The 288,358-nt window shown below is 48.8% G+C and overlaps 3 protein-coding genes and 1 long non-coding RNA gene across 5 annotated transcripts in view; 2 read left to right on the forward strand and 2 right to left on the reverse strand.

Annotated features, from left to right (window-relative positions):
• Nucleotides 1–8,672: 8,672 nt before the first annotated feature.
• Nucleotides 8,673–50,132, reverse strand: LOC138680500 (uncharacterized). Its single transcript, XR_011321620.1, has 3 exons — nucleotides 49,619–50,132; nucleotides 13,665–13,818; nucleotides 8,673–8,988 (listed from the first exon to the last, which is right to left on the reverse strand). It is a non-coding gene; the product is annotated as an uncharacterized lncRNA (long non-coding RNA).
• A 502-nt stretch (nucleotides 50,133–50,634) lies between these two features.
• On the forward strand, nucleotides 50,635–63,855 carry LOC138680797 (procollagen C-endopeptidase enhancer 2-like). Its single transcript, XM_069768047.1, has 4 exons — nucleotides 50,635–50,688; nucleotides 55,504–55,642; nucleotides 62,857–63,018; nucleotides 63,572–63,855. The coding sequence occupies exons 1-4, from the start codon at nucleotides 50,635–50,637 to the stop codon at nucleotides 63,700–63,702; spliced, it is 486 nt and encodes a 161-aa protein (XP_069624148.1). The 3' UTR covers nucleotides 63,703–63,855.
• An 18,307-nt stretch (nucleotides 63,856–82,162) lies between these two features.
• On the forward strand, nucleotides 82,163–241,574 carry CUL9 (cullin 9). 2 transcript variants are annotated; one of them, XM_069768218.1, is made up of 41 exons: nucleotides 82,163–82,275; nucleotides 85,294–85,884; nucleotides 86,074–86,228; nucleotides 87,776–88,276; nucleotides 89,122–89,257; nucleotides 94,080–94,261; nucleotides 94,896–95,256; nucleotides 96,627–96,804; nucleotides 96,939–97,146; nucleotides 97,222–97,412; nucleotides 97,487–97,707; nucleotides 98,078–98,315; nucleotides 99,272–99,377; nucleotides 117,037–117,264; nucleotides 119,977–120,067; nucleotides 147,114–147,285; nucleotides 147,367–147,472; nucleotides 147,658–147,753; nucleotides 149,667–149,842; nucleotides 149,915–150,048; nucleotides 150,120–150,305; nucleotides 150,391–150,497; nucleotides 150,573–150,755; nucleotides 150,840–150,997; nucleotides 151,179–151,413; nucleotides 154,475–154,655; nucleotides 154,731–154,876; nucleotides 172,083–172,194; nucleotides 191,800–191,996; nucleotides 192,879–193,123; nucleotides 193,213–193,567; nucleotides 195,561–195,701; nucleotides 214,673–214,837; nucleotides 214,901–215,064; nucleotides 215,137–215,230; nucleotides 226,667–226,741; nucleotides 231,477–231,587; nucleotides 232,084–232,201; nucleotides 232,320–232,453; nucleotides 236,385–236,476; nucleotides 240,988–241,574. In XM_069768218.1, exons 2-41 carry the CDS (start codon nucleotides 85,302–85,304, stop codon nucleotides 241,205–241,207), a joined length of 7,482 nt encoding a protein of 2,493 aa, XP_069624319.1. In that variant the 5' UTR covers nucleotides 82,163–82,275; nucleotides 85,294–85,301; the 3' UTR covers nucleotides 241,208–241,574. The 2 variants fall into 2 exon arrangements, with proteins under 2 accessions (XP_069624319.1, XP_069624318.1); XM_069768217.1 differs by having other exon boundaries at nucleotides 82,164–82,256.
• Nucleotides 241,575–283,008: 41,434 nt separating this feature from the next.
• Nucleotides 283,009–288,358, reverse strand: part of DNPH1 (2'-deoxynucleoside 5'-phosphate N-hydrolase 1) — a 37,792-nt gene continuing 32,442 nt past the window's right edge. The window contains exons 2-3 of the mRNA XM_069768219.1: nucleotides 283,325–283,507; nucleotides 283,009–283,166 (exon numbers count right to left, since the gene is read on the reverse strand). Of these exons, the coding sequence (XP_069624320.1) occupies nucleotides 283,045–283,166; nucleotides 283,325–283,507 (305 nt within the window). The 3' untranslated portion in view covers nucleotides 283,009–283,044. The remainder of the gene's footprint in view (nucleotides 283,167–283,324; nucleotides 283,508–288,358) is intronic.

The following is a 288,358-nucleotide window of genomic DNA, read 5'->3' on the forward strand; positions in this document are numbered from 1 at the left end:
ACAGCGTGCAGTAATCAGCGCACATACAGAGATCTGGCAATAACCAAAAACAATAGGACGAGCTCTGAGACGTGGAATCTCTGTAGACCGCAGTACCTGATCTATCCTCACACAACTATAAGCAGCAGTGGATTGCGCCTATCACTACCTATGCAACTCGGCACTGCCTGAGGAGCTGACTAGCCTGAAGATAGAAATACAAGCCTGACTTACCTCAGAGAAATACCCCAAAGGAATAGGCAGCCCCCCACATATAATGACTGTTAGCAAGATGAAAAGACAAACGTAGGAATGAAATAGATTCAGCAAAGTGAGGCCCGATATTCTAGACAGAGTGAGGATAGCAAAGAGAACTATGCAGTCTACAAAAACCCTAAAACGAAAACCACGCAAAGGGGCAAAAAGACCCACCGTGCCGAACTAACAGCACGGCGGTGCACCCCTTTGCTTCTCAGAGCTTCCAGCAAAAGTTAATAGCAAGCTGGACAGAAAAAACAGAAAACAAACTAGAAGCACTTATCTAGCAGAGCAGCAGGCCCAAGGAAAGATGCAGTAGCTCAGATCCAACACTGGAACATTGACAAGGAGCAAGGAAGACAGACTCAGGTGGAGCTAAATAGCAAGGCAGCCAACGAGCTCACCAAAACACCTGAGGGAGGAAGCCCAGAGACTGCAATACCACTTGTGACCACAGAAGTGAACTCAGCCACAGAATTCACAACAGGTTCTAAGGCAGGAGTCTGAACAATATAATCTGAAATACCCTGTACCCTAGCAGCAAGCTGATCCACCCGAGAAACTAACTCCTGAACATTCATGTTATTACTAGATTCTGTAGCCACCCAGAGATTAAGAGGGAAGAGAACACAGAATAGACTGGAGAAAAAAAAATGGCTCAAGAGCTTCCTTCCCATCTTCTGAGATGCATTTAACTCATTATTGGCCAGTTGTACTGTTATGATCTGGTGGCCTAGGAGCAGCATGAGACGGACTCTGGAGAAGGTGGTCCCTGTACTGACCGCAAACCCTGAACCTAGCAGCGTAACTAGAAGTAGCCGTGGGGGGTACCCAACCCTCCCTAGACCCCTCGGCACAGCCTCAGAACTAACTTCCCCTAAAGACAGAAACAGGAAACCTATCTTGCCTCAGAGAAAATCCCCAAAGGATAGCCCCCCCACAAATACTGACGGTGAGAGGAGAGGGAAATAACATACTCAGATATGAAGATATAGAAAAACTGACTGAACAGCAATCTAATCTGAACTGGTGCATAACCAAAAAAAAGTAATATAGCAAATAGATTAATGGCTGCACTCAAAATTAATCTGTGCTAGAGGAAGGAAATGTGCAATACATGAAATGGGAATAGCATAATGGCTTGTGAAATATATGAAAAAACACATGAGATTCTTAGCACAAGATTTGGCCAAAAGTTGTGAGCCCATCCACCAATCGTCAAGGTAATCTCAGATCGGATGGGTACCTGAGCTGACTGCCTAGTGTGAACACTTACCTATGGCTAATAACGTGGTAAAGCCTGCTTATATAGGAAGCTCAGAACCAACTGTGTTAGGATGTCATTAAAATCACAGCAAGGTGAAGGGCGGGGCGTTCAAGTCAGAAAAAATAGTACATAGTAGTTATAGAAAAACTGACTGAACAGCAATCTAATCTGAACTGGTGCATAACCAAAAAAAAGTCATATAGCAAATAGATTAATGGCTGCACTCAAAATTAATCTGTGCTAGAGCAAGGAAATGTGCAATACATGAAATGGGAATAGCATAATGGCTTGTGAAATATATGAAAAATATATGAAAAAACACATGAGATTCTTAGCACAAGATTTGGCCAAAAGTTGTGAGCCCATCCACCAATCGTCAAGGTAATCTCAGAACGGATGGGTACCTGAGCTGACTGCCTAGTGTGAACACTTACCTATGGCTAATAACGTGGTAAAGCCTGCTTATATAGGAACACTAGGCAGTCAGCTCAGGTACCCATCCGTTCTGAGATTACCTTGACGATTGGTGGATGGGCTCACAACTTTTGGCCAAATCTTGTGCTAAGAATCTCATGTGTTTTTTCATATATTTCACAAGCCATTATGCTATTCCCATTTCATGTATTGCACATTTCCTTGCTCTAGCACAGATTAATTTTGAGTGCAGCCATTAATCTATTTGCTATACTCAGATATGAAATCAGATTTTAGCATAGGAGGCAACACTAGCTAAAAAGAAAGAAAAGAACAGAGTACTATGCGGTCAGTATAAAAACACTAGAAAATATCCACCAAAGAAAATACTAAACACCACATCTGACTAAAGACATGGGGGGTATATCTGCATCTCCAGAGACACAGCTTGGCTGCAAAAAATCCTTCACAGACAAAGCTGGACAAAACAAAAACATGAAAATGCACAGAGCTGTCCACAGCAGGTTGACAGCAAAAACAAAGCCAGGACTTATCTTTGTAGAAAAGCACAGCAAACTGGAGAGACCAGCAGGGAAGGGAATCCTCCAAAAACAATGGACAACTGGCAGGGACTAAAGAGTCCTGCAAAGCTATATACCCCAGTCAGTTTTGCAATTAGTAGATACACCTGTCCAATCCTGCAGTCCAGGAACAACTGCATTACCCTCTACAACCACCGGAGGGAGCCCAAAAGCTGAATTCACAACAACTGTCCGTCTCCTCTAGAGCAAAGCAAGTACGACCTCCAGAGGAAGATGATGAGGAGGAGGAATTAGACGTATCCGAATCCACATCTTCTCCCGAATCGCTGGACTCTCCCCTCTAAGGGATTTAAAAATATCTTCTACCTGGTCTCTGATCAGGTTTTTAAGGTCTGCTGCGAACCCAGAAAGCCCTTCAGGCACTGTCTGTTGTATGCATACACTGCAAAGTCTTTTCTCCCACGTGGATGGAAGATCCTCTCTACACAGAGCACATGTCTTATGCTTAGTTTTGCCTGTGCTTTTCTTCCCTTATAGCAAGAAAAGACAAACATAGGCCTTTACTATCACTAACTTTCACGGAGATCACTTACCACCTTATGGACCCATAAATACCGGTTGGGGATGATCTGTGTCTCATCAGTTTATCCCTTGTGCCGGACGCTGTATTGGACTCCTTGCTATGCAGCGATCCAGAGCGTCCTTTACCGGTAGCATCCTGGTGTCCTTTCTGGGGTCGTCTCTTCTGCTGCTGTGGCTGTGGAGATGACCTGGATAGGGGAGATGCCTGCTCTAGGTCGCTCATGGCCGGCGCATGCTGGTCAATCTCCATCAGAAGCTTTTGCGCCCAGGGGTGCTCCTGTTAAATAGCGGTGGATTGTGCCATTTTGCATGCCTGGGAGTGCGCAGTGAGTCGCCCTTCGCAAAATCATGTTCTTAATCTCGCGCATGCACAGTGAACGACAATCGCGTTCTTTTATCCCGCGCATGCGCAGTGAATCGATTTGGCCGCGCGAAATCTCATCCAATCTCGCCCATGTGCAGACGGAAAATGCCATCCAAGATGGCGGTGCCACGTTTGCTGGATCCCGGAACCCCCGGGAGCTTCAGCCCGCAGACTGACGCTGGGGGAGGCAGTGTGCTAGCCCCCATCCATAGAGGGACTCCCCTTGGATACTGCTGCTGCTCTTACCTAGAGAAATGGCCGTGATTCCTTGCCACCTCTCTTCGCGAACCCTAGAGGCCCACTAGCCCCAGCGGTGGCGCTTCGTGTCACCACACCAGCCGAGGCAGGGGGACCCCCACTGCCTGAATCGATCTGATTGGCCCCGCAATCCCACGACGACGTCGTCTTCTGAGGTACCGCCTTTTTATCTGTAGGTTTCCTGTCCTTGGTGGGCGGATCCCCTTTCTCCGTGGTGCCACCATGGGCGTCAGAGAAAAGATATTTTTTATTACCTCGTCTGGGGGTGGAAGTGGAACCCTCATTCTTCCAAATGTCCTCCGAACCCGAGGTACGGATCTCGCCAGAGTCAGAATCCACAGGAGCCATTTTCCTCTTCTTAGGAGGAGGGGGCTGTGGTGTCGGGGTCTGGGAAAGGGCCACCATAGAGGACTGAACCTCCTGTCTGATGAGGGTTCTGATGCTGTCCAGAAGAGAGGGCTGTTCATTACGCAGCACTTCATCCGTGCATGGTTGGCACAGCTTTTTCTTATAAGAGGGAAGCTTGGACACACATGCACCACACTTGCAGCTGGGCATCTTATCCTTTTTAGGGGCAAGGACCTGGTCTCCCTAAGGCTGTGTGCACACGTTGCTGATTTTTCGCAGTTTTTCGCTATAAAAATGCTTTAAAACTGTAAAAAAACAGCATACATTATGCAACCCATCATTTAGAATGAATTCTGCAATTTTTGTGCACATGATGCGCTTTTTTCTGTGAAAAAAATGCATCGCGGTAAAAAAGGCAGCATGTTCATTAATTTTGCGGATTTCCCACTATATAATGTATTGGGAAATGTCCGGAAAAATCTGCCAAAAAAAAAAAACACCAAAAATGCGGTAAAAACGCGCAAAAAAACGCATGCAGATTTCTTGCAGAAAATTTCAGGTTTTTCTCAGGAAATTTCTGCAAGAAATCCTGAACGTGTGCACATAGCCTAAAAAGAGAGAGAAAGGTGAACTAAGTCACTTTATAATTATCTGGACAGCAAGGGACCTCATCCACTACTTACAGTAGGAGGGTGAACGCTAGGCTCTGCAGAAGCAGAGTGCAGGGGTTTGTCGCTGTCCATACGGTCAGTCAGTCACCAGTCACAGAGGGACCTAGACAAGCCTCTTACCTGGAGGCTTTTCCCCGACCAGGAATATATAGTATCGAGGTCGCCAGCGAGATTTAGTGCTCCTCCTTCTCCCTAGGGTCCGTAGAAACGCCGGTCATGGCTGCTGCTGGGGCCAGACGCCGGCCGGCGCGTGCGCTCCAGGGTGGAATGCACAGGGACGACACCGGATGTTCGGAAGCGTCACTTCCGGTTCACGCGTGTGGCCTCCGGCAGCAGGGAGGAGAAAGCCGGGGAGCTTACAGGAGGACCCCGGTGCACTTCACCGCCCTGCTTTACCCCACGAAGAGGCACAGGAAGGGCGGGATAGATGGTCCCAAGTCACGCTGTGGACGCGGAGATGGGAGCAGTCACCGGAGGAGAGCGGAGCCCCCAACCTCGACTGCCCGGCACATGAAGGTAACAGCGCTCCCGATCGCCGGCCACAGCAGCACTATCAGAAACCTCTTCATGCCCCATAAAAACACTGGTGGTTGCAGGAAGGGGAGGGGTATTTAACCTCTTTGTTTCCTGTCCCATATTAGGGCAGGGAGACATCCTCCTATACTTCTGTCGTGGAAGGTGACTGGAGAAATAAAGAATAATTTTATTAGTGAAGTGAGGTGATCGATCTGTTCGAAAGAGATGTTTTTAAAGCTGAAAAATATGGGAGCTAGATACTAATCAAATCTGGGGTAGTACATTCAAGAAAACTGGCACAGCATGAGAAAAGTCTTGGAGACAGAGGTGGAACGGATTATGATTGAAGAGAACAGGTAGGATAATAGAGATGAGTTGTACAGCGGTGTAGCACTGCGGAGAGAACAGGTAGGTAGTAGACAGAGATGAGATGTGGGGTGGTGCAGCACCGCGGAGAGGATGGGTAGGTGGCAGACAGATGAGATGTAGGATGGTACAGCACTGTGGAGAAACAGGTAAGGTGGTAGACAGATGTGCAGATAATGTAAGGTGGTGTAGCACTGTGGAGAGGATCGGTAGGTGGTAGACAGATAAGATGTAGGGCGGTGCAGCACTGGAGAGGATCGGTAGATGGTAGACAGATGAGATGTAGGGTGGTGCAGCACTGTGGATAGGATGTGTAGGTGGCAGACAGATGAGATGTAGGACTATGCAGCACTGTGGAGCCCTTTGTGGGTGAGTGTGATACGTTTATATTGTACTATGTTGCAGATCAGCAACTAGTGTAATGACTGGCACAGTGTGGAGGCATCAGTGTAGCAGTTGGACAGAAATAGGAACCTACCTGTAGCATTCAGTATGGATTTGAGTGGAGAAAGTGTGGCTAGAAACCTATCATTACAGAGTTGCAGTAGTCAAGATGAGAGTGGATAATAGCAACACTAAGAGTTTATGCAGATTCAACGGTGAGAAAAGTTCTGATTCAGAGGTTTTTAAGATGTAAGTAAAATGAGCTCTCAGCCTAAGGCCGGGGTCACACTCAGCGTAGGGAAATACGATCCATTTTTTACAGGCGTAATATGCAGAAATGATCCCTAAACAGTGATTCGTATGTAATCTCTAGGCAGGATGTGGCTGCGTATTTTACGCATGTCATCCTCCGTATGTAATCCGTATGGCATCCGTAATGCGTTTTTTTCACGCAACCTTACAAAATGGACATATAACGGTTTTGAGGCCTGAAATTAATTTAAGTCATCAGCATAAACCCTATTAAACCCCTTTCTGACATTGGACGTACTATTCCGTCCATCGCGGCCGGGTGTCAGCTGATTATCGCAGCTGACATCCGGCACTATGTGCCAGGAGCAGTCACGGACCGCTCCCGGCACATTAACCCCCGGCACACCGCGATCAACCATGATCGCAGTGTACCGACGGTATAGGGAAGCATCGCGCAGGGAGGGGGCTCCCTGCGGGCTTCCCTGAGATGCTCGGTACAAGGCGATGTGCTCACCTTGTACCGAGCGCCTCCTCCCTGCAGGTCCCGGATCCAAAATGGCTGGGGGGCTACTTCCGGGTCCTGCAGGGAGTACTTCCGGGTCCACAGCAGGCTCTGGTAACTAAGTGCTCCGCAAAGTGTCAGATCAGTGATCTGTCACTATACAGTGATGTCCCCCTGGGACAAAGTAAAAAAAAATTTTTTTAGGTGTGTAAAAAAAAAAAAATAAAAAAAAAATCCTAAATAAAGAAAAAAAAATTATTTCTATAAATACATTTCTTTATCTAAATAATAATAAAAAAAAACAATAAAAGTACACATATTTAGTATCGCCGCGTCTGTAACGACCCAACCTATAAAACTGTCCCACTAGTTTTTACACTGTAAATAAAAAAAAACGAGGGAAAAAAACAACGCTTTATCATACCACCGAACAAAAAGTGGAATAACACGCGATCAAAAAGACGGATATAAATAAGCATGGTACTGCTGAAAACATCATCTTGTCCCGCAAAAAACGAGCCGCCATACAGCATCATCAGCGAAAAAATAAAAATGTTACAGTCCTCAGAATAAAGCGATGCAAAAATTATTATTTTTTCTATAAAATAGTTTTTATCGTATAAAAAGCGCCAAAACATAAAAAAATGATATAAATGAGATATCGCTGTAATCGTAGTGACCCAAAGAATAAAACTGCTTTATCAATTTTACCAAACACGGAATGGTATAAACCCCCCCTCCCCAAAAGAAATTCATGAATTGCTGGTTTTTGGTCATTCTGCCTCACAAAAATATGAATAAAAAGTGATCAAAAAATGTCACATGCCCGAAAATGTTACCAATAAAAATGTCAACTCGTCCCGCAAAAAACAAGACCTCACATGACTCTGTGGACCAAAATATGGAAAAATTCTAGGTCTCAAAATGTGGTAACGCCAAAAATATTTTTTGCAATAAAAATCGTCTTTTAGTGTGTGACGGCTGCCAATCATAAAAATCCGCTAAAAATCCCGCTATAAAAGTAAAGCAAACCCCCCTTCATCACCCCCTTAGATAGGGAAACATAAAAAAAAATTAAAAAATGTATTTATTTCCATTTTCCCATTAGGGTTAGGGCTAGGGTTGGGGCCAAAGTTAGGGTTGGGGCTAAAATTAGGGTTGGGGCTAAAGTTAGGGTTACATTTACAGTTGGGATTAGGATTAGGGGTGCGTCAGGGTTAGGGGTGTGGCTAGGGTTATGGCTGGGATTAGGGTTAGGAGTGTGTTAGGGTTAGGGTTTCAGTTAGAATTGGGGGTTTCCACTGTTTAGGCACATCAGGGGCTCTCCAAACGCGACATGGCGTCCGATCTCAATTCCAGCCAATTCTGCTTTGAAAAAGTAAAACAGTGCTTCTTCCCTTCCGAGCTCTCCCGTGTGCCCAAACAGGGGTTTACCACAACATATGTGGTATCAGCATACTCAGGACTAATTGGACAACAACTATTGGGGTCCAATTTCTCTTGTTACCCTTGGGAAAATAAAAATGTTGGGGTCTAAAAAAAACCATTTTTGTGGTAAAAAAATTAATTTTTATTTTCATGACTACGTTAAAAACTGTAGTGAAACACTTGGGGGTTCAAAGCTGTCAATACATATCTAGATAAGTTCCTTAGGGGGTCCACTTTCCAAAATGGTGTCACTTCTGGGGGGTTTCTACTGTTTCGGTGCATTAGGGGCTCTGCAAATGCAACGTGATGCCTGCAGACCAATCCTTCTAAGTCTGCATTCCAAATGGCGCTCCTTCCCTTCTGAGCTCTGCCATGCGCCCAAACGGTGGTTCTTCCCCACATATGGGGTATCAGCATACTCAGGACAAATTGGACAACAACGTTTGGGGTCCAATTTCTCCTGTTACCCTTGGGAAAATACAAAACTGGGGGCTAAAAAATAATTTTTGTGAAAAATTTTTTTTTTATTTTCACGGCTCTGCATTATAAACTGTTGTGAAACACTTGGGGGTTCAAAGCTGTCAAAACACAGCTAGATAAGTTCCTTAGGGGGTCTTCTTTCCAAAATGGTGTCACTTGTGGGGGGTTTCAATGTTTAGGCCCATCAGAGGCTCTCCAAACGTGACATGGTGTCCCATCTCAATTCCAGTCAATTTTGCATTGAAAAGTCAAACGGCGCTCCTTCCCTTCCGAGCTCTGCCATGCGCCCAAACAGTGGTTTACCCCCACAAGTGGGGTATCGGCGTACTCAGAACAAATGGCACAACAACACTTGGGGTCCAATTTCTTCTCTTACCCTTGGGAAAATAAAACAAATTGGAGCTGAAGTAAATTTTGCGTGAAAAAAAGTTAAATGTTAATTTTTTTTAAAACATTCCAAAAATTCCTGTAAAACACCTGAAGGGTTAATAAACTTCTTGAATGTGGTTTTGAGCACCTTGAGGGGTGCAGTTTTTATAATGGTGTCACACTTGGTCATTTTCTATCATATAGACCCCTCAAAATGACTTCAAATGTGATGTGGTCCCTAAAAAATATTGGTGTTGTAAAAATGAGAAATTGCTGGTCAACTTTTAACCCTTATAACTTCCTAACAAAAAAAATTTTTGGTTCCAAAATTGTGATGTAAACTAGACATGTGGGAAATGTTAATTACCGTATATGCAGCGCCCCAGAGACCTGGTCGTTGCAGTAATGTCGCTCTGCCACTAAGGGGAGTGATGGTGCGTCTGATGGCACTAAAGGAGTTCATCTGACCAGGTTTCACAAGCACACATTACACTTCACACTCCGGCCACTAGGAGGAGCAAAAGGTTTTATTTATTAGGCCACTCCTCACACTGGTAAAACTAGGGGCTGGATAGGAAGTTAGGAAGAAGCTGACTGGGGTTTGTCCAGGCAACATCCCGTGGCAGGGGGTGTTGCGCGGGAGACTTCAGGGGAGCCCCTGTCAGGCGTGGGAACCTGGCAGTGACTTAGCGACAAGGACAGATCGTTACAGAGCCGCGCCTGCACTACCTTGCGGCGGCATCTAAAGAAAGGACACGAAGCGAAGGATATTGTGGACAGTGAGAAACGAGATCAAGCACAAAGGAGAGCCAGTAGGAGTCGTGCCCCGAGAACGGCAACATCCTACTGAGGCGCGTAGCTGGTGACCGGAACACCGAGGAAGTAACTGACTTTATGCCTTACTTCAAACACCGCAGGACAGTTAATTATAGGTTGGCTGTCTACCATACATCACCTAAGCAGACATAGGGGGCAACCGTGGAGAGGGGCGTCTCTAGGGTCCCAAAATAGCTCTGAGCCTTCCCGTCAAACGGTTGCGTCCTAGCCATAACAAACTTGGGGGACAGAGAGAGAAAGAACTAGAAAGAACGAGAACAGAAGTTGTGAGGACTATCCCGAATGCTCAGCAGGGAAGCACTACAACACACAGGCGCTAGTGGTAGGCAATGATTTCCACCTGCAAAGGGAACTCTGGATGTGCCTTCGGACCGGCCGGTCTCAGACAGCCCTGTTAACAGTGCTCTGGATTGAGGATCCTGAAGTCACCAGTAAAGAGGTAAAGAGACTGCAACCCTGTGTCCTCGTTATTGACTGCACCTCACACCATCGCCACCTACATCACTGGGAAGCCCTGGGGATATACTTCACCTGTGGGAAGGTATACCATCTAGCTGCCATCACATCACCCCAGTGGACCCCGAGCAGCGTCGGTCACACTGACCGAATACCACAGGTGGCGTCACGAAACCTTGACAGACTTGTATCACCTTTTATTGGACGCCCCTTAGCAGGGTCACGGACCGGGTCCAGCCACCGTGACAACCCTAGACCCTGACAGAGAGGACTGGTACCGAGTAACCCGCAGCTCTGCGTCTGGGGGCGCTCCATATATACTCGAGTATAAGCCGACCCGAGTATAAGCCGACCCCCCTAATTTTGCCACAAAAAACTGGGAAAACTTATTGACTCGAGTATAAGCCTGGGGTAGGAAATGCAGCAGCTACCGGTGAATTTCAAAAATAAAACTAGATGCTCCATACAGTTCATTATTGCCCCATAAGATGCTCCATATAAAGCTGTGCCACATATAATGCTCCATACTGTTCATTATTGCCCCATAAGATGCTGTTGTGAATTCCGTTCTGGAGCTCCCTCCTGTGGTTGCTAATGGTATTTTTGTGGGTTCTGCCCTTGGGCTCCCTCTGATGGTTTCGAGTGGAACTGCTGCTCCTTTAGGTAGCTGTGGCAGCTGCCTTCACTAATCGCCTTGCCTGGGTTTGTTATCTGCTCTGGGGTTTAGTCCATGCCTGCTGTCAATGTTCTTGGTTGGATTTGGTTCTTTTCTTGGAATTCTCATATGGCCAGTCCTTGTCTGCAAAAGATAAGTTTTTGCTAGTTTTTGTTTGTCCATTTGTTTGGACTCTATTGCTTTGCAAATATGTCTCTTTTTGTGCAGCTTGTCACTATGTGGTATTCATGCTAGCTGGAAGCTCTGGGAAAGCAGAATTGCCCCTCCACACCGTGAGTCGGTGTGGAGTTCATTTTTGTAAACTCTGCGTGGATTTTGTAGTTTTTATACTGACCGCACAGTATCCTTTTCTCTCTGTCTATCTAGTTTAGTATTGGCCTCGAGATGCAAACTCGGCTTTGGGAAAATGGCCGCCGCGATCTCCATCTGCGCACGCGCGGCATCCCGCGGCCATTTTCCTGAAGCCCCGTGCAGCAGAGCACTCCATCTGCGCACGCGCGGCCTCAGGAAGATGGCCACCCCCACCGATGACGCGGTAATAGCGCAGATCGCGCGCTTTTTCTTCACCTGCGCGCAGTGGATTCGGCACTTGGACATGCGCACACCACTACGCCACCAACGGAAAGCTGGGGAAGAAACAGTGATGTCACCACGCCCACCTGACCTGACCAGCCTGATTGACAGGCGAAACGGCGACTTTGGTAATGTATTTCGCAGCATAGGTGGGGAATCAGGGTACACTACATACACTATTGTAACGCACAGCGCAGGCCCTATTTAACAGTATTTTTATCTCAATCTGAAAAAACGGGGTGACAGGTTCCCTTGAAGACTCTAGAGTCTTCAATGTGTCCATTATGGGTCGGCGGGCCTGTTGGACCTCCCACCACGACAACTCTCATGCTCCAATGCTGAAGCAGTCCCTTATGTACTTGTGGCAGATGAGGCCTTCCAATTGATCAGGTATGTCATGAGGCCTTGTCCCAGGCGCAACATGGACCACCGGCGGCAGGTGTTTAATTTCAGACTTTCACGGGCTCGGCGACTGGTGGATTGCGCCTTTGGCATAATGTGTGATAAATGGCGTGTCCTCCAGTCTGCCATTCAGCTGAATGAGGCAAACGTTAATGAAGTCATAAAAGCTTGTGTTGTTTTACACAACTTCACAAGAATTCATGAGTGTTCCTCAGCTGACAGTGGTGAAGCCATGTTGGCCAATGTGGGTAGGCCTACACCACATGTCCTTGCTCAGCGGCGTCCCCTTTCTGGCCTAAAAGTTAGGGATATTTATACAAATTATTTTGTTTCTCCTCAGGGTGCTACTCCCTGGCAAGATAATGCTGTCTCTATGTTGTAATTTGTTTTTTGTTTTACCTATATATACATCCCTAAATATAAAATTGTTACTTTATTTTTATTTTTTCTAATTTGATATGTTTCAAAATGTTTGAATTGTGTATGGTGTAATAATGATTTGTCAAAGAAAGAAATTGGCTTGTTATTTTTTGTTTATAAATGACATAAGCCAAAATTTTTTTGTTGAACACCATGTTTACATCATATGGCTTTTGTCGCCATTTAAACTTGGCTCAAATGTACAAAATTAAAAAAATAACATTACTATCACAGATTAAATAATTTTTGTATATCACACAAAATTATCAATGACAAATAATTTTTGTAAGATTCTGATACGTTGGTGGAGGTGATGGCAGCAGTTCGGGTTGCTGCTCTTGTGGCCTTTGTTGGGCCAACTGTCCTTCACCCTGTTGGTGGCTTCTCTGTTGGGCTGCTCCAGAATCTATCTGCCCATTCTCAGATTGCCCAGATGAGTACTGGCCATAAGGGTGGATACTATGGGCATCTTGACGACAGTACACCTCACGTGAGTCATAACCCCACCAATATGGCCGTGTCGTCCAAACCCAGGTTGGGACCAGCCTCCAACACTGGGTCTAGACAAGTGGCCATATTGGTAAGGTTGCTGCAAGAGTGCCATTTGGTACAGTGTAGGCATTTGTTGGTTATGTTGGGTAAAGGGTTGAGGTGTAGGCATACGTGGAGGAGGTGCTTCAGATTCCTCTTGAGCATGCACTGGTTGATTGGTTTGCATACGCAGGACATTACATGTTGACAGCTGCCACCTCTCAAAGTACTCAAACAAATCATTAGGGCTATTTGGGGGGGTGCATGCATCAAGGATTTGAAAGCACCCTCACACGTAGCCTCCCCTCACGGGGTATGGTACGGAGATACCGGGCCAGGCTTCGCAAAAATGCCTCCTCACCATCATCCTGAGCAGCCCTGGCCAAATAATTTAACACACCAGTGTCCACATTCCTTTGGGTTTCCATTAGCTCTCTCCTGCAGACACAGCGTGAGGTCACAGCAGGCTGTGGGAACAGTGGGGCTGCTTCTGTGGCCAAGATCTTCAGGCATCACTGAAGCTGGTGCATCTGTGTGTGGGGCTGCATCATCTGGCCCAGGTGGATGTGGAACATGAGGGGCAGCCGAAGATGGATACGGAGGAATAAACATGGTAGGAGCCGTAGATGGGCCAGCCACCTCTTCTCCTTCCCGAACAGGATCGATCAATGGCTCCGATTCGGACCCTGTTGTCTCCTCTCAGTGAGATTGTTATGAAAATTTCAATTTTAGAAATCTTCTATGAGCATTCCAAACATATGTGTAATGTGGTGTGAGGTTTGTACTTACGGTCTGAGATCCATACTGGGATCCAGAAAGGACAGCCGGTCAAAATAAATAAACTTCCTTTTTGCCGGAGCAGATGACCCACTTCAGACCCGCTGCTGCCTTTCTCTCCGGTACTGGTCCTGAATGCTGCGCCAACATCTCATAACATCTTCCACTGCAATGACAGAGAAGAAAAACGGTAATTAGTCTTACCGGTAATAGTATTTACAGGAATCCATCCTGACAGCACCATGGAGGTTGTCTGTTATGATCCGGTGACCTTAGAGCCGCATGGAACTTTCTCTGAGTTGGTGGAAACTGTACTGACCGCAAATCCTGAACTTAACACTGCAACTAGAAGTAGCCGTGGGGTGTGCCTAACAAATCCTACACACCTCGACACAGCTGGAGGACTAAATACCCCTATAGATGGAAATAGGAATTCTACCTTGCCTCAGAGCAGAACCCAAAAGGATAGGCAGCCCCCCACAAATATTGACTGTGAGTAGTAGAGGAAAATACACACGCAGGCAGGAAACAGGATTTAGCAAAAGAGGCCACTCTAGCTAAATAGGAAAGGATAGGACAGAATACTAAGCGGTCAGTATTAAAACCCTACCAAAAATATCCACAGCAGAAAATATAAAAAATTCCACCATCTAACTAAAGATGTGGAGCGTATATCTGCAACTCCAGAGAATCCAACAAGACTGAGAAAACACTGACACAATCTAAGCTGGACAAGAGAAAACAAATGAATAGCACAGAATTATTAAGCACACAGCATGTGTGCCACAGAAACAAAAACCAGACACTTATCTTTGCTGATTGGCAGCAAGGCAGGAGGAACCAGACAAAGATCCAAAACCTCCCAGAACCATGGACAACTGGCAAAGACTAATGAATCCTGTACACCTAAATACCCCAGTCAGAACTGCAATCAGCAGATACACCTGGCCAGGACTGCAACTCAGGGACAACTGCATTACCAACTACAACCACTGGAGGGAACCCAAAAGCAGAATTCACAACAGTTGTCTTCTTATCCACAGTGGGACAGGAAACCACAAGTATAAAAGGATCCTCCCCCTACCAACCGTCAGTGATTTTCCAAAGTACCACATCTGTTATGGACCTGGTGGTTAGGAGCACCCGGAATGACCTGATGGTTAAACTAATACAGGACAAGCTCTGGGAAGTGGGAGCTCTGCTGACCGCAACCCCTAATCCTATCAAACACACCAGAAATAGCCGTGGAGCGTACCTAACTCTGCCTAGACGCCTCTTCACAGCCCAAGAGCCAACCACCCCCAGAGAAAGGAAATAAAGCCTACCCTGCCTCAGAGAAATTCCCCAAAGGAAAAGGCAGCCCCCCACAAATATTGACTGTGAGTTAAGATGAAAGTCACAAACACAGGAATGAAACAAGTTTCAGCAAAGGAGGCCAGACTTACTAAACAGACTGAGGATAGAAAAGGTATCTTTGCGGTCAGCACAAAAAAACTACAAAAAGACCACGCAGAGTGTGCAAAAAGACCCCGCACCGACTCACGGTGCGGAGGTGCCACTCTGCATCCCAGAGCTTCCAGCTAGCAAGGCAAAATCATGATAGCAAGCTGGACAAGAAAACAATGAACAACAAATTAACTAGCAGGGACTTAGCTTCTGCTGGAGTAGACAGGTCACCAGAAAGATCCAAGAGCGAACTGAACCAGTACTAGAACATTGACAGCTGGCATGGAGTAACGATCTGAGTGGAGTTAAATAGAGCAGCCAGCCAAAGAATAAACTAGGTCACCTGTGGAAGGAACCTCAGAACCAGCAGCTCCACTCACAGCCACCAGAGGGAGTCCATGGACAGAACTCGCCGAAGTACCATTCATGACCACAGGAGGGAGTTCGATAACAGAATTCACAACAGTACCCCCCCCCCTTGAGGAGGGGTCACCGAACCCTCACCAGAGCCCCCAGGCCGATCAGGACGAGCCAAATGAAAGGCACGAACCAGATCGGCAGCATGAACATCAGAGGCAACAACCCAGGAATTATCTTCCTGACCATAACCCTTCCACTTGACCAGGTACTGAAGTTTCCGTCTCGAAATACGAGAATCCAAAATCTTCTCCACCACATACTCCAACTCCCCCTCGACCAACACCGGGGCAGGAGGGTCAACGGAGGGAACCATAGGCGCCACGTATCTCCGCAATAACGACCTATGGAACACATTATGGATGGCAAAAGAAGCTGGAAAGGCCAAACGAAATGACACTGGATTGAGAACTTCAGAAATCTTATAAGGACCAATGAAACGAGGGTTAAACTTAGGAGAGGAAACCTTCATAGGAACATAACGAGACGACAACCAAACCAAATCCCCAACACGAAGTCGGGGACCCACACAGCGACGGCGGTTAGCGAAACGTTGAGCCTTCTCCTGGGACAATGTCAAATTGTCCACTACGTGAGTCCAAATTTGCTGCAATCTGTCCACCACAGAATCTACACCAGGACAGTCCGAAGGCTCAACCTGCCCTGAAGAAAAACAAGGATGGAAACCAGAATTACAGAAAAAAGGCGAAACCAAAGTAGCCGAGCTGGCCCGATTATTAAGGGCGAACTCAGCCAAAGGCAAGAAGGACACCCAATCATCCTGATCAGCAGAAACAAAGCATCTCAGATATGTTTCCAAAGTCTGATTGGTTCGTTCGGTTTGGCCATTTGTCTGAGGATGGAAAGCCGAAGAAAAAGACAAATCAATGCCCATCTTAGCACAAAAGGACCGCCAAAACCTCGAAACAAACTGGGAACCTCTGTCAGAAACGATGTTCTCTGGAATGCCATGCAAACGAACCACATGCTGGAAAAACAATGGCACTAAATCAGAGGAGGAAGGCAATTTAGACAAGGGTACCAAATGGACCATCTTAGAGAAGCGATCACAAACCACCCAGATGACCGACATCCTTTGAGAGACAGGGAGATCTGAAATAAAATCCATGGAAATATGCGTCCAGGGCCTCTTCGGGACCGGCAAGGGCAAAAGCAACCCACTGGCACAAGAACAGCAGGGCATAGCCCGAGCACAAGTCCCACAGGACTGCACAAAAGAACGCACATCCCGTGACAAGGAAGGCCACCAAAAGGATCTAGCCACCAAATCTCTGGTACCAAAGATTCCAGGATGACCAGCTAACACCGAACAATGAACCTCAGAGATAACTCTACTAGTCCATCTATCAGGGACAAACAGTTTCTCCGCTGGACAACGGTCAGGTCTATCAGCCTGAAATTTCTGCAGCACCCGCCGCAAATCAGGGGAGATGGCAGACAAAATTACCCCCTCTTTGAGAATACCCGCCGGCTCAGGAACACCCGGAGAGTCAGGCACAAAACTCCTTGAAAGGGCATCAGCCTTCACATTCTTAGAGCCCGGAAGGTATGAAACCACAAAATCGAAACGGGAGAAAAACAGCGACCATCGAGCCTGTCTAGGATTCAACCGTTTCGCAGACTCGAGATAAGTCAAATTCTTGTGATCCGTCAAGACCACCACGCGATGCTTGGCTTCTTCAAGCCAATGTCGCCACTCCTCGAATGCCCACTTCATAGCCAACAACTCTCGATTGCCAACATCATAATTGCGCTCAGCAGGCGAGAACTTTCTTGAAAAGAAAGCACATGGTTTCATCACCGAGTCATCAGAACTTCTTTGAGATAAAACAGCCCCAGCTCCAATCTCAGAAGCATCAACCTCGACCTGAAACGGGAGCGAAACATCTGGCTGGCACAACACAGGGGCAGAAGAAAAACGACGCTTCAACTCCTGAAAAGCCTCAACGGCCGCAGAGGACCAATTGACCACATCAGCACCTTTCTTGGTCAAATCAGTCAACGGTTTAACAACACTAGAAAAATTAGCGATGAAGCGACGGTAAAAATTAGCAAAGCCCAGGAACTTCTGCAGGCTCTTCACAGATGTAGGCTGAGTCCAATCATAAATGGCCTGAACTTTAACAGGGTCCATCTCGATAGTAGAAGGGGAAAAAATGAAACCCAAAAATGAAACCTTCTGAACTCCAAAGAGACATTTAGACCCCTTCACAAACAAGGAATTCGCACGAAGGACCTGGAACACCATTCTGACCTGCCTCACATGAGACTCCCAATCATCCGAAAAGACCAAAATATCATCCAAATATACAATCATGAATCTATCCAGGTACTTTCGGAAGATGTCATGCATAAAGGACTGAAACACAGATGGAGCATTAGAAAGCCCGAATGGCATCAGCAGGTACTCAAAATGGCCCTCGGGCGTATTAAATGCTGTTTTCCATTCATCGCCCTGTTTAATACGCACAAGATTATACGCCCCTCGAAGATCTATCTTGGTGAACCAACTAGCCCCCTTAATCCGAGCAAACAAATCAGACAGTAGCAGCAAAGGTTACTGAAAGTTGACCGTGATCTTATTAAGAAGGCGGTAATCAATACAAGGTCTCAAAGAACCATCCTTCTTGGCCACAAAAAAGAACCCTGCTCCCAACGGTGATGACGACGGGCGAATATGCCCTTTCTCCAAGGACTCCTTTATATAACTCCGCATAGCGGCGTGTTCTGGCACAGATAAATTGAACAGTCGGCCCTTAGGAAACTTACTACCAGGAATCAAATTAATAGCACAATTGCAATCCCTATGAGGAGGTAGGGCACTGGATTTGGGCTCATCAAATACATCCCGGTAATCCGACAAGAACTCAGGGACTTCAGAAGGAGTGGAAGACGAAATTGACAGCAATTGAACATCACCATGTACCCGTTGACAACCCCAGCTGGACACAGACATTGATTTCCAATCCAACACTGGATTATGGACCTGTAGCCAAGGCAACCCCAAAACGACCACACCATGCAGATTATGCAACACCAAAAAGCGAATATCCTCCTGATGTGCAGGAGCCATGCACATGGTCAATTGAGTCCAGTACTGAGGCTTATTCTTGGCCAAAGGCGTAGCATCAATTCCTCTCAATGGAATAGGATACTGCAAGGGTTCCAAGAAAAAACCACAGCGCCTGGCAAACTCCAAGTCCATCAAATTCAGGGCAGCGCCTGAATCCACAAATGCCATAACAGAATATGACGACAGAGAGCAAATCAGAGTAACGGACAAAAGAAATTTAGACTGTACCGTACCAATGGTGGCAGACCTAGCGAACCGCTTAGGACAATCGGAGATAGCATGAGTGGAGTCACCACAGTAAAAACACAGCCCATTCTGACGTCTATGTTCTTGCCGTTTAGCTCTGGTCAAAGTCCTATCACATTGCATAAGCTCAGGCCTCTGCTCAGAGAATACCGCCAAATGGTGCACAGCTTTGCGCTCACGCAAGCGCCGATCGATCTGAATGGCCAAGGACATAGACTCATTCAGACCAGCAGGCGTGGGAAATCCCTCCATAACATCCTTAAGGGCTTCAGAAAGACCCTTTCTGAAAATTGCCGCCAGGGCACACTCATTCCACTGAGTAAGCACAGACCACTTTCTAAACTTCTGACAATATACCTCTGCTTCATCCTGACCCTGACACAAAGCCAGCAAGATTTTCTCTGCCTGATCCACTGAATTTGGTTCATCATAAAGCAATCCAAGCGCCAGAAAAAAATGCATCTACATCACGCAATGCAGGATCTCCTGGCGCAAGGGAAAATGCCCAGTCTTGAGGGTCGCCACGCAACAAAGAAATAATGATTTTTACTTGCCGAACGGGGTCACCAGAGGAGCGGGGTTTCAAAGCAAGAAACAGTTTACAATTATTTTTGAAATTCAGGAACTTAGATCTATCCCCAGAAAACAAATCAGGAATTGGAATTCTAGGCTCTAACATCGGATTCTGAACTACAAAATCTTGAATGCTTTGTACCCTTGCAGTGAGATGATCCACACAAGAGGACAGACCTTGAATGTCCATATCTACACCTGTGTCCTGAACCACCCAGAGGTTAAGGGGAAAAGAAAGACAAAACACACTGCAGAGAAAAAAAAATGGTCTCAGAACTTCTCTTATCCCTCTATTAAGATGCATTAACACTTTGGGCCAGCTGTACTGTTATGGACCTGGTGGTTAGGAGCACCCGGAATGACCTGATGGTTAAACTAACACAGGACAAGCTCTGGGAAGTGGGAGCTCTGCTGACCGCAACCCCTAATCCTATCAAACACACCAGAAATAGCCGTGGAGCGTACCTAACTCTGCCTAGACGCCTCTTCACAGCCCAAGAGCCAACCACCCCCAGAGAAAGGAAATAAAGCCTACCCTGCCTCAGAGAAATTCCCCAAAGGAAAAGGCAGCCCCCCACAAATATTGACTGTGAGTTAAGATGAAAGTCACAAACACAGGAATGAAACAAGTTTCAGCAAAGGAGGCCAGACATACTAAACAGACTGAGGATAGAAAAGGTATCTTTGCGGTCAGCACAAAAAAACTACAAAAAGACCAAGCAGAGTGTGCAAAAAGACCCCGCACCGACTCACGGTGCGGAGGTGCCACTCTGCATCCCAGAGCTTCCAGCTAGCAAGGCAAAATCATGATAGCAAGCTGGACAAGAAAACAATGAACAACAAATTAACTAGCAGGGACTTAGCTTCTGCTGGAGTAGACAGGTCACCAGAAAGATCCAAGAGCGAACTGAACCAGTACTAGAACATTGACAGCTGGCATGGAGTAACGATCTGAGTGGAGTTAAATAGAGCAGCCAGCCAAAGAATAAACTAGGTCACCTGTGGAAGGAACCTCAGAACCAGCAGCTCCACTCACAGCCACCAGAGGGAGTCCATGGACAGAACTCGCCGAAGTACCATTCATGACCACAGGAGGGAGTTCGATAACAGAATTCACAACAGTACCCCCCCCTTGAGGAGGGGTCACCGAACCCTCACCAGAGCCCCCAGGCCGATCAGGACGAGCCAAATGAAAGGCACGAACCAGATCGGCAGCATGAACATCAGAGGCAACAACCCAGGAATTATCTTCCTGACCATAACCCTTCCACTTGACCAGGTACTGGAGTTTCCGTCTCAAAATACGAGAATCCAAAATCTTCTCCACCACATACTCCAACTCCCCCTCGACCAACACCGGGGCAGGAGGGTCAACGGAGGGAACCATAGGCGCCACGTATCTCCGCAATAACGACCTATGGAACACATTATGGATGGCAAAAGAAGCTGGAAAGGCCAAACGAAATGACACTGGATTGAGAACTTCAGAAATCTTATAAGGACCAATGAAACGAGGGTTAAACTTAGGAGAGGAAACCTTCATAGGAACATAACGAGACGACAACCAAACCAAATCCCCAACACGAAGTCAGGGACCCACACAGCGACGGCGGTTAGCGAAACGTTGAGCCTTCTCCTGGGACAATGTCAAATTGTCCACTACGTGAGTCCAAATTTGCTGCAATCTGTCCACCACAGAATCTACACCAGGACAGTCCGAAGGCTCAACCTGCCCTGAAGAAAAACAAGGATGGAAACCAGAATTACAGAAAAAAGGCGAAACCAAAGTAGCCGAGCTGGCCCGATTATTAAGGGCGAACTCAGCCAAAGGCAAGAAGGACACCCAATCATCCTGATCAGCAGAAACAAAGCATCTCAGATATGTTTCCAAAGTCTGATTGGTTCGTTCGGTTTGGCCATTTGTCTGAGGATGGAAAGCTGAAGAAAAAGACAAATCAATGCCCATCTTAGCACAAAAGGACCGCCAAAACCTCGAAACAAACTGGGAACCTCTGTCAGAAACGATGTTCTCTGGAATGCCATGCAAACGAACCACATGCTGGAAAAACAATGGCACTAAATCAGAGGAGGAAGGCAATTTAGACAAGGGTACCAAATGGACCATCTTAGAGAAGCGATCACAAACCACCCAGATGACCGACATCCTTTGAGAGACAGGGAGATCTGAAATAAAATCCATGGAAATATGCGTCCAGGGCCTCTTCGGGACCGGCAAGGGCAAAAGCAACCCACTGGCACAAGAACAGCAGGGCATAGCCCGAGCACAAGTCCCACAGGACTGCACAAAAGAACGCACATCCCGTGACAAGGAAGGCCACCAAAAGGATCTAGCCACCAAATCTCTGGTACCAAAGATTCCAGGATGACCAGCTAACACCGAACAATGAACCTCAGAGATAACTCTACTAGTCCATCTATCAGGGACAAACAGTTTCTCCGCTGGACAACGGTCAGGTCTATCAGCCTGAAATTTCTGCAGCACCCGCCGCAAATCAGGGGAGATGGCAGACAAAATTACCCCCTCTTTGAGAATACCTGCCGGCTCAGGAACACCCGGAGAGTCAGGCACAAAACTCCTTGAAAGGGCATCAGCCTTCACATTCTTAGAGCCCGGAAGGTATGAAACCACAAAATCGAAACGGGAGAAAAACAGCGACCATCGAGCCTGTCTAGGATTCAACCGTTTCGCAGACTCGAGATAAGTCAAATTCTTGTGATCCGTCAAGACCACCACGCGATGCTTGGCTTCTTCAAGCCAATGTCGCCACTCCTCGAATGCCCACTTCATAGCCAACAACTCTCGATTGCCAACATCATAATTGCGCTCAGCAGGCGAGAACTTTCTTGAAAAGAAAGCACATGGTTTCATCACCGAGTCATCAGAACTTCTTTGAGATAAAACAGCCCCAGCTCCAATCTCAGAAGCATCAACCTCGACCTGAAACGGGAGCGAAACATCTGGCTGGCACAACACAGGGGCAGAAGAAAAACGACGCTTCAACTCCTGAAAAGCCTCAACGGCCGCAGAGGACCAATTGACCACATCAGCACCTTTCTTGGTCAAATCAGTCAACGGTTTAACAACACTAGAAAAATTAGCGATGAAGCGACGGTAAAAATTAGCAAAGCCCAGGAACTTCTGCAGGCTCTTCACAGATGTAGGCTGAGTCCAATCATAAATGGCCTGAACTTTAACAGGGTCCATCTCGATAGTAGAAGGGGAAAAAATGAAACCCAAAAATGAAACCTTCTGAACTCCAAAGAGACATTTAGACCCCTTCACAAACAAGGAATTCGCACGAAGGACCTGGAACACCATTCTGACCTGCCTCACATGAGACTCCCAATCATCCGAAAAGACCAAAATATCATCCAAATATACAATCATGAATCTATCCAGGTACTTTCGGAAGATGTCATGCATAAAGGACTGAAACACAGATGGAGCATTAGAAAGCCCGAATGGCATCAGCAGGTACTCAAAATGGCCCTCGGGCGTATTAAATGCTGTTTTCCATTCATCGCCCTGTTTAATACGCACAAGATTATACGCCCCTCGAAGATCTATCTTGGTGAACCAACTAGCCCCCTTAATCCGAGCAAACAAATCAGACAGTAGCAGCAAAGGTTACTGAAAGTTGACCGTGATCTTATTAAGAAGGCGGTAATCAATACAAGGTCTCAAAGAACCATCCTTCTTGGCCACAAAAAAGAACCCTGCTCCCAACGGTGATGACGACGGGCGAATATGCCCTTTCTCCAAGGACTCCTTTATATAACTCCGCATAGCGGCGTGTTCTGGCACAGATAAATTGAACAGTCGGCCCTTAGGAAACTTACTACCAGGAATCAAATTAATAGCACAATCGCAATCCCTATGAGGAGGTAGGGCACTGGATTTGGGCTCATCAAATACATCCCGGTAATCCGACAAGAACTCAGGGACTTCAGAAGGAGTGGAAGACGAAATTGACAGCAATTGAACATCACCATGTACCCGTTGACAACCCCAGCTGGACACAGACATTGATTTCCAATCCAACACTGGATTATGGACCTGTAGCCAAGGCAACCCCAAAACGACCACACCATGCAGATTATGCAACACCAAAAAGCGAATATCCTCCTGATGTGCAGGAGCCATGCACATGGTCAATTGAGTCCAGTACTGAGGCTTATTCTTGGCCAAAGGCGTAGCATCAATTCCTCTCAATGGAATAGGATACTGCAAGGGTTCCAAGAAAAAACCACAGCGCCTGGCAAACTCCAAGTCCATCAAATTCAGGGCAGCGCCTGAATCCACAAATGCCATAACAGAATATGACGACAGAGAGCAAATCAGAGTAACGGACAAAAGAAATTTAGACTGTACCGTACCAATGGTGGCAGACCTAGCGAACCGCTTAGGACAATCGGAGATAGCATGAGTGGAGTCACCACAGTAAAAACACAGCCCATTCTGACGTCTATGTTCTTGCCGTTTAGCTCTGGTCAAAGTCCTATCACATTGCATAAGCTCAGGCCTCTGCTCAGAGAATACCGCCAAATGGTGCACAGCTTTGCGCTCACGCAAGCGCCGATCGATCTGAATGGCCAAGGACATAGACTCATTCAGACCAGCAGGCGTGGGAAATCCCTCCATAACATCCTTAAGGGCTTCAGAAAGACCCTTTCTGAAAATTGCCGCCAGGGCACACTCATTCCACTGAGTAAGCACAGACCACTTTCTAAACTTCTGACAATATACCTCTGCTTCATCCTGACCCTGACACAAAGCCAGCAAGATTTTCTCTGCCTGATCCACTGAATTTGGTTCATCATAAAGCAATCCAAGCGCCAGAAAAAAATGCATCTACATCACGCAATGCAGGATCTCCTGGCGCAAGGGAAAATGCCCAGTCTTGAGGGTCGCCACGCAACAAAGAAATAATGATTTTTACTTGCCGAACGGGGTCACCAGAGGAGCGGGGTTTCAAAGCAAGAAACAGTTTACAATTATTTTTGAAATTCAGGAACTTAGATCTATCCCCAGAAAACAAATCAGGAATTGGAATTCTAGGCTCTAACATCGGATTCTGAACTACAAAATCTTGAATGCTTTGTACCCTTGCAGTGAGATGATCCACACAAGAGGACAGACCTTGAATGTCCATATCTACACCTGTGTCCTGAACCACCCAGAGGTTAAGGGGAAAAGAAAGACAAAACACACTGCAGAGAAAAAAAAATGGTCTCAGAACTTCTCTTATCCCTCTATTAAGATGCATTAACACTTTGGGCCAGCTGTACTGTTATGGACCTGGTGGTTAGGAGCACCCGGAATGACCTGATGGTTAAACTAACACAGGACAAGCTCTGGGAAGTGGGAGCTCTGCTGACCGCAACCCCTAATCCTATCAAACACACCAGAAATAGCCGTGGAGCGTACCTAACTCTGCCTAGACGCCTCTTCACAGCCCAAGAGCCAACCACCCCCAGAGAAAGGAAATAAAGCCTACCCTGCCTCAGAGAAATTCCCCAAAGGAAAAGGCAGCCCCCCACAAATATTGACTGTGAGTTAAGATGAAAGTCACAAACACAGGAATTAAACAAGTTTCAGCAAAGGAGGCCAGACTTACTAAACAGACTGAGGATAGAAAAGGTATCTTTGCGGTCAGCACAAAAAAACTACAAAAAGACCAAGCAGAGTGTGCAAAAAGACCCCGCACCGACTCACGGTGCGGAGGTGCCACTCTGCATCCCAGAGCTTCCAGCTAGCAAGGCAAAATCATGATAGCAAGCTGGACAAGAAAACAATGAACAACAAATTAACTAGCAGGGACTTAGCTTCTGCTGGAGTAGACAGGTCACCAGAAAGATCCAAGAGCGAACTGAACCAGTACTAGAACATTGACAGCTGGCATGGAGTAACGATCTGAGTGGAGTTAAATAGAGCAGCCAGCCAAAGAATAAACTAGGTCACCTGTGGAAGGAACCTCAGAACCAGCAGCTCCACTCACAGCCACCAGAGGGAGTCCATGGACAGAACTCGCCGAAGTACCATTCATGACCACAGGAGGGAGTTCGATAACAGAATTCACAACAGTACCCCCCCCTTGAGGAGGGGTCACCGAACCCTCACCAGAGCCCCCAGGCCGATCAGGACGAGCCAAATGAAAGGCACGAACCAGATCGGCAGCATGAACATCAGAGGCAACAACCCAGGAATTATCTTCCTGACCATAACCCTTCCACTTGACCAGGTACTGGAGTTTCCGTCTCAAAATACGAGAATCCAAAATCTTCTCCACCACATACTCCAACTCCCCCTCGACCAACACCGGGGCAGGAGGGTCAACGGAGGGAACCATAGGCGCCACGTATCTCCGCAATAACGACCTATGGAACACATTATGGATGGCAAAAGAAGCTGGAAAGGCCAAACGAAATGACACTGGATTGAGAACTTCAGAAATCTTATAAGGACCAATGAAACGAGGGTTAAACTTAGGAGAGGAAACCTTCATAGGAACATAACGAGACGACAACCAAACCAAATCCCCAACACGAAGTCAGGGACCCACACAGCGACGGCGGTTAGCGAAACGTTGAGCCTTCTCCTGGGACAATGTCAAATTGTCCACTACGTGAGTCCAAATTTGCTGCAATCTGTCCACCACAGAATCTACACCAGGACAGTCCGAAGGCTCAACCTGCCCTGAAGAAAAACAAGGATGGAAACCAGAATTACAGAAAAAAGGCGAAACCAAAGTAGCCGAGCTGGCCCGATTATTAAGGGCGAACTCAGCCAAAGGCAAGAAGGACACCCAATCATCCTGATCAGCAGAAACAAAGCATCTCAGATATGTTTCCAAAGTCTGATTGGTTCGTTCGGTTTGGCCATTTGTCTGAGGATGGAAAGCTGAAGAAAAAGACAAATCAATGCCCATCTTAGCACAAAAGGACCGCCAAAACCTCGAAACAAACTGGGAACCTCTGTCAGAAACGATGTTCTCTGGAATGCCATGCAAACGAACCACATGCTGGAAAAACAATGGCACTAAATCAGAGGAGGAAGGCAATTTAGACAAGGGTACCAAATGGACCATCTTAGAGAAGCGATCACAAACCACCCAGATGACCGACATCCTTTGAGAGACAGGGAGATCTGAAATAAAATCCATGGAAATATGCGTCCAGGGCCTCTTCGGGACCGGCAAGGGCAAAAGCAACCCACTGGCACAAGAACAGCAGGGCATAGCCCGAGCACAAGTCCCACAGGACTGCACAAAAGAACGCACATCCCGTGACAAGGAAGGCCACCAAAAGGATCTAGCCACCAAATCTCTGGTACCAAAGATTCCAGGATGACCAGCTAACACCGAACAATGAACCTCAGAGATAACTCTACTAGTCCATCTATCAGGGACAAACAGTTTCTCCGCTGGACAACGGTCAGGTCTATCAGCCTGAAATTTCTGCAGCACCCGCCGCAAATCAGGGGAGATGGCAGACAAAATTACCCCCTCTTTGAGAATACCCGCCGGCTCAGGAACACCCGGAGAGTCAGGCACAAAACTCCTTGAAAGGGCATCAGCCTTCACATTCTTAGAGCCCGGAAGGTATGAAACCACAAAATCGAAACGGGAGAAAAACAGCGACCATCGAGCCTGTCTAGGATTCAACCGTTTCGCAGACTCGAGATAAGTCAAATTCTTGTGATCCGTCAAGACCACCACGCGATGCTTGGCTTCTTCAAGCCAATGTCGCCACTCCTCGAATGCCCACTTCATAGCCAACAACTCTCGATTGCCAACATCATAATTGCGCTCAGCAGGCGAGAACTTTCTTGAAAAGAAAGCACATGGTTTCATCACCGAGTCATCAGAACTTCTTTGAGATAAAACAGCCCCAGCTCCAATCTCAGAAGCATCAACCTCGACCTGAAACGGGAGCGAAACATCTGGCTGGCACAACACAGGGGCAGAAGAAAAACGACGCTTCAACTCCTGAAAAGCCTCAACGGCCGCAGAGGACCAATTGACCACATCAGCACCTTTCTTGGTCAAATCAGTCAACGGTTTAACAACACTAGAAAAATTAGCGATGAAGCGACGGTAAAAATTAGCAAAGCCCAGGAACTTCTGCAGGCTCTTCACAGATGTAGGCTGAGTCCAATCATAAATGGCCTGAACTTTAACAGGGTCCATCTCGATAGTAGAAGGGGAAAAAATGAAACCCAAAAATGAAACCTTCTGAACTCCAAAGAGACATTTAGACCCCTTCACAAACAAGGAATTCGCACGAAGGACCTGGAACACCATTCTGACCTGCCTCACATGAGACTCCCAATCATCCGAAAAGACCAAAATATCATCCAAATATACAATCATGAATCTATCCAGGTACTTTCGGAAGATGTCATGCATAAAGGACTGAAACACAGATGGAGCATTAGAAAGCCCGAATGGCATCAGCAGGTACTCAAAATGGCCCTCGGGCGTATTAAATGCTGTTTTCCATTCATCGCCCTGTTTAATACGCACAAGATTATACGCCCCTCGAAGATCTATCTTGGTGAACCAACTAGCCCCCTTAATCCGAGCAAACAAATCAGACAGTAGCAGCAAAGGTTACTGAAAGTTGACCGTGATCTTATTAAGAAGGCGGTAATCAATACAAGGTCTCAAAGAACCATCCTTCTTGGCCACAAAAAAGAACCCTGCTCCCAACGGTGATGACGACGGGCGAATATGCCCTTTCTCCAAGGACTCCTTTATATAACTCCGCATAGCGGCGTGTTCTGGCACAGATAAATTGAACAGTCGGCCCTTAGGAAACTTACTACCAGGAATCAAATTAATAGCACAATCGCAATCCCTATGAGGAGGTAGGGCACTGGATTTGGGCTCATCAAATACATCCCGGTAATCCGACAAGAACTCAGGGACTTCAGAAGGAGTGGAAGACGAAATTGACAGCAATTGAACATCACCACGTACCCGTTGACAACCCCAGCTGGACACAGACATTGATTTCCAATCCAACACTGGATTATGGACCTGTAGCCAAGGCAACCCCAAAACGACCACACCATGCAGATTATGCAACACCAAAAAGCGAATATCCTCCTGATGTGCAGGAGCCATGCACATGGTCAATTGAGTCCAGTACTGAGGCTTATTCTTGGCCAAAGGCGTAGCATCAATTCCTCTCAATGGAATAGGATACTGCAAGGGTTCCAAGAAAAAACCACAGCGCCTGGCAAACTCCAAGTCCATCAAATTCAGGGCAGCGCCTGAATCCACAAATGCCATAACAGAATATGACGACAGAGAGCAAATCAGAGTAACGGACAAAAGAAATTTAGACTGTACCGTACCAATGGTGGCAGACCTAGCGAACCGCTTAGGACAATCGGAGATAGCATGAGTGGAGTCACCACAGTAAAAACACAGCCCATTCTGACGTCTATGTTCTTGCCGTTTAGCTCTGGTCAAAGTCCTATCACATTGCATAAGCTCAGGCCTCTGCTCAGAGAATACCGCCAAATGGTGCACAGCTTTGCGCTCACGCAAGCGCCGATCGATCTGAATGGCCAAGGACATAGACTCATTCAGACCAGCAGGCGTGGGAAATCCCTCCATAACATCCTTAAGGGCTTCAGAAAGACCCTTTCTGAAAATTGCCGCCAGGGCACACTCATTCCACTGAGTAAGCACAGACCACTTTCTAAACTTCTGACAATATACGGTACCTCTGCTTCATCCTGACCCTGACACAAAGCCAGCAAGATTTTCTCTGCCTGATCCACTGAATTTGGTTCATCATAAAGCAATCCAAGCGCCAGAAAAAAATGCATCTACATCACGCAATGCAGGATCTCCTGGCGCAAGGGAAAATGCCCAGTCTTGAGGGTCGCCACGCAACAAAGAAATAATGATTTTTACTTGCCGAACGGGGTCACCAGAGGAGCGGGGTTTCAAAGCAAGAAACAGTTTACAATTATTTTTGAAATTCAGGAACTTAGATCTATCCCCAGAAAACAAATCAGGAATTGGAATTCTAGGCTCTAACATCGGATTCTGAACTACAAAATCTTGAATGCTTTGTACCCTTGCAGTGAGATGATCCACACAAGAGGACAGACCTTGAATGTCCATATCTACACCTGTGTCCTGAACCACCCAGAGGTTAAGGGGAAAAGAAAGACAAAACACACTGCAGAGAAAAAAAAATGGTCTCAGAACTTCTCTTATCCCTCTATTAAGATGCATTAACACTTTGGGCCAGCTGTACTGTTATGGACCTGGTGGTTAGGAGCACCCGGAATGACCTGATGGTTAAACTAACACAGGACAAGCTCTGGGAAGTGGGAGCTCTGCTGACCGCAACCCCTAATCCTATCAAACACACCAGAAATAGCCGTGGAGCGTACCTAGCTCTGCCTAGGCGCCTCTTCACAGCCCAAGAGCCAACCACCCCAGAGAAAGGAAATAAAGCCTACCCTGCCTCAGAGAAATTCCCCAAAGGAAAAGGCAGCCCCCCACAAATATTGACTGTGAGTTAAGATGAAAGTCACAAACACAAGAATGAAACAAGTTTCAGCAAAGGAGGCCAGATTTACTAAACAGACTGAGGATAGAAAAGGTATCTTTGCGGTCAGCACAAAAAAACTACAAAAAGACCACACAGAGTGTGCAAAAAGACCCCCGCACCGACTCACGGTGCGGAGGTGCCACTCTGCATCCCAGAGCTTCCAGCTAGCAAGGCAAAATCATGATAGCAAGCTGGACAAGAAAACAATGAACAACAAATTAACTAGCAGGGACTTAGCTTCTGCTGGAGTAGACAGGTCACCAGAAAGATCCAAGAGCGAACTGAACCAGTACTAGAACATTGACAGCTGGCATGGAGTAACGATCTGAGTGGAGTTAAATAGAGCAGCCAGCCAAAGAATAAACTAGGTCACCTGTGGAAGGAACCTCAGAACCAGCAGCTCCACTCACAGCCACCAGAGGGAGTCCATGGACAGAACTCGCCGAAGTACCATTCATGACCACAGGAGGGAGTTCGATAACAGAATTCACAACACACATCTGGATGGATGCCAAAAGGAATATTTTATTTAAACACAAAACAAGATACAAATGTTTACATCACATTAGTTTTTAGTAAATTAGCATGGGAAGGGAACTAACAGTGCTGTCAGGATGGATTCCTGGAAATACTATTACCGGTAAGACTAATTACCGTTTTCCAGGTCATCCACCTGACAGCACCATGGAGAAGTACCAAAGCAGACTACTTCTTAGGGTGGGAATACTGCCTGGAGTACCTTCCTGCCAAACCCTAATTGCGTTGACATTACGTCTAGTTTATAATGTTTGGAAAAAGTACTAAGATTAGTCCAGGAAGCAGCGTTACAAATATGATCTGCTGAAGCCACACCTTTTTCTGCCCATGAGGCTGCCATTGATCTAGACGAGTGTGCTTTGATACATCCCGGTGGATTTTTCCCCCGAGCTTTTTAAGCCGAAATTATTGTGGATCTAATCCATCTCGCGATTGTGGATTTAGACGCCTTTCTACCCTTATTTGGGCATCTAAACTGAACAAAAAGATTATTATCTATCCTCCAGGGTGCCGTAACCTCTACTTATTTAATAACCATTTCTCTAACGTCTAGGTTATGGTAAAGAGTCTCTTTTTGATTTTTAGGTGACTGAAAAAAGGAAGGGAGTACGACCTCCTGATTCATATTTGAATCAGAGACCACTTTCGGGAGAAAAGGTGGATCCAGTTTCAAAACCAATCTGTCATTAAAGACCTGCAAATAAGGATCCTGGACAGAGAGGGCCTAAAGCTCCCCCAGTCTTTTCGCCGAAGTAATGGCTACAAGAAAGGCCGTTTTTAGGGACAATTTACCCATGTCTAAATTTTCCCCCAAGTCATACTGATGTTTACATAGTTCATTAAGAACTAAATTTAAGTCCCATGGTGGGACAGTTTTCCTTATTAACGGTTTTAATCTTGCAACTGCCCTGGAAAACTGACTAATCCAGGGGTGGGCCGAAAAAGTACAGTCATTAAAGACACTAAGGGCCGCTACTTGTACCCTTAAAGTACTGGGTCTAAGACCTGCTTTAAACCCCGCTTGTAAAAAATCAAGGATTTTAGGTACATTAGGGTGGTCAGTATCGACTGTCGTTTCTCCACAATAGCTGCAGAATTTTTTCCAAATTTTGGTATAGATGGAAGAGGTTACTGGCTTCCTGCTTGCTTTTAATGTGGAAATCACTTCATCCGATAAACCCTTTGCTCTTAGAACTTGCCGTTTAGGATCCAGGCCGACAATCGAAGACTTTCTGGATTCTGGTGGAGAATGGGACCTTAAAAGAGTAGATCTGTTCTTCGTGGAAGAATAACTGGTTTCTCCCTTGACATTTTCTTCAGTAAGGGAAACCAACTTCTCTTTGGCCACAACGGTACTACAAGTAGGACTTTGGCTCTGTCTTCTGCAATTTTCCTGAGAGTCCTTGGTATTAGTGCAAGCGGAGGGAATGCATACAACAGGCCTCTGTTCCACGATTGGGAGAAGGCATCGACTCTAGCCGGGTTCTCATGAGGGTTCAGTGAGTATAAGACGCTGACCTTTGCATTCTGTCTGGTTGCAAAGAGGTCCACCTCTGGGTTCCCCCAACGATGGCATAAGTCTTCGAAAACCTCATTGTTTAGCTCCCATTCTGTCGATAGAACTGTCCCCCTGCTCAGGAAATCCGCCACTTGGTTTCTGGAACCTTCTAAATGTACCGCTGAGACCGAGAGTACTGTCCCTTCTGCCCATCTGAAGATTCATTCTGCCAACTGCTGCAGAGCCATGTGTCTCGGACCACCTTGATGTCGAAGGAAAGCAACTGCTGTTGTGTTGTCCGAGAGTACTTTCACATGTTTGTTCCTTACCAAGGCCTGCGCTGAAGATAGAACCTTCCAGATTGCGAGCAGTTCTCTGAAATTTGAGGATTGTCTGCTGTTTTCCCAGGTCCACTGAGCCTGGTAATACCTTCCCTGGATGTGACCTCCCCAGCCTTGTTGACTTGCGTCTGTGGTAATTATAACTTCGGGAACACGATTCCAGGCCACTCCTTGCCTCAGATTTTTGGGATCTGTCCACCAACGTAACGAAGTCTTCACTTGGGTTGGTAGCCGTATTACTTTGTCCAACGACCCGTCTTCTGTCCCAGGATGAGAGAATCGCCTGCTGAAGCCATCGGGAATGAAATTGACTCCAATTTACGCAGGGTATGCAGGCCGTCATCAGCCCCAGGATCTTCATGGCTTCTCTGATGGAAACTCTGCTCTTTGTGAATTGACGAATCCTGTTTACTATGCCGCACAGTTTTTCTTCCGGCAGAAAAGACATTCTCACACCTGAGTCTAGTATGACTCCGAGAAATTTAATTCTCTGTTTGGGTACTAGATCGGATTTTGCCCAATTTACGATCCACCCCAAATTCTGCAGTGTGGAAATTAAAAACTGACAGTCGGTTCTGAGTTGATTTACCGTGTCTGCTACCACCAAATAATCGTCCAGATACAGAAGGACTATGATATCTCTATTTCTTAGGTAGGCTACCACCTCTATTATAATCTTTGTAAAGATTCTTGGGGCTGAGGCTAGGCCAAACGGAAGGCAGCAAAACTGGTAATGGAAGACCCTGCCTTCTTTTTTTACTGCGAACCTCAGATATTTTTGGTGGTTTAGGTACATCGGGACGTGGTAATACGCACTCATTAAATCTAGAGTGCACATCACTACCCCTTTGTCTAGGAGGGGAATCGTAGATTTTATAGATTCCATTTTGAATCGTTTGTATACTACCCATGAATTTAGGTGTTTGAGATTTATAATAGTCCTTGATTCCTCCGAGGGCTTTATTATGGAAAATAGGCTTGAATAAAACCCTTGTCCTATTTCTTGGGGAGGTACTGGCACTATTGCAGCTGTTTTTAGTAAGTCTTGAATATCTACCCACATGGGAGAGGTCGAGACGATGTGGGAGCTGGAGATTAAAATTTTTGTGGGGGAGGCGAAGAAAACTCTATCCCGTAACCCTGAGCAATCAGTTGTAACACCCACGGGCTCGTAGTGATCTTTTGCCAGCCCCTCAGAAACCTGGTTAAGCGCCCCCCTACACTGGTGTTGTCATTTTCTGTGGTAACCTGATGCTGAACCTGAAAAGGTGGACTCTTTACTCTTGGTTCTAGCCTCCCCACCTTTCGGGTAGCTCCACCTCCCTTGTTTCCCTTTCCCTCTATAGTCAGTTCTCTGATTAAAACGGGATCTACGAAAGGGCTGAAACTTTTTGCGTTTCTCTTCCGGCAACCCCTTTTTATCATCTGACGCTTTCTCTAAGATGTCATCCAGTACTGGCCCAAATACCCTTCCACCTGAAAATGGGATGGCGCAAAGCTTATTCTTGGAATGTACGTCCCCTGACCAGTTTTTGAGCCAGATGGCTCTTCTGGCCGCATTTGACAGGGATTGACTTCTGGCCGTAAACCATACTGATTCCGCCGATGCGTCCGCTAGAAAATCTGTTCCCATTTTTAGAAGGGGTAGGGATTTCAATATAGTTTTCCTAGGGGTTTTAGATAAAAGTTGATCTGCCAGATCATCTACCCATAAGTGCATAGACCGTGCTACTGATGTCGCCGCTATGTTTGCACACATTACAGCTGCTGAGCTCTCCCAGGCCTTTTTTAAGAGACAGTCCGCTTTCCTATCCATAGGCTCCTTTAGGTTAGAGTCTTCTAAGGGTATAGCGGTTCTTTTGGAGACTCTAGCTAAAGGGATGTCTATTTTGGGAATGTCCTCCCAATCCTTGACCTCCACTGGATCAAACGGGAGACGAAGTTTGAAGTCTTTTGGAATAATCAGACGTTTCTCCGCCTCCTCCCACTCTTCTAGAATCATCCCACGTATATGAGAATTTACAGGGAAAACTTTTGAAGTCTGAGCCCGTAACCCGCCAAACATCTCATCCTGTATTGAACAAGATGTTGGGGGTTCTTAAATTTGCATGGTGCGTTTCACTGCACCTAGTAGCTCGTCCGTGTCCATAGAAGAAAATAAGTACTTCTTCCCTCTCTCTGGAGGATCTTTAAACTCGTCTTCCTCCAGATCCGACTCGGACAAAGCTCCCTCAGATGTAGTCTGAATCCCTCATTCTCTTCCTATTATCCGGCTGTGAGGGTTGAGGAGTCATTAAGCCAGAAACTGACGCCTGTACCTCCTCCCTGATAATAGCCCTCATGTTAGACATGAGAGAGGCTTGCTCTTCACCCACAATGCGGTTAGTCCAAGGTTCACAAAGGGGTTTTTGCCACGACTCTTTCAATTTTACGGAGCATATGGGACACTTCTTATATTTCCCCTTTTTCTTAACCTCCTTCTTATCCATGGAGGTAGGGGCTACCTATAAAACAGAAGCAGCCCCGTTTTAGAAGGTTGCATCTATGACTGGGTGGTAGGGATTAGTAGTTGCCCTCTGTAGGGGACTTACGTGTGCCTGGCTTTCTGTCTCCATCCTGGCGGTATCCTCCAATTCGGACTAAGCCCAGGTTTGGAGACGTCCCTACTCCCTTTACCTCATATCCTATGCTTGTCTTCTGGCATTGGAGCGCTCTGCGCTCACCGACATGCCCTGGAAATGACTCCGTCTTCATTCAGCAGTGACGGAGACGCCGCCCCGCCCACCGCTGACCGCAACCCGGAAGTGACTACGCCGGACTGCAGCGTGCGGCATTCCGGTGATGTGGTTCTGGTGGTGTACTCCGGGACCGCATGAAAAGATGCCGTTCACGGAGGCGGGCCCGGACCAGAGAAGGCTTGGGCGGTACGCACGGTCAAGAGCCCCCACAGGAGGAAACGACCGGTGATCCCAGGAGCAGCGCTGCACTGGGTAAGCTGAGGGACCTGTTATGACCTGGTGGTAAGGACAATAATGGACCTGGTGGTTAAGAGCACACGGAATGACCTGATAGTTACTAATAATATAGGACGAGCTCTGAGACGTGGGAACTCTGCTGACCGCAATCCCTAATCCTATCACACACACTAGAAATAGCCGTGGATTGCTCCTAACACTCCCTATGCAACTCGACACAGCCTAAGAAACTAGCTAGCCCTAGAGATAGAAAAATAAAGCCTACCTTGCCTCAGAGAAATTCCCCAAAGGAAAAGGCAGCCCCCCACATATAATGACTGTGAGTAAAGATGAAAATTACAAACACAGAGATGAAATAGATTTAGCAAAGTGAGGCCCGACTTACTGAACAGACAGAGGATAGGAAAGGTAACTTTGCGGTCAGCACAAAAAACTATAAAAAGACCACGCAGAGGGCGCAAAAAGACCCTCCGCACCGACTCACGGTGCGGAGGCGCTCCCTCTGCATCCCAGAGCTTCCAGCAAGCAAGACAAAAATCAAAATAGCAAGCTGGACAGAAAAATAGCAAACCAGAGAAAAACAAGCAGGAAGTTAGCTTCTGCTGGGAAGACAGGTCACAAGAACGATCCAGGAGAGAACTAGACCAATACTGGAACATTGACAGGTGGCATGGAGCAATGATCTAAGTGGAGTTAAATAGAGCAGCCAGCTAACGAATTAACCTCGTCACCTGTGGAAGGAAACTCAGAAGCCGCAGCTCCACTCACAACCACCAGAGGAAGCCCATGTGGACAGAACCAGCCGAAGTACCATTCATGACCACAGGAGGGAGCTTGACAACAGAATTCACAACAGTACCCCCCCCTTGAGGAGGGGTCACCGAACCCTCACGAGAGCCCCCAGGCCGACCTGGACGAGCCAAATGAAAGGCACGAACCAGATCGGCAGCATGAACATCGGAGGCAAAGACCCAGGAATTATCTTCCTGACCATAACCCTTCCACTTGACCAGGTACTGGAGTTTCCGTCTCGAAATACGAGAATCCAAAATCTTCTCCACCACATACTCCAACTCCCCCTCAACCAACACCGGGGCAGGAGGATCAATGGATGGAACCACAGGCGCCACGTATTTCCGCAACAGTGACCTATGGAATACATTATGGATGGCAAAAGAAGCTGGAAGGGTCAAACGAAACGACACAGGATTGAGAACCTCAGAAATCTTATACGGACCAATGAAACAAGGCTTAAACTTAGGAGAGGAAACCTTCATAGGAACATAACGAGACGACAACCAAACCAAATCCCCAACACGAAGTCGGGGACCCACACAGCGCCGGCGGTTAGCGAAACGTTGAGCCTTCTCCTGGGACAATGTCAAATTGTCCACCACATGAGTCCAAATCTGCTGCAACCTATCCACCACAGTATCTACACCAGGACAGTCCGAAGACTCAACCTGCCCTGAAGAGAAACGAGGATGGAAACCAGAATTGCAGAAAAACGGCGAAACCAAAGTAGCCGAGCTGGCCCGATTATTAAGGGCGAACTCAGCCAAAGGCAAAAAGGACACCCAATCATCCTGATCAGCAGAAACAAAGCATCTCAGATATGTTTCCAAAGTCTGATTAGTTCGTTCGGTTTGGCCATTTGTCTGAGGATGGAAAGCCGAGGAAAAAGACAAATCAATGCCCATTCTAGCACAAAAGGCTCGCCAAAACCTCGAAACAAACTGGGAACCTCTGTCCGAAACGATGTTCTCCGGAATGCCATGTAAACGAAGCACATGCTGGAAAAACAATGGCACCAAATCAGAGGAGGAAGGCAATTTAGACAAGGGTACCAAATGGACCATCTTAGAGAAGCGATCACAAACCACCCAAATGACCGACATCTTTTGAGAGACAGGGAGATCCGAAATAAAATCCCTAGAGATATGCGTCCAGGGCCTCTTCGGGACCGGCAAGGGCAAAAGCAACCCACTGGCACGAGAACAGCAGGGCTTAGCCCGAGCACAAGTCCCACAGGACTGCACAAAAGAACGCACATCCCGTGACAAAGACGGCCACCAAAAGGATCTAGCCACCTGTAACAACTCTGCTGGCATCACAGCATGGCCTCACATCTCTCACACAATCTTACCCACTGCTCCAGGCCATGATGTGCTTTCTCTTTAATGCCAGCTCCATGTTCTGTGTCTCTGCTCTCTGCATGCCTCATGGCTATGTGTATAGGGGGCCGGCGCCTGAACTCTCTGGTTCTTATAGGAATCAGGTGCATCTGTCTAATCAGTTTCTGACCAATTACCAAGAGGCCTCCTGTATATAGTGCAGCTCCAACCTGTGGTCTGGGCCTGTGCAATGTGTTAGCTCAGTTAGTGTTTAGCTGCTGAGTTTGCCTGGCCTTGCTCTGAGTTACTCCCTCTCTGGAGGCTTTTCTGTGTGCTATTGCCTTGATCTTGTAGTCCGCCCTCCAGGAGGCAGAATATCCTGGTCCCTGTGTCTTTGTCCCTGTGTCTTGTTCCATTGCCTTGTCTGTACTTTGTCTTTTCTCGGTCTCCTTGTCTCTGGATTCCTTCCCTGCTTTGTCTTTCCTTGTGTTATCAGTCTGCTTACACTCCGCACTCTTGCGGCTCTGCACTCAGACCTTGCTTCGCACTCTCTGGCTTTGCTCTGTGGCTCCGCTCTTTGCGGTTCTATCTGGCTCCACTCTTTGCAGTTCTATTTGGCTCCGCCTCCTGTGTTTCTGCACTTGGCTCCGTCTCCGCTCTTGGCTCCGCCTCTAGTGTCTCCGCTCTTGGCTCCGCCTCTGGCGTCTCCACTCTTGGCTCCGCCTCTAGCGTCTCCGCTCTTGGCTCCGCCTCCAGCGTCTCTGCTCTTGGCTCCGCCTCCAGCGTCTCCGCTCTTGGTTCCGCCTCCAGCATCTCCGCTCTTGGCTCCGCCTCCAGCATCTCCACTCTTGGCTCCGCCTCCAGCATCTCCACCCTTGGCTCCGCCTCTTGCAGCTCCGCCCTTGGCTCTGCCTTCTCTTCTCTTAGTTCCACCTTCTACTTGTTACTTGGTCCTCCTGTCTGAACAGGTTCCAACCTGTTTCTCATACCTGCCTGCAGACCGGTCCCGACCGGTTCTTCCTATGTTCCAGCCGTACCCGCCTGCCTACCAGAGAGCCAGCCGTGTCCGCCTGCCCGCCAGTGTCTCTGTTGTACCCGTCTGCCTGCCTGTGTCCCAGCCGTGCCCGCCTGTCAGCCAGAGTGCCCGCTCCGTTCCTTAGTGGGATCAGCAGCCACAGCCAGACATCACCCTGGAGTGGCACTTGGTAGCTTCCTATTGCACAAGTCTGACCTCACCATCAGAGGCTCCAGCGAACACCTAGGAAGCTACTTAGTTACGCCCCTTCCAGGGAGGTTTGGTCTGTGGTCCAGAGGGGCCACACCCCCGTATGCCCGCGCCAGTCTGGGCGCGTGCGTGACACCACCAAATCTCTGGTACTAAAGATTCCAGGATGACCAGCCAACACCGAACAATGAACCTCAGAGATAACTCTACTAGTCCATTTATCAGGGACAAACAGTTTCTCCGCTGGGCAACGGTCAGGTCTATTAGCCTGAAATTTTTGCGGCACCCGCCGCAAATCAGGGGAGATGGCAGACAAAATTACCCCCTCTTTGAGAATACCCGCCGGCTCAGGAACACCCGGAGAGTCGGGCACAAAACTCCTTGACAGGGCATCAGCCTTCACATTCTTAGAGCCTGGAAGGTACGAAACCACAAAATCAAAACGGGAGAAAAATAGCGACCAACGAGCCTGTCTAGGATTCAACCGTTTGGCAGACTCGAGGTAAGTCAAATTCTTGTGATCCGTCAAGATCACCACGCGATGCTTGGCTCCTTCAAGCCAATGACGCCACTCCTCGAATGCCCACTTCATGGCCAACAACTCTCGATTGCCAACATCATAATTGCGCTCAGCAGGCGAAAACTTTCTAGAAAAGAAGGCACATGGTTTCATCACCGAGCCATCAGAACTTCTTTGCGACAAAACAGCCCCTGCTCCAATCTCAGAAGCATCAACCTCGACCTGAAACGGAAGCAAAACATCTGGCTGGCACAACACAGGGGCAGAAGAAAAACGACGCTTCAACTCCTGAAAAGCTTCCACAGCCGCAGAAGACCAATTGACCACATCAGCACCTTTCTTGGTCAAATCAGTCAACGGTTTAGCAACACTAGAAAAATTAGCGATGAAGCGACGGTAAAAATTAGCAAAGCTGTTGTGAATTCTGTGGCAGAGCTCCCTCCTGTGGTCACAAGTGGTACTTCGGCTGATTCTCTCTGGGAGCTTCCGTTTGTGGAGGAAAGTGGTACTGCGGCTTCTGAGTTTCCTCCCTCAGGTGATCTGGTGAGGTCGTTGGGTGCTTCTCTACTTAACTCCACCTAATGCTTTGATCCATGCTTCCTGTCAATGTTCCAGTGTTGGACTTGTTTTTCCCTGGATCATTCCTGTGGCCTGCGGCTCTGCATAGCTAAGTTCTTCTTTGCTTTTTGTTTGCTATTTTTTCTGTCCAGCTTGTCTAATTGTTTTGCTGGAAGCTCTGGGACGCAAAGGGGGTACCTCCGTGCCGTTAGTTCGGTACGGAGGGTCTTTTTGCCCCCTTTGCGTGGTTTTCTTTAGGGTTTTGTGTAGACCGCAAAGTCATCTATCCTATCCTCGCTCTGTTAAGAAAGTCGGGCCTCGATTTGCTGAATCTATTTCATCCCTCTGTTTGTCTTTTCATCTTAACTCACAGTCATTATATGTGGGGGGCTGCCTTTTCCTTTGGGGTATTTCTCTGAGGCAAGGTAGGCTTATTTTCTATCTTCAGGCTAGTTAGTTTCTCAGGCTGTGCCGAGTTGCATAGGCAGAGTTAGGCGCAATCCACGGCTGCCTCTAGTGTTGTTTGGAGAGGATTAGGGATTGCGGTCTGCAGAGTTCCCACGTCTCAGAGCTCGTTCTATTATTTTGGGTTATTGTCAGATCACTGTATGTGCTCTGACCGCTATGTCCATTGTGATACTGAATTGCCTATCACAACAGTACAGGAAGCCAAAAGTGCTAATGATTCTCAATAGAGGGAAAAAAGAAGTTCTGAGACCATTTTTTTTCCTTTGCACTGTGTTTTGCCTTTTTTTTCCCCTAGACATTTGGGTGGTTCAGGACACAGGTGTAGCAATGGACATTAAAGGTCTGTCTTCATGTGTGGATCAGCTCACGGCAAGAGTTCAAAATATTCAAGATTTTGTGGTTCAGAATTCTTTGTTAGAACCGAGAATTCCTATTCCAGATTTGTTTTTTTTGGAGATAGAACTAAATTTCTGAGTTTCAAAAATAATTGTAAACTATTTTTGGCTTTGAAACCTCGCTCCTCTGGTGACCCAGTTCAACAGGTTAGGATCGTCGTTTCTTTTTTGCGTGGCGACCCTCAGGACTGGGCATTTTCTCTTGCGTCAGGAGATCCTGCATTAAGTAATATCGATGCGTTTTTCCTGGCGCTTGGATTGCTGTACGATGAGCCTAATTCAGTGGATCAGGCAGAAAAAAATTTGCTGGCTCTTTGTCAGGCTCAGGATGAGATAGAGGTATATTGTCAGAAATTTAGAAAGTGGTCCGTTCTCACTCAATGGAATGAATCTGCACTGGCAGCTATATTCAGAAAGGGTCTCTCTGAAGCCCTTAAGGATGTCATGGTGGGATTTCCTATGCCTGCTGGTTTGAATGAGTCTATGTCTTTGGCCATTCAGATCGGTCGACGCTTGCGTGAGCGTAAACCTGTGCACCATTTGGCGGTATTACCTGAGATTAAACCTAAGTCTATGCAGTGCGATAAGACTATGACCAGAGTTGAACGGCAAGAACACAGACGTCTGAATGGGCTGTGTTTCTACTGTGGTGATTCCACTCATGCTATCTCTGATTGTCCTAAGCGCACTAAGCGGTTCGCTAGGTCTGCCACCATTGGTACAGTACAGTCAAAATTTCTTCTGTCCGTTACCTTGATCTGCTCTTTGTCATCGTATTCTGTCATGGCGTTTGTGGATTCAGGCGCTGCCCTGAATTTGATGGACTTGGAATATGCTAAGCGTTGTGGGTTTTTCTTGGAGCCCTTGCAGTGTCCTATTCCATTGAGAGGAATTGATGCTACGCCTTTGGCCAAGAATAAGCCTCAATACTGGACCCAGCTGACCATGTGCATGGCTCCTGCACATCAGGAGGTTATTCGCTTTCTGGTGTTGCATAATCTGCATGATGTGGTCGTGTTGGGGTTGCCATGGCTACAAGCCCATAATCCAGTATTGGATTGGAAATTCATGTCGGTGTCCAGCTGGGGTTGTCAGGGGGTACATGGTGATGTTCCATTTCTGTCAATTTCGTCATCCACCCCTTCTGAGGTTCCAGAGTTCTTGTCTGATTACCGGGATGTATTTGATGAGCCCAAGTCCGATGCCCTACCTCCGCATAGGGATTGTGATTGTGCTATCAATTTGATTCCTGGTAGTAAATTCCCAAAAGGTCGACTGTTTAATTTATCCGTGCCTGAGCACACCGCTATGCGCAGTTATGTGAAGGAATCCCTGGAGAAGGGGCATATTCGCCAGTCATCGTCGCCATTAGGAGCAGGGTTCTTTTTTGTAGCCAAGAAGGATGGTTCGCTGAGACCTTGTATCGATTACCGTCTTCTTAATAAGATCACTGTTAAATTTCAGTACCCCTTGCCATTGTTATCTGATTTGTTTGCTCGGATTAAGGGGGCTAGTTGGTTCACCAAGATAGATCTTCGTGGTGCGTATAATCTGGTGCGAATCAGGCGAGGCGATGAATGGAAAACTGCATTTAATACGCCCGAGGGTCATTTTGAGTATCTAGTGATGCCATTCGGACTTGCCAATGCTCCATCAGTGTTTCAGTCCTTTATGCATGACATCTTCCGAGAGTACCTGGATAAATTCCTGATTGTGTACTTGGATGACATTTTGATCTTCTCGGATGATTGGGAGTCTCATGTGAAGCAGGTCAGAACGGTTTTTCAGGTCCTGCGTGCTAATTCTTTGTTTGTGAAGGGATCAAAGTGTCTCTTTAGTGTGCAGAAGGTTTCATTTTTGGGGTTCATCTTTTCCCCTTCTACTATCGAGATGGATCCTGTTAAGGTCCAAGCCATCCATGATTGGACTCAGCCGACATCTCTTAAAAGTCTGCAAAAGTTCCTGGGCTTTGCTAATTTTTATCGTCGCTTCATCTGCAATTTTTCTAGTATTGCCAAACCATTGACCAAGAAGGGTGCTGATTTGGTCAATTGGTCTTCTGCTGCTGTGGAAGCTTTTCAAGAGTTGAAGCGTCGTTTTTCTTCTGCCCCTGTGTTGTGTCAACCAGATGTTTCTCTTCTGTTCCAGGTCGAGGTTGATGCTTCTGAGATTGGAGCAGGGGCTGTTTTGTCACAGAGAGGTTCTGATTGCTCAGTGATGAAACCATGCGCTTTTTTTTCCAGGAAGTTTTCGCCTGCTGAGCGAAATTATGATGTGGGCAACCGAGAGTTGCTGGCCATGAAGTGGGCATTCGAGGAGTGGCGTCATTGGCTTGAAGGAGCTAAGCATCGCGTGGTGGTATTGACTGATCATAAGAACTTGACTTATCTTGAGTCTGCTAAGCGTTTGAATCCTAGACAGGCTCGTTGGTCGCTGTTTTTTGTCCGTTTTGACTTTGTGATTTCGTACCTTCCGGGCTCTAAAAATGTGAAGGCGGATGCTCTGTCTAGGAGTTTTGTGCCCGACTCTCCGGGTTTATCTGAGCCGGCGGGTATCCTCAAGGAAGGAATAATTGTGTCTGCCATCTCCCCTGATTTGCGGCGGGTGCTGCAAAAATTTCAGGCTAATAAACCTGATCGTTGTCCAGCGGAGAAACTGTTTGTCCCTGATAGGTGGACGAATAAAGTTATCTCTGAGGTTCATTGTTCGGTGTTGGCTGGTCATCCTGGAATCTTTGGTACCAGAGAGTTAGTGGCTAGATCCATTTGGTGGCCATCTCTGTCGCGGGATGTGCGTACTTTTGTGCAGTCCTGTGGGATTTGTGCTCAGGCTAAGTCCTGCTGTTCTCGTGCCAGTGGGTTGCTTTTGCCCTTGCCGGTCCCGAAGAGGCCTTGGACACATATCTCTATGGATTTTATTTCAGATCTTCCCGTTTCTCAAAAGATGTCAGTCATTTGGGTGGTCTGTGATCGCTTTTCTAAGATGGTCCATCTGGTACCCTTGTCTAAATTGCCTTCCTCCTCTGATTTGGTGCCATTGTTCTTCCAGCATGTGGTTCGTTTACATGGCATTCCAGAGAATATCGTTTCTGACAGAGGTTCCCAGTTTGTTTCGAGGTTTTGGCGAGCCTTTTGTGGTAGGATGGGCATTGACTTGTCTTTTTCCTCGGCTTTCCATCCTCAGACTAATGGCCAGACCGAACGAACCAATCAGACCTTGGAAACCTATCTGAGATGCTTTGTTTCTGCCGATCAGGATGACTGGGTGTCCTTTTTGCCTTTGGCTGAGTTCGCCCTTAATAATCGGGCCAGCTCGGCTACCTTGGTTTCGCCATTTTTCTGCAATTCTGGGTTCCATCCTCGTTTCTCTTCAGGACAGGTTGAGTCTTCGGACTGTGCTGGTGTGGATACTGTGGTGGACAGGTTGCAGCAGAGTTGGACTCATGTAGTGGACAATTTGACCTTGTCCCAGGAGAAGGCTCAACGTTTCGCTAATCGCAGACGCCGTGTGGGTCCCCGACTTCGTGTTGGGGATCTGGTTTGGTTATCTTCTCGTCATATTCCTATGAAGGTTTCCTCTCCTAAGTTTAAACCTCGTTTCATTGGTCCGTATAGGATTTCTGTGGTTCTGAATCCTGTGTCTTTTCGTCTGACCCTCCCAGATTCTTTTTCCATACATAACGCATTCCATAGGTCATTGTTGCGGAGATACGTGGCACCTATGGTTCCATCTGTTGACCCTCCTGCCCCGGTTTTGGTGGAGGGGGAATTGGAGTATATTGTGGAGAAGATTTTGGATTCTCGTGTTTCAAGACGGAAACTCCAGTATCTGGTTAAATGGAAGGGTTATGCTCAGGAAGATAATTCCTGGGTTTTTGCCTCTGATGTCCATGCTCCCGATCTTGTTCGTGCCTTTCATGTGGCTCATCCTGGTCAGCCTGGGGGCTCTGGTGAGGGTTCGGAGACCCCTCCTCAAGGTGGGGGTACTGTTGTGAATTCTGTGGCAGAGCTCCCTCCTGTGGTCACAAGTGGTACTTCGGCTGATTCTCTCTGGGAGCTTCCGTATGTGGAGGAAAGTGGTACTGCGGCTTCTGAGTTTCCTCCCTCAGGTGATCTGGTGAGGTCGTTGGGTGCTTCTCTACTTAACTCCACCTAATGCTTTGATCCATGCTTCCTGTCAATGTTCCAGTGTTGGACTTGTTTTTCCCTGGATCATTCCTGTGGCCTGCTGCTCTGCATAGCTAAGTTCTTCTTTGCTTTTTGTTTGCTATTTTTTCTGTCCAGCTTGTCTAATTGTTTTGCTGGAAGCTCTGGGACGCAAAGGGGGTACCTCCGTGCCGTTAGTTCGGTACGGAGGGTCTTTTTGCCCCCTTTGCGTGGTTTTCTTTAGGGTTTTGTGTAGACCGCAAAGTCATCTTTCCTATCCTCGCTCTGTTAAGAAAGTCGGGCCTCACTTTGCTGAATCTATTTCATCCCTATGTTTGTCTTTTCATCTTAACTCACAGTCATTATATGTGGGGGGCTGCCTTTTCCTTTGGGGTATTTCTCTGAGGCAAGGTAGGCTTATTTTCTATCTTCAGGCTAGTTTCTCAGGCTGTGCCGAGTTGCATAGGCAGAGTTAGGCGCAATCCACGGCTGCCTCTAGTGTTGTTTGGAGAGGATTAGGGATTGCGGTCTGCAGAGTTCCCACGTCTCAGAGCGCGTTCTATTATTTTGGGTTATTGTCAGATCACTGTATGTGCTCTGACCGCTATGTCCATTGTGATACTGAATTGCCTATCACAACACAAAGCCCAGGAACTTTTGCAGACTCTTCACAGATGTCGGCTGAGTCCAATCATAAATGGCCTGGACTTTAACAGGGTCCATCTCGATAGTAGAAGGGGAAAAAATGAAACAAAAAAATGAAACCTTCTGAACTCCAAAGAGACACTTTGACCCCTTCACAAACAAAGAATTTGCACGAAGGACCTGAAACACCATTCTGACCTGCTTCACGTGAGACTCCCAATCATCCGAGAAGACCAAAATATCATCCAAATATACAATCAGGAATTTATCCAGGTACTCTCGGAAGATGTCATGCATAAAGGACTGAAATACTGATGGAGCATTGGAAAGCCCGAATGGCATAACCAGGTACTCAAAATGGCCCTCGGGCGTATTAAATGCTGTTTTCCATTCATCGCCCTGTTTAATACGCACAAGATTATACGCACCACAAAGATCTATCTTGGTGAACCAACTAGCCCCCTTAATCCGAGCAAACAAATCCGACAGCAGCGGCAAAGGATACTGAAATTTGACTGTGATCTTATTAAGAAGGCGGTAATCAATACAAGGTCTCAAAGAACCATCCTTCTTGGCCACAAAAAAGAACCCTGCTCCCAATGGTGACGACGACGGGCGAATATGACCCTTTTCCAAGGATTCCTTTACATAACTCCGCATAGCGGCGTGCTCTGGCACAGATAAATTGAACCGTCGGCCCTTAGGAAACTTACTACCAGGAATAAAAGTGATAGCACAATCGCAATCCCTATGAGGAGGTAGGGCACTGGATTTGAGCTCATCAAATACATCCCGGTAATCCGACAAAAGCTCCGGGACTTCAGAAGGGGTGGATGACGAAATAGACAAAAATGGAACATCACCATGTACCCCCTGACAAACCCAGCTGGACACAGACATAGATTTCCAATCCAATACTGGATTATGGACCTGTAGCCATGGCAACCCCAAAACGCCCACATCATGCAGATTATGCAACACCAAAAAGCGAATATCCTCCTGATGTGCAGGAGCCATGCACATGGTCAATTGGGTCCAGTACTGAGGCTTATTCTTGGCCAAAGGCGTAGCATCAATTCCTCTCAATGGAATAGGATACTGCAAGGGCTCCAAGAAAAAACCACAGCGCCTAGCAAACTCCAAGTCCATCAAATTCAGGGCAGCACCTGAATCCACAAATGCCATAACAGAATAGGATGACAAAGAGCAAATCAAAGTAACGGACAAAAGAAATTTCGACTGTACCGTACCAATGGTAGCAGACCTAGCGAAACGCTTAGGACAATCGGAGATAGCATGATTGGAATCACCACAGTAAAAACACAGCCCATTCTGACGTCTGTGTTATTGCCGTTCAGCTCTGGTCAAAGTCCTATCACAAAGTCCTATCTGGTCAAAGTCCTCAGGTCTATGCTCAGATAATACCGCCAAATGGTGCACAGCTTTACGCTCACGCAAGCGTCGATCGATCTGAATGGCCAAAGACATAGACTCATTCAGACCAGCAGGCATGGAAAATCCCACCATGACATCCTTAAGGGCTTCAGAGAGACCCTTTCTGAAAATTGCTGCCAGGGCACATTCATTCCACTGAGTTAGTACAGACCACTTCCTAAACTTCTGACAATATATTTCTACCTCATCCTGACCCTGACACAGAGCCAGCAAGATTTTCTCTGCCTGATCCACTGAATTAGGTTCATCATAAAGCAATCCGAGCGCCAGAAAAAACGCATCAACATCACGCAATGCCGGATCTCCTGGCGCAAGGGAAAATGCCCAGTCTTGAGGGTCGCCACGTAACAAAGAAATAATGATTTTCACTTGTTGAACAGGGTCACCTGAGAAGCGAGGTTTCAAAGCAAGAAACAATTTACAATTATTTTTGAAATTCAGAAACTTAGATCTATCCCCAAAAAACAAATCAGGAATTGGAATCCTAGGCTCTAACATCGGATTCTGAACCACAAAATCTTGAATGTTTTGTACCCTTGCAGTGAGATTATCCATACAAGAGGACAGACCTTGAATGTCCATATCTACACCTGTGTCCTGAACCACCCAGAGGTAAAGGGGAAAAGAGAGACAAAACACACTGCAAAGAAAAAAAAATGGTCTCAGAACTTCTCTTATCCCTCTATTGAGATGCATTAATACTTTGGGCCACCTGTACTGTTATGACCTGGTGGTAAGGACAATAATGGACCTGATGGTTAAGAGCACACGGAATGACCTGATAGTTACTAATAATATAGGACGAGCTCTGAGACGTGGGAACTCTGCTGACCGCAATCCCTAATCCTATAACACACACTAGAAATAGCCGTGGATTGCTCCTAACGCTCCCTATGCAACTCGACACAGCCTAAGAAACTAGCTAGCCCTAGAGATAGAAAAATAAAGCCTAGAGCTTCCAGCAAGCAAGACAAAAATCAAAATAGCAAGCTGGACAGAAAAATAGCAAAGAAGAGAAAAACAAGCAGGAACTTAGCTTCTGCTGGGAAGACAGGTCACAAGAACGATCCAGGAGAGAACTAGACCAATTCTGGAACATTGACAGGTGGCATGGAGCAATGATCTAAGTCAGTGGTTCTCAACCTTTCTAATGCCGTGACCCCGCAATACAGTTCCTCATGTTGCGGTGACCCCCAACCCACACGTAATGCGATGTTATGGATTGTGGAGCGTCCCCCCCCCCTTAATTAGACATCCTTCCTTATTACAGGGATAATTCTCCATTTGTCACTTCTTTTAGGTTTCCTATAGCTGGGTCAGCAAGCTCCATCCCTCAGCTCCTGGGCACATTTTTCATAGAAAGCCTCCCTCCAGAGTCCACTCCAGATTCATCCAGTTCCCCCCTAGCCCACAGTCAGTGCATAAAAGTATAAAATAGGACATTCTGCTTTAAATGACCAGTTATTGAGCCACAAAAATAACTGGTAGGTTCCCAATGTCTGGGACTCGGAGTCTTACTTGTTACTCCGGAGGGGATGGGGGAGGTGTCTGTCCGGGGGCACACTGTAACACAGTGATGGCGGCGGATCACTGCCGGGTACCGAACGGCTCCTTTATGGCGTGCTCTTCCGCAGCCCTTCAAGCCGATTACCGATGCCGGCAGCCGCGTTCTTCCTGCATCCCTGGATTCCGTTGCCAGATACGTGCCACAGATTCCGGATCTGTCCTGGCTGCACCAAACAAGAAGGGGGACGTCGGAAGTTGGTATCTCCCTAGATCCGATGCGCGATCGATTCATTTTCCTGCGGGGATCCCAAAGCTATGCCGGGAGTAAAGCTAGCAGTCCAGGCATACGGGGGAAGGTGGATGGGGAGGTGAGAGAGGTGGCGACCCCTGTGTTTTGGTCGTTCGACCCCCCTCGGGGTCGCGACCCCCAGGTTGAGAACCGCTGATCTAAGTGGAGTTAAATAGAGCAGCCAGCTAACGAATTAACCTCGTCACCTGTGGAAGGAAACTCAGAAGCCGCAGCTCCACTCACAACCACCAGAGGAAGCCCATGGACAGAACCAGCCGAAGTACCATTCATGACCACAGGAGGGAGCTTGACAACAGAATTCACAACAGGGACCCTGTGTCGGGTTTCAGCGCACAGGGATCTTGCAGTGGGAAGGGTATTAAGGGCCTAAACCCCCCGATCCACACCCCCCGAACGGAGCCCTCGTAGTTCCTATCCACAGTGGGACAGGAAAAACACTGACGGTTGGTAGGGGGACGGTCCTTTTATACTCGTGGTTTCCTGTCCCACTGTGGATAAGAAGACAACCTCCATGGTGCTGTCAGGTGGATGACCTGGAGATACTGTATAAGGCCATTGTGCACAGTGGTACCACAAGGTGTCAGTGATTTACCAGATTGTAATATGCCATAGTAAGCTTCATTTCATATTAAATATCTACAATAACCAAATTTAACACACAAATACCACAATACCATAAAAGGGGAACACCATAGAATGTAAGTACACAAGGACAGGGTCCTCTCCTCTCTATACCAGTCTGTCATTGTAAATTTGCTTACTGTAAGCGACATCTATAAATGCTGTACATAACCCCTTTCTCATGTCCAGCACCATTAAATAAACAGTGCAATATACATACAAATTCAGAATAAGATAAATAATAATAGTGTCAAAATATTGTTCTTACGGCAGTTTACCATATTAATTGAGAAACATGAGTGTACTTCCTCTGGCCCTCACGTGGCCGCTGCTCATAATCTGGGAAAAGGATCCCACAGATGCTCCTCCAAGCAGCCTCTTTCCTTTCCCAGTTAGCACAGAATCACGTTGGTCCCAAATTTCGGGCCTTTCTTGGACCAGGACCAGATCAAAATTATGTTTGCCATGCTGCTTGCAACTCCGTGGAGGCGTGCACCAGACTTCCGGGATGTCTGTCTGGCTTTTTCAGCTAGTCAACATCTAAGCTTCCTGACTGAGGGCTTGGCACATTTCCTGTCACCTGGAGATGTCTGGCGTATTTTTCACAAGTGACACTGCTGGTCTGTGTGTAATCCGTATTTTTAGCGCACCCATAGACTTTCATTGGCAGATTTTTTGCGCAGCATGCTGCGATTTTCTACCGCCGTAAAATACAGCTGCGAAATATACGCCAGATAAGAGCTGCCCCACAGAGAATCATTGGTCCGAGTGCAATGCATGGTTTTTGCGCCTCTCATACGTCCGTAAAACTCTCTAGTGTGACGCCGGACTTACACCTCTGGGCACAGACCCCTCAGTACAGTCCTCAGACTCCTCCCTGGCACAGTCTCTCCTCAGACTCCCCTCGGGCACAGTCTCCCCCTCCCCCCAGCACAGTCTCCCCTCAGACTCCCCCCTGCACAGTCTCCCCTCAGACTCCCCCTGGGGCACAGTCTCCCCTCAGACTCCCCCTTGGGCACAGTTTCCCCTCAGACACACCTCCCGGACACAGTCTCCCCTCAGGGCCGCCATCAGGGCATTACAGCCGTGACTGGCGTATGGGGCCTGGTGAGCAGAGGGGGCCCGCATCGGGCCCCGTCTCATCTGCTCACCGGGCCCCCCCTGCAGGCGCTGCGGCACGCGCCCGCACGTCAATAGTTAACAGCCTCCAGCCAGTCTGAGGCTGGCAACTGAATAGGGCCGCAGTGCGCACTCGCCGGCGTCTGACGTCATTCTCAGCCACCGGGCCCGGCGAATGCGTCTGCGTGGAGCCTGGAGGGAGCTTCGCCCGGCGCAGGAGCATGGCCAGGTAAGAACTCTAGTTTTTATTTTTTTCTTTGAGAGCGGCGATCCAGGGGAACCCGGGGGGCAGAATGCTGGACACACAGGGGCAGAATGCTGGACACACAGGGGCAGAATGCTGGAGACACTGCGGCAGAATGCTGGAGACACTGGGGCAGAATGCTGGAGACACTGGGGCAGAATGCTGGAGACACTGGGGCAGAATGCTGGAGACACTGGGGCAGAATGCTGGACACACTGGGGCAGAATGCTGGACACACTGGGGCAGAATGCTGGACACACTGGGGCAGAATGCTGGACACACTGGGGCAGAATGCTGGACACAGTGACAGGGGCAGAATGCTGGACATTGGGGCAGAATGCGAGACACGGGGTAGAATGGAGATACGGGGCATGATTGGAGACACGGGGCAGGATGAAAGACATGGGGGCATGACTGGAGACAGATGGGGCAGAATGGAGACACATGGGGCATGATTGGAGACAAGTGGCAGGATTGCAGACATGGGGGCATGGTTGGAGACATGGGCAGAATGGAGACATGGGGCATGATTGGAGACACTGGGGGCGGAATTGGAGACAGATCATGCAGGATCATGGGGCAGGATGGATATGATGGAGACAGATGGGGCAGGATGGAGAGATCAAATGGGGCGATCATATGGGGCAGGATGGAGAGATCATATGGGGCAGACTGGATACTCATGAGGGCAGAATGGGAGAACATATGGCTGACGCCAGGAATGAGACACACGGGGCCAGGGTGGGGAATATTATTATTACCATAGGGGCTAATTTAGGGATATTATTACTGCAGTGATGTATTTATTTTATTTTTTGAGGACACGGTTTTAAATGGGGGGGCGGTCCTGTTACTGTGTAGAGTGACACTATGTCGCCTCTTTTTCTTCATGTGGTGTAATGTAGAAGTTGGGAAAAATTAAGTAATGTATTCTACAAGCGGAGCTCGAGATAACTGTGTTATTTCCTGCAGAGAGAAGTCCTGGCTGGATGAAATGATGGCGGTCTGTGCTGGATGAAAGATGAAGGACTTCACCTAGAGACGTCACTGGTGAGTCAGTGTGTTACCTATACACTGACACTATACACTGTATACAGAGCTCCTGTGTATAATTTCACTAGTGATCACTGTACTATCTGTACACAGACACTGCATACTAAGTACAGATCTCCTGTGTATAATGGCACTTATGGTGATAGTATGGTGCTTTTTTTTTAAATTACTGATCAGAATTGTAGTATTCAGTCACTATGTGGTGGTAATATGTGGTCTGGTCATGGTGTAGCGGTATTTGTTCTTTTTATGTGATATTATTGGTCATTTTAAAAATTGAAAAATAAATAAAAATATACCTAAATTGTATTGTATATTTTAACAAATATTTAATAGGTTACAGTAGAGTAGGGCCCGGCCAAAAGTGTCTACCGTGTTATGGTGGCGGCTTAAAAAATCTTTTGGCCAAAACGAAAGCTGCCGGCTATGTATGTGATCTGGTGATGGGAACTGTTAATGTGTGATAGGTGAGAAGTGGAGTTTTTCCAAGAGACAGCGGTGGGACTGTGGACAGTTCGAGGGGTGGAGCGTGGAGGCGGGGCTGGGGTGGAGCCTGGGCGGAGTCTCAAAGGGGCCCCGAAAATTTTGCCAGTAGGGGGCCCCGAAATTTCTAGTGGCAGCCCTGCTCCCCCTCCCGGGCACAGTCTCCCCTCAGACTCCCCCTCCCGGGCACAGTCTCCCCTCAGTCTCCCCCTCCCAGGCATAGACTCCCCTCAGACTCTCCCTCGGGCACAGTCTCCCCTCAGACTCCCAATCCTGGGAACAGTCTCCCTTTCCCAGGCACAGTCTCCCCTCAGACTCCCCCCCACCCCAGCACAGTCTCCCCCTCCCCCCGGGCACATTCTCCCCTCAGACTCCCCCTCCTGGGCACAGTCCCCCCTAAACTCTCCCTCAGGCACAGTCTCCCCTCAGACTCTCCCTCGGGCACAGTCTCCCCCTTCCCCCCGGGGCACAGTCTCCCCTCAGACTCCCCCTCTCGGGCACAGTCTCCCCTTCCTCCTGGGGCACAGTCTCCCCTCAGACTCTCCCTCCCGGGCACAGTCTCCCCTCAGACTCTTTCCTCCCGGGCACAGTCTCCCCTCAGACTCTCCCTCGGGCACAGTCTCCCCTCAGACTCCCAATCCTGGGAACAGTCTCCCTCTCCCAGGCACAGTCTCCCCTCAGACTCTCCCTTGGGCATAGTCTTCCCCTTCCCTCCCGGGGCACAGTCTCCCCTCAGACTCTCCCTCCCGGGCACAGTCTCCCCCTTCCCCCCTGGGACACAGTCTCCCCTCAGACTCCCCCTCCCGGGCACAGTCTCCCCTCAGACTCTCCCTCTGGCACAGTCTCCCCTTCCCCCTGGGGCACAGTGTCCCCTCAGACTCCCCCTCCCGGGCACAGTCTCCCCTTCCCCCTGGGGCACAGTGTCCCCTCAGATTCTCCCTCGGGCACAGTCTCTCCTCAGACTCTCCCTCCCGGGCACAGTCTCCCTCAGACTCTCCCTCCCGGGCACAGTCTCCTCTCAGATTCTCCCTCCCGGGCACAGTCTCCCCCTTCCCCCCGGGGCACAGTCTCCCCTCAGACTCTCCCTCGGGCACAGTCTTCCCCTTCCCCCCCAGGGCACAGTCTCCCCTCAGACTCTCCCTCGGGCACAGTCTTCCCTCAGACTCCCCTTCGGGCACAGTCTCCCCTCAGACTCCCCTTCGGGCACAGTCTCCCCTCAGACTCCCCCTCCCGGGCACAGTCTCCCATCAGACTCTCCCTCGGGCACAGTCTCCCCTCAGACTCTCCCTCGGGCACAGTCTCCCCTCACACTCTCCCTCCCGGGCACAGTCTCCCCTCAGACTCTCCCTCCAGGGCACAGTCTCCCCTCAGACTCTCCCTCCCGGGCACAGTATCCCCTCAGACTCTCTCTCCAGGGCACAGACTCCCCCTCCCGGGCACAGTCTTTCCTCAGACTCTCCCCCGGGCACAGTCTCCCCTCAGACTCCCCCTCCCGGGCACAGTCTCTCCTCAGACTCCCCCTCCCGGGCACAGTCTTTCCTCAGACTCTCCCCCGGGCACAGTCTCCCCTCAGACTCTCACTCGGGCACAGTCTCCTCTCCCGGGCACAGTCTTCCCTCAGACTCTCCCTCGGGCACAGTCTCCCCTCAGACTCCCAATCCTGGGAACAGTCTCCCTCTCCCAGGCACAGTCTCCCCTCAGACTCTCCCTCGGGCATAGTCTTCCCCTTCCCCCCCGGGGCACAGTCTCCCCTCAGACTCCCCCTCCCGGGCACAGTCTCCCCTTCCCCCTGGGGCACAGTCTCCCCTCAGACTCTCCCTCCCGGGCACAGTCTCCCCCTTCCCCCCTGGGACACAGTCTCCCCTCAGACTCCCCCTCCCGGGCACAGTCTCCCCTCAGACTCTCCCTCTCGGGGCACAGTCTCCTCTCAGACTCAGTCTCCCCTCAGACTCTCCCTCGGGCACAGTCTCCCCTCAGACTCTCCCTCCCGGGCACAGTCTCCCCTCAGACTCTCCCTCCAGGGCACAGTCTCCCCTCAGACTCTCCCTCCCGGGCACAGTCTTTCCTCAGACTCTCCCCCGGGCACAGTCTCCCCTCAGACTCTCCCTCCCGGGCACAGTCTCCCCTCAGACTCTCTCTCCAGGGCACAGTCTCCCCTCAGATTCCCCCTCCCGGGCACAGTCTTTCCTCAGACTCTCCCCCGGGCACAGTCTCCCCTCAGACTCTCCCCCGGGCACAGTCTCCCCCTCCCGGGCACAGACTCCCCTCAGACTCTCCCCCGGGCACAGTCTCCCCTCAGACTCTCCCTCGGGCACAGTCTCCCCTCAGACTCTCCCCCGGGCACAGTCTCCCCCTCCCGGGCACAGTCTCCCCTCAGACTCTCCCTCGGGCACAGTCTCCCCTCAGACTCTCCCCCGGGCACAGTCTCCCCCTCCCGGGCACAGACTCCCCTCAGACTCTCCCCCGGGCACAGTCTCCCCTCAGACTCTCCCTCGGGCACAGTCTCCCCTCAGACTCTCCCTCGGGCACAGTCTCCCCTCAGACTCTCCCCCGGGCACAGTCTCCCCCTCCCGGGCACAGACTCCCCTCAGACTCTACCCCGGGCACAGTCTCCCCTCAGACTCTCCCTCGGGCACAGACTCCCCTCAGACTCTCCCTCGGGCACAGTCTCCCCTCAGACTCTCCCTCGGGCACAGTCTCCCCTCAGACTCTCACTCGGGCACAGTCTCCTCTCCCGGGCACAGTCTCCCCTCAGACTCTCCCCCGGGCACAGTCTCCCCTCAGACTCTCCCTCGGGCACAGTCTCCCCTCAGACTCTCCCCCGGGCACAGTCTCCCCTCAGACTCTCCCCCGGGCACAGTCTCCCCTCAGACTCTCCCTCGGGCACAGTCTCCCCTCAGACTCTCCCCCGGGCACAGTCTCCCCTCAGACTCTCCCTCGGGCACAGTCTTCCCTCAGACTCTCCCCCGGGCACAGTCTCCCCTCAGTTCACTACACCCGGTTGCTATGTTTTTGGCGTTTTTGCTGGGAGGAGCAACGCTGGATTTAGCCCCGCCTTTCACTACATAGCCACGCCTCCACCTTAAGCGTCGGGTCATCGCTTCTTCCAAACAAGGCATTGTGGGCAGTCCCGTAGAATGACAGCGCATGCGCCACATGCACGTGCGGCATTCGCGTCCGCACGGCCGCGCGCACCTGGCGCATGCGCAGTAGCTGCGCGCCGACCGAGCCTGCACGGCCGCGCACCTGGCGCATGCGCAGTAGCTGCGCGCCGCCCGAGGCTGCACGGCCGCGCGCGCTGTCATTCTACGGGACTGCCCAAAATGCCTTGTCTCCCAGGAAACACGCCCCGCCCCCTTCTCCCGCCTTCTCGTTTATGCCAAGACAGCGGACACTGATACCGGTATTAACCCTTTAGGGGGTGAGAGGTTGCGGGGGGCTCAGAGAGGGGGGAGAGGGCGCGGGGGGGTGAGCACGGATAGATAAGGGGGTCTCTTATGGCGGGGGCCTGTGTATGGATGGATAGGGGGTCCCTTATGGCGGGGATCGGATCACTGAGCGCAGCGGATCATTGAGCACACTGGATCACTGAGCGCAGCAGATCACTGAGCGCAGCGGATCACTGAGCGCAGCGGATCACTGAGCGCAGCGGATCACTGAGCGCAGCGGATCACTGAGCGCAGCGGATCACTGAGCGCAGCGGATCACTGAGCGCAGCAGATCACTGAGCGCACTGGATCACTGAGCGCAGCGGATCACTGAGCGCAGCGGATCACTGAGAGCATCGGATCACTGAGCGCATCGGATCACTGAGAGCATCGGATCACTGAGCGCAGCAGATCACTGAGCGCAGCAGATCACTGAGAGCATCGGATCACTGAGCGCATCGGATCACTGAGAGCATCGGATCACTGAGTGCAGCGGATCACTGAGTGCAGCGGATCACTGAGCGCATCGGATCACTGAGCGCATCGGATCACTGAGAGCATCGGATCACCGAGCGCATCGGATCACTGAGCGCACTGGATCACTGAGAGCATCGGATCACTGAGCGCACTGGATCACTGAGAGCATCGGATCACTGAGCGCATCGGATCACTGAGCGCACTGGATCACTGAGAGCATCGGATCACTGAGCACACTGGATCACTGAGCGCAGCAGATCACTGAGCACATCGGATCACTGAGCGCATCGGATCACTGAGCGCACTGGATCACTGAGCGCATCGGATCACTGAGCGCATCGGATCACTGAGCGCACTGGATCACTGAGAGCATCGGATCACTGAGCGCATCGGATCACTGAGCGCACTGGATCACTGAGCGCATCGGATCACTGAGCGCATCGGATCACTGAGCGCACTGGATCACTGAGAGCATCAGATCACTGAGAGCATCGAATCGCTGAGCGCACTGGATCACTGAGTGCAGCGGATCACTGAGCACACTGGATCACTGAGCGCACTGCATCACTGAGCGCAGCAGATCACTGAGCGCACTGGATCACTGAGTGCAGCGGATCACTGAGCGCAGCAGATCACTGAGCACACTGGATCACTGAGTGCAGCGGATCACTGAGCGCACTGGATCACTGAGCGCACTGGACCACCGAGCGCCCTGGATCACTTAGCGCACTGTATCACTGAACGCACTGGATCACTGAGCGCACTGGATCACTAAGTGCAGCCGATCACTGAGCACAGCGGATCACTGAGCGCACTGGATCACTGAGCACACTGGATCACTGAGCGCAGCAGACCACTGAGCGCACTGGACCACTGAGTGCAGCGGATCACTGAGCACACTGGATCACTGAGCGCACTGGACCACCGAGCGCCCTGGATCACTGAATGCAGCGGATCACTGAGAGCATCGGATCACTGAGCGCACTGGATCACTGAGTGCAGCCAATCACTGAGAGCATCGGATCACTGAGCGCAGCAGTTCACTGAGCGCACTGTATCACTGAGCGCACCGGATCACTGAGCGCAGCGGATCACTGAGCGCACTGCATCACTGAGCGCACTGGACCACTGAGCGCACTGGACCACTGAGCACAGCGGATCACTGAGCGCACTGCATCACTGAGCGCACTGGACCACTGAGCGCACTGGACCACTGAGCGCACTGCATCACTGAGCACAGCGGATCACTGAGCACACTGGACCACTGAGCGCACTGGACCACTGAGCGCACTGGACCACTGAGCGCACTGGACCACTGAGCACAGCGGATCACTGAGCGCACTGCATCACTGAGCGCACTGGACCACTGAGCGCACTGCATCACTGAGCGCACTGGACCACTGAGCGCACTGCATCACTGAGCGCACCGGATCACTGAGCACACCGGATCACTGAGCACCTGCGGATTTACCTGCGTGATCAGAACGGCGCGTCGAAGACGCTATTATTCCTGATCGTTGCGAACGTGGCCAATATGGTTATATTTTCTTTGTTTTCTTACAGGAGATGAGGGCTTCGGTGGAATTAGGTGTTAGGCGAGTAATACTGTGTTTAGTCTGATTTCTAATAAAGGACTTTATTCTGTCTGTGTCTTTATTTACCATATAACTATAGGATTAGTAATGGAGAGGTGTCTTATAGACGCTTCTCCATTACTAACCAGTGGGCTTGATGTCACCTGACAATACAGAGGTGACATCAACCCCACAAATACGAACCCCACGTGCCACCGCTACAGGGCAACTGAGAAGAGTCGGGCCAAGCGCCAGAATTGGGGCATCTAATAGATGTGCCTAATCTGGGTAGCTGAGGGCTGCTATTTGTAGGCTGGAGGGGGTCAATATCCATGGCCCCTTACCAGCCTGAGAATACCAGCCCCCAGCTGTCTGCTTTAGCGATCATGGTTGTCAAAAAAGGGGGTGACTCCTCTATTCTTGATAACCAGCCATGATAGCCCTGAGGGTTGCTGCCCCAGTTTTGCCTGGTTGGTTATCAAAGATACAGGGGAACCCATGGCATTTTTTAACATTTATTTATAGTGCAGGAGCCGGCTGATGAATACTGTTAGGAGCGGCAGCAGGTATAGGCTGATGGGAGTAGTAGTCCCATCAGCCTACGCCTGTAACCAGAGGTAACATTTCAACTTCGAACAGGGGAGGGATATATATGAACATATATTCCTGCCCACAATGCCTTGTACTTCATATACTCTGGACACAGGAAGCCATAACGCCATGCAAATAGACGTATGAGCATGCGCACCACTGACTGGCGGTCTCTGATCACGTGACAGTACGTCAAGACTTGGCGTTCGGTGTAGACTATCTTAGCAACGTTACGCCACGCTGTGGTTTACCTGGCGAAGGGGAAAGCAGACAAGGCATTGTGGGCAGGAATATATGTTCATTGCGCATGCGCCACATGCACGCGCGGCACTCGCGTCCGCACGGCCGCGCGCACCTGGCGCATGCGCAGTAGCTAGGGCTACTGCGCGCTGCCCGAGGATGCACGGCCGCGCGCACCTGGCGCATGCGCAGTAGCTGCGCGCCGCCCGAGGCTGTAATAGCAGGTGGGCGGGTGCTCTCCCAGCGAAACACGCCCCAACCCCCTTCTCCCGCCTTCTCGTTTTGGCGGCATGCCAAAACAGCGGACAGCCGGACACTGCTACCGGTATTAACCCCCGGGGGGGAGAGGGCGGGGGTATTAACCCTTTAGGGGGGGTGCCAACACTGCTACCTGTATTAACCCTTTGGGGGGAGAGGGCGCAGGGGGCTCAGAGAGGGGGGAGAGGGCGCGGGGGGAGAGTACGGATAGGGGGGTACGTTATGGTGGGGGTCCGTGTATGGATGGATAGGGGGTCCCTTATGGCGGGGGGGGGTGTGTGTGTATGGATGGATAGGGGGTCCCTTATGGCGGGGGCCCATGTATGGATGGATTGGGGGTCCCTTACTGGGGGGGTGAGTACGGCTAGATAGGGGGATCCGTTATGGCGGGGGCCTGGGTATGGATGGATAGGGGGTCCCTTATGGCGGGGGCCCGTGTATGAATGGATAGGGGGTCCCTTACTGCGGGGGGGGGGGGGTGAGTACCCCTGCTGGGGGCATTATTTTTGCAGTCGGTGTCAGGTGCGGCCCGCTGGGGGCATTATTGGTGCAGTCGGTGTCAGGTCCGGCCTGCTGGGGGCATTATTGGTGCAGTCGGTGTCAGGTCCGGCCCGCTGGGGGCATTATTGGTGCAGTCGGTGTCAGGTCCGGCCTGCTGGGGGCATTATTGGTGCAGTCGGTGTCAGGTGCGGCCCGCTGGGGGCATTATTGGTGCAGTCGGTGTCAGGTGCGGCCCGCTGGGGGCATTATTGGTGCAGACGGTGTCAGGTCCGGCCCGCTGGGGGCATTATTGGTGCAGTCGGTGTCAGGTCCGGCCCGCTGGGGGCATTATTGGTGCAGTCGGTGTCAGGTCCGGCCTGCTGGGGGCATTATTGGTGCAGACGGTGTCAGGTCCGGCCTGCTGGGGGCATTATTGGTGCAGTCGGTGTCAGGTCCGGCCCGCTGGGGGCATTATTGGTGCAGTCGGTGTCAGGTCCGGCCCGCTGGGGGCATTATTGGTGCAGTCGGTGTCAGGTCCGGCCCGCTGGGGGCATTATTGGTGCAGTCGGTGTCAGGTGCGGCCCGCTGGGGGCATTATTGGTGCAGTCGGTGTCAGGTCCGGCCCGCTGGGGGCATTATTGGTGCAGTCGGTGTCAGGTGCGGCCCGCTGGGGGCATTATTGGTGCAGTCGGTGTCAGGTGCGGCCCGCTGGGGGCATTATTGGTGCAGTCGGTGTCAGGTGCGGCCCGCTGGGGGCATTATTGGTGCAGTCGGTGTCAGGTCCGGCCCGCTGGGGGCATTATTGGTGCAGTCGGTGTCAGGTCCGGCCTGCTGGGGGCATTATTGGTGCAGTCGGTGTCAGGTGCGGCCCGCTGGGGGCATTATTGGTGCAGTCGGTGTCAGGTGCGGCCCGCTGGGGGCATTATTGGTGCAGTCGGTGTCAGGTCCGGCCTGCTGGGGGCATTATTGGTGCAGTCGGTGTCAGGTGCGGCCCGCTGGGGGCATTATTGGTGCAGTCGGTGTCAGGTGCGGCCCGCTGGGGGCATTATTGGTGCAGTCGGTGTCAGGTCCGGCCCGCTGGGGGCATTATTGGTGCAGTCGGTGTCAGGTGCGGCCCACTGGGGGCATTATTGGTGCAGTCGGTGTCAGGTGCGGCCCGCTGGGGGCATTATTGGTGCAGTCGGTGTCAGGTGCGGCCCGCTGGGGGCATTATTGGTGCAGACGGTGTCAGGTGCGGCCCGCTGGGGGCATTATTGGTGCAGTCGGTGTCAGGTCCGGCCTGCTGGGGGCATTATTGGTGCAGTCGGTGTCAGGTCCGGCCTGCTGGGGGCATTATTGGTGCAGACGGTGTCAGGTGCGGCCCGCTGGGGGCATTATTGGTGCAGTCGGTGTCAGGTGCGGCCCGCTGGGGGCATTATTGGTGCAGTCGGTGTCAGGTCCGGCCTGCTGGGGGCATTATTGGTGCAGTCGGTGTCAGGTGCGGCCCGCTGGGGGCATTATTGGTGCAGTCGGTGTCAGGTGCGGCCCGCTGGGGGCATTATTGGTGCAGACGGTGTCAGGTCCGGCCTGCTGGGGGCATTATTGGTGCAGTCGGTGTCAGGTCCGGCCCGCTGGGGGCATTATTGGTGCAGTCGGTGTCAGGTGCGGCCCGCTGGGGGCATTATTGGTGCAGTCGGTGTCAGGTCCGGCCTGCTGGGGGCATTATTGGTGCAGTCGGTGTCAGGTGCGGCCCGCTGGGGGCATTATTGGTGCAGTCGGTGTCAGGTGCGGCCCGCTGGGGGCATTATTGGTGCAGACGGTGTCAGGTCCGGCCTGCTGGGGGCATTATTGGTGCAGTCGGTGTCAGGTCCGGCCCGCTGGGGGCATTATTGGTGCAGTCGGTGTCAGGTGCGGCCCGCTGGGGGCATTATTGGTGCAGTCGGTGTCAGGTGCGGCCTGCTGGGGGCATTATTGGTGCAGACGGTGTCAGGTGCGGCCCGCTGGGGGCATTATTGGTGCAGTCGGTGTCAGGTGCGGCCCGCTGGGGGCATTATTGGTGCAGTCGGTGTCAGGTCCGGCCTGCTGGGGGCATTATTGGTGCAGTCGGTGTCAGGTCGGTGTCAGGTGCGGCCCGCTGGGGGCATTATTGGTGCAGTCGGTGTCAGGTGCGGCCCGCTGGGGGCATTATTGGTGCAGTCGGTGTCAGGTGCGGCCCGCTGGGGGCATTATTGGTGCAGACGGTGTCAGGTCCGGCCTGCTGGGGGCATTATTGGTGCAGTCGGTGTCAGGTCCGGCCCGCTGGGGGCATTATTGGTGCAGTCGGTGTCAGGTCCGGCCTGCTGGGGGCATTATTGGTGCAGACGGTGTCAGGTGCGGCCCGCTGGGGGCATTATTGGTGCAGTCGGTGTCAGGTGCGGCCCGCTGGGGGCATTATTGGTGCAGTCGGTGTCAGGTCCGGCCTGCTGGGGGCATTATTGGTGCAGTCGGTGTCAGGTCCGGCCCGCTGGGGGCATTATTGGTGCAGTCGGTGTCAGGTGCGGCCCGCTGGGGGCATTATTGGTGCAGACGGTGTCAGGTGCAGCCCGCTGGGGGCATTATTGGTGCAGACGGTGTCAGGTGCAGCCCGCTGGGGGCATTATTGGTGCAGACGGTGTCAGGTCCGGCCCGCTGGGGGCATTATTGGTGCAGTCGGTGTCAGGTCCGGCCTGCTGGGGGCATTATTGGTGCAGTCGGTGTCAGGTCCGGCCCGCTGGGGGCATTATTGGTGCAGACGGTGTCAGGTGCAGCCCGCTGGGGGCATTATTGGTGCAGACGGTGTCAGGTGCAGCCCGCTGGGGGCATTATTGGTGCAGTCGGTGTCAGGTCCGGCCCGCTGGGGGCATTATTGGTGCAGTCGGTGTCAGGTCCGGCCTGCTGGGGGCATTATTGGTGCAGTCGGTGTCAGGTCCGGCCCGCTGGGGGCATTATTGGTGCAGTCGGTGTCAGGTCCGGCCTGCTGGGGGCATTATTGGTGCAGTCGGTGTCAGGTCCGGCCTGCTGGGGGCATTATTGGTGCAGTCGGTGTCAGGTCCGGCCTGCTGGGGGCATTATTGGTGCAGACGGTGTCAGGTGCAGCCCGCTGGGGGCATTATTGGTGCAGACGGTGTCAGGTCCGGCCCGCTGGGGGCATTATTGGTGCAGTCGGTGTCAGGTCCGGCCTGCTGGGGGCATTATTGGTGCAGTCGGTGTCAGGTCCGGCCCGCTGGGGGCATTATTGGTGCAGACGGTGTCAGGTGCAGCCCGCTGGGGGCATTATTGGTGCAGACGGTGTCAGGTGCAGCCCGCTGGGGGCATTATTGGTGCAGTCGGTGTCAGGTCCGGCCCGCTGGGGGCATTATTGGTGCAGTCGGTGTCAGGTCCGGCCTGCTGGGGGCATTATTGGTGCAGTCGGTGTCAGGTCCGGCCCGCTGGGGGCATTATTGGTGCAGACGGTGTCAGGTGCAGCCCGCTGGGGGCATTATTGGTGCAGACGGTGTCACGTCCGGGTGCATTATTATCTGTTACACACAGTTGAGGAGACCCTCACTAACCTCTACCTCATTTACCCGCAGTGCTGACTGGCAGCGTGAAGACCCTCGTTAAGGGCGAGGAGGAGGGCACTCTGCTCGCCACCATCAACATCATCCAGACCTACAAGGAGGGAGATCTGAACATCCAGGAGGCTGGGAAGATAATGAGCGTCCAAATCATTGAGTGCCCCATCCTGAAGAAAGGTGTGTACTGAGCGGTGCGATGTGCTGCAGACATGTACAGGGGTGGAATGCTCTGCAGATTTGCTGTGTATCAGGAGGTGCAGGGTGCGATGTGCTGCAGACATGTACAGGGGTGGAATGCTCTGCAGATTTGCTGTGTATCAGGAGGTGCAGGGTGCGATGTGCTGCAGACATGTACAGGGGTGGAATGCTCTGCAGATTTGCTGTGTATCAGGAGGTGCAGGGTGCGATGTGCTGCAGACATGTACAGGGGTGGAATGCTCTGCAGATTTGCTGTGTATCAGGAGGTGCAGGGTGCGATGTGCTGCAGACATGTACAGGGGTGGAATACTCTGCAGATTTGCTGTGTATCAGGAGGTGCAGGGTGCGATGTGCTGCAGACATGTACAGGGGTGGAATGCTCTGCAGATTTGCTGTGTATCAGGAGGTGCAGGGTGCGATGTGCTGCAGACATGTACAGGGGTGGAATGCTCTGCAGACCCCCGTGACAGTCGGTAGCGATGCTCTGCAGGAATGCCCGGTGTGTGGCGCTGAGCCATCTCTGTATCCGCAGGCGCCAGTTATCTCTTCATGGGGAAGGTGGACGACTTTGGCCGCGGTCGAATCGTCGGCGACAGTTTTGTCATCAGTTACCGCGCTCAGCAGCATCAGATCCTCACCAGCATCGCCAAGAAGCCCTGCTAGAGGCCGCCGTGACGTCAGTGCCGGGGCCAGGATCCCGCTGCCATGTTGCTATGGCGACAGCCTACTTCCGCCTTGCCCTCCATATTGCATCTGATGTCTTTTCTGTACTCCTCCTCAACTGAAATAAACGGACCACAAACCATTCTGCTCCAATGTGTCTGCGCGTCACCGCCATATGTACGTCCCCTGCAGGCAGCGAGCCATCAGAGACTGATAACAGAGGACCATAGGGAGCAATGGTATCACCAAAGTCACTATGTCCACGCGTCACCGCCGTATGTGCACCCCTGTGTGAGCTGTCAGACTGATAACAGAGGACCATAGGGAGCAATGGTATCACCAAAGTCACTATGTCCACGCGTCACCGCCGTATGTGCACCCCTGTGCGAGCCATCAGAGACTGATAACAGAGGACCATAGGGAGCAATGGTATCACCAAAGTCACTATGTCCACGCGTCACCGCCGTATGTGCACCCCTGTGCGAGCCATCAGAGACTGATAACAGAGGACCATAGGGAGCAATGGTATCACCAAAGTCACTATGTCCACGCGTCACCGCCGTATGTGCACCCCTGTGCGAGCTGTCAGACTGATAACAGAGGACCATAGGGAGCAATGGTATCACCAAAGTCACTATGTCCACGCGTCACCGCCGTATGTGCACCCCTGTGCGAGCCATCAGAGACTGATAACAGAGGACCATAGGGAGCAATGGTATCACCAAAGTCACTATGTCCACGCGTCACCGCCGTATGTGCACCCCTGTGCGAGCCATCAGAGACTGATAACAGAGGACCATAGGGAGCAATGGTATCACCAAAGTCACTATGTCCACGCGTCACCGCCGTATGTGCACCCCTGTGCGAGCCATCAGACTGATAACAGAGGACCATAGGGAGCAATGGTATCACCAAAGTCACTATGTCCACGCGTCACCGCCGTATGTGCACCCCTGTGCGAGCCATCAGAGACTGATAACAGAGGACCATAGGGAGCAATGGTATCACCAAAGTCACTATGTCCACGCGTCACCGCCGTATGTGCACCCCTGTGCGAGCCATCAGACTGATAACAGAGGACCATAGGGAGCAATGGTATCACCAAAGTCACTATGTCCACGCGTCACCGCCGTATGTGCACCCCTGTGCGAGCCATCAGAGACTGATAACAGAGGACCATAGGGAGCAATGGTATCACCAAAGTCACTATGTCCACGCGTCACCGCCGTATGTGCACCCCTGTGCGAGCCATCAGAGACTGATAACAGAGGACCATAGGGAGCAATGGTATCACCAAAGTCACTATGTCCACGCGTCACCGCCGTATGTGCACCCCTGTGCGAGCCATCAGACTGATAACAGAGGACCATAGGGAGCAATGGTATCACCAAAGTCACTATGTCCACGCGTCACCGCCGTATGTGCACCCCTGTGCGAGCCATCAGAGACTGATAACAGAGGACAATAGGGAGCAATGGTATCACCAAAGTCACTATGTCCACGCGTCACCGCCGTATGTGCACCCCTGTGCGAGCCATCAGAGACTGATAACAGAGGACCATAGGGAGCAATGGTATCACCAAAGTCACTATGTCCACGCGTCACCGCCGTATGTGCACCCCTGTGCGAGCTGTCAGACTGATAACAGAGGACAATAGGGAGCAATGGTATCACCAAAGTCACTATGTCCACGCGTCACCGCCGTATGTGCACCCCTGTGCGAGCCATCAGAGACTGATAACAGAGGACCATAGGGAGCAATGGTATCACCAAAGTCACTATGTCCACGCGTCACCGCCGTATGTGCACCCCTGTGCGAGCTGTCAGACTGATAACAGAGGACCATAGGGAGCAATGGTATCACCAAAGTCACTATGTCCACGCGTCACCGCCGTATGTGCACCCCTGTGCGAGCCATCAGAGACTGATAACAGAGGACCATAGGGAGCAATGGTATCACCAAAGTCACTATGTCCACGCGTCACCGCCGTATGTGCACCCCTGTGCGAGCTGTCAGACTGATAACAGAGGACAATAGGGAGCAATGGTATCACCAAAGTCACTATGTCCACGCGTCACCGCCGTATGTGCACCCCTGTGCGAGCCATCAGAGACTGATAACAGAGGACCATAGGGAGCAATGGTATCACCAAAGTCACTATGTCCACGCGTCACCGCCGTATGTGCACCCCTGTGCGAGCTGTCAGACTGATAACAGAGGACCATAGGGAGCAATGGTATCACCAAAGTCACTATGTCCACGCGTCACCGCCGTATGTGCACCCCTGTGCGAGCTGTCAGACTGATAACAGAGGACAATAGGGAGCAATGGTATCACCAAAGTCACTATGTCCACGCGTCACCGCCGTATGTGCACCCCTGTGCGAGCCATCAGAGACTGATAACAGAGGACAATAGGGAGCAATGGTATCACCAAAGTCACTATGTCCACGCGTCACCGCCGTATGTGCACCCCTGTGCGAGCTGTCAGAGACTGATAACAGAGGACCATAGGGAGCAATGGTATCACCAAAGTCACTATGTCCACGCGTCACCGCCGTATGTGCACCCCTGTGCGAGCTGTCAGACTGATAACAGAGGACCATAGGGAGCAATGGTATCACCAAAGTCACTATGTCCACGCGTCACCGCCGTATGTGCACCCCTGTGCGAGCTGTCAGACTGATAACAGAGGACAATAGGGAGCAATGGTATCACCAAAGTCACTATGTCCACGCGTCACCGCCGTATGTGCACCCCTGTGCGAGCTGTCAGACTGATAACAGAGGACCATAGGGAGCAATGGTATCACCAAAGTCACTATGTCCACGCGTCACCGCCGTATGTGCACCCCTGTGCGAGCTGTCAGACTGATAACAGAGGACCATAGGGAGCAATGGTATCACCAAAGTCACTATGTCCACGCGTCACCGCCGTATGTGCACCCCTGTGCGAGCTGTCAGACTGATAACAGAGGACCATAGGGAGCAATGGTATCACCAAAGTCACTATGTCCACGCGTCACCGCCGTATGTGCACCCCTGTGCGAGCCATCAGACTGATAACAGAGGACCATAGGGAGCAATGGTATCACCAAAGTCACTATGTCCACGCGTCACCGCCGTATGTGCACCCCTGTGCGAGCTGTCAGACTGATAACAGAGGACAATAGGGAGCAATGGTATCACCAAAGTCACTATGTCCACGCGTCACCGCCGTATGTGCACCCCTGTGCGAGCTGTCAGACTGATAACAGAGGACCATAGGGAGCAATGGTATCACCAAAGTCACTATGTCCACGCGTCACCGCCGTATGTGCACCCCTGTGCGAGCTGTCAGACTGATAACAGAGGACAATAGGGAGCAATGGTATCACCAAAGTCACTATGTCCACGCGTCACCGCCGTATGTGCACCCCTGTGCGAGCCATCAGAGACTGATAACAGAGGACCATAGGGAGCAATGGTATCACCAAAGTCACTATGTCCACGCGTCACCGCCGTATGTGCACCCCTGTGCGAGCTGTCACACTGATAACAGAGGACAATAGGGATTCAAGCTTCAGGAGGCTAATTTGCATATTCCAGGTGCCTTCTGGGAGAAGCGAAGTCTCCCTAAGCTAGAAGATCGTTGGGTACAGCCGGGACCAGCTGCTTCGAAAGCATCACCAAACCAGGGATTCAAGCTTCAGGAGGCTAATTTGCATATTCCAGGTGCCTTCTGGGAGAAGCGAAGTCTCCCTAAGCTAGAAGATCGTTGGGTACAGCCGGGACCAGCTGCTTCGAAAGCATCACCAAACCAGGGATTCAAGCTTCAGGAGGCTAATTTGCATATTCCAGGTGCCTTCTGGGAGAAGCGAAGTCTCCCTAAGCTAGAAGATCGTTGGGTACAGCCGGGACCAGCTGCTTCGAAAGCATCACCAAACCAGGGATTCAAGCTTCAGGAGGCTAATTTGCATATTCCAGGTGCCTTCTGGGAGAAGCGAAGTCTCCCTAAGCTAGAAGATCGTTGGGTACAGCCGGGACCAGCTGCTTCGAAAGCATCACCAAACCAGGGATTCAAGCTTCAGGAGGCTAATTTGCATATTCCAGGTGCCTTCTGGGAGAAGCGAAGTCTCCCTAAGCTAGAAGATCGTTGGGTACAGCCGGGACCAGCTGCTTCGAAAGCATCACCAAACCAGGGATTCAAGCTTCAGGAGGCTAATTTGCATATTCCAGGTGCCTTCTGGGAGAAGCGAAGTCTCCCTAAGCTAGAAGATCGTTGGGTACAGCCGGGACCAGCTGCTTCGAAAGCATCACCAAACCAGGGATTCAAGCTTCAGGAGGCTAATTTGCATATTCCAGGTGCCTTCTGGGAGAAGCGAAGTCTCCCTAAGCTAGAAGATCGTTGGGTACAGCCGGGACCAGCTGCTTCGAAAGCATCACCAAACCAGGGATTCAAGCTTCAGGAGGCTAATTTGCATATTCCAGGTGCCTTCTGGGAGAAGCGAAGTCTCCCTAAGCTAGAAGATCGTTGGGTACAGCCGGGACCAGCTGCTTCGAAAGCATCACCAAACCAGGGATTCAAGCTTCAGGAGGCTAATTTGCATATTCCAGGTGCCTTCTGGGAGAAGCGAAGTCTCCCTAAGCTAGAAGATCGTTGGGTACAGCCGGGACCAGCTGCTTCGAAAGCATCACCAAACCAGGGATTCAAGCTTCAGGAGGCTAATTTGCATATTCCAGGTGCCTTCTGGGAGAAGCGAAGTCTCCCTAAGCTAGAAGATCGTTGGGTACAGCCGGGACCAGCTGCTTCGAAAGCATCACCAAACCAGGGATTCAAGCTTCAGGAGGCTAATTTGCATATTCCAGGTGCCTTCTGGGAGAAGCGAAGTCTCCCTAAGCTAGAAGATCGTTGGGTACAGCCGGGACCAGCTGCTTCGAAAGCATCACCAAACCAGGGATTCAAGCTTCAGGAGGCTAATTTGCATATTCCAGGTGCCTTCTGGGAGAAGCGAAGTCTCCCTAAGCTAGAAGATCGTTGGGTACAGCCGGGACCAGCTGCTTCGAAAGCATCACCAAACCAGGGATTCAAGCTTCAGGAGGCTAATTTGCATATTCCAGGTGCCTTCTGGGAGAAGCGAAGTCTCCCTAAGCTAGAAGATCGTTGGGTACAGCCGGGACCAGCTGCTTCGAAAGCATCACCAAACCAGGGATTCAAGCTTCAGGAGGCTAATTTGCATATTCCAGGTGCCTTCTGGGAGAAGCGAAGTCTCCCTAAGCTAGAAGATCGTTGGGTACAGCCGGGACCAGCTGCTTCGAAAGCATCACCAAACCAGGGATTCAAGCTTCAGGAGGCTAATTTGCATATTCCAGGTGCCTTCTGGGAGAAGCGAAGTCTCCCTAAGCTAGAAGATCGTTGGGTACAGCCGGGACCAGCTGCTTCGAAAGCATCACCAAACCAGGGATTCAAGCTTCAGGAGGCTAATTTGCATATTCCAGGTGCCTTCTGGGAGAAGCGAAGTCTCCCTAAGCTAGAAGATCGTTGGGTACAGCCGGGACCAGCTGCTTCGAAAGCATCACCAAACCAGGGATTCAAGCTTCAGGAGGCTAATTTGCATATTCCAGGTGCCTTCTGGGAGAAGCGAAGTCTCCCTAAGCTAGAAGATCGTTGGGTACAGCCGGGACCAGCTGCTTCGAAAGCATCACCAAACCAGGGATTCAAGCTTCAGGAGGCTAATTTGCATATTCCAGGTGCCTTCTGGGAGAAGCGAAGTCTCCCTAAGCTAGAAGATCGTTGGGTACAGCCGGGACCAGCTGCTTCGAAAGCATCACCAAACCAGGGATTCAAGCTTCAGGAGGCTAATTTGCATATTCCAGGTGCCTTCTGGGAGAAGCGAAGTCTCCCTAAGCTAGAAGATCGTTGGGTACAGCCGGGACCAGCTGCTTCGAAAGCATCACCAAACCAGGGATTCAAGCTTCAGGAGGCTAATTTGCATATTCCAGGTGCCTTCTGGGAGAAGCGAAGTCTCCCTAAGCTAGAAGATCGTTGGGTACAGCCGGGACCAGCTGCTTCGAAAGCATCACCAAACCAGGGATTCAAGCTTCAGGAGGCTAATTTGCATATTCCAGGTGCCTTCTGGGAGAAGCGAAGTCTCCCTAAGCTAGAAGATCGTTGGGTACAGCCGGGACCAGCTGCTTCGAAAGCATCACCAAACCAGGGATTCAAGCTTCAGGAGGCTAATTTGCATATTCCAGGTGCCTTCTGGGAGAAGCGAAGTCTCCCTAAGCTAGAAGATCGTTGGGTACAGCCGGGACCAGCTGCTTCGAAAGCATCACCAAACCAGGGATTCAAGCTTCAGGAGGCTAATTTGCATATTCCAGGTGCCTTCTGGGAGAAGCGAAGTCTCCCTAAGCTAGAAGATCGTTGGGTACAGCCGGGACCAGCTGCTTCGAAAGCATCACCAAACCAGGGATTCAAGCTTCAGGAGGCTAATTTGCATATTCCAGGTGCCTTCTGGGAGAAGCGAAGTCTCCCTAAGCTAGAAGATCGTTGGGTACAGCCGGGACCAGCTGCTTCGAAAGCATCACCAAACCAGGGATTCAAGCTTCAGGAGGCTAATTTGCATATTCCAGGTGCCTTCTGGGAGAAGCGAAGTCTCCCTAAGCTAGAAGATCGTTGGGTACAGCCGGGACCAGCTGCTTCGAAAGCATCACCAAACCAGGGATTCAAGCTTCAGGAGGCTAATTTGCATATTCCAGGTGCCTTCTGGGAGAAGCGAAGTCTCCCTAAGCTAGAAGATCGTTGGGTACAGCCGGGACCAGCTGCTTCGAAAGCATCACCAAACCAGGGATTCAAGCTTCAGGAGGCTAATTTGCATATTCCAGGTGCCTTCTGGGAGAAGCGAAGTCTCCCTAAGCTAGAAGATCGTTGGGTACAGCCGGGACCAGCTGCTTCGAAAGCATCACCAAACCAGGGATTCAAGCTTCAGGAGGCTAATTTGCATATTCCAGGTGCCTTCTGGGAGAAGCGAAGTCTCCCTAAGCTAGAAGATCGTTGGGTACAGCCGGGACCAGCTGCTTCGAAAGCATCACCAAACCAGGGATTCAAGCTTCAGGAGGCTAATTTGCATATTTTTGCCTGTAGGACATTATTGCAAGAGAGCTTGGCTGAGTAGATTACACAAGAAGGAAAACACACAGCAAGTCAGCAGGATCTAGGAGCAACATGGCAGATGTGACAACCTACATGGTGAGCTGCAGCATGTGCTACATGTTCACAGATCGACCAGAAGAAGAATTAAATTTCACCTGTCAGAAGTGTAGACTAGTGGCTCTTTTAGAAGAAAAGGTGCGGGGTCTGGAAGAAAGAATAGCAACTTTGAAACTCATCAAAGAGAATGAAGACTTTCTAGACAGAACAGAAGCATCTCTACTGGTCACAGAAGGTGCAAAAAGTGTCAGAGAACCTCCAAAAGCAGATGAGTGGAAGCATGTGACCAAAAGAAGCAAGAAGACCATGGAGAAATCACCAACCACACAACTGAAGAACCGATATCAAATCTTTGTAGAGGATGAAGATGGCACACCTAAGAATGAAGCAATACCAGCAAGCAAAAAAGAAAAGGGCACACAGCAACAAGTGACAGCAAAAAGTACAGCCAAGAAGCAACGAAGAGTGGTGGTGGTGGGAGACTCACTACTGAGAGGCACAGAAGCAGCCATCTGCAGACCGGACATAACTGCAAGAGAAGTATGCTGCCTTCCAGGTGCGATGATCAAGGATGTGACCGATAGGATACCAAAGCTCTTCAGCTCCAAGGACGTCCACCCATTTCTTCTGATACATGTTGGCACCAATGACACGGCAAGGAAGGACCTACCGACAATCTGCAAGGACTTTGAAGAGTTGGGGAAGAAAGTAAAGGAACTGGATGCACAGGTAGTTTTTTCTTCTATCCTTCCAGTAGACGGGCATGGCACCAGGAGATGGAACAGGATCCTTGATGCAAACAACTGGCTAAGACGATGGTGCAGACAACAAGGATTTGGATTCCTGGACCACGGTGTGAATTACTGGTATGATGGACTCCTCGCCAGAGACGGACTACACCTCAACAAACCTGGGAAACACACATTCGCCAGAAGACTCGCTACACTCATCAGGAGGGCGTTAAACTAGAAGAAGAGGGGACGGGAAGAAAAACATTAGACTCGAACAAAGACGACCCAGGAAAACATACTCAGAAGGGAGGTAAGAACATTTCTAAAACAATCCACAGTGAGGAGATTGGAACAAAACAAAATCCTCTAAACTGCATGCTCGCAAACGCCAGAAGCCTGACAAACAAGATGGAAGAACTAGAAGCAGAAATATCTACAGGTAACTTTGACATAGTGGGAATAACCGAGACATGGTTAGATGAAAGCTATGACTGGGCAGTTAACTTACAGGGTTACAGTCTGTTTAGAAAGGATCGTAAAAATCGGAGAGGAGGAGGGGTTTGTCTCTATGTAAAGTCTTGTCTAAAGTCCACTTTAAGGGAGGATATTAGCGAAGGGAATGAGGATGTCGAGTCCATATGGGTTGAAATTCATGGAGGGAAAAATGGTAACAAAATTCTCATTGGGGTCTGTTACAAACCCCCAAATATAACAGAAAGCATGGAAAGTCTACTTCTAAAGCAGATAGATGAAGCTGCAACCCATAATGAGGTCCTGGTTATGGGGGACTTTAACTACCCGGATATTAACTGGGAAACAGAAACCTGTGAAACCCATAAAGGCAACAGGTTTCTGCTAATAACCAAGAAAAATTATCTTTCACAATTGGTGCAGAATCCAACCAGAGGAGCAGCACTTTTAGACCTAATACTATCTAATAGACCTGACAGAATAACAAATCTGCAGGTGGTTGGGCATTTAGGAAATAGCGACCACAATATTGTGCAGTTTCACCTGTCTTTCACTAGGGGGACTTGTCAGGGAGTCACAAAAACATTGAACTTTAGGAAGGCAAAGTTTGAACAGCTTAGAGATGCCCTTAATCTGGTAGACTGGGACAATATCCTCAGAAATGAGAATACAGATAATAAATGGGAAATGTTTAAGAACATCCTAAATAGGCAGTGTAAGCGGTTTATACCTTGTGGGAATAAAAGGACTAGAAATAGGAAAAACCCAATGTGGCTAAACAAAGAAGTAAGACAGGCAATTAACAGTAAAAAGAAAGCATTTACACTATTAAAGCAGGATGGCACCATTGAAGCTCTAAAAAACTATAGGGAGAAAAATACTTTATCTAAAAAACTAATTAAAGCTGCCAAAAAGGAAACAGAGAAGCACATTGCTAAGGAGAGTAAAACTAATCCCAAACTGTTCTTCAACTATATCAATAGTAAAAGAATAAAAACTGAAAATGTAGGCCCCTTAAAAAATAGTGAGGAAAGAATGGTTGTAGATGACGAGGAAAAAGCTAACATATTAAACACCTTCTTCTCCACGGTATTCACGGTGGAAAATGAAATGCTAGGTGAAATCCCAAGAAACAATGAAAACCCTATATTAAGGGTCACCAATCTAACCCAAGAAGAGGTGCGAAACCGGCTAAATAAGATTAAAATAGATAAATCTCCGGGTCCGGATGGCATACACCCACGAGTACTAAGAGAACTAAGTAATGTAATAGATAAACCATTATTTCTTATTTTTAGGGACTCTATAGAGACAGGGTCTGTTCCGCAGGATTGGCGCATAGCAAATGTGGTGCCAATATTCAAAAAAGGCTCTAAAAGTGAACCTGGAAATTATAGGCCAGTAAGTCTAACCTCTATTGTTGGTAAAATATTTGAAGGGTTTCTGAGGGATGTTATTCTGGATTATCTCAATGAGAATAACTGTTTAACTCCATATCAGCATGGGTTTATGAGAAATCGCTCCTGTCAAACCAATCTAATCAGTTTTTATGAAGAGGTAAGCTATAGACTGGACCACGGTGAGTCATTGGACGTGGTATATCTCGATTTTTCCAAAGCGTTTGATACCGTGCCGCACAAGAGGTTGGTACACAAAATGAGAATGCTTGGTCTGGGGGAAAATGTGTGTAAATGGGTTAGTAACTGGCTTAGTGATAGAAAGCAGAGGGTGGTTATAAATGGTATAGTCTCTAACTGGGTCGCTGTGACCAGTGGGGTACCGCAGGGGTCAGTATTGGGACCTGTTCTCTTCAACATATTCATTAATGATCTGGTAGAAGGTTTACACAGTAAAATATCGATATTTGCAGATGATACAAAACTATGTAAAGCAGTTAATACAAGAGAAGATAGTATTCTGCTACAGATGGATCTGGATAAGTTGGAAACTTGGGCTGAAAGGTGGCAGATGAGGTTTAACAATGATAAATGTAAGGTTATACACATGGGAAGAGGGAATCAATATCACCATTACACACTGAACGGGAAACCACTGGGTAAATCTGACAGGGAGAAGGACTTGGGGATCCTAGTTAATGATAAACTTACCTGGAGCAGCCAGTGCCAGGCAGCAGCTGCCAAGGCAAACAGGATCATGGGGTGCATTAAAAGAGGTCTGGATACACATGATGAGAGCATTATACTGCCTCTGTACAAATCCCTAGTTAGACCGCACATGGAGTACTGTGTCCAGTTTTGGGCACCGGTGCTCAGGAAGGATATAATGGAACTAGAGAGAGTACAAAGGAGGGCAACAAAATTAATAAAGGGGATGGGAGAACTACAATACCCAGATAGATTAGCGAAATTAGGATTATTTAGTCTAGAAAAAAGACGACTGAGGGGCGATCTAATAACCATGTATAAGTATATAAGGGGACAATACAAATATCTCGCTGAGGATCTGTTTATACCAAGGAAGGTGACGGGAACAAGGGGGCATTCTTTGCGTCTGGAGGAGAGAAGGTTTTTCCACCAACATAGAAGAGGATTCTTTACTGTTAGGGCAGTGAGAATCTGGAATTGCTTGCCTGAGGAGGTGGTGATGGCGAACTCAGTCGAGGGGTTCAAGAGAGGCCTGGATGTCTTCCTGGAGCAGAACAATATTGTATCATACAATTATTAGGTTCTGTAGAAGGACGTAGATCTGGGTATTTATTATGATGGAATATAGGCTGAACTGGATGGACAAATGTCTTTTTTCGGCCTTACTAACTATGTAATAGGGAGCAATGGTATCACCAAAGTCACTATGTCCACGCGTCACCGCCGTATGTGCACCCCTGTGCAAGCTGTCAGACTGATAACAGAGGACCATAGGGAGCAATGGTATCACCAAAGTCACTATGTCCACGCGTCACCGCCGTATGTGCACCCCTGTGCGAGCTGTCAGACTGATAACAGAGGACAATAGGGAGCAATGGTATCACCAAAGTCACTATGTCCACGCGTCACCGCCGTATGTGCACCCCTGTGCGAGCCATCAGAGACTGATAACAGAGGACCATAGGGAGCAATGGTATCACCAAAGTCACTATGTCCACGCGTCACCGCCGTATGTGCACCCCTGTGCGAGCTAGACTGATAACAGAGGACAATAGGGAGCAATGGTATCACCAAAGTCACTATGTCCACGCGTCACCGCCGTATGTGCACCCCTGTGCAAGCTGTCAGACTGATAACAGAGGACCATAGGGAGCAATGGTATCACCAAAGTCACTATGTCCACGCGTCACCGCCGTATGTGCACCCCTGTGCGAGCCATCAGAGACTGATAACAGAGGACCATAGGGAGCAATGGTATCACCAAAGTCACTATGTCCACGCGTCACCGCCGTATGTGCACCCCTGTGCGAGCTAGACTGATAACAGAGGACAATAGGGAGCAATGGTATCACCAAAGTCACTATGTCCACGCGTCACCGCCGTATGTGCACCCCTGTGCGAGCTGTCAGACTGATAACAGAGGACAATAGGGAGCAATGGTATCACCAAAGTCACTATGTCCACGCGTCACCGCCGTATGTGCACCCCTGTGCGAGCTGTCACACTGATAACAGAGGACAATAGGGAGCAATGGTATCACCAAAGTCACTATGTCCACGCGTCACCGCCGTATGTGCACCCCTGTGCGAGCTAGACTGATAACAGAGGACAATAGGGAGCAATGGTATCACCAAAGTCACTATGTCCACGCGTCACCGCCGTATGTGCACCCCTGTGCGAGCCATCAGAGACTGATAACAGAGGACCATAGGGAGCAATGGTATCACCAAAGTCACTATGTCCACGCGTCACCGCCGTATGTGCACCCCTGTGCGAGCTGTCACACTGATAACAGAGGACCATAGGGAGCAATGGTATCACCATAGCCAATGTGGGAAAATACCGGAGACAGTGGAGTTCTACGGCTCCAGTGCTGAAGGGCAAAATAATGCCACCAAACCAATAGGACCACCGCAGAGAGCCAGAATATGACCACCATCCGGTGACTAAATAAAACCCACCAATACCAATAATACCACATAAAATAATGCCACATACCGTAATAACATATACTACGCTGACTTAATACCGCCATACTGATCATTAATTTTGCAGTCTGGTATCTGGCAGATGACACTCTGCAGAGACTCTGTGTCTGCAGACTTTTAAATCCTTATACCTTGCAGTGCACACGCTGTCAGCATTCATTGATACCGCTGGTGAGAGTCGGCAATTTGCACGCTTGCATTCATGTGCCGATTAGATGTGCTCAGCTTCCCTAAATTCACTTATAGAGAGGTAAATCAGGCAAATGAGCGAATCCCCGGCACAGACCGGCAACAGTGGTGATTACTTAAAGTGTGCACAGTCACAGTGTCTCTGCAGAATTTCTCAAGAAGAAATGACTACCCTTTTAATAAAAAAACACACTACTAATACTAAATTTATCACCAGTGACATTATACACAGGAGCTCTGTATATAGTGTACAGGTAATACAGTGATCACCAGTGACATTATACACAGGAGCTCTGTCTATAGTGTCTGTGTACAGGTAATACAGTGACCATCAGTGACATTATACACAGGAGCTCTATATATAGTATCAGTGTACAGGTAATACAGGGATTACCATTGACATTATACACAGGAGCTCTGTATGTAGTGTATAGTGTAGCGGTAATACAGTGATCACCAGTGACATTATACACAGGAGCTCTGTATATAGTATACAGTGTATATGTAATACAGTGATCACCAGTGACATTATACGCAGGAGCTCTGTATATAGTGTACAGGTGTTACAGTGATCACCAGTGACATTATGCACAGGAGCTCTGTATATAGTGTACAGGTAATATAATGATCACCAGTGACATTATACTCAGGAGCTCTGTATATAGTGTATAGTGTACAGGTAATACAGTGATCACTGGTTACATACACAGGAGCTCTGTATATAGTGTACAGGTGTTACAGTGATCACCAGTGACATTATACACAGGAGCTCTGCATATAGTGTACAGGTGTTACAGTGATCACCAGTGACATTATACACAGGAGCTCTGTATATAGTGTACGGGTAATACAGTGATCACCCGTGACATTATACACAGGAGCTCTGTATATAGTATACAGGTAATACAATGATCACCCGTGACATTATACACAGGAGCTCTGTATATATTGTACAGATAATACAGGGATCACCCGTGACATTATACACAGGAGCTCTGTATATACATAGTGTATAGTGTACAGGTAATACAATGATGACCTGTGACATTATACACATGAGCTCTGTATATAGTGTACAGGTAATACAGGGATCACCAGTGACATTATACACAGGAGCTCTGTATATAGTGTATAGTGTAGAGGTAATACAGGGATCACCAGTGACATTATACACCTGAGTGCTGTACATAGTGTGTAGTTTACGTAAAATACAAGGATCACTAGTGACAATTGTAAGGCAGTGACTTTTGTGTCTGTGCAGCAATGAGGCCATGATCCAAGAAAGTTTAACTTAAACGTCTTTTATTTTCCAACATACAAACAAATCCAAAACTTTATTCTCTGTTTCCCTTCACCCCGTTTGCACCTTCATGACCAGGCCAAATTTTAAAATTCTGACCACTGTCACTTTATGAGGTCATAACTCTGAAACTGGTCAGTGGATCTCACTGATTCGGAGACTGTTTTATCATGAGATATTGTACTTTATAATAGTCATAAAATTTATTCAACATGATTTGCGTTTATTTGTGAAACAATCAGAAATTTGGCAAAAATTTCACAATTTTCTAACTTTTAATTTTAATTCCCTTAAATCTGAGAATCAGATCACACAAAATAGTTAACAAATAACATTTCCCCCATGTCTACTTTACATCCGCACAATTTTGGAACCAAAATTTTTTTTTCGTTAGGAATTTAGAAGGGTTAAAAGTTGACCAGCGATTTCTCATTTTTCCAACTAAATTTACAAAACTATTTTTTGGGGGGACCACCTCACATTTGAAGTGACTTTGAGGGGCCTATATGACAGAAAATACCCAAAGGTGGCACTATTCTAAATACTGCACCCCTCTAGAAGTTTATTTACCCTTCAGGTGCTTCACAGGAACTAAAGCAATGTGGAAGGAAAGAATGAACATTTAATTTTTTTCACAAAAACTTTATGTTATACCCATATTTTTTATTTTCACAAGGGTAACAAGAAAAAACGACCCAGAACATTTGTTGTGCGATTTCTCGAGTACAGAGATACCCAATATGTTGGGGAAAACTACTGTTTGAGTGCACGGCAGAGCTTGGAAAGGAAGGAACACTGTTTGACTTTTTTTCATGCAAAATTGGCTGGAATTGAGATCGGACGCCATGTCACATTTGGAGAGCCGCTGATGTGCCTAAACAGTGGAAACCCCGCACACGTGACCCAATTTTGGAAGCTATACCCCTCAGCGAACTGATCTAGATGTGTGCTGAGCACCTTGAACCACCAGATGCTTCACAAAAGTGTATAACACACAGCCGTGAAAATAAAAATCTATTTTTTTCACAAGCATGATCTTTTAGCCGTCATTTTTTTATTTTTTACAAGGGTAAGACCCCAAAAGTTGTTGTGGAATTTCTTTTGAGTACGCAGATACCTGCCTGGCTGGGGGGACGGGCAGGTGGTGAGCGGCCCACTGCAAGACTTAACGCTGGCTCCTTGGGAGGTCTGTTCTAGACCCCCCCCCTTCTTGAGTAACATCATCTTCCACCTCCTCCCCACCATCCGTGGCATTGTCCATCTCCCTGCCTCTGGCCCTGCCACCGGCCATCCTTGTAATCTTTGGTCACTGACACAGAGCTGATGCCCCCCCACACCTCACAGTATTTGCACAACAACTATCTAGTGTTGATCTAAGGACGCCAGCGGGAAAAAGCTACCGCCTGTGGTCATTAGTGCCTGGGACAGGTGAGGAATATGGTTTTTAGTATTTTCATTTTTACAGTAATTAATGAGAAAAATATGGCAGGGGAGTATTATTAAATAAAGGACTTTATTCTTGCTGTGCATTTATTTCAATACTTACTATAGTGTTACTAGTGGGGACATCCTATAGATGCCTCTCCATTACTAACCTCTGGGCTTGATGCCTGCTGACAGCACAAAGGTGACATCAACCCCCAACCCTATTACCCCACTTGCCACCGTGCCAGGACAAGTTGGAAGAGCGAGGATAAGTGCCAGATTTGGCGCACACCTTATGGATACGTCATTTCTGGGGCAACTGAGGGCTGATGTTGGTAGCCTTGGAAGGCGGCCAGTATCCATGGCCCCTTCCCAGGCTATAAATATCAACCCACAGCTGTTTGTTTAGCCTTTGCTGGTTAGAATTTATAGGGGAACCCTACGTCAGTTTTTTTCTGGGGTCCCCCATAAACTCCCCAGGAAAGGCTAGGTATACAGCTGTGAGCTGATATTAGCAGCCTGGGAACTTTATAAGATCTTGTCCCTTTCCACAGATTAGTAACAGATGCCCCAGCCGTCGGCTTTTCATCTGCTGGTTATGAACTTTATGCAGGAGGCCACGACTTTTTTTTTTAAATTTAATTCTTACTTTTACACAGAATGTGCACAGCGGGTGCTGAATACAACTCCCATCAGTCATCTGGACACGCTGATCACATGGAGACTAGGCAACAATGATGAGAGCTGCCTTCAGCAGTCGGCGCATGGGAACAGCGCAAACTGTGCCACTTGTTCCCAGGTTCCGGTACGTGTCACATTGATGACACATGGATGTCATCTGTCCGTCATCATTGTGCAGCATGCATTTTGTCCATGATATTGTAAGGGGTTACAAAGACTGAAAGACCCCCACCCTTCTCTTGGTGAAATGTTCTTACTGTAGAAGTTTTACTACTAGATGCAGCTATGTATATTGTATTATCTACCTGATTGCTGTGATGTGTATATTATGAATAGGGAAAGTGCAGTATTTTGATTAGGACACTTGATGGAGATACCTCAGTACAGAAGTATTCTCTGTTCCCAGGCGCCGGGTGCTCTCATCATTGTCCGCTGCTCTCTCTGAGATCAGCGCGAGCAGGAGACAATGTTGAGAGTTGTACTGAAATGTAAAATTAAGAATAAAATAAAAAATCACATTATACTCACACCTAATCCCCTGAAGCCATTGTCACCTGTAAACAAATAAAACTAAAAACAACAATATCCCTCCCCTGTTCGAAGTTGAAATGTTACCTCTGGTTACAGGCGTGGGCTGATGGGACTACAACTCCCATCAGCCTATACCTGCTGCCGCTCCTAACAGTATTCATCAGCCGGCTCCTGCACTATAAATAAATGTTAAAAAATGCCATGGGTTCCCCTGTATCTTTGATAACCAACCAGGCAAAACTGGGGCAGCAACCCTCAGGGCTATCATGGCTGGTTATCAAGAATAGAGGAGTCACCCCCTTTTTTGACAACCATGATCGCTAAAGCAGACAGCTGGGGGCTGGTATTCTCAGGCTGGTAAGGGGCCATGGATATTGACCCCCTCCAGCCTACAAATAGCAGCCCTCAGCTACCCAGAAAAGGCACATCTATTAGATGCCCCAATTCTGGCGCTTGGCCCGACTCTTCTCAGTTGCCCTGTAGCGGTGGCACGTGGGGTTCGTATTTGTGGGGTTGATGTCACCTCTGTATTGTCAGGTGACATCAAGCCCACTGGTTAGTAATGGAGAAGCGTCTATAAGACACCTCTCCATTACTAATCCTATAGTTATATGGTAAATAAAGACACAGACAGAATAAAGTCCTTTATTAGAAATCAGACTAAACACAGTATTACTCGCCTAACACCTAATTCCACCGAAGCCCTCATCTCCTGTAAGAAAACAAAGAAAATATAACCATATTGGCCACGTTCGCAACGATCAGGAATAATAGCGTCTTCGACGCGCCGTTCTGATCACGCAGGTAAATCCGCAGGTGCTCAGTGATCCGGTGCGCTCAGTGATGCAGTGCGCTCAGTGGTCCAGTGCGCTCAGTGATGCAGTGCGCTCAGTGATCCGATGCTCTCAGTGATTGGCTGCACTCAGTGATCCAGTGCGCTCAGTGATCCAGTGCGCTCAGTGATCCGATGCTCTCAGTGATCCGCTGCATTCAGTGATCCAGTGTGCTCAGTGATCCAGGGCGCTCGGTGGTCCAGTGCGCTCAGTGATCCAGTGTGCTCAGTGATCCGGTGCGCTCAGTGATGCAGTGCGCTCAGTGATTGGCTGCACTCAGTGATCCAGTGCGCTCAGTGATCCAGTGCACTCAGTGATCCAATGCTCTCAGTGATCCGCTGTGCTCAGTGATCGGCTGCACTCAGTGATCCAGTGCGCTCAGTGATCCAGTGCGCTCAGTGATCAGCTGCACTCAGTGATCCAGTGCGCTCAGTGATCCAGTGCACTTAGTGATCCAGTGTGCTCAGTGATCCAGTGCGCTCAGTGGTCCAGTGCGCTCAGTGATCCAGTGCGCTCAGTGATCCGCTGCATTTAGTGATCTGCTGCGCTCAGTGATCCAGTGTGCTCAATGATCCGCTGCGCTCAGTGATCCGATCCCCGCCATAAGGGACCCCCTATCCATCCATACACAGGCCCCCGCCATAAGAGACCCCCTTATCTATCCGTGCTCACCCCCCCGCGCCCTCTCCCCCCTCTCTGAGCCCCCCGCAACCTCTCACCCCCTAAAGGGTTAATACCGGTATCAGTGTCCGCTGTCTTGGCATAAACGAGAAGGCGGGAGAAGGGGGCGGGGCGTGTTTCCTGGGAGACAAGGCATTTTGGGCAGTCCCGTAGAATGACAGCGCGCGCGGCCGTGCAGCCTCGGGCGGCGCGCAGCTACTGCGCATGCGCCAGGTGCGCGCGGCCGTGCGGACGCGAATGCCGCGCGTGCATGTGGCGCATGCGCTATCATTCTACTGGACTGCCCACAATGCCTTGTTCTTCCAATCAATGTATGATCTCTGCTGGGCGTGGCTTATAGTCACGTGACCCGACTGACCCGGAAGTTCATTGCCGGAGATAAACCGGACACCGGGAGAAGAATCGATAGGGAGAAGAGGAGATCGGGCACAGTGAGAGGGGCAGAGAGGGGTGAGGGGGGAAGGGGTGGATGGGGGAGACGGGGTAAAGAGCAGGGGGATGGGGGAGATGGGGGAGACGGGGTAGAGAGCAGGGGGATGGGGGAGACGGGGTAGAGAGGGCAAGGAGGAAGGGGGATAGGGAAGACGGTGAGGGGATGAGGCAGAAGGAAAGGAGACCGGGGATTAGGGACGGGGCAGGTTATGCGGGGGAGGCGGCGTGTCGGGGCAGGTTATGCGGGGGAGGCGGCGTGTCGGGGCAGGTTATGCGGGGGAGGCGGCGTGTCGGGGCAGGTTATGCGGGGGAGGCGGCGTGTCGGGGCAGGTTATGCGGGGGAGGCGGCGTGTCGGGGCAGGTTATGCGGGGGAGGCGGCGTGTCGGGGCAGGTTATGCGGGGGAGGCGGCGTGTCGGGGGAGGCGGCGTGTCGGGGCAGGTTATGCGGGGGAGGCGGCGTGTCGGGGCAGGTTATGCGGGGGAGGCGGCGTGTCGGGGCAGGTTATGCGGGGGAGGCGGCGTGTCGGGGCAGGTTATGCGGGGGAGGCGGCGTGTCGGGGCAGGTTATGCGGGGGAGGCGGCGTGTCGGGGCAGGTTATGCGGGGGAGGCGGCGTGTCGGGGCAGGTTATGCGGGGGAGGCGGCGTGTCGGGGGAGGTTATGCGGGGGAGGCGGCGTGTCGGGGGAGGCGGCGTGTCGGGGCAGGTTATGCGGGGGAGGCGGCGTGTCGGGGCAGGTTATGCGGGGGAGGCGGCGTGTCGGGGCAGGTTATGCGGGGGAGGCGGCGTGTCGGGGCAGGTTATGCGGGGGAGGCGGCGTGTCGGGGCAGGTTATGCGGGGGAGGCGGCGTGTCGGGGCAGGTTATGCGGGGGAGGCGGCGTGTCGGGGCAGGTTATGCGGGGGAGGCGGCGTGTCGGGGCAGGTTATGCGGGGGAGGCGGCGTGTCGGGGCAGGTTATGCGGGGGAGGCGGCGTGTCGGGGCAGGTTATGCGGGGGAGGCGGCGTGTCGGGGGAGGCGGCGTGTCGGGGCAGGTTATGCGGGGGAGGCGGCGTGTCGGGGCAGGTTATGCGGGGGAGGCGGCGTGTCGGGGCAGGTTATGCGGGGGAGGCGGCGTGTCGGGGCAGGTTATGCGGGGGAGGCGGCGTGTCGGGGCAGGTTATGCGGGGGAGGCGGCGTGTCGGGGCAGGTTATGCGGGGGAGGCGGCGTGTCGGGGCAGGTTATGCGGGGGAGGCGGCGTGTCGGGGGAGGTTATGCGGGGGAGGCGGCGTGTCGGGGGAGGCGGCGTGTCGGGGCAGGTTATGCGGGGGAGGCGGCGTGTCGGGGCAGGTTATGCGGGGGAGGCGGCGTGTCGGGGCAGGTTATGCGGGGGAGGCGGCGTGTCGGGGCAGGTTATGCGGGGGAGGCGGCGTGTCGGGGCAGGTTATGCGGGGGAGGCGGCGTGTCGGGGCAGGTTATGCGGGGGAGGCGGCGTGTCGGGGCAGGTTATGCGGGGGAGGCGGCGTGTCGGGGCAGGTTATGCGGGGGAGGCGGCGTGTCGGGGCAGGTTATGCGGGGGAGGCGGCGTGTCGGGGCAGGTTATCCGGGGGAGGCGGCGTGTCGGGGCAGGTTATGCGGGGGAGGCGGCGTGTCGGGGCAGGTTATGCGGGGGAGGCGGCGTGTCGGGGCAGGTTATGCGGGGGAGGCGGCGTGTCGGGGCAGGTTATGCGGGGGAGGCGGCGTGTCGGGGCAGGTTATGCGGGGGAGGCGGCGTGTCGGGGCAGGTTATGCGGGGGAGGCGGCGTGTCGGGGCAGGTTATGCGGGGGAGGCGGCGTGTCGGGGCAGGTTATGCGGGGGAGGCGGCGTGTCGGGGCAGGTTATGCTGGGGAGGCGGCGTGTCGGGGCAGGTTATGCGGGGGAGGCGGCGTGTCGGGGCAGGTTATGCGGGGGAGGCGGCGTGTCGGGGCAGGTTATGCGGGGGAGGCGGCGTGTCGGGGCAGGTTATGCGGGGGAGGCGGCGTGTCGGGGCAGGTTATGCGGGGGAGGCGGCGTGTCGGGGCAGGTTATGCGGGGGAGGCGGCGTGTCGGGGCAGGTTATGCGGGGGAGGCGGCGTGTCGGGGCAGGTTATGCGGGGGAGGCGGCGTGTCGGGGCAGGTTATGCGGGGGAGGCGGCGTGTCGGGGCAGGTTATGCGGGGGAGGCGGCGTGTCGGGGCAGGTTATGCGGGGGAGGCGGCGTGTCGGGGCAGGTTATCCGGGGGAGGCGGCGTGTTGGGGCAGGTTATGCGGGGGAGGCGGCGTGTCGGGGGAGGCGGCGTGTCGGGGCAGGTTATGCGGGGGAGGCGGCGTGTCGGGGCAGGTTATGCGGGGGAGGCGGCGTGTCGGGGGAGGCGGCGTGTCGGGGCAGGTTATGCGGGGGAGGCGGCGTGTCGGGGCAGGTTATGCGGGGGAGGCGGCGTGTCGGGGCAGGTTATGCGGGGGAGGCGGCGTGTCGGGGCAGGTTATGCGGGGAGGCGGCGTGTCGGGGCAGGTTATGCGGGGGAGGCGGCGTGTCGGGGCAGGTTATGCGGGGGAGGCGGCGTGTCGGGGCAGGTTATGCGGGGGAGGCGGCGTGTCGGGGCAGGTTATGTCGGGGAGGCGGCGTGTCGGGGCAGGTTATGCGGGGGAGGCGGCGTGTCGGGGCAGGTTATGCGGGGGAGGCGGCGTGTCGGGGGAGGCGGCGTGTCGGGGCAGGTTATGCGGGGGAGGCGGCGTGTCGGGGCAGGTTATGCGGGGGAGGCGGCGTGTCGGGGAGGCAGCGTGTCGGGGAAGGCGGCGTGTCGGGGCAGGTTATGTGGGGGAGGCGGCGTGTCGGGGCAGGTTATGCGGGGGAGGCGGCGTGTCGGGGCAGGTTATGCGGGGGAGGTGGCGTGTCGGGGCAGGTTATGTGGGGGAGGCGGCGTGTCGGGGCAGGTTATGTTAGGGGGGTGCTGGGGAGGCCACTTGTCTGAGGGCAGGTAGTAGGATGAGTGATGGGACATTGCCCAAGTTTGATCTTGCTCCTTTCCGCTGTGTGTAGTGTCGGCCATGTTGGTGGGGGAGCGGAGGAACGGCAATCTCCTGGTCCAGTTGGCCCCGAAGCTTCAGGCGCAGCCGGAGGAGCTGTTGCGGCAGCGGTGGAGCGTAGACGGTCATGTGGAATATCTGATCCGATGGGCGGTGCACAGCACGGAGGAGTTGGGGTCCGGCAGCAGTGGAGCCACCTCACAAGCGGAGAACAAGTCCTCCAACATCCTCATGTGGATGTCCGCCGAGGAAGTGTACAGCAACTGCCCAACCCTGCTGAGGAAACGGAAGCTGGAGGGGCCCGGAGTGCCGGAGGAGAAGAGCACCGGGGCACCAGACGAGGGCGCCCTGCAGGAAATGTCAGAAGACGTTCGGATGCTGGTGCAGAGAGCCGCCCGTCAGATGTCGCACAGCTGTGGTCCCGACTCCTCCATCCTCAACACCATCCACGTGCTGAGCGCTTACGCCAGCATCGGCTCGCTGGCCGGGGTCTTCAAGGAGACGGGAGCGCTGGACCTGCTGATGAAAATGCTGTGCAACCCGGAGAAGCAGATCCGCAAGAATGCCGGCAAGATGTTGCGCGCACTGGCGTCACACGATGCAGGTGAGGCCAGACTACCACCATGGGTGAACGACAGGTAGATGGTCTGAGCCGGGCCACCACCCTGTGTGAGCCGTCGTGCAGCCATAGAGCCACGTAGACAGATCTGGCGACTCAGGGCATTGCTCCGGCACTGTGCCCTGTGGTTCCGGGCGGCGCCCGCCATGACGGCTGCTTCTGTGTGTTTTGCAGGAAGTCGCGCCCACGTCTTGTTGTCCCTCAGTCAGCAGGACGGCATCGAGCAACACATGGATTTCGAGTCTCGCTTCACACTGCTGCAGCTCTTCGCGGAGACCACCAGCTCGGAGGAACATTGCATCTCCTTTGATGGCATCCACCTCCCTCAGGTGAGTGTAGGCGTCACACGGGAAGACGGAGATGATGGGGCGCGATTATCCCACCTGACGCCCATCATAAAGAACCTCCTTGCCCCCAGTAGTCCTGACCCCACAACAGGTCCTCGAAGAAACACCGCGCCTAGAGAGCCGATCTGTCCCATCCGACTCCGACCTGTATCTTCACATCCAGAGGGGAGAGGAAGGGAGGCTGCTGGTGTCCTGCAGAGGGGAGAGGATGGGAGGCTGCTGGTGTCCTCCAGAGGGGAGAGGAAGGGAGGCTGCTGGTGTCCTCCAGAGGGGAGAGGATGGGAGTCTGCTGGTGTCCTCCAGAGCGGAGAGGAAGGGAGGCTGCTGGTGTCCTCCAGAGGGGAGAGGAAGGGAGGCTGCTGGTGTCCTCCAGAGGGGAGAGGAAGGGAGGCTGCTGGTGTCCTCCAGAGCGGAGAGGAAGGGAGGCTGCTGGTGTCCTCCAGAGGGGAGAGGATGGGAGTCTGCTGGTGTCCTCCAGAGCGGAGAGGAAGGGAGGCTGCTGGTGTCCTCCAGAGGGGAGAGGAAGGGAGGCTGCTGGTGTCCTCCAGAGGGGTGAGGAAGGGAGGCTGCTGGTGTCCTCCAGAGGGGAGAGGAAGGGAGGCTGCTGGTGTCCTCCAGAGGGGAGAGGAAGGGAGGCTGGTGGTGTCCTCCAGAGGGGAGAGGATGGGAGGCTGCTGGTGTCCTCCAGAGGGTGGAGGAGGGGAGGCTGCTGGTGTCCTCCAGAGGGTGGAGGAGGGGAGGCTGCTGGTGTCCTCCAGAGGGTGGAGGAGGGGAGGCTGCTGGTATCCTCCAGAGGGGAGAGGAAGGGAGGCTGCTGGTGTCCTCCAGAGGGTGGAGGAGGGGAGGCTGCTGGTGTGCTGCAGGGAGAGGAGGCTGCAGGTGTCCTCCGGAGGGGAGAGGATGGGAGGCTGCTGGTGTCCTCCAGAGGGGAGAGGAAGGGAGGCTGCTGGTGTCCTCCAGAGGGTGGAGGAGGGGAGGCTGCTGGTGTCCTCCAGAGGGTGGAGGAGGGGAGGCTGCTGGTGTCCTCCAGAGGGTGGAGGAGGGGAGGCTGCTGGTGTCCTCCAGAGGGTGGAGGAGGGGAGGCTGCTGGTGTCCTCCAGAGGGTGGAGGAGGGGAGGCTGCTGGTGTCCTCCAGAGGGTGGAGGAGGGGAGGCTGCTGGTGTCCTCCAGAGGGTGGAGGAGGGGAGGCTGCTGGTGTCCTCCAGAGGGTGGAGGAGGGGAGGCTGCTGGTGTGCTGCAGGGAGAGGAGGGAGGCTGCTGGTGTCCTCCAGAGGGGAGAGGAAGGGAGGCTGCTGGTGTCATCCAGAGGGTGGAGGAAGGGAGGCTGCTGGTGTGCTGCAGGGAGAGGAGGCTGTAGATCTTGCTGGGGGTGAAGACTGATGTGTTTTCTCCCCGTCCTCCACGATCAGAGGCTTTTTGGTGCGGCGTCTGAGAGGGGATTGGTTGGTGTAGCAGTTGGGGTTCCAATGTGGACCCTTGGATGTTCTGGGGTGTTATGGTTCTGTGATTGGTTGGTCTTATTTCGGCAGATCCCGGGGAAGCAGCTCTTCTCATTGGTGAAACGTTACCTGTGTGTGACATCTTTGTTGGACCAGTTGAGCAGTGACCGGCCGGACCGTGAGGAGACGGACCACCTCCAGCGCCAGTTTGACTTCTGCATGGCGATGGGCAGCCTGATCTGCGAGCTGGTGCGGGTCATGGGCTGGGTCAGTGAACGTCCTCACGGGACCCTGATGGGCCACGACTTGGAGCAGCCTCGGGTGTTTCGCTCCATCTTCCAGCCTCTGGCGTCGTCCTGCTCCGCTCTGCAGGTGGCTCTGCCTCCTCCTGTGTACGCCACATCTGCAAAGAAGCCTTGTAAGGAGTTCATGACTCCGTCCGACTTCAACTCACGAAACGCCTATGTAGACTATATCCAGGAGGCCCTGAAGCCGGGAATGGTGGTCCGAATGCTGGATGACTATGACGAGATCAGTGCCGGAGACGAGGGGGTGTTCCGCCTCAGTAACAGTGGGATGCCTCCGGTTCAGGTGAGTGCTGCAGGATCACACGTGGACGGGAGGACCAGAGCGGTGCCCCCGACAGATGGCTGCGTGCCCGCACTGCTTGGACAGCGCTCCATTTACTTCACTCCGGACAGAATTGTAGAGGAGGGGGGAGGAGAGGTGAGGAGGAGGAGTGGTGAGGAGGAGGGAGGAGGAGGGGTGGTGAGGAGGAGGGAGGAGGAGGAGGAGGGGTGGTGAGGAGGAGGGAGGAGGAGGAGGAGGGGTGGTGAGGAGGGAGGAGGGGTGGTGAGGAGGAGGGGTGAGGAGGAGGGAGGAGGGGTGGTGAGGAGGAGGAGGAGGAGGGGTGGTGAGGAGGAGGAGGAGGAGGAGGGGTGGTGAGGAGGAGGAGGAGGGGTGGTGAGGTGAGGAGGAGGGGTGGTGAGGTGAGGAGGAGGGGTGGTGAGGAGGAGGAGGGGTGGTGAGGAGGGGTGGTGGGGAGGAGGAGGGGTGGTGGGGAGGAGGAGGAGTGGTGAGGAGGAGGAGGGGTGGTGGTGAGGAGTGAGGAGGGGTGGTGAGGAGTGAGGAGGGGTGGTGAGGGGGGGTGGTGGTGAGGAGGGGTGGTGGTGAGGAGGAGGAGGGGTGGTGGTGAGGAGGAGGGGTGGTGAGGAGGAGGAGGAGGGGTGGTGAGGAGGAGGAGGAGGAGGGGTGGTGAGGAGGAGGAGGAGGAGGGGTGGTGAGGAGGAGGAGGGGTGGTGAGGAGGAGGAGGAGGAGGGGTGGTGAGGAGGAGGAGGAGGAGGAGGAGGGGTGGTGAGGAGGAAAAGGAGGGGTGGTGAGGAGGAGGGGGGGTGCGGCGGAAGAGGAGTGTAGTTATCTGAGTCGCCCCCTGCAGGTTCTGTGGAGGTCAACAGGAAGAACTTACTGGGTGCACTGGCACATGGTGGAGATCATCAGCTGCGGAGACCAGCCAGAGGAGAACAACCCGGAAAAGGCGTCTTTGTTTGGAGACAGCGCAAAGGTGCCTCCAGGTGCGTGTCGGCATCCTGGGGGGGATGGGGTGTTGCCCATGGTGACGGGGAGGGGGGGGGGGGGGTGACGCCCATAGTGACGGAGGCTTCTCACAACTTGGGATTTGCTACAATGTTTCCCCACCTGTGAGCTGAACACCATGAACTGTTGCCTGGTACATTGTAACAAATCCTCAGCTGTGTGATCGAGGATGTAAATCAGAATTATGACAAAGTTTCAGAACTTGTCAGAGAAGACTGAACAGTAAATGGAGTCACCTTGTGGTCAAGTTGACGGAGAAGCCCCCCGGGGACAGTGATCATGATGTGTGCAGACGCCTGGAGCGGACAGTGATCGTGATGTGTGCAGACGCCGGGAGCGGACAGTGATCATGATGTGTTCAGACGCCGGAAGCGGACAGTGATCATGATGTGTGCAGACGCCGGGAGCGGACAGTGATCATGATGTGTGCAGACGCCTGGAGCGGACAGTGATCGTGATGTGTGCAGACGCCGGGAGCGGACAGTGATCATGATGTGTTCAGACGCCGGAAGCGGACAGTGATCATGATGTGTGCAGATGCCTGGAGCGGACAGTGATCGTGATGTGTGCAGACGCCGGGAGCGGACAGTGATCATGTGTGCAGACGCCGGGAGCGGACAGTGATCATGATGTGTGCAGACGCCTGGAGCGGACAGTGATCATGATGTGTGCAGACGCCGGGAGCGGACAGTGATCATGATGTGTGCAGACGCCGGGAGCGGACAGTGATCATGATGTGTGCAGACGCCTGGAGCGGACAGTGATCGTGATGTGTGCAGACGCCGGGAGCGGACAGTGATCATGTGTGCAGACGCCTGGAGCGGACAGTGATCATGATGTGTGCAGACGCCTGGAGCGGACAGTGATCATGTGTGCAGACGCCGGGAGCGGACAGTGATCATGATGTGTGCAGACGCCTGGAGCGGACAGTGATCATGATGTGTGCAGACGCCGGGAGCGGACAGTGATCATGATGTGTGCAGACGCCGGGAGCGGACAGTGATCATGATGTGTGCAGACGCCGGGAGCGGACAGTGATCATGATGTGTGCAGACGCCTGGAGCGGACAGTGATCATGATGTGTGCAGACCAGGGTGGATAAAAATCAATGTTTTTTTTAAAAAAAATAAAACGGATTTTTTTTATTTAAATCAGATTTTTTTCAATAAACTGCTTTTTGAGGAAAATATTTTACCATCCAAACGTTCTTCCATCATGAGATAAAGCGGAGTTGTTTAACTCAGTAGTATAAAGGCTGTATATGTGTAACATTCATAATGCCATGCTCTTCCAGAGGTTTCTGTAGGATTAGTGGGCAGTTTCTCTCCTATATTATCACAGACACTCGCTTTACTTACGCAGTTCTCAAAACTGAATTTGACTCCGCAGAGGTTCCAGCCTCTTCTTCACGGCAAAAATGTTACAACATGAACAGAGTTGAGAAAAAGACCTTAATTCTATTGTTCTACAAACCTATGAATACAGAATCAACCCCTTCAGTGCCAAGTCCAAGAAGTTAGACAATATGTTTCTGATTGTTTGGAGTGGAATAGATCTGCACAACACAAGAAGAAAGTGAATCTAAGTGTGAGGAGGAGGAAGGGCAAGCAGACAAGAAAATGAAAGTGAAACTTTGAGCACAATACTGCAGCATAGCCACAGACAGACAAGTCTGGATCTGTTTGTGTGTACGATCTGAGGTTTATTACATTCTTTCCTTATAATGGCAGCAGGCCGTAAAAGAGACCCAGTTTGGGAATATTTTAATGAAGCTCCTTCGCCTATCGGTAAGGCAGGCATGCGTGCAAAATGCAAACGATGCAACAAAGAGATGCAAGGCCTGGTGGCGCGAATGAGGCAACATCATGAGAAGTGCGGTGATGAAGATGACCAAAGAAACACTTCTGAACAGGCAGGATCTTCAGGTTGGTAAACATTTTTATTGAATCCTATTTCTAAAGACTGAACTGTCATGTGTGAGAAAAATTATATTTCTTATTATTACTGCATGTTACTGTCATTTGGTACAGTTATGAAGAAAAACATATTCCTTTTGGGGCAGGGGCAGTGATGTGTTGTGTACAATAAGCAGAAATTGTATAAACAATAAAATAACAGCATTGACTTTTTTTGTTTAGGGGAATTCATGGATTCTGGAAACTATCCACCTCCAAGATCACCATCATCCTGTTCTACAGTTTCAGAGTTATCCATCCAGGATAGTGCTTCATTAGCAGCAGCATCATCATCAGACACCCACAGCCACATATCACCATCACCCAAAAGGAAGAAAAAACCTTTACCTCCTGGAACCACCATAGATAGGTTTGTGATAAGAACTAGCAGATTAGAAAAAGAGTTGATTGATGAAAAAATTGCCCAGTTTATTTATGCAACCAACTCTTCTTTCCGTCTGACTGAGAACCCACATTTCATTAATATGGTTCAGTCACTGAGACCAGGATACAGTCCACCCAGCAGAGCTGATGTTGCAGGGAAACTGCTGGATCAAGTGTATGACAGAGAAATGGAGCAATGTGCAACAGCTCTAGAGGGTAAAATTGTTAACCTAAGTATTGATGGGTGGAGTAATGTCCACAATGATCCTATTGTATGTGCTTGTATAACAACAGAAGAAGGTAAAGTCTTCCTTGCACAAACAACTGATACGTCAGGAAATGCACACACAGCAGCATACTTACAAGAAGTGGCAGTAAAAGCTATAACGACATGTGAACAAAAATTCAAATGTCTAGTACGCAGTTTGGTCACTGACAATGCTGCAAACGTATCCAAGATGAGAAGAGATTTAGAAGAGCAGGGAGGGAATACAAAGCTGCTAATAACATATGGTTGCAGTGCTCATTTGCTGCACCTCTTAGCCAAAGACTTAAATGTTCCAGAAATAAAGGCTAATGTTGTTGAAATTGCTAAATACTTCCGTAATAATCATTTTGTTGCAGCAGCTCTGAAAAGGATGGGTGGAACCAAGCTCACGCTCCCACAAGATGTTAGATGGAACTCTGTGGTGGACTGTTTTGAGCAGTATATCAAAAACTGGCCTATTCTGATGACACTTTGTGAAGAATATCGAGATAAAATAGATGGCACGGTCACGGCCAAAATCCTCAACATTGGGCTTAAGAGAAATGTTGAACATATACTGAGCTTCCTGAAACCCATCTCTCAAGCTTTAAACAAAATACAGAAAAATAGCTGTTTTATTGCGGATGCTGTTGAAATTTGGAAGGAACTGAGTGAACACTTAAAAACAGAACTACACATGGACAGAATTAAATTACAAGCAGTAAACAAACGAATGGGACAAGCACTGACTCCAGCTCATTTTTTGTCAAATATTGTCAATATCCAATATCAGGGTCAAAACCTAAGTGCTGAGGAAGAGGAGTTGGCTATGACATGGGTATCCAGCAATCATCCATCTTTAATGCCAACTATAATAAACTTCAGAGCTAAGGGGGAACCATTCAAGAAATATATGTTTGCTGAAGATATTTTAAGGAAGGTCACACCAGTAAACTGGTGGAAGTCACTTAAGCGCTTGGATTTAGAGACTGTTCAAGTAATGATTTCACTTTTAACAGCAGTAGCTTCTTCTGCAGGCGTTAAAAGAATATTCTCTTCCTTTGGACTCATTCATTCTAAATTGAGAAATCGGTTGGGACCCAATAAAGCAGGAAAGCTTGTTTTTCTTTTCCAGATTATGAATAGGAACAAAGAAGAAGATGATGATGAAGATGACGACAAGTGAGCTACAGAGGACAGCAGGGACAGTAGTATTTAAGTTTTTCATGTGTCGGCTGGGCTGACAGTCTAAGTTTCTTATAATATATATATATATATATATTGTTTAGCCAAATTAGTTAAACATGGATGTTTGTTTAAGCAAATAACTTATGCTGTAATGTTGTTATTGTTTCAGTTGAATAAATCTATTTAAATTGTTAAGGTCAGGATTATTTTTCTCCTTCCTAAGTACAACAGAACAGTGGTGTCCAAATATGAATGATTAACCCATTAAACTGGGGAGAAAAAAGTAATATAAAAAGTGATTCTAAAAATCTTCATCTACTTGCATGTTAAAGTAGCAAGAACTAGTTTAGGTAGAAACTTTGATTTAAATCACTGATTTAAATCATGCCTTACTGACGTGATTTAAATCGTGATTTAAATCAGTTAGATTTAAATCAAATCCACCCTGGTGCAGACGCCTGGAGCGGACAGTGATCATGATGTGTGCAGACGCTGGGAGCGGACAGTGATCATGATGTGTGCAGACGCCTGGAGCGGACAGTGATCATGATGTGTGCAGACGCCTGGAGCGGACAGTGATCATGATGTGTGCTGACGCCTGGAGCGGACAGTGATCATGATGTGTGCAGACGCCGGGAGCGGACAGTGATCATGTGTGCAGACGCCGGGAGCGGACAGTGATCATGTGTGCAGACGCCGGGAGCGGACAGTGATCATGATGTGTTCAGACGCCGGCAGCGAACAGTGATCATGATGTGTTCAGACGCCTGGAGCGGACAGTGATCATGATGTGTGCAGACGCTGGGAGCGGACAGTGATCATGATGTGTGCAGACGCTGGGAGCGGACAGTGATCATGATGTGTGCAGACGCTGGGAGCGGACAGTGATCATGATGTGTGCAGACGCTGGGAGCGGACAGTGATCATGATGTGTGCAGACGCTGGGAGCGGACAGTGATCATGATGTGTGCAGACGCTGGGAGCGGACAGTGATGTCCCAGCGGTCACTTTCCCCTCTCTCCGCAGTCGCCCCAGCCCTTTCTGGTAAACCCTCGGGTGGGATGTATGCCCTGCCGTACCTGGGAGCAGCGGCCTGTGATCTGCGGGGGAACCTGCGGCAGGACGAGTGGTGGGAGATCCTCTTCTTCATCTGGAGACTGGAGCCGCAGGAGCAGCAGGAGGTGATACGGCAGAGCCTGGAGGACGAGGTGAGGACGGGCGCCAGCTAGATGGAGGTGGGGACGGGCGCTGGGTAGATGGAGGGGGGGGGGTACGGGCACCAGGTAGATGGAGGGGGGGACGGGCGCCAGGTAGATGGAGGGGGGGACGGGCGCCAGGTAGATGGAGGGGGGGGGGGACGGGCGCCAGGTAGATGGGGGGGGGGGGACGGGCGCCAGGTAGATGGAGGGGGGGACGGGCGCCAGGTAGATGGAGGGGGGGGGGACGGGCGCCAGGTAGATGGGGGGGGGGGGGACGGGCGCCAGGTAGATGGAGGGGGGGGGGGACGGGCGCCAGGTAGATGGAGGGGGGGACGGGCGCCCACTGGGGGGATGGGTGCCAGCTAGATGGAGGGGGGATGGGTGCCAGCTAGATGGAGGGGGGGATGGGCGCCAGCTAGATGGAGGGGGGGGACGGGTGCCAGCTAGATGGAGGGGGGGGGACGGGCGCCAGCTAGATGGAGGGGGGGGACGGGCGCCAGCTAGATGGAGGGGGGGGGGGACGGGCGCCAGCTAGATGGAACGGTGCCGCAGCTCCTCTGTATAGTAATGCTAGGGAAGATAGGTTGGCATTGGCGTCTGTAGTGGCCTCCATCTCTGAGCTGTTGTTCTCTGTTGTCAGCAGTGCAGTCTGGGTGAGCGTGCCCTCATGCTTCTACCTGTGTCTGTGGATGTAGCACAGAAGGTCCTCGGCCTCCTGGGTGACCGCTGCTTCGGCAGCACCCTGAGTGACCTGCACAGCTCTCACGTCTATGGAAAGTATGTCCTTCAGTCAGAGCAGCCGAGGTCGCTGTCGCCCCTCGGAGCCCAGGTCCACCCCGCACAGGCCGGCGGCCTCCTCTCCAAAAAGCCCAAGAACGAGGACCTGCACAAAGAGGTGAAGCCGGCGGCCGAGTGCAGCGCGGAGCCGTCAGACCTGCAGCTCCTCAGCAGCCTGCTCTCCCAGGAAGGCGTCCACCACCCGCCTGCAGATGACCGCTGTAAAGGTGAGAGCTGCCACACTCCGCCAGTGTCGCTTATCACAGGAACTACACTACTGTGGGGTTCACTAATCCCAGGACGTTACCCTGGTGCTCCACAGGAAGACATGGCCGCCTCTCCGCAGGGTCGTCCGACCTGAGGGGTGATCTGAGGCCTCCTGGTATACGGCTTACTCTAGTCTTCTGCAGAGTATACAGCAAAAGTAATGAGGTGTTTGTTCATAGTCGTCCTCTGTGACGTGGACGTGGTCTGTACAGGGGTTATAGCGCAGGGGAGAATGTGAGCTGTGACCATCTGCTGACTCCTCCCTATGATGACTGCTGACTCCGCCCTCTTATAATGAGATGACTGCTGACACCACCCTCTTATGATAATGGATGGCAGTAGACTCTGCCCTCTTATGATGATGAGATGTCTGCAGACTCCGTCCTCTTATGATGAGATGACTTCAGACTCCGCCCTCTTATGATAATACATGGCTGCTGACTCCGCTCTCTGATGGCGATGACTGTGTTGAGGGAGGATCTAAAGTGATCCTTCACGGTTAACTCAGTGATTTCCAAATTAATCTACAGGGCGTTTCCGGCAACTGAAAATGACCAGACGGAGACATGTGTCTCTGGGGGGATCGAGCAGATCTCTGGGCCCCCGTTTATTGTGTATCACTTTTCATAGTCATAGAAATTATACTTCAACCAATCAGCATAAGAACACGCTCACAGTTCTTAACCTATAAGAATGCAGGAACAGTCTGTACGTCAAAGTCTCGTAGAACAATACACCCTCAGTCTCATGTCCTGTCCAGATTGCAACAATCAAGGTCTCAGAACAGCTGTGAACTTTAGCCTAGTAACAAAATTTATCTTAAAACATCAAAATGGAGTCAAAAGCGCAAAATGGAGAATCTTTCTTAATTTGATCCTTCACAACTGCTGACTCCGCCCGCATAATTATATGGCTGATTACACCACCCTCTTATGATGGGTGGCTGTAGACTCCACTGTCTTATGATGAGATGACTGCTGACTCTGCCCACTTATGATAATGAGATGACTGCTGACTCTGCCCTCTTATTAGAGCAGGGAGTCCCCAACTCCAGTCCTCAAGGCCCACCAACATGTCATGTTTTCAGGATTTCCTTAGTCTTGCCCAGGTAATAGTTGCATCACCTGTGCAATGCAAAGGAAATCCTGAAAACATGACCTGTTGGTGGGCCTTGAGGACTGGAGTTGGGGACCCCTGTATTAGAGGACTGCTGACACCACCCTCTTACGACAATGGGTGGCTGTAGACTCCGCCCTCCTATGATAACCTGAGATGACAGCTGACTGGCTGTAATGCTCAGTGTAAAGACTTGCTGTCCACCATTCGGCAGGGTTTGGAGCTCCTCAGGGGACGTCTCAGGGGTTCTCTCTGGATATGTTGCTGGGGTTTCTGGAGAAGGTGAAGAGGACGTCATGCGGTGTGGAGGCGCTGAACTCGGCGGTGCAGGTGATGCTGCAGCAGTCTGAAGAGGAGATCCACACTGTGAAAAGTGAGGGGCGCTCTAACAGGTACAGACATGAGGGGAGACCACTGCGGCTTGGAGAGGGTTTTGTGGAGTCTTCACCTGCTGCCAACTGCAAATAGCCCATGGGTGGGGTGCAGTGTCGGCCATCTTGTCATGTATTGCATGCCTACCCTGCAGAGAGAAGATCATTAAGACATTGGTGGAGATTCTGAGCAGTCAGATGAAGGAGAAGCTTGTGGTGGTCTCCTGCCTGCAGCTGACTTATGTGGTCTTGTCCAAGTATGACTGGCGGGTGCTGTTTGCCACAGAGGGCGGGGTGCGGGCGGTGCTGGGCTGTATGCAGGAGCACCAGTCCTCGCTTGCCATTCAGCACATTGGGCTGGCGGTGAGTACCTGCCCCACCGTCCGTTCCCAGCTGTGTGTGGCTGCCATCCTCCAACCTGCACTCCTTCCCTGACAGGTCCTGAAGGTGCTGACTGGGGTGGGGGGCTGTGACCTGCGAGGAAGCGCCCGCCGCTACAACCTGAATCCCGGAGATGCCCAGATGATGAAGGAAATCTTCTCCAGCATCGGTTCAGCTGCAAGTGGGAGCTCCACCAGTCTACTGAGGGCGATCCCGGGGGCCATCTGCAAGCTGCAGGGCAAAGAGGGGTAAATTTAGATCAGCGACCCCATCACTACTGAGCTCTGCCTCACCTATCTCATCGCCACCTTCTGCCTTTCAGGTGCTTCACCGCCGTTTACAATGGACTTCTTGTCATCCGAATGTTAACCGAGAACCATGAAGCTCTGTCCGAGCAGCTGTCCAGGGGAGAGCTGCCTGCCGTCCTTCAGAGCGTCACTGGAGACAGCAACTCCATGTTCAGCCGCCTGGACATCTTCCTGAAGAAGCAGCTCTGTGACCTCCTGAAGAGCAGCCAGGAGAAGAGCCTCACCGATACCGAAGGTAGGAATGCCACAGTATGTTCCCCGCCGTGTCCTGTGCCTCCTGTAGTTCATTATTTCATCACTTCCTCCTCCCGTTCGTCTCCACGTTGGCCTCCTCCCGTTCGTCTCCACGTTGGCCTCCTCCCGTTCGTCTCCACGTTGGCCTCCTCCCGTTCGTCTACACGTTGGCCTCCTCCCGTTCGTCTACACGTTGGCCTCCTCCCGTTCGTCTCCACGTTGGCCTCCTCCCGTTCGTCTCCACGTTGGCCTCCTCCTTTTCCCGTTCGTCTCCACGTTGGCCTCCTCCTTTTCCCGTTCGTCTCCACGTTGGCCTCCTCCTCTCATGCCTGTTGGATACTTAGGCTCTGCTGTGTTGGTACCTCTTTCAGAGATTGGCCCAGTCTTGCCTCTTGAAGACATGGATGTGGCGTCTCTGCTCCACAGTCTGAAGGACGTGCGTCTATGCCGGGAGTTGCTGCCGTCGCTCGAGCGCTGTGTCTGTGGTGACACCTCCTCTCTGCCTTGTGATGTCTCCCAGCTCCTCACAGACACCGACTTCTTCCTGCAGCTTCTCTCCGTCCTCGAGCAGCTCCGGAGCGAGAAGCAGTTGCAGCTCTGTGTGTACAGGTACTGTGGCTCTGCGGAGGCAGGTCTTAAGTTTGTTGCTTCTGCAGAGGTGGGCCGGGTCACCTATGGAGGCAAACAGTCCCCATATGGCACCATGGAATGGGGTTAGGTCCCCGTGGAGGGGAGCTGAGTCCCTGTGTGTTGCCGTGGAGGTGAGCCGAGTACCTGTGTGTTGCCGTGGAGGGAAGCAGAGTCCCTGTCGCCATGGAGGGGAGCCGGGTCCCTGTGTGTTGCCGTGGAGGCAAGCCGGGTCCCTGTGTGTTGCTGTGGACGTGAGCCGAGTCCCTGTGTGTTTCCGTGGACGTGAGCAGAGTCCCTGTGTGTTGCCGTGGAGGTGAGCAGAGTCCCTGTGTGTTGCCGTGCAGGTGAGCCAGGTACCTGTGTGTTGTCGTGGAGGTGAGCCGAGTCCCTGTGTGTCGCCATGGAGGGGAGCCGGGTCCCTGTGTGTTGCCGTGGAGGCGAGCCGGGTCCCTGTGTGTTGCCGTGGGCGTGAGCCGAGTCCCTGTGTGTTGCCGTGGAGGTGAGCAGAGTCCCTGTGTGTTGCCGTGGAGGTGAGCAGAGTCCCTGTGTGTTGCCGTGCAGGTGAGCCAGGTACCTGTGTGTTGCCGTGGAGGTGAGCAGAGTCCCTGTGTGTTGCCGTGCAGGTGAGCCAGGTACCTGTGTGTCGCCATGGAGGGGAGCCGAGTCCCAGTGTGTTGCTGTGGAGGCGAGCCAGGTTGCTGTGGAGGCGAGCCAGGTTCCTGTGTGTTGCCGTGGAGGCGAGCCGGGTCCCTGTGTGTTGCCGTGATGGGGAGCTGAGTTCCGGCGTGACGCCGTGGAGGGGAGGCGGGTCCCCGTGTGTTCTGGTTGGATTAGGAGTTGCTGCTGCTCTGGGAGGAGAGGATGAGGATTAGGCACTAGTTATGTTGGGAGTTGTGGTTCCTCTGGAGCTTTGACACGATTCTGTCTTCTGCCAGGATCCTGTATAAGAGTCTGTCTTTCTACCAAGAGGACGCCCTCCCCTGGCACCGCAGCATCGAGCCCTGTCTGACCTCTCTGGTGAGCACCACCAGCGACCATGAGGTGAGGGGGTTGAGAGGTGGGATGCTGGGGGTTGAGAGGTGGGATGCTGGGGGTTGAGAGGTGGGATATATGTGACTAGTGATAATGTAACATCTGTCCTGAACGCAAGTGGCACCTAGATGTTAATAGGTGCTGTCACGGATCCCTACTCCGTGGTGTCACTAATTCGTCACGTGCCTGCTCTCGCACGTGACTTGGGGTTGTGCCTGCAAGGGTTAATCTATCTCCCCACTCTCAGTCCAGCATTCAACCTCTGTCCTATGCTGTAATGGGAGCATAAATCACACACCGACCACACACCCGCTCATACGCGCTGCCACCACTCACCGAATACACGGGCGATGAAAATGTCTATCACTCATAAGGCTCACACACCTTAGGCTATGGATTCTTTTAGAACATTTAAGGTTGAACTTGTTAAAGTTTTGTTCTTTAATAACAAGTCAGTGCCTACAATAAGAAAAGGTATAAAAATATAATGAAAAGACCTACAACTTATGCAAAACAGTATCAAAATAAACAGGAAAAAACTTACAGAAAATCATCTAACTGGTAGTTACTTCTTCTCCCTGAGAATAGGAAGAATGTAGATTGGATCAAACCAGCTTCCCAGGCTGCCCCCATCATGTGAACACAATTCTCTGTCTGCAGCCTAAATTTATAACTTTGGTCTGAGGTCAGGTTTCTAGATCGGCCCCTCAGGTTAATATCATAATTGCTGGCTTGTTGATTGGCCACGGCCGCTCTACTAATGAATATATATTATTTTCCTCTTGAGACACTTGTGACCAGGTTCTCAGGAGTACATCACCTCAGGCCGCAATGAAGCATCTCCCCTCCAAGACCTCAGAGGTGCCAAATGTTATCTTCTTCTTGGTTCTAGCTAGACCTCTTGGTGTGATATGGAGACACAATTTCTACTAGTCCCAAGGAAGTACCTATTAACACCTAGGTGCGACTTGCCTTCAGGACAGGTGTTAAATTATCACTAGTCACACATATAACCCTAGACATATGTCACTACACACATATAGATATGTATATACACATATTTCACCACAGATGGTCTTTGTATGCCTGCATCAGCTGTTTCAAATGCGGTACACTCAATACGGCGCCTACACACTCGACGCGAGCACCAGAAATTGCATCACCACCAGGCTTCCCACGTGACGTGAGGGGTCAGGGAGCCATTCCTCTATACACACACATTTCACCACAGGTACTTCCTTGGGACTAGTAGAAAGTGTCTCCATATCTCACCAGGAGGTCTAGCTAAAGCCACGAAGAAAGGAACACTTGACATCCCCTAGTGCTTGGAGGGGAGGTGCTAATTGCGGCCTGAGGGTTAGCTATTCCTGAGAACCATCTCACAAGTATCTCCAGAGGAAAATAATGTATATTCATTAGTAGATTAGTAGAGCGGCCGTGCCCAATCAAACAGACCGCAATTATGATATTAACCTGGGGGGCCGGTCTAGAAACCTGACCTCAGACCAAAGTTATAAATTTAGGCTGCAGACAGAGAAAGGTGTTCACATTATGGGGGCAGCCTGAGAAGCTGGTGTGATCCAATCTACATTCGTCCTACCCTCAGGGAGCAGAAAGCAACTACCAGCTAGATAATTTCTGTAAGGTCTCCTCTTCATTTTGACACTGTTTTGCATAAGTTGTATGTCTTTATATTATCATATTTTTATACCTTTTTCTTATTGTAAGCATTGAACCTTTTGTTATTAAAAACTTTAACAAGTTGACCCTTGAATGTTCTAAAAGAATCCATAGCCTAAGGTGTGTGAGCCTTATGAGTGATAGACATATTTTTATTAGTATTGTTAGTTCCGAGACTCATCGTCTGTGTATTCGATGAGTGGTGGCAGCGTGTATGAGCGGGTGTGTGGCCTGGGTCGGTGTGTGATTTATGCTTCCATTACAGCATAGGACAGAGGTTGAATGCTGGACTGAGAGTGGGGAGATAGATTAACCCATTCAGGCACAACCACAAGTCACGTGTGAGAGTGGGCACGTGACGAATAAGTGACACCACAGAGTAGGGATCCGTGACAATTGGTGGCGAGCAGTGGGATAGAATTATTTCTATTAGAGCATTAGTGCATGGTTTAAGCAATTATTTCCTGTACTAAAGAATTGGTATCCTTGCGAGGAGTGCACCAGTTCTTCAAGGTTCAACTCAGTGCTTACTTAGACATACTTGCAAACAGTTTCCCCTCCCTGTTTTTCTTTTTTACCTTTTATTTGGCAAAGGCTGTTGATCAATATGGCAGCCCAGTACAAGAAGCTGAGCAAAGAAGCTCGGACCGACCTCTGTGAGCAGAGAGGAATAGAGACAGCCGACAGATCCAGGGAGCTGCTGATACACGCCCTGATCGAGCAGGACATAGAGCAAAGTGCTGGAACATCTGGGCAAGGAGAGAGCTTACCTCAGAGAGACCCAGCAATGCCAGCTCTTGCACCGGAGATGCCTGATGGAAGTGTCAGCAATGCCAGTGCTGAGGAGGCTATGGACTGTACTTTGCAAATGGACTTACAACGGCTGGGAACAAGTGATCCCAATCTGCGCATGCAGCTGATTCTACAGTACCGACAGGCTGAGAGAGAGGCTGCAGAACGCCGGGATCGGGCTGAGAGAGAGGCTGCAGAACGCCAGGAGGACAGAGCGTTCCAGCTTCAGATGGCTCAAATAGAGCGGGGTATCAATCCTCAGATAACCCCCTCCCAGGACATAAATCCAAGGAGGCCATGTCTTGAAAACTTCCCTGTGATGGAGGATACAGACTTAGCTACTTTCCTGCGGGGATTTGAAAAAACCTGCAGGCAGTACCATCTACCCCGTGAGCAGTGGGTACAGTATCTAACCCCAGGGTTGAGAGGCAAAGCCCTGGAAGTTTTTGATGGCCTCCCACCTGAGCTAGATGGGAACTATGAGGCCATAAAAGAGGCCCTGATCAGGAAATACAACCTAACACCAGAAGTGTATCGTAGAAAGTTCCGGAACCTACAACGTGGATCAACAGACAGCTATGCGGATGTTGTGAGCACCTTGAGGACCATGTTCCACCAATGGATTAGGGGACTTTCTGTCAACAGTTTTGAGGACTTAATGGATCTTATGGTCAAGGATCAATTTCTTCACATGTGCCCCACGGATGTGCGACAATGTGTGTGTGATCGGGAGCCACAAACTGTGGATCAGGCTGCAAGGATTGCGGACTGCTATGTGGCTAACAGGATGCCTGAGGTGCGGAAGCCATCGGGATTCAGCTGGAGGGGAGGTAAGCCAAACGGGGATCCATCTCCCTCTGCCGGCCGATCACCAGTGCTGTCCAATGCCACCTTCTATGGGCCCCGGGAGAATAGACATTCTCTAGGCGATGCACGCCGGTGCTTCTCCTGCAACAAAGTGGGACATGTTAGCGCTGTCTGCCCTGATAGGGAGAAATGCCCAACTACCACCACAAAGCCGTCTGTGCCCCCGTCTGTCCTCTTTGTAGCCGGCTCTGATGTGAGGGCAAATGAGAACTGTCAATCTGTCACTGTTGGCAATAAAGTCACCATTGGTCTCAGACACTGGGGCAGAGGTGACCCTGGTGCATCCAGCCATGATAACCCCTGCCGATATACCAGGAAAGACTATGTCTATAACCGGGATTGGAGGGCTCAGCCCTGCCGTGCCCATGGCCCATGTGTACCTGGACTGGGGAGCAGGGAAGGGACTGAGAGAAGTGGGAATATCAGAGGCTATTCCCACCAATGTGTTGCTAGGCACGGACCTGGGGAGGATGGTGTCCCACTATGTTCCTCCCTTGCAAGTAAATGATGCAGAGAAGGTGGAAGAAAGTGACCCACCTGGATGGGGGGCGTGGCTATGGAGTGAGCGAGGAAGGACGCATATTGAGAGAGCTCCTAGAATCCTGTATACATCCTGCATATAAGACCCCTTCTAAACACACAATTTGCCTCTGCTGGGGCTCCTGGAGACCTGGAGGCTGCCGACCCCTGGAAGGGACCACAACGGTGACTGGAAGGAGCCGGAGGAGAGAATATGCCTAACGGAGCGGTGAGCTCCACGTGTGACGGCGGCCATCTTCTTAGGAGGACGTTCTGCGGGCAGACGGTGCGAGGCTGTCTGTGGCTGTGGCTGGAACCCCCCTTAGTCCCCGGACGGTACCTGGCACCTGCGGGTGAGAGCTGCGGGACCCGGGCCCGACGGAGGGACAGAGAGGCTTGCGTTGGCGGCGGCGGCTGTGTGGGCGGCAGCCATTACTGAAGCGCGCGCTCCTGCAGTAGGAGGCGCGGTGCGGCTCATTATCACCGCAGCGTGACTGGGAAGTGAGCGCTTAACCTGCTCTACACACACTAAGGGGAATCGTGGTGAGTGCTCTGAAAGACTGAGCCCCACGCTCCCCTATTAATCACAACCCAGCCGGCTGCACTTCTATTGGGCCTCCCCTCTGCTGCCGTCGCTGCAAAGAACTTTCCCTGTAACAGGGGTTTCCACCATATTGGCAGCCTGTGCCCCCTGATTATACAGCAGTACACCACCTGACTATAGGGGTGCCCAGCCGGGATACACATCACACACAGCCTTGGTGTGACCATATAATAATTCTACAGACCTAACTTAATTACCTTGTTGGGCCACACAATTATTAACCATGCACCGTCCAAAGAATACAACTGCAGCTGACAGGCTAAAAGAATTCGCTAGAAGTGACACTTCAGATGGTGCAAGATCTCTTAGAAATAGTTCCTCACAAGCTCAGCGGGGGAAAATCCGCCTCTCTGATAGTGTTGATGAGAGCGAGCAAGATGATTTGACTCTTAAACAAGCATCTGAGCAATTAATGCAAGCTATATCTCTAACTAGGACGTCTCTTTCTGAAAAAATAGAAGATGTACACACGGAGGTGGGGCGCCTAAGGCAAGACATGCAGACCATGAAGGGACGTATAACAGAAGTTGAAACAAGGGTGTCTCAGGTGGAGGACACTATCAAACCTATGGAGGCAAAACTAGCGAAAGTTGCTGGGTCCATAAACGCCTGGAAACAAAAGGCAGACGATTTGGAAAACAGACTGCGTCGAAACAATATTCGCATTATTGGTCTGCCGGAGCGCTCAGAAGGCCAACAACCTGAAAAATTCCTGGAAGATTGGCTCAAATCCTCTTTGGGAGACACATTCTCCCCAATGTTCTCGGTGGAAAGAGCCCATAGAGTCCCTACAAGATCCCTTCCTCCTGGAGCCCCACCCAGACCGTTCCTGGCACGCATCCTTAACTGCAAGGACAGAGATGCTATTCTGCGACTGGCGCCACAAAAGAGTCCCATCAAGTTTAATAGTGCTACAATCTCGATTTTCCCAGACTTCTCCGTCGAACTTCAGAAACAGCGGGCAAGATTTATGGATGTCAAAAAACAACTCAGAGACAAGAACATCATCTACTCCATGATCTATCCAGCACGTCTCCGGGTGGTCTGCAATGGTTCCTCCTTATTCTTCACTGACCCATCGGAGGCAGAGGACTGGCTGCGATCCCGTGGGAAGTCTAATGCAACGGAACCCTGAAAAGTTTCCGACCAACTAATGCCTCTTTAAATTTTGAAATTGGAGCTCTCTCTGCGAGCGTTCAAAATACCAACAATACCGGACGCCAGGAGTCAGCGGGGGTATCCCCAGGTTTATCTGAGGATGGGAGCGATAAACAATGCTCCTGGATTGTTCAGTTCTTGTTAAGTTTTCTTTTTTTGTTAAGTTTAACTAGCCCTAATAAGTATTTAGGTAAAAGTCGCCTCCAGAGCTGTTATAATTATCTGTGCGTAATCTGTAGACCTCTCTCGACCATCATTGTATGCCATAGGTTAAGGAATGAATATGGAGTCTAAATTGATATGTATGACCTGGAATATACGGGGTATTAAATCACCTCGGAAGAAAATTAAGGTGTTTTCCCAGATCAGGCGATATCATCCTCATATTGTGGCCCTGGTAGAAACACATTTAACTAGAGATACAGCCAGAAGCGTACAGAAACCCTGGGTACAATGGCATTTTCATGCGTTCCATACCAGCTACTCGAGAGGGGTATCATTGTTAATACACAGAGATGTTCGATGGGAGGCCCGGACGATTCGGCGGGACACAGAGGGGCGTTTTGTTTTTGTTCATGCATTAATTAATTCCCGTGAATGTTATATTGTGCATTTACAACCCCCCTCCAGCTAATATTTCAGTACTTAAGATGGCAATGAGTTTTGCTTTAAATTACCCAGACGCACATGTCATCTGTATGGGTGACTTTAACCTGGTCATGGATAGTGGTCTGGATAGGTTGAGACTGGGAGATGGGTCGTCTAGGGAACCTCTGTCTTTGTCTTCTTCATTGGCCCCGACTCAGCTGGCACTGTTCATAGGAAATAGTGGCTGGGTGGACCTGTGGAGGATACATCACCCTGGGGAAAAAGGATATACCTGCCACTCATCTACTAAAAGTTCCCTGTCCCGTATAGACTATATTTTTGGGTCTGTCGGCTTGGTGCAATGGGTAAGCGGTATAGAACATGGTAATAGAGGAATCTCGGACCACAGTCCAATTGTTCTCACGCTTACATTTGGGAAACTGACTAATGGTAGAATATGGAAGTTGAACCCCTTTTGGCTTAAACTAATAGACTCAAGTGATAGAACAGTTGACCAGTTGAATTGTTACACTCGATCTCACCCAGAACCTCAGGATATTAATTTATTTTGGGACGCCCTTAAGGCGTACCTAAGGGGCTGTTTGTCCTCTACGATTTCTTATGTTAAAAGGGTGACATCGAGGGACGACGATGAGATTGAGCAACGCTTGAAAGATGCTGAGGCCGCATATACAGCCAGTCAAACTAATAATAATAAGGTTGAGTGGTTAACCCTGCAAAGATTATATGCCCAACACCTGGACACTAAATCCAAACGTAAGCTGTTTTTTACGCGACAATCATATTTTGAAGTGGGGAATCAGGCGGGGAAATTTTTGGCTTTCCTGGTACGTCAACACAATACGTCTAATATGGTAATACAACTTCGCTCGCCAGATGGCTCGTTGAACACCACCACCGAGGAAATACTTCAGTGCTTTTATACCGTATATACTCGAGTATAAGCCGAGATTTTCAGCCCAAATTTTTGGGCTGAAAGTGCCCCCCTCGGCTTATACTCGAGTCACGGTAGCGGTGGGGTCGGCGGGTGAGGGGCTGAGGGCGCTGGGGTATACTTACCTAGTCCCAGCGATCCTCGCGCTGTCCCTGCCGTCCCACGGGCTTCGGCGCTGCAGTTTCTTCCTCTCTTCAGCGGTCACGTGGGACCGCTCATTACAGAAATGAATAAGCGGCTCCACCTCCCATAGGGGCGGAGCTGCCTATTCATTCCTCTAATCAGCGGTGCCGGTGACCGCTGATAGAGAAAGAAGCTGCGGCACCGAAGACAGGAGGGGACAGCGCGAGGATCGCCAGGACTAGGTGAGTATAGCATATTCACCTGTCCTCGTTCCAGCCGCCGGGCGCCGATCCATCTTCCCGGCCGGCGCCTCCATCTTCCCGGCGTCTCTGCTCTCTGACTGTTCAGGCAGAGGGCGCGATGACGCATACAGTGTGCGCGGCGCCCTCTGCCTGATCAGTCAGAGCAGAGACGCCGGGAAGATGGAGGCGCCGGAACGAGACGCCGGGAGCTGCAATCAAGGGAGGTGAGTATGTGTTTTTTTTTCTTTATTGCGGCAGCGGCGGCACAAATTTATGTGGAACATCTATGGGGCACAGTGAACGGTGCAGAGCACCGTATATGGCACAGCACAGCTATGGGGTACAGTGAACGGTGCAGAGCACCGTATATGGCACAGCACAGCTATGGGGTACAGTGAACGGTGCAGAGCACCGTATATGGCACAGCACAGCTATGGGGCACAGTGAACGGTGCAGAGCACCGTATATGGCACAGCACAGCTATGGGGTACAGTGAACGGTGCAGAGCACCGTATATGGCACAGCACAGCTATGGGGTACAGTGAACGGTGCAGAGCACCGTATATGGCACAGCACAGCTATGGGGCACAGTGAACGGTGCAGAGCACCGTATATGGCACAGCACAGCTATGGGGCACAGTGAACGGTGCAGAGCACCGTATATGGCACAGCACAGCTATGGGGCACAGTGAACGGTGCAGAGCACCGTATATGGCACAGCACAGCTATGGGGCACAGTGAACGGTGCAGAGCACCGTATATGGCACAGCACAGCTATGGGGCACAGTGAACGGTGCAGAGCACCGTATATGGCACAGCACAGCTATGGGGCACAGTGAACGGTGCAGAGCACCGTATATGGCACAGCACAGCTATGGGGCACAGTGAACGGTGCAGAGCACCGTATATGGCACAGCACAGCTATGGGGCACAGTGAACGGTGCAGAGCACCGTATATGGCACAGCACAGCTATGGGGCACAGTGAACGGTGCAGAGCACCGTATATGGCACAGCACAGCTATGGGGCACAGTGAACGGTGCAGAGCACCGTATATGGCACAGCACAGCTATGGGGCACAGTGAACGGTGCAGAGCACCGTATATGGCACAGCACAGCTATGGGGCACAGTGAACGGTGCAGAGCACCGTATATGGCACAGCACAGCTATGGGGCACAGTGAACGGTGCAGAGCACCGTATATGGCACAGCACAGCTATGGGGCACAGTGAACGGTGCAGAGCACCGTATATGGCACAGCACAGCTATGGGGCACAGTGAACGGTGCAGAGCACCGTATATGGCACAGCACAGCTATGGGGCACAGTGAACGGTGCAGAGCACCGTATATGGCACAGCACAGCTATGGGGCACAGTGAACGGTGCAGAGCACCGTATATGGCACAGCACAGCTATGGGGCACAGTGAACGGTGCAGAGCACCGTATATGGCACAGCTAGGGGGCACAATGAACGGTGCAGAGCACCGTATATGGCACAGCACAGCTATGGGGCACAGTGAACGGTGCAGAGCACCGTATATGGCACAGCACAGCTATGGGGCACAGTGAACGGTGCAGAGCACCGTATATGGCACAGCACAGCTATGGGGCACAGTGAACGGTGCAGAGCACCGTATATGGCACAGCACAGCTATGGGGCACAGTGAACGGTGCAGAGCGCCGTATATGGCACAGCACAGCTATGGGGCACAGTGAACGGTGCAGAGCGCCGTATATGGCACAGCACAGCTATGGGGTACAGTGAACGGTGCAGAGCACCGTATATGGCACAGCACAGCTATGGGGCACAGTGAACGGTGCAGAGCACCGTATATGGCACAGCACAGCTATGGGGCACAGTGAACGGTGCAGAGCACCGTATATGGCACAGCACAGCTATGGGGCACAGTGAACGGTGCAGAGCACCGTATATGGCACAGCTATGGGGCACAATGAACGGTGCAGAGCACTATATGGCACAGCTATGGGGAAATAATGATCTATTTTTATTTTTGAAATTCACCGGTAAATGCTGCATTTCCACCCTAGGCTTATACTCGAGTCAATAAGTTTTCCCAGTTTTTTGTGGCAAAATTAGGGGGGTCGGCTTATACTCGGGTCGGCTTATACTCGAGTATATACGGTAATTATTATAAAGGGTTATATGAGTCCAAGAGCGATTTCAGTGTTTCAGATTGTTTAGAATATTTATCCGATATAGAATTCCCTACACTGAATTCCACCCAGCAGGCTTTTATGGACGCTGAATTTACCCTAGAAGAAATAGAGCAAGCTATAACGGATATGGCCTCCGGGAAGGCCCCCGGGCCAGATGGCTTTCCAGTCGAATTGTATAGGAAATACCGAGAAGTACTAGCTCCACTTTTATTACAAGTATTCAGAGCGATATGGAGAGGGGGATGCCTGCCCGATACTTTTTATGAGGCACATATTATTGTACTCAGAAAGGAGGGGAAAGATCCATTAGAGTGGGAATAAAGGTTTATACCTTGTGGGAATAAAAGGACTAGAAATAGGAAAAACCCAATGTGGCTAAACAAAGAAGTAAGACAGGCAATTAACAGTAAAAAGAAAGCATTTGCACTACTAAAGCAGGATGGCACCATTGAAGCTCTAAAAAACTATAGGGAGAAAAATACTTTATCTAAAAAACTAATTAAAGCTGCCAAAAAGGAAACAGAGAAGCACATTGCTAAGGAGAGTAAAACTAATCCCAAACTGTTCTTCAACTATATCAATAGTAAAAGAATAAAAACTGAAAATGTAGGCCCCTTAAAAAATAGTGAGGAAAGAATGGTTGTAGATGACGAGGAAAAAGCTAACATATTAAACACCTTCTTCTCCACGGTATTCACGGTGGAAAATGAAATGCTAGGTGAAATCCCAAGAAACAATGAAAACCCTATATTAAGGGTCACCAATCTAACCCAAGAAGAGGTGCGAAACCGGCTAAATAAGATTAAAATAGATAAATCTCCGGGTCCGGATGGCATACACCCACGAGTACTAAGAGAACTAAGTAATGTAATAGATAAACCATTATTTCTTATTTTTAGGGACTCTATAGCGACAGGCTCTGTTCCGCAGGATTGGCGCATAGCAAATGTGGTGCCAATATTCAAAAAGGGCTCTAAAAGTGAACCTGGAAATTATAGGCCAGTAAGTCTAACCTCTATTGTTGGTAAAATATTTGAAGGGTTTCTGAGGGATGTTATTCTGGATTATCTCAATGAGAATAACTGTTTAACTCCATATCAGCATGGGTTTATGAGAAATCGCTCCTGTCAAACCAATCTAATCAGTTTTTATGAAGAGGTAAGCTATAGGCTGGACCACGGTGAGTCATTGGACGTGGTATATCTCGATTTTTCCAAAGCGTTTGATACCGTGCCGCACAAGAGGTTGGTACACAAAATGAGAATGCTTGGTCTGGGGGAAAATGTGTGTAAATGGGTTAGTAACTGGCTTAGTGATAGAAAGCAGAGGGTGGTTATAAATGGTATAGTCTCTAACTGGGTCGCTGTGACCAGTGGGGTACCGCAGGGGTCAGTATTGGGACCTGTTCTCTTCAACATATTCATTAATGATCTGGTAGAAGGTTTACACAGTAAAATATCGATATTTGCAGATGATACAAAACTATGTAAAGCAGTTAATACAAGAGAAGATAGTATTCTGCTACAGATGGATCTGGATAAGTTGGAAACTTGGGCTGAAAGGTGGCAGATGAGGTTTAACAATGATAAATGTAAGGTTATACACATGGGAAGAGGGAATCAATATCACCATTACACACTGAACGGGAAACCACTGGGTAAATCTGACAGGGAGAAGGACTTGGGGATCCTAGTTAATGATAAACTTACCTGGAGCAGCCAGTGCCAGGCAGCAGCTGCCAAGGCAAACAGGATCATGGGGTGCATTAAAAGAGGTCTGGATACACATGATGAGAGCATTATACTGCCTCTGTACAAATCCCTAGTTAGACCGCACATGGAGTACTGTGTCCAGTTTTGGGCACCGGTGCTCAGGAAGGATATAATGGAACTAGAGAGAGTACAAAGGAGGGCAACAAAATTAATAAAGGGGATGGGAGAACTACAATACCCAGATAGATTAGCGAAATTAGGATTATTTAGTCTAGAAAAAAGACGACTGAGGGGCGATCTAATAACCATGTATAAGTATATAAGGGGACAATACAAATATCTCGCTGAGGATCTGTTTATACCAAGGAAGGTGACGGGCACAAGGGGGCATTCTTTGCGTCTGGAGGAGAGAAGGTTTTTCCACCAACATAGAAGAGGATTCTTTACTGTTAGGGCAGTGAGAATCTGGAATTGCTTGCCTGAGGAGGTGGTGATGGCGAACTCAGTCGAGGGGTTCAAGAGAGGCCTGGATGTCTTCCTGGAGCAGAACAATATTGTATCATACAATTATTAGGTTCTGTAGAAGGACGTAGATCTGGGTATTTATTATGATGGAATATAGGCTGAACTGGATGGACAAATGGCTTTTTTCGGTCTTACTAACTATGTTACTATGTTACTATGTATGTTAGAGTGCGGGTCCTATCGCCCCATATCGTTAGTAAATGTAGACTATAAGATTTTTACTAAAATTTTAGCCACTAGGCTGAACTCTATTATACTAGACATTATACACCCGGATCAAACTGGCTTTATGCCTGGTAAGAGCACCTCTATAAATATCAGGCGGGTTCAATCGATAATCCAATACAGCTCTTTGCTGCCAGATAATATCTGGGCATTGGCGTCGTTGGACGCAGCTAAGGCGTTTGACTCTCTTGAATGGCCCTTTTTGTCTGCTTGTCTGCAGAAATATGGTTTCGGGGCTAAATTCCTGAATTGGGTTAATGTATTATACATGAAACCAAAGGCCCGCATAATAGTAAATGGCTCCATCTCTGAGCCCTTTCTATTATATAGAGGAACCCGTCAAGGGTGTCCCCTTTCCCCAGCCCTATTTGCTCTAGCAATAGAGGCATTGGCAATACGCCTCCGATCTTCCCCCGGTATTGAGGGTATAAAAATAGCGGATCGCATTGATACCATTGGTTTATACGCTGATGACATGATAGTATTCATGGATAACACGGAAGAGACGTTACCGAGGGTGATTACTACCATAGATAGATTTAGTGGGTTCTCAGGCCTATATATTAACTGGGATAAATCTGCTCTAATGCCTCTCTCTCAGTCCCCAGCATCTAATCTCAATACTCTTTCCTCGTTGCCCATAGTATCTAACTTTAAGTACTTGGGTATATATATGTCTCAACATAGTGGGTCAGACTTACAACTCAATATTCTCCCTCTGCTGGATTACGCTAAATTGAAATTTACGTCTTGGAGCAAGATTCCATTATCTGTAGCAGGTCGTATTAACCTCATTAAAATGATATTGCTCCCTAAATGTAACTATTGTCTCCAACATAGCGCAGTAACTGTGCCGAAGTTCTTCTTCACCAACTTAAACTCTCAGGTTGCTTCGTTCATATGGGGAAAAAGCAGGCCTAAGCTTAAATTAACTACTTTGCAGAGATCTAAGCAGGGGGGAGGAGCGGCATTACCGGATTTTTTTTTATTTTTTTTATACGATCTGGCAGGACAGGCGAGGGCACTAAGTAAATGGATGCCTCATAACTACCTCCCTAATTCTGAAAGTCATCTGGTTAGTTCTGTTAGCGCTAAATGTCCATTGGGCCTTTTGGAGTCGTGGAAAATAAACGCTCCCCGCATGTTACCTATGCTCCGACTGGCACGATCAGCCTGGAGGCAGATTAAAAAAGTTATTGGATTTGGAGATATTATTGCTGAAATGCCTTTATGGGACAATGGTTATTTCCCCATGTTGATAGATCATCCATCTGCAGGTTTTTGGATTTCCAACTGGGTTTTCTCGGTGGGGGATTTATACGATCAGGGGGTCTTTATGTCTTTTGAACAGCTGCAGGCTAAATATGCTTTTCCAAGATCTCAATTTTTCCGCTATCTGCAACTTAGAACAGCCATTCAGTCATATATTAGAAATGTGGGAGCAAACCGCAACATCTCATCTTTGCCACTGATAGGCATTCTTAAATCACAGGGACCTCAGGGTCTTATTTCATCCTTGTACACATATCTGTTGTCAATGGGAGCGAATTCGGCCATAGACTTGGTTAAGGGCAAATGGGAGGGACTTATCCCCGATATGCAGAGTGAGGCATGGGAGGACGTTCTTGACTCTCCCCTTAAAGTATCCCCGTCAATTAATAACAAGATGACCCAGTTATATATAATTCATCAGTCATATCTGACCCCAGTGAGACTTTTTCGGATGGGTCGATACTCGACGCCGGAATGTCTGCGTTGCCACTCACCAGATGCTGACTTCATACACATGATATGGCAGTGCCCAATTATTTTTCAATATTGGAGGGAGGTAACGTCGTTATTGACTTCACTATTGTCAATCCCGGTTCCTCTTGAACCTCTGGTTTGTCTGTTTGGAGTGTGGGATGAGGAGGCTTGGGAACATTATGTTGGGATTTTTTTTTACGAGAAGTATTATTTTTGGCACGAAAGATGTTAGCGTTGCGGTGGATGGGAAGGTCACCCCCCACACTTAGGTCCTGGGTTGAGCTGGTGAACACAATTGTCCCATATGAACGCACACTCTACCAGAATAGGGGTTGCCCGGGCAAATTCAATAAAATCTGGGATAGGTGGAATGCCTCCCATCTCACTTTGTGATCTAACCAATTGATAAGGATACAGTGTATTTGACCTCTTGTTCTGCAGATATTGCACAATAGAGAGTATAATGTTACTGCAATAAGGTGAAGTAGTAGTAGCTTTGGAGGCTTAGTCTAGTTTAGTTTAGTTTGGTTGTAGTTCAGGAACTTTGCATACTGACAGTTCCATAATTTTATGTATATGTCTTCTTTCGTATATATACAAATGATTGGTATATGTATACTCTGATGTCTTTTCCTTTCTTGCGAATGTAACCGTGCAAGTCAATAACAAAGACAAACATTTATACTGTATTTTATTTGTGATTAATAAATAAACGAATTTAAAAAAAAAAAAAAGTGACCCACCTGAGATCCCGTGCGAGGAGGGAAAATGTCCCAATACACAGGACTGTAAATATGTGGCAGCTGTGACCCGGAGTCAGGCTGCGGCTCAGACTCAGGCCCAGAGATTAGAGGATGAGTCTCAGACAGAACTGCCAAGACAGGAGGTCCATACTGTGGTCCCGGAGCCTCCATACATGGCAGACCCACCACGGTCCCTGATAACAGACACTGAAGACTCAGCTTCAGACCAGGGCCTGGCAGTCACACTAGGCCGGGGCCTGCAGGCTGACCGTCAGAGCTTCCAGGAGGTCCATACTGTGGTCCCGAAGCCTCCATACATGGCAGACCCACCAAGGTCCCTGATAACAGACACTGAAGACTCAGCTTCAGACCAGTGCCTGGCAGTCACACTAGGCCGGGGCCTGCAGGCTGACCGTCAGAGCTTCCAGGAGGCCCTGCAGGCTGACCGTCAGAGCTTCCAGGAGGCCCATACAGTGGTCCCGGAGCCTCCATACATGGCAGGCCCACCAAGGTCCCTGATAACAGACACTGAAAGCTCAGCTTCAGACCAGGGCCTGGCAGTCACACTAGGCCAGGGCCTGCAGGCTGACAGTCAGAGCTTCCAGGAGGCCCTGCAGACAGATGCCAGTCTGGAGGAGCTCAGATGTCTTGTAGGCCGACCCTCTGCTGCTTCTGACAAAGAGAGAGTATACTGCGACCAGGGCAGACAGTATACAGAGACTATCCCCACGGATACTACAGAATCTTGGGACTATGAACGGCGGCTGATCGTCCCTTATCCATTTAGGGAACAATTATTGAGGATTGCGCATGAAATTCCTTTGGCCGGACACCTTGGAATATAAAAGACTAAAGCTCGCCTGACACATAACTTCTATTGGCCCAAGATGGGGACAGATATTGCCAATTACTGCCGATCATGTGTAGTTTGTTAGAGAGTTGGGAAGTCCGGGAATATACAGAAAACTCCATTGATACCACTGCCTGTGATCGATGAGCCTTTCCAGCGAGTGGCTGTGGATATCATAGGGCCCCTTGCAATCCCTAGCAGATCTGGCAAAAAGTACATCCTCACAGTGGTGGACTATGCTACACGATACCCGGAAGCTGTGGCACTATCCTCCATCCCAGCAGACAAAGTGGCGGATGCTTTACTGACTGTGTTCTCTCGTGTGGGTTTCCCCAGGGAAATGTTGACCGATCAGGGAACCCAGTTCATGTCTGATCTGATGGAAAGCCTCTGTGAAAGAATACAAGTACAGCATGTTGTGGCCAGCGCCTATCCTTCCCAAACCAACGGACTCTCCGAGCGTTTTAATGGAACATGAAGCAAATGGTCAAAATGTTGGTGGAGACTGAAGGGAGAGACTGGGAGCGGTACCTCCCCATCTGCTGTTTGCCTACAGAGAGCTACCCCAGGCGTCTACTGGATTCTCCCCCTTTGAACTGGTCTATGGGAGGAGGGTCAGGGGCCACTGGATTTGATTAAGGACTGTTGAGAGGACGACCCCAGAACTACTGGAGTCTCAGTGGTCGAATATGTACTGCGGCTCAGAGAGAGAATGCAAAAACTGAGCAACCTGGCCCATGAGAACGTGGCCCAGGCCCAAACCAACCAGAAGGTCTGGTACGACCATAATGCCAGACTGAGGGCCTACGAGGAAGGGCAGAAGGTTTGGGTGTTGGTCCCTATGTTACAGAATAAATTGCAGGCCGCATGGGAGGGACCATACACTGTACATAAGAGGCTGAATGTTAATTATGTGGTGACACTAGTTGAGCATGCAAAGCGTCAGGAAGTGTTTCATGTAAATATGCTGAAGGCTCATCATGGCAGGGAGGCCTGTGTCTTACCTGTCTGTAGCCGGCCTGAAGAGGGGGAGGCTGATCTGTTATTAGATGTGGGGGCCGGGACTCAGTACATGGAGTCCCTGGAGTCAGCAGAGTTTAACCCTGAGCTATCCCACAGTCAGAGGTCTGAGCTGATGGGGGCGCTCAGCGAGTTCACCGAAGTCTTCACAGGGGAACCTGGGAGGACACACTTAGCAGTTCAACATGTGGACACTGGTACGAATCCCCCAGTACGGCAGTCTGCACACCGTGTGTCAGCAGAGGTGAAGGCACACATGAGGGAACAGGTAGAGGAGATGCTGAAACTCAAGGTGATACAAAAATCCCAGAGTGCCTGGGCCTCGCCTGTGGTTCTTGTCCCAAAAAAGGACCGTACTACATTCTTCCTACCCTCAGGGAGCAAAAAGCAACTACCAGTTAGATAATTTCTGTAAGTTTCTCCTGTTTATTTTGACACTGTTTTGCATAAGTTGTATTTTTTTTAATCATTTTTATACCTTTTTTTTTATTGTAAGCATTGAACCTTTTGTTATTAAGGTATAAAACTTTAACAAGTTGAACCTTAAATGTTCTAAAAGAATCCATAGCCTAAGTCAGTGTTCCCCAAGTCCGGTCCTCAAGAGCCACCAACAGGTCATGTTTTCAGGATTTCCTTAGTATTGCACAGGTGATAATTGCATCACCTGGACAGGCAAGCATTCAATGACCTGTGCATTACTAAGGAAATCCTGAAAACATGACCTGTTGGTGGCTCTTGAGTACCGGACTTGGGGAACACTGGTCTAAAGTGTGTGAGCCTTATGAGTAATAGACATATTTTTATTAGTATTGTTAGTTCCGGGACTCATTGCCCGTGTATTCGATGAGTGGTGGCAGCGTGTATGAGCGGGTGTGTGGCCTGGGTCGGTGTGTGATTTATGCTCCCATTACAGCATAGGACAGAGGTTGAATGCTGGACTGAGAGTGGGGAGATAGATTAACCCTTGCAGGCACAACCCCAAGTCACGTGTGAGAGTGGGCACGTGACGAATAAGTGACTCCACGGAGAAGGGATCCGTGACAGGGATGCTGGGGATTGAGAGGTGGGATGCTTGGGGGATGAGAGGTGGGATGCTTGGGGTGATCCTCCTGCACATGTGGCCGATTGTTTTCTGTTTCAGGTTCTCCAGGAGGTGGTCAGCTTCTTACACCGCCTGGCGTCCATTAACAAGGACTGCGCCGTGGTCATGTGCCGTCTTGGTGCAAAAGAAACGCTTAATAAAGTTTTGGAAAAGCAAAGCTCCCCCCTTCTTCAGGCCACGGAGCTGCGAGACCTCCTGTCTGAGTGCGAGAAGTACACCAGCCTCTACCAGAAGATGGCCACCAGCATCCTGGCCGGCTGCATCCAGGTAAGTGGCCCCAATCCCTTCATGGCACTCCGTGATGCTGCTGTGCTCCTGTCACCTCCAGAGCTGCACTCACTATTCTGTTACATTGTGTCTTATCCTCCAGTCACCTCCAGAGCTGCACTCACTATTCTGTTACATTGTGTCTTATCCTCCAGTCACCTCCAGAGCTGCACTCACTATTGTTACATTGTGTCTTATCCTCCAGTCACCTCCAGAGCTGCACTCACTTTTCTGTTACATTGTGTCTTATCCTCCAGTCACCTCCAGAGCTGCACTCACTATTGTTACATTGTGTCTTATCCTCCAGTCACCTCCAGAGCTGCACTCACTTTTCTGTTACATTGTGTCTTATCCTCCAGTCACCTCCAGAGCTGCACTCACTATTCTGTTACATTGTGTCTTATCCTCCAGTCACCTCCAGAGCTGCACTCACTATTGTTACATTGTGTCTTATCCTCCAGTTACCTCCAGAGCTGCACTCACTTTTCTGTTACATTGTGTCTTATCCTCCAGTCACCTCCAGAGCTGCACTCACTATTCTGTTACATTGCGTCTTATCCTCCAGTCACCTCCAGAGCTGCACTTACTATTGTTACATTGTGTCTTATCCTCCAGTCACCTCCAGAGCTGCACTCACTTTTCTGTTACATTGTGTCTTATCCTCCAGTCACCTCCAGAGCTGCACTCACTATTCTGTTACATTGTGTCTTATCCTCCAGTCACCTCCAGAGCTGCACTCACTATTCTGTTACATTGCGTCTTATCCTCCAGTCACCTCCAGAGCTGCACTCACTATTCTGTTACATTGCGTCTTATCCTCCAGTCACCTCCAGAGCTGCACTCACTATTCTGTTACATTGCGTCTTATCCTCCAGTCACCTCCAGAGCTGCACTCACTTTTCTGTTACATTGTGTCTTATCCTCCAGTCACCTCCAGAGCTGCACTCACTTTTCTGTTACATTGTGTCTTATCCTCCAGTCACCTCCAGAGCTGCACTCACTTTTCTGTTACATTGTGTCTTATCCTCCAGTCACCTCCAGAGCTGCACTCACTATTCTGTTACATTGCGTCTTATCCTCCAGTCACCTCCAGAGCTGCACTTACTATTGTTACATTGTGTCTTATCCTCCAGTCACCTCCAGAGCTGCACTCACTTTTCTGTTACATTGTGTCTTATCCTCCAGTCACCTCCAGAGCTGCACTCACTATTCTGTTACATTGTGTCTTATCCTCCAGTCACCTCCAGAGCTGCACTCACTATTCTGTTACATTGCGTCTTATCCTCCAGTCACCTCCAGAGCTGCACTCACTATTCTGTTACATTGCGTCTTATCCTCCAGTCACCTCCAGAGCTGCACTCACTATTCTGTTACATTGCGTCTTATCCTCCAGTCACCTCCAGAGCTGCACTCACTATTCTGTTACATTGCGTCTTATCCTCCAGTCACCTCCAGAGCTGCACTCACTATTCTGTTACATTGTGTCTTATCCTCCAGTCACCTCCAGAGCTGCACTCACTTTTCTGTTACATTGTGTCTTATCCTCCAGTCACCTCCAGAGCTGCACTCACTATTCTGTTACATTGCGTCTTATCCTCCAGTCACCTCCAGAGCTGCACTCACTATTCTGTTACATTGCGTCTTATCCTCCAGTCACCTCCAGAGCTGCACTCACTTTTCTGTTACATTGTGTCTTATCCTCCAGTCACCTCCAGAGCTGCACTCACTATTCTGTTACATTGTGTCTTATCCTCCGTTACATCTGCTTCAGTACAGTGCTGCTTAGGCTTCTTTCACACTTCCGTCTTCCAAATCTGCACAGGATCCGTCAAGACGTTGAAATGACGGATCCTGTGCAGATTGTGGAAAACGTGTGCACTGGCCTGTCTTTCTGACGGCCCCGTCGAGCCTATGTGCAGCTGTTGCGCATACACAACACAAACCAGGTAAAAAAAAAAACCAAAAATCGCAATATTCTCACCCACCGGCGCTCCTGCGCACCGATGCTCCCGGCAGCCAGCGTTCCTAGTAATACATTGCGAGAAGTCGCGGTTTCACCATATTTTACAATGTATTACTATGAACGCTGGCTGCCGGGAGCATCGCTGCGCGGGAACGCCGATAGGTGAAGATATTGCGTTTTTTAAATTATTTTTCACATTCTTTCTTGTTACTATTGATCCTGCATAGGCAGCATCAATAGTAAACAGAGAGCGAGCGAGAGTTTCCTGACGGGCACGCTCAGTTTGAATAGACGGGACCCGCCGCTGGATTCCTGCTTTTCACAGGCAGCGACGCATCCTGCGCCCATAGGCTTCCATTGTAGCCAGTGACGGGCAGCGCAGGATGCGTCGCTGACTGATTTTCCGACATGCAGAAAAAGCGTTCCTCTGAATGTTTTCTCTGCCCGACGGACTGTTTTTTATGCAGGGTGCAGTGGAAGATGGATGAAACGTGAGGCCGTCCGTCACAATCCATCGCTAATACAAGTCTATGGGAAAATGCAGGATCCAGCATTCTCAAAGAACCACGGATTGTGACGGGAGCTGAAAGACGGAAGTGAGAAAGAGGCCTTAGAGTCTGGGACATGATGTGAGTGCAGAGTAGTGAGTGCAGCTCTGGAGGTGACTGGTGCCGGGGTGTTGCGGAGCAGTGTCGGTGCGCTGTGAGGTGCTGTTAGACATTACTGAGCCGTCTCTCTCCTCCCGGCAGATGGTCCTGGGGCAGATAGAGGAGCATCGCCGCTGCCAGCAGCACATTAACGTCCCGTTCTTCGATGTGTTCTTGAGGAACCTTTGTCAGGGTGAGTAGTGGTCAGTGCCGGGGAGACCCCCCAACGAGGCGGAGTAGTGTCCATCCCCTGTACAAGAAGAAAACCTCTGTGTAAAGCGCTCAAAGAAATGTGGACCCCTCTATACATCACTCAGTGGGGTGGACCCCTCTATACGTGGCTCACGGTGGGGTGGACCCCTCTATACGTGGCTCACGGTGGGGTGGACCCCTCTATACGTGGCTCACGGTGGGGTGGACCCCTCTATACGTGGCTCACGGTGGGGTGGACCCCTCTATACGTGGCTCACAGTGGGGTGGACCCCTCTATACGTGGCTCACGGTGGGGTGGACCCCTCTATACGTGGCTCACGGTGGGGTGGACCCCTCTATACGTGGCTCACGGTGGGGTGGACCCCTCTATACGTGGCTCACGGTGGGGTGGACCCCTCTATACGTGGCTCACGGTGGGGTGGACCCCTCTATACGTGGCTCACGGTGGGGTGGACCCCTCTACACGTGGCTCACGGTGGGGTGGACCCCTCTATACGTGGCTCACGGTGGGGTGGACCCCTCTACACGTGGCTCACGGTGGGGTGGACCCCTTTATACGTGGCTCACGGTGGGGTGGACCCCTCTATACGTGGCTCACGGTGGGGTGGACCCCTTTACATGTGGCTCACGGTGGGGTGGACCCCTCTATACGTGGCTCACGGTGGGGTGGACCCCTCTATACGTGGCTCACGGTGGGGTGGACCCCTCTACACGTGGCTCACGGTGGGGTGGACCCCTCTATACGTGGCTCACGGTGGGGTGGACCCCTCTACACGTGGCTCACGGTGGGGTGGACCCCTTAATACGTGGCTCACGGTGGGGTGGACCCCTCTATACGTGGCTCACGGTGGGGTGGACCCCTTTACATGTGGCTCACGGTGGGGTGGACCCCTCTATACGTGGCTCACGGTGGGGTGGACCCCTCTATACGTGGCTCACGGTGGGGTGGACCCCGCTATACGTGGCTCACGGTGGGGTGGACCCCTTTATACGTGGCTCACGGTGGGGTGGACCCCCCTATACGTGGCTCACGGTGGAGTGGACCCCTCTATACGTGGCTCACGGTGGGGTGGACCCCTCTATACGTGGCTCACGGTGGGGTGGACCCCTCTATACGTGGCTCACGGTGGGGTGGACCCCTTTATACGTGGCTCACGGTGGGGTGGACCCCTCTATACGTGGCTCACGGTGGGGTGGACCCCTCTATACGTGGCTCACGGTGGGGTGGACCCCTCTATACGTGGCTCACGGTGGGGTGGACCCCTCTATACGTGGCTCACGGTGGGGTGGACCCCTCTATACGTGGCTCACGGTGGGGTGGACCCCTCTATACGTGGCTCACGGTGGGGTGGACCCCTCTATACGTGGCTCACGGTGGGGTGGACCCCTCTATACGTGGCTCACGGTGGGGTGGACCCCTCTACACGTGGCTCACGGTGGGGTGGACCCCTTTATACGTGGCTCACGGTGGGGTGGACCCCTCTATACGTGGCTCACGGTGGGGTGGACCCCTCTATACGTGGCTCACGGTGGGGTGGACCCCTCTACACGTGGCTCACGGTGGGGTGGACCCCTTTATACGTGGCTCACGGTGGGGTGGACCCCTCTATACATGGCTCACGGTGGGGTGGACCCCTTTACACGTGGCTCACGGTGGGGTGGACCCCTCTATACGTGGCTCACGGTGGGGTGGACCCCTCTATATGTGCGGCATTTACAGCTCTACAGATCTTTGTTCTGTGACGAATCCTCCTGATTTCCGCTCTGCAGGTCGATGTTTCGCTGTTTTAGGCTGTGTGCACACGTTGCTGTTTTTTTCGCGTTTTTTTCCGATAAAAACGATATAAAACCACAAAAAAAAAAACGCATACAATAAGCATCCCATCATTTAGAATGAATTCCGCATGTTTCGTGCACATGATGCGTTTTTTTCCCGTGAAAAAAACGCATCATGGTAAAAAAACGCAGCATGTTAATTAATTTTGTGTTTTTTTGGCGGATTTCCCACTACAAAATGCATTGGGAAATGTCCGGAAAAAAACGCGGCAAAAACGCATGCAGATTTCTTGCGGAATTTTCTGCGAGAGATCCTGAACTGTGCACATAGCCTTACAGTTGGAGACTTTAAGTTTTAATGAACAGAAATCTCCCGTGAAACGTTTAGGAATTGCAGCCATTTTCCTACAAATCCTCCTTTCAGGGGCTCAGAAGCAATTGGACAAATTCACTTTCCCATAAATTAATGTCCACTGTCAAGGAAAGAGCTGAGCGAGGGTCCCACCAATCCCACCGCTGTTATCACTTTGTCACATAGACTCCTAGAATGTCAGAGGTTGAAGGGACCCCTGAGGTCGTCATGTCCAACCCCCGGCTCAGGAGTCGCTGAACCATCTCAAATAGATGTCTGTCCAGCCTCTGAAGACTTCCATTGAAGGAGAACTCGCCACCTCTCGTGGCCGCCTGTTCCACTCATTGATCTCCCTCACTGTCACCCTCCTAACATCTAATCTGTATCTTCTTTCTTCAGTTTCTTCCATTGCTTCTCATGTTTCCATGTGGAGATGACGATAATGATGATGATCCCTCTACACTGTGACAGACCCTCAGATACAAGTGGTTCTAAAAAAATTAGATTATCATCAAAAAGTGAATCTCCTATATTCTATAGAGCCATTACACAGAGTGATCTATTTCACGTGTTTATTTCTGTTAATGTTGATGATTATGGCTTACAGCCAATGAAAACCCAAAAGTCATTATCTCAGTAAATTAGAATAATTACCACTAAACACCTGCAAAGGCTCCTAAGTGTTTATAAAGGTCCTTAGTCTGTTTCAGTAGCTCCACAATCATGGGGAAGACTGCTGACCTGACAGATGTCCACAAGGAGGGGAAGCCACAAAAGGTCATTGGTAAAGAAGCCGGCTGTTCACACAGTGCTGTATCCAAGAATATTAATGGAAAGTGGAGTGGAAGGAAAAAGTGTGGTAGAAAAAGGTGCAACCGGGATAACCGCAGCCTGGAAAGGATTGTTTAGAAAAGGACATTCAATAATGTGGGGGAGATTCACAAGGAGTGGACTGCTGCTGGGGTCATTGCTTCACCACACACAGGCGTGACCAGGACATGGGCGACAAGTGTCACATTCCTTGTGTCCGGCCACTGATGACCAATAGACAACGCCAGAAGCGTCTTACCTGTCAGTGGTCCAAGGTCCCAGAATCTGGAAGAAGAGTGGAGAGGCCACAATCCGAGCTGCTGGAGGTCTGGTGTGAAGTCTCCACAATCAGTGATGGTTTGGGGGCCATGTCATCTGCTGGTGTAGGTCCACTGTGTTATCAAGACCAAAGTCAGCGCAGCCGTCTACCAGGACATTGTAGAGCACTTCATGCTTCCCTCTGCCGACAAGCTTTTTGGACGTGGAAATGTCGTTCTCCAGCAGGACTTGGCCCCTGTCCACACTGCCAAAAGTACCAATACCTGGTGTAAAAACAACAGTATCACTGGGCTTGATTGGCAGCTAACTCGCCTGACCTTAACCCCATAGAGAATCTGTGTATTGTCAAGAGGAAGATGAGACACCAGACCCAACAATGCAGACGAGCTGAAGGCTTCTATCAAAGCAACCTGGGCTTCCATAGCCCCTCAGCAGCGCCACAGCCTGATCGCCTCCATGCCACGCCGCAATGATGCAGTAATTGATGAACAAGGAGCCGCGACCAAGTACTGAGGGCATTTACTGATCATACATTTCAGGAGGACGACATCTCGGACTTTACAATCATTTTTCAAGCTGGTGTTATAAAGTATTCTAATTTACTGAGATAATGAGTTTTGGGTTTTCATTGGCTGTAAGCCATAATCAACATTAAAGGGAAACTGTCGCCCCCCCCCGGCGGAATGAGGGGCACATTATAAAAGCGATTATTTCAGCGTTTGCAGGGACCCGAACTAAATGAGCCACCCTGACAGAATGCAGCAATAGTGCCGCACAAGTGACTCTTTTAGTTAAAAACGCCGGGGGGGGGGGGGGGGGCGACAGGTTCCCTTTAACAGAAATAAACACGTGAAATAGATCGCTGTGTGTGTAATGACTATAGAATACACTGCGTGCAGAATTATTAGGCAAGTTGTATTTTACAGGATTATTTTTATTATTGATCAACGTCTATGTTCTCAATCAACCCAAAAGACTCATAAATATCAAAGCTTAATATTTTTGGAAGTTGGAGTGGGGTTTTTAGATTTGGCTATCTTAGGAGGATGTGTGTTTGTGCAGGTAACTATTACTGTGTAGAATTATTAGGCAACTTTATAAAAACATACATACCATGAGATACGGCCTTCCCAAAACCCTGTCTGATGAAAAATGCACACTTAGCAGGATGCAGCAGGCCTCCACTGATAAAGGCAGGGGGCGGCACAGGTGCAAACTACTTGATAAAAACAACCACCCCAACCAAACATTGCAGGGGTTGGCTGCCTAGCAGAAAAAATGCACATTGATATAACTCACATAGGACGCCAGTCACACTGATGGTTGCGGTGCACAGTGTCTGTATGCAACCTATTGATGACGCCCCTTGTATTAACAGGCGGGCTGCCCAGCACTATATTATGCAGCGCACAGTGAAAAGCGCCCCAGAAAAACCTAACCAACATAAAGAGGCCTGGCCACATCCTGCAGAAAAGACTTTATAAAAACCAAATCTATTCCCATCTCGCTTGTTTATTTTCACCAGGTAAACCAATATCACTGCACAACATTTAGAAATAAACATTTTTGACATGCAAAAGCAAACCCCCCAAAAATTAGTGCCCACTATAGCCCCCTTTCTTTATGATGACACTCGGCAGCCTCCGTCCATAGATTCTGTCAGTTGCTTGATCTGCAGACACAAAAGAGAATGGTAAAACCAAAAACACTCAGTTTGAAAAAATGTTGCAGTAATCCGCAAGTGCTAGTAAAAGATGTAAAAAACAGGGTATTTGGTTGATACGTTTTTTGCAAAAAATGTATACTAAGCTGCTCTACCAATCTTCACGGTATACCCTTGTCAGAGCAGTCCTAACTAATGTATGCAATCCCTATCTGATGTATTTAAAAACCTGATCATCTGTACATTACCTGTGTGAACAGGGTTCAGAGAGGAAAAATCCATGTGTGCATACAGGGCAGAACAGCTTTTGTGCAGATAGCCCAAGAGGAGTGGTGGAACTCCCCAGTCTTGTAGACACAAGAGAACAATTATGGAAACAGGAACACATGGGCTACTTGCACAGTGAACAAGTCTGTAAGAACATGTTCACACACCACCAAGAAACCTGAAGACACAAAAGAGAATAGTAAAACCAAAAACACTCAGTTTGAAAAAAAAGATTGAAGATTGGTAGAGCAGCTTAGTATACATTTTTTGCAAAAAACGTATCAACCAAATACCCTGTTTTTTACATCTTTTACTAGCACTTGCGGATTACTGCAACATTTTTTCAAACTGAGTGTTTTTGGTTTTACTATTCTCTTTTGTGTCTTCGGGTTTCTTGGTGGTGTGTGAACATGTTCTTACAGACTTGTTCACTGTGCAAGTAGCCCATGTGTTCCTGTTTCCAGTTGCTTGATCTGTTTACGACCAACATTGGTGCAGCAGCCACCACAGCCTCCAGACACTGCTCCGAGAGGTGGACTGTTCTCCCTCCCTGTAGATCTCACATTTTATGAGGGACCACAGGTTCTCTATGGGGTTCAGATCAGGTGAACAAGGGGCCATGTCATTATTTGTTCTTCTCTGAGACCTTTACTGGCCAGCCACGCTGTGGAGTAGTTGGAGGCATGTGGTGGAGCATTGTCCTGCATGAAAATCATGTTTTTCTCTTACCCCATGACGGCACTAACGAGAGAGAGAGGGATCCGCCCTCAGGGACAGGAAACCCACAGGTTAAAAAGGCGGGACCTCTCCTCCACCTCAGTTCGGTTTCCTGTCCCCGACGGGGATCCCACAACTCACCATACAGGAGAGTTCTTGAGGCAGTAGTCCCACCCTAAAATTTTTCATTCTTTGAAATTCTCTCGTTAGTGCCGTCATGGGGTAAGAGAATATCGTAGTTACTTACCGATAACGGTATTTCTCTGAACCCATGACGGCACCTGTATATTCCCGCCCTTCACGTATGGGTGTCCACACTACTTATAAATTAAGTCACGAGGTGTGCATAAAAAAAAAAAAAAAAAAAAATGTGTGTGTATATATATATATATATATATATATATATATATATATATATATATATATATATATATATATATATATATATATATATAGAGGAGCTTATATAAGTTATACAGTTATATTTTGTTGTGTAAAAATAACCAATTAAGTTACAGCAGAAATTCCCTGCAAGGCTCTGTAAACCAACTGAGGTGGAGGAGAGGTCCCGCCTTTTTAACCTGTGGGTTTCCTGTCCCTGAGGGCGGATCCCTCTCTCTCTCGTTAGTGCCGTCATGGGTTCAGAGAAATACCGTTATCGGTAAGTAACTACGATATTCTTGAACGATACCGACTTCTTCCTGTACCACTGCTTGAAGAAGTCTTCCAGAAACTGGCAGTAGGTCTGGGAGTTGAGCTTCACTCCATCCTCAACCCGAAAAGGCCCCACAAGTCCATCTTTGGTGATCCCAGCCCATACCAGTCCCCCACCTCCACCTTGCTGGGGTCTGAGTCAGAGTGGAGCTCTCTGCCCTTTACTGATCCGGCCTCTGGCCCATCCATCCGGTCCATCAAGAGTCACTCTCATTTCATCAGTCCATAAAACCTGTGAAAAGTCAGTCTTAAGATATTTCTTGGCCCAGTCTTGACGTTTTATCTTGTTTCTTGTTCAGAGGTGGTCGTTTTTCAGCCTTCCTTACCTTGGCCATGTCCCGGAGTATCGCACACCTTGTGCTTTTTGTTACTCCAGTAACGTTGCAGCTCTGAAATACGGCAAAACTGGTGGCAAATGGCATCTTGGCAGCTTCACGCTTGATTTTCCTCAATTCATGGGCAGTTATTTTGCGCCTTTTTTACCCAACACGCTTCTTGCGACCCTGTCGGCTATTGGCCATGAAAAGCTTGATTGTTTGGTGATCACACTTCAAAAGTTTGGCATTTTCAAGACTGCTGCATCCCTCTGCAAGACATCTCACAATTTTGGACTTTTCAGAGCCGTCAAATCTCTCTTCTGACCCATTTTGCAAAGGAAAGGAAGTTGCCTAATAATTAAGCACAGCTTATATAGGGTTCTGATGTCATTAGACAACACCCCTCCTCATTACAGAGATGCACATCACCTGATTTACTGCATTGGTAGTTGGCTCTCAGCCTGAACAGCTTGGAGTAGGACAACATGTATAAAAAGTATCATGTGCTCAAAATACAACTTGCCTAATAATTCTGTACACCGTGTATAGGAGATTCACTTTTTTGAAAATATTACAAAATTTGGAGTCATAATCTGTCTTCAAAACATGTACAAAATTATATATCGACATCAAGTATAAAGTACATTAAAATCTTTAAATGCACGTATGCAGAGCTATTACATGGGTTTAATCACTATGACGGACTTGGGTAAAGATAGGCCCTAAGACAACACTAAACCAAAAAGTATATGACCCGGGGAATCAAATACTTAGGATGATAGACCATAATACATAGTGTGTAAACAGTAATGTGTCTAGCTCAAGATTGATCCTCACCCATGTTTGTCACAGTGTTGTCAGCAGACTGCCAGCCCCTACGCGCGTTTGGCGGGGGCTTCAGGGAGGCCGTGGCAAACTGTGTGTCACTGACGGTGTCACGGATCCCTACTCCGTGGTGTCACTAATTCGTCACGTGCCTGCTCTCACACGTGACTTGGGGTTGTGCCTGCAAGGGTTAATCTATCTCCCCACTCTCAGTCCAGCATTCAACCTCTGTCCTATGCTGTAATGGGAGCATAAATCACACACTGACCCAGGCCACACACCCGCTCATACGCGCTGCCACCACTCACCGAATACACAGGCGATGAGTCCTGGAACTAACAATAATACTAATAAAAATATGTCTATCACATGGCTCACACACCTTAGGCTATGGATTCTTTTAGAACATTCAAGGTTCAACTTGTTAAAGTTTTATACTTTAATAACAAAAGGGTCAGTGCTTACAATAAGAAAAAGGTATAAAAATATAATAAAGACATACAACTTACGCAAAACAGTATCAAAATAAACAGGAGAAAACTTACAGAAATTATCTAACTGGTAGTTTGCTTTCTGCTTCCTGAGGGGGGGTGAATGGAGTTGGTGGAACACATCAGCTACTCAGGCTGCCCTCACATTTGAACACAATTCTCTGTCGGCAGCCTAAATTTATAACTTTGGTCTGAGGTCAGGTTTCTAGACCGGCCCCTCAGGTTAATATCATAATTGCGGACTGTTTGATTGGCCACAGCCGCTCTACTAATGAATATATTATTTTCTCATTTGAGACAGTTGTGAAAAGGTTTTCAGGAATAGATCACCTCAGGCTGCAATTAGCATCTCCCCTCCAAGACCTAAGAGGTACCAAATGTTACCTTCTTCTTGGCTCTAGCTAGACCTCCTGGTGAGATATGGAGACAGAATTTCTACTAGTCCCCAGGAAGTACCTATTAACACCTAGGTGCAACTTGCCTTCAGGACAGATGTTACATTATCACTAGTCACACATATAACCCCAGACATATGTCACTACACACATAGAGATATATATATATATACATACATACATACATACATACATACATACATACATACATACATACATACATACACACAGACACACACACACACACACACACACACACACTTCACCACAGATTGTCTTTGTATGCCTGCATCAGCTGTTTCAAATGCGGTACACTCAATACGGCGCCTACACACGCGACGTGAGCACCAGAAATTGCATCACCACCAGGCTTTCCACGTGATGTGAGGGGTCAGGGAGCCGTTCCTCTATTAACCGTGACACGCAAGTGTTACGTGTCTTGTGCCGGCAGTGATGCTCCGGAATGCAAGTGTCGCATGTCGGGTGCCGGCAGTGATGCTCCGGAATGCAAGTGTCGGGTGCCGGCAGGGATGCTCCGGAATGCAAGTGTGATGTGTCGGGTGCCGGCAGCAATGCTCCGGCATGCAAGTGTCGGGTGCCGGCAGCGACGCTCCAAAATGCAAGTGTCGGGTGCCGGCAGCGATGCTCCGGAATGCAAGTGTCGGGTGCCGGCAGCGATGCTCCGGAATGCAAGTGTCGCGTGCGGGCAGTCATGCTCCGGAATGCAAGCGTCACGTGTCGGGTGCCGGCAGCGATGCTCCGGAATGCAAGTGTTACGTGTCGGGTGCTGGCAGCGATACTCCGGAATGCAAGTGTTACGTGTCGGGTGTCGGCAGCGATGCTCCGGAATGCAAGTGTTACATGTCGGGTGCCGGCAGCGATGCTCCGAAATGCAAGCGTCACGTGTCGGGTGCCGGCAGCAATGCTCCGGAATGCAAGCGTCACGTGTCGGGTGCCGGCAGCAATGCTTCGGAATGCAAGCGTCATGTGTCGGGTGCCGGCAGCAATGCTCCGGAATGCAAGCGTCACGTGTCGGGTGCCGGCAGCGATGCTCCGGAATGCAAGTGTCGGGTGCCGGCAGCGATGCTCTGGAGTGTATTCTTCCCATTCTTAAGGGTGCGAGGGATAAATTCTCCTCCTATGCTTTACCAACTGTACGTGGTTAACTCTGGAAGGACGATGTCGTGATGAACCATAGATGGCAAAATGACAACAAGCACTGTAACCATCATATCTGTATGTGATAGTGAATGAATTAACCCACACAGCACTGGGCAGATGTCCCTGTAATGGCTGAAAGCCTTTGCAGATGTTTAGCTAAACAGCACAATGATGCTTAACATAGTGTGTTTTTACCTTCATCTGGGAACGTCTGAACGAATGGCGTCCCCAGGGGATAGACATCCCAAATGGGTAAGAAAAGAAATGGAGAACCAGCAATGATGGAACAATGCATAAAGAGAATGTACTACAATAATATATCATTATCAGCTCAAAGGGTCTTATGGTAACAGTAGTACTGGTTTGGACCTGAGGAGGTGTCCTGTCAGGAGCTATGACTCCCAGTTAGGGAGGTAAAAGGAATAGAAAAGAGAAATCCCAGGTGGTTCTAAATCGAGTCGCCTTTAGAGAAGTCTGGGATAAGGTGGATTGTAGTGATGAGCGAGTGTACTCTGAGTATTTTTTAGTGCTCAGAGATTTTCATCGCCACAGCTGAATGATTTACAGCTACTAGCCAGGCTGAGTACATGTGGGGGTTGCCTGGTTGCTAGGGAATCCCCACATGTAATCAAGATGTCTAGTAGCTGTAAATCATTCAGCTGCGGTGATGAAAACTAAATCTCCGAGCACTAAAAAATACTTGGTCACCCGAGCGTGCTGGGGAAAACCTGAGCAACGAGTACACTCGCTAATCACTAGTGTTTTGGTGTCAATTTCTTTTATCTGCTTCCATGGACGACCATTGGTGACGAATTCTCATGAGGAAGGTGGTGGGACTGGAAAGAGTGTGGAGAGGCCTTGGACTATGTTCCAGTCTTCATAGTGAAGATCTGTGAGGTCCATTAAAACTAGAGCTTTGTTGAGTTCTTCTTTGGTGCGTATGTTCAGCCTTTTTCCGTCTGCTGAAAATGAGATACCAAAGGGGAAAAGCCATGAATACAGGATATAGGTTTCAGGATTTTTCTTTTCTGTAGAGTTTTGGTGGAAATGTCTTGTCGTTTTCTGAAGGATGTCTTTTACTTTGAAGTTGAGTAGGCGTCCTATCACATCTCTCGGGGGTTGGGTTGGTTTAGGCTTCTTTCTCCGTTCCCTGTGAGCCCTTTGAATTATTTCATCCTGGCAAGTTTTTCCAAACATGGAAATGAAGAGGGTTGTAATTGTGGAAGGGATTGATTCAGGGAGGACTGTTTCCGGTAGGCATCTAATATGTAAGTTATTGCGACCGATTTGGTTTATTACCTGTTTCCTGCCACAGAGTTCTTTAATAATTGGATCTAAAGCTTTAAAAGGGGCTTTTTGAATAAAGGAGCCGGAGACCGGCAGTGAGTGTTGAGTGTGCTCATAAGCACACTGTGTGCTTATGACTTCATATATCAGCAATCAGTCTTGCACCCCCTTGATTTATTTAGTTTATTAATGTAGTGCGCTAGCTATTTTTTGTATATGCTTGAGTGTTGAGTGTGCTGTCACTATTCGTGTCGTTTTCCTCCGGGGCGATTCCCTGAATGTATTGTTGGGTTCTTTGGAGAGGGACATGCCTTTTATGAGGAGCTCTGTGGTGGGTCGGGGTTGTTTTCTTGATATACTTCTCCACCTCTCCTTTTGTATTCTTTAGATTGTAGTTAGTGTTTCTGGTTGGGCCACCCCCAGTTTTTACCATCTTGTAAGGTAAAGAGTGATATGTAGCTATTGGCGGAGGTCCGTGTGTTATGTGGGGGCTCATGCCATTAGCGATGGTGAGTTATGCGCTGTCGTGTGCGATCAGTTATAGGTCAGTCTTGACTGTAATTTCTCGATCAGCCGCTGAGTGACCACAGAGCTCCAGTAATTGGATATAATTGGTCCTTTCTTCTTCACCCTCCTCCCTGAATAGAGGTTAGTGGAGTTATTTGAAGTGGATTAACCTCTTGATTGACGAAGTATACAGATAGCTGTTCACTGCCAACAACCAATAAATAATTCCGGCAGATCCTTTTGCTAGTGTTGTCGCCAACATCACGTACAGCTGACCAGTGAAATGCCAAATCCACACTCCCCAGACAACACAGGAACTCCACACCGTACACAAGGTCTCACCAGGGTTCTTTTGTCTACCAATAATGGAACCACTTACTATGAACAGATCAAGTGACCTGCGGGGCCAACTTACCCAAAAACATGCCGAGGCTAAGACAGACAAGTTCAGGTAGGGTAAGAATGAAACTTCTTACCTTTTATGCAGCTGTCCCGAGTTGTCGGTTTGTGTAAGCGCCAGCAAAACGTTTGGATCAAGCGGTCCTGTGAACTAGTGGGTCCCTGTTCGGGTGCCAGGTTTGTCGTCGCCACTTAATGTGGGACGTTCTGAGACGTTGTGTCTGCTCCAAATTAAATTGTAAATTTCAAATACGTGTACGAAAGAGCCACTGATACAGTAAGACTTCAAGCAGATGTCTCTTTATTCCAGACCTTGGTCAGGGGTTTTATAGGTTATTTGTATTAATGCAGTGTAACAATATAATTGGCTCTTCTTATCCCTAAATATGTGCTGGCATTAGTAGACATACTTCTAATTGGCTAAGTTATCACTTGTGGTCTAGGTGTCCTCCCAGCCTCTACGTTTCGTTTCTCTCACTTTCCTATGTTTTTTCTAAGTCTGTTACACAAAGACTTTCCTTAGCCCCCTTATCTGATCATCGACTCCATCTTGGAAGGAAAGAAAAATATTTAGAAGAAAACTCAAATGAAGTCAGGATAGATAAAATATAACTCCTGCTCTCACACTGGTTTCGGACTTTCTGTATAGTTGTCCTTATGGGTGAAGGAAGCAGGGACACTTTCCTCCAGGATGTCATGTGAAGACTAGAGGTTGTGGAGAGCAGGATTGGTCTCTAAAGCTGCTACTAAAGCCACTTGCCCAAGGTGTCTGCAGGATGGGGAAGCACGGTCCTTTTGGGCCTGCCGGCTCGGTCGTTCCAGAGGACTGGATACACATGATGAGAGCATTATACTGCCTCTGTACAAATCCCTAGTTAGACCGCACATGGAGTACTGTGTCCAGTTTTGGGCACCGGTGCTCAGGAAGGATATAATGGAACTAGAGAGAGTACAAATGAGGGCAACAAAATTAATAAAGGGGATGGGAGATCTACAATACCCAGATAGATTAGCGAAATTAGGATTATTTAGTCTAGAAAAAAGACGACTGAGGGGCGAACTAATAACCATGTGTAAGTATATAAGGGGACAATACAAATATCTCGCTGAGGATCTGTTTATACCAAGGAAGGTGACGGGCACAAGGGGGCATTCTTTGCGTCTGGAGGAGAGAAGGTTTTTCCACCAACATAGAAGAGGATTCTTTACTGTTAGGGCAGTGAGAATCTGGAATTGCTTGCCTGAGGAGGTGGTGATGGCGAACTCAGTCGAGGGGTTCAAGAGAGGCCTGGATGTCTTCCTGGAGCAGAACAATATTGTATCATACAATTATTAGGTTCTGTAGAAGGACGTAGATCTGGGGATTTATTATGATGGAATATAGGCTGAACTGGATGGACAAATGTCTTTTTTCGGCCTTACTAACTATGTTACTATGTTACTATGTTCACCAGGAGAGGGGAACTTTGGTAGAACTTCCCCTCCTTTCGTGTCCCCTAGTGGTATGGGACCAGGGACTAGTGTGGGTGTCCCTTTGGGAACAATTGTGCCTCAGGTCTCTCAGCGTCGCACACTGCTTCCAAAATGGCTGTATTGGCACCAGAAGAGAGTTTGGCGGTTCTGGGATGGGGTGTCTCGGAGGTATAGGGCGCTCTAAGACCGTTGTGGGGAAGAACCCGATCGGCTTTGCTCGTTGGTGAGGGGGATTATATGTGCCCAATGCAGGGATTATAATGATTGGGATTGCATGGCAGTGTCGTACTGTAGAAGTCTAAGGTGGCCACGGCTGGACCGTGTCCCCAGAACTGGACTCATCGACCCTCGACACGCACTGGGTCATGTTAGATTCCCGTCTGTCTAGCGTTTATTCAGGGCTGTCTCCTGGGGTCCGGTCAGTATTGCAGTCTTTTTCCTCGTCTGTTCTGCTGCAGCCTTGGAGAGGAGGGTGGTGGACGGCAGCTTCAGGTACCGGGGTGATGTTCTCTTACTGAGTGCTGTGCAGCTCCTGGTGTAAGTGGGAACTCCATTTTTCTTTCCACTCTGTATATGCAGGATGGTGCAATCTGTGTCTTTGTCCATGGAAAGAAAATGCTCTGGACAGGGTTTAAAGGTGTGGACATTAGTGGACTCGCTGGTCAGTGGGGTGCATGGTTCATTCTGGCGTCTGATTAATGCCTCGCCGGTGTTCTTGCTCAACTTGGGCCTGACGCTCGGCTCTCTCAGCCGGTCGCTCCTCACGCTCTGCGTTCTTGTAGCACAAGCTGCATCCTGATTTGGGGGTCACATCCTCCCAGTTCTGCACAATGAGAGGCAACCAAGAGTCCATTCCACTCCTGGTAGCTATGGATGCTGCTGGCCACCTCGCTGACATGGACCGTTCTGGAACTGGATCCACAGCTGGGCATCCTGGTGCTCCACTGGTCCCGGGCTAGCCACAAAAAGCAGAACAGGGGAGGGGTGTGACTGCTACACGTACTGTATTGTACCAGGTGTGATAAACGCTGAGTCCGATCCTCGGAACTCTGCACAGAATCCTCGCAGGGACCGGGCAAGTTTCTAGCGACAAGGATGACTGGTCAAACATGCACTAATGCGCTATGATCCGCTGTTTGCCACCACTTTGCCACACCGGTGACCTCACGCAGTTCACACCGGTGACCTCACACAGTTCACACCGGTGACCTCACGCAGTTCACACCGGTGACATCACGCAGTTCACACCGGTGACCTCACGCAGTTCACACCGGTGACATCACGCAGTTCACACCGGTGACATCACGCAGTTCACACCGGTGACATCACGCAGTTCACACCGGTGACATCACGCAGGTCACACCGGTGACCTCACGCAGTTCACACCGGTGACCTCACGCAGTTCACACCGGTGACCTCACGCAGTTCACACCGGTGACCTCACGCAGTTCACACCGGTGACATCACGCAGTTCACACCGGTGACCTCACGCAGTTCACACCGGTGACATCACGCAGTTCACACCGGTGACCTCACGCAGTTCACACCGGTGACATCACGCAGTTCACACCGGTGACATCACGCAGTTCACACCGGTGACATCACGCAGTTCACACCGGTGACATCACGCAGGTCACACCGCCATCACCAGTCAGAGACGCAACTCCACTGTCTCCAATGTTCAGGACAATTCGGCAATTGCCGGTTATTGGGAACACCGTGAATGTATGGAGTATATTCCTCCGATTCCGACTCCTGGAGTATAGCTATGTGGGAAAGTACGGTAAGTATTTAATTCTCTGCCGATGTGGCGAGTTTTCCCCAATACACAGAATGGAGGGTCTGCTGTGTTCATCGTAGGTGCACTTCACCTGTGACAGCCAGGATCTGAAAATAATCCAGAAAATCACGGTATGAATTTTACATAATTAATTTGCATTTTATTGCGTGAAATAAGTATTTGATCACCGACCGACCGGCGAGAATCCTGCTCTCACAGACCTGTTAGGTTTCCTTAACCCCTTAGTGACCACCAATGCGTCTTCTTACTGACCTGAGACATAAGGGAATAATGCAGGTGACGATCCAGCGGCTGCCGGCTGTCCACTACAGCTGACAACTTGCTGCATCAGCCACGATCAGTGCTGTCACCGGCCATACCTGTTTAACCCCTCATATGCTGCTGTCAGTGGTGACTACATTATATGAGTGGTTGACCGAGTGCGGGGTCTTCCTATTTATCCCTATTGGCACCCTGAGATCATGATTGTGTGGTCCTGATGTTTGCCGGCAGTTCACGAGCAAATGGCGGCCTTGGTCTGCCAGCTGTTGTAACCTGTTCAGAAGTTAGCGACATTTAGGAGGTAAAAATACTCATTGTCATTTGTCATGCCAATAAACTACCTGACTTAAGTTTTCAGTATGTCGGGGTGCTGTTTTTAAAATGGTATCACGTTTGGGGGTTTCCCAGTATATTGGACCCCCACTTCACTTCACACCTGGATAGTTCCCTAAAAAAAAAAAAAAAAAATGTTGTAAATTTCAATGAAAAAAATTAAAAAATTGCTGCTACATTTTTAAACCTCCTAAAATACTAACAAAATAAAATAACATTTTACAAATGTACTGATGTAAAGCCGACATGGGGGGAACGTTATTTATTAATGCTTTCCTATGGTATGACCATCTGAATTGAAGGGAGAATCATTCAAAGTTTGCTTATTTTTTATATTTTTGTGAAATTTCTCCTATTTTTTTTATACATAAACACAAAAACGTATTGTCCTAAATTTACCATGATCATAAAGTATAATGTGCCACGTGAAAACAGTCTCAAAATCACTGGGATTTGTTGAAGCGTTCCAGTGTTTTTACTACATAAAGTGACACTGGTCAGATTGTAAAAATTTGGCTCAGTCACTAAGGGGTTAAGAAGCCTCCTACTCCGCAATAATTACCTGTATTACCGTATATACTCAAGTATAAGCCGAGATTTTCAGCCCATTTTTTTGGGCTGAAAGTCCCCCTCTCGGCTTATACTTGTCATACCCGGGGGTCGGCGGGGAAGGGGGAGCGGGGGCTGTGTAATTATACTCCCCTGCTCCTGGCGCGGTCCCTGCAGGTTCTTCCTTCCCGGCGCCGGCAGCTTCCTCCTGTACTGAGCGGTCACATGGTACCGCTCATTACAGTAATGAATATGTGGCTCCACCTCCCATAGGGGTGGAGCCGCATATTCATTACTGTAATGAGCGGTAACGGTGACCGCTCAGTACAGGAAGAAGCTGCCGCGCCGGGGAAGCAGGGACTGCACAGCGCCAGGAGCAGGGACTGCACAGCGCCAGGAGCAGGTGAGTATAACGGGGAGGGGAGCGCTGCGCGATAGTCACCTGCTCCTCATTTTGGCGCCGCTCCATCTTCAGCAGTGGCGCTCAGGTGAGAGGGCGCGGTGACGTGATTAGTGCGCGCCCTCAGCCTGAACGCCACTGCTGAAGATGGAGCGGCGCGGGAACGAAGTCAGGTGAGTATTGAAAGTGCCGGGGGCCTGAGCGACGGAGGTGATTATGTGATTTTCTTTTTTTATCGCAGCAAATGGGGCAAGTGTCTGTATGGAGCATCTTATGGCGTAATGCATAATCCGCATTTGTGCAGCATTATATTGTGCAAATATGTCTATGGAGCATCTTATGGGGCCATTATTAACCTTTATGCAGGATTATATGGGGCATATTTTAACATGGAGCATCTTATGGGGCCATCATGAACTGTATGGAGCATTATATGGGGCTCCTGATTCAATATGGATATTCAAAAACACTTAACCTACTGATGTCTCAATTACCTTTACTTTTATTGGTATCTATTTTTACTTTTGACATTTACCGGCAGCTGCTGCATTTCCCACCCTAGGCTTATACTCATTAAGTTTTCCCAGTTTTTTGTGGCAAAATTAGGGGTCTCGGCTTATACTCGAGTATACACGGTAATTGCACCTCTCCACCACGGCCAAGACCAAAGAGCTGGCTAAAGACGCCAGGGGCAAAATTGTAGAGCTGCTCGAAGCTGGGATGGGCTACAGGACAGTAGGCAGATGCTTGGTGAGAAAGCAACAGCTGTAGGCACAATTATTAGAAAATGTAAGAAACACAAGATGACCGTCAATCTTCCCGGTCTGGGGCTCCATGCAGGATCTCGCCTTGTGGGGTAAGAATGATTCTGAGAGGTCAGAAATCATCTCGGAACTACACGGGAGGACCTGGTCAATGACCTGAAGAGAGCTGGGACCACAGTCTCAAACATTACCGTTAGTATGGCTATGCTGTCATGGATTAAAAACCTGCAGGTCACATGAAGTTTGCCAGTCACCATCTGGATGATCCAGAGGAGGCATGGAAGAAGGACATGTGGTCAGATGATACGAAAATAGAACTCTTTGGTATCCACTCCACTCGCCCTGTTTGGAGGAAGGAGGAGTACAACCCCAAGAACACCGTCCCAACCGTGAAACATGGTGGGGGAAACCTCATACTTTGGGGGTGCTTTTCTGAAAAGGGGGCAGGATGACTGCACCGTATTGAAGGGGGGATGGATGGGGTCATGTATTGCAAGATTTTGGCCAACAACCTCCTTCCCTCAGTAAAAGTATTGAAGATGGGTCATGGCTTCCAGCATGACAATGACCCAAAACACACAGCCAGTGCGACTAAGGAGCGGCTCCATAAGAAGCATTTCAATGTCCTGGAGTGGCCTAGCCAGTCTCCAGACCTGGACATAATAGAAAATCTTTGGAAGGAGCTGAAACTCCATGTGGCCCAACGACAGCCCCAAAACCTGATAGATCTGGAGATGATCTGCATGGAGGAGGGGGCCAATATCCCTGCCGCAGTGTGTGCAAACCTGGTCAAGAACCACAGGAAACGTCTGACCTCTGTAATTGCAAATAAACGTTTCTGGACCGAATACTAAGTTCTGTTTTTATTTTGTATCAAATACTTTTTCAGGTAAAAAAAAGCGCAAATAATGATGTAACAATGATTCAATCTGATTTTCTGGATTTTATGTTTAGATTCTGTCTCACAGGTGAAGTTTACAGACGATAAAAATTAACCCCTTCCCGACCTGTGACGCCACGTAGGCGTCGTGAAAGTCGGTGCCAATCCGACCTGTGACGCCTATGTGGCGTCATGGAGGGATCGCGTTCCTGCAGATTGGGTGAAAGGGTTAACTCCAATTTCACCCGATCTGCAGGGACAGGGGGAGTGGTTCTTCAGCCCAGGCTACCCCCGTGGCTACGATTGCTCTGATTGGCTGTTGAAAGTGAAACAGCCAATCAGAGCGATTTGTAATATTTCACCTATGAAAACTGGTGAAATATTACAATCCAGCCATGGCCGACGCTGCAATATCATCGGCCATGGCTGGAAACCTTGATGTGCCCACCCCCCCACCTCCACCGCCACCGATCTCCCCAGTCCTCCGACCGGTCTCCGCTCCCTTCCGTCGTCCTGTCCGCTCCCCCGTCCTCCGATCTCTCCCCTCATACTTACCGAGCCTCCCTGTGTCCATCAGTCTTCTCCATGGGCGCCGCCATCTTCCAAAATGGCGGGTGCATGCGCAGTGCACCCGCCGAATCTGCCGGTAGGCAGATTCGTTCCAGGTACATTTTGATCACTATGATAGGTTTTATCACAGTGATCAAAATAAAAAAAAAATAATAAATGACCCCCCCCCCCCCTCCCCTTTATCACCCCCATACTCGGGGACAATAATAAAGTAAAATGTACTTTTATTTTTCTACTAGGGTTAGGGTTAGAATTAGGCTATGTGCACACGGTGCGGATTTGGCTGCGGATTTGGCTGCGGATCCGCAGCTGTGGATTCGTAGCAGTTTTCCATCAGGTTTACAGTACCATGTAAACCTATGGAAAACCAAATCCGCTGTCCCCATGGTGCGGAAAATACAGCGCAGAAACGCTGCGTTGTATTTTCCGCAGCATGTCAATTCTTTGTGCGGATTCCGCAGCGTTTTACACCTGTTCCTCAATAGGAATCCACAGGTGAAATCCGGACAAAAAACACTGGAAATCCGTGATAAATCCGCAGGTAAAACGCAGTGCCTTTTACCCGTGGATTTTTCAAAAATGGTGCGGAAAAATCTCACACGAATCCGCAACGTGGGCACTTAGGGTTAGGGTTGGAATTAGGGTTAAGATTAGACTTGTGGTTAGGGTTAGGGGTGTGTTGGGGTTAAAGTTGTGGTTAGGGGTGTGTTGGAGTTAGGGTTTTTACAAGGGTTATGGCTACAGTTGGGGTTAGGGTTGGGATTAGGGTTAGGGGTGTGTTGTGGTTAGGGTTGTGATTAGGGATATGGCTAGAGTTTGGATTAGGGTTGTGTTGGGGTTAGTGGTGAAGTTAGAATTGAGGGGTTTCCACTGTTTAGGCACATCAGGGGTCTCCAAACGCAACATGGCGCCACCATTGATTCCAGCCAATCTTGCGTTCAAAAAGTAAAATGGTGCTCCCTCCCTTCCGAGCCCAGATGTGCGCCCAAACAGTGGTTTACCCCCACATATGGGGTACCAGCATACTCAGGACAAACTGGGCAACAACTATTGGGGTCCAATTTTTCCTGTTACCCTTGTGAAAATAAAAAATAGCTTGCTAAAACATAATTTTTGAGGAAAGAAAAATGATTTATTATTTTCACGGCTCTGCGTTATAAACTTCTGTGAGGCACTTGGGGGTTCAAAGTGCTCACCACATATCTAGATAAGTTCCTTGGGGGGTCTAGTTTCCAAAATGGGGTCACGTGTGGGGGGTTTCTACTGTTTAGGCACACCAGGGGCTCTCCAAACGCAACGTGACGCCTGCAGACCATTCCATCAAAGTCTGCATTTCAAAACGTCACTACTTCCCTTCCGAGCCCCGACGTGTGCCCAAACAGTGGTTTACCCCCACATATGGAGTATCAGCGTACTCAGGACAAACTGGGCAACAAATATTGGGGTCCACTTCTCCTGTTACCTTTGTGAAAATAAAAAATTGCAGACTAAAACATAATTTTTGAGCAAAGTAAAATTGATTTTTTTATTTTCACGGCTCTGCGTTATAAACTTCTATGAAGCACTTGGGGGTTTAAAGTGGTCACCGCACATCTAGATTAGTTCCATGGGAGGTCTAGTTTCCAAAATGGGGTCACTTGTGGGGGAGCGCCAATGTTTAGGCACACAGGGACTCTTCAAACACGACATGGTGTCCGCTAACGATTGGAGCTAATATTTCATTCAAAAAGTCAAATGGCGCTCCTTCCCTTCCGAGCCCTGCCGTGTGCCCAAACAGTGGTTTACCCCCACATGTGAGGTATCGGTGTACTCAGGAGACATTGCCCAACACATTTTAGGATCCATTTTATCCTGTTACCCATGTGGAAATGAACAAATTGAGGCTAAAAGAAATTCTTTGTGAAAAAAAAGTACTTTTTCATTTTTACGGATCAATTTGTGAAGCACCTGGGGGTTCAGAGTGCTCACTATGCATCTACATAAGCTCCTTGGGGGGTCTAGTTTCCAAAATGGGGTCACTTGTGGGGGAGCTCCAATGTTTAGGCACACGGGGGCTCTCCAAACGCGACATGGTGTCCGCTAAAGAGTGGAGCCAATTTTTGATTCAAAAAGTCAAATGGCGCTCCTTCCCTTCCAAGCCCTGTCGTGCGCCCAGACAGTGGTTTTCCCCCACATATGCGGTATCGGCGTACTCAGGACAAATTGTACAATGTTTGGGGTCCAGTTTCCCTTTTTACCCTTGGGAAAATAAAACAAATGTTGCTAAAACATCATTTTTGTGACTAAAAAGTTAAATGTTCATTTTTTTCCTTCCATGTTGCTTCTGCTGCTGTGAAGTACCTGAATGTGGTTTTGAGTACCTTGTGGGGTGCATTTTTTAGAATGGTGTCACTTTTGGGTATTTTCAGCCATATAGACCCCTCAAACTGACTTCAAATGTGAGGTGGTCCCTAAAAAAAATGGTTTTGTAAATTTCGTTGTAAAAATGAGAAATTGCTGGTCAACTTTTAACCCTTATAACTTCCTAGAAAAAAAAAAAGTTGTTTCCAAAATTGTGCTGATGTAAAGTAAACATGTGGGAAATGTTATTTATTAACTATTTTGTGTCACATAACTCTCTGGTTTAACAGAATAAAAATTCAAAATTTGAAAATTGCGTCATTTTCAAAATTTTTGCCAAATTTCCATTTTTTTCACAAACGCAAAAATTATCGAGCTAAATTTACCACTAACATGAAGCCCAATATGTCACGAAAAAACAATCTCAGAACCGCTAGGATCCGTTGAAGCGTTCCTGAGTTACCTCATAAACGGACACTGGTCAGAATTGCAAAAAACGGCAAGGTCATTAATGTCAAAATAGGCCGGGTCATGAAGGGGTGAAAGACTCTCCATTCTCTGTAGGGGGGAAAACTTGCAATATTTCGCCCCATTCAAAATAAAATTAAAAAAAATAAAAAAACACATATTTGGTATCGCCGCATTCAGAATCGCCCGATCTATCAATAAAAAAAGGATTAAGGCAAGCAATAAACAGCATAGCGAGAGAAAAATTGTGAACTCCTGAACTACGTGTTTTTTTTTTGGTCGCCGCAACATTGCATTAAAATACAATAATGGGCAATTCAAAAAACGTATCTACAAATAGTATCACTAAAAATGTCAGCTCGGCGCCCCAAAAATAAGCGCCCATCCAACCCAAGATCGCAAAAAATGGAGACGCTACGGGTATCGGAAAATGGCGCAAATTTTTTTTTTCTTTTTTTTTTTTTACAATTTGGAATGTTTTTTCACCACTTAGATAAGAGAACCTAGACATGTTTGGTGTCTATGAACTCGTAATGACCTGGAAAATCATTATGGCAGCTCCGTTTTAGCATTTAGTGAACCTAGGAAAAAAGCCAAACAAAAAACAAGTGTGGGAATGCACTTTTTTTGCAATTTCACCGCACTTGAAATTTTTTTCCCGATTTGCAGTACACACTGTTAAAACCAGTGATTTCATTAAAACGTACAACTCATCCTGCAAAAAACAAGCCCTCACATGGCCATATAGACGGAAAAATAAAAAAGTTATGGCTCTGGGAAGGAGGGGAGCGTAAAACGAAAACGCAAAACCGAAAATACCTCCGGTCATGAAGGGGTTAAACAAATCTCAGACTTGGTTTCTTTTTCCCAGCAAATATCCCTGTTATTACCTGGTCACTGCTGGAGGCCACTTTTTCAATGGAGATAGACGTGTCAGCGCTCATATATCCCCTGTTTTAATTATTTTCTTTCTTCTAATTAGGTCCATTGTTCAATGGGATCCATGTTTACCCCTTTGTAGAGAATCACTAGCAGCAATGACGGCCTGAAGTCTGGAGGCCATGGCCGTCACCATCGCTGGTTTCCTCCAGTATGATGCTTTCCTTTCTAACCAGGAGCTGTGTGCCGCTGTGCCGGCTGTGATACCCAAGAGCAGCGCTGAGGCTGTGTGCCGCTGTGCTGGCTGTGATACCCAAGAGCAGTGCTGGGGCTGTGTGCCGCTGTGCTGGCTGTGATACCCAAGAGCAGTGCTGAGGCTGTGTGCCGCTCTGCCGGCTGTGATACCCAGAGCAGTGCTGAGGCTGTGTGCCGCTCTGCCGGCTGTGATACCCAGAGCAGCGCTGAGGCTGTGTGCCGGTCGGGATACCCAAGAACAGTCCTGGGGCTGTGTGCCGGCTGTGATACCCAAGAGCAGTGCTGGGACTGTGTGCCGCTGTGCCGGCTGTGATACCCAAGAGTAGTGCTGGGGCTGTGTGCCACTGTGCCGTCTGTGATACCCAAGAGTAGTGCTGGGGCTGTGTGCCGCTGTGCCGGCTGTGATACCCAAGAGCAGTGCTGGGACTGTGTGCCGCTGTGCCGTCTGTGATACCCAAGAGTAGTGCTGGGGCTGTGTGCCGCTGTGCCGTCTGTGATACCCAAGAGTAGTGCTGGGGCTGTGTGCCGCTGTGCCGGCTGTGATACCCAAGAGCAGTGCTGGGACTGTGTGCCGCTCTGCCGGCTGTGATACCCAAGAGCAGTGCTGGGACTGTGTGCCGCTCTGCCGGCTGTGATACCCAAGAGCAGTGCTGGGGCTGTGTGCCGCTGTGCGGTCTGTGATACCCAAGAGCAGTGCTGGGACTGTGTGCCGCTCTGCCGGCTGTGATACCCAAGAGCAGTGCTGGGGCTGTGTGCAGCTGTACTGGCTGTGATACCCAAGAGCAGTGCTGGGGCTGTGTGCCGCTCTGCCGGCTGTGATACCCAAGAGCAGTGCTGGGGCTGTGTGCCGCTGTGCCGGCTGTAATACCCAAGAGTAGTGCTGGGGCTGTGTGCCGCTGTGCGGTCTGTGATACCCAAGAGCAGTGCTGGGGCTGTGTGCCGCTCTGCCGGTCAGGATTCCCAAGAGCAGTGCTGGGGCTGTGTGCCGCTATGCCGTCTGTGATACCCAAGAGCAGTGCTGGGACTGTGTGCCGCTATGCCGTCTGTGATACCCAAGAGCAGTGCTGGGGCTGTGTGCCGCTATGCCGTCTGTGATACCCAAGAGCAGTGCTGGGGCTGTGTGCCGCTATGCCGTCTGTGATACCCAAGAGCAGTGCTGGGACTGTGTGCCGCTATGCCGTCTGTGATACCCAAGAGCAGTGCTGGGGCTGTGTGCCGCTGTGCCGGCTGTGATACCCAAGAGCAGTGCTGGGACTGTGTGCCGCTCTGCCGGCTGTGATACCCAAGAGCAGTGCTGGGGCTGTGTGCCGCTGTGCCGGCTGTGATACCCAAGAGCAGTGCTGGGGCTGTGTGCCGCTCTGCCGGCTGTGATACCCAAGAGCAGTGCTGGGGCTGTGTGCCGCTGTGCGGTCTGTGATACCCAAGAGCAGTGCTGGGGCTGTGTGCCGCTCTGCCGGTCAGGATTCCCAAGAGCAGTGCTGGGACTGTGTGCCGCTATGCCGGCTGTGATACCCAAGAGCAGTGCTGGGACTGTGTGCCGCTCTGCCAGCTGTGATACCCAAGAGCAGTGCTGGGGCTGTGTGCCGCTGTACTGGCTGTGATACCCAAGAGTAGTGCTGGGGCTGTGTGCCGCTCTGCCGGCTGTGATACCCAAGAGCAGTGCTGGGGCTGTGTGCCGCTGTGCCGGCTGTAATACCCAAGAGTAGTGCTGGGGCTGTGTGCCGCTCTGCCGGTCAGGATTCCCAAGAGCAGTGCTGGGACTGTGTGCCGCTCTGCCGGCTGTGATACCCAAGAGCAGTGCTGGGGCTGTGTGCCGCTGTGCGGTCTGTGATACCCAAGAGCAGTGCTGGGGCTGTGTGCCGCTCTGCCGGTCAGGATTCCCAAGAGCAGTGCTGGGACTGTGTGCCGCTGTGCCGTCTGTGATACCCAAGAGCAGTGCTGGGACTGTGTGCCGCTGTGCCGTCTGTGATACCCAAGAGCAGTGCTGGGACTGTGTGCCGCTGTACTGGCTGTGATACCCAAGAGCAGTGCTGGGACTGTGTGCCGCTGTGCCGTCTGTGATACCCAAGAGCAGTGCTGGGGCTGTGTGCCGCTATGCCGTCTGTGATACCCAAGAGCAGTGCTGAGGCTGTGTGCCGCTGTACTGGCTGTGATACCCAAGAGCAGTGCTGGGGCTGTGTGCCGCTCTGCCGGCTGTGATACCCAAGAGCAGTGCTGGGGCTGTGTGCCGCTCTGCCGGCTGTGATACCCAAGAGCAGTGCTGGGACTGTGTGCCGCTCTGCCGGCTGTGATACCCAAGAGTAGTGCTGGGGCTGTGTGCCGCTCTGCCGTCTGTAATACCCAAGAGCAGTGCTGGGGCTGTGTGCCGCTGTACTGGCTGTGATACCCAAGAGCAGTGCTGGGGCTGTGTGCCGCTCTGCCGGCTGTGATACCCAAGAGCAGTGCTGGGACTGTGTGCCGCTCTGCCGGCTGTGATACCCAAGAGTAGTGCTGGGGCTGTGTGCCGCTCTGCCGTCTGTAATACCCAAGAGTAGTGCTGGGGCTGTGTGCCGCTCTGCCGGCTGTAATACCCAAGAGTAGTGCTGGGGCTGTGTGCCGCTGTGCCGTCTGTAATACCCAAGAGCAGTGCTGGGGCTGTGTGCCGCTCTGCCGGCTGTGATACCCAAGAGCAGTGCTGGGGCTGTGTGCCGCTCTGCCGGCTGTGATACCCAAGAGCAGTGCTGGGGCTGTGTGCCGCTGTACTGGCTGTGATACCCAAGAGCAGTGCTGGGGCTGTGTGCCGCTGTGTGCCGCTGTGCCGTCTGTAATACCCAAGAGCAGTGCTGGGGCTGTGTGCCGCTCTGCCGGCTGTGATACCCAAGAGCAGTGCTGGGGCTGTGTGCCGCTGTACTGGCTGTGATACCCAAGAGCAGTGCTGGGACTGTGTGCCGCTCTGCCGGCTGTGATACCCAAGAGTAGTGCTGGGGCTGTGTGCCGCTCTGCCGTCTGTAATACCCAAGAGTAGTGCTGGGGCTGTGTGCCGCTGTACTGGCTGTGATACCCAAGAGCAGTGCTGGGGCTGTGTGCCGCTCTGCCGGCTGTAATACCCAAGAGTAGTGCTGGGGCTGTGTGCCGCTGTGCCGTCTGTAATACCCAAGAGCAGTGCTGGGGCTGTGTGCCGCTCTGCCGGCTGTGATACCCAAGAGCAGTGCTGGGGCTGTGTGCCGCTGTACTGGCTGTGATACCCAAGAGCAGTGCTGGGGCTGTGTGCCGCTGTACTGGCTGTGATACCCAAGAGCAGTGCTGGGGCTGTGTGCCGCTCTGCCGGTCAGGATTCCCAAGAGCAGCGCTTTGGTTGTGTGCCGCAGTCTCATGGCACATCATAGGGTGACATGAATGGCGTAATTCGTAATCACATCTCGTCCTGTAAAACCACATCCTCATTTGGTCATGGAAAAATTGAGAATTTGTGGTTCTTGGAAGAGGGGGAAAAAATAAACGAAAACACAAAAGCAAATTATTCTTGGGTCCTAGAGGGCTTAATCTTTCCACCCTTTCCACGTGCAGCCAGGTCAACATCTCGTAAGGCCAATCTGCCAGTAACGCAGCCAGTCAGACGTAATGGTCTCTGGTCTCCCGAGACCCTCACCAGGAACTGTCCACTGCCTGCCCCCATTCATCTTGTGGCTGAGGTTTGTCCCTGGTGCTGGGCAAAAGGGTTTGGGCCCTGCTGTATCTATACAAGGTTGCACCCCTTGTAGGTCGGAGCTTCTCTCATTTTTCACCTTATCTTTTGGTTGAAGATGGGGGGCTGACACTCTGCACCGTGGGGTTCACAGGGACGCTATGTATCCCAGTTCTGGGGCCTCTCGCCCATAAATGTGCTGGAAAGGAAGGGGTAGCCATGAGTTGGGTAGGGCTCGGCAGCCCTGGAGGGGGGTGGCCATGAGTAGGGTACGGTTCGGCAGCCCTGGAGGGGGGTGGCCATGGCTAGAGGTGGGTCTCTGCAACCCTGGAGGGGGTGGCAATGAGTAGGGGGCAGGGCTCAGCTGGTCAGGAAGGGGTGGATTTTTGGGAGTGTGGTGACCAGGATTGTTGCCTCTCGTCTCCACAGGATCCAGCGTTGAGGTGAAAGAAGACAAATGTTGGACGAAGATGGAAGTGTCCTCAAACCCACATCGTGCCAACAAACTAACGGACGGGAACCCCAAGTCGTACTGGGAATCGAGTGGGAGCACCGGCTCCCATTATATCAACATCTTCATGCACCGCGGAGTGGTGATCCGGTGAGATGTGGCGCTTGGCGTGGGGCGGGGACCTGCACTCTGGATACATGTATATAACACAGGTCTGTGCGCCCCCTGCAGGCAGTTGCTGATGGTCGTGGCCAGTGAGGACTCCAGTTACATGCCGGCCCGGGTGCTCGTTATGGGTGGAGAGAACGCGTCCAATATCAGCACGGAGCTGAACGCGGTCAGTCATGTCCACACAATACGGCGTCTCTGGCTGCGGACCCCCCAGATTTATATCATGTGGCACTATGTGCTGGTTGTCACTGTGGTCCTTATTGCTGTACTGGGGGGCTACCCCTGGGGTCAGAGGTCATCATTGCTTTCTGTTGTTCATGTGCTGTTATTTTTCTATCTGTTCATGATCAGGTGAACATCTCTAGTTCCACCTCCCGCGTCGTGCTCCTGGAGAACGCCACACGTTTCTGGCCGGTGCTTCAGGTGAAGATCAAGCGGTGTCAGCAGGTAATGTGCAGCCCCGGAGCTGCTGTTAGTGTGCTGCTGTGCTGGCATGCGAATGCTGCTGCTGTGCTTGTGTGGGAATGCTGCTGCTGCTGCTGCGCTGGCGTGTGGGAATGCTGCTGCTGCGCTGGTGTGGGAATGCTGCGCTGGTGTGGGAATGCTGCGCTGGTGTGGGAATGCTGCTGCTGCGCTGGTGTGGGAATGCTGTGCTGGTGTGCGAATGCTGCTGCTGTGCTGGTGTGGGAATGCTGCTGCCGTGCTGGTGTGGGAATGCTGCTGCTGCACTGGTGTGCGAATGCGAATTCTGCACTGGCGTGCGGATGTTGCTGCTGTGCAGTGTGGGAATGCTGTGCTGGTGTGCGAATGCTGTGCTGGCGTGCGGATGTTGCTGCTGTGCGAATGCTGTGCTGGCATGCGGTTGCTGCTGCTGTGCGGTGTGGGAATGCTGCTGCTGCGCTGGCGTGTGGGAATGCTGCTGCTGCGCTGGTGTGGGAATGCTGCGCTGGTGTGGGAATGCTGCGCTGGTGTGGGAATGCTGCTGCTGCGCTGGTGTGGGAATGCTGTGCTGGTGTGCGAATGCTGCTGCTGTGCTGGTGTGGGAATGCTGCTGCCGTGCTGGTGTGGGAATGCTGCTGCTGCACTGGTGTGCGAATGCGAATTCTGCACTGGCGTGCGGATGTTGCTGCTGCGCAGAGTGGGAATGCTGTGCTGGTGTGCGAATGCTGTGCTGGCGTGCGGATGTTGCTGCTGTGCGAATGCTGTGCTGGCATGCGGATGCTGCTGCTGCGCGGTGTGGGAATGCTGTGCTGGTGTGCGAATGCTGCTCTGACGTGCGGATGTTGCTGCTGCGCTGGCATGTGAATGCTGCTGCGCTGGCATGTGAATGCTGCTGCGCTGGCGTGCGCATGTTGCTGCTGCGCTGGCGTGTGGATGTTTACGTATAAATGTATGAGCGGGCACCATCAAATCTTACAATGTAAAGGGGGGATCACCATGTGCATACCAACAAACAGTATAGCTTAACAAGAACAACAAGCGTATGCACAGGAAACGGGATCACCACACCATATTATAGCAATATAATAAATCTTTATTTAGAGAACAACATGAACAAAACATTTAAAAACATCTAAAAACAAAACGGACATAGAGGGTCCATGAATACAATATATATCATGAATACTGCAAATACATCAACATCCCACACAGCTTTATTATCCTGACACGTTTGCTGGCTGTGGTTATTGGCATAGGTGATTTCACTAGGGCTAGGTAAGACCTCTGTAATCACCCTTTAGAGGTGTATGTAGTGGGAGTATCATCAGGTTATTCAGTCTTTTCCCTACCCACCCTTATTTGGGTAATAGTTCTTGTATGGGACTAATCTCCTAGATCTATTTTGGAGTGTGTATATGGGGTGGAGTGAAGGTGTCAGTATCAGATGTGTTCTTACGCCTTATTTTTGGCAAAATTTATATATTAAGCTGTGTGGGATGTTGATGTATTTGCAGTATTCATGATATATATTGTATTCATGGACCCTCTATGTCCGTTTTGTTTTTAGATGTTTTTAAATGTTTTGTTCATGTTGTTCTCTAAATAAAGATTTATTATATTGCTATAATATGGTGTGGTGATCCCGTTTCCTGTGCATACGCTTGTTGTTCTTGTTAAGCTATACGGCGTGTGGATGTTGCTGCTGCGCAGGTGTGCGGATGTTGCGCTGGCATGCGAATGCTGTGCTGGCGTGCAAACGCAGCTCTGGCGTGCGGATGTTGCTGCTGCGCTGGCGTGGGGCTGCTGCTGCTCTGGCGTGCGGATATTGCTGCTGCGCTGGCGTGGGGCTGCTGCATTTACATGAGGCTGCTGCTGTGCTCAGCCTCACACCATGCTAATATAGTGCGGTCTTTCTGCAGGGTGGTATTGACACAAGGGTCCGCGGTCTGGAGGTTCTGGGGCCGAAGCCGACGTTCTGGCCGGTGTTTAAGGAACAGCTGTGCCGGAGAACGTTCCTCTTCTACACCAGCCGAGCTCACAGCTGGGGGCAGGAGATCTGTGAGAAGAAGGAGCGCTTACTTCAGCTGTTCAGCAGGTAGCACCAGGTGGGAGCAGACACCGTCATCCCTGGTGGTCTTTCCTCTGTCACTGGGTCGTCTCGTTGCAGGTTGAACCGCGCCTTGTCACATGAACAGGAGTTTGCAGATCGGTTCCTGCCGGACGATGAGGCTGCGCAGGCTCTGGGCCGCACCTGTTGGGAGGCACTGATATCTCCCCTGGTGAGGAGCATCACAACCTCAGGTAAGAACCTCCCGGACCCCCATGTTCTGCTTACCTGCTGGGCGGGAGGTCAACCTGCAATCTTCTTCCAGACTCCGGAGCTGTGAGCCCCCTCAGTTGGCTTCTTACTCGTTACCTGGAGAACATTCAGAGGGCGCGAAGACCCAAGGCCCAAACTTCAGTCTTCAATTCTCGGGTCCGCAGGCTCACTCACCTCCTGGTCCATGTGGACACCAGCCCTCAGGACACTGCCGAATTGAAGCCCCCCAGTAAGACCAGTGAGTGTCTTCTCCCTTCACCGGACGGGACCCTGTGTTTTAGGTGGGGAGGGGTCTATGGTGTGACGTTTGCTTCTCTCCTCAGATGGGAAGAGTCGGGACACCCTTAGTACTCCTGTGAGACCCTCCGGTTCTGGATGGAGCAGTATGGCGGGAATTGCCCAGTGCTGGCAAGAAGTGGTCCGGAAGCAGGTAGCGACTGCTCTGGAGTTGTCTGGGACGGACCCCTCCACTGTTATTGGATGTAATTCCCGTTATGTCCTCCAGGTGCAGCGCTTTCTGGAGATGAACTGGAATAATGTGGATCTGGCTCCCCGGATCTGCTCCATGTACCGGGCTCTCAGACTCGCCATGGATGAGATGTTTGGGCAGCAGACGCGGTTCTTACTATCTCTGCGCCAAGGCTTCTGTGAAGGGATGTTACAGCTGTCATTCCTGACTGCGCTACACGTGAGTATGTCTGTGGTGCGGCCCGTCTTGTGTCTTGTCTGTGGTGTGGCCCCCTGTAATATTTCGGATGTTTGTATGTTGCAGGTGACGGAGCAGTTTGCTCGCTTTATAGATCAGCTGATAACTGCGATTCGTGCAGATTCTTCTGATCTCCGGGCCCTGGAGCTGCTGCAGGAATTCCTGGACTTTATTCTTTTCTTGTCTGATCTGGAACTGGCCAATTCCTTTGAACATTTTTACAGGTTTGGATATTCCCATGTTTCCTTGTGACGCCCTCTGTGCCCCCCCGCCCTCTGTGCCCCCCCGCCCTCTGTGCCTCCCGCCCTCTGTGCCTCCCGCCCTCTGTGCCCCCCGCCCTCTGTGCCCCCCGCCCTCTGTGCCGCTGTTTCCAGGCCCTGGTTCCCATAATGCTTTGTATTGCAGGCATTACCTGGCAGATCGGCTCCTTTCCCATGGACCCTGCTGGCTGGAGAACATGGTGGTTGATCACATTGGAATTTGTTTCCCAAATCGATTCCCACAGCAGATGCTGAAAAACTTACAGGAGGGTAAAGATCTACTGAAGGAGGAACATTTCTACCGACTGCAGGAGCGTGATAGAGAAGTTCTATCAGAGGAGAACGAGGAGGAGGACGACAACCTGGAGCAGGAGATGGTGGTGAGGAAGAAATGGTAGCAGAGAGTAGAATGTAGAGTTGGTGGTATGACAAGGAAAAAGGTTTGATGATCATGAGGAGGAGATGGTGAAGGGAAGAGGGAAAGTTGCAGAGGAGGATGACTAGCTAGATCGGTATAAGGCCATTGTGAGGGTTAGTTAGGCAGGGGAGGATCTGGACAGCCAGGAGGAGAGGAGCTGGTGGGGAGCAGGACCAAGAAGAGAAGTTGTAAGGAGGTGGACCAGGAGATGGAGATGATGTGAGAAGATGAGATGGTGGTGTTAAGTGTGATGAGGAGTTGGAGGTGAGGAAACGTGAAGGAGATAGAAGATTGGGGACCAATAGAAGGGTATGATAATGAGGAGGAGATAGTGATGGGAAGCAGGTATAGTGAGGAGGAGATGGCAGGAGTAATGGAGGAGGGTGTGGTGGAGGAATTTTAACTATGAAGACCAGGAGAAGAAGATTGTGAGAGTTTGGGAGTAGGTCTGGACAGAAAGGAGGAGGAGTTGGTTTAGTGAGATGGATGAAAAAATGTTGGGAAAGAGGTCTAGAAAGAGAATAGGTGTAGGAAGAGAGAATAGTGAGCAGGACTGCCAAGTGCAGAGATGGTGAGCGAAAGTGGAGGATTGTGACGAGGAAGACCAGGAGAAGGAGTAGATGGTGAAGAGGAACACCAGCTGGAGGAGGACTAGGAAGAGGAGATGTCTGGTGTAAGGCGGGATGAACAGGATATAGTGAAGGAGAGGGGAGGAGACGGTAAGGAGGAGGAACAGTTGGCGATGAGGGTAAGTGGGGGATGGTGAAGAGGAGTAAATGGTGAGGAAACTAACTAGTAGGAGAGGTTGGTAAGGAGAGTGATATGGAGGATACATTGAGGAAGAGGAGGACGAGGACATGGTGAGGAAAAGGAGGAGGACCAGGAGTAGGAGATGGTGAGGGGACGAGGGAATGGTGCAGAAGAGGTAATGGTGAGAAGGAGAACCAGGAGGAGAATATGAGGTGGGTTGAGGGAAAATGGGGAATGATGATGAGGAGAAAATGTTGAAGATTAGGATCACGAGAAGGAGATGGTGAGAAGAAGAAAAAGATGGCTAGGATGCAGGTGAGGTGATCGTAAAGCTGAGATGGTAACTAGGAAGGTCAGGATAAAGAGATAGTGAGGGAAAGGGGGATGCTGCGGAGGAGATGTTGGTGATGAAGAGGACAGGAAGGAGGAGATGGGTAATGGTGAAAGAGATTGTAAAGAGTAAAGTTGGAGGATAGTGAGATGGAAGACCAGGAGATGGTGAGGAGGAGATGGTGTAGAGAAATTGGGGGATAAGGAGGATCAAGCTGAGGAACTGGTGAGGAGGTAAGAGTTTGAAGTGTACCAGAATGGAGAGCTGGTGAGAGGTAGAGGGAATAGTGAGTAGGAAGAGATTTGTATTGGGATAGATGGATAGTTGGAGGTCCAGGAGATGGTCAGGCTGAAGGAAAGGAGGGGAAGATGGTGAGGAGGAAAATTAGTTTGTAGGAGGACTAGCATGAGATGAGCGGTAGTGGAAAATAGTGAGTAGGACGGAGGATGGTTAAGTAGAGGACCAGGAAGTGGAGCAGGTGAGGATGACAACCATGGGGAGGTGAAGGTGATGAGAAAGAGATTGTGAGGGATGGTGAGGAGGAAATGGCAAGGAGGCGGAGATGTTTAGGGAAGAAGGAATTGTAAGAGGATGGTAAGTTGTAGATGGAGTGGGAGGTAAGGCCCAAGAAGATATGATGAGGGTAAGTGGGCGATTTGGAGGACAAGAACCAGGAGGTGATGATGAGGAGGACTAGTAGGGGTGAAGGTTAGAAAAAGGGGTAATTGGGAGGAGGTGAACCATAAGGAGGAAATAGTGATGGGATGGAGAGGTGCTGAGGAGGATAAGATGTGAGGAAAAGGGTTAATGCTGAGGTGGTGATGGTGACCAGCAGTAGGAGATGAGGAGGGCCAGGAAGAAAAGTTGGAGAAGGATTGAGGGGGAGATAGTTAGGAATAGATAGGTCCAAGAAGAAGAGATGGTGATGATGAGACATCGGAGAGGATGGTGTGAAACAGGAGATGGCGAGTGAGCAGGTGGAAGAGAGAGCTTGGAGGAGGAACAGGATGAAGAGATGGTGGGGGAAGATGAGGAGAAGAACCAGGAGGAGGAGATGATGGAAGAAGGTGGGGATGAGTATCAGGAGGAAGAGATGTTGATGAGGAGGACATCGATGAGTAGGAAGTGAGGAGGAAGACCATTGGAGCCGATGGAGAGAGATTGGGAGGGGGGGGGGGGATGACAGGAAGGTCAGAGAGGAGGTTGTGATGAATGGTGGGGTGAGGTGATGACGTGGAGGGAGTGATGGTCACTGGGAGGAGGAGGTGGAGAAAAGGGAGGGGTTGAGGAGGAAATGACAGGAAGAGATGTTAAATTATGGTGAGGAGGGGAATCATTAAAATGGGATGGACCATGAGAAGGAGGAGATGGAGAGAATTAAGGGGGATGGTGACCAAGAGGACCATATGGATGAAATATTGAAGGGAAGCTGTGGAGGAGAACCACCAGAATGACAAGTTGGTGAAGGGAAATAGGGGATGGTGAAGAGGAGCACCATGTGGAGTAGATGGTATTGAGGAGGAAGTAGTAGTTTATAGAAGGACCAGAATGAGTAGATAGTGTGAGGAAAGGGTTGATGGGCAGGAGAAAGTTGTGGGAAAGTGATAGAAGGTGAGGACATGAACCAGAAGGAGATCGGGGGCATCATCTGTGATCGAGGTGGATTCTTCTGTTGTACTGTAGTTGTGATTACTCTACGATTATGGGCATCCTACACGATGGTGATGCATTGTTCTCAATTGTAGTTGTGATCATGCTATGAATGGGGGCATAATCTCTGATAATGGTGGCTTTTTTCTCGGTTGTAATTGTGGTCACTCTAATTGAGGGCAAGTTAAACAATGGAGGTGGATTCCTTTCAGTCGTAGTTGTGGTCACACTATGATGATGATGATGGATTCTTCTTGACTGTAGCTCCTCACTGTGTCTTCTGTGTGTTTAGGAGATGGAGGAGAGCCCTGTTCTGCAGGTCGAGGGTGTGGAGGATGCTGAAGTCAAGATCTCTGTGCTATCACCTCGATGTTGGCCTATATCTCCTCTCTGCTATCTGACCGATCCCTCTAAGTATCTCCCAGAGAATCTTGGGACTCCGCTACAGCGCTTCACTGACTTCTATACAAGGAGTAAGTGCCCCGCGGTGTCTGCAGCTGTGACTTCTATGAGTGTGTGCGCTGAACATCGCCTTGTGTTCTCTTCAGGTCAGGCAAGTTCGGGCTCAGATCTCGCTCAGTCTCGCCGGCTGCAGTGGACTTGGTTAGGGAATGCTGAGGTACAATATGGAGACCTGACGCTCAGAGTCTCCACTCTACAGATGTTCATCTTACTGCTCTTCAATCAGCACCAGGTGAGGTGTACGATCACCCCCATCCAGTAGAATATAGAGTGTACAGATAGTAAAGCAAATGCATTGCTTATATATCCCCTCCTGTGTGTATACATATATGTTCCCTCCTGTGTGTATACATGTATGTTCCCTCCCGTGTGTATACATGTATGTTCCCTCCTGTGTGTATATACATATGTCCCCTCCCCTGTGTATAGTTGTGTTATGTATCAGCACTAAATAATCTTAAGGTGGTGAAGTGAGAAAAATATAATCAGAAATTACATTTATGGAATCAAATAACTAAAAATTGGCATGTGCATATGTATTCACCCCTTCTGCGATGAAGCCCCCAAAATTCTCTGGTGCAAGCAATTTTCATGCTTACCAACAAAGGCTAGAACACCAGTAAAAATAGGCACCACTAACCAAACACCACCAGGGAGACCAAGGAGCTCTCCAAACGCCACCAGGGAGACCAAGGAGCTCTCCAAACGCCACCAGGGAGACCAAGGAGCTCTCCAAACGCCACCAGGGAGACCAAGGAGCTCTCCAAAAAAGATGGACAAAGTTGTTGAGGAGTGCAAATGTCACGCAGTGTAGGACAGACTAAGTGCATGACATTAACACCCACCTTCCTGTGTCACCCTGGCGATAAGCCCTGCATCGGGAGGGACAGGATGCGTGCTAGTCAATCCCACTAACACTAAAGACAGCAAGTAAAAATGCAACAAGGAGGACACTTAGCTTGAGTAGGCTCAGAGAGACACTCCGACGTCCTCAAAACTCGAAGAAGATGATAGCCGACTGCTACAGCTCAAAGCCTCAACTGAGATGTGCAAATAGGAAATATCACCTGCAACTCCGAACAGGAACTAGGGAGTTATAAATACTCAGATCCAGGTGTGGCCATTGGCACCAGGTGGCTACTCGTCTGCAAAGTAAACAATTGAGACCTTCTGCAGACAGATGGAGTGCTATGGGGCTGCAGCCTCTGACCCATATGTGACTGTAGCCTCCCCTTTCACGAGTGGCCTCCGGACACTCAAGACCAAGTTTCTTAGGATAAGAGGTGTGGAACGAACGAACCAGCCTGGGGGTGTTCACCTCTGATGCAGAAACCCACATCATTTCCTCTGGACCATAACCCCTCAAGTGCACCAAGTATTGTAGGGAACAACGTCGAAGGCGAGAATCTACAATCCTCAAAATTTGAAACTATTATTGGGGAAGGCGATTGGGGTGAGGGCTCAAGGGGTTCCACACAGCAAAGACCTTTTGAAAAACGTTAAAGACCTTAAGAGCCTGAGGGAGCACAAGATGAAACGTTGCTGGACCAATGACGGTGGTTATCTTTTAGGGACCAATGAATCTAGGTCCCAACTTCCAGGAAGGAACCCTCAACCTGAAATTCCTGGTAGACCACCACAGTCATTCACATTCCCGTCCGGGCCAGGCATGCGTTTGCTGACCGTCATACGTTTATACCTGTGTCCCCTGACCCTATTAAGAACAGGTAGTGATGAAACCGGACTAGATGGACGGGTATGTGATACTTGAGAATGTGCGCAAACATTGCACGTAGACATCTGTTCAACCACATCCTGATGCAACCCCAGCCATCAAAAACAACGGTAAAGGAGGTCCGCGGTTGCCTTACCACCTGGGTGGCCAGCAAGTACAGAATTATGAAATTCTCTGGTTACTTTGTGGCAAAATTTAGACGGCACAAACAACGTCCCCGAAGAGCAGGAGGCAGGGACATCCCCCTAAGCCTCCAACACCTCACCCTCCAGGTCAGTGTACAAGGCAGAGACACCTACCACCTTCTGCAAAATTGGGGCAGGGTCCTCCAAGCTAGACAAAAATGCCGGTATGGACCCTGTAGATACAGCAGAAGGGGAAACGTTTAGGCAGTTACCATGACAGTAATCACCCCACTCCACAATCTCTCTGGATTGACAATCCATAGTTGTATTATGCTTCACCAACCAGGGCAAACCCAGAACCTTTGGAGTGTGGAGACCCTTCAGAAGATAAGAAGGGATTACTTCATAATGAGAAGACCCCGCCTTCAGTCTTATGAACAATCTGTGTCAGTGTTCTCTGTACGGGTGGTGCTGAGTTGCTGGCACAAATGGGAATAGGTTCAGCCAATGTAGAGCAGACAAAACCATGAGCTCTAGCAAACTCAGCCACCACCAAACTGACTCCAGCTCCACCGTCTACAAACACAGAAATATTTTCAGACCTGCTCTTGTTGGGGGAGGATCTGGAGTAACGCTTCACGGTTGACCAAGTGGTTTCCAAATTAATCCACAGGACGTTGCCAGCAACTGAGAATGATCAGATGGAGAAGTGTCTCTGGGAGGATCAAAGCGGATCTCTAACCCCATTTATTTTGTCACTTCTCTTATAATATTTAGCAAGTTATACTTCAACCAATAGTATAAAAACATACTTGCAGCACTTAAACTATAAAAATGCAGGAAAACTGGAAACTACATGTATGGCCGTGTCTACGTGGCATAGAAAGAAGCATAACAGCATGTGCGTCAGAGAGTCTTACACAGCAATACACCCCCGGGTCTCATATCTTATTCGGACTGGAACAATCTGGCTATGTAACAGCTATGAACTTTTAGCTAGTTAATTAACAGAATTTATCTCGTAAACAACAAGATGGAGTCACAAGCACAAAAATGGAGTCCGCTTTAATTTTTCTTAATTTAGTCCTTCACACTCTCTAGCACCACCTCTGCTGTCACGACAAAGCAAGAATTGCAGGTTGAAGACTAACACACCCCTTGATTATCAAGCTCCAGGCTCTCAAGGGCTAATCGATTCAATTTTTTGCTTTGGGATTGCAGGACGAGCCCCAATAAAATGTCCCTTCCCACAAAAAAGCATAGACCCTTTTTCTTGCAAATGTCGGGAGAAATATACGAAGTGAATACATCTCTCAGCTGCATGGGTTCCTCTAACTCCGCAAGTATAGGTTGTGAGGCCCTGAAGAAATTGTCTTCTAAGAGCTGGATCTTTCAATTTGGTATCAGTTGACCACCTGCGGAATTCAGAGCTATACGTCTCCACTGAACGATTCCCCTGCTCAAGGCGACGGCGTCTGTATTCAGCCAAGGAAATATGGTCAGGATCCTCATAGATCAGGGGTAAAGCCCTGAAAAACTCCTGCACAGACTGCAGACACATAGAATCCTGTGGTAGAGAAAAGGCCCAGGACTGAGGTCCTCCATGCAACTGTGAAATAACAATTCCTACTCGTTGCTCTCATCTCCAGAAGAGTAAGGACGCAGTTTAAAGTACAATTTGCATGCCTCTTTAAGCACAAAAAACTTGTCCCTACCCCCAGCAAACCTGTCCGGGAGGGCAATTTTGGGTTCTCTGGACGTCCCCCACAATAGGAGCCTGCAGCCGCTGCCGTTGCTGCTGGAACCTCAGAACGAAGGTCAGTCACCTCCAGGGACAACCTCTGCAGCTGGTCTGCCAGCACAGCAATGGGATCCATGAACCCAGAAAAAGAAAAAAACACTACACAAAAAAAAACACCAAATGTGAACAGTGGGTGTTAACGTCACGCAACGTGTAGGACAGACTAAGTACAACACAAAGAGATTATGGGAAGTTAAAAACCCCCACGTCCAGGTGTGGTCATTAGCACGGGGGTGAGGTGGCCGCTAGTCTGGAAAGCAAACAACCTTCAGAAGACAGATGCAGTGCAACGGTCTGTAGCCTCAGACACATCTGTGACAACAAGTCAGGTGGTTGGTTTATAAAAAAAATATCTCCCAAGCTCTGATTATCTCCCAGAGCACCATCAAATCCATTATCATCAACTGGAAAGAACATGGTATTACAACAAACCTGCCAAGAGAGGGCAGGCCACCAAAACTCCGGTAACCCTGAAGGAACTGCAGAGTTCCCAAGCAGAGAATGGGGCATCTGTCCATACGACCACAGTAACCCGTACACTTCCTAGAGGTGGCCTTTACTGAAGAGTGGGCAGAAAAAAGCCTTTACTTACACACACAAATTGTAAGTCTCGTTTTGAGTTTGGCAGAAGACATGTAAGAGACTCCTCAAATTGTAGGAAGGTGCAGTGGTCAGATGAGACGAAAGATGAATTTTTTGGCCACCAAAGTAAATACTGTCTGACGCCAAACCAACACAGCTCATCATCCCAAGAACACCATCCCCACAGTGAAACATGTTGGTTGCAGCATCATACCGTGAAGATGTTTTTTTGGCATCAGTGACAGGGGAAACGATCTGAGTCGAGGGGAAGGTGGGTGGTGTGAGGTACAGGGATATTATCGAGCTGAACCTGTTTCAGTGATATGAGACTGGGACCGAGGTTCACCTTACAGCAACAAAGTGACCCAAAGCATACTGCTAAAGGAACACTCGAGCGGCGGAAGGGGAAACGTGTAAATGTTCTGGAGCTGCCGAGTCACAGCCCAGACCTTAATCCAATGGAGAATCTGTGGTCAGAAGTAAAGATTGTTGTTCACCAGCTGAAGCATCTAACGTGAAGGAGCTGGAGCAGTTTTACTTTGAGGAATGGGCAAAAATCCAAGTTGGAAGATGTGGGCAGCTCAGAGACTTAGGCTGGTTTCACACTAGCGTACGGGAGTGCTGCGGATGGCAGCGTATTTCCTCCCTTATTCCTCCATGAAACCACGCCTACGCCTCCTTGCGTTCTGCGGTGCCCTGCGTACCTATCTTTATCATTGGGTACGCAGGGACATACGCTGTTTGCGGAGGCCTCCACATGCGCCGTTTGGACGCTGCGCCGAACGCAACATGTTGCATTTTGTTGTTGGCGCAGCGTCCAAACTGTGCGTGCGGAGGCCTCCACAAATGGCGTACATCCCTGCGTACCCAATGATAAAGATAGGTACGCAGGGCACCGCAGAACGCAAGGAGGCGTAGGCAGAGCGTAGGCGTGGTTTCATGGAGGAATAAGGGAGGAAGTACTCTGCCATCCGCAGCACTCCCGTACGCAAGTGTGAAACCAGCCTTATCCAAAGTGATCTGCAGCTGTAATTGCTGCAAAAGGAGGCTCTACAAAGTGCTGACTTTGGGGTGGGGGGGTTGAATAGTTATGCACACTGAAATATTCAGTAATTTTGTCCTATGTTATTTGCTTCACACTAAAAAGGAAACCGAATGTTCACCGTTGTCGGCATGTACTTTACATGAACGGATGCAAAACCTCAACAAAAAAAAACAAACAAACTGTTGTGTTGTAGCAAAACACAGAAAATGCCAAAGGGGTGGAGGGTGAATACTTTTGCAAGCTGCTGTATATCCCCACCTGTGTATATATGTCCCCTTGCAGGGGCAGACATGGTGCAACCGCATCGGGGCCCGAAGGTGGAGGGGGCCCCTGCAGGCAGGGATGTACTGCCCAGTCCAGATTACGGGTCAGTGAGAGGGGCCCGGTGTCATGCAACATTGGGCCCCTCTTGCTCCCTCCCATAATCATGTAACTACCCAGAGAGAGTGGCGCGGAGAGTGCAGGAGTTCAAAAAGGGGGCGTGTCAAGCAGGGAGAGGCGCTGACCAATTAATTCTTTCCCCACCAGGCTGATGAGAGCGCTCATTGGCTGCCGTCTGTCCTCCTGCATGGTGCATGTTCACCTGTAGTCAGGGGCCCGGGCCGCACATCACACAGGGACAGCAATGGAGGAAGAGCAGGAGTTACAGGGGGCCCGGGCCGCACATCACACAGGGACAGCAATGGAGGAAGAGCAGGAGTTACAGGGGGCCCGGGCCGCACATCACACAGGGACAGCAATGGAGGAAGAGCAGGAGTTACAGGGGGCCCGGGCCGCACATCACACAGGGACAGCAATGGAGGAAGAGCAGGAGTTACAGGGGGCCCAGGCCGCCCATCACACAGGGACAGCAGTGGAGGAAGAGCAGGAGTTACAGGAGGCCCGGGCCGCCCATCACACGGACAGCAGTGGAGGAAGAGCAGGAGTTACAGGGGGCCCGGGCCGCCCATCACACAGGGACAGCAATGGAGGAAGAGCAGGAGTTACAGGGGGCCCGGGCCGCACATCACACAGGGACAGCAATGGAGGAAGAGCAGGAGTTACAGGGGGCCCGGGCCGCCCATCACACAGGGACAGCAATGGAGGAAGAGCAGGAGTTACAGGGGGCCCGGGCCGCATAGCACACAGGGACAGCAGTGGAGGAAGAGCAGGAGTTACAGGGGCCCGGGCCGCACATCACACAGGGACAGCAATGGAGGAAGAGCAGGAGTTACAGGGGGCCCGGGCCGCCCATCACACAGGGACAGCAATGGAGGAAGAGCAGGAGTTACAGGAGGCCCGGGCCGCACATCACACAGGGACAGCAATGGAGGAAGAGCAGGAGTTACAGGGGGCCCGGGCCGCACATCACACAGGGACAGCAGTGGAGGAAGAGCAGGAGTTACAGGGGGCCCGGGCCGCACATCACACAGGGACAGCAATGGAGGAAGAGCAGGAGTTACAGGGGGCCCGGGCCGCCCATCACACAGGGACAGCAATGGAGGAAGAGCAGGAGTTACAGGGGGCCCGGGCCACACATCACACAGGGACAGCAATGGAGGAAGAGCAGGAGTTACAGGGGGCCCGGGCCACACATCACACAGGGACAGCAGTGGAGGAAGAGCAGGAGTTACAGGGGGCCCGGGCCGCACATCACACAGGGACAGCAGTGGAGGAAGAGCAGGAGTTACAGGAGGCCCGGGCCGCCCATCACACGGACAGCAGTGGAGGAAGAGCAGGAGTTACAGGAGGCCCGGGCCGCACATCACACAGGGACAGCAATGGAGGAAGAGCAGGAGTTACAGGGGGCCCAGGCCGCCCATCACACGGACAGCAGTGGAGGAAGAGCAGGAGTTACAGGGGGCCCGGGCCGCCCATCACACAGGGACAGCAATGGAGGAAGAGCAGGAGTTACAGGGGGCCCGGGCCGCACATCACACAGGGACAGCAATGGAGGAAGAGCAGGAGTTACAGGGGGCCCGGGCCGCACAGCACACAGGGACAGCAGTGGAGGAAGAGCAGGAGTTACAGGGGCCCGGGCCGCACATCACACAGGGACAGCAATGGAGGAAGAGCAGGAGTTACAGGGGGCCCGGGCCGCCCATCACACAGGGACAGCAATGGAGGAAGAGCAGGAGTTACAGGAGGCCCGGGCCGCACATCACACAGGGACAGCAATGGAGGAAGAGCAGGAGTTACAGGGGGCCCGGGCCGCACATCACACAGGGACAGCAGTGGAGGAAGAGCAGGAGTTACAGGGGGCCCGGGCCGCACATCACACAGGGACAGCAATGGAGGAAGAGCAGGAGTTACAGGGGGCCCGGGCCGCCCATCACACAGGGACAGCAATGGAGGAAGAGCAGGAGTTACAGGGGGCCCGGGCCACACATCACACAGGGACAGCAATGGAGGAAGAGCAGGAGTTACAGGGGGCCCGGGCCGCCCATCACACAGGGACAGCAGTGGAGGAAGAGCAGGAGTTACAGGAGGCCCGGGCCGCATAGCACACAGGGACAGCAGTGGAGGAAGAGCAGGAGTTACAGGGGGCCCAGGCCACATAGCACACAGGGACAGCAATGGAGGAAGAGCAGAAGTTATAGGGGGCCCGGGCCGCACAGCACACAGGGACCGCAGTGGAGGAAGAGCATGAGTTACAGGGGGCCCGGGCCGCATAGCACACAGGGACAGCAGTGGAGGAAGAGCATGAGTTACAGGGGGCCCGGGCCGCATAGCACACAGGGACAGCAGTGGAGGAAGAGCAGGAGTTACAGGGGGCCCGGGCCGCACATCACACAGGGACAGCAGTGGAGGAAGAGCAGGAGTTACAGAGGGCCCGTGCCGCATAGCACACAGGGACAGCAGTGGAGGAAGAGCAGGAGTTACAGGAGGCCCGGGCCGCATAGCACACAGGGACAGCAGTGGAGGAAGAGCAGGAGTTACAGAGGGCCCGTGCCGCATAGCACACAGGGACAGCAGTGGAGGAAGAGCAGGAGTTACAGGGGGCCCGGGCCGCCCATCACACAGGGACAGCAGTGGAGAAAGAGCAGGAGTTACAGGAGGCCCGGGCCGCATAGCACACAGGGACAGCAGTGGAGGAAGAGCAGGAGTTACAGGAGGCCCGGGCCGCATAGCACACAGGGACAGCAGTGGAGGAAGAGCAGGAGTTACAGGGGCCCGGGCCGCCCATCACACAGGGACAGCAGTGGAGGAAGAGCAGGAGTTACAGGGGGCACGGGCTGCACATCACACAGGGACAACAGTGGAGGAAGAGCAGGAGTTACAGGGGGCCCGGGCTGCTTAGCACACAGGGACAGCAGTGGAGGAAGAGCAGGAGTTACAGGGGGCCCGGGCCGCACAGCACACAGGGACAGCAGTGGAGGAAGAGCAGGAGTTACAGGGGCCCGGGCTGCACATCACACAGGGACAGCAGTGGAGGAAGAGCAGGAGTTACAGGGGCCCGGGCCGCCCATCACACAGGGACAGCAGTGGAGGAAGAGCAGGAGTTACAGGGGGCACGGGCTGCACATCACACAGGGACAACAGTGGAGGAAGAGCAGGAGTTACAGGGGGCCCGGGCTGCCCAGCACACAGGGACAGCAGTGGAGGAAGAGCAGGAGTTACAGGGGGCCCGGGCCGCACAGCACACAGGGACAGCAGTGGAGGAAGAGCAGGAGTTACAGGGGCCCGGGCCGCCCATCACACAGGGACAGCAGTGGAGGAAGAGCAGGAGTTACAGGGGGCACGGGCTGCACATCACACAGGGACAACAGTGGAGGAAGAGCAGGAGTTACAGGGGGCCCGGGCTGCCCAGCACACAGGGACAGCAGTGGAGGAAGAGCAGGAGTTACAGGGGGCCCGGGCCGCACAGCACACAGGGACAGCAGTGGAGGAAGAGCAGGAGTTACAGGGGCCCGGGCTGCACATCACACAGGGACAGCAGTGGAGGAAGAGCAGGAGTTACAGAGGGCCCGGGCCGCATAGCACACAGGGACAGCAGTGGAGGAAGAGCAGGAGTTACAGGGGCCCGGGCTGCACATCACACAGGGACAGCAGTGGAGGAAGAGCAGGAGTTACAGGGGCCCGGGCCGCCCATCACACAGGGACAGCAGTGGAGGAAGAGCAGGAGTTACAGGGGGCACGGGCTGCACATCACACAGGGACAACAGTGGAGGAAGAGCAGGAGTTACAGGGGGCCCGGGCTGCCCAGCACACAGGGACAGCAGTGGAGGAAGAGCAGGAGTTACAGGGGGCCCGGGCCGCATAGCACACAGGGACAGCAGTGGAGGAAGAGCAGGAGTTACAGGGGGCCCGGGCCGCATAGCACACAGGGACAGCAGTGGAGGAAGAGCAGGAGTTACAGGGGGCCCGGGCCGCATAGCACACAGGGACAGCAGTGGAGGAAGAGCAGGATTTACAGGGGGCCCGGGCCGCATAGCACACAGGGACAGCAGTGGAGGAAGAGCAGGATTTACAGGGGGCCCGGGCCGCATAGCACACAGGGACAGCAGTGGAGGAAGAGCAGGAGTTACAGGGGGCCCGGGCCGCATAGCACACAGGGACAGCAGTGGAGGAAGAGCAGGAGTTACAGGGGGCCCGGGCCGCACATCACACAGGGACAGCAGTGGAGGAAGAGCAGGAGTTACAGATGGCCCGGGCGGCATAGCACACAGGGACAGCAGTGGAGGAAGAGCAGGAGTTACAGGGGGCCCGGGCCGCATAGCACACAGGGACAGCAGTGGAGGAAGAGCAGGAGTTACAGGGGGCCCGGGCCGCATAGCACACAGGGACAGCAGTGGAGGAAGAGCAGGAGTTACAGGGGGCCCGGGCCGCATAGCACACATGGACAGCAGTGGAGGAAGAGCAGGAGTTACAGGGGGCCCGGGCCGCCCATCACACAGGGACAGCAGTGGAGGAAGAGCAGGAGTTACAGGGGGCCCGGGCCGCACATCACACAGGGACAACAGTGGAGGAAGAGCAGGAGTTACAGGGGGCACGGGCCGCACATCACACAGGGACAACAGTGGAGGAAGAGCAGGAGTTACAGGGGGCACGGGCCGCACATCACACAGGGACAACAGTGGAGGAAGAGCAGGAGTTACAGGGGCCCGGGCCGCCCATCACACAGGGACAGCAGTGGAGGAAGAGCAGGAGTTACAGGGGGCCCGGGCCGCACATCACACAGGAACAGCAGTGGAGGAAGAGCAGGAGTTACAGGGGGCCCGGGCCGCCCATCACACAGGGACAGCAGTGGAGGAAGAGCAGGAGTTACAGGGGGCCTGGGCCGCCCATCACACAGGGACAGCAGTGGAGGAAGAGCAGGAGTTACAGGGGGCACCGGCCGCACATCACACAGGGACAACAGTGGAGGAAGAGCAGGAGTTACAGGGGCCCGGGCCGTATAGCACACAGGGACAGCAGTGGAGGAAGAGCAGGAGTTACAGGGGGCACGGGCCGCACATCACACAGGGACAACAGTGGAGGAAGAGCAGGAGTTACAGGGGCCCGGGCCGCCCATCACACAGGGACAGCAGTGGAGGAAGAGCAGGAGTTGCAGAAGGCCCGGGCCACACATCACACAGGGACAGCAGTGGAGGAAGAGCAGGAGTTACAGGGGTCCCGGGCCGCATAGCACACAGGGACATCAGTGGAGGAAGAGCAGGAGTTACAGGGGTCCCGGGCCGCATAGCACACAGGGACAGCAGTGGAGGAAGAGCAGGAGTTACAGGGGGCCCGGGCCGCACAGCACACAGGGACAGCAGTGGAGGAAGAGCAGGAGTTACAGGGGGCCTGGGCTGCATATCACACAGGGACAGCAGTGGAGGAAGAGCAGGAGTTACAGGGGGCCTGGGCTGCATATCACACAGGGACAGCAGTGGAGGAAGAGCAGGAGTTACAGGGGCCCGGGCCGCATATCACACAGGGACAGCAGTGGAGGAAGAGCAGGAGTTACAGGGACCCGGGCCGCACATCACACAGGGACAGCAGTGGAGGAAGAGCAGGAGTTACAGAGGGTCCGGGCCGCACATCGCACAGGGACAGCAGTGGAGGAAGAGCAGGAGTTACAGGGGGCCCGGGCCGCCCATCACACAGGGACAGCAGTGGAGGAAGAGCAGGAGTTACAGGGGGCCCGGGCCGCACAGTACACAGGGACAGCAGTGGAGGAAGAGCAGGAGTTACAGGGGGCCCGGGCCGTATAGCACACAGGGACAGCAGTGGAGGAAGAGCAGGAGTTACAGGGGGCCCGGGCCGCCCATCACACAGGGACAGCAGTGGAGGAAGAGCAGGAGTTACAGGGGGCCCGGGCCGCACAGTACACAGGGACAGCAGTGGAGGAAGAGCAGGAGTTACAGGGGGCCCGGGCCGTATAGCACACAGGGACAGCAGTGGAGGAAGAGCAGGAGTTACAGGGGCCCGGGCCGCACATCACACAGGGACAGCAGTGGAGGAAGAGCAGGAGTTACAGGGGGCCCGTTATGAACAGGTGATTCAGAACCACAATGGTCCTGATAGTTGCTAATCACATAGGACGAGCTCTGAGACGTGGGAACTCTGCTGACCGCAATTCCTAATCCTATCATACCACACTAAAGGTAGCCGTAGAGCGTTCCTGACCAGACCTAGACGCCTCGGCACAGCCTGAGAAACTAGCTAGCCCTGAAGATAGAAAAATAAGCCTACCTTGCCTCAGAGAAATTCCCCAAAGGAAAAGGCAGCCCCCCACATATAATGACTGTGAGTTAAGATGAAAATACAAACACAGGGATGAAATAGATTTTAGCAAAGTGAGGCCCGACTTGCTGAATAGACCGAGGATAGGAAAGATAGCTTTGCGGTCAGCACAAAAACCTACAAACAACCACGCAGAGGGGGCAAAAAGACCCTCCGCACCGTCTAACGGTACGGAGGTGCTCCCTCTGCGTCTCAGAGCTTCCAGCAAGCAAGAAAAACCAATATAGCAAGCTGGACAGAAAAAATAGCAAACAAAAGTAACACAAGCAGAACTTAGCTTATGCAGGGCAGACAGGCCACAGGAACGATCCAGGAGAAAGCAAGACCAATACTGGAACATTGACTGGAGGCCAGGAACAAAGAACTAGGTGGAGTTAAATAGAGCAGCACCTAACGACTTAACCTCGTCACCTGAGGAAGGAAACTCAGAAGCCGCAGCCCCACTCACATCCACCAGAGGAAGCTCATAGACAGAACCAGCCGAAGTACCACTCATGACCACAGGAGGGAGCTTGACCACAGAATTCACAACAGTACCCCCCCCCCCTTGAGGAGGGGTCACCGAACCCTCACCAGAGCCCCCAGGCCGACCAGGATGAGCCAAATGAAAGGCACGAACCAGATCGGCCGCATGAACATCAGAGGCAAAGACCCAGGAATTATCTTCCTGACCATAACCCTTCCACTTAACCAGGTACTGGAGTTTCCGTCTCGAAATACGAGAATCCAAAATCTTCTCCACTATATACTCCAACTCCCCCTCAACCAAAACCGGGGCAGGAGGATCAACGGATGGAACCACAGGTGCCACGTATCTCCGCAACAATGACCTATGGAATACGTTATGGATGGAAAAAGAAGCTGGAAGGGTCAAACGAAAAGACACAGGATTAAGAACCTCAGAAATCCTATACGGACCAATGAAACGAGGCTTAAACTTAGGAGAGGAAACTTTCATAGGAATATAACGAGATGACAACCAAACCAAATCCCCAACACGAAGTCGGGGACCCACACAGCAGCAGAAGACCAATTAACCACATCAGCACCCTTCTTAGTTAAATCAGTCAATGGTTTAGCAATACTAGAAAAATTATTGATGAAGCGACGATAAAAATTAGCAAAGCCCAGGAACTTTTGCAGACTCTTCAGAGATGTCGGCTGAGTCCAATCATAAATGGCCTGAACTTTAACAGGGTCCATCTCGATAGTAGAAGGGGAAAAAATGAAACCCAAAAATGAAACCTTCTGCACACCAGAGACACTTTGACCCCTTCACAAACAAAGAATTCGCACGCAGGACCTGGAACACCATTCTGACCTGCTTCACGTGAGACTCCCAATCATCCGAGAAGACCAAAATATCATCCAAGTATACAATCAGGAATTTATCCAGGTACTCTCGGAAGATGTCATGCATAAAGGACTGAAACACTGATGGAGCATTAGAAAGCCCGAATGGCATAACCAGGTACTCAAAATGGCCCTCGGGCGTATTAAATGCTGTTTTCCATTCATCGCCGTTTAATACGCACAAGATTATACGCACCACGAAGATCTATCTTGGTGAACCAACTAGCCCCCTTAATCCGAGCAAACAAATCAGACAGCAGCGGCAAGGGGTACTGAATTTTTGACCGTGATTTTATTCAGAAGGCGGTAATCAATACAAGGTCTCAGCGAACCATCCTTCTTGGCCACAAAAAAGAACCCTGCTCCCAATGGCGACGACGACGGGCGAATATGACCTTTCTCCAAGGATTCCTTTACGTAACTCCGCATAGCGGCGTGCTCAGGCACAGACAAATTAAACAGTCGACCTTTAGGAAACTTACTACCAGGAATCAAATTAATAGCACAATCACAATCCCTATGCGGAGGTAGGGCACTGGACTTGGGCTCATCAAATACATCCCGGTAATCCGACAAGAACTCTGGGACATCAGAAGGGGTGGATGATGAAATAGACAGAAATGGAACATCACCATGTACCCCCTGACAACCCCAGCTGGACACAGACATTGATTTCCAATCCAATACTGGGTTATGGACTTGTAGCCATGGCAACCCCAACACGACCACATCATGCAGATTATGCAACACCAAAAAGCGAATATCCTCCTGATGCGCAGGAGCCATGCACATGGTCAGCTGGGTCCAGTACTGAGGCTTACTCTTGGCCAAAGGCGTAGCATCAATTCCTCTCAATGGAATAGGATACTGCAAGGGCTCCAAGAAAAACCCACAGCGCCTAGCATACTCCAAGTCCATCAAATTCAGGGCAGCGCCTGAATCCACAAATGCCATGACAGAATAGGATGACAAAGAGCAGATCAAAGTAACGGACAAAAGAAATTTCGACTGTACCGTACCAATGGTGGCAGACCCAGCGAACCGCTTAGTGCGCTTAGGACAATCGGAGATAGCATGAGTGGAATCACCACAGTAAAAACACAGCCCATTCTGACGTCTGTGTTCTTGCTGTTCAGCTCTGGCCAAAGTCCTATCGCACTGCATAGGCTCAGGTTTATGCTCAGGTAATACCGCCAAATGGTGCACAGTTTTACGCTCACGCAAGCGTCGATCGATCTGAATGGCCAAAGACATAGACTCATTCAGACCAGCAGGCATAGGAAATCCCACCATGACATCCTTAAGGGCTTCAGAGACCCTTTCTGAAAATTGCTGCCAGAGCACATTCATTCCATTGAGTGAGCACAGACCACTTCCTAAATTTCTGACAATATATCTCTACCTCATCCTGACCCTGACACAGAGCCAGCAAGATTTTCTCTGCCTGATCCACTGAATTAGGTTCATCATAAAGCAACCCGAGCGCCAGAAAAAACGCATCAATATCACATAATGCAGGATCTCCTGGCGCAAGGGAAAATGCCCAGTCTTGAGGGTCGCCACGTAATAAAGAAATAATGATCTTAACTTGTTGAACTGGGTCACCAGAGGAGCGGGGTTTCAAAGCCAGAAATAGTTTACAATTATTTTTGAAATTCAGAAACTTAGCTCTATCTCCAGAAAATAACTCAGGAATAGGAATTTTAGGTTCTAACATAGGATTCTGAACCACTAAATCTTGAATGTTCTGTACACTTATAGCGAGATTATCCATCAAAGAGGACAGACCTTGAATATCCATGTCTACACCTGTGTTCTGAACCACCCTGATGTAAAGGGGAAAAGAAAGACAAAACACAGTGCAAAGAAAAAAAAATGGTCTCAGAACTTCTCCTTTCCCTCTATTGAGAAGCATTAGTACTTTAGGCCTCCAGTACTGTTATGAACAGGTGATTCAGAACCACAATGGACCTGGTGGTTACGAGCACAGAAAATGACCTGATAGTTGCTAATCACATAGGACGAGCTCTGAGACGTGGGAACTCTGCTGACCGCAATTCCTAATCCTATCATACCACACTAAAGGTAGCCGTGGAGCGTTCCTGACCAGACCTAGACGCCTCGGCACAGCCTGAGAAACTAGCTAGCCCTGAAGATAGAAAAATAAGCCTACCTTGCCTCAGAGAAATTCCCCAAAGGAAAAGGCAGCCCCCCACATATAATGACTGAGAGTTAAGATGAAAATACAAACACAGGGATGAAATAGATTTTAGCAAAGTGAGGCCTGACTTACTGAATAGACCGAGGATAGGAAAGATAGCTTTGCGGTCAGCACAAAAACCTACAAACAACCACGCAGAGGGGGCAAAAAGACCCTCCGCACTGACTAACAGTACGGAGGTGCTCCCTCTACGTCTCAGAGCTTCCAGCAAGCAAGAAAAACCAATATAGCAAGCTGGACAGAAAAAATAGCAAACAAAAGTAACACAAGCAGAACTTAGCTTATGCAGGGCAGACAGGCCACAGGAACGATCCAGGAGAAAGCAAGACCAATACTGGAACATTGACTGGAGGCCAGGAACAAAGAACTAGGTGGAGTTAAATAGAGCAGCACCTAACGACTTAACCTCGTCACCTGAGGAAGGAAACTCAGAAGCCGCAGCCCCACTCACATCCACCAGAGGAAGCTCATAGACAGAACCAGCCGAAGTACCACTCATGACCACAGGAGGGAGCTTGACCACAGAATTCACAACAGTTGCCTCCATCTTTAAAATTTCTAAGACGGCAGTCCATTACAACAAGGTCAAACAGCAGACTTTGGGGACAACAAAGCTACTGACCGGCAGAGGGCGAAAACGACTCTCCACTGACCGGGATGACCGTCATCTTATTCGAATGTCACTCAGCAACTACAGGATGACATCAAGTGACCTACAAAAGGAATGGCAGCTGGGGTGAAGTGCACGGCAAGAACAGTTCGTAACAGGCTCCTAGAGGCAGGACTCAAGTCATGTAAAGCTAGAAAAAAGCCTTTCATCAATGAGAAGCAAATGAGAGCCAGGCTGAAGTGTCCCAAAGACCATAAGGATTGGACCATAGAGGACTGGAGTAATGTAATCTCTGATGAGTTTAATTTTCAGCTTTGCCCAACACCTGGTCGTCTAATGGTTAGACGGAGACCTGGAGAGGTTTACAAGCCACAATGTCTTGCACCCACTGTGAAGTTTGGTGCAGGATTGATGATGATCTGGGGAGGTTTCAGCAAGGCTGGAATTGGGCAGGTTGTTCTTTGCGAATGACGTATGAATGAAGCCGCATACAAGGTTATCCTGGAAAAACAGTTGATTCCTGTTGCTCAGGCAATGTTCCCCAACTCTGAGAACTGGTATTTCCAGCAGGACAATGCGCCATGCCACACAGCTAGATCAATCAAGGTATGGATGAAGGACCACCACATCACATCCCTGTCATGGCCGCCCAATCTCCAGACCTGAACCCCATTGGAAACCTCTGGAATGTAATCAGGAGGAAGATGGAGAGTCACAAGCCATCAAACAAAGAACTGCTGACATTATTGTACCAGGAGTGGGATAAGGTCACCCAGGAGCCGTGTGAGAGACTGGTGGAAAGCTGCCAAGACGCAGGAAAGCTGGGATTAACAATCATGGTTATTCCACAAAATATTGATTTCTGAACTCTTCCCTAGTTAAAACATTAGTATTGTTTCTAAATGATTATGAACTTGTTTTCTTTGCATTATTTCAGGTCTGCAGGCAATGTATTTTTGTATCTTGACCATTTCTCATTTTCATAAAATAAATAAATGTATTGCTTAGAACTTCGGAGACATGTTGTCAGTAGTTTATAGAATAAAAGAGCAATTTACATTTTACTCAAAAATATACCTATAAAGAGAAAAATCAAACTGAACATTCTGCAGCGATCTCTTCATTTTTGCCAGAGCTGTATACATGTCTCTTCCATTGTGTATATACATGTCCTCTCCAGCCTGTGTATATACATGTCCCCTCCCGTGTATGTATATGAGCATTTCCTTACTGACTCTTTCTTCTGTCTTCTCTTTAGGAGGTCTTTGAAAACACCATTGTGCAGTCTACTGGGGTGTCGGAGACCCTTGTGAACCAGGCTCTCATTCCTCTGACTGCTCAGGGCAGTGTCCTGGCGTACAAGAATAATGGTAAGAGTGCACCTACGCCTCGGCGCCTCCTCGTATCCCCATAATCCCTGTAATTCCAGGGTCTCCTCTAATATCAAACGTTACTGTAAGTGAGAGTCTCTGTTAATAATGTCTTTAAAGCACTGTGGAATTAATGGCTCTATATAAATGAGTAAAATAAAATATTGGGAGCGGGTCACTGAGACACAACCCGGGGGACACACAGACCCCACTGCTCCCACCAGTTTTTCAGGGAATACAACTCCTCTGCCTCCAATAGACTGACAAGTGACGGACGAGACATCGGCTGCTTCCACTACTAGTCCGATTATTGGGGGACTCGCAGTGAGCGGATGGTATATACCCCTCTGTCACGGGGTCCTTCTCCGATACCACACAATCAACGGAGCGAGGGAAGTGTGAACAATCCCAATACCTTTGTTATAGGCAAAACTAAAAGGTCCATAAACAATCCACCACACTGAGGATACAATAGTCCAGAACACAAATTCAGTTCAGTAACTGGATAAAATGTCCAAGGAGATGAGTCCAATCATCCTGCAGACAGAGGATGAAATGGTCCATATTCTTTCCTTTCTCTCTGTCATGCTGTGTTCACACAATCCTCACCACACAGGAACTGACTTTTAATCTCCTGTCCTCCCCAGCCTCCTCCTTATGTCCAGGGGTAGTCAGACAGGTTGGGGTGGTTTTCAGGCCTCCCAGACCTGATAATGGTGTCTCGGGGATTAAGGTACTACAGGGGGTCAACAAGAGGCATAATTACAGTCAGGCTGCAGACAGTATGTAAGCTAATCCAATTATCAGCCTTTTGGAAGGTAATTGAGACTCTAGACAATATGGGGAATACACGGAATGGTACAGGGCAACAAGGGAACACTATGAAAATCAGTAAAGTATAAATATACACAAAATGATATCCACATAATATATCAAACCATCACAACGTCTCCCCCCTCATAAGTGAGCACGCCATGAGGTCTACATAGACCTCTGGCCTGCTCACTTTAGTTCACATTGCTCCACTGTTTATAGTTCCTTGTACAGTGGCAGGGGTCACAATATTTATGAGCAATTGTTGTCCTTCCATAAATTCCCGGGTCCTGGCGTTACGGTCATACCAGGTTTTTTGACTGGACTGGGTTATTCGTTGATGTTCATTAGCCAAGGTAGCTAGCTGGGCGAGACTGTCTCTGAACTCTAGAACATAGGGAATGATGGGCGTTCCGATGTCTGCAATATCTCACTCCAATTGTTCTTTCAGAAGAGTGAGAGGCCCACGGACCTCCCGGCCAAACAGATTGCTCCCCGGTGAGGTCCGGATGTTGTGGTGCTTGAAGGGCCTGTAGTCGGGTGACTGCGCCCACAAAATGACACTGCAACTCCCCAATGTCATTTCCAAGGAGTATATCTGCAGGAAGTCCTCCCATAACTCCACTCCAACACAGTTTTTCTCCAAAACCATAATCCAAACATACCAAAGCTCGTTGTATATATTTGCGGACATTGGGAATTCCTGGGCCCTGGTGAATTGCCTCAGGTCGCACCACACGGGGGTCAGCGATAGTCAGGAATGCCCCCATGTCTCTAAATCCTGACCCTTTCCATCCATCAATTAAGACCTCCTGCAGGTGGCGTTGCCGTTGCTCTGGGTAGGTAAAGGACAATGGCTGGAGTCCGTAGACTCCAGGAAGGGTATCTATGGTGCTGTGGTCGGTTGTCCACTCTGGTGGGGGTGATGATAGCTCATCCTCAGGCGGGATGGAGTGCACAAGATGCACTGGACAATGTGAGGCTGCGTGGGGCTCCCTCCAAATCCTTGAGAGACAGCCAGACTGCAAATGCCCAGGTTGCCCACACCCATAACATCTCTCTGTGATACCCCCAGGTCATGGTCGGAACTGTTGGGGTCCAGGATGGTGAGGCGTTATTGTCATCGGCTTGCGACTAGGTGGAAGGGCAGATATAATCGGAGGGGGACGGGGCGCGGGAGCAGGCCGTGGTTATTGTCCAGAAGCCTCCTCCATTGTGGTCAGATAGTAAGGGCTTCATCGGCCAGGACTGCAGCTCTATCCACGGTACACGGCGTGCGCTCCCAGACCTATTCCCGTACTTTTGCGGGGCACTTGGCAAGAAATTGTTTGTCATGGATCCCTTCTCCGTGGTGTCACTTATTCGTTATGTCCCTGCTCTCACGTGACTTGGGGTTGTGCCTGCAAGGATTAATTTATCTCCCCACTCTCAGTCCAGCATTCAACCTCTGTCCTATGCTGTAATGGGAGCATAAGTCACACACCAACCCAGGCCACACACCTGCTCATACACGCTGCCACCACTCACTGAACACACGGGCGATGAGTCCCAGACTATTAATACTAGTAATGTCTAGCACTCATAAGGCTCACACACCTTAGGCTATGGATTCTTTTAGAACATTCAAGGTTCAACTTGTTAAAGTTTTATACTTTAATAACAAAGGGTCAGTGCTTACAATAAGAAAAAGGTATAAAAATATGATAATAAAAAGACATACAACTTATGCAAAACAGTATAAAATAAAGAGAACTTGCAGAAATGATCTAACTGGTAATAATAATAATTTTATTTACCGTATATACTAGAGTATAAGCTGACCCGAGTATAAGCCGACCCCCCTAATTTTGCCACAAAAAACTGGGAAAACTTACTGACTCGAGTATAAGCCTAGGGTAGGAAATGCAGCAGCTGCCGGTGAATTTCAAAAATAAAAATAGATGCTCCATACCGTTCATTATTGCCTCATAAGATGCTCCATGTAAAGCTGTGCCACATATAATGCTCCATACCGTTCATTATTGCCCCATAGATGCTCCATTTAAAGCTGTGCAATATATAATACTCTGCACCGTTCATTATGGTCCCATAGATGCTCCATAGAAATCTGTGCCATATAGAAAGCTCTGCACCGTTCATTATGGCCTCATAGATGCTCCATTTAAAGCTGTGCCATATATAATACTCTGCACCGTTCATTATGGCTCCATAGATGCTCCATAGAAATCTGTGCCATATAGAATGCTCTGCACCGTTCATTATGGCCCCATAGATGCTCCATATAAAGCTGTGCCATATAGAATGCTCTGCACCGTTCATTATGGCCCCATAGATGCTCCATAGAAATCTGTGCCATATAGAAAGCTCTGCACCGTTCATTATGGCCTCATAGATGCTCCATTTAAAGCTGTGCCATATATAATACTCTGCACTGTTCATTATGGCTCCATAGATGCTCCATAGAAATCTGTGCCATATAGAATGCTCTGCACCGTTCATTATGGCCCCATAGATGCTCCATATAAAGCTGTGCCATATAGAATGCTCTGCACCGTTCATTATGGCCCCATAGATGCTCCATATAAAGCTGTGCCATATAGAATGCTCTGCACCGTTCATTATGGTCCCATAGATGCTCCATAGAAATCTGTGCCATATAGAATGCTCTGCACCGTTCATTATGGCCCCATAGATGCTCCATATAAAGCTGTGCCATATAGAATGCTCTGCACCGTTCATTATGGCCCCATAGATGCTCCATTTAAAGCTGTGCCATATAGAATGCTCTGCACCGTTCATTATGGCCCCATAGATGCTCCATATAAATCTGTGCCATATAGAATGCTCTGCACCGTTCATTATGGCCCCATAGATGCTCCATATAAAGCTGTGCCATATATATAATGCTCTGCACTGTTCATTATGGCCCCATAGATGCTCCATATAAAGCTGCGCCCCATATATAATGCTCTGCACCATTCATTATGGCCCCATAGATGCTCCATATAAAGCTGTGCCATATATAATGCTGCTGCTGCAGCAATAAAAAAAAAAATCCCATACTCTCCTCTCTTCGCTCAGGACGCCGGCGCTTTCAATATTTACCTGCTCCTCGTGCGGCTCCGTCTCCAGCACTGACGCTCAGCAGAGGGCGCGCACTGACTACGTCACCGCGTTCTCTAACCTGGGCGTCACTGCCAGAGGACGCTGGAGACGGAGCCGCACCGGAACGAGGAACAGGTAAATATCACGCAGCGCTCCCCTCCCCTGTCTAGTTATACTTACCTACTCCCGGCGTGGTCCCTGGACGTCCCTGCTTCTTCCACCGCTGCATCTTCTTCCTGTATTGAGCGGTCACAGTTACCGATCATTACAGTCATGAATATGTGGCTCCACCTCTATGGGAGGTGGAGCCGCATATTCATGACTGTAATGAGCGGTACCATGTGACCGCTCAATACAGGAAGAATCTGCTGCGCTGGAAGAAGCAGGGACGTCCAGGGACCACCCCGGGAGTAGGTAAGTATAACTAGACAGCCCCCGCTCCCCCTCCCCTGCCGACCCCCGGGTATGACTCGAGTATAAGCCGAGAGGGGGACTTTCAGCCCAAAAAAATGGGCCGAAAATCTCGGCTTATACTCGAGTATATACGGTATATAGCGCCAACATATTCCGCAGCGCTTTACAAATTATAGAGGGGACTTGTACAGACAATAGACATTACAGCATAACAGAAATCACAGTTCAAAATAGATACAGGAGGAGTGAGGGCCCTGCTGCTCGCAAGCTTACACACTATGGGGAAAAGGGGAGACACGAGAGGTGGATGGTGACAATTGCTTTCGTTGTTCGGACCGGCCATAGTGTAAGGCTCGGGTGTTCATGTAAAGCTGCATGAACCAGTTAACTGCCTAAGTATGTAGCAGTACAGACACAGAGGGCTAATAACTGCATAAAGTGTATGAGAACATGATGTGAGGAACCCGAATATGTGTTTTGTTTTTTTTTTTGTTTTTTTTTAATGGGCCACACAGGGATAGCTGGTTAATGCTTTGAGGTGGTAGGCCAATCTGAACAAATGAGTAAAAGGGAAGATTCGCTTCTTGACCATATAAAAATCATGTTGTCTACGAACCGCTGCCATAGAACCAGGTTCTCACCGAGGACAGCTTCTGGGTAGACGACAGCCTCCTCCTATCTTCCCATGTAGACCTTGACTTAGCTTGGCGTGAACCTGGTTCCCATGGCGGTACCCCATTTCTGGGTGTAGTAGTGCACCCATCTATAAAGTAAAGTGCTGGTACTTTTTAGTTTCAATAGGTTTTATTTAGAAACAAGATATTGAAAGTATGCCACAGTTTGGGTAGGTTGTCCCACTCAGGGGAGGTGTATATTTCATTGTTAATGAACAAATACAAATTTTAACATAGGGGGAGACAAGAAAAAGATAGGGGGACAGTACAAAGGGAAGACAAACAGGTAATCCACAGTGTGTTTTACACCAGTTTACTATTAACCATTGCAAGCAATGCCATGAACATAAAATAGTCAGAATTTCAGATTCAGATTGGGTCATGCAAGGAGTGTTAAGGTAGAGAAAGAAAGAAAATATAATTTGATAAGGTCTACTCAAGCGGAGATGTGATTAAACCCCTAATATTTTGTTTGCCCATCTTCCTTAAGTCCTTCAGATCTTGCCTCATCAGGGTGACAGATGTAGGGCCTGATTTAGTTGCGTGTTTGGATCTAGATCTATCCATGGGTTCCATACCATAAAGGAGTCCCACATGTCAGCTCTGGTGGCTTCAATGTGCTCATATAGCATGATGGCATTCATCCCCTCTCTTACCAGAGAAAGAGAGTGAAGGTGACTTCCACTTCGCTGCTATGTGGATTTTGGTGGCCATAAATAGAAAATTTACCAGTATGTGTAAGTTATTAGTGAATCCCGGATGTTTTGCCCCCATGAGAAAGATGGAGGGGTCTAATTGGACTGTCCTACCAAACATTTGTTAAACTAGAAGTTTCACTTCATGCCACAGGTCTGATACCGCTGGGCAAGTCCACCAAATATGTTACGTATCTCCTAGTAAATTGCATCCCCTGAAACATGTGTCTGAAACATTTGGGTAAATGCTATGAAGTTTTGCCGGGACATGGTATGTTCTGTGGAGAACTTTCAGGGAAGTCTCCACAAGAGACTTCTGGTGGCTACCTCTTGATAGCGTATCGCAGCATCGCTGCCAGCTCTCCAGACATAGCGAAGCCCAAATCCTCCTCCCATTGTACCATATATTTTAGTTTTTTCTTATCATGTGGAGGCTTGATGGTTGAGTAGACTACATAGTAACATAGTAACATAGTTAGTAAGGCCAAAAAAAGACATTTGTCCATCCAGTTCAGCCTATATTCCATCATAATAAATCCCCAGATCTATGTCCTTCTACAGAACCTAATAATTGTATGATACAATATTGTTCTGCTCCAGGAAGACATCCAGGCCTCTCTTGAACCCCTCGACTGAGTTCGCCATCACCACCTCCTCAGGCAAGCAATTCCAGATTCTCACTGCCCTAACAGTAAAGAATCCTCTTCTATGTTGGTGGAAAAACCTTCTCTCCTCCAGACGCAAAGAATGCCCCCTTGTGCCCATCACTTTCCTTGGTATAAACAGATCCTCAGCGAGATATTTGTATTGTCCCCTTATATACTTATACATGGTTATTAGATCGCCCCTCAGTCGTCTTTTTTCTAGACTAAATAATCCTAATTTCGCTAATCTGTCTGGGTATTGTAGTTCTCCCATCCCCTTTATTAATTTTGTTGCCCTCCTTTGTACTCTCTCTAGTTCCATTATATCCTTCCTGAGCACCGGTGCCCAAAACTGGACACAGTACTCCATGTGCGGTCTAACTAGGGATTTGTACAGAGGCAGTATAATGCTCTCATCATGTGTATCCAGACCTCTTTTAATGCACCCCATGATCCTGTTTGCCTTGGCAGCTGCTGCCTGGCACTGGCTGCTCCAGGTAAGTTTATCATTAACTAGGATCCCCAAGTCCTTCTCCCTGTCAGATTTACCCAGTGGTTTCCCGTTCAGTGTGTAATGGTGATATTGATTCCTTCTTCCCATGTGTATAACCTTACATTTATCATTGTTAAACCTCATCTGCCACCTTTCAGCCCAAGTTTCCAACTTATCCAGATCCATCTGTAGCAGAATACTATCTTCTCTTGTATTAACTGCTTTACATAGTTTTGTATCATCTGCAAATATCGATATTTTACTGTGTAAACCTTCTACCAGATCATTAATGAATATGTTGAAGAGAACAGGTCCCAATACTGACCCCTGCGGTACCCCACTGGTCACAGCGACCCAGTTAGAGACTATACCATTTATAACCACCCTCTGCTTTCTATCACTAAGCCAGTTACTAACCCATTTACACACATTTTCCCCCAGACCAAGCATTCTCATTTTGTGTACCAACCTCTTGTGCGGCACGGTATCAAACGCTTTGGAAAAATCGAGATATACCACGTCCAATGACTCACCGTGGTCCAGCCTATAGCTTACCTCTTCATAAAAACTGATTAGATTGGTTTGACAGGAGCGATTTCTCATAAACCCATGCTGATATGGAGTTGAACAGTTATTCTCATTGAGATAATCCAGAATAACATCCCTCAGAAACCCTTCCCAGACTAATGATATTGTTCCCCTTCCCAGGGGTTCATTTAGACATTTTTGTTCAAAGCTTGAAGCATTGAGAGGAGACTTATTTGGAAAACTTGTGTTTGGCAAAGTGAAGAATTTGGTTTACACGCATGGCTTCTCTGGTTGGGGGGTTATATTTCTGAATAAATTCTTGCCTATTAAGTAATGTGTTAAATGGGGAGCAAAGGTGTTTTAATATGGAGATCCCTTTTGGCTTCCACCACGGAAAGAGATGGGGTTCAAGGCCAGGCGGGAACATTGAGTTATTAAATAATGAGATTGGCGGGGAAGGGTTGGACTGCAGTTGAAATTTGAATCTTACTTTCCTCCAGAGTATTGGGGAGTGGGCTGTGAAAGGCGCCGTGATAATCAAACCCTGTGGAAGCTTTTCTGTAGTCCATATGAGACCTGGTAACGAGAATGGCTTTGTGAGAAATGACTCCAAGAGAACCCATCTAGGTTTGCTGGTATGTGAACATGTGTTGGTTAGTTGGGCTATTTGGGCTGACTTGAAATGTAGTGCGAAGTTGGGCAAAGATAATCCTCCCAATCTCCGGAGGTGAAACATAATTTTTCTCTTTCCTTGCCACACAAACTTAGAAATCATAGTATGTATGTTGAAGAACGTTTTAATTGGTACCGCAATCTCGAGGGATCGGAATTGATATAGAAAGCGAGGTAATGATACAATTTTTACCGCATGTAGTCTACCCAGCCAGGACAGTGTCGAGGGGGACCACCTAGCTGTCAGCCTGAAGGTTCTGTATAAGTGGGGTGTAGTTCCATGTGAACAGTGTCGACTTTTGGATCAACTCAAAATCATGAAGGAGGGAGAACAGATTGGGAAGAGTGGTATGAGGATTGGTTAAGGTCAAGAGGAGGTCATCCGCAAAGAGACTGACTTTGTAATGATCTCCTTGGTTATCGGGGCTCATTATATTAGGGTCTCTCCTTATGGCTTCCGCCAGGGGTTCCATGGCTAGGGAAAAAAGGGCAGGTGGTAAAGGACATCCGTGTCTAGTGCCTCGCTGTATATTTATGGGGATTGGATGTGTCGATGGAAGCTTTAGGCTGTGTGCACACGATGCAGAATTAGTGCAGATCTGCAGCGTTTTTTTTTCTGCAGCAGAAACGCTGCAGAACTGCACTGTGATTTACAGTACAATGTTAATCAATGTGAAAAAAAGCTGGGCACATGGTGCAGAAAAATCTGCGCAGAAACGCTGCAGATTTCAAAGAAGTGCATGTCACTACTTTTGTGCAGTTCTGCAGTGTTTCTGCACCTCTCCATTAATAGAAATCCGCAGTGGTAAAAACTGCACAAAATCCGCATCAATTCCGCAGAAAAAATGCACTAAAAACCGCAGCAAATCTGCAGCTGCGGATTCTGCCAGGAGATGCAGATTTAGTGCAGAAAATTCTGCACCACATTTCCTACGTGTGCACATAGCCTTAGATAAGTTGCAGGACTGTCATATAATAGCTGAAGACGAGATGAGTTTGCGAGAGATGCCGAATTTGGATAGGACCATGAAGAGATAAGGCCAGGATAAGGAATCCAAAGCCTTTTCGATGCCCAAGGCCAACGGCAAAGGAGGCTTTTTGTGGTGTTTGCTGAGTGAATGATATTTAGATTCCTCCTGATATTATCTGGCGCTGGTCTGGAGGGTATGAAGCCCACCTGATCATGGTGGATTAGAGAGGGTAGTAATTTATTAGGACTGTCAGTAATGATTGATGTGAAAATTTTTAGGTCTATGTTTAATAGTGAAACAGGTCTGTTATTTTTTGTTAGCAGATGGTCTCTTGTGGGTTTGGGGATCACAGTCACGTGTGCCACGTAGAATTCAGGGGGCATCTGGGATCCATTTAACGGGAGTCTGTCACCCCTTTTTTTTTTTTAGATAAACATATCGTTCAATTTAATGAGCTCTGCATTACCGCAGTACCGTTTCATATCCCGATTCCCCACCTTTGCTGAGAAAATACCTTTGTAATCTGTCCGGCGTCCTATGTAAATTAGCCTGGTCCGATAGGCGGAGCCTATATGCCATCTCTCCCCCTGCTCCTCGGCGTGCTGGACGTAACGAGATCTATGAATAGCACAGTCCCCGTACATTTTCTGCGCGTGCGCATTGAATTGGCCTCCATCTATACAACCTGGATGTGGTGATATTGAATTTAAAGACCGAAAGGACCGTGTCGTGGTCAGACCATGAAGAAGGTATATGGTGGGCGTATAGTATTGCTGGAAATGAGTTGGATATTTGTTAGGTGGAGGTCAATTCTGGCATATGTTTTCTGGGCTGGGGAGAAGTATGTGTTCCCCTTGTGTTCCCGTTCATCTCTCTCCATATGTCCACCAGGCGATTCTCCTTTGAGGTGAAGGCTCCTTTTCCTTTCCTCGGGGCACTGTTGTCCAGTTTGGATTCATGGTGAAGTTACAATCACGGCACCAGATCAGGTGGTGGAAAGAGAGTGATAAGTCTAGACGGTATCGATTTGACGCTGGGAGATAGCTGTCCACAATGCAAACGTTCTGTCCTTGTAGAGATCCCTGTAATATGATGAATCTGCCCCTCGGGTCTGAATAAGAACTGAGGAGCTGAAGTGGGAAACTATTCTTGATAGGAATAGCTTCTCCTCTTGTTTTATGTTCCCATGATGATATAATAAAGCGGGAGTAAGCAGAGTCCAATATGTCGATTGTGAGGAGCTAGAGAAGTGGGTCTCCTGGAGGCAAGGAATGTCAGGGCTTCGTCTCCGATATAAAGGCCTTCTTACAATTTAGAGGGGAGTTGAATCCCCGACATTGTGGGATAGAACCTTACACATGACTGGTCACCCATGTGGTGCTAAGGAGCAACGTACCCCATAGTCCCTCCCCACAGGGGTAGGTTTTGAGGTAAGATCTGCCGAGCAAGTTGTATGATGGAGTACAATGAGCGGAGTAACTGTAGACAATCCTATGGAAAGACAATAGGAAAGGAAGGGAGGAGGAATAGACAAATAGAAAGCAACGTAAGCCTAGATGGGTGAAATAGCCAGTATGAACAGTGAATATTAAAGGGGGGATCCATGTCTCACTGACATTAGGCAACATGTGTTAACCCCAAGAGCCAAAGCCCAGCTCATATTATACCTCTATGCCATCTAATATTAGGTACGGTAATTAGAACTACTGACATAAACTGTAATGAACAAATTCAGTCGGTGATAGCATGTCGTCATCATTTATAGATTGTGAGATTCATTAGTCCAGGCTTTAATTAACTCGTGTGGAATAGTGGTCACTAGGGTGGTACCAGCGATTGTGGCCCTATGTAAGATCTAGGTGGCACCACTCCTATCAACCACCAGAAAGAGAGAGGAAAAAGAAGGAACATTGCAACTTGGCCATGTCCTGGCTTCTTGTCCCCATGTTGTGTCCATGAGCGAGGAGTAGTTAGAAAGCATGTCTTACCTAGTGTGGCCAGACCCTTTGCACGCACGGGGTAAGACATGCTGTTCTAACTACTCCTCGCTCATGGACACAACATGGGGCAAAGAATATTTATACATGCCTGACATACATTACGTGTACCGGAGGCTGGGAATTTCCCATACAGCTATCATTTGGGGTTTATGATTTGAAACCTGGTCCATCCCCATATGTGACTAATAGTCTTTGGGTATAGTGTTAGAGTATATTTGTCTGTACCTATACTTACTATGCAATTATGTGCACAAAGTGTTTATTCTGTGGCAGACCTTTTTTGTCTGGTCTTTTTTGCACTTTAGCATCTATTGCACAGTCACTTTTTGTTCTCCTGATTAATATGTTACTGAAATAGTGGGCTTCTACTTTAAATACTCCTGCGTTCAAACCATCCATTATTAGAGTTCAATTATCTGTTATAGATTTGGGTGGGAGGTGGAGGAGGGAACAAGGGAAAAGGAGAAGGTGTAGGACGGAACAAGGGAAAAGAAGAAGGTGGAGGAGGGAACAAGGGAAAAGAAGGTGGAGGAGGGAACAAGGGAAAAGGAGAAGGTGGAGGAGGGAACAAGGGAAAAGGAGAAGGTGGAAGAGGGAACAAGGGAGAAGGTGGAAGAGGGAACAAGGGAGAAGGTGGAAGAGGGAACAAGGGAGAAGGTGGAAGAGGGAACAAGGGAAAAGGAGGTGTAGGACGGAATAGGGGAAAAGGAGAAGGTGGAGGAGGGAACAAGGGAAAAGGAGAAGGTGGAGGAGGGAACAAGGGAAAAGGAGAAGGTGGAAGAGGGAACAAGGGAAAAGGAGAAGGTGTAGGACGGAACAAGGGAAAAGAAGAAGGTGGAGGAGGGAACAAGGGAAAAGGAGAAGGTGGAGGAGGGAACAAGGGAAAAGGAGAAGGTGGAGGAGGGAACAAGGGAAAAGGAGAAGGTGGAGGAGGGAACAAGGGAAAAGGAGAAGGTGGAAGAGGGAACAAGGGAGAAGGTGGAAGAGGGAACAAGGGAGAAGGTGGAAGAGGGAACAAGGGAGAAGGTGGAAGAGGGAACAAGGGAGAAGGTGGAAGAGGGAACAAGGGAGAAGGTGGAAGAGGGAACAAGGGAGAAGGTGGAAGAGGGAACAAGGGAGAAGGTGGAAGAGGGAACAAGGGAGAAGGTGGAAGAGGGAACAAGGGAGAAGGTGGAAGAGGGAACAAGGGAGAAGGTGGAAGAGGGAACAAGGGAGAAGGTGGAGGAGGGAACAAGGGAGAAGGTGGAGGAGGGAACAGGGGAAAAGGAGAAGGTGGAGGAGGCAACAGAAACGAGATAATAGGAGGCAGTGTAAGAGAATAAAGAGGGGAATTAAACTGCCGTCTGTCCTCTCTGCTGGGTCAGTGACGGCACTCAGCGTGGCTACAGTAGCGAGTCAGTTTTCTTTTACCTCAGTATTCCTGATTAGATTTGTTTCTTTTTCTGGGTGTAGGAGAGGATTTGGTGTCAGACGCCACTTGTGGTGGGAAGCGTGACGGGAATCGTCCTTTATGAATGGCATTAGCCCATCCATTTCTGTGGATCCTGGACACTATGTCCCACTCATGTTTTTGATCCTGCTGGCATCTTGTTTTTGGTGGCTTATGCAATGTGTGTGATTTATTCAATTTTTTGGCCGGGAGCTCTTTGTTAGGGGGCTGTGCGGTCATTTTACGGTCAGCGCCATATGTATACGGTGTGGCATTTGTCCTGTATCGTACAGTGCTGTCATCGGCTTCAGGACTGGCTTATGTCGCTGACGTTCATTGGATTTGGTGGAGTCTGTAAAGTCAACCGTAAAAATTCTGTTTCCAGAATGTTGAGTGTCCTGGACCTGAAGGATGCTCAATACCACATCCCAATCCATATGAAAGCTCAACAGTTCTGGAGTGTCCCTGTATATAAACATATGTCAGGCACTTTCAGTACAGGGCTCTACCCAATGCCTTATCTGTGGCCCCAAGGGTATTTACAAAGATCATTCTGGAAGTCACAGTGCATCTCCGAGAACTGAATACCCTAATAATTCTGTACCTGGATGACCGATCAATAGAGCACTGCAATTACCAACTAATAAAAGTCAGACCCAACTTGACCCCGATAGGATGGATGCTAAATCTGGGGAAGTCAGAACTGGAACCATGGACGGCTCCTTTTTTCTTAGTGCTTATCTTAAACTCAAGAGAGCAGACTTGTCTTCTACCGGAAGGAAAGAACAAATTCATGGCTTTATTATCAGCGGTTGTCACAAAATTAGTTATGACCCTAAGGAAGGCAATGTCACTACTAGGGACAATGACTCCCTCTATTCCTGCAGTCCAATGGGCCCAGATACACTCCAGATATTTGCAGCAGGACTTTCTAAAAGAGGAAAAAAGATTCAAGGGCTGTTTAGAGGGGAAGATAACACTTTCCTATGTGACTATCAATTCCATGACATGGTGGTTGGAAATAATCGGTCGCAGGGAGTCCCTTGGCCCTATCAGGTCTGGGATGTAATATGACAGACCTAAGTTCAGAGAGACGGGGAGCACATCTGAGACTGAATACTCCATCGGTCTGGTAGAAGGCCGGGAGAGACTATTGCTCAAATATGAAAGAGTTGTGGTCCGTAAGAAATGCAGTGATGAAGCTCCTTCTCCTCCTGCAAGGGCGTCATGTTCGCATTATGGCAGACAACTGGCCAATTGTCGCCTATATCAACCATCAAGGGGGCACGAGATCCCGCTCTCTGATGTGAGAGACCCTTTGGTTTGCAGAACATACCCGTTGATACTGACAGTACTGCACATTAGAGGGAAGGAAAACGAGAGAGCAGACTTCCTCAGTCGAAATACTCTAAAGCAAGGGGGATGGGGTAATGGGAACTGAATCCAGCGATTTTCCAACAGATTGTGGAGTGCTGGTGACATCCGGAGATAGACCTGTTCACAAGCAAGCGAAACCGGAAAACAGAAAACTTCTGCACTCTAAATCCGAGAGAAAAACCCTATGCAGTGGATGCGCTGCACATTCCCTGGGACTTCATCCTGGCTTATGCCTTTCCTCATTGACATTGATTCCTGCAGTATTGAGGAAGGTCCGGGAGGAGCGAGCAAGGATCGTTCTGGTTGCTCCATTCTGGCGCATGGTTCTCATGGATGAGGTTGATGTCCATAGCAGATATATGGGTCATTCCCGATGTTCCAAATCTCCTCAGGAAGGGCCCAGTTTTCCAGACTCAGAGGTCGAGCCTGCATTTGACTGCCTGGAATTTGAAAGGGCTTTATTAATCCAAAAAGGCTTCTTCCCGAGCTTAGTCTCTACTCTGCCCATGTTCTACAATATGTTCTAGTTGTTACTGGCTTTCTGCTTTTAAGCAAAGTTCTTGTCTAGTTTGGGACAATCCTTGACTGGTAAAATTCTAATAAAGACTTTATTAGAATTCCTCCAGAAAGGTATGGAAATGAGCTTGGCTACTAGCACTCATAAAGTAGAGGTGTCAGCCCTAGGGGCCTTATATAATTACTAGATGCTGGCCCGATTCTAACGCATCGGGTATTCTATAATATGTATGTCCACGTAGTATATTGCCCAGTCACGTAGTATATTGCCCAGCCACATAGTATATTGCCCACCACGTAGTATATTGCCCAGCCACGTAGTATATTGCCCAGCCACATAGTATATTGCCCAGCTTGCCCAGCTACGTAGTATATTGCCCAGCCACGTAGTATATTGCCCAGCTTGCCCAGTCACATAGTATATTGCCCAGCCACATAGTTCACGTAGTATATTGCCTAGCTTGCCCAGTCACGTAGTATACAGCACAGAGCCACGTAGTATACAGCACAGAGCCACGTAGTATACAGCACAGAGCCACGTAGTATACAGCACAGAGCCACGTAGTATACAGCACAGAGCCACATAGTATATTGGCCAGCCACGTAGCATACAGCACAGAGCCACGTAGTATATTGGCCAGCCACGTAGCATACAGCACAGAGCCACGTAGTATATTGGCCAGCCACGTAGCATACAGCACAGAGTCACGTAGTATATTGGCCAGCCACGTAGCATACAGCACAGAGTCACGTAGTATGCACCATATCCCTGTTTAAAAAAAAAAAAAAAAAAATGAATTAAAATAAAAAACAGTTACATACTCACCTCCTGGAGCCTCTGGATCGAAGCGGCCGGTTCCCGATGCTCGTCGCGCGCTCCGGTCTGAAGATTGCATTGCGGTCTCGCGAGATGATGACGTAGTGGTCATCATCTTGCGAGACCGCAATGCATGGAGCGGTCACCGGGGCGTCGCGAGGAGCGGGAAAGGCCGGTTCCTGATCTGGGGGGGCCACCGGAGGGTGAGTATGTAACTATTTTTTATTTTTTTTTATTATTATTTTTAACATTAGATATTTTTACTATTCATGCTGCATAGGCCGCATGAATAGTAAAAAGTTGGTCACACAGGGTTAATAGCGGCGGTAACCGAGTGCGTTACACCGCGGTCAACGCTGCCATTAACCCTGTGTGAGCGGTGACTGGAGGGGAGTATGCGGGCGCCGGGTACTGACTGCGGGGAGGAAGGAGCGGCCATTTTCTTACGGACTGTGGCCGTCGCTGATTGGTCGCGGCAGCCATGACAGGCAGCTGCCGAGACCAATCAGCGAATGAATATCCGTGACAGAAGGACAGACGGAAGTGACCCTTAGACAATTATATAGTAGATAATTTGGCAGCAGATAGGTGGATAGTTAGATACATCAAGCAATGTGACAGATCTAGACCGATACCTGCCCCTGATTGTGTGTCTGTGTAGATTCATCCTAGTTTGTAGTTTTTCATGGTTTCCCCAATATAGAGACCTCCAAGGCACCTTGTACATTGTGTCATGTACACCACATTAGAAGATGTACAAGAAAAGGAACCCGTGACCTTATAGTCCTGATTTGTGTTTGGTACGCGGACTGTATTTGTCGGTAATATGTGGGCACAAGTTTTGCATTTTTTATTGTTACATGGGAATGTGCCGGTCACTGATGGTGATGAGGACACTTCTGACAAGGAGATTCCTTACGTTACGGGGCTGTTTGTAGGAGAGAAGTGGTAGTTCTGGGAATATGTCTTTGTATTTGTGGTCTCTATGGAATATGGGTTGGAGATGAGCACTGATTTTCCTTGGGATGCTCATTTTGGGGTTGTATGTGACTACAAGAGGTGCCCTGTTGTTGTCCTCTCTAGATCTGTAATCCAGGAGACTGTTTCTTGGGATCCTTGTAGCCCTGTGGATCTGCTCATCTATTACCAGTTGATGTTCTCCTTGTTGTAGGAATGTGTTCCTCAGTGATCGCAGCTGTAGTTCCCTGTCTTTACTTTCTGAACAGATCCGAATGTACCTTAGAGCTTGACTGTAGATGATGGATTTTTTGTGTGTCTTGGATGAAAGCTGTTCCATCTAAGACAGGGGTGTCAAACTGCATTCCTCGAGGGCCGCAAACCGTGCATGTTTTCAAGATTTCCTTAGCATTGCACAAGGTGCTCGAATCATTAAATTATATCACCTGTGCAATACAAGGAAATCCGGAAAACATGACCTGTTTGCGGCCCTTGAGGAATGCAGTTTGACACCCCTGCTCTAAGATATCCCGGACGTCCTGTGGGTTTACGGTATATTCATGTTTGTATGGCGTTGTGCTTGATGTATATGGTCATGTCCAGAAAATGTATTTGGGACTTTGAAAAGTTGAGGGTGAGTTTGATGGTTGGGTGGTACTTGTTGAAGTTATTGTGGAAGGTGAGTAGATCATCTTTTCAGCCTGTCCAGATTATTAGCAGATCATCAATGTAGCGGAAGTATGCAAGAGGTCTAACACAGCAAGATGACAAAAATTCTTCCTCTAGTTTCCCCAGAGGGCACAATTAAAGGAGACACCAGGCATGCAGGGAATATTAATAAGGTTAGAGGGGTTTCTGAGTGTAGCAGTTGAGGGGTTTGACTTACTATAACAAGGGGGGCCGGGGTTGGGAGAGATGTCTCCTGCGACTAGGAGAAGGAGGATAGAAAGTGTGAGCAGATGGTGAAGTGATTTGTGAGAGCGTCTCTTGTTGGATGGTGGGACTGAATGGATCTGTGCTGTTGAGCAATGTGAACAGAGCATGAGTGCTATACATAGGAGAGGCAAGGACAGAGGGGCCGATATGGATGGAGTGTAAAGAGTTAATGCAAGGACAGTGGATGTGAGAGAATGCAGCAGCCAGGATATTGATTAGACAAATGCATATGGTGAAAACTTGATGCAATCCAAATGTACTAGGAATAGGTTTGTTTCAATGTCATACCTGTCTCATGCCCTGTGTAACTGCCATGTTTATTGGTGGCCCTAACATCAGCTCACAGAATCGGTGACATACAGGCGCTGTTGGTTAACCACCCGTCTACACAAGTCTCTGAAGATAGGCTGGGTCTGGTCTTAATATGGAGCCAGGAATTTGTTCCCCCTCTCCTTTTTTTTTTTTTTTTCTTTTTTTTTTTTTTAGCGACAGAGGAGCAAAGAATTCACACCCTAGATGTTGAAAGGGTCCTGGTAGAAAATCTGGCTATAACAAAACAATGGAGGAAGCGTGAATCCTAGTTAATTTCCTTTCAGGGGGATGGGAAGGGCCTAAAGGTGACGCCATTATCTTGGCCTACTCTTCTAGTAATGTGCCAGTTCCAGAGAACTGGAGGGCTCGTTCCACTAGGGCCGTGGTGACTTCCTGGGCTGGGAAGGTCTATCGACGGGATATGTAACGCAGCGACATGGTCTTCTCCTTCCAACTTATAAAAGCATTATCGACTTGATCTGTCCTCCTCCTCTGATCTGTCCTTTGGGAGAGCGGTGCTACAAGCGGTGATCCCTCACTAAGGTCTTTGATCTGTATAAATCTCTCAGGTGGTGCTGACATGGGAGAAGGCGAAACACTTAGTTACTTACCGGTAACTGGATTTCTCTATCGCTTCATTGGGGGACATGGGAAACCATGGTTTGCTGTGTCCCCCAATGAAGGCTCTGAGAAACAAATTTTATGCTGACAGCAGCCTTGTATTCCTCTCTTTTATCACTGGATGGTGTACATGTGGGTGTATAATTAAGAATGTTTGGTGATGGTTGTATATTCTGGAGGTCTCTCCTGCCCCGAAACCCAACTGATGCGGGGGAGAGGGGCGCCATCCTTTTATTCTGTAGGTTTCTTCTACTTAACCTCTCTCGTGGTGCTGTCATGGGGTATGGAAAATCCTGTTACCGGTAAGTAAGATTTTTTTTTTTTGTCATCTGAATGACGAGGTTTTCGCTCTAGCTCTATTGTGGGCAGATTTGTGTGTTTCATGTTATGTTTGACTTTTTTATATGTTTTTAAACTTGTGTATCAGATTGTACCAATAAAACCTTTAGGGTATGTTCTCACCGTGTGGAATCACCTCTCCCAATAGCACCACTCCCCGATCCACTCCCTGCATCATTCCCTTCCCTGCATTGCTCCCCGATCCACCGCCTGCATTGCTCCCCGATCCACCGCCTGCATTGCTCCCCGATCCACCGCCTGCATCGCTCCCCGATCCACCGCCTGCATCGCTCCCCGATCCACCGCCTGCATCGCTCCCCGATCCACCGCCTGCATCGCTCCCCGATCCACCGCCTGCATCGCTCCCCGATCCACCGCCTGCATCGCTCCCCGATCCACCGCCTGCATCGCTCCCCGATCCACCGCCTGCATCGCTCCCCGATCCACCGCCTGCATCGCTCCCCGATCCACCGCCTGCATCGCTCCCCGATCCACCGCCTGCATCGCTCCCCGATCCACCGCCTGCATCGCTCCCCGATCCACCGCCTGCATCGCTCCCCGATCCACCGCCTGCATCGCTCCCCGATCCACCGCCTGCATCGCTCCCCGATCCACCGCCTGCATCGCTCCCCGATCCACCGCCTCCCGATCCACTCCCTGCATCACTCCCTTCCCTGCATTGCTCCCCGATCCACCGCCTGCATCGCTCCCCGATCCACCGCCTCCCGATCCACTCCCTGCATCACTCCCTTCCCTGCATCGCTCCCCGATCCACCGCCTGCATCGCTCCCCGATCCACCGCCTGCATCGCTCCCCGATCCACCGCCTGCATCGCTCCCCGATCCACCGCCTCCCGATCCACTCCCTGCATCACTCCCTTCCCTGCATTGCTCCCCGATCCACCGCCTGCATTGCTCCCCGATCCACCGCCTGCATTGCTCCCCGATCCACCGCCTGCATCGCTCCCCGATCCACCGCCTGCATCGCTCCCCGATCCACCGCCTGCATCGCTCCCCGATCCACCGCCTGCATCGCTCCCCGATCCACCGCCTGCATCGCTCCCCGATCCACCGCCTGCATCGCTCCCCGATCCACCGCCTGCATCGCTCCCCGATCCACCGCCTCCCGATCCACTCCCTGCATCACACCGCTCCCCAGGCCCTCAAGACTCTTCCCATATGTACAATGATTACCTTCAATAAGTAAGACTGCTCGGCATTCATGTTGGGGGAAGGTCCCGGTCTGTGAGGTTGCGGAGGGTCTCTGATGATTGGAGGGTCTCTCTTTTTCAGGGCTCTGTATGAATGAAGCTTTTGAATTGGGCCGAGCTCCTGGGAGGGAACTCGCGCTGCTCCCCAGACAGACATATCTGAATGTGGAGGAGGACGAGGGGCACACAATGGAGAGGAAGAGGAACGTCATCTTGTGTCTCATCACCAACATTATGAAGGTGGAGAAGGAGCTTCACATCGACAACCTGGTGTTCCGGGTAAGATGTCCCCCTCCAGGGTTGAGATGGAGCGCCATGGGATGAGATATGGCCATACAATAAGGTTCAGCTTTATGGGATGAAGTGTGGCCATTAGTGATGAGCGAATATACTTGTTACTGGGGATTTCTCGAGCATACTCGGGTGTCCTCCAAGTATTTTTTAGTGCTCTGAGATTGTTTTCATCGCCAAAGCTGAATGATTTACAGCTACTAGCCAGGCTGAGTACATGTGGGGGTTGCCTGGTTGCTAGGGAATCCCCACATGTAATCAAGCTGTCTAGTAGCTGTAAATCATCCAGCTGCGGCGAATAAAACTAAATCTCCAAGCACTAAAAAATACTCGGAGGACACCCGAGCGTGCTCGAGAAATCCCCAGTAACAAGTATATTCACTCATCACTAGTGGCCATCCATCATTCGGAGACTCCCTTCAGCTGAGAATCGGCCCAGTCAATGTGACCCGCGTCAGTGCACCCCCTGCCCCCATCAGTGTGACCCCGTCAGTCCACAGTGTGACCCCGTCAGTATTGCCCCGTCAGTGCACAATGGGCCCCCATCAGTATTGCCCCGTCAGTGCACAATGGGCCCCCGTCAGTATTGCCCTGTCAGTGCACAATGGGCCCCCGTCAGTATTGCCCCGTCAGTGCACAATGGGCCCCCGTCAGTATTGCCCTGTCAGTGCACAATGGGCCCCCGTCAGTATTGCCCCGTCAGTGCACAATGGGCCCCCGTCAGTATTGCCCCGTCAGTGCACAATGGGCCCCCATCAGTATTGCCCCGTCAGTGCACAATGGGCCCCCGTCAGTATTGCCCCGTCAGTGCACAATGGGCCCCCGTCAGTATTGCCCCCGTCAGTGTGTGCATTGTCCTTCTCTCTCCAGGTCATTGAGTCGTGTCAGAAGTTGGATTTTGGGAAGAGTCTGAGGTTTATGAGTTTCCGCTGCAGCCATGCCGACGTCCTGTCCGCCATCATGTATCTCATCGGTCAGGGCTACGCCCGGCGAGGGGACGAGAGGCCGCACATTATCCAGTACCTGTCCCAGGAGCCGTCCACCCCACATAAAGCTCACATCACCTTCCCGACCGCTGACCGGAAGAAGCCAGAGGTGCCCACCAAGACCCCCAGGTGGGAGCAGTTGCCATTTTATACCTGAATTTGTCCTCCTCCGGTCTGGGGGTGTTGTATATGACTCCCAGCATCCTCCTGTTTTCCAGCTCCGGCAGTGAGGTGGAGCAGGCCGCTCTGGAGTCCATTCTTCTGCCCTTGGGCCGTACCCTCAGTCAAGATGAGGCCAGGGCTCTAATGTGTCGGATGGTGGAGCAGGTGTCAGAGACGCTGAGTGTGTCAGCGGACGCGGCCCAGCACCTGCTCATCCACAGCAAGTGGAGCATGGACCAGCTGCTGCAGCGCTTCACTGATGACCCCGAGGCTCTTCTCATTGCTTCTGGACTAGCGGTTCAGGAGCCGCACAAGCCTGAGAGCCCTCAACCCACGTGTCCGGTGTGTGTGAGTCCGCTCAGCCCTGTGGACAAGCCGCCATCACTGTGCTGCAAACACTACTGCTGCAAAGTGAGTATGACCCCCGAGAGCCAGGGGCTTGGGACCACCACAGACATCATATAGAGAATGCACGGTCGAGGGGACCAGGTCACATGATCAGTATACTCGCCAATCAGCCTGGACATTGGGGGGAGGGGACTAGGTCACATGATCAGTACACACACCAATCAGCTAGGACATTGGAGGAGGGGACCAGGTCACATGATCAGTGTACTCGTCAATCAGCCAGGACATTGGAGGAGGGGACCAGGTCACATGATCAGTACACACACCAATCAGCCAGGACATTGGGGGAGGGGACCAGGTCACATGATCAGTGTACTCGCCAATCAGCCAGGACATTGGAGGAGGGGACCAGGTTACATGATCAGTATACACACCAATCAGCCAGGACATTGGAGGAGGGGACCAGGTCACATGATCAGTGTACTCGTCAATCAGCCAGGACATTGGAGGAGGGGACCAGGTCACATGATCAGTACACACACCAATCAGCCTGGACATTGGGGGAGGGGACCAGGTCACATGATCAGTGTACTCGCCAATCAGCCTGGACATTGGAGGAGGGGACCAGGTCACATGATCAGTACACACACCAATCAGCCTGGACATTGGGGGAGGGGACCAGGTCACATGATCAGTGTACTCGCCAATCAGCCTGGACATTGGAGGAGGGGACCAGGTTACATGATCAGTATACACACCAATCAGCCAGGACATTGGAGGAGGGGACCAGGTCACATGATCAGTGTACTCGTCAATCAGCCAGGACATTGGAGGAGGGGACCAGGTCACATGATCAGTGTACTCGCCAATCAGCCTGGACATTGGGGGAGGGGACCAGGTCACATGATCAGTGTACTCGCCAATCAGCCTGGACATTGGAGGAGGGGACCAGGTCACATGATCAGTATATGCGCCAATCAGCCAGGACATTGGAGGAGGGGACCAGGTCACATGATCAGTGTACACACCAATCAGCCAGGACATTGGGGGAGGGGACCAGGTCACATGATCAGTTTACACACCAAGCAGCCAGGACATTGGAGGAGGGGACCAGGTCACATGATCAGTGTACTCGTCAATCAGCCAGGACATTGGAGGAGGGGACCAGGTCACATGATCAGTACACACACCAATCAGCCTGGACATTGGGGGAGGGGACCAGGTCACATGATCAGTGTACTCGCCAATCAGCCTGGACATTGGAGGAGGGGACCAGGTCACATGATCAGTACACACACCAATCAGCCTGGACATTGGGGGAGGGGACCAGGTCACATGATCAGTGTACTCGCCAATCAGCCTGGACATTGGAGGAGGGGACCAGGTTACATGATCAGTATACACACCAATCAGCCAGGACATTGGAGGAGGGGACCAGGTCACATGATCAGTGTACTCGTCAATCAGCCAGGACATTGGAGGAGGGGACCAGGTCACATGATCAGTGTACTCGCCAATCAGCCTGGACATTGGGGGAGGGGACCAGGTCACATGATCAGTGTACTCGCCAATCAGCCTGGACATTGGAGGAGGGGACCAGGTCACATGATCAGTATATGCGCCAATCAGCCAGGACATTGGAGGAGGGGACCAGGTCACATGATCAGTGTACACACCAAGCAGCCAGGACATTGGGGGAGGGGACCAGGTCACATGATCAGTTTACACACCAAGCAGCCAGGACATTGGAGGAGGGGACCAGGTCACATGATCAGTTTACACACCAATCAGCCTGGACATTGGAGGAGGGGACCAGGTCACATGATCAGTGTCAATCAGGGAGTGCACCGCCAAGAGGCGCTCTGCTGCTCTTCAGAGAAATATCCCACGACGATGGGGAGCACTGTAGCGCGGCCCTGCCTTATGATCCAGCAAGTTCTATCTTGGCTGTGAATCCTTGCATCTTCACCCCCGATCCCTCAGAAACCACAGTGCAGCCGCCAGTGAGATCCGATGATCACCGCAAAGATATAATCTGTTGTCACCATTTCTGCAGAATTGCTGGAACGAATATCTCAGCACCTGCATCGAGCAGAACCTGGTCCTGACCTGCACCTGCCCCACCGCCGACTGCCGAGCCCAGCCGACCTCTGCCTTCTTCCGGACGATCATCACCTCCCAGGACGTGATAGAGAAGGTAGAGCCAGCGCTGCCCAAATGACGAGCCCACCTTATGTGTGTGTGCCCCCCACATCCTCCTCCGGGGGCTTCTCTGTCCTTCTCTACATCCATAGACATTAATATGGAGAAGGTATGTGCCCCCCACATCCTCCTCCGGGGGCTTCTCTGTCCTCATCTACATCCATAGACATTAATATGGAGAAAGTATGTGCCCCCCACATCCTCCTCCGGGGGCTTCACTGTCCTCATCTACATCCATAGACATTAATATGGAGACAGTATGTGCCCCCCACATCCTCCTCCGGGGGCTTCACTGTCCTCATCTACATCCATAGACATTAATATGGAGACAGTATGTGCCCCCCACATCCTCCTCCGGGGGCTTCACTGTCCTCATCTACATCCATAGACATTAATATGGAGAAAGTATGTGCCCCCCACATCCTCCTCCGGGGGCTTCACTGTCCTCCTCTACATCCATAGACATTAATATGGAGAAAGTATGTGCCCCCCACATCCTCCTCCGGGGGCTTCTCTGTCCTCATCTACATCCATAGACATTAATATGGAGAAAGTATGTGCCCCCCACATCCTCCTCCGGGGGCTTCACTGTCCTCATCTACATCCATAGACATTAATATGGAGAAAGTATGTGCCCCCCACATCCACCTCCGGGGGCTTCACTGTCCTCATCTACATCCATAGACATTAATATGGAGAAAGTATGTGCCCCCCACATCCTCCTCCGGGGGTTTCTCTGTCCTCATCTACATCCATAGACATTAATATGGAGACAGTATGTGCCCCCCACATCCTCCTCCGGGGGCTTCACTGTCCTCATCTACATCCATAGACATTAATATGGAGAAAGTATGTGCCCCCCACATCCTCCTCCGGGGGCTTCACTGTCCTCATCTACATCCATAGACATTAATATGGAGAAAGTATGTGCCCCCCACATCCACCTCCGGGGGCTTCTCTGTCCTCATCTACATCCATAGACATTAATATGGAGACAGTATGTGCCCCCCACATCCACCTCCGGGGGCTTCTCTGTCCTCATCTACATCCATAGACATTAATATGGAGACAGTATGTGCCCCCCACATCCTCCTCCGGGGGCTTCACTGTCCTCATCTACATCCATAGACATTAATATGGAGAAAGTATGTGCCCCCCACATCCTCCTCCGGGGGCTTCTCTGTCCTCATCTACATCCATAGACATTAATATGGAGACAGTATGTGCCCCCCACATCCTCCTCCGGGGGCTTCTCTGTCCTCATCTACATCCATAGACATTAATATGGAGACAGTATGTGCCCCCCACATCCACCTCCGGGGGCTTCACTGTCCTCATCTACATCCATAGACATTAATATGGAGACAGTATGTGCCCCCCACATCCTCCTCCGGGGGCTTCACTGTCCTCATCTACATCCATAGACATTAATATGGAGAAAGTATGTGCCCCCCACATCCTCCTCCGGGGGCTTCACTGTCCTCATCTACATCCATAGACATTAATATGGAGAAAGTATGTGCCCCCCACATCCTCCTCCGGGGGCTTCACTGTCCTCATCTACATCCATAGACATTAATATGGAGAAAGTATGTGCCCCCCACATCCACCTCCGGGGGCTTCACTGTCCTCATCTACATCCATAGACATTAATATGGAGAACGTATGTGCCCCCCACATCCTCCTCCGGGGGCTTCACTGTCCTCATCTACATCCATAGACATTAATATGGAGACAGTATGTGCCCCCCACATCCACCTCCGGGGGCTTCACTGTCCTCATCTACATCCATAGACATTAATATGGAGAACGTATGTGCCCCCCACATCCTCCTCCGGGGGCTTCACTGTCCTCATCTACATCCATAGACATTAAAATGGAGAAAGTATGTGCCCCCCACATCCTCCTCCGGGGGCTTCACTGTCCTCATCTACATCCATAGACATTAATATGGAGAAAGTATGTGCCCCCCACATCCTCCTCCGGGGGCTTCACTGTCCTCATCTACATCCATAGACATTAATATGGAGACAGTATGTGCCCCCCACATCCACCTCCGGGGGCTTCACTGTCCTCATCTACATCCATAGACATTAATATGGAGACAGTATGTGCCCCCCACATCCACCTCCGGGGGCTTCTCTGTCCTCATCTACATCCATAGACATTAATATGGAGAAAGTATGTGCCCCCCACATCCTCCTCCCGGGGCTTTTCTGTCCTCATCTACATCCATAGACATTAATATGGAGAAAGTATGTGCCCCCCACATCCTCCTCCGGGGGCTTCACTGTCCTCATCTACATCCATAGACATTAATATGGAGACAGTATGTGCCCCCCACATCCTCCTCCGGGGGCTTCTCTGTCCTCATCTACATCCATAGACATTAATATGGAGAAAGTATGTGCCCCCACATCCTCCTCCGGGGGCTTCTCTGTCCTCATCTACATCCATAGACATTAATATGGAGAAAGTATGTGCCCCCACATCCTCCTCCGGGGGCTTCACTGTCCTCATCTACATCCATAGACATTAATATGGAGAAAGTATGTGACCCCCACATCCACCTCCGGGGGCTTCTCTGTCCTCATCTACATCCATAGACATTAATATGGAGACAGTATGTGCCCCCCACATCCACCTCCGGGGGCTTCACTGTCCTCATCTACATCCATAGACATTAATATGGAGAAAGTATGTGCCCCCCACATCCACCTCCGGGGGCTTCTCTGTCCCCATCTACATCCATAGACATTAATATGGAGAAAGTATGTGCCCCCCACATCCTCCTCCGGGGGCTTCACTGTCCTCATCTACATCCATAGACATTAATATGGAGACAGTATGTGCCCCCCACATCCACCTCCGGGGGCTTCACTGTCCTCATCTACATCCATAGACATTAATATGGAGAAAGTATGTGCCCCCCACATCCACCTCCGGGGGCTTCTCTGTCCCCATCTACATCCATAGACATTAATATGGAGAAAGTATGTGCCCCCCACATCCTCCTCCGGGGGCTTCACTGTCCTCCATCTACATCCATAGACATTAATATGGAGAAAGTATGTGCCCCCCACATCCTCCTCCGGGGGCTTCACTGTCCTCATCTACATCCATAGACATTAATATGGAGAAAGTATGTGCCCCCCACATCCTCCTCCGGGGGCTTCACTGTCCTCATCTACATCCATAGACATTAATATGGAGAAAGTATGTGCCCCCCACATCCTCCTCCGGGGGCTTCTCTGTCCCCATCTACACCCATAGACATTAATATGGAGACAGTATGTGCCCCCCACATCCTCCTCCGGGGGCTTCTCTGTCCCCATCTACATCCATAGACATTAATATGGAGAAAGTATGTGCCCCCCACATCCACCTCCGGGGGCTTCACTGTCCTCATCTACATCCATAGACATTAATATGGAGACAGTATGTGCCCCCCACATCCTCCTCCGGGGGCTTCACTGTCCTCATCTACATCCATAGACATTAATATGGAGAAAGTATGTGCCCCCCACATCCTCCGGGGGCTTCTCTGTCCTCATCTATATCCATAGACATTAATATGGAGACAGTATGTGCCCCCCCACATCCACCTCCGGGGGCTTCTCAATCCTCATCTACATCCATAGACATTAATATGGAGACAGTATGTGCCCCCCCACATCCACCTCCGGGGGCTTCTCTGTCCTCATCTACATCCATAGACATTAATATGGAGAAAGTATGTGCCCCTCACATCCTCCTCCGGGGGCTTCACTGTCCTCATCTACATCCATAGACATTAATATGGAGACAGTATGTGACCCCCACATCCTCCTCCGGGGGCTTCTCTGTCCTCATCTACATCCGTAGACATTAATATGGAGAAAGTATGTGCCCCCCACATCCTCCTCCGGGGGCTTCTCTGCCCTCATCTACATCCATAGACATTAATATGGAGACAGTATGTGCCCCCCACATCCACCTCCGGGGGCTTCTCTGTCCTCATCTACATCCGTAGACATTAATATGGAGAAAGTATGTGCCCCCCACATCCTCCTCCGGGGGCTTCTCTGCCCTCATCTACATCCATAGACATTAATATGGAGAAAGTATGTGCCCCCCACATCCTCCTCCGGGGGCTTCTCTGTCCTCATCTACATCCATAGACATTAATATGGAGAAAGTATGTGCCCCCCACATCCTCCTCCGGGGGCTTCACTGTCCTCATCTACATCCATAGACATTAATATGGAGAAAGTATGTGCCCCCCACATCCTCCTCCGGGGGCTTCTCTGTCCTCATCTACATCCATAGACATTAATATGGAGAAAGTATGTGCCCCCCACATCCTCCTCCGGGGGCTTCACTGTCCTCATCTACATCCATAGACATTAATATGGAGAAAGTATGTGCCCCCCACATCCTCCTCCGGGGGCTTCTCTGTCCTCATCTACAACCATAGACATTAATATGGAGACAGTATGTGCCCCCCACATCCTCCTCCGGGGGCTTCACTGTCCTCATCTACATCCATAGACATTAATATGGAGAAAGTATGTGCCCCCCACATCCACCTCCGGGGGCTTCTCAGTCCTCATCTACATCCATAGACATTAATATGGAGACAGTATGTGCCCCCCACATCCTCCTCCGGGGGCTTCACTGTCCTCATCTACATCCATAGACATTAATATGGAGAAAGTATGTGCCCCCCACATCCACCTCCGGGGGCTTCTCTGTCCTCATCTACATCTATAGACATTAATATGGAGACAGTATGTGCCCCCCACATCCTCCTCCGGGGGCTTCACTGTCCTCATCTACATCCATAGACATTAATATGGAGACAGTATGTGCCCCCCACATCCACCTCCGGGGGCTTCACTGTCCTCATCTACATCCATAGACATTAATATGGAGACAGTATGTGCCCCCACATCCACCTCCGGGGGCTTCACTGTCCTCATCTACATCCATTGACATTAATATGGAGAAAGTATGTGCCCCCCACATCCTCCTCCGGGGGCTTCACTGTCCTCATCTACATCCATTGACATTAATATGGAGAAAGTATGTGCCCCCCACATCCTCCTCCGGGGGCTTCACTGTCCTCATCTACATCCATAGACATTAATATGGAGAAAGTATGTGCCCCCCCCCCACATCCACCTCCGGGGGCTTCTCTGTCCTCATCTACATCCATAGACATTAATATGGAGAAAGTATGTGCCCACCACATCCACCTCCGGGGGCTTCTCTGTCCTCATCTACATCCATAGACATTAATATGGAGACAGTATGTGCCCCCCACATCCTCCTCCGGGGGCTTCTCTGTCCTCATCTACATCCATAGACATTAATATGGAGACAGTATGTGCCCCCCACATCCACCTCCGGGGGCTTCTCTGTCCTCATCTACATCCATAGACATTAATATGGAGAAAGTATGTGCCCCCCACATCCTCCTCCGGGGGCTTCACTGTCCTCATCTACATCCATAGACATTAATATGGAGAAAGTATGTGCCCCCCACATCCTCCTCCGGGGGCTTCTCTGTCCTCATCTACATCCATAGACATTAATATGGAGAAAGTATGTGCCCCCCACATCCTCCTCCGGGGGCTTCTCTGTCCTCATCTACATCCATAGACATTAATATGGAGAAAAGTATGTGCCCCCCACATCCTCCTCCGGGGGCTTCACTGTCCTCATCTACATCTATAGACATTAATATGGAGACAGTATGTGCCCCCCACATCCACCTCCGGGGGCTTCTCTGTCCTCATCTACATCCATAGACATTAATATGGAGAAAAGTATGTGCCCCCCACATCCTCCTCCGGGGGCTTCACTGTCCTCATCTACATCTATAGACATTAATATGGAGACAGTATGTGCCCCCCACATCCTCCTCCGGGGGCTTCACTGTCCTCATCTACATCCATAGACATTAATATGGAGAAGGTATGTGCCCCCCACATCCTCCTCCGGGGGCTTCACTGTCCTCATCTACATCTATAGACATTAATATGGAGAAAGTATGTGCCCCCCACATCCTCCTCCGGGGGCTTCACTGTCCTCATCTACATCCATAGACATTAATATGGAGAAAAGTATGTGCCCCCCACATCCTCCTCCGGGGGCTTCTCTGCCCTCATCTACATCCATAGACATTAATATGGAGAAAAGTATGTGCCCCCCACATCCTCCTCCGGGGGCTTCACTGTCCTCATCTACATCTATAGACATTAATATGGAGAAAGTATGTGCCCCCCACATCCTCCTCCGGGGGCTTCTCTGTCCTCATCTACATCTATAGACATTAATATGGAGAAAGTATGTGCCCCCCACATCCACCTCCGGGGGCTTCTCAGTCCTCATCTACATCCATAGACATTAATATGGAGAAAGTATGTGCCCCCCACATCCTCCTCCGGGGGCTTCTCTGTCCTCATCTACATCTATAGACATTAATATGGAGACAGTATGTGCCCCCCACATCCTCCTCCGGGGGCTTCACTGTCCTCATCTACATCCATAGACATTAATATGGAGACAGTATGTGCCCCCCACATCCTCCTCCGGGGGCTTCACTGTCCTCATCTACATCCATTGACATTAATATGGAGAAAGTATGTGCCCCCCACATCCTCCTCCGGGGGCTTCACTGTCCTCATCTACATCCATAGACATTAATATGGAGAAAGTATGTGCCCCCCACATCCTCCTCCGGGGGCTTCTCTGTCCTCATCTACATCTATAGACATTAATATGGAGACAGTATGTGCCCCCCACATCCTCCTCCGGGGGCTTCTCTGTCCTCCTCTACATCCATAGACATTAATATGGAGAAAGTATGTGCCCCCCCCCCACATCCACCTCCGGGGGCTTCTCTGTCCTCATCTACATCCATAGACATTAATATGGAGAAAGTATGTGCCCCCCACATCCTCCTCCGGGGGCTTCACTGTCCTCATCTACATCCATAGACATTAATATGGAGAAAGTATGTGCCCCCCACATCCTCCTCCGGGGGCTTCTCTGTCCTCATCTACATCTATAGACATTAATATGGAGACAGTATGTGCCCCCCACATCCTCCTCCGGGGGCTTCTCTGTCCTCATCTACATCTATAGACATTAATATGGAGACAGTATGTGCCCCCCACATCCACCTCCGGGGGCTTCACTGTCCTCATCTACATCCATAGACATTAATATGGAGAAAGTATGTGCCCCCCACATCCTCCTCCGGGGGCTTCACTGTCCTCATCTACATCCATAGACATTAATATGGAGAAAGTATGTGCCCCCCACATCCACCTCCGGGGGCTTCTCTGTCCTCATCTACATCCATAGACATTAATATGGAGAAAAGTATGTGCCCCCCACATCCTCCTCCGGGGGCTTCACTGTCCTCATCTACATCCATAGACATTAATATGGAGAAAGTATGTGCCCCCCACATCCTCCTCCGGGGGCTTCTCTGTCTTCATCTACATCCATAGACATTAATATGGAGACAGTATGTGCCCCCCACATCCACCTCCGGGGGCTTCTCTGTCCTCATCTACATCCATAGACATTAATATGGAGAAAGTATGTGCCCCCCACACCCTCCTCCGGGGGCTTCTCTGTCCTCATCTACATCCATAGACATTAATATGGAGACAGTATGTGCCCCCCACATCCTCCTCCGGGGGCTTCACTGTCCTCATCTACATCCATAGACATTAATATGGAGAAAGTATGTGCCCCCCACATCCACCTCCGGGGGCTTCACTGTCCTCATCTACATCCATAGACATTAATATGGAGACAGTATGTGCCCCCCACATCCTCCTCCGGGGGCTTCACTGTCCTCATCTACATCTATAGACATTAATATGGAGACAGTATGTGCCCCCCACATCCACCTCCGGGGGCTTCTCTGTCCTCATCTACATCCATAGACATTAATATGGAGAAAGTATGTGCCCCCCACATCCTCCTCCGGGGGCTTCACTGTCCTCATCTACATCCATAGACATTAATATGGAGACAGTATGTGCCCCCCACATCCTCCTCCGGGGGCTTCACTGTCCTCATCTACATCCATAGACATTAATATGGAGAAAGTATGTGCCCCCCACATCCTCCTCCGGGGGCTTCACCGTCCTCATCTACATCCATAGACATTAATATGGAGAAAGTATGTGCCCCCCACATCCTCCTCCGGGGGCTTCTCTGTCCTCATCTACATCCATAGACATTAATATGGAGAAAGTATGTGCCCCCCACATCCTCCTCCGGGGGCTTCTCTGTCCTCATCTACATCTATAGACATTAATATGGAGACAGTATGTGCCCCCCACATCCTCCTCCGGGGGCTTCACTGTCCTCATCTACATCCATAGACATTAATATGGAGAAAGTATGTGCCCCCCACATCCTCCTCCGGGGGCTTCACTGTCCTCATCTACATCCATAGACATTAATATGGAGACAGTATGTGCCCCCCACATCCTCCTCCGGGGGCTTCACTGTCCTCATCTACATCCATAGACATTAATATGGAGAAAGTATGTGCCCCCCACATCCTCCTCCGGGGGCTTCACTGTCCTCATCTACATCCATAGACATTAATATGGAGAAAGTATGTGCCCCCCACATCCTCCTCCGGGGGCTTCTCTGTCCTCATCTACATCCATAGACATTAATATGGAGAAAGTATGTGCCCCCCACATCCTCCTCCGGGGGCTTCACTGTCCTCATCTACATCCATAGACATTAATATGGAGACAGTATGTGCCCCCCACATCCTCCTCCGGGGGCTTCTCTGTCCTCATCTACATCCATAGACATTAATATGGAGAAAGTATGTGCCCCCCACATCCACCTCCGGGGGCTTCTCTGTCCTCATCTACATCCATAGACATTAATATGGAGACAGTATGTGCCCCCCACATCCTCCTCCGGGGGCTTCTCTGTCCTCATCTACATCCATAGACATTAATATGGAGACAGTATGTGCCCCCCACATCCTCCTCCGGGGGCTTCACTGTCCTCATCTACATCCATAGACATTAATATGGAGAAAGTATGTGCCCCCCACATCCTCCTCCGGGGGCTTCACTGTCCTCATCTACATCCATAGACATTAATATGGAGAAAGTATGTGCCCCCCACATCCACCTCCGGGGGCTTCCCTGTCCTCATCTACATCCATAGACATTAATATGGAGAAAGTATGTGCCCCCCACATCCACCTCCGGGGGCTTCTCTGTCCTCATCTACATCCATAGACATTAATATGGAGACAGTATGTGCCCCCCACATCCTCCTCCGGGGGCTTCACTGTCCTCATCTACATCCATAGACATTAATATGGAGAAAGTATGTGCCCCCCACATCCACCTCCGGGGGCTTCTCTGTCCTCATCTACATCCATAGACATTAATATGGAGAAAGTATGTGCCCCCCACATCCACCTCCGGGGGCTTCTCTGTCCTCATCTACATCCATAGACATTAATATGGAGAAAGTATGTGCCCCCCACATCCTCCTCCGGGGGCTTCACTGTCCTCTACATCCATAGACATTAATATGGAGAAAGTATGTGCCCCCCACATCCACCTCCGGGGGCTTCTCTGTCCTCATCTACATCCATAGACATTAATATGGAGAAAGTATGTGCCCCCTACATCCTCCTCCGGGGGCTTCTCTGTCCTCATCTACATCTATAGACATTAATATGGAGAAAGTATGTGCCCCCCACATCCTCCTCCGGGGGCTTCTCTGTCCTCATCTACATCCATAGACATTAATATGGAGAAAGTATGTGCCCCCTACATCCTCCTCCGGGGGCTTCTCTGTCCTCATCTACATCTATAGACATTAATATGGAGAAAGTATGTGCCCCCCACATCCACCTCCGGGGGCTTCTCTGTCCTCTACATCCATAGACATTAATATGGAGAAAGTATGTGCCCCCCACATCCTCCTCCGGGGGCTTCACTGTCCTCATCTACATCCATAGACATTAATATGGAGAAAGTATGTGCCCCCCACATCCTCCTCCGGGGGCTTCTCTGTCCTCATCTACATCCATAGACATTAATATGGAGAAAGTATGTGCCCCCTACATCCTCCTCCGGGGGCTTCTCTGTCCTCATCTACATCTATAGACATTAATATGGAGAAAGTATGTGCCCCCCACATCCACCTCCGGGGGCTTCTCTGACCTCATCTACATCCACAGACATTAATATGGAGAAAGTATGTGCCCCCCACATCCTCCTCCGGGGGCTTCACTGTCCTCATCTACATCCATAGACATTAATATGGAGAAAGTATGTGCCCCCCACATCCTCCTCCGGGGGCTTCTCTGTCCTCATCTACATCCATAGACATTAATATGGAGAAAGTATGTGCCCCCCACAACCTCCTCCGGGGGCTTCTCTGTCCTCATCTACATCCATAGACATTAATATGGAGACAGTATGTGCCCCCCACATCCTCCTCCGGGGGCTTCTCTGTCCTCATCTACATCCATAGACATTAATATGGAGAAAGTATGTGCCCCCCACATCCACCTCCGGGGGCTTCACTGTCCTCATCTACATCCATAGACATTAATATGGAGACAGTATGTGCCCCCCACATCCTCCACCGGGGGGCTTCACTGTCCTCATCTACATCTATAGACATTAATATGGAGAAAGTATGTGCCCCCCACATCCTCCTCCGGGGGCTTCTCTGTCCTCATCTACATCCATAGACATTAATATGGAGAAAGTATGTGCCCCCCACATCCACCTCCGGGGGCTTCACTGTCCTCATCTACATCCATAGACATTAATATGGAGAAAGTATGTGCCCCCCACATCCTCCTCCGGGGGCTTCACTGTCCTCATCTACATCCATAGACATTAATATGGAGACAGTATGTGCCCCCCACATCCACCTCCGGGGGCTTCTCTGTCCTCCTCTACATCCATAGACATTAATATGGAGAAAGTATGTGCCCCCCACATCCTCCTCCGGGGGCTTCACTGTCCTCATCTACATCCATAGACATTAATATGGAGACAGTATGTGCCCCCCACATCCTCCTCCGGGGGCTTCACTGTCCTCATCTACATCCATAGACATTAATATGGAGACAGTATGTGCCCCCCACATCCTCCTCCGGGGGCTTCTCTGTCCTCATCTACATCCATAGACATTAATATGGAGACAGTATGTGCCCCCCACATCCTCCTCCGGGGGCTTCACTGTCCTCATCTACATCCATAGACATTAATATGGAGACAGTATGTGCCCCCCACATCCTCCTCCGGGGGCTTCTCTGTCCTCATCTACATCCATAGACATTAATATGGAGACAGTATGTGCCCCCCACATCCTCCTCTGGGGGCTTCACTGTCCTCATCTACATCCATAGACATTAATATGGAGAAAGTATGTGCCCCCCACATCCACCTCCGGGGGCTTCACTGTCCTCATCTACATCCATAGACATTAATATGGAGACAGTATGTGCCCCCCACATCCACCTCCGGGGGCTTCACTGTCCTCATCTACATCCATAGACATTAATATGGAGAAAGTATGTGCCCCCCACATCCACCTCCGGGGGCTTCACTGTCCTCATCTACATCCATAGACATTAATATGGAGACAGTATGTGCCCCCCACATCCTCCTCCGGGGGCTTCTCTGTCCTCATCTACATCCATAGACATTAATATGGAGACAGTATGTGCCCCCCACATCCTCCTCCGGGGGCTTCACTGTCCTCATCTACATCCATAGACATTAATATGGAGAAAGTATGTGCCCCCCACATCCTCCTCCGGGGGCTTCACTGTCCTCATCTACATCCATAGACATTAATATGGAGACAGTATGTGCCCCCCACATCCTCCTCCGGGGGCTTCTCTGTCCTCATCTACATCCATAGACATTAATATGGAGAAAAGTTTGTTGCCCCCCACAACCACCTTTGGGGGCTTCTCCATAGACATTAATAAGTATAGAACCATTTTGCATTTTTTTGGTGGTATACATGAAGATGATTTCCGTTTTTGAGGGGTCCAATGTTAGGTTTATGGTGGGATGATGATTGTGGAATTTGTCATGTAATTTTAGAAGATCTTGTTCAAGCTCAGTCCAGATTAGTAAGATGTGATTGATGCATTGGAAATAGATCAAGCGTTTGATGGAGCAGGAAGCTGGACAGTCATGTTTCAGTTTGGCCATGAAGAGGTTGGTATACTGAGGTGGCATTTTGCTGCCCTTAGCAGTTGCCGTGTGTTGTAGATATAGCTCTTCGCCAAAAGAGAAAAAGTTGTGTGAGGATAAATCTGGTGAGTCTTAGCACAGGCTCAGAAGGGAACTTCTTAGCTTCATGGATCATTTGGCAGGAGGATAGTCCATCTTGTAAGATGTTTGGATATAGGGATTTCACGCCCATGGTGGCCACGCTGGCTTTCTTAGGCAGAGGACCTATTGTAGACTGCTTTTTTAAAGGTCCGTGGTCTCCTGTAAATAGCTGGCTGTGTTCCTTACCTGAGATTTAAGGACATTTTCTACCCATCCCGAGACCTTTTCAGTGAGTGTTCCCACCCCCGAGATGATCGGCCTCCCTGGGTTACCTGGCTTATGAATCTTGGGAAGCATGTGGACAATCACTTTCCTGGGATCTCAGGGATTAAGTCTAGAAGGTTTGTGGAATCTGTACATAGACCTCTGATGACTCTTTTTAACCCCTTCATACATGTCCGTCAGCTGTCTGTGTGCTTCTGTAATGTAGTCAGCTGTGTTCAGAAGAACTATGTCACCACCTTGACCACCGGCTAGTGATCTCCTTGTTCTTCAGGCTGTGAATTGCCTTCTCTCCTGCACACTGATGTTAGTCGTTTCCGTTCATTTTTTTTTTGTCCAATATTATGGACTTCACCAAATGTCTAAATGACTCAATATATTGGTCCAAAATGGTGTTGTGGCCAAGAGGAGATAGATGTCCAGTCAATTTTTTTTTTCTTGTCTTCTATTCTGACTTGTATTTTGCTCCTTAGAAGTCTCAAGTCTTCTTTAGCATTAAATCACTCCTTCAGTCATAGTCTCCTGGAACATTATTCCATGTTACTACAGAGTTCTGTTTTGTCTAGTGGTTTCGTAGGACAAAATGTGAGACCTCTGGAAAGCTCAGTGGGTTCTAGTTTGGTGGGTCTGTGAGATGACTACCTGTGTCCTTCTGGCAGTCTTGCCCCATGCAGTTGTTCTTAGGAGGAACTTGACTGATGCTGGAACAGAATCCTGCCGGAGATTGGTGCTGAAGTTATACATACGCGGGGGGACGGAGGGTATACGCCGGGGGTCTGTATGTTATATATGAGGAGTGAGGCTCCAGAGGTTATACACGGGGCGAGGGGCCCGAGGTGATCTGCCTGGTGTTCGGGCCGTGACCCAGCTGTGACTGTCCAGAAACGTGTGATGGCGGAGTTCCCGAGTCATACATCCTGAAAGTATTGGAATCTGTGTGCCAGATGATTAATATCTGTAGGATCAGACCTTCTAGTTAATGCACAGTATTAGCGAGCACTCTGTCCGGTAGGCGAGGAGCCGGTGGAATGGGCTGGGAAGAATCAATGGTTCACCGCACGCACTTGAGATTATTTATTACAGTCCATATAACAGAATCAACGGTTCATGGGAGCAAAGCAAGTGATCATAGAAAAGTGACTAAAATAATTGAAAAAGAAAAGGCAACACTTGAGTATAAAATAGAAAGCATAAATAATGCAGTATTCAGAAAAAAATCAAACAAAAAAAAAAATAGATATAAAAATGCCAAGCGTTGTGGGAAAGGGGCTGAAACCACACAACACAATTCAGAATGCAAAATATAGAAAAAAAAATTAAAATTGTAGGATGTTAAATTGAAAAAAGGGGGAGGGGTAATATGGTAAGTGTGGAGTTTTTTGTGTGAAAAATAAGTAAAAAAATAAATAAAAAGCAAGTTAATATATAATTGGTAAGTGGGGCAATAATGGAGGGGGGGGGGGGGGGGCAAAAGGGCCGACCAGTGTTCATATGGTAGAGGATAGAGGCCACATGTAGTAGGCACGTGGCATAGCCAAGTATAGGGAATGTCCTAGGAGATGCACAGGAGGAGTTCTGTGGAAAATAGTGGAAATCATTGTAGAAGGTCATGATGGTAAAGATGGCAACATGGTACCTATAAGGACAGGCTAAATACCTTGGAATGGTGGTTGTCAGTGGTGACCTGTAGTGGATCCAGGTAAATATATTGTGACGGTAAGTATAAAGCCTGGTTGTGGCGCTGTAGGAGGTGATAGTGTATGGGGGTTAACCTGGAGATCAGAGTCGGAATAGCAGTGCTCCCGCGCCTTGCTGATGTGCTGGCGTGGATCTAGGGATGGAGGAAGTGTTTAAATAGCGGTATTAACCGCGATACTGGAAGTGCATCACCGGGCCATGAGCTGGAAGTGACACGGTGCCAAGCCATGGATCATAACTGCGCATGCGTGCCCGTTGTTAGGGAAGCGCTCATGCTTCCTACTATGGCAACGCTTGGGAGCAGAGAAATCATGGGCGGTATCGAATGCGAACTTTGTACACGGTGGAAATTCATGATGCAGCAACATAAAACTACAGGGCTCATACGACCCTGTCGGATCAGACCACCTCAGCGACGCAGAACAGGAAGAGACGAGCTCCGGTTACCATGACTTGCTGCAGGAAAGCTGGCAAAGGAGAGAACGGTGAGGGAGCAGAAATCCAAGATGGTGCCCGCACGCCTGGAAGAGAAAGGTGGCAGCAAGCGGTTAGCAGAGACGAATTCACTCAAATGTTGCCAAACTCTGATGCTTCTCCATTGCTGACCTGTCCTGTCTTCCTGCGGATAGGGGATTCAACGGGCAGTTACCACTTTATGATTCATTTAAGGACGAGATAGGTGAGGAGGCCAGGTTACTAGCTGAGGCAGGACTGGAGGCCAGCAGCTCTACCTATGGAAATCCCCGCTCACACATCCACAAGTGTGTCTCCATTATGAGACATGATTGACAAAAGTCTGAACGGTGGGAGAAGGCAGTGAGCTATTGAGGAGACACCCATCCACCCAGATCAGAGGTACATGGAAATGCACAGGCAGTTACTGATTTATGGGCTTAAACAGACACCCTGGAAAACCGTCAACAACTGGTCAACATCAGGATGGCGGGTGGGCTGGAAAAAAAAGGCAATGACCCTCCGCTGCAAAGATGATGTGATATTGAAGAAGACATTATGCTGAATGGGCAGCGTATTTCTTCCCAGACTCCTTGGTCAAAGTTCAACAGAAGCGTTATGAATTTGTAGCTATGAAGAAAAGACTGTGAGCTCTGGGTGTGTAGTGCTCCATGATTTATCCTGCCAAGCTCATGGTGGTGACCTTGGTATTAAAACCATTCTTTGAGACCCCCAAATAGACTCTCTTAAGTGGCTGGACAGACAGGAGCAGCAGCTTCGTCAAGAGAGAGGATTGTGGCCGTGGTATCTGGAGTGACCATTCATCAAGCCAGAACCTCTGCCGGTTTGGAAGAGATGGAGGAATGATGAGAGCCTGGAGCGTAGTGGTCACACTGGTGCAGCGGGTCCTTACCACTCATTCACATTCTCAGTATTCGCCTAATATGAGACAATGGAGGAGCGTTGATCCACCGGTCTTGGCAAGTCCTATTAAAAACTTGGCCGCTGACTCTCAGCAAGTATAAGAGTGGGTTTAAAGATTTTTTGGAGTACAGTTTTTGTAGGGTGGTAGATGACCCTAATAAATGTCTTGTCCTGAAGTGCCCAGGAATGGGGGATGACCAAGCGACAGGCTGTTGTTGAATTTCTTAAATCGTTTACGTCAGTAGTGATGGGTCTTCAGGAAATGTATTACATCCTCGTTATGTCCTGACAGAAGGAAGGAATCGCATCTCACTAGCATTCTCTGTAGTGACAACCAGGTCCAATATGACTGGGAGCATTGTACATGAGCACATCATGAATGTGGAATAGAGATTTATGTGCCTCTTCCATATTCGTGTGTCCCCATGGAGGAAGACTTGATTGACGGCCTGAAGTTCTACGGATGATAATGGGTTCATGTTTCACATGTAGGATGTCTGTGTCTTTCTGTCCTCCCTCTATTCAACTAATACAGGAGATTGGCCAGGCTGATATCTGGAGGAAGACACTTCTGTAAGCTCTGTGTCACTTTTGACTCCTGCCTTGGATAGATGGATAGATGTGAGGTTATTACCTCACCCTGTGATGATCCTTCTGCCTCTCGGACCTTTTGCGTTCACATTTCTAATTCTATCCGGTGGTGGTTCCTCATCGTACCCTCGGATGGAAATTGAATCCATTCAGCAGGAAATTAGTAGAATAGTGTGAATTTGGGGTCTACGACCATAGATGTAATTTGGAAAGGTTGTGAAAGTCTACTTAAGTGAGGGGTGTACAATAGTGACCCCCGAGTCTGTGAGGAATTGGACGGAAGCTCAGAATCATCTGAAATCCTGACAGCTGGAACAGTTCCCTAAGCAGCAGTTCTTTCAAGAAGGCGAGACCACCAGTCGGTTATTAGCATCTGGTAGCCAGTCTCCAGTTTATATTAATTTTGTATCTTCAACGGAAGGATGGGGTGTAGGGACTGAAACCGTCATTATCCTTGGGGTCTTAACGAAATTTCTACTCAGAACTGTTAACCTCGCGTTAGTCTTATACGGAGAGTGAGCTGGAGAGCGTGGGTAGACCTGATCAATTTACCTGCCCCATCTCGTGAAGACAGAGTGTAACGTGGGAGAAAAATATCTAAAGACAAACTGCAACAGGCTCTAGGAAGGATGTAAATCCACAGCCCTAGGGGGACGGCTTCCCATACAGGCTTTTAAGCTATAGGAAGATGACTTGATCTTTGTTGTCACTCATTTGAAGCTTCTTCCAAATATCTTGACCAGCTCTTCATGAAACCCTGACTGCTGTGAAATTTTTTTCCTAGGAGAGGCCTCACTGATGCAGTTCAACTAAGATAGAAAGAGTAAGGAGTTCTGGAGGAGATGATCCAGCCCTGGAGCCCTGATCTCACATCATGCAGTCTGTCTGGGATCTCACATGAAGAGACGAGTCTCATAAACAGAAGATCTGGGGTCGGTGCTCCAAGATGTTGTGAACAACTTCCGGCCAAGTTTCTCTTTAACCTGTGTACAAGTGACAAGAGATGATGGAAGATACTTATGATGGAGGCGACGGGTGGTCACTGGATGCTAATGGTGGAGGACACAGGAGGTTAGAAGATGCTGGTGATGGAAGCGATGGTTGATTACCAGATACTGATGACTGAGGAGAAGGGCAGTCAGTAGATACTGACTATAGAGGCGACGAGGGGTCACCAGATACCGATAATGGAGGGGACAGGTATTCACTATATACTGATGATGGTTGCGCTGGGCAGTGACCGAATAGTGATGATTGAGGTTACTGGCAGTCACCAGATACTGATGGGATTTACATTTCTTCATTCTCTTTGTAATTGTTAATAAACTATTAACCCTTCTATTCCTGGAAGCTGCTTCTTCTTCCTGGCCTCTATGCACATTCACCACACAACCTCCATGGCCTGTATACACGCTCACCACGAAAGACTCCATTGCTGAACAAAAAGCATGTTCAAGTGCGATTACAGTTTGCTCAAAGACATTTAGACTGTGAAATCCTGGGAGAATATAGTCTGGACAGATGCAAGAAAATTTTAACTCTTTGGAGGTCATAATACATACCATGTTTGGAAGTCAAAAAGCAATGCACTTCACCCCAAAAACGACATACCTACAGTGAAGACTGGAGGTGGGAATATGATGGTGTGGGGCTGTTTTTGAGCATACAGCACTGGCAGACTTCGTATAATTGAAGGAACGATAAATGAACAAATGTACTGAGACATTATTAATAAAAATCTGCTGCTATTTACCAGGATGAAGAAGATAAAATGATGGTAGATATTTTAGCAAGACAATGATCCCAAACGCACAGCAAGGATACTCTCAATTGGCTTCAGAGGAAGAAAAAAAAATCTGCTAGAATGGCCAAGCTGATCACCAGATCTGAAAATGTATGAAAAGAACTAAAGCTCAGAGTTCAGAGAAGAAACCCACGGAAACTTCAGGATGTGAAGAGTGCTTGTGTGGAAGAATGGGATAAAATCCCACCTGAGCAATCCCTGCGACTAGTTTCTCCATACTGGAGGCGTCTTGAAGCATCATCACCAATAAAGGCTTTTATACCAAGTATGAATGACATTTCAGTAACGTGACCAATACTTTTCCCTGTCATTTCTCATTATTACTTATACTTTATGGACATCTCTGGTGATTTTTGTCCTGTGTGGCTTGGTTATTACAGATATCTGGGGAGAATTTCATGTCGGTAGCACCTTTAGAAATAGATTTCTTAAGTATTGAACACATCACCAATTTTCTGTTATACCCTCTGCATATGTAATGTCCCAATGATGACCCCTACAGGTGTGTACTGTATATATTGGGTGTCCCCTTGATCATGACCCCCCTATGTATATTATAATTAGATGGTGGCCCGATTCTAAAGCATCGGGTATTCTAGAATATTTAAATCCTGTGCCTATGTCGAAGCGTGGTTCAATTCCCGTGCCAATTCGCGGCGGGACTGCTCCTGTCGCTGATTGGTCGCTGGTGCGACCAATTGGTGACGTGGGATTTTCGTTAGAGACAGAATTAGACGATTATATAGTAGATGTAGTGTCCTCCTGATGACCCCTTACATAGGAGTATGTATGTAGTGTCCCCCCCGATGATGGCCCCTTACATGTAGGTGTATATCTGTAGTGTCCTCCTGATGATGACCCCCTATATATAGGTGTATATATGAATGCTGATGTCTCTCTTGCCCTTTCCCGCAGTACGAGAAGGCTTTGCTGCGCGGTTTTGTGGAGAGCTGCTCCAACCTGACGTGGTGCACGAACCCCCAAGGCTGTGACCGCATCCTGTGCAGGGAAGGTCTGGGAAGCGGAGCGGCCTGTGCCAAGTGCTCCTGGATGTCCTGTTTTAGGTGCAGCTTTCCTGAGGTGAGTCGTGCTCAGTGTGATGTTACACTCTGCGGTCAGGGTCTGACTGTCCGTCCCTCTCAGGCTCACCACCCGGCCAGCTGCAGCCACATGTCTCAGTGGATGGATGACGGGGGATTCTACGAGGGGATGACTTTGGAGGCACAGAGCAAACACCTGACCAAGCTGATTTCCAAGCATTGCCCCAGCTGCCAGGCCCCCATTGAGAAGAATGAGGGCTGCCTTCAGTAAGTCTCCTGCCTGTGCCCCTTCTTTCAGCCGCACTTCCAGGTCTCATCACCTGTTTTGACCCCACACAGTATGACCTGTGCCAAGTGTAACCACGGCTTCTGCTGGCGCTGCCTGAAGCCCTGGAAGCCCACCCACAAGGACTACTACAATTGCTCCGCCATGGTGAGTGCTGCCCATGTCTCATGGATGATGACCTGCAGATTGTGTGGTCTGAGTCCTTCACTCAACGTCCCATGAGGAGAGTGGAGATGGTGGTGATGATGATGTTGAGGGAGGATGAATGATGATATGATGTTATTGATGGACAATGGTGCTGTTGTTGGATGATGATTATTGATGGGTGATGAACTTTAGTAAACCAAATGTCAGCCTCGCAACCAGAACAGTTGGTCATCTCATGAATGTTATCCATCACAGGCACATGAGTTGCAGCATACACAGCCATTGTTCAGACTAATGTTTGAGCAGAACACGTTTTCTCCTCCTTTTTTGGGGTGCAGCACATGGTGGGTATCCTGGCAGATCGAATATTATAGGTTTATTAAAGAACGCCTCTGATATAACCGCTGGGATTCTCATCCCGTCACCCCATTGTTTTCTTCCTCCCCTTTTCCTCTAGAGCTTTTTCTCCATTGGATTGTATTATTCAGACACTGAAATACTTTCTCTATTGAGAGAGGACCATTTGCCTTCCCGGTGTTTGCTGATTTATCTGTATTGTCTGTTTTTCCCCCCTTCGCTGTATAGTCCGTGTTTCCCCCTTTGCTTTATAGTCCATGTTTCCCCCCTTCTCTGTATAGTCTGTTTTTCCCCCCTTCGCTGTATAGTCCGTGTTTCCCCCCTTCTCTGTATAGTCCGTGTTTCCCCCCTTCTCTGTATAGTCCGTGTTTCCCCCTTCTCTGTATAGTCCGTGTTTACCCCTTCTCTGTATAGTCCGTGTTTCCCCCTTCTCTGTATAGTCCATGTTTCCCCCTTCTCTGTATAGTCCGTGTTTCCCCCCTTCTCTGTATAGTCCGTGTTTCCCCCTTTGCTGTATAGTCCGTTTTTTCCCCCTTCTCTGTATAGCCCATGTTTCCCCCCTTCGCTGTATAGTCCGTTTCCCCCTTCTCTGTATAGTCCGTTATTCCCCCTTTGCTGTATAGTCCATGTTTCCCCCCTTTGCTGTATAGTCCATGTTTCCCCCCTTTGCTGTATAGTCCGTGTTTCCCCCTTCGCTGTATAGTCCGTGTTTCCCCCCTTTGCTGTATAGTCCATGTTTCCCCCTTTGCTGTATAGTCCGTGTTTCCCCCTTCTCTGTATAGTCCGTGTTTCCCCCTTTGCTGTATAGTCCGTGTTTCCCCCTTTGCTGTATAGTCCGTGTTTCCCCCTTTGCTGTATAGTCTGTGTTTCCCCCTTTGCTGTATAGTCCGTTTTCCCCCCTTTGCTGTATAGTCTGTTTCCCCCTTTGCTGTATAGTCCATGTTTCCCCCCTTTGCTGTATAGTCTGTGTTTCCCCGTTTGCTGTATAGTCCGTGTTTCCCCCTTTGCTGTATAGTCCGTGTTTCCCCCTTTGCTGTATAGTCTGTGTTTCCCCGTTTGCTGTATAGTCCGTGTTTCCCCCTTTGCTGTATAGTCCGTTTCCCCCCTTTGCTGTATAGTCCGTGTTTCCCCCTTTGCTGTATAGTCCGTGTTTCCCCCTTTGCTGTATAGTCCGTGTTTCCCCCTTTGCTGTATAGTCCGTTTCCCCCCTTTGCTGTATAGTCCGTGTTTCCCCCTTTGCTGTATAGTCCGTTTCCCCCCTTTGCTGTATAGTCCGTGTTTCCCCCTTTGCTGTATAGTCCGTTTCCCCCCTTTGCTGTATAGTCCGTGTTTCCCCCTTTGCTGTATAGTCCGTTTCCCCCCTTTGCTGTATAGTCCGTGTTTCCCCCTTTGCTGTATAGTCCGTGTTTCCCCCTTTGCTGTATAGTCCGTTTTTCCCCCTTTGCTGTATAGTCCATGTTTCCCCCCTTTGCTGTATAGTCCATGTTTCCCCCCTTTGCTGTATAGTCCATGTTTCCCCCCTTTGCTGTATAGTCCATGTTTCCCCCCTTTGCTGTATAGTCCGTTTTTCCCCCTTTGCTGTATAGTCCGGGTTTCCCCCTTTGTTGTATAGTCTGTGTTTCCCCCTTTGCTGTATAGTCCGTGTTTCCCCCTTTGCTGTATAGTCCGTGTTTCCCCCTTTGCTGTATAGTCCGTGTTTCCCCCTTTGTTGTATAGTCCGTGTTTCCCCCTTTGCTGTATAGTCCGTGTTTCCCCCTTTGCTGTATAGTCCGTGTTTCCCCCTTTGCTGTATAGTCCGTGTTTCCCCCTTTGCTGTATAGTCCGTGTTTCCCCCTTTGCTGTATAGTCCGTGTTTCCCCCTTTGTTGTATAGTCCGTGTTTCCCCCTTTGCTGTATAGTCCGTGTTTCCCCCTTTGCTGTATAGTCCGTGTTTCCCCCTTTGCTGTATAGTCCGTGTTTCCCCCTTTGCTGTATAGTCCGTGTTTCCCCCTTTGCTGTATAGTCCGTGTTTCCCCCTTTGCTGTATAGTCTGTGTTTCCCCCTTTGCTGTATAGTCCGTGTTTTCCCCTTTGTTGTATAGTCCATGTTTCCCCTATGGGAAGCCTAGGCCTGTAATGACCATCCCCCATTAGGGACTTATTGGAATCGGCTTTCCTGGTACTCGCTTTTTTCCTAACCTCTCCGATGACACTATAGACTTTCTAGACGTCCTTCTGGCTCGTAATCTTTCTATTTTTTTTTCTTTTCTCCCTTTTTTCGTATAATAACACAACTGACAACTTGCTTAGTGTCAGGAGACTTGAGAGAAAAGCTGAGGTGCTTGATTATCTGCATGAAGGCATCTTGACTTCCTTCAGGAGACCCTCTTTAGAGGCGGTCACATGCCTCCGTGTAATAACCCAGAAGGTCCCTTGTCATCCCAGTTCCAGTGCTGTACCGCAGTCTGAGGGTGGACACCAGTCACCGCCGCTTGCTATTCTGGGGACACAGAGCCGAGGTTTCTGTGCCTTAAGGTCCATCTTCCTGGAACTTGTGACCAATGTAAGACGAGCCGTCAATACTTGAGAACCTCTGTAAAACGTTTCATCATTGGACGTGACGCTAGTCTTTTATCCTTCCCGAGACCCCGGCGAGGACTCTCCAACCTAACGCACAAATGACCGCTGTGCTAGCAGTGCTGCGGCGCCTTCCACGGGCCGATGTGTGGAGATCCTGCATCCGGACCTAGAGGTCTACACGGACTCTTCTCCTTCACACGAGGCGCATGGCCGCATAGACTTATTCTTAGCCACCTCTTCCATACGTGGTAACCTACAGATGTGATCTGCTTCATGGAGGTGTGAGACAGTAAGGTCAGATACTTGTCCATGAGCTGATGACGCTGCCTTATCATAGCAGCGGGACGCGTCCTCTGAGAGATAACAATGATTATATGGCGCCAACATATTCCACAGCGCATGTGCAGACAATAAATACAATGTAACACATGGCAGAAGTTACAGGAGCAGCAACGGTCCTGATCACAGAAGCTTACAATCTAAGAAATAAAGGGACACAATAGGTAGAACGTGCTGTAATGCACGGTCCGGCCATCATTACAACAGAGGAAGTCATATAAAGCTGCAGGATCCGGTCATCAGCCGGTATATGTACATGTATGATCCGTCATCAGCCCGGTATCTGTATATGTACATGTATGATCCGGTCATCAGCCGGTGTCTGTATATGTACATGTATGATCCGGTCATCAGCCGGGATCTGTATATGTACATGTATGATCTGTCATCAGCCGGGATCTGTATATGTACATGTATGATCCGGTCATCAGCCGGTATCTGTATATGTACATGTATGATCTGTCATCAGCCCGGTATCTGTATATGTACATGTATGATCCGGTCATCAGCCGGTATCTGTATATGTACATGTATGATCTGTCATCAGCCCGGTATCTGTATATGTACATGTATGATCCGGTCATCAGCCGGTGTCTGTATATGTACATGTATGATCTGTCATCAGCCGGGATATGTATATGTACATGTATGATCAGTAATCAGCCTGGTATCTGTATATGTACATGTATGATCAGTAATCAGCCCGGTATCTGTATATGTACATGTATGATCTGTCATCAGCCGGTATCTGTATATGTACATGTATGATCTGTCATCAGCCTGGTATCTGTATATGTACATGTATGATCAGTAATCAGCCCGGTATCTGTATATGTACATGTATGATCAGTAATCAGCCTGGTATCTGTATATGTACATGTATGATCTGTCATCAGCCGGGATCTGTATATGTACATGTATGATCTGTCATCAGCCGGGATCTGTATATGTACATGTATGATCAGTAATCGGCCTGGTATCTGTATATGTACATGTATGATCAGTAATCAGCCCGGTATCTGTATATGTACATGTATGATCTGTCATCAGCCGGTATCTGTATATGTACATGTATGATCCGGTCATCAGCCGGTGTCTGTATATGTACATGTATGATCTGTCATCAGCCGGTATCTGTATATGTACATGTATGATCCGGTCATCAGCCGGTGTCTGTATATGTACATGTATGATCCGGTCATCAGCCGGTATCTGTATATGTACATGTATGATCCGGTCATCAGCCGGTATCTGTATATGTACATGTATGATCAGGTCATCAGCCGGTGTCTGTATATGTACATGTATGATCAGGTCATCAGCCGGTGTCTGTATATGTATGATCCGGTCATCAGCCGGTATCTGTATATGTACATGTATGATCCGGTCATCAGCCGGTGTCTGTATATGTACATGTATGATCTGTCATCAGCCGGTGTCTGTATATGTACATATATGATCCGGTCATCAGCCGGTGTCTGTATATGTACATGTATGATCCGGTCATCAGCCAGTATATGTACATGTATGATCCGGTCATCAGCCGGTATATGTACATGTATGATCCGGTCATCAGCCGGTATATGTACATGTATGATCCGGTCATCAGCCGGTGTCTGTATATGTACATGTATGATCCGTCATCAGCCGGTATCTGTATATGTACATGTATGATCCGGTCATCAGCCGGTGTCTGTATATGTACATGTATGATCCGGTCATCAGCCGGTGTCTGTATATGTACATGTATGATCCGGTCATCAGCCGGTGTCTGTATATGTACATGTATGATCCGGTCATCAGCCGGTGTCTGTATATGTACATGTATGATCCGGTCATCAGCCGGTGTCTGTATATGTACATGTATGATCAGGTCATCAGCCGGTGTCTGTATATGTATGATCCGGTCATCAGCCGGTGTCTGTATATGTACATGTATGATCCGTCATCAGCCGGTATCTGTATATGTACATGTATGATCCGGTCATCAGCCGGTGTCTGTATATGTACATGTATGATCTGTCATCAGCCGGTGTCTGTATATGTACATGTATGATCTGTCATCAGCCGGTATCTGTATATGTACATGTATGATCCGGTCATCAGCCGGTGTCTGTATATGTACATGTATGATCCGGTCATCAGCCGGTGTCTGTATATGTAGATGTATGATCCGGTCATCAGCCGGTGTCTGTATATGTACATGTATGATCCGGTCATCAGCCGGTGTCTGTATATGTACATGTATGATCCGGTCATCAGCCGGTGTCTGTACATGTATGATCCGGTCATCAGCCGGTATATGTACATGTATGATCCGGTCATCAGCCGGTGTCTGTATATGTACATGTATGATCCGTCATCAGCCGATATCTGTATATGTACATGTATGATCCGGTCATCAGCCGGTATCTGTATATGTACATGTGTGATCCGTTCATCAGCCGGTGTCTGTATATGTACATGTATGATCCGGTCATCAGCCGGTATCTGTATATGTACATGTATGATCCGGTCATCAGCCGGTGTCTGTATATGTACATGTATGATCCGGTCATCAGCCGGTGTCTGTATATGTACATGTATGATCCGGTCATCAGCCGGTGTCTGTATATGTACATGTATGATCCGGTCATCAGCCGGTGTCTGTACATGTATGATCCGGTCATCAGCCGGTATATGTACATGTATGATCCGGTCATCAGCCGGTGTCTGTATATGTACATGTATGATCCGTCATCAGCCGATATCTGTATATGTACATGTATGATCCGGTCATCAGCCGGTATCTGTATATGTACATGTGTGATCCGTTCATCAGCCGGTGTCTGTATATGTACATGTATGATCCGGTCATCAGCCGGTATCTGTATATGTACATGTATGATCCGGTCATCAGCCGGTGTCTGTATATGTACATATATGATCCGGTCATCAGCCGGTGTCTGTATATGTACATATATGATCCGGTCATCAGCCTGTATCTGTATATGTATGATCCGGTCATCAGCTGGTATCTGTACATGTATCATCCGGTCATCAGCCGATATCTGTATATGTACATGTATGATCCGGTCATCAGCCGGTATGTGTATATGTACACTCATTTAAAGATTTTTCTGTATTTTCATGACTATGAAAATTGTGCATTTACACTAAAGGCATCAAAACTATGAATTATCACATGTGGAATTATATACTTAACAAAAAAGTGTGAAACAACTGAAATGATGTCTTATATTCTAGGTTCTTCAAAGTAGCCACCTTTTGCTTTGATGACTGCTTTGCACACTCTTGGCATTCTCTTGATGAGCTTCTAGAGGTAGTCATCGGGAATGGTCTTTCAACAATCTTGCAGGAGTTCCCAGAGATGCTCAGCACTTGTTGGCCCTTTTGCCTTCACTCTGCGTCCAGCTCACTCCAAACCATCTCGATTGGGTTCAGGTCTGGTGACTGTGGAGGCCAGGTCATCTGGGGTAGCACCCCATCACTTTCCTTCTTGGTCAAATAGCCCTTACACAGCCTGGAGGTGTGTTTGGGGTCATTGTCCTTGTCACGGATCCCCACGCCGTGGTGTCACTAATCTGTCACGTGCCCACTCTCAGCACGTGACTTAGATTAACCCTTGCAGGCACAGCCCCATCTCCCCACTCTCAGTCCAGCATTCAACCTCTGTCCTATGCTATAATGGGAGCATAAATCGCACACCGACCCAGGCCACACACACGCTCATACACGCTGCCACCACTCGTCGAACACACGGGCGATGAGTCCCGGAAATATTAATAATAATATTGTCTATCACACATAAGGCTCACACACCTTAGGCTATGGATTTGTTAGAACATTCAAGGTTCAACTTGTTAAAGTGTATACTTTAATACAAAAAGGTTCAATGCTTACAGTAAGAAAAAGGTATAAAAATATAATAAAAAGACATGCAACTTATGCAAAACAGTATAACATAAACAGGAGACAACTTTCAGAAATCATCTAACTTGGTAGTCTGCTTTCTGCTCCCTGAGGGGGGTGAATATGGAGTTGGTGGAACACATCAGCTTCTCAGGCTGCCCTCACATGTGAACATGATTTTATGTATACAGGCCTAATTTATAGCTTTGGTCTGGAGGTCCGATTGCTAGACTGGCCCCTCAGGTTAATATCATAATTGCTTGTGTTTTGATTGGACCACAGCCGCGCTACCAATGAATGTTATTTTCTCCTGAGATCCTTTGTGTAAACATGCTCACAGACATACTATCAGACCGTAATTGACATCTCTCTTCCAAGAGCTAGGAGGTGTCAAGTGTTACCCTTTCTTCTAGATCCTAGCTAGACCCCCTGGTGAGATTTAGAGACAGAAGTCTGTTTGTCTCATGTAAATACATATTAACACCTGGGTGCGACATGAAGCCTTCAGGACAGATGTTACTACCTATACATAGGCCACAGTGTATATATAAATATATATTATAGGAAAGCCGCACAAAAGGATTGATAAAATAAGTGGACTTTAATGCCTGAATGGTGTGGCAATGTTTCGGATGTAGCATCCTTTTTCAAGCAGTGAATACATGAGTGAAACGGCTTATGTGAAACACATACAAATCTCGTTAAAAAAACTCATTAAGTGCAATATTATAAAAAATAATACATATATTGACCATCTGTGCAGATTAAACTACCCCTTCAGCCTTAATATTAATATTAAGCGACTGCGCAACTGCGGTGCTAAGCATTGTGGGTCTTTGACCTAGACGTCACTGACATGCGCAGTGTGTGCATGAGGACGCTGGGGATCGCGGCGTGCAGGATTACGTTATATGTAAGTGTGGTTTAATCCTGATCTCTGGGACAGGGACACCTGATTTTCTTTTATCATTAATTGGCTATTTAGTCATTTTTTAATCACTATCCTGTATGTAATGTACTATACTTATTAATATTAAGGCTCAAGGGGTAGTTTAGTCTGCACAGATGGTCAATATATGTATTATTTTTTATAATATTGCACTTAATGAGTTTTTTAACGAGATATGTATGTGTTTCACATAAAAATGACATATTATATATCATTTTGTTCAGAATACAATTTTGCATTCTTTCCCTGTAATATTTTTAGCTTTTGAAGCCGTTTTGCCTGAAATTATTGCAACAATATGGGAATTGAAAGCAGAACTAAACATTGTACAACTTCAGATCCAAAATTAGCCAATCACAGACGAGGTTCTTGTGACCAATCATAACCGGGATATGGCAGCCAATCACATTGCATTACATTGTTTTATCTGTTGGTCGATCTAGTGAATCATACTGTAGAGTTTTATGATGGGAGCCTTCAGATTTTTGCCAGCGGAGGATCGTGTGCGAGTTGTGGTGCTCCATGAAGAGGGTTATACCGGCCCCCAGATCGCAAGGAAGGTCGGCTGTAATCAGAGCACAGTCGTAAGAATTTTGCAGAAACCTAAGCAGCTTGGAATCACCCAGGACAGGCCCAGATCTGGTCGGCCCAGAAAGTCAACTTAGCGGCTTTTTTCTTGCCTTAATACAAATTCTAACAGTCTATTCAGTAGGACTATCAGCTGTGTATCCACCAGACTTCTGCACAACACAACTGATGGTCCCAACCCCATTTATAAGGCAAGAAATCCCACTTATTAAACCTGACAGGGCACACCTGTGAAGAGAAAACCATTCCCGGTGACTACCTCTTGAAGCTCATCAAGAGAATGCCAAGAGTGTGCAAAGCAGTCATCAAAGCAAAAGGTGGCTACTTTGAAGAACCTAGAATATAAGACATAATTTCAGTTGTTTCACACTTTTTTTGTTAAGTATATAATTCCACATGTGATAATTCATAGTTTTGATGCCTTCAGTGTGAATGTATAATTGTCATAGTCATGAAAATACAGAAAAATCTTTAAATGAAAAGCTGTGTCCAAACTTTTGGTCTGTACTGTACATGTATGATCCGGTCACCAGTCAGTATCTGTATATATACATGATGTTCTTTTTGTAGTTGCCAACCTTATAGTCTCATATTCAAAGATTTTATACTTCTCATCTCATATGCAGTGTTTTTAAGATTCTGGAAAAACATGTTTTGGGTACATGGTAAATGAAGTCCTCATGACCTGGGTAATGGGGGCTGCACGAGTTACACTGTGTTACACTGTGTTACACTGCTGTAAATGATCTCAGAGACAGCAATCTTGTGTAAGGCCTCATTCACACTTCCGTTTTTCAGCTTCCATCACAATCCGTTGATTTTTGAGAATGCAGGATCCTACATTTTCCCATAGCCTTGTACTAGCGATGGATTGTGACGGATGGTCGTCCGTTTCATCCGTCTTCCACTGGATCCTGCATAAAAAAATGGTTCGTCAAGCAGAGAAAAGGTTCAGAAGAACGTCGGAAAATCGGTCGGTCGATGCGTCGCTGCCTGTGAAAAGCAGGAATCCAGCGACGGGTCCCGTCTTTTCAAACTGAGCATGCCCGTCAGGAAATTCTCTCTCGCTCTTTCTCTTGCAGCATCAATAGTAACAAGATATAATGTTAAAAATAATTTAAAAAAAATTAAAAATCACAATATTCTCACCTATCGGCGTTCCCGCGCAGCGCCGCAGAGCTTCCCGGCAGCCAGCGTTACTTCCTAGTAATACACTGCGATATCTCGCGAGACTGCGACTTCTCACAATGTATTACTAGGAACGCTGGCTGTCGGGAGCATCGGTGCGCAGGAACACCGGTAGGTGAGAATAATGCGATTTTTGGGGTTTTTTTTTAACCTGGTTTGTGTTGTGTATGCGCAACAGCTGCACATAGGCTCGACGGGTCCGTCAAAAAGACAGGCCCAGTGCACCGTTTTCCACAATCTGCACAGGATCCGTCATTTCAACGTCTTGACGGATCCTGTGCAGATTTGGAAGACGGAAATAAACGGTAAGAAGCCTTAATAAACTGAAAATTTACTTGCTCACAACAAGTTCCAGTTGCTTAAGTTTTTCAATGTATATTTTAAAATGTGGAGCCCAGAACTGGACCCAGTATTCCAGATGAGTTCTGACCAAGGAGGAGTAGAGGGGATAATTACTTCATATGATCTAGACTCTATGCTTCTCCTAATACATCATAGAATTGTGATTGCCTTTTTTACTGCTGCAATACACTGTGCAGTCTGTGGTCTATTAGTATACCCAAGTCTTTGTCACACGTGCTGTTGCTTAGTTCTATTCCTCCCATTCTATAGATGTAATTTTTGTTTTTCTTGCCCTGATGTAGAATCTTGCATTTCTCCTTGTTAAATACCATTCTATTAGTTGCTGGCCATTGTTCAAGCTTATCTAGATCCTTCTGAATCCTTTCTGTCTTCTCTAGTGTTCGCTATCCCTCCTAGCTTTGCAACGTCTGCAAATTTGATTAATTTACCTTCAGTTACCTTATCTAGATCGTTTATAAAAATGTTGAAGAACACTGGGGCCAGGACAGAGCCTTGTGGTCCCCATTTGAAACACTTTTCCAATTGGATGTGCAACCATTTATTACCACTCTTTGAGTACGATCACTGATCCAGTTATGAATCCACCTAACTGTAGCCTTGTCAATCCCATACTTGGTAATTTTTTCAATTAGGATGGTGTGAGATACTTTATCAAATACTGTGCTGAAGTCGAGATATACTATATCTACCGCATTTCACTGATCCACCCAGTCAGTGATTCCATCATAGAAGGAAATTAGATTAGTCTGGCATTTCCTCACAGCCTGATGGGCTTGCGGCAGGAAGATTGATGAGGCAGCGCCATGGCTAGGCAGCAAACCCAGAATGACTGGAGCAGAAGACTTTGCTGTGCCGGTGAATATTGTACAGGTCTGCCCTCTCCACACCAGATCAGGGCACTAAGATGGCTGCACATCAGTCCGAGGCCCCACGCAGCGCACTGGGTCAGTTCACCGGCTCAGACAACAGCCCTTCACAGCTTAGCCACAGCCTCTCAGGAGTCCTGACCATAGGGGAAGTCAAGATGATGGGAGCTGTGCTCCAGCACATTCACTTAACATAGGAGCATTGCCCTTCCTACGATGATATTGAAGGATTATAGTGTTGATGGATGATGATGATGATGTTGATGGATGACTATGGTGTTGATTCATGAGGATGATGCTCTTTCTTTTGGGACAGGTCAGTAAAGCTGCTCGCCAAGAGAAGAGGTTCCAGGAGTATAATGAGAGGTGCACGTTCCAGCATCAGTCAAAGGTACCTGGGGGCCAAAGGCTGACAGAGCCACATTCGTGCATCATTCACCCTTCAGTGATCAGAGTGGAACCATCACCTACAAACACACAAAGAAAACTAAATTGTAATACTGTATTCTCATGTGTAATAAGCTGAGGTCTGAGCAGACTTCTCCTTTAAGCGCCATGGTGTGGCAGCAAATTACAGCGGTGTGGCTGGTCCACTTAGCCAGGTCACCACAATGCCGTATGATAGTATGAAAGCCCCTGCGAGTCACTTTCTGCCGGCAGCGCTGTGTTGTTCCCGTTGGCCACTGCATCTTTGCAGTGAAACCTGTAACATACATGATTACCATTCGGTTAGTTTGTAGCGGTATATCACATGAGCGTGTAGGGTGCGAATGTGCACGTCACTTACGGCTACGTAGCGCCGGCATCACTCTGAGTGCCTATTTTCCTTTTAGTGGGAGGGGCTGCTGCACCTTGGTAATGCACCCCATTACACTATATAGCAGGGGAGACGGAGGGTTAGTGGCTTTATAGGATTGGTCGCCCGCGTGTTGAAAAGCCACACCCTGCTCACAAATTAGTATCAAGTTGCCCAGTGTATCGGCCATAGGGCTTTGTGTCTATGCCAGCGAATTCAGTGGGGAGAGAAAGAAGGGGGGGTCGAAACTGCAGCATGTGTCTAGGACCTTGGTCACATGTGCAAAAATCCCTCAGACCATGGTATTTTACCTTATCGTGACACCTCCCCCTTTTGAACTGCACTATGGAGGCAGAACCTCTCGGTACTCCTCCATACGCACCTCAACAGGTTCTCCCTGGCGGGACAACCCATCTGCATTGCCATGTTCCCTGCCCGTTTTGTGTTCAATGGTAAAGTCGTACTGTTGGATGGCAAGGCTCCAGCATAGCAACCTTCCTTTGATTCCACACATGGCATGTAGCCAGCGCAGAGGGTTGTGGTCGGTCACCACAGTGAAGGTGCGACTGTACAAGTAGGGCAGCAAGCTTTGCACAGCCCAGACTATGGCCAGGCACTTCTTCTCGACGGTGGAATAGGCCACTTCCCTCAGCAGAAGCTTCCAGCTTAGGTACAACACGGGGTGCTCTTGGTCCCCCGAATCGCTTTAAATCAACTCAGCTCCTCCGACCTTTAAAATCCTCCTCCTAATGGACTCCTTTATTTCATTAACACAAGCAGTTCCCAACATGCGTATCTCAGGTCCATTGTTTTGGTCCGTTATATGGAGTGGGTACTGATGGTTCTGTCTGATTAGGTCCATTTTGAAAACATTCACACCACACTTTTTTACTTATTGTTTTTTCCACACTTCCCCCACAAATTACTTCCTCAGCCACATTCTTTTCACTGCTCATAGTCATCCATTGGCTTGACAATGCTTGCTTTAATAGACTCCTTCCTGAACACACACAGACCCGACCCCTTTCAACATTCTGTTACATTCCATTATGGCATCCTTGCCTTCACATTATCTGAACACTCTTTTTCCTTTTAAATTTATCTGTATCCATTTACCCCAAAGCTACTCAGGTCTGGCTCTGGGCACTTAACACCCTGGAAGCTCATATCAGTGCTAGCAAAACAAATTCATATGCAGGTAGACACCAAAGACATTAAAAACCCTATAATTAATAAATAGAGGGTCACCAAAGCCACTTAAAACCCTACAAAAATCCAGTAAATGGACTTAAAGATACCCTTCCTGTTGAGTTGATGATTCTCAACAATCAAACAGCAACCTCAATTCTCCAAGTACAAGTACCACTATATTTGACTCATATGCTGATTCCATCACCTGTACAGTGGGTATGGAAAGTATTCAGACCCCCTTTAAATTTTTCACTTTTGGTTTCATTGCAGCCATTTATTACTTTTAAATAAGATATTTTTTTCACATTAATGTAATCTCTCTACACCCCTTCTGGAGAAATGTAGACATTTTTGGAAATTTAATTAAAAAAAAAATGAAATATCACATGGTCATAAGTCTTCAGAACCTTTGCTTAGACACTCATATTTAAGTCACATGCTGTCTATTTGCTGGTTATCCTCCTTGAGATGGTTCTACTCCTTCATTGAAGTCCATCTGTGTTTAATTAAACTGATAGACTGATAGGACTTGATTTGGAAAGGCGTACACCTGTCTCTGAGACCTCACAGCTCACAGTGCATGTCAGACCAAATGAGAATCATGAGGTCAAAGGAACTGGCCAAGGAGCTCAGAGGCAGAATTGTGGCAAAGCACAGATCTGGCCAAGGTTACAACAGAATGTCTGCAGTACTCAAGGTTCCTAAGAGCACAGTGGCCTCCATAATCCTTAAATGGAAGAAGTTTGGGACCACCAGAAGTCTTCCTAGACCTGGCCGTCCAGCCAGACTGAGCAATCGTGGGAGAAGAGCCTTGGTGAGAGAGGTAAAGAAGAACCCCAAGATCACTGTGGATGAGCTCCAGAGATGCAGGAGGGAGATGGGAGAAAGTTCCACAAAGTCACCTATCACTGCAGCCTCCACCAGTCGGGCCTTTATCGCAGAGTGGCCCGACGGAAGCCTCTCTTCAGTGCAAGACATATGAAAGCCCACTTAGTTTGCTAAAAAACACACAAAGGTCTCCCAGACTATGAGAAATAAGATTCTCTTGTCTGAAGAGACGAAGATAGACCTTTTTGGTGATAAAAAATCCCAACAGTGAAACGTGGTGGCAGCATTATGCTGTGGGGGTGTTTTTCAGCTGCAGGGACAGGATGATTGGTTGTCATTGAAGGAAACATGAATGCGGCCAAGTACAGAGATATCCTGGATGAAAACCTCTTCCAGATTGCTCTGGACCTCAGACTTGGCCAAAGGTTCACCTTCCAAGAAGACAATGCACACAGCTAAAATAACAAAGGAGCGGCTTCAGAACAACTCTGTCACCAGTCTTGACTGTCCCAGCCAGAGTCCTGACCTAAACCCAATGGAGCATCTCTGGAGAGACCTGAAAATGGCGTCCACCAACGTTCACCATCCAACCTGACGGAACTGGAGAGGATCTGCAAGGAAGAATAGCTGAGGATCCCCAAATCTAGGGGTGAAAAACTTCTTGTATCTTTCCCAAGAAGACTCATGGCTGTACGAGCTCAAAAGGTGCTTCTACCCAATACTGAGCAAAGGGGCTGAAGACTTTGTGGTATTTCAGTTGTTCTTTTTTAATAAATTTGTGTTAGTTCAGACTCGGTTAATCTGAACTAACACGCGCCGCATCACCTTAATCTCTAGAAGCTCTGCCACCGGCCGGGGCATCTTCTACCCAAATTTGACTATTGCATGCATGATTTGCCTTTCATAGGACTTTCTACTGTGGATCAAGGACCGGGAAAGTCACCGAACATCAGAGGTTAAACCCTCTCTAATAGACTCTAATCGAACTCCTTTTTTATAGACTTCTGTACAACTTGTTACTACTTTATCGTTCTATTTTTTACCGTACAGGCTCGCAGTATAATAACTTTGCAAGCTTCATTTCAGGTGGCTGCAATAATCCACCAGACACTTGATCACACAGTGCATTAACCCTTACTGCTCAATCTTTCCACAGGTGGTCAGCGCTATATGTTACTATTCTCATAGCATCGTCATCAAATTTTCTTGGCTTTCTGGGCATATTCCAATCGAATCATACAGGATACTGTTGTCTTCAGAGTGTATATTTTACTACCTTCCTCTTATGTATACTATACAACTCTTCAATATATATCCGAGTAAACATATATTTCTTCTATTTAGATTTCATTTAGCGTGTTTTTTTTTTTTTTTTCCGTTATTTAGGGATTCAACACTGTTTTCATCTGGTTTCCTGTGCGCAAATCGAATATTAGAATTTGCAAAAATTACTACATTTTTGTTTTTTTTCAGTCAAGATGGGGGAGTGTACATTAATGAGAGAAAAAATGAACTTTTTTGAATTTACGAAATGGCTGCAATGAAACAGTGGAAAATTTAAAGGGGTCTGAATACTTTCCGTACCCACTGTACACTGTTCAATAAAGCATAGGTAGCTCTTCCCAGTTCTTGGTGCAGAGTATTTAATGCAAAATGGCTCACCAAGATTGGAGGTAGACCAACTCTCAGTAAGAGTGAAATAAACTTCTTACCTAATGCTGCAGCTTTAACATTCCCTTTTACTGGTGGGTCGATTCTCACTTAAGATCAGGATGGTATAATTCATGTCTGATCCCGGGTTTCGGCACCAAATTCTGTGAGCGAGATACTCTCTTCTATGCCTTTCGAACCCCTAATCTTTTATTTTTTTTACGATGGCTCGGAAACTCAATACAGCACAGCCTTGCATAGTGTACTCAGGACTTCTGCTTTATCAGCACCGAGGCACTTTAAATAGGGTAACAGAAAAAGAAAAAGTTGTTTGTGAACTATTAGCTAATGGTAACTTTAGGGGCGTGAATTCCAATGTGAAACTTCCCCTCTCATCAGTGTTACTTGATCACCATTACACAGAAGTTACAAGAACAAATGCACATACTCAGTATGGATTCTGTTCTCTAACAATACCAATATGCGTTACCGGAGTAATACTGATATGTGAAGCTCCAATAATACTGCTATGTAGTGCAGAAATAATACTACCATAGAAGTCCGACCAAATAAATGCCCACATAATACGGTCATTTAGTACTGCCATATATGTCAGAACGCCATCATGCATCCCTTATTTACAACATTAATTTCTCTGGAGGATTTTGCTGCATCTCTGAGGAATCGGTTGTGTATCCTTACTGAAGAACCGCCACTACGTACCCTGAGCCTCCTCATCACCGCCTGCCAGGTGCTGGAAATAAGCCGCAAGGTAAGAGCAGAGGGCTGCCACCTGATGTGGAGGTCTGGGGGGTATTCCTTTATCATCACATGCCCTGTGTGTGTTGGGGGGGTACTCCAGGATAATCACATGTCCTGTGTCTGGGAGGGAGTTTTCCAGTATAATCACATAAAAACCAGGCAAAGTCAGCTTACTGAGCCTTCTGACGATTCCCATATATCGGCCACCGCCTTTTTCAGATCTTGAAAAAGATTTACGTCGAAACGCGTAGATCTGTACACAGTGGTTGCTTGCCTGACGATTGACATATATGGATTGATTTTAAGTATGGAATAATAAAAAATATTTTTTTCTCACCCACGCCCTATTGCTGGATTACTCTTTTTTTCGTTAGTATAATCACATATCCTTTGTGTATGAGAGGGTATTCCGGTATAATAACATGTCCTGTGTGTTATATTCCAGTATAATGTCCTGTGTGTGGGGGGATATTCCAGTATGACTGACCATGGCCTCGGTTTCGCAGGTCCTCGGTTACGCCTGTGTGTACAGTTATTATAATAAGGATTCGGAGCGGATTGATGTCCTGGAGTCTCAGACCGAGAACCTGGAGTTCCACGTGAATGCTCTTCAGATCCTGCTTGGTGAGAACTTGCTGTGTGCAGTTGCATGAGACGTGGTGGATCCTCACTGTGGCGGGTTTATAGAGTTGGATAGTGATGGTTTTTTTATGATGGGTTGTCAGCTCCCTCCTCTCCACAGAGTTCAGCCTTCTTCAGAGTGAGGACCTTGCCTGCTCTGTGCGGCTCCTCAGTGCTGAGAAGTACAACAGTGCACTGGAACTGGTCAGAAGAATCCAAGAGAGACTGAACGGAATCCTGCAGTACTCCACCCAGGTGAGCCCTCCACAGTCTCAAAAATCACACTCCAGAGGCTATCCTTCTGTACCATCTCATATAGTTACATATAACAATCTCAGCAGAAGTCGACACTACGTTTTCATCGGTTTAGTACTTTATGTAAAATCCATGTGTACAATTGACATATAGATCAGCCTTCAATACATCTAACGCGAATGGTAGATGTGGACTGGGCAAGCCTCTTGTGTCCTGTGGACTGTGCTAGCCTTCTGTTCTATGTGAACTGGGCTAGCTTCCTGTGCCATGTGGACTGGTCTAGCCTTCTGTGCTGTGTGGACTTGGCTAGCCTGTGCCATGTGTCCTGTAGACGTGGACTGTGCTAGCCTCCTGTGCCATGTGGACTGGGCTAGCCTCCTGTGCCGTGTGGACTGGGCTAGCCTGCCGTGTGGACTGGGCTAGCCTCCCGTGCCGCGGGGACTTGGGATAGCCTTCTGTGCCGCGGGGACAGGACATAAGTATTTAGCCAGCCACCAATTGTGCAAGTTCTCCCACTTAAAAAGATGAGAGAGGCCTGTAATTGACATGAGAAGTAGACCACAACTATGAGTCAAAATGAGAAAACAAACCCTTAAAATCACCTTGTCTGATTTGGAAGATTTATTTTGCAAACTATGGTGGAAAATAAGTATTTGGTTACCTAAAAACTTGCAAGATTTCTGGCTTTCACAGACCTGTAACTTCTTTAAGAGGCTCCTCTTAAAGAAATGAGAGAGGTCCACTACTTGGGACACATGGGAAGCCGGAGCCCTGGGAGTGTAATGCCATCGCATCCTGGCCCACTCCCAGAACCAAGAAACTCCTATCCAACTATTCAGGACACCATAAAAGAGGACAGACCAATCCACATCTACAGTACAAAAGTAAAGTACCTTTACCTACAGAACGTAAAAGAAGCTAGTCCATTCCATATGTACAGGAGACACAGCACAGAAAACAAGCCCAGTCCATGTCTACAGGGAACAGGAGGCGAGCCCAGTGTGAAAAATATGGGGAGATTAATGATCACTTACAATCCCCCTTCAGCATATGTAGCTGTAAGAGGATACCTGGATCAGTTGGTGGTCCAGCCCCACCAGCTAGTAACCAGACTGGCGCAGGATGACAACCTGTTGAGCCCACGGTGTGTGACCACTTCTTTCAAACTCACATCAGTCAGATAGGATTTCATAAGGAAATTCAAGGAGAATGTGGAGGGCTATCCTTCTGTTTTGTTTTTTTTTGGTCCTGTAGATTTGAACTTGGGGCTTCCTGTTATACTTTGTGAGCTATAGATATGGACAGGGCTATCTTCTCTTCCTATGTTTTGCAGATATGGATGGGCTATCCTTCTATACTTTGTAAGCTGCAGACATAGGGATATCATCTTTTCTCTTGTAGCGATGGATGAAGTTATACTTCCGGACTGTGTGTCTTGTAGACATAGTGTAGGAGGATAGCCCAATCTGTGTCCTGTAAACAGACGTGGCTTTCCTCTTTACCGAGTGTCCTTTAGACATGGGTGGATCTGGTATACAAGAGAAGATAGTATTCTGCTACAGATGGCTCTGGATAAGTTGGAAACTTGGGCCGAGAAGTGGCAGATGCGGTTTAACAATGATAAATGTAAGGTTATACACATGGAAAGAAGAAATCGGTATCACCATTACACACTGAACAGGAAGCCACTGGGTAAATCTGACATGGAGAAGGGCTTGGGGATTCTAGTTAATGATAAACTTACCTGGAGCAGCCAGTGCCAGGCAGCGGCTGCCAAGACAAACAGGATCATGGGGTGCATTAAAAGAGGTCTGGATACACATGATGAGAGCACTATACTGCCTCTGTACAAATCCCTGGTTGGACCATACATGGAGTACTGTGTACAGTTTTGGGCATCGGTGCTCAGGAAGGATATAATGGAACTAGAGCGAGTACAAAGGAGGGAAACAAAATTAATAAAAGGGATGGGGGAACTACAATACACAGAGAGATTAGCAAAATTACTATTATTTGGTCAAGAAAAAAAGATGACTGAGGGGCGATCTAATAACCATGTGTCACGGTTCCCTCTCCGTGCTGCCACTAATTTGTCACGTGCCTGCTCTCAGCACATGACTTGGGGTTGTGCCTGCAAGGGTTAATCTATCTCCCCACTCTGTCCAGCATTCACCTCTGTCCTATGCTGTAATGGGAGCATAAATCACGCACCGACCCAGACCACACACCCGCTCATACACCCTGCCACCACTCACCGAATACACGGGTGATGAGTCCTGGAAATATTACTAATGCTGTCTACCACTCATAAGGCTCACACACTTTAAGGCTATGGATTCTTTAGAACATTCAAGGTTCAACTTGTTAAAGTTTTATGCTTTAATACAAAAAGATTCAGTGCTTACAGTAAAGAAAATGGTATAAAAATATGGTAATAAAAAGACATACAGGTATGCAAAACAGTATAAAATAAACAGGAGAAAACTTACAGAAATAGCTAACTTGTAGTCTGCTTCTGCTCCCTGAGGGTAGGATGAATATAGACTGGATCACATCAGTTTCCCAGGCTGCCCTCACATGTGAACAATTTTGAATGTATACAAGTCAAATTTATAGAGTAACCCTGGAGCTCAGATTTCTAGACCAGCCCCTCAATTGATATTCTAATTGCTTGTTTTTGATTGGACCACGGCCGCGCCCCCAATGAATAATTATTTTCTCTGATATTCTTTATGTAAAGCTTCCCACAGATGGATAGTGTCAGGCTGTAATTGACATATCTCTTTAAAGAGCTAGGAGGTGTGAAGCGCTTCCTCTCTTTCCTGGTCCTAGCTAGGCCCCCTGGCGAGATTGGAGACAGAAGTCTGCTGTCTCAGGAAATTACATATTAACACCTGGGTGAGACCTGCAGCCTTCAGGACAGATATTAAATTATTACTAGTCACACAATAAACCTATACATAGTTCACTGCACACATATATATTTATACATATTTCACTACACCATGTATAAGTCTATAAGGGGACAATACAAATATCTCTCCAAGGATCTGTTTATACCAAGGAAGGTGACTGTCTCAAGGGGGCATTCTCTGCGTCTGGAGGAGAGAAGGTTTTTCCACCAACATAGAAGAGGATTCTTTACTGTTAGGGCAGTGTGAATCTGGAATTCTTTGCCTGAGGCGGTGGTGATGAAGAACTCAGTCGAGGGGTTCAAGAGCGGCCTGGACGTCTTCCTGGAGCGTAACAATATTGTATCTTACAGTTATTAGGATCTTTAGAAGGACATAGATCTGGGGATTTGGGTAAATTCACACAGGGCGTTTTTGCTGCTTTTTTCTGCATCAAAACCTGATCATCTTGGCAGGAAAGAAGCTGCGTCAAAAACACAGGTTTAGGTGCATTTTCTTGATGCGTTTTTTTGGCGCGTTTTTTTTTCTCTTTGTCCAGGCTTATGTCCTTGGATTTTCAGCAGCAAAAACGCAGCAAATGATACCTGCGTTTTTGCTGCATTTTTTTCAACACCCATTCAAGTCAATGGGTGCAAAAATGCAGCAAAAATGCTGAAAGTAGTGACATGCTCTGTCAAAAAAAAAAAACGCAGCAAAGCACAAAATACTGATCAAACAAAAAACCAATGTGTGTGCATGAGATTTCTGAAATCTCATAGGCTTTGCTGAAAATTAGCATAAAAAAGCAGCAAAAAAAGCATCTAAAACGCACTGTGTGAACTTACCCTTATTCTGACGGAATATACGCTGAACTGGATGGACAAATGTGTTTTTTTGGCCTTGCCAGCTATGTTACTGTGTATACATAGGCAAGCTTTCCTTCAGTGCTATCAGTCCGGTGGATAGGGATGGGGCTTTCCTCCTGTGCTGTACATTTGGGTTATCCTCCAAGGGTGTAACATGCATACTTTTCCTTGCAGGACTTCTGTGTCGGTTTCCTGTCTGATCCTGATGAAAAGGGAATGAACGTGTCCAACGTGGCCGACATTCCAGCGTTCCCTGCAGCGACAGAGTAAGATCCCTGGATCCTGTGTCTTTTCCTTCCTGCCATTGGCCACAGGTCCCTTCTTCATAGCGAAGCATATTAAGCCACGCTTCCATTCTCCATTGCGGGCTCAGATCCTGAACCTGCATCTGTGCCTGTAAGAGCCGTGCAGAGCTCCACCCCGTGGTATTGCATCATCTCTTCATGTAGCACAGAGGATTCGGCGAGCGCAGGTCCGGCCCCCTAGGAGACACCCAATACAGGAAAAAAAAATTCACATGTGGCATCTCGTCCGATCAACAAGCTGCAAAATGAATGACCCCGATCTGTAAACAGAGGTGAGAAAAAATGAAAACGCTACGCAAAGAACAAAGAGATGAACAAAATATTGAATCTACCCGCAAATGTTAACAATAAAAACTTCAGCCCAGGGCACAAAAACAAACCCCAACATCGCACCTTCGCCCGAAAAATGGCAACAAAACTGCATTTTTCCCCTTTTTTTTTTTTTTTTTCAAAATTATTTTTTACCACTTAAATTAATCAAAGCTGAGAAAGCTGCGTATTTGGTGTCGCTGCAAGCATCCTGACATAAAGAATCTGTCACTCGGTCACGGCTGTGTAATGATTAACGATGGAAAAACACAGCACGAAAAACCATTGCGCTCCTGAAACTGGTGAATATGGACTGGTGTCCTTCAAAAGTCCAACTCGTCCCGCAAACAGCGAACCCATGCACGGCTACATGCACAAATATACAGTACGCCTCTAGGAAGACTGGGAGGAAAAGCTACAGAGCTAAACTGGAAAATCGAGACCTACCAAGTGCCGGGAAATATGTAAAAAAAACGCTGTTCTGACTTGAATGTTTGTACGGCACATTGTGTGTAAAATGACCTGACGATAGTTCTCGTCTGTATGGTTACGGCACATTGTGACACCGTTCTCGTCGTCGGTATGGTGACTGCACATTGTGACACCGTTCTCCTCGTCTGTACTGTTACGGCACATTGTGACACCGTTCTCCTCGTCTGTACGGTTGCGGCACATTGTGACACCGTTCTCGTCGTCAGTATGGTGACTGCACATTGTGACACTGTTCTCCTCGTCTGTACTGTTACGGCACATTGTGACACCGTTCTCCTCGTCTGTACGGTTGCGGCACATTGTGACACCGTTCTCCTCGTCTGTACGGTAACGGCACATTGTGACACCGTTCTCGTCTGTACGGTTTCGGCACATTGTGACACCGTTCTCGTCTGTACGGTTTCGGCACATTATGACACCGTTCTCGTCGATACGGTTATGGCACATTGTGACACCGTTCTCATCAGTACAGTTTCGGCACATTGTGACACCGTTTTCCTCGTCTGTACTGTTACGGCACATTGTGACACCGTTCTCCTCGTCTGTACGGTTGCGGCACATTGTGACACCGTTCTCCTCGTCTGTACGGTAACGGCACATTGTGACACCGTTCTCGTCTGTACGGTTTCGGCACATTGTGACACCGTTCTCGTCTGTACGGTTTCGGCACATTGTGACACAGTTCTCGTCTGTACGGTTTCGGCACATTATGACACCGTTCTCGTCGATACGGTTATGGCACATTGTGACACCGTTCTCATCAGTACAGTTTCGGCACCTTGTGACACCGTTTTCCTCGTCTGTACTGTTACGGCACATTGTGACAGTTCTCGTCGGTACTGTTATGGCACAATGTGATACTGTTCTTATCGGTACCGTTACGGCACTTTGTGACAATGTTCTCCTCGTCGGTACGTTTACGGCACATTGTCACACCGTTCTTGTCAGTACGTTTATGGTACATTGTGACCCTGTTCTCCTCGTCTGTACAGTTACGGCACATTGTGAGACAGTTCTTTTCTGTACGGTTACGGCACACTGTGACACTTCTCGTAAGTACGGTTACGACACTTTGTGACAATGTTCTCCTCGTCGGTACGTTTACGGCACATTGTTGCACCGTTCTTGTCAGTATGTTTATGGTACATTGTGACCCTGTTCTCTTTGGTATAGTGACGGCACATTGCGAGACAGTTCTTGTCTGTATGGTTATGGCACATTGTGACATCTGTGCGGTTACGGCACACTGTGACACTGTTCTCGTCGATACGGTTATGGCACATTGTGACACCGTTCTTGTCGGTATGGTTACCGCGATACCAGAATTGTCTGTTTTTGTTTGTCACCATTTTCTGAACTTTATACCGCTGTCATTTTCGTTCGATGACGCTGCGTGTGGGCCGGTATTTGTGGGGCGAGATGTTTTTGCTGACAACATTATGGGACTAACATGACGTAATGGCCTTGAGCAGCCGCAGCGATGCCACACGTCTGCATTAAGTTTCTTGGCTTTACTTCTCATAGGGGCTGAAGGAGGATGGGAATCTTATGTATTTATTCCTCTCCTCAGGGCCTGAGCCTGCGGTTGTCCGATCCCTGGTGCTCATATATACCCCAGTACGGCGAGACATAGGAAATCAATGGCCGCGGGCTCCATAATGATGGCACAGGGGTCTTCAGCAGGCGCACAGTCTATCTGTGATCATGTCACCTGAGGGGTGATGGATGCACAGAATGTCACACCCCCACACCTGTGCAGTTTTAATGTCAAAGATTAGCAGTGGCATTTAACAGGTTAATAGTCACAGCTCCACGGCTGTTAGAGGCAGGTCCTAGCTGTCTCTCTGAACCACTACATGCTGGCTATGGGGCGAGCCCACCCACACTCCCACTACAGGTCTAAGGGGTTAAAAAAAAGGTCTCCCTTAAAGCCCATAAGTAGACAGTGACTGCACCAGCAGAATAGTGAGTGCAGAAGTCACGGTTCTCTGTTGTTGCTGCAGACAGGTCCTGTGTAATCCGGCCAGTGGCTGCAGTGGAAGGGTCTGAGTGGACAAAGGACTAAATTGCGATATCTAGTCAATCTACTCAGAGTATTTCCAAAACGTCTTGTGGGGTGTTCACAGTATACAGCCGAGTGACAGGTCTTGTGGGGTGTTCACAGTATACAGCCGAGCGACAGGTCTTGTGGGGTGTTCACAGTATACAGCAGTGCGACAGGTCTTGTGGGGTGTTCACAGTATACAGCAGTGCGGCAGGTCTTGTGGGGTGTTCACAGTATACAGCAGTGGGGCAGGTCTTGTGGGGTGTTCACAGTATACAGCAGTGCGGTAGGTCTTGTGGGGTGTTCACAGTATACAGCAGTGCGGTAGGTCTTGTGGGGTGTTCACAGTATACAGCAGTGCGGTAGGTCTTGTGGGGTGTTCCCAGTATACGGCACGTCTTGTAGGGTCTTCCCGGTGTACTGCATGTCTTGTGGGGTGTTCCCAGTGTATGGCAGATCTTGTGGGGTGTTCCCGGTGTGCGGCAGGTCTTGTGGGGTGTTCCCGTGTACGGCAGGTCTTGTGTGGTGTTCCCGGTGTACGTCAGGTCTTGTGGGGTGTTCCATGTATGGCGGGTCTTGTGGGGTGTTCCCGGTGTACGGCATGTCTTGTGGGGTGTTCCCGGTTTACGGCAGGTCTTGTGGGGTGTTCCCGATTTACGGCAGGTCTTGTGGTGTGATCCCGGTGTGCGGCAGGTCTTGTGGGGTGTTCCCGGTGTACGTCAGGTCTTGTGGGGTGTTCCGTGTACGGCGGGTCTTGTGGGGTGTTCTCAGTGTACGGCAGGTCTTTTGGGGTGTTCCCGGTGTACGGCAGGCCTTGTGGTGTGATCCTGGTGTGCGGCAGGTCTTGTGGGGTGTTTCCCAGTGTACAGCTGGTCTTGTGGGGTGTTCCCGGTGTACGGCAGGTTTTGTAGGCTGTTCACCGTATACATCAGGTCATGTGGGCTTTTCCTGGCATACAAGTCTTGTGGGGTGTTATCAGTATACGTCCACTCTTGTGGGGTGTTGCCATTTTCCAGCAAATCTTGTGGGGGTGTTCGCAGTATAAAACAGGTCATGTAGAGTTTTCCCGGTATACGGCAGGACTTGTTGGTGATTTTGGTACATCTTAATTTTTTCACTTACACTGAACATCATGAAAATATTTTGCTCTCCTTACAACTTATTTTAAAACTTACCGATGTGATCTCAATACACGCCGAATCCGCTTCTTCCATGATGGGTGGCGTCAGCAGCCTACAAACACTGAATCATGACTGTAAGAATAATTGATATCCAAGTTTAACAGCCCAACTGTAAAAACACCATGTATTTATTTCACTCAGTGAAAGGGTAATTTAAAAAATCTAATTTTCAAATACTTTGTTTATGGCGGACATGTTCAGTGGGGCCTGGCCTGTATTGATGGCGGACTGGACCCGGCTGGTATTGATGTTGGATGTATTCGGTGGGGCCTGGCCACTAATGATGGAGGACATATCCGGTGGGGCTTGGCCGGTATTAATGGTGGATATTTCCTGGAGAACCTGGTCTGTATTGATGGCCGACACATCCGGTGTGACCTTGATGGAGGTGACCCATCTCCTGTTGCTGATCTGATGCTTGATAATAATTTCCTTTCTCTCCTCAGTAATATTGATGATGCCTCCGACTCTGTGGATACTGCTGGTGAGCAGGACGATGAAGATGATGAGGACGAAGACTATGTTCATGAGGTTCCCCATTATGTTACAGACTGGAATGAAGAATATGAAGAGGATGCAGACTCTTACGATGAGGATTATGATTCCGAAAACCTGGAGGCTGACTCCTTCATCTTTGAGGATTATGATGGAGAAGTCTACAATTGACCCTCCCCCTCTTCATTTCAGTGGTGGGGTGCTCTCACATAAGCCACTTTTTACATTTCTCCCTCGCCCATTTGCCTGGGGGGGTAATCACGCTGAGCATTGCGCAGCTAATTCCCGATAATTCACTGATTGCCTCCGGTCCAGATAATGACGCTGGAATTCTATAAACCTTTATAATTACCGTAAGAGTTATTTTTTATTAATCCTGTTTATTTTCTGTTTCATTGTGACACCCCACTGTTAACCGTTAGTGGAGGGTGGCGCCTGTGGCGGATAAAGGTTGGTGTGAGGCAGTGCAGCCGGAATACTCTGCAGCTTCCTCGAAAAATATGTTGAGCTTGTTTATTAAAGTTGCACTTAAGCTGTGTCCGGAGCAGCAGTCTGTGATTTATGGGGTGGACGAGAAAGTAGAGTCTGTGATTTGTGGGGTGGACGAGCGAGGAGAGTCTGATTTGTGAGGTGGACGAGGGAGAAGAGTGTGATTTGTGGGGTGGATGAGTGAGGAGAGTGAGACTTGTGGGGTGGATGAACGAGCTCAGATTGCGATTTGTGGGGTGCACGAATGAGGAGATTCTTTGTTTTGTGGGGTGGACAAGCGAGGAGAGTCCCTGATTTGTGGGGTGGACGAGCAAGCTCAGATTGCGATTTGTGGGGTGCACAAATGAGGAGATTTTGTTTTGTGGGGTGGACGAGCAAGGAGAGTTTGATTTGTAGGGTGGACGAGCGAGCTCAGATTGCGATTTGTGGGGTGAATGAGTGAGGAGAGACTGATTTGTGGAGTGGACTAGCGAAGAGACTGATTTGTGGGGTAGAGAAGCGAGAATAGTTTGTCATTTGTGGGTCGGACGAGCGAGGAGAGTCTGATTTGTGGGGTGGATGAGTGAGGAGAGTGAGACTTGTGAGGTGGATGAACGAGCTCAGATTGCGATTTGTGGGGTGCACGAATGAGGAGATTCTTTGTTTTGTGGGGTGGACAAGCGAGGAGAGTCCCTGATTTGTGGGGTGGACGAGCAAGCTCAGATTGCGATTTGTGGGGCGGATGAGGGAGGATCATCTGAATTGTGCGGCGGAGGAGCGTCTGTGATTTGTGGGGTGGACGAGCGACAAGCATCTGAATTGTGCAGCAGAGGAGCATCTGTGATTTGTGGGGCCGACGAGCGAGGAGAGTCTGATTTGTGGGGTGGACGAGCGAGGAGCATCTGAATTGTGGGGGCGGACAAGCAAGGAGCATCTGAATTGTGGGGGCGGACAAGCGAGGAGCATCTGAATTGTGGGGGCGGACGAGCAAGGAGAGTGATTTGTGAAGGAGATTCTTTGTGGGGTGGATCAACGAGTTCAGATTGCGATTTGTGGGGTGCACAAATGAGGAGATTGTTTTGTGGGGTGGATGAACGAGCTCAGATTGCGATTTGTGGGGTGCACAAATGAGGAGATTTTGTTTTGTGGGGTGGACGAGCAAGGAGAGTTTGATTTGTAGGGTGGACGAGCGAGCTCAGATTGCGATTTGTGGGGTGAATGAGTGAGGAGAGACTGATTTGTGAAGTGGACTAGCGAAGAGTCTGATTTGTGGGGTAGAGAAGCGAGAATAGTTTGTCATTTGTGAGTCGGACGAGCGAGGAGAGTCTGTGATTTGTGGGGTGGATGAACGAGCTGAGATTGCCTGCAAGGAGCAGTATCTATGGCTGTATAATTGCATGTTGCCAAGTGCAGTATACCGTTAGGGAAGAATTTATACCGGGCTGCATCGTACCTACTGTCCAGTGCTGCGGGCTCTTTCCGCACTGTCACCTGTAGGTGCTGCCTCAGAAGCCGGGCACATACTACCATAGAGTGGACCTATCCTGTCAATGTCACCACTCAAGTTTCATGTTTTTGGCTAGATGTCACATTTACACACAAAATACTCTTAAGAATAAAGGTGCGGAGATTGTATCTATAGCACCAGCCTACAAGCTGGTGCATAATCCATGCCATCTAGAACGCCATCATGTTCACTTCACATCACCTTTATGTGTAAAACAGTATTTCATCCCTTACGGGGCTCCGTGGATGCAGTTTCCACGCAGTGCTGTAAATATACCAGATCTGCTATCCTGTGAACCACAAACTGAAATAAGTCAAATGAAAAATACAATCAGCTCTGTACATTGAAAACGAATAAAGTTCTTTGTTTTATTGAATGCGGGGCTGAAACATAAAAACTTGCTGTGTTATTCCAGCTCCACTCGCTTCTACATCAGGATAGTGTTGTGTACTGCCTTCTGCCGAGATGCACATGTCACCGCCAGTTATCGTCCACCTGGCCTACTTTAATGAATAGCAATGGTGCACAACAATGAATGACTGTGCCAGGACTGATGCCAGTGGCATGTGAAGACCACTTACTAGACACAAGGCAATCACAACTACTGAGGCCATCAGATTGTTTGCTGACCCTGTTCATATGTGAAGCCATTCATACTAGATATGCCATACATGACTCTTGCAAAACCTAAAATTGTCGTCCGACGAATCACAAAATCATCTGATAAAATCTAGTGGTTGAGGTTGTCAGAAGAATCGCCCCAGAGAGAACTTTGGAATCTGCCATCCAACCTTTCCTTCCCCACTAAGAATTTGTGCTCTCAACATCATTTCAATGCAGGTGTCAGGAACATGAGGTATTTGATTGTCTGTGATCACGCATACTAAGCTCTGCTACGTCCAAGAGCGGAGTACTGACACACGCTAGATTCGACCCCTCTTCTCTTCCTGCTAGCACAGTGAAATTCTAAGCCCCTCGTTTCCCCTTCCCTCAGGAATGCCTTTGTTTGCAACTGTAAAGCCGAACGTAAAGAATAGCAGCACATGGCAATTATTTTGTGTATCTACAGTGGTCCTTTAAGACCAAATATATCAAAACAGGATATCCACAGAGATAAGCTATTCATATTTCCGGAAACCGCAGGGACAGGGCTCCGAACTGGGGGGGGTTTGGGGAGCCCAGCACTTAGCCGAAAGTGAGACACATTACTGCCTAACTGGGGCTCCTAGCCAAGACGTGTTTCCACTTAAATTAACCCTCAGGACTTGCTGAACATAGTGATAACTTTCTGCTTCGAGGTTCATACGCCAAAATGTTTTAAAAATGGCTTTGCATAATGTTAAGAAAGGGGAGTATTCAGCCTCTGAGTGAGGTCACCACAGGGGGAGTGCCTTGGTTTTGGGCAGAGATAAGTGAGTGAGACATCAGTCTTCATGAGCCTTTGACAAGGAAGCTAGCTGAGAGACTCTCAGTAATGCATCTTGATGTATCGCCCCTCCCCCGAGCCACATGGTCTGCCATGAGCTGAAATTATATAAAGAACTGTTTTTTTCAACTTTAACTATTTTTGTTTGTTATTGTCTGTACATACGAGACTTGTCTTTTATAATATCCATTTACCCCTCTGTAACTACCACTACCTTTTTGGAGTAAAATATATAAAATTACTAGCTTCGTTTCTCCCTGCTCTATAACATACTGTCATGTCCTCTGAAGTGAAATACACTACTAATTGGGGTTGATCCAGACCTGTTATTAAGAAATCGGAGCTGGTGGCAGCAGAAACTTGACTGCGTTGATTATTGTTCCCGCCTGACTGGGAGAGGTTTATATCGCCCTCGCTGTAGTGTGCCCATTAGCCGGTACAAAGTAAGGCAGCCTTTCTGGCAACTAATTATCCTAGGTGCAGTACCCAGTCTGACCTGAGGGTAAGGGGGGGGGGGGGGCGCCAGAGAGCTGCAAGTTCCAGACCGGATGTGGGATATAGATAAATCCCCTTCAGAATGAACTGGGCAACCAAATAACCACGGTTCATGACAGTGTGAGCAGTGGGGATGATAAAGCTATCCTCCCTGGGATCCGTGACAGCAGGTGAACCCAAGTATAGAATCATAGAATGGTAGAGATGGAAGGGACCTCCGGAGTCCTCGTGTCCAACCCCTGGCTCAATGTAGGAATCACTAAATCATCTCAGATGTCTGTGTGAAGACTTTCATTGAAGAACTCGCCACCTCTCGTGGCCGCCCGTTCCACTCATTGATCACCCTCACTGTCAAAAAGTTTTTTCTAATATCTAATCTGTATCTTCTCCCTTTCAGTTTCATCCCATTGCTTCTCGTGTTTCCATGTGCAAATGAGAATAGTGATCCCTCTACACTGTGACAGCCCTTCAGATATGTGTAGACCGCTATTAAGTCTCTTAGGGTATGTTCACACTATGCGGTTTTTACTGCAGAACCGCCGCGATTTTGCCGCTGTGGGTCCGCAGCTGTTTTCCATGCAGGGTACAGTACAATGTTACCCTATGGAAAACAAAAACCGCTGTGCCCACATTGCGGAAAATCCCGAAAAAAAACGTGCTGAATTGCTGCGGAAAAAAAGGACCACGTCACTTCTTTGTGCAGAATTGCAGCGATTCTGCACCCATAGAAATGCATTGATCCGCTTACTTCCCGCATGGGGCTGTGCACACCATGCGGGAAGCGGATAATGTGCGGGTTATACCCGGGGTGGAGGAGAGGAGACTCTCCTCCAGGCCCCGGGAACCATATTTGAGTAAAAAAAAAAATTAAAATAAAAAATCATGATATACTCACCTCTGAAGTCTCAGCGCTGCACACGGCCGTCCGGTCACAGGTTTGCTATGCGACCAGGACCTGCGGTGACGTCGCGGTCACATGACCGTGACGTCACGAAGGTCCTGGTCCCACAGCATCTTTGGAACCGGACCGCCGCCTGCAGCGCCGAGGAGATCGGGACGTCAGAGGGTAAGTATATAATTATTTTATTATTTTTAACATTACTATTGATGCTGCATATTGCTGCATATGCAGCATCAATAGTAGGGGTAAAATCCCGCAGCGGAACCCGCAGCGGGTTTGCCCTGCAGATTTATCAAATCCGCTGCGGGAGAACCCGCAGGACAGGATGCAACGTGTGAATGTGGCCTTATTCTTTTTTGCAGCTAAACATTCCCAGATCCTTTAACCGTGCCTCATAGGACATACTTTGCAGTCCGCTCACCATCCTGGTTGCTTTTCGTTGAACTTGTTCGTTTTTCAATGTCTTTTTTAAAATGTGTCCAGAACTGGACACAGTATCCCAGATGGGGCCTGACCAAGGAGGAGTAGAGGGGGTAATTACTTCATGTGATCTAGACTCTATGCTTCTCATAATGCATCCTAGAACTGTTTTTACTGCTGCATCACACTATTGACTCATGTGCAGTCTGTGATCTATTAGTATATCCAAGTCTTTCAGACGTACTGTTGCTTAGTTCTATTCCTCCCATTCTAGTGATGAAATTTAATTTTTCTTGCCCAAATGTAGAATAGTACACTTCCCCGTTAAATACCATTGTATTGGTCTCTGCCCATTGCTCAAGCTGATCTAGATCCTTCTGAATCCTTTTTTTAACTTCTCTAGTGTTCGCTATCCCTCCTAGCTTTGCACTGTCTGCAAATTTGATTAGTTTACCTTCAGTTCCCTTATCTAGATCATTTATGAAAAGGTTGAGTAACACTGGGGCAGGGACAAAGCCTTGTGGAACCCCACTTGAGACACACTTCCAATTAAATGTGCAACCATTTACCATTCTTTGAGTACAATCACTGATCCAGTTATGAGTCCACCTAACCGTAGCGTTGTCAATCCATACTTGATCATTTTTTTCAATAAGGATAGTATGAGATACTTTATCAAATGCTTTGCTGAAGTTGAGATATAATATACCGCATTTCCCTGATCAACTCAGTGATTCCATCATAGAAGGAAATTAGATTAGTCTGGCATTACTTGTTTACTACAAGCCCATGCTGGCTCTGGTTAATTACTGTATTCTTGTCCAAGTACTTACATACATGCTGTTTAATAATTTGTTCACACATCTTTTCCTTGTATAGAAGTAAGGCTCACTGGCCTGTAATTTTCTGGCTCCATCTCTTTCCTTTTTTGAAGATAGGGACAACATTTGCCCTTCTCCCTCTTCTCCAGGATTTTTCAAAGATTCTGGCTAGTGGTTCTGCAATTTTCTCTGCTAACTCTTTCAGTATCCTAGGATGTAATTCATCTGGACCAGGAGGTATGAATTCATGTAAATTAGCTCAGTGTTCCCTCACCTTCTCTCTATTTATGGATAGTGTGGATTCTTTTATTCCTGCTATGGCCCTGTGAAGATCAGTTGATGTTACATTTGCTTTCTTAGAGAACACAGATGCAAAATAAGAATTAAAAACTTCGGCTTCTCAACATCATTTTTGACCACTTCACCCTTTTCATCCTGTAAAACTCCTATAGCATCTTTGACTTTTCTTTTGACATACCCCCAAAATCCTTTTTTTTTACTTACTTTGGTATCTCTTGCATGCCAGTAGGCTTTAGCTCTTATATCTCTTGCCCTGCATATCCTGCAGACAGCATGATACTCTTCTTTAGATATGCCCCTCTTGCCTTTTAATATACATTTATTTTTAACGTGATAAGTTCTGTGTTCATCCACACTGGTCTCTTTAAATGCTTCCAATTCATCCATCTTTTTGGATTGTTACCAATTGTGCAGTGAGAATTTCATTTAGCAAAATCTGCCATCCTTCTTGGACATTTCTCTCCTTTAGAACATCCGGCCATTGGACATTCCCTACCCTTTTTCTGAGTCCATTAAAATCTGCCTGTTTGAAGTCCAACCTTGAAGTCTGAATCCTCGCTGGTCTTCCTCCTCTTCTAGTCCAAAATTTGAGGATAGCATGATCGCTGCTTCCTAAATTCCCAGTCACATTTACTTCCTCAGCCATTTCCTCCCTGTTGACAATAATTAGATCCAAGATTGCAGATCCTTTTGTTCTCTTATACCTTAAAAAATATATAAAGTTGTCAGCGAGACAACTTTAGCGAGATTTTTTTTTTTTACCCATTACGTTCCCTGAGAGATTCCCAACAAATACCTGGATAGTTAAAATCTCCCTTGATCACTATGTCATACTTTTTTGAGAACAGAGACATCAGATGTAAAGTGTTCAACCATATTTTCAGTCTGTCCAGGTGGCCTATAGTAAAACACCTACAACAGTGTCCTCTGTATTTCTCTCCTTTTATTCTTACCCAGTTTCTACAGAGCTACCATTCTCAGAAGCTTGGATCTCTCTGGAGATATACGCTTTCCTAACGTACAATGCAACACTTCCTCTCTTGTTAATCCTGTTCTAATAAATAAGTTGCAGCCTTAAAGCCTTGTATTCCAATCGTGTATCATCCCACCAAGTTTCAGTGATGTCTATGACATATCTCACTTCCTGTGTTATCAGCTCCATTTCGCCTTGTTTGTGTCCTATGTTCTGTGCAAACTGAAATATGTCAGTTTCTCTTCTCTATTTTCATTCAGAATTTGTTGTTTTGGTTCTCTATTTCCACTTCTAATATCTGGTTTTCAAAAGAAATAACTGCATATTTCTTCCTGGCCGTATATTTCCCATCCTATATTGCTCTAGATCAGTGTTCCCCAACACCGGTCCTCAAGAGCCACCAACAGGTCATGTTTTCAGGATTTTCTTAGTATTGCACAGGTGATGGAATTATCACCTGTGCACTACTAAGGAAATACTGAAAACATGACCTGTTGGTGGCTCTTGAGGACTGGAGTTTGGGAACACTGCTCTAGCTGAAAGCTCTCCTGGTGAGTATCAAGGCGTCTACCAAATGTGTTTTTGTAAGATGCAACCCATAACTAGTGTAACTTGCCGTGTCATTTGTTCCTACATGTATTACTACTGATGGGCAGTCGTCTGTAACACTGAAGAGCCTTGATACCCTATCAGACACATTTTTGATTTGGGCACCTGGAAGACTGCACACTTCTCGTGAGGTAATATCCGTTCGGCAGATAGCAGCTTCTGTTCCTCTCAGTAGTGAATCCCCTGCGACCACCACTCTCCATTTCTTCTTCACCACAGCGCTTCTTTTTTTTTTCCCTTCAAGAGGCTTCTGGTTTCTTACTGGGGTGTTCTTTGTGAGCTAAGTACTTTTTTGATGAACATCTTCATAGTTGTCCTGCATGAGAGTGTGGTTCTTCAGCGGTATTGGTGCTGACTGCCTCCTCATCCTCGTCATCTTTGGGTCACATGCTTCCATTTCTCTTCTGCAGGTGCATTGAAAGCTGCTTATCTTCCAACATTCTGAATAGTTATTTCTACTGTCATTATCTTCTGCAGGAAAGATGAAAAGTTCTTCACTTGGAACATTCGGAAGAGCTGCTTCTACTCTGTCAAGGAAATCCTCTTCATTGATGAGCTTCAGTGTAGCTATTGTCTCTGGATGACTTGGCACCTTTTCCTATAACAGAATCACTAGCTTGTATTTATTTCACAAAGTTTGTCTTTTCCTCTGCAGTCTATAAACATATAGCACACATTGCAGCACACCATATGGTTAATCTCCATGTTGACCAAAACGAATTTCTGGGCAATCGCTGTAGATTCATGCAGTTTGACAATTTCTTTCAAGCAGAACCCACATCATGAAACAACAGCATTTTGCATTGGTTTTAAAACACTGCAAGAGATGCCTGGTGCCTTCCGTTAGTCTTATTGGGCTGTCCATAGACTTCTACATTTAGTTTGCGGCAGGGGTGGCTTAAGGGTAGCCAGGGCCCCGGGCTGTTCAGACTCTGTGGGCCCCCCGGTCATATGACGGGGTCATCATATACACAAACCAGATTATCACGGATCCCTTCTCCGTGGTGTCACTTATTCATCACGTGCCTGCTCTCACACGTGACTTGGGGGTTGTGCCTGCAAGGGTTAATCTATCTCCCTACTCTGTCCCAGCATTCAACCTCTGTCCTATGCTGTAATGGGACCACAAATCACACACCGACCCAGGCCACACACCCGCTCATACATGCTTCCATCACTCATCGGATACATGGGCGATGAGTCCCGGAACAATACTTATAAAAATATGTCTATCACTCATAAGGCTCACACACCTTAGGCTATGGATTCTTTTAGAACATTCAAGGTTCAACTTGTTAAAGTTTTATACTTTAATAACAAAAGGTTCAATGCTTACCATAAGAAAAAGGTATAAAAATATGATAAAAAGACACAACTTATGCAAAACAGTGTCAAAATAAACAGGAGAAACTTACAGAGATTATCTAACTGGTAGTTGCTTTCTGCTTCCTGAGGGTAGGACGATGTAGATTGGATCACACCAGCTTCTCAGGCTGCCCCATCATGTGAACACAATTCTCTATCTGCAGCCTAAATTTATAACTTTGATCTGAGGTCAGGTTTCTAGACTGGCCCCCAGGTTAATATAATTGCGGTCTGTTTGATTGGGCACGGCCGCTCTACTAATGAATATACAGGTCCTTCTCAAAAAATTAGCATATAGTGTTAAATTTCATTATTTACCATAATGTAATGATTACAATTAAACTTTCATATATTATAGATTCATTATCCACCAACTGAAATTTGTCAGGTCTTTTATTGTTTCAATACTGATGATTTTGGCATACAACTCCTGATAACCCAAAAAACCTGTCTCAATAAATTAGCATATTTCACCCATCCAATCAAATAAGTGTTTTTTAATAACAAACAAAAAAACCAACAAATAATAATGTTCAGTTATGCACTCAATACTTGGTCGGGAATCCTTTGGCAGAAATGACTGGTTCAATGCGGCGTGGCATGGAGGCAATCAGCCTGTGACACTGCTGAGATGTTATGGAGGCCCAGGATGCTTCAATAGCGGCCTTAAGCTCATCCAGAGTGTTGGGTCTTGCGTCTCTCAACTTTCTCTTCACAATATCCCACAGATTCTCTATGGGGTTCAGGTCAGGAGAGTTGGCAGGCCAATTGAGCACAGTAATACCATGGTCAGTAAACCATTTACCAGTGGTTTTGGCACTGTGAGCAGGTGCCAGGTCGTGCTGAAAAATGAAATCTTCATCTCCATAAAGCATTTCAGCCGATGGAAGCATGAAGTGCTCCAAAATCTCCTGATAGCTAGCTGCATTGACCCTGCCCTTGATGAAACACAGTGGACCAACACCAGCAGCTGACATGGCACCCCACACCATCACTGACTGTGGGTACTTGACACTGGACTTTAGGCATTTTGGCATTTCCTTCTCCCCAGTCTTCCTCCAGACTCTGGCACCTTGATTTCCGAATGACATGCAAAATTTGCTTTCATCAGAAAAAAGTACTTGGGACCACTTAGCAACAGTCCAGTGCTGCTTCTCTGTAGCCCAGGTCAGGCGCCTCTGCCGCTGTTTATGGTTCAAAAGTGGCTTTACCTGGGGAATGCGGCACCTGTAGCCCATTTCCTGCACACGCCTGTGCACGGTGGCTCTGGATGTTTCCACACCCGACTCAGTCCACTGCTTCCTCAGGTTCCCCAAAGTCTGGAATCGGTCCTTCTCCACAATCTTCCTCAGGGTCCGGTCTCCTCTTCTCGTTGTACAGCGTTTTCTGCCACATTGTTTCCTTCCAACAGACTTACCATTGAGGTGCCTTGATACAGCACTCTGGGAACAGCCTATTTGTTGAGAAATTTCTTTCTGGGTCTTACCCTCTTGCTTGAGGGTGTCAATGATGGCCTTCTTGACATCTGTCAGGTCGCTAGTCTTACCCAGGATGGGGGTTTTGAGTAATGAACCAGGCAGGGAGTTTATAAAAGCCTCAGGTATCTTTTGCATGTGTTTAGAGTTAATTAGTTGATTCAGAAGATTAGGGTAATAGGTCGTTTAGAGAACCTTTTCTTGATATGCTAATTTATTGAGACAGGTTTTTTGGGTTATCAGGAGTTGTATGCCAAAATCATCAGTATTAAAACAATAAAAGACCTGACAAATTTCAGTTGGTGGATAATGAATCTATAATATATGAAAGTTTAATTGTAATCATTACATTATGGTAAATAATGAAATTTAACACTATATGCTAATTTTTTGAGAAGGACCTGTATATTATTTTCCTCTGGAGACACTTGTGAAATGGTTCCCAGGAATAGCTAACCCTCAGGCTGCAAGTAGAATCTCCCTCCAAGCACTAGGGGGTGTCAAGTGTTCCTTTCTTCTTGGCCTTAGCTAGACCTCCTGGTGAGATAATGGAGACACAATTTCTACTAGTCCCAAGGAAGTACCTATTAACACCTAGGTGCGACTTGCCTTCCGGACAGATGTTACATGATCACTAGTCACACATATAACCCTAGACATACGTCACTACACACATATAGATATATATACACATTTCACCACACCTCCTTATGAACGTGCATGGGGGTTGACTTAAAGGTCAGCTCCCGAGCGCGTATCTGGTTCTGCCCCATCTTGGCGAGAAAGGTCATCAGCATTGCCATGATCAACTCCCTTCTTGTGCTGAATTGTGAAATCATATTGCTGAAGTATCAAACTCCATCTAAGCAATTTACCATTTTCCCCAAATACTCTGTTGAGCCAACTCAATGGGTTATGATCTGTGATCATGGTGAAGTTGCGCCCATAGAGGTATGGTTGCAGCTTCTGCAGAGCCCACACAATTGCCAAACTTTCTTTTTCAATGGTGGCATAAGCCACTTCTCTGAGCAGGAGTTTCCTGCTTAGGTACAGACCTCTACTCAGGTCCATGATGGCGAGGTATGATGCTTTAGCTAGCTGCTCTAAAAGCTCATCTATCCTCGGCATGGGGTAGACCTCACATGTAGTCAGTACATTTAATTTCCCGTAGTCTACACAGAACCGGGTAGTACGGTCCTTTTTTGGGACAAGAACCACAGGCGAGGCCCAGGCACTCTGGGATTTTTGTATCACCTTGAGTTTCAGCATCTCCTCTACCTGTTCCCTCATGTGTGCCTTCACCTCTGCTGACACACGGTATGCAGACTGACATTCTGGGGGATGAGTACCAGTGTCCACATGGTAAATTGCTAAGTGTGTCCTCCCAGGCTCCCCTGTGAAGACTTCGGTGAACTCGCTGAGCGCCCCCATCAGCTCAGACCTCTGACTATGGGATAGCTCAGGGTTAAACTCTGCTGACTCCAGGAACTCCATGTACTGAGTCCCGGCCCCCATATCCAGTAACAGATCAGCCTCCCCCTCTTCAGGCCGGCTACAGACAGGTAAGACACAGGCCTCCCTGGCATGATGAGCCTTCAACATATTTACATAAAACACTTTCTGACGCTTTGTATGCTCAACTAGTGTCACCACATAATTAACATTCAGCCTCTTATGTACAGTACTAGATTGTGGCCCGATTCTAATGCATCGGGTATTCTAGAATATGCATGTCCCCGTAGTATATGGACAATGATGATTCCAGAATTCGCGGCAGACTGTGCCAGTCGCTGATTGGTCGAGGCAACCTTTATGACATCATCGTCGCCATGGCAACCATTATGACATGTACGTCGATACTGTGCCCGTCGCTGATTGGTCGAGGTGAATTCGTGGCAGACTGTGCCTGTCGCTGATTGGTCGAGGCAACCTTTATGACATCATCGTCGCCATGCTGTGCCGGTCGCTGATTGGTCGAGGCCTGGCGGCCTCAACCAATCAGAGATGCGGGATTTCCAGGACAGACAGAAAAACCCTTAGACAATTATATATATAGATATGGACCCTCCCATGCGGCCTGCAATGTATTCTGTAACATAGGGACCAACACCCAAACCTTCTGCCCTTCCTCGTAGGCCCTTAGTCTGGCATTACAGTCGTACCAGACCTTCTGGTTGATTTGGGCCTGGGCCACGTTCTCATGGGCCAGGTTGCTCAGTTTTTGCATTCTCTCTGAGCCGCAGTACATATTCGACCAGAGACTCCAGTAGTTCTGGGGTCATCCTCCCAACAGTCCTTAATCAAGTGGCCCACTGACCCTCTTCCCATAAACCAGTTCAAAGGGGGAGAATCCAGTGGACGCCTGGGGTACCTCTCTGTAGGCAAACAGCAGATGGGGGAGGTACTGCTCCCAGTCTCCCTTCAGTCTCCACCAGCATTTTGAGCATTTGCTTTAATGTTCCATTCAAACGCTCGCAGAGTCCGTTGGTTTGGGGATGATAGGCGCTGGCCACAAAATGCTGCACTTGTATTCTTTCACAGATGCTTTCCTTCAGATAAGACATGAACTGGGTTCCCTGATCGGTCAACATTTCCATGGGGAAACCCACACGAGAGAACACAGTAAAGCATTCGCCACTTTGCTCGGATGGAGGACAGTGCCACAGCTTCCGGGTATCATGTAGCATAGTCCACCACTGTGAGGATGTACTTTTTGCCAGAGCTGCTAGGGATTGCAAGTGGCCCTATGATATCCACAGCCAATCGCTGGAAAGGTTCATCGATCACAGGCAGTGGTATCAATGGAGTTTTCTGTATATTCCCGGACTTCCCAACTGACACACAACACATGATCGACAGTAATTGGCAATATCTGTCCCCATCTTGGGCCAATAGAAGTTGTGTCAGGCGAGCTTTAGTCTTTTGTATTCCAAGGTGTCCGGCCAAAGGAATTTCATGGGCAATTCTCAACAATTGTTCCCTAAATGGATAAGGGATGATCAGCCGCCGTTCATAGTCCCAAGATTCTGTAGTATCTGTGGGGATAGTCTCTGTATACAGTCTGCCCTGGTCCCAGTATACTCTCTTTGTCAGCAAAAAACAATCAAACATGAAGATATTTTATCAAATATCCCAACCATGCTCAACCCCACCATGGGGGAGCGGCCCAAAGAGATATTTAATTATTTTTAGTCACAACGGACACTCCTAAGAATAGCATTTAACAAAAGAAAAAATGGAGTTCATGTCCATAAATAAATATTTTATTTTACAAATGACAATCATAATACTACACATACATAAAGATGTTTTCAAATAATACCTTAATATAAATCATAACAAAGAGGATAATTGGTAGCAAAAGATGGAAAAATAAACACCTGAAAGGGTTAAACTAGTGCCCGGTAGTTATTATTTAAAGTGCATAGTGCTGTAAACGTCTAGGGGCAAGGACCTACAATAATAAAGTTCTCATACGTAAATCTACCCGGCTAATATGAAGTCATGTAATTTGTATCAGCCCTGCGCACAGACCGAGTGACCACAATAGAGTCCGTTATAGGCCAGTCAGATCTAAGAAATCGCTATAAGTCCATCAAACTAAATCCTTACCCAGATAGGAGGCAACTAGGATAACCCGCCAGGTGGCCCCAACGCGCGTTTCGCGTTAGCTTCGTCAGGGGGCGATGCTGCTATGTGACCTGAAAATGCCTTATATAATGCACCTCACTAGAGGGACCCCTTTCCACCTGTCGCGGCGCATGTCATCACCCGCCCGACCGGAAATTGCATCACCGGCGGCATCCAAGATGGCGCCGCGGTCAGTTCCGTCGTGATGACGTCACTGACCCGCACGCGTCATCACACGGTGCCGCCCGCAATGCTCCGGACCAAGACGTCAGCGGACATGCGCACAGTGGCCCTGTGCTCAAACTAGAAGGTGATGTATAACAAAAAGAGGGGAAGGGGGGCGGAGAAAAACAAACAGTCAAATAACCAGCGGAGCCAATAATAGCCCCAGATAGAGGAGGAAAGATGGAAACAATAGCGTTTGAGATGGTCATACATTGCTCAAAGTGACTAATTGGTTAACAATCAGTGAAAATAGCGCTAAACATATATAATGACGGGGCCTCATAATGACAGGACATACCCATAAAATTGTGCATAATTTGTAGGTGACAAAAGACAGTGTTTAAGTGCCAAGCTCAGGCACAGTGAATATTGATACAAAAAGTGGCACATACAAATCAGCCACATAAGTTCATATGCGCATCTATATACATAACAATATTATGATAAAAAATATACAGATAAAATAAAAAAATATATACACGATGCATAAATATTAATTTGTTGATCATTCCATAGGTTCAGTGATCTGAAGGAGACATATGCAGACCATCCGAGAACACATCAAAAGACCGTCTTCTCCACCGACACAGAGGAAAGACTCCGCCGGATAATATAAATATGGTGAGTATAAAAAAAAAGTTGTGTCAGGCGAGCTTTAGTCTTTTGTATTCCAAGGTGTCCGGCCAAAGGAATTTCATGGGCAATTCTCAACAATTGTTCCCTAAATGGATAAGGGATGATCAGCCGCCGTTCATAGTCCCAAGATTCTGTAGTATCTGTGGGGATAGTCTCTGTATACAGTCTGCCCTGGTCCCAGTATACTCTCTTTGTCAGCAGCAGGGGGTCGGTCTGCAAGACATCTGAGCTCCTCCAGACTGACATTTGTCAGCAGGGCCTCCTGGAAGCTCTGACGGTCAGCCTGCTGGCCCTGGCCTAGTGTGACTGCAAGGCCCTGGTCTGAAGCTGAGTTTTCCGTGTCTGTTATCAGGGACCTTGGTGGGTCTGCCATGTATGGAGGCTCCGGGGCCACAGTATGGGCCTCCTGTCCTGGCAGTTCTGTCTCAGACTCATCCTTTAATCTCTGGGCCTGAGTCTGTGGTGCAGCCTGACTCCAGGTCACAGCTGCCACATACAGTCCTGTGCATTGGGACATTTTCCCTCCTCGCACGGGATCTCATGTAGGTTACTTTCTTCCACCTTCTCTGCATCATTTACTTGCAAAGGAGGAACATAGGGGGACACCATCCTCCCCAGGTCCGTGCCTAGCAACACATTGGTGGGAATAGCCTCTGATACTCCCACTTCCCTCAGTCACATCCCTGCTCCCTAGTCCAGGTACACATGGGCACGGCAGGGCTGACCCCTCCAATCCCGGTTAGTCTTTCCTGGTATGATATCGGCAGGGGTTATCATGGCTGGAAGCACCAGGGTAACCTCTGCCCCAGTGTCTCTGAGACCAATGGTGACTTTATTGCCAACAGTGACAGATTGACAGTTCTCATTAGCCCTCGCATCAGAGCCGGCTACAAAGATGACAGATGGTGGGGGCACAGATGGCTTTGTGGTGGTAGTTGGGCGTTTCTCCCTATCAGGGCAGACAGCGCTAACATGTCCCACTTTGTTGCAGGAGAACCACCGGCATGCATCGCCTGGAGAATGTCTATTCCCGAGGCCCAATGGAAGGTGGGCTTGGACAGCACTGGTGATCAGCCGGCAGAGGGAGAGGGGTCCCCGTTCAACTTACCTTCCCTCCAGCTGAATCCCGATGGCTTCCGCACCTCAGGCATTCTGTTAGCCACATAGCAGTCCGCAATCCTTGCAGCCTGATCTGCAGTTTGTGGCTCCCGATCACACACACATTGTCGTACATCCGTGGGGCACATGTGAAGAAATTGATCCTTGACCATAAGATCCATTAAGTCCTCAAAACTGTTAACAGAAAGTCCCCTAATCCATTGGTGGAACGTGGTCTTCAAGGTGCTCACAACATCCGCATAGCTGTCAGTTGATCCACGTTGTAGGTTCCGGAACTTTCTACGATACACTTGTGGTGTCAGGTTGTATTTTCTGATTAGAGCCTCGTTTATGGCCTCATAGTTCGCATCTAGCTCTGGTGGGAGGCCAACAATAACTTCCAGGGCTTTGCCTCTCAACCCTGGGGTTAGACATTGTACCCACTACTCACGGGGTAGATGGTACTGCCTGCAGGTTTTTTCAAATCCCCGCAGGAAAGTAGCTAAGTTCGTATCCTTCTCCATCACAGGGAAGTTTTCTAGACATGGTCTCCTTAGATTTATCTCCTCGGAGGGGGTTATCTGAGGACTCTATTTGAACCATCTGAAGCTGAAATGCTCTGTCCTCCCGGCGTTCTGCAGCCTCTCTCTCAGCCTGTCGGTCCCGGCATTCTGCAGCCTCTCTCAGCCTGTCGGTGCTGTAGAATAAGCTGCATGCGCAGATTGGGATCACTTGTTCCCAGTTATTGTAAGTCCATTTGCAAAGTACAGTCCATAGGCTCCTCAGCACTGGCATTGCTTACACACTTCCATCAGTCATCTCCGGTGTAAGAGCTGGCATTGCTGGGTCTCTCTAAGGTGGGCTCTCTCCTTGCCCAGATGTTCCAGCACTTTGCTCTGTCTTGCTCGACCCAGGGAGCTGCTGATATGCGCCTTGATCTGTCAGCTGTCTCTATTCCTCTCTGCTCACAGAGGTCGGTCAGAGCTTCTTTGCTCTACTTCTTGTACTGGGCTGCCATGTCAATGAACATCCTTCGCCAAATAAAAGGTAGAAAAGAAAAACGGGGAGGGGAAACTGCAAGTATGTCTAAGTAAGCACTGAGTTGAACCTTGAAGAACTGGTGCACTCCTCGCAAGGATACCAATTCTTTAGTACAGGGAATAATTGCTTAAACTATGCATTAATGCTCTAATAGAAATAATTCTATCCCACTGCTCTGCCACCAATTGTCACGGATCCCTTCTCCATGGTGTTACTTATTCGTCACGTGCCTGCTCTCACATGTGACTTGGGGTTGTGCCTGCAAGGGTTAATCTATCTCCCCACTCTCAGTCCCAGCATTCAACCTCTGTCCTATGCTGTAATGGGAGCATAAATCACACACTGACCCAGGCCACACACCCGCTCATACACGCTGCCACCACTCATCGAATACACGGGCAATGAGTCCCGGAACTAACAATACTAATAAAAATATGTCTAGCACTCATAAGGCACACACACCTTAGGCTATGGATTCTTTTAGAACATTCAAGGTTCAACTTGTTAAATAACAAAAGGTTCAATGCTTACAATAAGAAAAAGGTATAAAAATAGGATACTAAAAAGACATACAACTTATGCAAAACAGTGTCAAAATAAACAGGAGAAACTTACATTATCTAACTGGTAGTTGCTTCCTGCTCCCTGAGGGTAGGACGAATGTAGATTGGATCTCACCAGCTTCTCAGGCTGCCCCCTGTTGTGAATTCTGTGGCAGAGTTCACTCCTGTGGTCACAAGTGGGACTTCGGCTGATTCTCTCTGGGAGCTTCCGTTTGTGGAGGAAAGTGGTACTGCAGCTTCTGAGTTTCCTCCCTCAGGTGATCTGGTGAGGTCGTTAGCTACTTCTCTACTTAACTCCACCTGATGCTTTGATCCATGCTTCCTGTCAATGTTCCAGTGTTGGACTTGCTTTTCCCTGGATCATTCCTGTGGCCTGCTGCTCTTCATAGCTAAGTGTTTCTTATGTTTTTTTTGTTGCTATATTTCTGTCCAGCTTGCTTTATTGTTTTTTTTGCCTACTGGAAGCTCTGAGACGCAGAGGGACCACCTCCGTACCGTTAGTCGGTGCGGAGGGTCTTTTTGTCCCCTCTGCGTGGTTATTTATAGGTTTTTGTGCTGACCGCAAAGTTATCTTCCCTATCCTCGTTCTATTCAGCTAGTCAGGACTCTCTTTGCTAAACCTGTTTCATCTCTATGTTTGTTTTCATCTTACTCACAGTCATTATATGTGGGGGGCTGCCTTTTCCTTTGGGGAATTTCTCTGAGGCAAGGTAGGCTTATTTTTCTATCTTTAGGCCTAGCTAGTTTCTCAGGCTGTGACGAGGCGCCTAGGTTCTGGTCAGGAGCGCTCCACGGCTACCTTTAGTGTGGTTTGATAGGATTAGGGTTTGCGGTCTGCAGAGTTCCCACGTCTCAGAGCTCGTTCTATTATTTTGGGTGTTTGTCAGATCACTGTATGTGTTCTGATCGCTATGTGCATTGTGGTACTGAATTGCCTTCATATCAGTTTTCATAACAGCCCCCATCATGTGAACACAATTCTCTGTCTGCAGCCTAAATTTATAACTTTGGTCTGAGGTCAGGTTTCTAGACCGGCCCCCCAGGTTAATATCATAATTGCGGTCTGTTTGATTGGGCACGGCCACCCTACTAATGAATATATATTATTTTCCTCTGGAGACACTTGTGAGATGGTTCCCAGGAATAGCTAACCCTCAGGCCGCAAGTAGAATCTCCCCTCCAAGCACTAGGGGGTGTCAAGTGTTCCTTTCTTCTTGGCCTTAGCTAGACCTCCTGGTGAGATATGGAGACACAATTTCTACTAGTCCCAAGGAAGTACCTATTAAAACCTAGGTGCGACTTGCCTTCAGGACAGATGTTACATTATCACTAGTCACACATATAACCCTAGACATATGTCACTACACACATATACATACACATATTTCACCACACAGTTTATTCCAGAAAAAAGTTGCTGAGTGAAACTCCACTTCTCACCTATCACACATTGAGGCTAAGAGCACACACTGCGGATTCCATTGTGGAATTTTCCGCAGAGGTTTTGCAAAATCCAGTGAAAAACCGCTGCAGTTTTTACTGCGGATTTTGTTGTGAGTTCTGTTTTTGGGCTTCCTCTGGTGGTTACTGATGGTACTGGGTGATTTGTGTTCTGCTGTCTCTGGTGTCCACCTGTTCTATTAGGATTTGGGAGTTTCCTATTTAACCGGGCTTTCTTGTCATTTCCCCGCCGGCTATCAAGGTTATCAGAGTGTTTTGTTACCTCAGCTTCTGGCTTCAGTAATCTTCAGGACAAGCTAAGTTTTTGATTTTCTTGTTCCACGTTTTGATTTATTTTTGTCTTGTCCAGCTTGCATATAATTGTCTCTTTGCTGCTGGTTGCTCTAGCAGGCTGTAATTGCTCCTCATGTTCCATGAGTTGGAACATGAGTTCAAGTAATTACAGGATGGTTTTTTGAAGGGTTTTTTGCTGACCGCGCAGTTTACTTTTGTATCCTCTGCTATCTAGTTTTAGCGGGCCTCATTTTGCTGAATCTGATTTCATACTATGTATGTGCCTTCCTCTCATTTCACCGTCATTATATGTGGGGGGCTGCTATTTCTGTGGGGTATTTCTCTGGAGGCAAGAGGTCTGTTTCTTCTAATAGGGGAAGTTAGATCTTCGGCTGGTGCGAGACGTCTAGGATCAACGTAGGCACGTTCCCCGGCTATTGTTATTTGTGTGTTCAGGTTTAGGGTCGCGGTCAGCTCAGGTTCCATCACCCTAGAGCTCGTTGGTGCTTGTCCTTTTGTGATTCACTGCCATTGGAATCATGACAGGATTTACCGCGGTTTCTTTTGCGGTTTCCACCTGCAGATTTCTATTGGAGCAGGGGCAAACCCGCAGCGGAATCCGCAGAAAGAATTGACATGCTGCAAAAAATAAACCACTGCGTTTCCACACGTTTTTTTCCGCAGCATGGGCACTGCGGATTTCATTTCCCATTGCTTTACATGGTACTGTAAATGCATGGGAAAATGCTGTGGATCCGCAGCTCCGGAAACGCTGCAGATCCGCAGCAAAATCCGCAGCGTGTGCACATACTTTAACAGTTCCCATCACCAGATCACACATATAACCGGCAGCTTTTATTTTGGCCAAAACTTTTTTCAAGCCGCCACCATAACACGGTAGACACTTTTGGCTGGGCCCTACTCTATTGTAACCTATTAAATATTTGTTAAAATATGCAACACAATTTAGGTATATTTATTTTTCAATTTTTAAAATGACCAATATTATCACATACAAGGAACAAATGCAACACCATGACCAGACCACATATTACCACCAGTGACCGAATAATATCACATACAAAGAAAAATTACCACTGCACCATGACCAGACCACATATTACCACCACAAAGTGACCAAATAGCACATACAAGGGACAAATACCACAACACCATGACCAGACCACATATTACCACCACATAGGGACTTAATACTACAATACTGATCAGTGATAAAAAACAAGACACAATACTATCACCATAAGTGCCATTATACACAGGAGATCTGTACTTAGTATGCAGTGTCTGTGTAGAGGTAATACAGTGACATTATACACAGGAACTCTGTATATAGTATACAGTGTATAGTGTCAGTGTATAGGTAACACACTGACTCACCAGTGACATCTCTAGGTGAAGTCCTTCATCTTTCATCCAGCACAGACCGCCATCACTTCTTCCAACCAGGACTCGTCTCTGCAGGAAATAACAGTTATCTCGAGCTCCGCTTGCAGAACACATTACTTAATTTTTCTTAACTTCTACATTACACCACATGAAGAAAAAAAAGGCGACAGTGTCACTCTGCACAGTAACAGGACCGCCCCCCCATTTAAAACAGTATACTCAAAAAATAAAATAAATACGTCACTGCAGTAATAATATCCCTTAATTAGCCCCTATGGTAATAATATCCCCCATCCTGGCCCCATGTATCTCATTCCTGGCTCCAGCCATATGTTCTCACATCCTGCCCTCATGAGTATCCATCCTGCCCCATCAGTTTCTATCGTATCCATCCTGCCCCATGATCCTGCACGATCTGTCTCCAATCCTGCCCCATGTCTTTCATTCTGCCCCGTGTCTCCAATCATGCCCCTTATCTACATTCTGCCAATGTCTCCAATCCTGCCTCATCTGTCTCCAGTCCTGCCCCCCAGTGTCCAGCATCTCTGCCCCCAATGTGTCCAGTATCTCTGCCTCCAGTTTCCAGCATTCTGGCCCGGGTCCCCCGGATTTCCGCGCTCAAAAAAAAAAAACAAACAAAAAAAAAACGAGTTCTCACCTGACCGCGCTCCTTTGGCGACGCTCCCTCCTTGCAGCTGAAGCGCGCACTCGCCAGCGACGTGCGCACTGCGGCTGACGTCAGCTGCCAGCCTGCGATTGGCTGGCGGCTGTTAACTATTAACGTGCGGGTCCGCAAGTCAATAGTGTTAACCCCTTTGCCCACCGGGCCAATACGCCAGTCAGGGCAGTAATGCCCTGATGGCGGCAGTCAATCTGAGCGGTAGCCCAGGGCCTTCCACACCACTGGGCCCAGATTGACCTCATTATAATCCACCCCTGGGTTGCGGCATCTTCCAGGTGGTCACCAGAAGAATGGCAGGCGCGGTACTGTATAAGGTGCACGCCTCTGACTGGGGAGCACAGAGAGAGCAACAATAAATAATGTCAGTGCCCAGTTCCCCCTAGCATCACTCGCCTTGGTGTTGCACTAAGTAGGAGGCCCACAGCGACCAATGGTCACTAGACGGGAAGGGTCCTACGGTCACTCCTACAGGACTGTGTGTGTGTTTCATTATGGGATTGATGGGAGGGGAGAAGGCACTGATTAAGACAACCAGGTCTCCACAGTCTGGGCCTCACACTTTTTTTTAATCAATGCTCCTACTTTGTAACCAGAAACAGTTAAGAGTATGAAAGATTGAGCATATGAACAGTGAGTAGTTGTGACACAGAACGATCATTCTGAACGTTTTTAGTGCGCTATATCAGGGGGTTTCAGAGTGGCAATAACCCAACAAATTAGCTTAACCAACATAGCAGCCGTGCAGAAAACAGGGAACTGTGTCTTTGGATCATGAAAATGAAAGCAAACATTTGAGCCAGTAAAAAGTACATCAGTCCAAGACCTGAACAACTGACTGAAAATCAATCCCTCCAAAATAACTTCAGAATTGTGTGACCCCCAGAGCAGCACAAGGGACAAAATACGACCTCAGTAGTCAGGACCCTCTGACTGGCACAAGCCTCGATTTTCATTGCCAGGTGGAGAGAGACCATTATATTGGTCCAGAACCTTTCCTCACAGTCTCACAGTCATTATACATCCGAGGTGCAGGCCAGAAAGATCCCCAGCTGCAGGAACGGAAAGTCTTCCTCTTCATGGACTATAGTAAGAGCTAAAAAATGGTTAATCTTTGACAAAATCTGCTGTGAACCAAATCTACAATCTACAATGGATCTCTACAGAAGAAGAACTACGAGTCGTCATCTCACCTTGGAGAGACCCCACTGCGCCTAGAGAACACCGGCAGCTGAAGACGTCTCTCTCCCGCCCAAGTAATTATTTATACCCATTTTGATAAAAAAAATAAAGTGTTTATAAGGACAAGCAACTTTGCAATTTACTTTAACCCCTTAGTGACAGCCAACTTTAACTTTAATGAACAGGCCACATTTTTTTAATTTGATCACCATCACTTTATGTGGTGTAGAGATCGTACTCACTCAGGTGTGGCAGGAGGAAGACAGGAGGTGGGTTTCTTTAAAAAAAACAAATGTCCATGTGGGTTTATTTGCTTCATAAACCCTTAAGCAACAACAGGTAAACCGCCTTTAGAGCCGGTTAGCGCAAAACAACACAAAATGTCCTTAAGTTGGGTTCTGCACCCTCAGGCCTGTCGGCACACAGGCTGGGTAATGTCCATCACGCAGGAGCGTCTATATATCCCAGTGATTCTGAGATTGTTTTTAGTGAGACATTGTACTTTGTTAGTGGTAAATTTAGGTTGAAATGTTTTGCGTTTGTAAAAATATCGGAATTTTGCCAGACATTTTGCAATTTTCAAACTTAAATTTTTTTAATCCTTATAAACCAGTCACGCTGTACAAAATAATGAATAAATAACATTTCTCATGTGTCTACTTTGCAGCTGCATCATTTTTCAAACGTCATTTTATTTTCTAAGGGTACCGTCACACAGTGGCACTTTGGTCGCTAGGACGGCACGATCCGTGACGTTCCAGCGATATCCTTACGATCTCGCTGTGTCTGACACGCTACTGCGATCAGGGACCCCGCTGAGAATCGTACGTTGTAGCAGATCGTTTGAAACTTTATTTCGTCGCTGGATCCACGGCTGACATCGCTGAATCGGCGTGTGTGACGCCGATTCAGCGATGTCTTCACTGGTAACCAGGGTAAACATCGGGTTACTAAGCGCAGGGCTGCGCTTAGTAACCCAATATTTACCCTGGTTACCAGTGTAAATGTAAAAAAAAAAAAAAACTACATACATTCCCAGTGTCTGGTCATGTCCCTCGCCTTCAGCTTCCCGCACTGACTGGTGAGCGCCGGCCAGCCGTAAAGTACAGCGGTGACATCACCGCTCTGCTTTCCGGCTGTCCGGCGCTCACTGTCAATGCAGAGAAGCACAGCGCCGAGGGACGCGACAGGAAGGTAAGTATGTAGTGTTTGTTTTTTTACATTTACAACGGTAACCAGGGTAAACATCGGGTTACTAAGCGCGGCCCTGTGCTTAGTAACCCGATATTTACCCTGGTTACCCGGGGACTTCGGGATCGTTGGTCGCTGGAGAGCTGTCTGTGTGACAGCTCTCCAGCGACCAAACAGCGACGCTGCAGCGATCGACATCGTTGTCGTATCGCTGCAGCGTCGTTTTAGTGTGACGGTACCCTTAAAATGTTAGAAGGGTTAAAAGTTTAGGAGCAGTATCTATTTTTTTCAAGAAACTTACAAAACCTGTTTCTTTTGGGAGCTATTCAGATTTGAATTGAGTTTGAGCAGCCTATATATTGGAAACTCCCCTAAAGTGAGACTATTTTAAAAACTGCATCCCTCAAATACTTCAAAACTGCTGCCAGGAAAATGTTAACCCTTCAGGGGCTACACAGGAATTAATGTAAAGTGGAATAAAAAAAAATGTAATTTTTCCTTCAAAATGATGCTTTCGCCCCAATTTTTCATTTTTAGAAGGAATAGCAAGAGAAAATGGACCTCACAATTTGTTACCCAATTTCATCTGAGGGCGCTCGGAAGGAAAGCAGCACCATTTGAATTTTGGAAGTTTGGTTGAAATAGATTGCAGGCTCCATATTGCACTTGCAGGGCCTATAAGGTGCCTAAACAGCAGAAAATCTCCACAAGTGACCCCATTTTGGAAACTAGAACTCTCAGATTTTATTCAGGGGTATAGCGAGCATTTTAAACATACAGGTCCTTCTCAAAAAATTAGCATATAGTGTTAAATTTCATTATTTACCATAATGTAATGATTACAATTAAACTTTCATATATTATAGATTCATTATCCACCAACTGAAATTTGTCAGGTCTTATTGTTTTAATACTGATGATTTTGGCATACAACTCCTGATAACCCAAAAAACCTGTCTCAATAAATTAGCATATTTCACGCATCCAATCAAATAAAAGTGTTTTTTAATAACAAACAAAAAAACCATCAAATAATAATGTTCAGTTATGCACTCAATACTTGGTCGGGAATCCTTTGGCAGAAATGACTGGTTCAATGCGGCGTGGCATGGAGGCAATCAGCCTGTGACACTGCTGAGATGTTATGGAGGCCCAGGATGCTTCAATAGCGGCCTTAAGCTCATCCAGAGTGTTGGGTCTTGCGTCTTTCAACTTTCTCTTCACAATATCCCACAGATTCTCTATGGGGTTCAGGTCAGGAGAGTTGGCAGGCCAATTGAGCACAGTAATACCATGGTCAGTAAACCATTTACCAGTGGTTTTGGCACTGTGAGCAGGTGCCAGGTCGTGCTGAAAAATGAAATCTTCATCTCCATAAAGCATTTCAGCCGATGGAAGCATGAAGTGCTCCAAAATCTCCTGATAGCTAGCTGCATTGCCCCTGCCCTTGATGAAACACAGTGGACCAACACCAGCAGCTGACATGGCACCCCACACCATCACTGACTGTGGGTACTTGACACTGGACTTCAGGCATTTTGGCATTTCCTTCTCCCCAGTCTTCCTCCAGACTCTGGCACCTTGATTTCCGAATGACATGCAAAATTTGCTTTCATCAGAAAAAAGTACTTGGGACCACTTAGCAACAGTCCAGTGCTGCTTCTCTGTAGCCCAGGTCAGGCGCCTCTGCCGCTGTTTATGGTTCAAAAGTGGCTTTACCTGGGGAATGCGGCACCTGTAGCCCATTTCCTGCACACGCCTGTGCACGGTGGCTCTGGATGTTTCCACACCAGACTCAGTCCACTGCTTCCTCAGGTTCCCCAAGGTCTGGAATCGGTCCTTCTCCACAATCTTCCTCAGGGTCCGGTCTCCTCTTCTCGTTGTACAGCGTTTTCTGCCACATGGTTTCCTTCCAACAGACTTACCATTGAGGTGCCTTGATACAGCACTCTGGGAACAGCCTATTTGTTGAGAAATTTCTTTCTGGGTCTTACCCTCTTGCTTGAGGGTGTCAATGATGGCCTTCTTGACATCTGTCAGGTCGCTAGTCTTACCCACGATGGGGGTTTTGAGTAATGAACCAGGCAGGGAGTTTATAAAAGCCTCAGGTATCTTTTGCATGTGTTTAGAGTTAATTAGTTGATTCAGAAGATTAGGGTAATAGGTCGTTTAGAGAACCTTTTCTTGATATGCTAATTTATTGAGACAGGTTTTTTGGGTTATCAGGAGTTGTATGCCAAAATCATCAGTATTAAAACAATAAAAGACCTGACAAATTTCAGTTGGTGGATAATGAATCTATAATATATGAAAGTTTAATTGTAATCATTACATTATGGTAAATAATGAAATTTAACACTATATGCTAATTTTTTGAGAAGGACCTGTACAGGTATTACACAGAATTTGATAACATTGGGTAGTCATATTGTTTTGGGGTTTTTTTTCACGAAAATGTTGCTTTTAGTCCCACGTTTTTCACTTTTGAAAGAGTTAATACAAAAAAGTGGAGCAGTTTTATTACCCATTTTCTTCTGAATGCGGTAATACCACATGTAGTAAAAACGTTCTGTTCGGACACACAGCAGGGCTCGGAAGGAGCAACATTCAGAATGTAAATTTCGTTGGAATAGATTGCAGACCGTGTCATTTGCAGAGCCCCTGAGGTAGCAAACCTGCAGAAACCCCTCACAAGTGACACCATTTTTTTTTTAGGGGTGTGTTGAACTTGTTGAACCCATAGCTGCTTCACAGAACTTTTTAAAATGTGAATGTGTAATGAAAATACCGGATTACGTACCGGTAATGCTCTTTTATAGAGCCCACGACAGCACCCACTAGAGAGAGGGGATCCGCCCCTAGGAACAGGAAACCTACAGAGAGATAAAAGGGGCGGCCCCCCCTCGCTCCTCAGTTGTTTTACAGAGAATAGGAGGAACCGCCGCCAGGTTTTAGTTAACAGGTTCAGGTATATCCATATATATATACATATTTACAACCTTATGCTACTTTCTTCTAATATTTACACCTCACCAAAGAAGCACCACGTGCGACTATATACAGAAAAGGGAGGGATGTGAAAGGGTGCTGTCGTGGGCTCTATAAAAGAGCATTACCGGTACGTAATCCGGTATTTTCTATTCGCCACGACAGCACCCACTAGAGAGAATTTCAGAGACTATAGACTGGGTGGGTTTACTGAGTCAAGGACCGATACCCCAAAAGTCAGATCAGAAGCAGAGGATAGATCTAATCTATAATGTTTATAGAAGGTATTAGGTGAAGACCAAGTTGCAGCCTTACATATAAGGTCTATTGGCACATTCGCCCTTTCTGCCCAGGAAGTCGACAAGGCTCTTGTAGAGTGCGCTCCCACATGCATTGGAGGATCTTTCCCTCCAGCTTTATACGCCAGGATTATGGCCTCTCTGATCCAGCGAGATAATGTGTTCTTTGTCACTCTGGTACCTTTGGTTTTACCCTGGAAAGACACAAAGAGAGCCCTACTCTTCCTCCAGTCCCTAGTTCTCTCTAAATAGGTCAGGACAGTCCTTTTAACATCTAGGGTATGAAGTCTTTCTTCTTCTGGAGTTGAGTGGTTCTCATAAAAGGTAGATAACAAGATCTCCTGGGTTCTATGAAAAGTAGTGGCTACTTTAGGAAGATAACAAGGGTCTGTTTTCAAAATTATCCTATCTGATGTTACAGATAAAAAGGGAGGATCTATAGATAATGCCTGGAGATCACTCACTCTTCTAGCAGAAACTAATGCCACTAACAATACCGTTTTCAAAGAAATATTTTTTAGTGAGGCTGTATGGAGAGGCTCAAACGGTGGCTGTGTCAATGCTTCCAGGACTATGGATAAATCCCACTGAGGTACCTGCGGTATGCTAATTGGTCTTGAACGCTCACAGGCAGATATGAATCGGGATATCCACCTATTACCCGCAACATCATAATTAAAAAGAGCTCCTAAAGCTGAAACCTGGACCTTCAGAGTGCTTACGGAGAGTCCTAATTCCAAACCCCTTTGTAGAAATTCCAACACTGGAAATATAGGAACTTCAGATGAAAGTTGTGCAGTATGGAATTGAAGAAATTTTCTCCAAATTCTAACATAAATTCTAGTAGTTGAAGGTTTTCTACTCTTCATAAGAGTGTTAATTAACCCACTAGAAAACCCCCTTATACTTAGTAACTGCCTCTCAAACTCCAGGCAGTCAGGTTCATGCCCTTTGCCTGAGGATGGAGGAATGGTCCCTGAGAGAGCAAGTCCTTGGACTGAGGTAGAATCCACGGGTCTGACACTGACATCGCCCTCAGCCATGAGAACCATGGCCTTTTGGGCCAGAATGGGGCTATTAACAGAACTCTTGCGCCTTCCTCCCTTATTTTTCTTATTACTATAGGTAATAGATTCCATGGGGGGAAAGCATAGGCCAGGTCGAATGTCCATGGTACTTGGAGGGCATCGAGTATGTCCGGCTTGTCCTCCCTGCATAGAGAGGCAAACCTCCTGACCTGACGGTTGGCTCTTGTGGCGAACAAGTCTATTTGAGGAACACCCCATCGAGCTGTTATTAATCTGAAAATTTTCCTGTTCAGCATCCATTCTCCCTGATGAAGAGTGTGACGGCTGAGGAAATCGGCATGAAAATTGTCTATGCCCCTGATGTGCACTGCTGACAAGGATAGCAGATGACCTTCGGCCAACTCCATGATGTCTGAAGCCACTTTTCTGAGTTTGTCCGACCTTGTACCTCCTTGATGGTTCAGATACGCCACCGCAGTGGTGTTGTCGGAGAATACTCTTGTGTGTGAGCCGCTGAGCTGAGGAAGAAAGTGAAGTAGGGAGTAGTATATAGCCCTCAACTCTTTGACATTTGAGGAATTATTAAGTTCTGAACTGGACCAAATACCCTGGACCCATTGATCCTGAAAATGTGCCCCCCAGCCTTCAGGACTAGCGTCTGTGGTCACTATACTAGAAGGGGTGATTACCCATAGAACCCCTCTCGAAAGATTTTTCCGATTCAACCACCACATAAGGGAGTGTACTGCTTTTGACGTTAGGAAAACTGTTTTATCCAGACATCCTCTATTTTTAATGTCCTCATCCAATACAAATTTTTGTAGATGCCTAGTATGGAACTGCGCCCACTGGACCGCAGGAATGCACGATGTTAGAGAACCTAATAGTGACATGACATTTCTTAATGACATACTACGCTTTCTGATCGCTAAGGACACTTTATCGAATATGGAAGTTTTCTTATCCTCAGGAAGCTTGCAAATCTGGTCAACTGAATCTAGAAGGAGCCCAAGGAATTTCTGACACGTTACTGGCTGGAGTCTAGATTTTTCCCAATTAACCAGCCAGCCCAGGTTTTGTAACGATGACACTACCTCCTGTAACCTCTGCTCACACTGTAGGGAGTTCTTACCTACAATCAATAGGTCATCCAAATACGGAATGACCAAGGTATCTTTTATCCGTAAAAAGGACATTACTTCCAGTAGCAATTTTGTAAAAACCCTTGGGGCCATAGATAAACCGAAGGGCATTGCCCGGTATTGTAGATGACGAATTTGCCCTTCTATACAAACTGCTACTCGAAGAAATTGCTGATGTAAATGGTGTATAGGAATATGGTAATAAGCATCTTTTAGATCCAATACTACCATGTAACAGTTCGGAAATAGATTTTTTATGGCCGAACGTATGGATTCCATTTTAAATGTTTTAGGTCTTATAAAGGAGTTCAGTTTTCTCAAGTTAATTATAGTTCTGAAAGAGCCATCCGGCTTACTAATCAGAAATAAGGGAGAGTAAAATCCCCTCCCTATCTGGGAAGATGGAACCTCTACCAGCACTTGTTTGAGTAAGAGGGATTTAACTTCGGTTTCAAGTGCCTCTTGTTGAGGCCTGGATCTTAAGGTGGTAAGGAGGAAGGAGTCCGGAGGCCTTCTAATAAAGTCTAATGTGAGGCCTGAAGATATTAAATCAATGGCCCATGGATTAACCGTTATGTCTTTCCACTGCTTACTAAATTGTTTTAGTCTTCCTCCCACCGGTGAAATATAATCAGCGGAATTTATCTGCTGGCTTGAAGGGGCGCTTATTGAACAAATTTCCTCTTTGTTTGAAATCCTTGTTATTCCATCGGTCCCTGAAGCCTCCCTTCCTTCCGAATGGTGGCTTCTTGAACGCCCTTCTGTAAGAAGGAATAAAGGGATTAGGGAACCCCTTCTTCCTTTCACCTGCCTTAGTGAGAATTTCGTCTAAGACCGTTCCAAAGAGGTACTCACCCTGGCAGGGTATAGTACACAATTTAGCCCTGGACTGGGCATCCCCTTTCCAATTCTTTAACCATAAAGCGCGCCGTGCCGTATTAGTGAGGCTGGCTGTTCTGGCTGCTAGGCGGAGAGAGTCTATAGAGGCATCAGAAATGAAGGCTGCCGCCCCCTTAATCAAAGGAATAGAGGCACGTAGTTTCTCCCTAGATACACCACTCTTAATATTTTGGTCCAACTGCTCCAGCCAGACCAGCATAGATCTACTAGTGGACGTGGCTGAGATCGCCGGTTTAAATGCCGTGACACAAGCTTCCCATGACCTCTTAAGCAGAGCGTCTGATTTTCTATCCATGGGGTCAGGCAAGGAGCCCGCATCCTCTACGGGTAAGGAGGATCGGCGAGAAGTTGATGCTACAGCCGCATCCACTTTAGGAATTTTAGACCAAACTGCCAAGTCCTCATCATCAAAGGGGTACCGCCTCTTACATGATACCGGTACAAAGCCCTTCTGTCCTTTAGCCCATTCTTTTTTAACAAGGTCTTTAATGGCCTGATTCACAGGGAATACTTGGCCCTTTCGCTGCGATAAACCTGCGAACATGATGTCCTGTGGTGTCTGGGGATCTTTAGACTCTGACACCCCCATTGTTCCTCTTACAGCTTTAACCAAATTATTTACATTGTCTGTAGGAAAACAGACATAATCTTCCTCCTCCGAGGAATCCAATCTCTGAGAGATGTCTGAGTCCACCTCTCCACTTTCTGCTGATGTGTCGGCTATAGGTGAAAGAGTCCTTCTACTTCTCCTTTCCATATTAACCGCCGGACTACCCCTCAAGGACTGAAGCTCTTCCCGGATCATGAGACGTATGTCATTCATCCTGACCGAACTCTCCTGCTGTAAAGTGTTATCAATGCAATGTTGACATAGCTCCTTAATATATGAGTCAGGTAGGGGCTCATTACATATCTTACACTGCTTATGTTTAGATTTTGACGTCCGCTTAGCCTATAAAAAAGACACAAGCAGAGGAGACTACTGTAAGAGATATGAAGCTATATATACACTTATCCGGAAAACAAAACATATACCGGCTGCAGAGTTGTCTGGTCGGCCTGGGGTTTGGAACGGGACGATTTTTTCCCTGATTTATCCGTGGAATCACTCATTTTTGAGTGTCCGCTGATTTTCTTATTAGCATCACCACTAGGCAGGATTACAACCTCCAGTGGGCGCTCAATATCTTCCTGAGACGACATGGTGCGCACAGTGCCATGTGTCTCCAGCCTTATATAGAGCCGTTCTTACAAGGGATACACGCCCCCATGTTTCCTCCCCCCTTTTTTTTTTTTTTTTTTTTACCTGACCAACTTTATTGGTCCTCTCCACCGCTGTTGAGCGCCAAGCGTCCACGCCAGCATGCTCAGCTGACCCCGCATACCCGGAAGTTGCTCTTCACATCCGGGTACGCCGACCATACAGCGCCTGCATGTGCGCTCGCGCGTCTTCCTTCTATGCTGCAGAGGAAGAGAAGCTCCTGCTACCGCGGCCGTTCATGTCCCACTGTGGCCGGAGGGTAAGCGCTTTCTATAGCGACACTTACTTGGTGTGCTGACGGGGATTCTTTAGGCGGTGGAGCAAAAACCAACGGTCTCCCAACAGGGAGACTGTTGTAATCCCGGCATGCTGATGTATCCAGATGAGGGGGGAACCAACAGGAACCCCCGTCTCTGATGCTCGCTCTGGGGCCCCTGTCGCTCAACAGAGACGTACAGGCTGTGTTCCAGGCGAGCTTTTCCTCTTCTTAGCTGCAGAGATTCTCTCTGAGGGTTCCCTCCTTGGGAACAGGAAACCAACTGAGGAGCGAGGGGGGGCCGCCCCTTTTATCTCTCTGTAGGTTTCCTGTTCCTAGGGGCGGATCCCCTCTCTCTAGTGGGTGCTGTCGTGGCGAATAGAAAATTACATTTTTTTCTCCTAAAATAGTATCTCAGCCCCAAATTCGCAATTTTCACATTGGATATGAAAAAATGGAGGCCTAATTTAATGCAAAATTTCTTCCTAATATGAAGATAACCAATATGTGGTCAAAAGCTGCTGTTTGCGCCCATGGCAGGGCTCAAAGGCAAAAGCACGAATTGATTTTTGGAGTGTAAATTTGTCTGGAATAGATTGCGAATGCCATGTCACATTTGCAGAGCCCCTGAGGTGCCAAAACATCAGAAAGCCCACATAAGTGACCCCATTTTGGAAACTAGAACCCTCAAGGAATTAATCTAGGGGTGTACTGGGCATTTTTTCCCTACAGATGATTCATAAAGGTGTATAACATTTAAATGTGAAAACAAAAATGGGGAAATAGTCCTACCGGTAATTGTGTTTCCAGCAATCCATAAGGACATAATCCTTCTTATGCTTGATGGGGACAGGAACACACATGTTAAAAAGACCCTCTGTCCACCAACCACCAGTGATTTTAAGTATCACATCAGGATGGATGCAACTCTTATTTTATTGAAATCTCTTTTACATACGTTTACCTGACATAGCAGAAAGAAACTCCAAGCGAGGGAATGTAAGGTATCCTTTCATGATGGACTCCTGGAAACCCAATTACCGGTAGAATCCCCCTTTCTAGGACGTACCTCCAGGAAGCACCACTATGGGAATACCAGAGAATCATTCAGGAGGTGATAACTGACTATACTATAAACCACCGCGCTAAGTGAGGCTGGAATAACAATATACTTACTTATAATATGGCTGTTTTTGTGTTGTGTGGAGACCCTTATGAATAAAGGGTTACAGCAGTTTGCTGAAAGGTAAAAATGTATAGAGGAATACGGTAGTTACTTACCGATAACGGTATTTCTCAGAGCCCATGACAGCACTACCAGAGAGAGGGAATCCGCCCTTCAGGACAGGAAACCTACAGGATAAAAAGGGCGGTACCTCTCTCCTGCGTCAGTTTGGTTTACATAGCATCAGAGGTCCTCCAGGTTAGTGACAACAGGAAAATATACAATTTTAGCAAAATACTTATCAAGATTACACCGTGTCTAAATTAAAACCACACATTTCATATAATAAGGTGCTCACCGCACACGTGATAGGGTGGGAATAAGCAGGTGCTGTCATGGGCTCTGAGAAATACCGTTATCGGTAAGTAACTACCGTATTCTCAGTCGCCCATGACAGCACTACCAGAGAGAATTACAGAGATCATTGCTTTAGGGAGGGACCACAGCCTGCAAGACCCTTCTTCCGAAGGCTAAGTCAGATGAAGAGGCCAGGTCTAAGCGGTAGTGCCTAAAGAAGGTTGAAGGTGATGACCAGGTGGCCGCCTTGCAGATTTTGTCTATTGGTACCTCCGACCTTTCGGCCCAGGAGGTCGCCATGGCTCTTGTAGAATGCGCCTTGAGCCCTTCAGGAACTGCGTTTCCCGTGGACGAGTATGCCAAGGCTATCGCATCAGTTACCCAGCGAGCTATAGTGCTTTTGGAGGCTTTGAATCCTTTCCTAGGTCCCTGAAAACAGATAAAGAGAGACCCTTCCTTCCTATACTGTCGGGAGGATTCTAAGTAGTGTATTAAACATCTTCTCACATCTAAAGTGTGGAACTTTTCCTCTTTTTTATTTTTAGGGTTTGGACAAAAGGAGGGAAGGATTATTTCTTGGGACCTGTGGAAATTGGAAGCAACTTTGGGTAGATAAGCGGGATCTGTTTTTAGTATTACCCTATCATCCATGATTTGTGTGAATGGAGGGTTCGCAGATAGAGCCTGGAGGTCACTAATTCTACGGGCAGATGTCAAAGCTGTGAGAAGGGCCGTTTTGAAAGATAAGATTTTAAGTGGTAATGAATCTATGGGTTCGAATGGGGGTTCTGTCAGAGCTGATAGGACTAAATTTAAGTCCCAGGATGGAAGGCTTCTGATTTTTAAAGGTTTAGATCGTATCGCAGCTTTAATAAACCTTGTTACCCATGGGTTAGAGGCAATACTCTCACTATATAATGCACCTAAGGCCGCTATTTGCACTTTTAAGGTGCTCACCGAGAGGCCCATCTCTAAGCCTTTTTGCAGAAATTCTAATATTTTGACCACTTGGACCCCGTCTTGTAATTTCACCCCAGAGGTGGATAAAAACTTTTTCCAGATCTTACCGTAGATCTTAGTTGTTACTAATTTTCTACTTTTTAACAGTGTAGACACTAAATTATCTGAAAAGCCCCTTGCCCTTAGTAGTGACCTTTCAAGTTCCACGCTGTCAAGTGGAGGTTTGCTGACTGAGGGTGGAACACCGGTCCCTGGTATAAGAGATCCGGACGATCCGGGAGAACCCAGGGATCGGAGACCGATAGAATTCTCAGCCATGAAAACCAGGCCCTTTTGGGCCAGAAGGGGGCTATTAGGATGATTCTCGCCCTGTCCTGCCTGATTTTCCGCAGAACAGCCGGAATAAGAATGTGAGGAGGAAATGCGTATGTTAGACCCTGAGTCCAAGGAATCGTAAATGCATCCAGAGCCCGAGGGCCCCCTTTGGGGTTCAGAGAACAAAAATCCCTTACTTTCCTGTTTTCTGCACTGGCAAAGAGATCTATTACAGGAACCCCCCAGATTTTGGTAATGCGATCGAAGATGCTTTGGTTTAGTGCCCATTCCCCCTGTTTTAACCGGGTACGGCTTAAGAAGTCTGCTTTTTGGTTCTCTACCCCCTTTATATGCAGCGCAGAAAGGGATAGGAAGTTGTCTTCTGCTAAGATGAAGATCTGGAAGGTAGCCTTCATTAGGGCTTGGGATCTGGTTCCCCCCTGATGGTTCAGGTAGGCTACCACTACCTGATTGTCCGAAAAAACCCGGACATGATGCCCCTGTAGGCTGGGAAGAAAATATGAGCGTGACTCACTGCCCAAAGTTCTTTTTGATTTGAAGATACCTCGTATTCTTGATCTGTCCAGACCCCCTGAGTGATACTGTCGTCCAGGTGAGCTCCCCACCCCGTGGGACTGGCATCCGTGGTAACTATCCGAGATGTGTCTATCACCCATGGAACCCCCTTTGATAGGTTTTTGGGATCTAACCACCAGGCTAGGGAACGAATAGTGTTTGAATTTAGAGACATTTTTCCTTCTAGGTGTCCCCCCAGTGTAACCTGATTCCTCAGAATATCCCACTGGAGATCCCTCGTGTGAATTTGTGCCCACTGTATTGCCGGGAGACAAGCAGAAAGGGACCCCAGCAGTGACATCGCCCCTCTCAGGGTCATATGAGGGTTTGAACGAGCTCTGGACACAAGATTTAATATTTTCTGCTTTTTCTGGTCTGGAAGACGACATTCCTGTGTTATCGAGTCCAAAGTGAGGCCCAAAAACTCTTGAACCCTGGTCGGTTCTAGTTTTGACTTTTGGAGATTTAGGAGCCAACCTAACTCTGTTAGGATTTTTATCACTCTGTCACATTGTTAGCGACAATGTTGGGCTGAGTTGCTGACAATCAGGAAGTCGTCCAGATACGGTATTATTATAATGTCTTTTTCTCTCATGTGGGCCATCATTTCCGCTACCAATTTGGTAAATATTCGAGGCGCTACCGAGATGCCAAATGGAAGGGCCTTGTACTGGTATTGTTTTATTTCTCCTCCCATGACTACTGCTAGTCTGAGGTATTTCTGGGCATTTTTGTGGATGGGGACATGATAGTACGCGTCGCTGAGATCTAACACTATCATGAAGCAACTCGGAAACAGGTTTTTTATTGTTGATTTTATTGATTCCATTTTGAAGGATTGATTTTTTACATAACTGTTTAGTTTCCGTAAATTGATTATTGTGCGGAAAGAACCATCCGGTTTTGGGACTAGAAATAGTGGGGAAAAGAACCCTTTGCCTCTTTCCAGTAGGGGAACTTCTTGGATCACATCTTTCATTATGAGCTTTGAAATTTCTTGTTCCAAGGCCTGTTGCTGCTGAGGTGAGGGTTTTAGTGGGGTGACCACATAGTTTTGGGGAGGAAGGGAGGTAAAGTTTATTTGAAGTCCCATCTTTATCAGATCTAAAATCCAAGAATTGGTTGAAATTTTTTCCCAGGCCGGAAGGTATTGAGACAATCTCCCTCCCAACCTGGGGAAGGTGTCACTTAGGGGGTTTTTTATCTCTTGGAGAATTACCGAAGAGGAAGCCCCTATCCTTCCTTCTCCCATCATCCCATCTGTTCTGTTCCCTTGGGGGACGTCTGCGAAAAAACTTCCTACTCCGAAAGGGCCGTCTAACAAATGGTGCGGCTAAGATAGGGAACCCCTTTTTCTTATCCCCTGCTTTTTGTAAAATGTCATCTAGGGTTTCCCCAAATAAGAATTTCCCTTCACATGGAATTGAACAGAGTTTTTGTTTGGTCTGTAGGTCGCCCGGCCAGCTTTTTAACCACAGCGTCCTACGAGCTGCATTGGACAGGGCTGCCGATTTTGAAGTAAGCTTGATTGAATCGGCTGATGAATCTGCCAAAAAGGCTGCCGCCCCTCTAATCATGGGAATTGATTCAATCATTTTATGTCTAGATACTCCATCTTTTAGTTGCTTTTCCAAGTTATCTATCCAGATCATTAAAGATCTGGAAGTACATGCGGCTGCTATTGCAGGTCTTAGACACCCCCCTGCCGATTCCCAGGCCCCTTTAAGGAAAGTATCAGCTCTTTTATCGAGGGGATCCTTCAGAGTTCCCATGTCCTCAAAGGGCAATGCGAATTTTTTTGATGCTTTGGCTACTGCTACGTCGAGTTTTGGTGCCTTGTCCCATGACGTAGAAGCCTCTTCCTCGAAGGGATATTTTCTTTTAAGGGAGGGGACAGATGAATTTTTCCTTTCTGGTTTCTCCCACTCTTTCTTAATCAATGCTTGAATATTCTCGTTAAGTGGGAAGACTCTGCGCCTTTTCTGTCCTAGGCCCCCAAACATAATGTCCTGTACTGTTTTGTCAGGACGAGGATCTACAACCCCCATGGTTGATCTTACGGCCTTTACAAGGGCATCTACTTCGTCTAATGGGAAGCAGTGGCGGCCTCCGCTCTCAGAATCCGAGGAGGAGGAGGAACCCTGTATGTCTGAAGCGTCCCCCTCAGGACTAGAAGAATCAGAGTGAGAATAGGGCACAGGTGTTTTTTCCTCGACCCCTTCCCCTTTAAGAGATTTAAATGCTGTTTCCACCTCTGATCTTATTACAGATCGCAATTCAGAGGCGAAACTAGGGGTTTCTTCACACAGGACTTGTCCTATACAGGAGCCACATAATTTCTTATCCCAGTTTTGCAACAGGGGTTCACTGCATAAGGGGCAGACTCTATTCTTAGTTTTCTCCGTTTTTTTCCTTGCCTAAAAACAAACGGAAAAGGGGGACTCCAATTATTTGGTGAACTTTCACGAAGATCACTCACCCATCTTGCGCAGCCACAGGTACCGGTTCTGGAGGAGGTATAGGATCCTGTATCAGATCCGTAGTCTGCGGTGTCGACTGGTTAGGCATATTGGCTTTACTCCGCGGCGTGGAATGGCTGCTGGAGCGGGTACTGCGGGTGCCTGCAGAGGACCTTTTCTTTTGGTCATCTGGCTTGCGCTGGTGGTGCCGCTGACGCTGGCGTTGCTGCTGCTGCTGCTGCGGTGGCTGCTGCTGCTGCAAGGGCTGCGCCTGCTGGAGCTGCTGGTCGCTGTCCTCCATCATTAGGACTGCATGCAGCAAGGAGCGGTTCCACAGCGGTGTTTAAATATCATGTTTTGGCGACGATTCACCCCCTCCTCCAGGGCTGCGTTCCCGGAAAGCGCTGATCCCCCTTGGATCACTGAGCATGCGCGCTCTGCCCGGGACCCGGAAGTAGTACCTTCTATATCCGGTGCAGCGGCCATCTTGGTGTCCTTACACACACCACGCCACCGCTCCGAATCAGGAAGTGCCTGCTCACCGCCGAGGCACACCGGGTCCCCGAAGCCCCTACCCCAATCTGGGGAGGCGGCCGCGCTTCCCTCCGCGCACTCTGCAGCCCCATCGGACCCAGCAGCGGCAGCGTCGGATACCGCGCCAGCCGTGACAGGGGCCTCCCCGCCGTCATAGGTCGACTGGTCGGCTCCGGATCTCAGGTACCATCCTAGAGGGTTCCCTGTCAGGACAGGAAACAAAACTGACGCAGGAGAGAGGTACCGCCCTTTTTATCCTGTAGGTTTCCTGTCCTGAAGGGCGGATTCCCTCTCTCTGGTAGTGCTGTCATGGGCGACTGAGAATGGTATATTATTTAGACCGTGCAAATGGATTATCAGGGGTATTGGTTAAATGCACTTACTCCTTTTATGAGGCTGTATAGGTTGCACCTGAAGTGTTCCTATATGGGGTTAAGTGTTTCTCTTTCCACAGTGTGTTAAACCGAAACTGGAAGGTAAACTGTACAAAAATCAAAATCGGTATATTATTTAGACCGTACAAATGGATTGTCAAGAGTGTTAATTGAATGCAATTACTCCTTTCATGGAACTATATAGGCTTCACCTGAAGTGTTCCTATGTGGGGTTTAATGTGTTTCTCTCCACTGTGTGGTAAACTGATGCTGGTAAATAAAGCAAAGGATAGAGCAACAATGCAAGGGGTACCCTAAATCATTGGGTTAGGCTACGTTCACATTAGCGTTTTGCGTGTTTGCGTCGGGCGACGCAGCGGCGACGCATGCGTCATGCGCCCCTATATTTAACATGGGGGAAGCATGCGTTTTTCTGTGCTGCGTTGTGCGACACATGCGTTTTTTTTGCCGCAAGCGTCGGGCACAGAAAACGCAACAAGTTGCATTTTTCTTGCGTCCAAATTTCGGCAAAAAACGACGCATGCGTCGCAAAACGCAGCGTTTTTGCGTGCGTTTTGGTGCATTTTTATTTGCGTTGTGTCGCCGACGCAGCGGCGCACAACGCAAATGTGAACGTAGCCTTACTAATTATCACAATGATTACAGCGGTATCGCTGGAATTCTACTAACACCACATCCTGCTTGGAAGGGCACCTGCGGTGGAGGAGGCAAGGTAATCCACTGGTTGCGGTGTCGATTGTGTCACTCAATTTGCTCAGAAGATTGTGGTGCGGTCAGTGCCAGAGACCGAGGTTCCTGGACGTTAACGTCCCAGTGAGTGCGGGAAGGTACCAGTGCCTCGTGTGCCCCGGCCGGAAGCAACTCTGAGGACACAGTGCCGAATTGGGGGTGAAGCTAGTGTGACGTCACAAAAAGCGGGGACGGGTGCGCGAGAGAGACAAGCTGCCAATGCGTTTCGAGGGGTGGCTCCCCTCTTCGTCATAAAGGAGCGGTTCTGCAGTACCAATGCTTTCTGGCTGATGTTTTGGTCACTTGAATGTTGGTTGTCCTTTCACACTCGTGGTAGCATGAGACGGACTCTACACAAGCGGCTCAGGTAGTGCAGCTCATCCAGGATGGCACATCAATGCGAGCTGTGGCAAGGTTTGCTGTGTCTGTCAGCGTAGTGTCCAGAGGCTGGAGGTGCTACCAGGAGACAGGCCAGTACACCAGGAGACGTGGAGGGGGCCATAGGAGGGCAACAACCCAGCAGCAGAGCCACTACCTCAGCCTTTATGCAAGGAGGAAAAGGAGGAGCACTGCCAGAGTCCAAGGAGAAGCACTGCAGAGCCCTGCAAAATGACCTCCAGCAGGCCACAAATGTGCATGTGTCTGCACAAACTGTTAGAAACCGACTCCATGAGGATGGTCTGAGTGCCCGACGTCCACAGATGGGGGTTGTGCTCAGACTAACACCGTGCAGGACGCTTGGCATTTGCCACAGAACACCAGGATTGGCAAATTCACCACTGGCGCCCTGTGCTCTTCACAGATGAAAGCAGGTTCACACAGCACATGTGACGATGTGGCAGAGTCTGCAGATGCCGTGGAGAGCGATCTGCTGCCTGCAACATCCTTCAGCATGACGGGTTTGGCAGTGGGTCAGTAATGGTGTGGGGTGGCATTTCTTTGGAGAGCCGCACAGCCCTCGATGTGCTCGCCAGAGGTAGCCTGACTGCCATTAGGTACCGAGATGAGATCCTCAGACCCCTTGAGACCATATGCTGATGCGGTTGGCCCTGGGTTCCTCCTAATGCAGGACAATGCCAGACCTCATGTGGCTGGAGTGTGTCAGCAGTTCCTGCAAGATAAAGGCATTGAAGCTATGGACTGGCCGCCCGTTCCCCAGACCTGAATCAGATTGAGCACATCTGGGACATCATGTCTCGCTCCATCCACCAACGTTGCACCACAGACTGGCCAGGAGTTGGTGGATGCTTTAGTGCAGGTCTGGGAGGAAATCCCTCAGGAGTCCATCCACCGCCTCAACAGGAGCATGCCCTGAAATTGTACAGTAGGGAGGTCATACAGGCATGTGGAGGCCACACACACACAATACTGAGGATCTTTTCCTCCTCAAGAGCCATTTCCACTGAAGTTGGATAAGCTTGTAATTTGATTTTCCACTTTGATTTTGAGTATCATTACAAATGATTAGGTTCTCTTGTTCTGAACACATTCCACTATGCAATGAATAAAAATTTGCAACTGGAATATTTCATTCAGTGATATCTAGGATGTGGGATTTTAGTGTTCCCTTTATCTTTTGACCAGTGTATAATAGGAACAGGTCACCACTTCCACATTTCTCGCACACTCCTGGTTTACAAATACTGAAGTTGTGCACGTGGTCTTCTAGTGGTAGCCAGGGAAATCACCAGCCGGCTGCCCCTGTATGATGGAAACACATCTGCCAATGTGAAGTGGCGTTAGCTTGAATAATCGCTTTGGGGGCCTTTTAGGCTATGTGCACACGTAAGAAAAGAGGTGCAGAATTTTCTGCACAAAATCTGCAGCTATTTGCAGAATCTGCAGCCGCCGTTTTTATGGAGAATTGCTGCGGATTTTCTGCGGTTTTTGCCACTGTGGAATTTTAACATGGAGGGGTGCGGAAACGCTGCAGATCCGCACAAAAGAAGTGACACGCACTTCTTTGAAATCCACAGCAATTCCACACTGATTTTTCGGCACCATCTGCATTTTTTTTCCCCCATTAGCTAACATTGTACTGTACATCACAGTGCAGATCTGCAGCGTTTCTGCGCGGAAAAATCCGCTGCGGATCCTCAGCAAATCCGCATCGTGTGCACATACCCTAAGGCTCTGCCTCTTCTTGACACTGCATTGGCTGTCGGTCCCACTGGAGAGAGGAGATATCTTCTCAGGGAATAAAGTGGGGAGGTGGAATACATAACCGAGAAAGCCTTCCACATCCAGATGTGCGAAAGCCTGTAAGTGACTGAGCCAAGACTCGGGCATAACAGACACTTTTCCAGGAGGTGCGCAGCGCTGGTCAGTGAACATGGGGATAGTCCATTATTTACAAAATATGTTGTGGATTGCGCTTCTTCAAATGATCAAAAACAGCTGCAGATATCACCAGCCGAGCCCATTCTGTAATAGTATCTGTACAAACTCACGCTCGCTGTCAGTACCAAGATAATAGATTTATTTCAGTAATGGCAACATCACAATGAGGGGAAAGTGATGCTAAAGTATTCACGTAGAATTCCCTCCACGTCCTGCGGCTCGTAATTTCTGACCATTACCGAGCGTCCATTATCAGCCCCTCGAATCATGGCAGAAAGCACTGAAAGAGAAATGTTATGTAACAGTCAGATAGGAGAAAACAGGGCGCCGCGCTGGACCTGAGCGGCACGCAGCCAGCCGGGGCGCCGTGCTGGACCTCAGCATGGGATATTTTGCACTCACAAGTAATGACTAAAAGGTGAATTGAGGAGACCTCACCTCGACCACTAGACACTCGGAAAAGGCACAAAATCTTCTTGTTCATGGCCACTGCTCGACCCAACTCATATCCAACTCCCAGAGATGGTTGTGTCACCTCTGCCACCACCACATCCGCGCGCTGCAGCCAGGACACGTCTCTGTCATGGATGAATTTGTCTCCCTCTTCCTGAGCATCCTCCCCTACAGATAACGACCGTCCGTCACATAGGAAAAACCTCATCACATCCCAGCAGAAATGATGATACCCCAAGATAAAGGGGATGTGCGCAGATATGCTGAGGACCAGCATTGTACATTCACACTGAAGGCATCAAAACTATGAATTAACACATGTGGAATTATATACTTAACAAAAAAGTGTGAAACAGCTGAAAATATGTCTTATATTCTAGGTTCTTCAAAGTAGCCACCTTTTGCTTTGATGACTGCTTTGCACACTCTTGGCATTCTCTTGATGAGCTTCAAGAGGTAGTCATCAGGAATGGTTTTCACTTCACAGGTGTGCCGTCAGGTTTCATCGTGTATTCGATGAGCGGTGGCAGCGTGTATGAGCGGGTGTGTGGCCTGGGTCGGTGTGTAATTTATGCTCCCATTACAGCATAGGACAGAGGTTGAATGCTGGACTGAGAGTGGGGAGATAGATTAACCCTTGCAGGCACAACCCCAAGTCACGTGCTGAGAGCAGGCACGTTACAAATAAATGACACCATCGAGAAGGGATCCGTGTCAGTATCTAACACTGGCCAGGTAGTATAAAGCAGCCACGCGGTATCTAACACAGCCCACGTAGTATTTAGCAGTGTGGGCACCATATCCCTGTTAAAAAAATTAATTAAAATAAAAAAAGTTATATACTCACCTGCAAGCGGGATCCAGCGAACCTCTGGCGATGTGCGCGCGGCTGCCGCCAGCTTCCGTTCCCAGGATGCATTGCGAAATTACCCAGAAGACTTAGTCTCATGAGACTGCTAAGTCTTCTGGGTAATTTCGCAATGCATCTCTAGGAACGGAAGCTGGCGGCAGGTGCGAGCGCATCGTCGGACTACGGAAGGTGAGAATAGCAGGTTTTTTGTTTTTTTTATTATTTTTAACATTATATCTTTTTACTATTGATGCCGCATAGGCAGCATCAATAGTAAAAACTTGGTCACACAGGGTTAATAGCGGCGGTAATGGAGTGAGTTACCCGCGGCATAACGTGGTCCGTTACCGCTGGCATTAACCCTGTGTGAGTGGAGACTGGAGGGGAGTATGGAGCGGGCGCTGACTACGGAGAGTATAGAGCAGGCGCCGGGCACTGACTGCAGGGGAGTAGGGAGGGACTAATCGGACTGTGGCCGTCGCTGATTGGTCGCGGCAGCCATGACAGGCAGTTAGCGAGACCAATCAGCGACTTGCATTTCCATGACAGACAGAGGCCACGACCAATGAATATCCGTGACAGACAGACGGAAGTGACCCTTTGACAGTAGATACACACATTATATATACACACATATATACATACACGTATGACAACTGGTATATACTATATACAGGGGAGATGACACAGGTACAGTCATGGTCAAAAGTATTGACACCCCTGCAATTCTGTCAGATAATACTCAGTTTCTTCCTGAAAATGATTGCAAACACATTCTTTGGTATTATTATCATTTAATTTGTCTTAAATGAAAAAATACAAAAGAGAATGAAGCAAAACATTGATAATTTCACACAAAACTCCAAAAATGTGGGCCAGACAAAAGTATTGGCACCTTCAGCCTAATACTTGGTTGCACAACCTTTAGCCAAAATAACTGCGACCAACCGCTTCTGGTAACCATCAATGAGTTTCTTACAATGCTCTGCTGGAATTTTAGACCATTCTTCTTTGGAAAACTGCTCCAGGTCCCTGATATTTGCAGGGCGCCTTCTCCAAACTGCCATTTTTAGATCTCTCCACAGGTGTTCTATGGGATTCAGGTCTGGACTCATTGCTGGCCACCTTAGAAGTCTCCAGTGCTTTCTCTCAAACCATTTTCTAGTGCTTTTTGAAGTGTGTTTTGGGTCATTGTCCTGCTGGAAGACCCATGACCTCTGAGGGAGACCCAGTTTTCTCCCACTGGGCCCTACATTATGCTGCAAAATTTGTTGGTAGTCTTCAGACTTCATAATGCCATGCACATGGTCAAGCAGTCCAGTGGCAGAGGCAGCAAAGCAACCCCAAAACATCAGGGAACCTCCACCATGTTTGACTGTAGGGACCGTGTTCTTTTCTTTGAATGCCTCTTTTTTTCTCCTGTAAACTCTATGTTGATGCCTTTGCCCAAAAAAGCTCTACTTTTGTCTCATCTGGCCAAAGAACATTCTTCCAAAACGTTTTAGGCTTTTTTAGGTAAGTTTTGGCAAACTCCAGCCTGGCTATTTTATGTCTCGGGGTAAGAAGTGGGGTCTTCCTGGGTCTCCTACCATACAGTCCCTTTTCATTCAGACGCCGACAGATAGTACGGGTTGACACTGTTGTACCCTCGGACTGCAGGGCAGCTTGAACTTGTTTGGATGTTAGTCGAGGTTCTTTATCCAACATCCGCACAATCTTGTGTTGAAATATCTTGTCAATTTTTCTTTTCAGTCCACATCTAGGGAGGTTAGCCACAGTGCCATGGGCTTTACACTTCTTGGTGACACTGCGCACGGTAGACACAGGAACATTCAGGTCTTTGGAGATGGACTTGTAGCCTTGAGATTGCTCATGCCTCCTCACAATTTGGTTTCTCAAGTCCTCAGACAGTTCTTTGGTCTTCTTTCTTTTCTCCATGCTCAATGTGGTACACGCAAGGACACAGGACAGAGGTTGAGTCAATTTTAATCCATGTCAACTGGCTGCAAGTGTGATTTAGTTATTGCCAACACCTGTTAGGAGCCACCGGTAAGTTACAGGTGCTGTTAATTACACTAATTACAGAAGCATCACATGATTTTCGGACAGTGCCAATACTTTTGTCCACCCCCTTTTTTATGTTTGGTGTGGAATTATATCCAATTTGGCTTTAGGACAATTCTTTTTGTGTTTTTTCATTTAAGACAAATTAAATGAAAATAATAATACCAAATAATTTGTGTTTGCAATCATTTTCAGGAAGAAAATGAGTATTATCTGACAGAATTGCAGGGGTGTCAATACTTTTGGCCATGACTGTATATACTCTATACAAGAGGAGATGACACAGGTATATACTATATACAGGAGGAGATGACACACTGGTACATACTATATACAGGGGAGATGACACAGGTATATACTATATACAGGGGAGATGACAGGTATATACTATATACAGGAGGAGATGACATATATACTATATACAGGGGAGATGACAAGTATATACTATATATAGGAAATGACAGGTATATACTATATACAAGAGCAGATGACAGGTACATACTATATACAGGAGGAGATGACACATATACTATATACAGGAGATGACATACAGGTATACTATATACAGGAGGAGATGACATACAGGTATATATATATATATATATATATATATATATATATATATATATATATATATATATATATATATATATATATATATATATATATATATATATATATATATATATATATTTGCCTAAGGGTTTTTCCGTCTGTCTGTCTTTCTGTCCTGGAAATCCCGCGTCTCTGATTGGTCGAGGCCGCCAGGCCTCGACCAATAAGAGACCGGCACAGCATCGACGTAGAAACCCCACGTCTGATTGGTCGAGGCCGCCAGGCCTCGACCAATCAGCAACGGGCACAGCGCCGATGATGTCATAATGGTTGCCATGGCGACGGTGATGTCATAAAGGTTGCCTCGACCAATCAGCGACAGGCACAGTCTGCCGCGAATTCTGGAATCATTATTGTCCATATACTACGGGGACATGCATATTCTAGAATACCCGATGCGTTAGAATCGGGCCACAATCTAGTACTATATAAAAGAGATGACATACAGCAGGTATATACTATATCCAGGGGAGATGACATACAGGTATATACTATATACAGGAGATGACACAGGAATATACTATATACAGGAGATGACATACAGGTGTATACTATATATAAGGGAGATGACAAACATGTGTATACTGAGGGGAAAATGAGGGGTGTGAGGTGAAAATGAAAAGGTGGCGGCACCGTAGTGCAGTGATTAGCACAGCAGCCTTGCAGCGCTGGAGTCCTGGGTTCAAACCCCACCAAGGACAACATCTGCAAAAAGTTTGTATGTTCTCTCAGTGTTTGCGTGGGTTTCCTCTAGACATACAGATAGGGAATTTAGATTGTGAGCCCCATCGGGGACAGTGATGATAATGTATGTAAACTGTAAAGCGCTGCGGAATATGTTAGCGCTATATAAAAATAAAGATTATTATTATAAAAGGTGTGAGTGCAAAATGAGAGGAGTGAGGGAAAATAGTGGAGTGATCGGAAAACGACAGATGTGAGGTCGAAATGACAAGTGTTAGGGGGGAAAATAAGAGGTGTAAGGGAGAAAATGAGAGATGTGAGGGGGAAAATGAGAGAAGTGAGGTGCTATAACTAACCACAGATATTTACTATGCCCAGGCAACGCCGGGCTCTTCAGCTAATATATATATATATATATATATATATATATATATATACACACACACACACACACATACATATACAGTGGGGCAAAAAAGTATTTAGTCAGCAATAGTGCAAAGTTCCACCACTTAAAAAGATGAGAGGAGTCTGTAATTTACATCATAAGTAGACCTCAACTATGAGAGATAAACTGAGAAAAAAAAAATCCAGAAAATCACATTGTCTGTTTTTTTTATCATTTTTTTTGCATATTATGGTGGAAAATAGGGATTTTTGTGTTACTCACCATAAAATCCTTTTCTCCGAGACGCTCATTGGGGGACACAGGACAGTGGGTGTATGCTTCTGCCGCCAGGAGGCTGACACTAAGTAAACTTGAAAAAAAGTTAGCTCCTCCTCCATCGTATACACCCTGACACTGG

The sequence above is a fragment of the Ranitomeya imitator genome, chromosome 5 (genome assembly GCF_032444005.1).
Source record: "Ranitomeya imitator isolate aRanImi1 chromosome 5, aRanImi1.pri, whole genome shotgun sequence".
NCBI classification, from domain to species: Eukaryota; Metazoa; Chordata; class Amphibia; order Anura; family Dendrobatidae; genus Ranitomeya; species Ranitomeya imitator.

Coding starts and splice junctions, on each gene's coding strand:
- CUL9 (XM_069768217.1), top strand. Junction 85,885..86,073: donor ACTGGCGTCACACGATGCAG/GTGAGGCCAGAC, acceptor TGTGTTTTGCAG/GAAGTCGCGCCCACGTCTTG. Junction 195,702..214,672: donor CCCAGGACGTGATAGAGAAG/GTAGAGCCAGCG, acceptor CCTTTCCCGCAG/TACGAGAAGGCTTTGCTGCG.
- LOC138680797 (XM_069768047.1), top strand. CDS start 50,635: ATGCGTCTGCGTGGAGCCTGGAGGGAGCTTCGCCCGGCGCAGGAGCAT. Junction 55,643..62,856: donor GACAGCGGACACTGATACCG/GTATTAACCCTT, acceptor ATTTACCCGCAG/TGCTGACTGGCAGCGTGAAG. Junction 63,019..63,571: donor GTGCCCCATCCTGAAGAAAG/GTGTGTACTGAG, acceptor CTGTATCCGCAG/GCGCCAGTTATCTCTTCATG.